At 40.6% G+C, this 254,950-nt stretch overlaps 7 protein-coding genes and 1 pseudogene across 20 annotated transcripts in view; 1 reads left to right on the forward strand and 7 right to left on the reverse strand.

The window, feature by feature from the left end:
- Positions 1–9,629: 9,629 nt before the first annotated feature.
- Anxa7 (annexin A7) lies at positions 9,630–28,757 on the reverse strand. Of its 3 annotated transcripts, XM_090346549.1 has the most exons (14): positions 28,696–28,757; positions 26,698–26,752; positions 25,200–25,401; positions 24,261–24,362; positions 23,059–23,123; positions 22,281–22,346; positions 17,357–17,459; positions 17,068–17,162; positions 15,946–16,059; positions 15,319–15,489; positions 13,189–13,359; positions 13,039–13,114; positions 11,257–11,369; positions 9,630–10,042 (listed from the first exon to the last, which is right to left on the reverse strand). In XM_090346549.1, the coding sequence occupies exons 2-14, from the start codon at positions 26,749–26,751 to the stop codon at positions 9,920–9,922; spliced, it is 1,455 nt and encodes a 484-aa protein (XP_090202675.1). In that variant the 5' UTR covers position 26,752; positions 28,696–28,757; the 3' UTR covers positions 9,630–9,919. The 3 variants fall into 3 exon arrangements, with proteins under 3 accessions (XP_090202675.1, XP_090202676.1, XP_090202677.1); XM_090346550.1 differs by lacking the exon at positions 22,281–22,346; XM_090346551.1 differs by lacking the exon at positions 15,946–16,059.
- A 2,288-nt stretch (positions 28,758–31,045) lies between these two features.
- Positions 31,046–33,279, reverse strand: LOC150054283 (ATP synthase F(0) complex subunit k, mitochondrial pseudogene; annotated as a pseudogene).
- Positions 33,280–33,396: 117 nt separating this feature from the next.
- Positions 33,397–49,760, reverse strand: Mss51 (MSS51 mitochondrial translational activator). 2 transcript variants are annotated; one of them, XM_090346558.1, is made up of 8 exons: positions 48,844–49,760; positions 39,769–40,010; positions 39,149–39,304; positions 37,561–37,685; positions 36,794–37,360; positions 36,086–36,179; positions 35,616–35,803; positions 33,397–35,219 (listed from the first exon to the last, which is right to left on the reverse strand). In XM_090346558.1, exons 2-8 carry the CDS (start codon positions 39,984–39,986, stop codon positions 35,209–35,211), a joined length of 1,359 nt encoding a protein of 452 aa, XP_090202684.1. In that variant the 5' UTR covers positions 39,987–40,010; positions 48,844–49,760; the 3' UTR covers positions 33,397–35,208. The 2 variants fall into 2 exon arrangements, with proteins under 2 accessions (XP_090202684.1, XP_090202685.1); XM_090346559.1 differs by lacking the exon at positions 33,397–35,219 and having other exon boundaries at positions 35,608–35,803.
- A 1,338-nt stretch (positions 49,761–51,098) lies between these two features.
- Positions 51,099–103,435, reverse strand: Ppp3cb (protein phosphatase 3 catalytic subunit beta). Of its 5 annotated transcripts, none has more exons than XM_090346553.1 (14): positions 103,257–103,433; positions 91,099–91,299; positions 90,086–90,210; positions 85,759–85,870; positions 83,181–83,326; positions 82,310–82,449; positions 82,121–82,198; positions 81,921–82,015; positions 79,329–79,454; positions 72,908–72,985; positions 61,988–62,069; positions 60,727–60,824; positions 54,194–54,223; positions 51,099–52,712 (listed from the first exon to the last, which is right to left on the reverse strand). In XM_090346553.1, the coding sequence occupies exons 1-14, from the start codon at positions 103,333–103,335 to the stop codon at positions 52,534–52,536; spliced, it is 1,569 nt and encodes a 522-aa protein (XP_090202679.1). In that variant the 5' UTR covers positions 103,336–103,433; the 3' UTR covers positions 51,099–52,533. The 5 variants fall into 5 exon arrangements, with proteins under 5 accessions (XP_090202679.1, XP_090202678.1, XP_090202682.1 ...); XM_090346552.1 differs by having other exon boundaries at positions 61,988–62,072; positions 103,257–103,432; XM_090346556.1 differs by lacking the exon at positions 103,257–103,433 and adding an exon at positions 102,653–102,767 and having other exon boundaries at positions 61,988–62,072.
- A 1,181-nt stretch (positions 103,436–104,616) lies between these two features.
- Positions 104,617–203,418, reverse strand: Usp54 (ubiquitin specific peptidase 54). 5 transcript variants are annotated; one of them, XM_090346561.1, is made up of 25 exons: positions 203,350–203,418; positions 201,089–201,205; positions 193,785–193,868; positions 171,014–171,862; positions 169,154–169,246; positions 152,971–153,105; positions 148,811–148,924; positions 148,592–148,674; positions 147,155–147,260; positions 146,915–147,061; positions 143,340–143,489; positions 138,718–138,886; positions 136,717–136,887; positions 134,044–134,175; positions 133,498–133,878; positions 133,109–133,340; positions 130,899–131,032; positions 126,939–127,106; positions 122,767–122,886; positions 121,447–121,642; positions 118,083–119,464; positions 114,806–114,915; positions 114,361–114,501; positions 107,273–107,462; positions 104,617–105,928 (listed from the first exon to the last, which is right to left on the reverse strand). In XM_090346561.1, the coding sequence occupies exons 4-25, from the start codon at positions 171,158–171,160 to the stop codon at positions 105,369–105,371; spliced, it is 5,061 nt and encodes a 1,686-aa protein (XP_090202687.1). In that variant the 5' UTR covers positions 171,161–171,862; positions 193,785–193,868; positions 201,089–201,205; positions 203,350–203,418; the 3' UTR covers positions 104,617–105,368. The 5 variants fall into 5 exon arrangements, with proteins under 5 accessions (XP_090202687.1, XP_090202688.1, XP_090202689.1 ...); XM_090346562.1 differs by lacking the exon at positions 136,717–136,887; XM_090346563.1 differs by lacking the exon at positions 114,361–114,501.
- A 12,045-nt stretch (positions 203,419–215,463) lies between these two features.
- Positions 215,464–220,802, reverse strand: Myoz1 (myozenin 1). The gene is made up of 5 exons (XM_090346565.1): positions 220,730–220,802; positions 219,685–219,863; positions 217,101–217,347; positions 216,587–216,752; positions 215,464–215,814 (listed from the first exon to the last, which is right to left on the reverse strand). The coding sequence occupies exons 1-5, from the start codon at positions 220,800–220,802 to the stop codon at positions 215,583–215,585; spliced, it is 897 nt and encodes a 298-aa protein (XP_090202691.1). The 3' UTR covers positions 215,464–215,582.
- A 6,197-nt stretch (positions 220,803–226,999) lies between these two features.
- Positions 227,000–235,604, reverse strand: Synpo2l (synaptopodin 2 like). 3 transcript variants are annotated; one of them, XM_090346978.1, is made up of 4 exons: positions 235,509–235,604; positions 233,711–233,862; positions 232,753–233,267; positions 227,000–229,319 (listed from the first exon to the last, which is right to left on the reverse strand). In XM_090346978.1, exons 1-4 carry the CDS (start codon positions 235,602–235,604, stop codon positions 227,218–227,220), a joined length of 2,865 nt encoding a protein of 954 aa, XP_090203104.1. In that variant the 3' UTR covers positions 227,000–227,217. The 3 variants fall into 3 exon arrangements, with proteins under 3 accessions (XP_090203104.1, XP_090203103.1, XP_090203105.1); XM_090346977.1 differs by having other exon boundaries at positions 235,500–235,604; XM_090346979.1 differs by lacking the exons at positions 232,753–233,267; positions 233,711–233,862; positions 235,509–235,604 and adding an exon at positions 231,505–231,604.
- A 3,869-nt stretch (positions 235,605–239,473) lies between these two features.
- The window catches only part of Sec24c (SEC24 homolog C, COPII component), a 25,537-nt gene continuing 10,060 nt past the window's right edge, over positions 239,474–254,950 (forward strand). The window contains exons 1-7 of the mRNA XM_090346569.1: positions 239,474–239,834; positions 242,635–242,834; positions 245,557–245,692; positions 251,392–251,564; positions 251,788–252,159; positions 252,669–252,805; positions 254,029–254,097. Coding sequence (XP_090202695.1) covers positions 242,663–242,834; positions 245,557–245,692; positions 251,392–251,564; positions 251,788–252,159; positions 252,669–252,805; positions 254,029–254,097 — 1,059 coding nt within the window. The 5' untranslated portion in view covers positions 239,474–239,834; positions 242,635–242,662. The remainder of the gene's footprint in view (positions 239,835–242,634; positions 242,835–245,556; positions 245,693–251,391; positions 251,565–251,787; positions 252,160–252,668; positions 252,806–254,028; positions 254,098–254,950) is intronic.

The raw sequence follows: 254,950 nt of genomic DNA on the forward strand, positions 1-254,950 counted from the left end.
ATTGAAAAACTGAAGTTATGTGATGTTGTCTATCCGTGACTAATGTTACAAAACAATACAAGCACTTACAACCTTCAGGCTTTGTAATTATTCTGGTTCCCTCTCCATGTCTCCCCCATTTTTCCTCTTGTTCAATTAGACTCTTTCAAGGCTAAGTGGCAATGAATTTCCTTACTCATTGTATATTTGAAAAGTCCTTTTGATCAGGCATGTTCTTTCCCTTATGTGAGTAAGACCTTCATGTTCCTTCCTTCTGCTGCTGTTTACAAGAGCTTCACAACTGGTCTGACTCCAGTTCCTTGTTTTGTTTTGGGTTTTTTTCCCCCAAATTCATGCTATTTCTATCCAAATCATTCATATAAGTTTGGTCACTGGTGACACACTCCTGTCATCCTAGCACTTTTGGAGGCTGAGAATGGGAGGATCACAGAGAAACTGAGGTGGAAAAGTCAAGACTCCATCTGCAGGATATGGCAATGCTAGACTTATCACTCCATCAGTGACAGTCTGAATTAGGCAGATCCCAATCCAGGCATGCACCAGGGCAGGGAGTGAGATTCTATTGTAAAAATAACAAGCTAAAACAGGGCTTAGAGGTATGGCCTAGCAACAGAGCACCTACCTACCCAATGGCATGTAGACCTGAATTCAAACCCCAGCGTCACCAGAAAAAAAAAATCATTCACTGAACAAACTTCATTTAGGTAGGCACTGTGGTAGGCGCTGGGAATATAAGAAATAAGATGTAAAATCCTTAATCTCGAGAAATTTAAAATCTAGTGAGATAGACATGAATAGACTTGAAGCTATTTTCTGTACAAGGGGTACTCTGCCACTGAAAGGAAAAGGGGAGAGGAGAATATAATTGAGAAGAGGAGAGGATGGAATTAACTTTGATTATTAGTATATGTCTCTGTGCTTAAGACTTGGCCTATGTTATATGTATCCACTCAAAATTCTCTAATTCAGGGAAAAGAGAACTGAGCTGCAGACAAGTGACCTTGCCAGGTGTCACATAGCAAGTGCTAAAAGCGGGAACAAACTGGATTTGAGAGTATATGTAAGAGTGTGTTTGGCAGAGAAATCTCCTTCTAAGAGGTGACCTGGAAGCTGGGTGTGATGGCTCATGCCTATAATACTAGCTACTCAAGAGGCTGAGATCTGAGGATTGTGGTTCAAAGCCAGCCCAAGCACTAAAGTCCATGAGACTCTTATCTCCCAAACTGGAAGTGGTGCTATGGTCAAGGGATGGGGTGGTAGCCTTGAGCTGAAGAGCTCAGGGACAATGCCCAACCCCAGAGTTCAAGTCCCATGACTGACCAAAAAAAAAAAGTGACCTGGAGCAAAAATAACATACAAAAATGATGTCCCGGGCAGAGAAAAAAAATGTTCAAGGACAATTTTTTTGGGGGGGGGCAGTCTTGGGGCTTGAACTCAGGGCCTGGACACTGACCTTGGGCTTTCTACAAGGCTGGTGCTCTACCACTTGAGCACCACTTTTGGCTTTTTCTGTGTATATGGTACCAAAGAATTGAATGTAGGGCTTTATGCATGCTAGGCAAGCACTCTACCACTAGGCCACGTTCCTGGCCAAGGACAACATTTTTATATATATCCTAAGGCATTTGCCACAAGTATCTTGTTTATTGAAGATTGGGGTTTTTCATGTTTGTGTATATTGTGTGTGCGTATGTATGTATGTATGTATGTATGTATGTATGTATGTATGTATGTATGTATGTATTTTGTAATGCCAAGGATAGAATATAGGGTCGCATGCATGCTACACAAGCTCTCTATCTCTGTCCTGCACCAGAAGCCCTAGGACTGGGGATAAAAAAAAAAAACAAAAAAAACCTTTCTACTTAATAATTGTGACAAATGGCTAATTTTTCTTAACGTTAATGATACTTTCTGTAAAGTAGATATAACCAATTCTGGCCTTGGGTTCACAATTGTCGTGAATATTCCCTAAAATAGCCAAACTCTGAGATATGAAGCACTCCACAACATCAATATTGGTGTGCACTACTTTCCTCAAAAGCACCGGCTTCTGGGAAGCTGCAAGGTCCAAGAAGAAACGGGGGTGGGGAGTTGGCAGAAGCGGGGAGAGAGGTCTGCATGGGGTGGGGCGCAGGGGGTGAAGTGAGGCGGTGTCTCCCAGCCTTCCTCGGGCAGGAGAGTTGGCGCCTATTGTGGCCAAATAGCACAAGGTTTACATGATAAGGTGTTGTGCAAAAAGCAGGGACACAGTAGGGAAGCCTGGAAGAGCACACTTGTCTGAGAGGAAAAACCCATCTTACCTGCTGTGCTTAGAAAAACCGTCTTGTCTGTGGCAGACGCTGCGATGTGTTTGCAACTATAGCAACCAACCAAGTCTCGCGCGAGTTTCCTTTCTGAGCAGGCACAAACTTGTTCCTTCCCAAGCTCACAAAGGTTTCCAAAGAACATCTTAGGCAGGGTCCCTGGGTCTCACCTTTCCCAAATGCCTTTACCTTTAGAACAGTTAATTTAACTATTTCTCTAAATAGGAGAAAAGTCAAATTGAAATTGAAAGAAAAAAAAAAACCTTTTCTTTTGAAATGCATTTAAGCACAGATCTTTTGGCTGGGTGTTACTCTGTCTCAGCTGGGCAGGAGGCTGAAAGAAGAGATTTGATAGTTTAAGCTATCTTGAACATACATTAGCAAGATCCCCTCTTAAAAGAAAATCTGTTGAATTATAGCTGGCATTCACTATTCTGTCCATTTTAAGCACATTTAACAAACCAATATTAAGTCTCTGCTTTGTGCCAAGGAGCTGAGCATTAGAAATATATTGTTTTATCCTTTGCAGAACTTATAGTCTAATATTTTAACTCTAGTAACTTAATTTTTGTTTAGAATTCCCATTTGGTTACAAAGGTCTTTGATTTGTACTTTCTCTCATAACCTAGTGCGATACCTAACATAACAGTACCTGAGATAAATCAACAGGTTTGAAGTCACTTTCTTATGCTACTAACTTATGAGCTCCTGGATTACCTTTCCCAAAAGCTAGGATTGGTTCTCTCAGAAAAAGCAAAGGCCTTTATAAAGTTTTATTAGACATGAAAGTAGATTACATATCTTGCAAAAGTATGAAATTAGGCCTTCGTCTTAACACTGTATACACACATGTACACACATACACACAATCAATTGAAAATTGAAGATTTAAAGGTATAACCCATCAATCTCTATCACCAAAGGTAAAATGAAGGAAAAAAGATCTAGAACTTTTCTTTTGTCAGTCCTGGGGCTTGAACTCAGGACCTGGGCACTGTCTGAAAGCTTTCCCAAGGCTATTGCTCTACCACTTGAGCCATAGCACCACTTCTGGCTTTTTCTGTGTATGTGGTACTGAGGAATCAAACCCAGGGCGTTGTGCATGCTAGGCAAGCACTTTATCAGTAGGTAACACTCCTGGTCCCTAAAACTTTCTCTCTCTCTCTTCCAAATCTCAGCCTCCTGAGGAGCTAGGATTACAGGTGTGAGGTGCTAGGCTCTAAACTCAATTATTATTTAAAAAATTCATTGTAAAGGTGATATACAAAGGGGTATAGTTACATAAGTAAGGTAATGAGTACATTTCTTGTCTTACAGAGTTACCCTCTCCCTTGTTTTCTCTCACTTTTTCTCTCCCTGGCTCTCCTTCCCTCCCTCCCTCTTTTTTTTTTTTAAGTGGCAAAGAAGTTTACATGAGAGAGAAAATACAGTTAACAGAAATACCAGTTTTGAGCTAGACAGTTCAAAATCAAATACCATGATTAAATTTTTCTTTTGGGGGTGGTGGGGGGACTGAGGAAATGTAGGAGGGGTCCATGGTGAAGACAGTGGGCTGATCTTAGGGAAAAGATGCATGACTTGGCAGACTTTTGGAAGGAACATGCACATGTACAAGGTTTCCATCCCATAATTTTAAGTATATGTATGAGATATAATGCATGTGCATGAAGCCTGACACTAGAGATGGATGTGAAAAAGCCAGGCTAAGGACATACACATTTTCACTGTGCAGGTACCTCAGTTGAGTTAGCATTACCCAGCTAGGGAAACGGCCTAAGTGAGAATTGACCACTGATTTCTCACAATGAGGAGTGGCCATAGAAGATGCTATGAGATATAGCTAATGAATGTTTATTTACCAGGGTATGACTAGAGAAAGGGTTGGTGTTTTCTTTTCTTTCTGCCTGTCCTAGGTCTTGAACTCTGAGCCTGGGCACTGTCCCTAAGCTCCCTTTGTTGAAGGCTAGCACTCGACCACTTGAGCCACAGCAGCTGTCCCAGTGTTATCCTGTGATAAATTGGAGATAAGAGGACTCATGAACTTTTCCTGCCCTGGCTGGCTTCAAACATTGATCCTAAGATCTCAGCCTCCTGAGTAGCTAGGATTATAGGCGTGAGCCACTGGCACCCAGCTTCATGAACTTTTCTTTTTCTGTAACTTCATTGTTAAGCTAGGGCTATAGACCTTACCTATCAGGGATCTCATCTGCTGTCCTGGTCACTTGCCAGATGTCTGAGGTCTGAACGGTTGTCCTGCAGGATTGATATCACCTAGGAAAACGTCAAGCACTTGGGGCACATATTGAAATCTTTGGAGAGGAGGAGGAATTGTTCTTGTATGAGCATGACTTGTACCTGATGAAATCAATAAGCAGTTGCATCAGATAATGGTCCAAAGCTGAGGAAAGCAAAAAAATTAAGGGAATGAAAGGACCACAAACATTTCAGGAACTGGGCTTTAAAGGAATCCTACCACCCATACATCATACTAAAAATTTTTAAGTTAACTTTTGAAAACATAATATTACACTTAAAATATTTTTAACAGTACTGGAACTCCAACAGGGCCTCTAACACTTGAGCCATGCCCTTACGCCTTCCCCCCCCCTTTTTTGCCTTTTTTCAAAAAAATCAGGGGCTGGCCCCGAACCCAACAAACTATTCACTAAATGGGCAAGGAAACTAAAAAGAGACTTATCAGAAGAAGAGTTTAAAATGGCAGAAACGCATATGAGAAAATGCTCATCATCCATGGTCATAAGGAAAATGCAAATAAAAACAACCCTAAGATACCACCTTACCCCAACAAGAATGGCCAAGATTTTGAACAATGACAGTTGCTGTTGGCGTTGTGGAGAAAAGGGAACCTACACTGCTGGTGGGATTGTAAACTAGTTCAGCCACTCTGGAAAGCAGTGTGGAGATTTCTTAAAGAACTGAAAATTGACCTTCCCTACGATCCTGCCATACCACTTCTAGGCATCTACCCTGAACATCATAACTCAAGATATGATAAGAATACCTGCTCAGCTATGCTTATCTCAGCACTAGTCACAATAGCCAGGTGATGGAAACAATCCAGATGCCCTACTGCAGATGAATGGATACAGAAAATGTGGTATATATACACAATGGAATTCTACATAGCCAACAGACAAAATAATGGCATTCGCAGGGAAGTGGATGAATTTAGAACAAATCATGTTGAGTGAGACAAGAACAAAGGAACAAAAGGTGCATGGTATCCTTAATATGTGGCTATTAGATCCAAACAGTACAAGAGAGAGGACTCAATAGTTGCATGCCCAATGCTATGGACATGGTATTGGAAATATAAACATAACTACATAGACATCATGTTTTATTTCATAAATTAATATGTATCTATGATATACAAACCCTTAGCCTAATTTTGATTATGTTCTAAAAACTAAGTGCCAGTGATTGTATATAGAGATTCCATTCTTGAATACTCGTTTGTTAAGCATCTCATTTGAAATATGATGTAAAAATCAATGTTAATAAATTCTTTAATAAAATAAAACAAAAATATTAGGGGCTGGAAGTATATCCTAGTGGTAGAGTGCTCGCCTAGTATGCATATAGCCCTGGGATGGATTGCTCAGTACCAAATACTCAGAAAATGCTTAAAGTGCTCAAGTGACAGTGTGCTAGCCTTGAGCACAGTGTCCAAGGACAGTGCCCAGGCCCTGAGTTCAAGATTGGCAAAAAAGTAGTTATGGCCTAGGCTCCCTAGCAATCAGTCCAATATTCTCTTAATCTCCATCTCCAGAGGACTGGCATATACCATCACCCCAATCCCATATTTTTATTAGTGGTGGTGGTTGTGGGGCCTGGTCCTGAGCCTCTCTGTGCTCAAGGATATCAATCTATCACTTTAAACCATGTTGCCACTTACGATTTCCTGTGAGTAATTGGAGATATGAGTCTCACACACTTTTCTGTTTGGGCTGGCTTGGAACTATGATCCTCAGATCTCAACTTCCTCAGTAGCTAGGATTACAGGAGCCCCCAGAACCTAGTCCATATTTTGATTCATTTGTCCACTGTTAGGCATCTGGACTGTTTCCATACCTTGACTATTGTGAATAATGCTGCAATGAACATAGGCATGCAGGTACAGAGGCTTGGTTTATATGATCCATGACCAGTACTGAGGTGTTAAAAGCAGCACCTCTCCTTCTGATAGACACATATGCCTTCAGCACTATAACGATTCTAGGGTCTTTCTGTTTTGTAAAACAACATTTCCCAATGAATCTACTTACTAGGTCAGTGTACAGAGCACGTTAGTTTCTTGAATGCCTTGGCAAGATACACAGACATATATGCAAAGATACTTCTCATGGTTGTGGTTGTTTTAGACAATCCTAAGGTCTTAGTAATTAAAGGCAAGAGTACTGGTGCCATCACTGTCTTCTTTTTAGCTGTTATAGTACTATCATCTTATCCAGGTACTTCCATTAGCATAATCCATATCAGTGAGGGGTAAGGCCAAAGAGCACATTCTAGTGTCATGCTTTGTCTTCACTTTCAATGGATCAGAAGGTTAGACAGGCTTAGTTACCACAGAAGAAAGTCTCTGTGTGGGATCTAAAGATAATGGATGCCAAGCCGGGTGTGGTGGCTCATGCCTATAATCCTAGCTACTTAGGAGGCTGAGATCTGAGGATCATGGTTCAAAGCCAGTCTAGGCACTTTGTGAAACTCTTATCTCCAGTAAATCATCAGAAAACCAGAAGTAGCACTGTGGCTCAAAGGATAGGATGGTAGCCATGAGCTGAAGAGCCTGGGACAATGCTCAGGTCCAGAGTTCAAATTCCACGACCAATCCTCCCCAACCCCAAAAAAGATAATGAATGCCAATAGCTAAAGTTTCTTGGATTTGTATGCAGGGGACACTTTGGACAAATGATTTTAGTGGAAGTTCAAAGCCTTTAAAGTCTTAGTGGCGGATGCTTCACTTGGATAGGTATTATGGAGGGAAAGGGGAGAAGAAACAACTTTAGATGTCACTAAGAGTCCTTTAGCCAGAGGTATAGAGGAAGAGAAATTTGAGACCTGTTCTGAGACTGAATCCCATTCTGCCTGACAAGCTTTGTTTACTTTTGTACAAAATTGAGCCTTTCTAGGGCTAAGAAGCCGTGTTCTCAGAAAGACGTATTTACTGAATGAGTGGTAAGGCTTTAATTGTTCCTCACAGGTAGAAGCATTTCAGGTTGTTCCCCTCTGGTAGTAGTCACCTGAAAAGTAAAGTCATACTGGGTGACATTAAGGCTACTTACAGGCCCCAATTTTAGGTAACTAGAGGTTACAAAGCAAATGAACATCTTTGCAAAAGTAATGTCAATCATAAAAGGGAGCATGGGACCATCATTGAATAATAGGAAGAAGGATTCTATTTAGATTTCACCACAAAAGCTTTAAAAATGTTTTCTACTGCTTAATTGAGAAAAGGAGCCTGATGTAGAACCTGGATGAAAAGTGGCAATCATGATAAGCCATATTGGCAAAGGAGCTCGTGCTACCATCCTTATTCAGTCTTTCCTACAGGCCCAGTAATCTGTCAGGTTGAAAGTCATTGGCATTTAATTGTATCCATGGCAGTGTCAGGCCACAGGGAAACCAAAAGAGGCTATAGAGAGGAAGGTCAAGAGAGGAAACATTAATGTGGTCAAAGAATGGCCCCTTTTAGCAGAAGGAATGAAGAGTTACACCCAAAGGGAAATATGCAACTCTACCAGTTCCCAGTGCTCTCAGAAGGGCATTAAGAACAACTACAAGCTAAAAGAAGGAGTGCCATAGCCTATCATGACTTTTTCCCCCTCTTTTGGTATCCATACTGAGGTTTGAACTCAGGTCCTAGATACAGGCTCTTAGGTTTTGTGCTCAAGGCTGCTGCTTTGCTACCTGAGCCACAGTTCCACTTCTGGCTTTTTGTTGTAGATAAGAGTCTCATGAACTGACCTGCTGGGCTGGCTTCAAATCTTGATCCTCAGATCTCAGCCTCTTTAGTAGCTAGGGTTACAGTGATGAGCCACTTAGCAAAAATAACTTTTGAAAAAAATATATTTTCAATACAAAACTTTTCTTCAATTAGTACTGAAAAGGTTCAAATATTACAATGAAAAAAGGAATAACCAGTTATCACTAGTTTTGAGTACAGACACCATTACTTGTGTTCCAGAGATGGTAGTATGTTCTGAATTCAAGCCAGACTAGCAGCATTTCTAAATAAGTCTATTTTCAGACTGGCATGGTAGCTTATGCCTTGTTATTCAAGAGGCTGAGATCAAGAAGATCAAGATTCAAAGACTCTATGAGAGAGCAAGGGAAGGGGTAACAGTGATCAAAAAAGAAATTTACTTGGGGATGGGAGTTTGGTCTAGTGGTAGAGTGCTTGCCTAGCATGCATGAAGAGCCAGGTTCAATTCCTCGGTACCACATATATAGAAAAAAGCTGGAAGCGGTGCTGAGGCTCAAGTGGTAGAGCTCTATCCTTGAGAAAGCCCAAGGACAGTGCTCAATCCCTGAGCTCAAGCCCAGGACTGGCAAATAAATAAATTTACTCATGCCAGGTACTGGTGGCTCATGCCTGTAATTTTAGCTACTCAAGAGGCTGAGATCTAAGGATCAAGGTTTAAAGCCAGCCTAGGCAGAAAAGTACAAATTAATCCCCAGAAAACTGTTAAGTAACACAAGGGCTCTAAGTGGTAGAGTGCTAGCCTTGAGCATATCACCTCCAGGACAGTGCTCAGACTGTGAATTCAAGCCTCACAACTGACCAGAAAAAAAAAAAAAGTACTCATCACCTGACTTATGTAATTGTAACCCCTCTGTACATCATCGTTAGGATAAAAACAGTTTTTAAAGATTCAAAGCCAACTGAGAAAAGTTTGCCAAAACCCCGTTTCAACCAATAAAGGCAGCTGGGTGAAGTGGTATACATCTGTCATCCTAGCTACACACAAAACTCTAAATGTAAAATGCAGCACCACAAAAGAAAAAAGTTCTTTGTACCAATCCTGGGGCTTCAACTCAGGGCCTATGCACCATTTCATTGCTCAAGGCTAGTGATCTACCATTTGAGCCATAGTGCCAATTCCAGCTATGTTGAGGCTTAACTGGGAGATATTAGGAACTTTTCTGTTCTGACAGGCTTCAAACTGTGATCCTCCACCCTGAGACTCTTGAGTAACTAGAATTACTGGCATGAACCACTGATGCATAGCAAAATTCTATTTTTGAACTTGATAAAAGTAACAAGCAACCTCTTTCTTTTAAGCAAAAAAAAATTACATAGAGAGATTAGAATGATTTTTATTCAATTTGAAATCTTGATTAGAAATAAATGCAGTGAGAATGAAGTTTTACAAACGTCTCAGAATTACATCATTGTGGTATGGCTTGTACATAGAGGAAAAAAAAACATTAAGGCAATAACATCATGTGCAATCCATGCACACGCCCCTGACACGGCCCTCAGAAAGAAGCTGTTTTGGTTAAGTGATGGTTGATATTGCTGCATGCAATCAAGCAGTCTTGGTAAGCCATGAATAGCTTCATTCATTAAGGGGAAAAACAAATCCCTTCTACTGGCCCACAATAGCCAGAAGGAGCTTCCGGTAATCTCCACTTGTATCACTTGCAATCATTGTGGCCAGGGTCTTCTGATACATCTGAGTGAACATCTGTTTTATTTGTACAAGGTCAATCTATATGAAAAATGACAGATTAGGAAAAAATTGTCAAAAGAAAGCATCTGCATTACAATTTTTTTTATTTTTGCCAGGTGTGGAGCTTGAACTAAGGGCCTGAGCACTGTCTTTGGACTGTTTCTCAAGGCCAGAGCTCTATCACTTGAGCCACAGCACCACTTCCAGCTTTTTTCTATGTACGTCGTACTGAGGAATTGAACCTGGCTCTTCATGCATGCTAGGCAAGCACTCTATCACTAGGCCAAACTTCTGGCCAAAACAAAGGTTTTTAAATGCTATATTCTAGCTCTTTTAAAAAATTAATTTACGGGCCGGGAGTTTGGCCTAGTGGTTAAAGTGCTTGCCTAGCATGCATGAAGACCCGGGTTCGATTCCTCGGTACCACATACATAGAAAAAAAGCCTGAAGTGGTGCTGAGGCTCAAGTGGTAGAGCTCTAACCTTGAGAAAGTCCAAGGACAGTGCTCAGGCCCTGAGCTCAAGCCCATGACTGGCAAAAAAAAAAAAAATTAATTTACGGGCCGGGAGTTTGGCCTAGTGATTGAGTGCTTGCCTAGCATGCATGAAGACCCGGGTTCGATTCCTTGGTACCACATACATAGAAAAAAGCCAGAAGTGGTGCTGAGGCTCAAGTGGTAGAGCTCTCTAGCCTTGAGAAAGTCCAAGGATCCAAGGACAGTGCTCAGGCCCTGAGCCCAAGCCCAGGACTGGCAAAAAATAAAAAAATAAAAAATAAACCAAAAAACAAAAAACCATTTGATTCTATATTTTCATAAAAAGATGAATATTCTTCTTTTGACACCACTGCAGGCTTCCTGCCATCATGGTTAATGTTCCTAAAGCCTGAGATACTTTAGTAGCATAGTACAAGAAGGGCAAGCTTTATGTATATGTTTCCTGATGACAGGAAGCAGAGGGGCTATGGCAGTCAGAATAAGACAATTTTCCAGTTCAAGCCCCATGACCAACAACAACAACAACAAAATTGAACATCTTCTAACTAGATCTGTATTTTTTGCACAGACCTCAAGTAGGAGGTCTTTAGTGCATCGCCAGCTTCTGTTTTTATGTCAGTGGACCCCTCTTTCAGTATAGAGGTCAATATGGTGACTGTTTCTATTCTACCGCTCCTTCTTAACTTCATTCTTGAGGGTTTCACAGTCATCCAAGGAATTTTTAAGAAGCCAACATCCAAAATCAAAATCGCCTTACCTCACTGCGAGTGACCACAATCCTGATCAGGGTAGAGTCATCTGTGCCAGCGCCTTTCATGGAATTGTAGAGGCGCTCAGCAAAGAAGGCAGGGGGATTCAGGGCACATTTCACTATAAGAGAAGAGATGCTTCAGACAGGAACCATGCCTTGACAAACAGCTACCCCAGCTTCAGCTTCAGTTATCACTGCTAATCTGCTCTTGATTACTTTCCATACAACTTCTTAGAATTGGTGGTGACTTGGAGATAATTTCTTCCTTTTTTAAGAACATGTACATATACACACTTTTGCTCGTTGTGGGGTTTGAATTTTGGGCCTAAGCACTGTCCCTGAGCTTTGTACTCAAGATTAGCACTCTACCACTTGAGCCAAAGCACCACTTCCAGATTTTTCTGAATAGTTTATTGGAGATGAACTTTCACAAACTATCTGCCTGGGCTGGCTTCAAACTATAATCCTCAGATCTCAACCTCGTGAGCCACCAACACCCAATTATTTTATTTTTCATTGTGTCAAACAAGCAACACTAAGTTCTAGAAAACTCCTGACTCGGCTAGGAATGTAATTAGTGGTAGAGTCCTTGCCTAGCATGCATGAAGCCCAGGGTTTGATTCCTCAGTACTACATACACAGAAAAAGCTGTAAGTGGTGCTGTGGTTCAAGTGGTAGTTCAGGTCAGTGCCCAGGCCCTAAGTTCAAGCCCCAAGTTTGGCAAGAACAACAACAACAACAACAACAAAAAAAAACTCTTGGCTAATCTTTTCTTTCTATTGATGTATTGTTTTGTATTTCCTTCCCCTTATAGTATAAAAATTTATAGCAAATGTTCAGAGATACTTTATTAAAAGGAATATGAACAAAATCTGAATTCTGTAAAGTTAAAGGGTGTCATTTGGGAGAGAAAAAAATGAGATATATTCTAAGAGGACATAGATTTGAGCAAAAATTTCAAAATGGTTCTCACAAACCTGACGTATGTCTAGAATATTCACTTTGTGAAGTTTCCTCTTCACAGATGGCAAAGAGGTACTAACTGTACATGTATCACTGTAGTGATAGATGTAAGACATGCCTTTGTTAGTATCAAGGCAGTAGTACTGTCAATAGATTTGTTGTTTCCACTGGAACATTTCCATCTCATTAGACATTTAGGTGTTATATCAACAGAAACTAATTAATTTTAAAATGGCAAGTTTCCTTTTTTTTTTTTTTTTGCTTTCTGTCCTGGGGCTTGAACTCAGGGCCACTGTCCTTGGGCTTCTTTCTCAAGGCTAGCATTCTACCATTTGAGCAACAGCACCACTTTTGGCTTTTCTATGTATGCGGTACTGAGGAATCGAACCCAGGTCTTTATGCATGCTAGGCAAGCACTCTACCACTAAGATCAAACTCCCAGCCCACAAAAGGATAAGTTTCTTATTGGGTTGACTTCTTGCAAAGTATGTTTTGAGGGCTCAAAATGATATGTTGTGGTGGCATCAGGAGTTCCTTAGGGCTTTTTCATTCACTTTAAAGAAAGTGTTATCATCCTTTGGATCTTCTTGCACAGTCCTCTTGAAGGGTTGAAATGAAGGTCAAATAATCTCAAAGTCATCCATTAGTCACACTAATCACAGGAAATTACATAATTTTTAGCCTATCTAAAAACAGATGGGCTCAATGTCTGTCTAAGAACATTTCTAGGGAAACGGTATTAATTAAAATCCCTAATTGAGAACAATGATTCAAAATCCCTACTCATTTGAAAACAAGATAAAACAAAGTTCAGAAGAGTCTTACAGATGGCCTTCCAACCACTTTCAGCATATCCAGAAAATTCACGGCTCACGCTGCTTATCAAATCTCGATTAGCTATCTGCAAATAAAAATTACTGTGTTAAATCTGTTAACATCTTGAGGTCAACACCAAACCTTCAGAAGTGCTCATACCCTGGAATAAGCCTCCATAGTAGCTCTCAGCTGAGGAAAGCTTCTTGTGGCAAGGATCGCGTTAAAGCAGGATTCATTTGTTCCTAGTCTCCCCTCACCAGCTTGATAAAGGCGCTGAGCATCCTCCTGAGCCATTTGGTAGTTTATGCTCTGACTCTCATCACGATTTCCCTGCATAAAGGAAAGACAGAAATTTGAAGAAAGAAAAAGTGTTCTAAGCCAGGTACAGTGGCTCATGCCTGTAATCCTAGCTATTTAAGTGGCAGAATGCCTGCCTAGCAAGTATAAAGCATAAGTTCAAACCCTAGTATTGCAAGGAAAAGGCAGGGGGCGGGGGTGTTCAGGGCTTTGAGAGCTGAATTAAACCAGAAAAAAATTCTGACCAAAAACGTCTCTAGCTGTAAATACATATTATTATCTCCTTAGTAGAGATTTAAATCTCTATATTGAGTTATGCTCATATTCTTTCAGGCAACTCAAAGATATGGAACACTTTCTCTGCACCAGGTATTAGAAGTGAAAGAATTTTAAGTCTATGAAGATGGTATAATATGGAAGCCTTATTAATTTCCTTTCCTTTATCTAAGTATAATCTTAGCATGGTCTTTTTTTTTTTTTATTGCCAATCCTGGGATTTGAGCTCAGGGTATGAGTGCTGTCCTTGGGCTTTCTTAAGACTAGAGCTCTAACTCTTGAGCCCCAGTACCATTTCTGGCTTTTCCTATGTATATGATACTGAGGAACCGAACCCTGGTCTTCCTGCTTGCTAGGCAGCAGTCTACCAACAGGCCAAACTCCTGGCCAAAGAAGGCATGTTCTAAACTAGAAAAAAAAAAAAAAAAGCACCGGGGCTGGGGTATGACTCAGGTAAAGCACTTGCCTTGCATGCATGAAGCCATAGGTTCCATCCCTAGTACAGCAATCAACCAATCAACAAATAACTACAAATATACTTAAACCATTTTTTTTTGCCAGTCGTGGAGCTTGAACTCAGGGCTTGAGCACTGTCTTGGACTTTTCTCAAGGCTAGTGCTGTACCACTTGAGCCACAACACAACTTCCAGCTTTTTGCCACGTATGTGGTATCGAGAAATCGAACTCGGGTCTTCGTGCATGCTAGGCAAGCACTCAACCACTAGGCCAAACTCCCGGCCCTACTTAAACCATTTTTTAAAAATAAAAGGTACCCAGGAAAATGTCTTAGACTTTTGCCTATGGATTCAAACACACAATGCAGTCCTATGGTCTAGATAGTTACTTCTCTATTCATACCCTGGAAGAGGTATGACAAAGGCTTGAGACTGCATGAAGAGAAACCCAGAACCCTATGTGGAGTCTCAGTAATTGTTTTTTTTTTAGCACTAAATGTCTGTTCCTGGCTTTCCTCATTTTGTTTTAAAATACTAACTCATTTATTTTCCTGCCTTGTTACTCTGTTACAGGAACATTTAGTTTCCTTCTAGCCATCTGCTGTATTTTTTTACTTCCATATCCCCTAATTTTTGTACACTCTGTGCTTTAGTCGGTGTACTTCCTGTCTTTACCTCTTTTGTTCTACTTTCAAAGCCCTGAAGACCAGTCAAACCTTGTGCTCTAGTAACTTCTGACAGTAATGCTAGTCATTTGAATTATGTCTTTCAAATGCATTCTCCTTGTCTAATTCCATTTCTGATCATTCTGAATACCATCCTAGAGTACTTTCTGTCACTTCTGCAATGCACCTGGGAAATCAGAATTATAATATGAGCCCTAATATGTTTTAGTTATTTGTGGCTTTTTTCACACAGTTCTCCTAGCCTCCAGCACTTCTAAGGCAATCCTGCATATTTTCAGATACTGCAAAGCTTAAACATAGAGTTTTACCACCATTCTAGTCACAGGATCCCAAGTGGGTTTCTAATTCCAAAAAACCTCAAGGAGGAAAATTTCTTCTTCCTTCCAATAGCCAGACTTGCAGATATAAATCCCAGTAATAAACACAAAATTATCTGAACACTGGATTCTGTACTGTCCTTGCTAAAGTTAGTAATATCCAAGGTGGTTACTATTCAAAGGAATACAGATATTCACCAGAATCCTTATCACAGTAGATTCTCCCCATTAATGTACAAACATTCATGCTATACTCACCTGGCACATGGATATAAGTAAACATTCAAAACACCCTGATGTGTCTGATTTAATGCCCTTTTCAAGTTCTCGGCCATATTCTGATTTATAACATTTGACAATTTCTCGTATTTCTTGATTTGTTCTTGTACACAAAATCTCAATCAACACACGCTCCTGAGTTCCTATTCCCTACATAAAAATTAAGAATGGACAAATTAAACAAAAGAAAAAAACCCCTCTGAATTAGATGTTATCATCCTATCAAATGTCTTTGGAACTGAAAACGATTTCAGATGATGCATTATAATACATTACTATATTACTGCAAATTCATAACCTACCATAACTTGTGGATTTACATATTAAAAGGAATAAATACCAATAATAAAATACAGATAGTAGCCGGGCTACAGGTTCACACCTGTAATACTAGCTACTCAAGAGGCTGAGATCTGAGATTGCCATTCAAAGCCATCCCGAGCACTAAAGTTTGTCAGACTCTTATCTCCAATTAACCATCAGAAAACTGGAAGTGGTGCTATGACTCCAAGGGTAGGGTGGTAGCCTTGAGCTGAAGGGCTTGGGGACAGTGCCCAGGCCCAGAGTTCAAGTCCATGACCAACAGAAAAAAAAAAAAAAAAGTACCTGCAGTGCATTCCGTAAACTCCAGGCATCATAGTATGTGGGAGGCATGAACAAGGCAATGATCAGTTCTTCCACATTGCCACTTAATTCTGACTTGAGATCTTGGATTAAATCCTATTTAATTATAAATGCAAGCTAAGTATATGTGCTCTCCAAATTTGCCACTTAAAGCTTTTAAGAAAAATACAGAAAAATAAAATAACATTGCTTTATGAGTGCATAAATTTCAAACCTGAATGAGGTATACTAAGGTATAAATAAATGCATATATGTTCAGTCTAATGTAGTTTATTCACTATAGTTTTGAACATGTATTCTTTTTTGTTGTTGTTGATCGGGGGATTGGGTACTGTGCCTGACCTCTTTTTACTCAAGGCTTGTGCTCTACCACCTTGAGCTACAGTTCTACATTCATTTTTTGAGTAGTTAACTGGAATTAAGAATCTCAGGGGGACTTGTCTGCCTGGGCTGCCTTCTCAAATCTTAGCCGCCCGGACTGGGATTGCAGGCATGAGCTACCAGCTCCCAGCCATGAACACTGAAAGTCTTATTATCTTCATTTTGCCAGTCCTGGGGCTTGAACTCAGGGCCTAGGCTCTGTCCTTGGGATTTCTCAAGGCTAGACCTCTACCATTTGAGCCATAGCATCACGTCCAGCTTTTTTTGGTGTATATAGTACTGAGGAATCAAAACCTGGTCTTCGTGCATGCTAGGCGAGCACTCTACCTCTAGGGCAAACTCCTGGCCCTACACTTCAAATCTTATGGCCATGTTTAGAGAGACAGTAAGAAGAAAAAATAGGCAAGGGTTATGATAAGCCACAAATCTCATTGTAAGTAGAGAGCAACGGTGGTCATAATACACTTTCCATTGAATAACTCACATATATATGACTTAATATAAGATTGGATAGAAGATTACAGTCTACTCTAGGATAAAAATGGCTTCTAAGGGAAACATAGTGGATCTATCATACCCAAGGTCTGTCAAGTGCAGCTATCTCTCCATTATATATGTGACGTATAATATGATGAAAACATAGTATCTAATACAACATAATGCAAAGTCCACAGGCTCCTACTATGACTCATTCCAGAAACAACAACAACAAAAAAAACATACCTTGCCATACATAGTTTTAAAAGCTGCTTTAATTTTTTGCCTCTGATCATTGGAACGATTGGCCACAACATCCACAATTGCTTGTTCATCGGTTCCTGGAAGAGCCATGCAGGGGAATGTAATGATGTAGTTCTTGCTGGATGACTCTAGAGGTTATCTCTTAGAATGTTTACAAGGCAGTACGTGTGAGCGTACAGGCTGACATAGGAACTTGGGTTTATGATATAGATTTATTTTACTTTATAGCCAATCATTTTAACTTAATAGACAAAAAATCTGCTTTCCTCACCAAATCCTTTCATTGCTTTACGGAGAATTTCTGCATCTCTCATAGGATCAAAGTTGGCAGCGGGTCGAATTGTACCTTGAGTTCCCTGAGTCATTGCAGCAGGCTGAGAACAAAAGTCAGGATTCTCTGATGACAATGAGGCAATTTATAGGCTTTCCCCAGGTATCTTGCTTAAGCAAAATCTGTGAGTATTTGGGTTTAGGGGCCTAAATAAGAATATTTTTAATACAGGACTTATTTTAAAAACACCTGGGGCTGGACAGGGAGTTTGGCCTAGTGGTTAAAGTGCTTGCCTAGCATGCATGAAGACCCGGGTTCGATTCCTCGGTACCACATACATAGAAAAAAGCTGGAAGTGGTGCTGAGGCTCAAGTGGTAGAGCTCTAGCCTTGAGAAAGTCCAAGGACAGTGCTCAGGCCCTGAGCTCAAGCCCAGGACTGGCAAAAAAAACAAAAACAAAAACAACAAAAAAAAACACCTGGGGCTGAAATGGCCTAGCGGTAGTGTGCCTGCCTAGCAAGCACAAAGCATTTGATTCCTTGGTACCACAGACACGGAAAAAGCCAGAATTGACGCTGCGGCTCAAGTGGTAGAGCACTAGCCTTGAGAAAGCACAAGGCTAGTGCTCAGGCCCTGAGTTCAAGCCCCAAGGCAGGCAAAAAAAAACAAAAACAAAAAACAAACAAACAAAACACACCCATCTCCTTCAGCACAGATTTTTCTCCTGCTAACAGATAGGTAGATGTCAAACTTTCAGGAGACAAAAGAGCCAAACTTTTACAAGTAAAGTCACAATCTTCTTATGCTTTGGCTTCATTTTTAGTAGAAGAAAAAGAACAGAAGGAGGGACAAAGATAGAAACACACAAACACACACACAGAAAGAGAAGAAACTGATCCCCAAATAATACAAGATGAATGACAATGTTTGATTTAAAAAGACAGAAAAAACCAAAGGCTTTAGTGAACTAGACATGTTCAAACAAGCCATCTGCCTTCATTTGCTACAGGGCCTTGCTTGTTAGATATGAAATAAAATATTTTATAAGAATAAAAGTGATTACAATGAAGCAAAGTAGAAACTAAAACACACAAAAACAAACTGTGGGGGGGGAGTGAGAAGGGAGGGAGAGAGAGAAAGTGTGCATAATGGGGCTTAAACTCAGCATCTTGCACTTTCCTTTAGTTTTTGTTGTGGTTGAAGGATTCTACTCTACCACTTGAGCTACTTCTGGCTTTTTGGGGGGGGCGGGGGGAATCAGTCCTGGCTTAGACTCTGGGCCTGAGCACTGTTCTTGGGCTTTCTCAAGGCTAGAGCTCTACCACTTGAGCCACAGCACCGCTTTTTCTATGTATATGGTACGGAGGAATCAAATCCGGGTTTTTGTGCATGCTAGGCAAGCACTCTACCACTAGGCCAAACTCCTAGCCCCTACTTCTGGCTTTTCAGTGGTTAGTTGGAGCTCAGTCACTCAGATTTGCCTGGGCTAGCATCAATCACAATCCTCAGATTTCAGCTTCCTGAGTAGTTAGGACTACAGGCATGAGCCATTGGTGCCAGGCAGGATTGTGTATTTGAAACGCAAATCTGCATGGAAGTAAAACTGTTACTTGGCAAATACATTACTAAGGACTGTTTTAAGCAACAATTGTAACTGTATGGTAAAACTAGATGGCAAAAGTATGCTGGGAACCAAAATATTTATATAGGTTGTAACATTAGAGAAACGGTGAACATCATCCAAATTACCACTAGTAATAAAGCAAGTCAACAATAAGTATCTCCAGATATGGTACACCTGGAAAATAACATCATCTCTGGGTCCTCCTGACAAAAAGCCCAAACTAACTTAAAGAGGAAGTGTCAGACAAACCCAAATTAAATATTTTAGAAAAACCGGTAACACCTTCAAAAGTGTCAAGGTCTTGAATAGTAACGATTGAGAAACTACTCCAGATTAAAGAAGACTTGATACTTGACAATAAATACAAAGTTGTGTCTTAGATTTGGTCCTCAATGCAAAAAAGGACACTAAAGGACCATTGGTAAGGTTTAAATAAGGTGTTAAAGTTAGGTAGTTGAATGCTATACCAATGTTATTTTCTGATTTAGGTCACTGTTTTCTTTTTGGGCCAGTCCTATAGATTGAACTTAGTTGACACTGTCCCTGAATTGTTGTCTTTTTGTTGTTGTTGTTGTTGTTGGTTGTGGGGCTTAAACCTAGGGCGTGAGCATTGTCTCTGAGCTTTTTCTCTCCAGGTTAGCACTTGAGCCACAGTACCACATCCAGTTTTCTGGTAATTAATTGGAGATAAGAGTCTCATTTGGAGATAAGAGTTTTATAATCAGATGCTGGTGGCTCATGCCTGTAATCCTAACTACTGAGGAGGCTCAGATCTGAGGATCACGGTTCAAAGCCAGCCATGGAAGGAAAGTCCATGAGGATCATATCTCCAATAAACTACTCAGAAGAAAAAGTGGGTAGTGGCACTGTAGCTCAAGTAGAAGAGTGCTAGCCTTGAGCAGAGAGAGACTCAGGGACAGAGCCCAGGCCTTGAGTTCAAGCCTCAGGATTGGCAAAAATAAAAAAAATAAAAAAGAATCTTAAAGACTTCCCTGCTGGAAGTGGTGTTATGGCTCAAGGGGTAGGGCAGTAGCCTTGAGCTCAAGAGCTCAGCGACAGCACCCAGGCTCAGAGTTCAAGCCCCATGAGCAACAACAACAACAAAAAAACTTCCCTGCACAGGCTGGCTTTGAACTGTGGAACTCAGATCTCAGCTTTCTGAGTAGCTAGGATTATAGGCATGAGCCACCAGCACCCAGCTGTATTGTGTTTTGTTTTTTTTTTTGCCAGTCCTGGGCTTAAGCTCAGGGCCTGAGCACTGTCCTTGGACTTTCTCAAGGCTAGAGCTCTACCACTTGAGCCTCAGCACCACTTCTGGCTTTTTCTAAGTATGTGGTACCAAGGAATCGAACCCGGGTCTTCGTGCATGCTAGGCAAGCACTTTAACCACTAGGCCAAACTCCCGGCCCTGTACTGTGTTTTTATAGAACATTAATATCTGAAGAATAAATCATATGTATAAAAGTTATATAAGTACATAATTGCAAATTTTTTAAAGTCTGGTATTCTTTCAAATATGAAATGAAATAAAATGCATGTGAATTAAAAATGTAATTATAATGTTTTATTTATTCCAGTATCTCAAATATTGTTAAAACATGCAATATGAATTTCAGTATCTAAAATTATCCAATTTCAGATAGGGAACGGGGGAAAACAAGATGACGGGTAGGGGTGTGGGGGAGGGAAATGGGGACCAAGACATGTGAAAGGGTATCAATGTGTGGGAATTAATGCACCATCTATCTGGCAAATATCATGTAACCCTTCTATTAATTACAATAAAAATATATGAAAAAATTATCCAATTTCTTTATAAGCAACTGAAAGTGAATTTAAAATCATATCTAATGGGCTGGGAGCATGGCCTAGTGGTAGAGTGCTCACCTAGCATGCATGAAGCCCTGGGTTTGATTCCACAGTACCACATACACAGAAAAATCCAGAAGTGGTGCTGTGGCTCAAGTGGCAAATTGGTAGCCTTGTGCAAAAAGTGTCCAAGGACAGTGCCCAGGCCCTGAGTTCAAGCCCCAAGATGGACAAAAAAAAAATTATATCCAGTGACCTATTAATATTCATGAATATTCATCCCTTATACATAAGGCAAATGATTTCCCTTTCATTTAGAAGCTCTTCCAAAACCTACCACTATGTTCATTTCTATCTGTTGCCTTTAATTCTTGACTGAGCTGGCAATTTTAACAGAAAGTAACTGCATATGTGTATTATAATGTTTAAAAATCTTTCAGATGTTATATAATGATATATTTGATGTATCTGATATTGTAAAAGTAAGATCAAACTCTAAAGTTATTAAAAAGTTGTATTAACAACCAACCTCAGTGACAAAAACAGTTGTAAAAGAACTGAAAGCAACTTACTACATCCTTTAGAAGTACAGCATTTACTTTTTTAGTAAAGCATTGTATAGCACAGAAACTACAGGTCCGCAAGTCAGAAGAACTGCAGGCTTTTCACATCTTTGTCTTTCCCTAACTCTGTGGCCCTTGACAACTTTCTCCACATCTCTGGATCTCAAATTCCTCCAACTGGCAAAGTAGGCCAAAAAATCACTAAAACACTTTTAGTACTGCAAGAAAATTTCTCTTCTTTCATAGCCAAAATCAAACTTGAAAATGTTATACTTTATTAATATGCATAATACAAATCAGTAAGAAAATCAAGATTAGCATAACAGTATTCTGTATTTGCCTAGTAACTTTTATAGGACAAAAAATTAAGGAAATTTATGAATAAAACAAAATTAGGAGCTACACACATGTGGGATTATGGATTTCATATATGGGAATCTCCTGGATACTGAGAAATCAACTCAAAAGATGTAACAAGTTACCATGTTTAAGTCCTGCCAAGCCAGTTTGTGAATCAACATTTATAATTATAAATACTGGGAAACAGATATGGAGGATGACAGTTCAAGACTAGCCTCAAATGAGTTCTTAGTGAGAATAACAATAAGCCAGGTGGTCTTTATCTATGCCGGAGGCTGTAGGTAGAAAAATCTCAATCTGAAGCCAATTGCAGGAAGAAACACAAGAAACCTCACTTGAAAAAATAACTAAAGAGCAAAGAGCTAGGGTCATGACTCAAGTGGCAAAAAAAATCTTCCTAGGAAGCACAAGACCCATGAACAAGTCCCTAAAATAGACAAATACCCAAACCTGCCAAGTACTATAGGAACATAAAGTAAAAATCCATGTATTTGAGCCCTCCTGAAAGCACATAAAAATTATACATAGAGGACCTGGTGATTAGTGGATATTAGAAGTCCTTACTCACTTCACTGCTATAATCCAAAGAAACAGGAGAGAAAACAGGATAGGAAGAAAAGGATTCTGTACTGATCTGAAATAAGAGTAGAAAGTTATAAAGGGAAAAAGGAAAAACAAACCAACCCTTCATAAACCATTGCCAATCACCCGCGTTCATAGTTATAATTGCTGGAAAGGGTCACAAAGAGGAGTAAGAAGTAAAAACAATGTTGAGTACAGGTGAATCTCAAGGATAAAAATATGGGCATCTTGCTGGACACAGTGGCTCACGCCTGTAATCCTGTAAATCTCAGGAGGCTGAGATTTGAGGATCAAGGTTCAAAGTCAGCCCAGACAATACAAAGCCATGAGACTCATCTCCAATTGATCACTAGAAAACGATAAGTGGGGCTGTGGCTCAAGGGTAGGGTGGTAGCCATAACTTGAAGAGCTCAGGGACAGCACCCAGATGCAGGGATAGGGCAGTAGCCTTGAGCTGAAGAGCTCAGGGACAGCACCAGGCCAGAGTTCAAGCCCCATGACCTACCCCCACCAAAAAAAATGTGGAAGCAAAACTTTTAAAAGCAACAAAAATACCTGACTGGGGGCTGGGCATTTGGCCTACTAGTAGAGTGTTTGTTGAGCATGCACTAAGACCTGGTTCCGATTCCTCAGTACCATATACACAGAAAAAGCTAGAAGTGGTGTTGTGGCTCAAGAGGTAGGGCTGCCCTTGAGAAAACCCAAGGACAGTGCTCAGTCCATGAGCTCAAGCCCAGGATTGGCAAAAAAAAAAAAAAAAATACCTGACTAGGAAAAGGAGCTCTTCCTCCAGGATACTGAGAAGGCATCTGTCCTCCAGGAAAGCCACCTACATGTTATAAAAAACAAACAGAACAACCATCAGGTTATACAACTCGTTGCACAGTTGCAACCAGGTTATAGAACCTAATATTTCAAGACAGTGTCCATTATTGGACACTAAGAATATTCATACTGTCATTAAATGAGATACTTTAATATGTCTTGAGCTGAGCGTGGTGGCTCATGGCTATAATCCTAGCTACTCAGGAAGCTGAGGATTCTGTTTCAAAGCCGAAAAGAGTCTTATTTCCAATTAATCACTAGAAAATGGGAACTGGGGCTATGGTTCCAGGGTAGGGCACTAGCCTTGAGCCAAAGACTCAGGGATAGCGCCCAGGACAGTGTTCAAGCCCCATGACACCTGGCCCTGCCCCCCCAAAAATAATATATACTGATGAACGTAAAATCAAGTTGGGTCAAAAGAACCTTTTTAATATTCCAAGTTATACGTAAGTGTTTAGCAAGCATTAAGAGAGTATGAGTATGAGTGTGTGTGTGTGTGTGTGTGTGTGTGTGCTTGCACCACATTTAATTTCAATTCCATCTGAAGTTTTCATGATATGCTTCTGAGAGTAGTTTCATTTGTGGTACATGAGTGGGCAGATGTTCCTGAAGGATATCCTTTGAAACTTGGGCCAAACTTTTTAATATAAAAGCAGGCTCTCATCTCCATTTGATGCATAACACTCTTCTATCAAAATACATTTATTTCTCCTGTTTTCAACATCTCAGTGAAACACCTTTGTACTACTAATATATACTGATTAAGTTTTTAAAAGAAGAAAAACACGGGAAAAGATAATGTAAGCAAAATGGGCTTTTTCTAGGAAGTTACTCTGCCAACTTTGTTCTAAAATGAAAACGTATAGTTCCTCATAAAACTAAAATAAATTTCTTTCTCAAAACTGTATATTTAATTTTGGGGATGGGCAGGGAAGAGTGACAGAGGATGTGAGACTGATTGGAATAAAGTATAAACATGTGGGGGGTACAACTAATAAAAAAATCTATATATTTAAAATTATTTTTACAGAAATAAACACTCCCACAGGAGTATTCAAAGCATAAACTAAGTTCTCCCAATAGTAACTGAAAAATTTGAGAGTATCATGATACTGTTTCTCTCTGGACAACTGGTACCTACCAGGTAGTGAGACCTGAGGTGGACCTCCAGCATAAGACTGTGATGGCAGCTGTGGATAGCCAGAAAAGCCTGCTCCAGCTGGTAGGGCTCCAAATCCTTGTCCTGAAGAAAATTCCGGGCATAGTTTAACTATAGTTCACATTCTCATAGATACAGAGAAAACTTTATAAAAATGCCTACTGTTAACAGTAGAAAAGATAACCCGATAATGCTAGAATAGCAATGTGTTTTGTCTATATTTACCTTCTTACCAATGAAAAAATAAATTTAAGCTGGGTACTGGTGGCTCACGTCTGTAATTCTAGCTACTCAGGAGGCTGGGATCTGAGGATCATGGTTCAAAGCCAGCCTGGGCACTAAAAAGTCTATTAACCACTAAAAACCCAGAAATGGGGCTGTGGCTCAAGGGATAGGGCAGTAGCCTTGAATTGAAGAGCTCAGGGACAGCACCTAGGCCCAGAGTTCCCAGCCTTACATCCTTAAAAAAAATACAAACAATGAAGCAAAGTATTATATACTGGCCCTTCAATTACTAAAAATTTAAATTCCTTTCACAGCAGAATTTTTTAGCCTGCCCCCACCTCTCCATCCTAAGAATCTTCTCAGCAATGTACCAAGCTAAGCTAAGTCTGACCTTTCAGAACACAAAGAGGAGTGAAGAGGACAGAAGAAAGAAAAAAGTACTTCATGGGCTAGGAGTTTGGCCTTGTGACAGAGTGCTTTCCTAGCATGCATGAAGACTTGGGTTCAATCCTCAGTATCACACACATAGAAAAAAGCCCAAAGTGGTGCTGTGGCTCAAATGGTAATGCTCTAGCCTTGAGAAAGCCCAAGGACAGTGATCAGGCCCTGAGTTCAAGCCCCAGGACTGGCAAAAAGAAAAAAAGTACTTCAGCAATCTCACATCACTCACTACTAACTCTATGATACACAGCTTACCTCCAGGATAGGATGTCGCTCCCCCTGGTTGTGGGGCACCAGGATAGCCTCCGGGAGCTGGATAGCCTCCAGGCACAGGGTAGCCTCCAGCTCCTGGGTAGCCAGCACTTGGAGCTGGTGGGTAAGGACTTCCTCCCATTGGAGGGAAGCCACTGGGATAAGGATACTGCCCTGGGGGGAGAAAAGACTCCTGACCTGCAGGCTGGAAAATAAGAAAGTTTTCCAATGAACATGATCAGAAAGAAAGAAAGAAAAAAATATATATATATATATTTGCCAGTACTGGGACTCTAACTCAGGGCCTGGGCATTGTCCTTGGACCTTCTCAAGGCTAGAGCTCTACCACTTGAGCCTCAGCACCACTTCTGGCGTTTTTTCTATGTATGTGGTACCGAGGAATTGAACCCGGGTCTTCATGCATGCTAGGCAAGCACTTTAACCACTAGGCCAAACTCCCGGCCCTAAGAATATATCTTTAAAAAGAAAAGTGGCTCACACCTGTAATCCTAGCTACTCAGGAGGCAAGATCTGAGAATCAAGGTTCAAAGCCAGCCCAGGCATAAGAGGACCTGAGACACTTATCTCCAATTAACTTCCACAAAACAGGAAGTGGGGCTTGGCTCACTAAGACAGTAGCCTTGAGCTGAAGAGCTAAGGGACAGTGCCCAGGCCCACAGTTCAAGCTCCATGACCCACAAAGAAAAAAAAAAAAGAAGAAGAAAAAAAAAAAGCAAACAAAAACCCAAGAAAGGATTAATATTAAGATCTCTTGTTTTTTCTTATTTTAAAATTATTTTATATATTTATTTTTGAGATAAGGGTTCATTTAGTAGATAAACCTAGCCTGGAACTTTAGGATCTCTTGCTTTAGCTTCCCAAGTGCTGGGATTATAGGCACGCACAACTATGCACAGCCTGCACAATGCCCACTGGAAAAAATATTTAAAAATTTCAATAAAGTCATTAATGCAGGGTGATTCCTATAACCCTATTGAGGAGACTGCAATCTGAAGACTGATTCGAAGCCAACCCAGGCAGCAAAGTCTCTGAGAGTCTTAGCTCCAATTAACCACTAAAAAAAGCAGGAGTGGAGGATTTGTTCAGGTGCTATCCTTGAGCACAAAAGCTCAGGTCCTAGGACTGGCAAATATGCATAAAAAGTTCTCATTAGAAATCCTTGAATCTTGCCATGCACTGGTGGCTCATTTCTGTAATCCTAGCTACTCAGAAGTCTGAAGACTACAGTTTCAAAGCCAGCCTGCAATAGTGATGCATGTTTTACTGCACAGTCTCATCAGGCTATAGTTTAGCTGCCTCCTATTTTCCAGAGATGAAAAGTGGCCTCTAATTCCTTACAGTTTCACATACTAATCCCACTCAGTGCCTCTGAGCATCTGAGTTTATGATCCTGACTTTCACATATCTATAAGAACTGTCATTGACCACTCTGACATAACACTTGCTTCAGGAAGGTGAATACTTTAGTTGCAATACTTACAGGATATCCAGGGAAAGTTGGGTAGCCTGTGGGGGGATAGCCTGGGTATGACATTCTGTAACAACCTTAAAAAATAAAAATCAAATAAAATCCTATATATTTTTTTCAAGTCTTAAGATCTTTGAAGATACACATTGATAGACACACATGCCTTTTTTTTTTTTTTTTTGCCAGTACTGGGCTTTAGCTCAAGGCCTGAGCACTGTGCTTGCATTTCTCAAGGTTAGAACTTTGCCACTTGAGCCACAACACCACTTCCAGCTTTTTCTATGTGTGTGGGACCAAGGAATCAAAACCCTGGTCTTCATGCATGCTAGGCAAGCACTCTACCACTAGACTAACTCCCAGCCCTACATGTATACTCTATGGCAGACATTAAAATGAGGTCAGAAATCAGTTAGGAGGACTCCATTATTGGTGTAGAATTACTCATTATTTCCTAGTACACCACTGTTAAAATCCCTTATCTCTCAATAGAATCACTAGTTAAATTAACTGGTGGTCTAGTAACCCAATATTTTACCATTCTTCCTTTGAAATGCCTTTCCTATTGTTTTCATTATTTCTATTTTTAGACCAAGCTTTTTAACATGAAACCTATATTTCTAAATTATTTATCCATTTATACATCTGCTTAAATCCTCTCATCTTTCCAGTTCTCCTGGATCTCATTATTACCTGATCATTCCTTTGGAAAACAAAACAAACGCTGCTCTTTCGGCCAGGTGCTGGTAGTTTATGCCTATAATCCTAACTACTCAAGAAACAGATCTAGATCTGAGGATCATAGTTAGAAGCTCAACCAACAAACAAAAAAGAAAAAAGAAAAAAGCTAAAAAAACGCCTAGGAGGACTTGGCAAATTACTCAACTTTTGCTCAAGTGAGTAAGTCAACTAGAACTTTTATTTTCCTTTTAACATTCTATTAGAAACCACTTTGAGAGAAGCAGAAAATCATTCTTGGTTCTCCAAATCACCTCCACCCAGTGAGTCAGCTACAAAAAGGGTGGGTCCCACTATGGGAGTCTCAGATGGCTTGAAGCCCAGGAACCAAAAAGGCAGCTGTTGCAAATTTATGAAGGAAAAACAAGAACTCAAACAACGCCCCCCCACTTACAAAAAAAAAAAGTTAGTTTGACAGCAATTGGGAAACAGCAGCAGATCCAATTTTCCAAGACCTGCCTCAGGGTCTGAAAGGAAATGCAGTCTGGCGATTTGGATGAAGTACGTAGAAGTTCAATATGACTCCAGACAGGCCAGAAAAATGACCATTCCCCAAGTAGTATTCCCTGTTCTGTGGCCCACATTTTTTACTCTATCCGTTTATGGGGTGCCTGAAGCCTTTCTTGTTCCTCATTCCATTCAGAATGCAATTATGACATTAGTTTATCCAGCTAACTTGCTATCAGCTGACGGCAATTAGGGAGTACAAGGCTGTGGGGAAGATAACTGTGCATCTTCCTTGTGTCCCAAAATGGTGGCTGTCAGTCATCTCCCAGGGCACCTAAGTTTCCTTAGGAAGTGTGAGCACAGGATGGGCTTCCTTGAAGGTTTCCAAGGACGTAAGCTTGAACCAGTATTTACGATCAGGTTTGTGAAATTCTGCACTGGGACTCACTAAACACAAATGTCCTAAGTTCCCCCTATATTTGCTGTGTCACCAAGCCACACCTGGGTGCTCAGTCTTCCCTGCTGGGCCTCCCCGAGGTGGCTGCGGTAGAGAGCCGTCCTCCGGCCTGCGCCTTTCCACCCAGAGCCCAACCCGGATTCGCAGGCCGGGGCACCTCGGCTACCCTCCCTCCCGTACCGCCGTGAGGCGCCGAGCCCTCGGGCCAATCTTCCTTCAGGCCTGCAGAAGCCACCCCGCCCCGCTCGAGCCCAAGACCCGCGCTCGAGGCCTCAACGCCCCTCCCCGCCTCCATCGGGAACGGAGGGCACCAAGGTGGAAGTGGGGAACGGGAGGGATGAATCGAGCGGAGGGGCGTCGTTCGAGCTCACCTGACCCGGGAAGCAGCGTCACGGGCCGCCTGCACTCGCGAAAGAAGAAGCCCGGGCGGGTGGGTGGGGCGTGGCAGCGCGCGCCCAGAGGTGGCCGGGTGCGGCCGGGAACGCCCCTGGAGCCAGCAGGGGGGGGTAGCGGCCCCGGCGGCGGCTGCACCTGCGGGAGCATCCACCACCCCGTGGCTGGCCCAGCCGGTTAAGCCACACGTCATCCTCCCTTGAAGTTATAGCCTCCCTGGTTTTTGTTTTTTTTTCTTGGTGGGAGGAGGAGAGATTTTGAACCCGTGAAATGGAAAGCCAGTGCAGACTCGGGAAGTGAACACTTGATGGGGATTCTAGATGGTCAGTACAGGAGAGGTGCTTATCAAACTACTACATCAAAGTGATATTTCCCATTGCATCTTTCAGTCTTCCTTTCCGATATCCTTTGCCCCCCCCCCCTTTTTTTTGGCGGCACTGGAGTCTGAGCTCAGGGCCTTGAGATCACTAGGCAAGCACACTACCACTGAAGCTACTGCTCCCAGCCCTTTTTGCTTCCGTTTATTATACCTGGAGGGCCCCACACTTTCTCCCCCACCTGGTACCAGGATCCTCCTACCACCTGCCATGTAGTTAGGGTTACAGGTGTGCATCACCAGGGCTAGCTTGTGTGTTTTGTGGGGTATGGATCACTTTTTGTCTTGTCTGGTCTTGAACCATGATCCTCTTGATCTTCATTTTGTGAAAATTGGGATTACAGGTACGTACCACATTTAGTTCTAAGCAACTTTACTTGGCTTTCCCGGTTTCCCTGCCTAGCACTGAGTAGATTTTTATACCTAACTGGATCTTTTATGATCACCAAGACATAATTAACAGTGGAATCTGAAGACTTGTGCATTTAACTTACCTTTATTAACCTTACAAACTTAGTAATAAAACATATGTAGGTGGTGGCTCACGCCTGTAATCCTGGCTATTCAGGAGGCTGAGATCTGAGGACCACTGTGCAAAGCCAGTCCAGTGAAGGAAAGTAAATGCAACTTTATAACCAATTAGTCACAAAAAGCCAGAAGTGGAGCTGTGGTTCAAGTGGTAGAGGGCCAACCTTGAGCCCAGCACACGCTCTTCTGGACAGTCATCTTGTGTTCAGGTTTCTATGAAATAGAAGCTATGCTTCTCTTAATGGGAATACCTATTCAGTTAGTGCTTAAGTGCACATACTACATACTATTTTTTTTTTTGCCAGTCCTGGGCTTGGGCTCAGGGCCTGAGCACTGTTCTTGGACTTTCTCAAGGCTAGCACTCTACTGCTTGAGCTTTTTCTATGTATATGGTACCGAGGAATCAAACCTGGGTCTTTGTGCATGCTAGGCAAGCACTCTACCACTAGGCCAAACTCCTGGCCCACATACATTTTATGTAGTTAGAAAACTAATTTTGTCACTAGTGGACACTTGGCAACAAGGTACTTTTGGTTGGGATGGGCATTAGCATCTAGAGGCTGGAGATGAGACTAAATATCCCATAATGCTTATGATGTTGTAGGATGCTACCAAACATTCTACAATCCCTACAACATAGATTTGGCCCCAAAAGTCAATAGAGTTGAGGTTAAGAACTTTCTAGAAAATAAATGAGTCCTATCACCCTCTTGATTAACCTCCTTAAGAGCTTCCCATTGCAATCAGGATAAAATCTAAAGTACTGAATAATTGCTAGGTACTAAACATTGGTTCCCATCTATTCTATTTTCATCCTTAATGGCTTAAATTCTTGTAGTGGCCTTCTGTCCAAACAAGCTTCAGCCTAAAAACAAATTCTCAGACTTCTATACTTCTGTTGCTTCTACTTTGAATGGACTCTACTGTAGCACTGCAAATGTTATTCCTTTAGAGATACTCTCTAACACTACTACTAGTGATATATACATATACATGATCTTACTATTCTCTATAGAATTAAGCGCATTTGAAATTGTTTACCAATAGAATTGTCTTTTACAATAGAATGTAAGCTTATAAAACAAGGCTACCTCTAGAGTTAACAGTAAGTGCTCTATATTTGGCCCTCAAAATCCATGCTAGTTTGCTGTGTTAAATTTTTTATAGCTAGGCCAGGTGCTGTGGCTCACACCTGTAATCCTAGCTACTCAGGAGGCTGAGAACTGAGGATTAAGGTTCAAAGCCAGCTCAGGCACAAAAGGACCTGAGACCCTTATCTCCAGTTAACCTCTAGTAAATGGGAAGTGGGGCTTGGCTCAAGGGGAGGGAGGTAGCCTTGAGCTGAAGAACTCAGGGACAGTGCCCAGGCTGAGTTCAAGCTCCATGACCCACTAAATAAATAAATAATACACTTTTTTTCCAGGTTCATAGTTTATTGTACAAATTGAGTATTACATGATAAGCTGACATTAGCTTCTCCAGGCTTGGGAATTTAGCAGAGGTCGTCAGACATTTTAGAATCCATTTATGTTGCTTTCACAGCTGGAGTCTTTTTAGACCTTAACTTAAAGACCAGCAAAGCAATGCCTCCATATGTGGCCAGTATACAATTCATTCTACCTGTGAGAGTGTACAAATTAAAATACTTCTTGATAGCAATGAACTGGAATTGGCTTTTATTTTCTGCACCTGCCATGATGTCACTCTTTGTCAAAGTCACAAATTCGACGGCCGACATCCATCAACGAAGACAGACTCAGCCTAACCAGGAGGACGCCAGTCCAAGAGTATACTTATTTTTGGAAAATGTCAACCTCTTCCCTTGTTTACTGTTTATTAAAATAAGCACACTTCTTTCCTAATTAGTTGTAGGATAGTGCTATCCCATAGGAATCTTTTTCCTTTCCTTTTTTTTGTATATTTGCTGTATACACATGCATGCCAGTACTGATACTTGAACTCAGGACTTTTTCTGATCACAGCTAGTACTCTAACGACTTGAGCCCCACTTCTAATTCCAGCTCTCTCTTGCCCCAATTCTCTTGGATTTGTCAGAAGTCCCAGATCTCAGCATCCTGAGCTAGGATTATAGGTATAAACTACCTGCTGTTGGTTCCTATGCTATTTTTCAATGGTAGCTGTGAACATGATCCTTTCATTTTGTATACTGACTTTAGAAAGTTTTTGTTAAAGCTTTACTAATGTAATTTATTCATGTAAAATATGCAATTCAAAGGATTTTGATAGTGTCAAAGAATTGTGTTCCATTATTAAAATTTGAAAATGATTTCATCACTACTACAAAGAAATCTCATCCTGCCTTTTTTTTTTTTTTTGCCAGTCCTGGGGCTTGAGCTCAGGGCTTGAGCACTGTCCTTGGACTTTTCTCAAGGCTGGAGATCTAGCACTTGAGCCACAGCACCACTTCCAGCTTTTTTCTTTATATGTGGTACCTGTTAGGTCTGCCTGGAAGAAATGACTTCTTCCCTTGGCTCTCTCGTCCTGCACCCTGGAAATCTCGGCCCAGTTCCTGTAACTCTGGCAACTGGCATGCCTTGGGGCAGTGGGATGTCCCCCAGTCTGAGGTATTTCCCCATCCTCTGAGATCACATCCACTTCCACTGTGGCTATGCCCCTCCCCCTATATAATCTCTCACTTCCTGGGTGCTCATCGGACTCCATTTTGGGCGGCAGGAGTCTGCTCTTTCCTCACACAATATACCCTCTTCTCCTGAACTGCATGGAGTTTCCTTTCTGCAGACCTTACAGTACTGAGGAATCGAACCTGGGTCTTCGTGCATGCTAGGCAAGCACTACCACTAGGCCAAACTCCCCGCCCCCGATCCTGTCTATTGATATACATACGCGAATCTACTTTGTGTCTTCAGAGACATGGCTATACCGGACATTTCATATTAATGCCTCCAAAAATGTGATCACGCTGAGAGCAGTGGCTCACACCTATAATCCTAGCTACAAAGGAAGCTGAGATCTGAAGATCGAGGTTCAAAGCTAGCCCGAGCACAAAAGGACCTGAGACTCTTACCTCCAATTAAGCTCTAGAAAATGGGGCTTTAAAACCTCTAGAACTGGGGCTTGGCTCAAGGATAGAGCAGTAGCCTTGAGCTGAAGAGTGCAAGGACAACACCCAGTCCCAGAAGTAGGTCAGTAGCCCTGAGCCAAAGAGCTCAGGGACAGTGCCCAGGCCGAGTTCAAGCTCCAAGCCCCACCAAAAAAAAAAAAAAAAAAGATGTGATCAGTTGTGTTTAGTTTTTTTGTTTTTTTGGTGGGAGGGGTATAGTAGGGTTCAAATTCAGGGCCTTGGGGTTGCTTGCCAAATCCTCTACCATTTGAGTGATACCCCAAATGTTTATTTTTGCTTTAGTTTTTCTCTGAGCTAGCCTCAAACCACAAACTAGCATCTGATTTCTTTCTTTTAAAATATTTTCAAGGGTTTTTTGTGTGTTCAAGCTCCAGGATTGGGTGCTATTCTTGAGCTTTTGTGCTCAAGGCTAACCTCTACTAGTTGAGCCACTTCCAGCTCTTTGGTGGTTTATTGGAGATAAGAGTATCACAAACTTTCCTGCCTGGGAAGACTTTGAACAGCAATCCTTGGATCTCAGCTTCCTGAGTGGCTAGGATTATAGGTGTAAACCCATATATATATATATATATATATATATAAATATAAACCTATTAAGTATACTTTAGCCTCTTTCTATCATGAAAGGACACAATATAAAAGATCCTTCTGTAAGCCAGAAAATGAGAACTCATCAGATACATCAACTGCTAGAGCCTTGAACTTTGACTTCCTGATTTCAAAAACTCCCTAGAAATATATTTCTTATAAACCATCCAGTTTATACTTTTAATAGAAGCCCAAAAGAACTAAGATCATATTAATCCTATTTCACCGATATATATACATATATATACGTATATATATATGTATATATACATATATATATACACGTATATATATATATACACACATATATATACACACACGTCTGTCCAATGCTACATTATCTTGGTCACTTTTTTTTCTTTTTCTTTTTGCCAGTCCTGGGGCTTGAACTCAGGGCCTGAGCACTGCCCTTGGACTTTCTCAAGGCTAGATAGAGCTCTACTTAAGTCATAGCACCACTTCCGGCTTTTTCTGTATATGTGGTACTGAAGAATCAAATCTAGGTCTTTGTGCATGCTAGGCAAGCACTCTACTACTAGGCCAAACTCCAGCCCTCTTGATCACTTCTTATAGAAGTTTATCTTGGGACACATAGATATTTGATGGTTGCCTCAGGAGTCATATTTCTACAAAAACCCAAAGCTGACCAGCTGGCTAGGTCCCATCTACAATATGATCCCAATCTACTTTCCAGCCTTCATTTATATTTAACCACTCAATGTATTCTCCCTGTTTTTTGCCTTAAAACTTCTGTTCCCAGGGTCTATTTGTAATGTCTTACCCTCTGTTCCATAACATTTTAATCAACAATATCACTATCATTTACCAAAGTTATCACTATTTTACTCAGCCTCTAGTCTCTCTTATGTTTCCTATCCCAGATTACACTTTGTAATAAAAGTCTAACTGTATACATATTATTTCTTTTCCTAGGTTAAGAATGAGGACAGATTTCATTCACTTTTCTGCCTCAAAGCAACAATACCATGTTTCATTTAATAAATACCTCAGTTTTTATGTTTACTTTTTGATGTATTGGAGACTGAAATTAAGGGGTTTTCACTTGATAAGCAAGTATTTTACTGCTTCAGCCATGCCTCCAGTCCTAATTAAAAGTTTTGAATGAATAAGTGAACTCTAACATTTCCCCCACAGAAACAGACAATAAAAGTACAAATGTATATGTGTCACGGTATCAGATTTTATGGCTATGAAAGTCATGGAATGGTTGTATAAATAAATATCTAAGGACTTTCCCACTCCTGAGAGTATGATAAGAGTAACCCAAGACAAATTTGTGGTGGTATAGCAGGCAGAGTTGATACTAAACTTCCATTGGCATGAAAGAAACCTCTACTATTGAGGTTTTATGCAGATGAGAAATATTTGCTAGTACTAGAAATAAAGCAAACAGTGACTTAAAAGGTTCCAGAGTGGCTAAATGCAGTGGCAATTATCTTTAGTCCCCATACTTAAAAGACTAGGACAAGATAATTGCTAGACCTCGAGAGTTCTGAATCAGTTTGGACAACATATACAAAAAAAAAAAAAAAAATCCCTAATTTATTGTAGAACAAAGTTGACAACTCCACTATATCCAGGTGAAATCTGATATACCCTGAGATAAGTAAGTACAATACCAGGGCTCTCTCAAGTCAGAATCTTCCCCCTCCTTACCCTTAAAAAAGACAGAAGGGCAAAGAGACATTTCTCCAGAAAAAAATCAGGAAATAGGATCCTTACACCAAAAACTTCTTGACTCGTCATTAATACTTCCATTTTTAAGTTGGAATTGTTACACCAGAAAGTCTTTTGTTGTTGTTGTTGTTGTTGTTTATTTTTAGAAAGAAGAATCAGGACATTCTCATTCTTGTCTTCAGTATCATCCATTTCTGTTCAACAGGTACCTTTCACACAGAGGAAACTATTAGGAACTCTAGATTCTCAATTGCTCGATACCAAGTAACTCTAATCATTACTTTGACTAATCTCTTCGTCTTTTTTTTCCTTTTGAAATAGTTTCTTGTTATGTAGCCCAAGTTAGCCTTTAACTTGTGATCTTTCTGCCTCAGCCTTCTAAGTGCTGGGATTACTGACATGTATTACTATACCCAGCTATTACAAGCTCTAAGAAATGAGCTCTCATTCAGTTTATTTGAGTGTTGAATGAAGTTAAGGATATATTTCAAAGTTGGTCACCATCTGAATCAACAGGGTAACTTCATCATAGTCTTTTCATTTCTCCGGTATTCAGTGAGGATCTGGTTTAGCTATTTAAATCCCACCATGTAATATCTAATTACCTTTCTTTAGCTGGCAGGAAGAGTTTCCAAGAAACATTATGTAGTAAGCACTGCAGTATACTGGTTGCTTGTTGGGATTAGAATAGACCTGTTCAGGTTTGAGAGATGTGAAAGGATTAGCTCCGTAGCCAATGATGTGTGTATCCAGGTCCATTAGGATCTGTAAAGAGGCTGCTAATTCCTGTTGGCTGTGGGAGAAAAGAAATATTGCTCTACTATTATGAGAAAAGAATAACAATTGCTTTAGAGCATGACATTTCTGTGCTTATCAAGCCTGGACTAGACTATGCCTTCCTCCCAAAATGTCTCACTAAATCTCTGGTTAAGTACCACAACTTTTGTTCTAATAAAATAAGACACAGGGGAAAGAACATCTCTCCAGACAAAACATGGGCACAAAATGAGCTCCTATGGCTAAAGATATATATAAGTGAACCACAGAAGTATCATAAATAGGAAAAGATCAAAACCTGTAAAGCGTAATCAACGTAGGGATCTCATAGTCACGAACCAGCAGTAGAGTAGGTAGCCAAGATTCCATCAAGTGTGGGGAAGCATGGAAACCTACAGAACCAGAATGGGAATGAAAATGTAAAGGCAGGAGGGAGGGTGGGGGGTGATTTTTTGAGCTAGACCTTAAGAACAAATAGGGGTTTTTTGTTTGTTTTTGGTTTTTTTGTGAGTCCTGGTGGTTGAATTGGCCTAGGCCTTGGGCACTGTCCCAGAGCTCTTCAGCTCAAGGCAACTGACCTACCCTTGAGCCAAGCCCCACTTCCCGTTTTTTTTTTAAGAGGCTAATTGGATATAAAGAGTCTCAGGTTCTTTTGTGCGTGGGCTGGCTTTGAACCTTGAACCTCAGATTTCAGCCTCCTAAGTAGCTAGGATTACAGTCATGAGCCACTGGCACCCAGGATAGCAAAATAGTTCTTCAACAGTGTCTGCCCCAACCCTCATGTTACTCATTCCCAATATTTATCAAGATCATCATGATACACAAGATTCTTTTCTACCCTCTCTAAAATTTTCAACCCAGTGTTGAAACACTGGGAAACAATCATCACATTATTGTGATTAATGAGATCAAATATAAAGGGTTCCAAAGACAGGAGATGTAAGAAGCAAAATGGAAAATTCTCATGGGAGCCAACAAGCACTTCTCTGAAATCAATGGCTCTTACCTGGATGGAATGCCACCACCATATCTGGATGGGCTATGTGCCCAGTCTCTACCTGCTCCTCCCAGAAGTCATGATAGAGTCCTCTGTGGCCACTAAGCTGAACTGTGCCAGGTTCCAAGGATGAAGCTGAGGTGCTCTGTAAAAAGTCAGTAGCAACATCCACACCCACCATGATTACATGAAGGCCAAGGTGTCCTGGAAACATGTATCCAAGTTCATTGTAGTCCCCAGAATGGGAGAGAAATGTCTCCACATGGGAAGCACCAGCCACATGCAATGTGCAGCCTCCAGTCTTCCCAACATCTATTTCCAGAGCCCTAAGCCCTAGGCCCAGTGTCAAGGGCCGTGACAAGACATCTGTCAGCAGCCGTTTTAAAGAGCCCTTTAGGACATCTGGCTCTGGCCTTGGCCTTTCTACACTGGTCCACAGAGTAGTCATAGCATGACTACCTAGCACAGCATTCAATATGGTATCCAGCTGTAACTCCCTCATTGAAAACCAGGTATCCCAGTCCTGTACAGTTTCAGCAGCCCATGGCCAAGGTCCTGATGGTAGGACAAAATCACCTGAGGGGAAGAAGAAATAAGAAGTGACTTAATCTCACCTGGCTTCAAAATTTCATTTCTCATTAATGATCACTAATCCCTCCATGATTTCTCTTCTCTAATTCCTCAGTTTTTTTCCTATAATAACATGCTTGCATATTTTTCTCTAAGAACAACCATTTATGACCATTATGGCAAAGTTCATAACATCAGCATTCCACCTGTGACCAGAAGCCATTCCATGAGACGATCCAAGGCCACGAGACCAAGTTCATGACAAACCCTTCTGTGTTCTGGCCAGTCTGATCTCTGGCACTCTGGACCACAGTAGTAGACATTTCTGCACCTAAGAGAATGGGCCACAAAAATAGATGTTCTTATACCAATAAGATACCTGCATCTAAAAGAAACATCTAAAAGAAATATGGAAATGGGTACAGAGAGGAAGAACAACTGAGGAAGTACCAACTGTAGGAACTGATTTGGCAGGGCAGGCAGATGTGACTGGGAATGCAATTACATGCCAGCATTACTTCATATCATCAACCATCAGGAATAGCAAAATTTTACATTTCTCTCTCTCTCGTCTTTTTGTTTTGTTTTGTTTTTTTTGGTGTGTCATGGGCTTTGAACTCAGCCTAGGCACTGTCCCTGAGCTCTTCAGCTCAAGGCTATATCACCCTACCCTTGGGCCAAACCCCACTTCCTGTATTCAAGGGGTTAAATGGAGATAAGAGTCTCAGGTCCTTTTTTACCCATCTGGCTTTGAACCTTGATCCTCAGATCTCAGCCTCCTGAGTAGCTAGGATTACAGGCATGAGCCACCACCCAGCTTATATCTCTTTTGAAAAAAAAAAAACAAAAACCAACAAAAAATTGCAACTACTCTCTTGAAACAGGCATGGTTTAACCTTAACTTTTCCAAAAGAGATTGTAGTTTTTGTTTTGTTTTTCATGGGTCATGGGGCTTGAACTCAAGTTAGGCATTGTCTCTGAGCTCTTCAGCTCAAGACTACCACCCTACTTTTTTTTTTTTTTTTTTTTTGCCAGTCCTGGGCTTGAGCTCAGGGCCTGAGCACTGTCCTTGGACTTTCTCAAGGCTAGAGCTCTACCACTTGAGCCTCAGCACCACTTCCGGCTTTTTTTCTATGTATGTGGTACCATGGAATTGAACCCGGGTCTTCGTGCATGCTAGGCAAGCACTTTAACCACTAGGCCAAACTCCAGGCCCCTACTTTTGAGTCAACCTCCACTTCCCATTTTCTAGAGATTAATCGGAGGTAAGAGTCTCAGGTTCTTTTGTGCTAAAGCTAGTTTCGAAACTCAATCCTCAGATCCTGAGATCTGAGTAGCTAGGATTATAGGTGTGAGCCACTGCACCCAGTGAGATTGTATTTTTTTTTTCCTTTGGCCAGTTGTGGGGCTTGAACTCAGTGCCTGGGCACTGTCCTTGGACTTTTCTCAAAGCTAGAGCTCTACCCTTGAGCCACAGCACCACTTCCAGCTTTTTTCTATGTATGTGGTCCCAAGGAATCGAACCAGGGTCTTCATGCATGCTAGGCAAGGACTCTACCATTAGGCCAAATTCCTGGCCCTGAGATTGTAGTTTTAACCCTTGAGGATTCAAGAAGAGAGTCTGGAAGTGTCTCCCACAGCACCAAAACTAAGAGAAATTAGCACTGTGCTCTAATTTCTCTGTAGCTTTTGTTATACAAAATCAGGAATAAACTTAAAACTTAAACCTTAAAATTCAAAGCTTAGCATAGAGTTACTTCCAAATGTCTCCCCTATTAGCATACAACAAATCACCTCTTACATCGTCGGAGAACCTTGGAGTCTGAAAGGCCACTAGGCAGTGCTCTACAATGAGCACAAAATCGGAATGTGTCCTCCATCTTTTGGAACATTTCTTTAGGACATCGAAATCCAAAGTCTGATGCAGGTTTACCCCCATCTACTACCAACCTGTAAAGACAACATTTAAAAAAAAAGTGCTGTAAGGAAAAGGGTATCTAAAAATCTCTTCGATCCCATACCTTGTCTCCTATTCAATTTCACATACTTTCATTTTATATCATTTCTTACTTAAGCAAATTAAATTTCTAGCTGGGCGCAGTGGCTCATGCCTGTAATCCTAGCTATTCAGGAGGCTGAGACCTGAGGATCCAGGTTCAAAGCCAGCCCAGGCACTAAAGTCTGAGACTTATCTCCAATTAATCATCAGAAAATCAGTAGTGGCACTGTGGCTCAGGGACAGTGCCCAGGCTCAAAGATAAGTCCCACAGCTGACAAAAAATAAATAAATAAATAATATATATATATCTGTCAAAAGTCAAAATGAGAAAATCCCTAAATAAAAGTATCCAACATATGCCTAATTACTTCTACCACAGACAGTAAGTCTCTCTCTCATAGAATTGATCACTCACTTAAATTCGTCATAGCTTTTCATGTTCAGCTTTTCAAGGATCAGCTGGGATAGGCCAGGAACATTACTGTCCAAGGAGAAGAAGCCAAGGGCATCAATGCTAGGACCAGGTTTTGAGAGGGTTGGAGCTACTGGAGTCACAACTGTGGATGGGTTCCCAATCATAGGAGCATCTGATGAAAACTTCTTGTGCCTTCGTCTCTGAGAACGTGGAGCCATGGCCTGTCCAAAGATACCTAGGGACTATATTCAAAACAAATCTAGAATGAAATTTGTCAAACTGGACATATGGTGATTTTAGATGCTGACCTTTAACCTCTTATTTCAGTTTATTAGACCCAGATCAGTAAGGTTTAGTATTCTTGCATTATTGATCACTATAGGAAAGTGCGGAAAGATTTAGAAATTATATATGAATATAATTTACATGATTGTAACAGATGAAGTTCTAGATCTAAATATACATTAAATATGTAGAGAGGGAAAAACTGACAGCAAGAGAAGGAGTGAAGATGTCCAAAAAGAAATGTACTCTTTACCTGACTTATGTAACTGTAACCCTTCTCTACATCACGTTTATAAAGACAATTTCAAATTTTTAAAGATGCATAGAAAAGCCAGGCTCGGTGGCTTATACTTGTAATCCCAGATACTAGGAGGCTGAGATCTGAGGATCAAGGTTCAAAGCCAGCCTGGGCACAAAAGGACCTGAGATTCTTTTTTTTTTTTTTGCCAGTCCTGAGCGTGAGCTCAGGGCCTGAGCACTGTCCCTGGATTTTTTCCTCAAGGATAGGGCTCTACCACTTGAGCCACAGCACCACTTCTGGCTTTTTGCTATATATGTGGTACCGAGGAATTGAACCCGGGTCTTTGTGCATGCTAGGCAAGCACTCTACCACTAGGCCAAACTCCCGGCCCACATGGACCTGAGATTCTTATCTCCAGTTAACCTCTAGAAAACGGGAAGTGGGGCTTGGCTCAGGGACAGTGCCCAGGCCGAGTTCAAGCCCCATGACCCACCAAAAAAGAAAAAAAATGCACAGCAAAAGATGTAGCAGAGCTCTAACAATGACTACATGACTCTGAGTAGGGAACTGGACTGATTAGGAAGACTTCAAGCTTATCTGTAATATTTATTTTTCTGTAGGGAGACTATATTGGTGTGTCTGTGCGCGCACACATGTGCGCGCACTCACAAACACACGTGCGCGCACACACACACACATGCTCTTCAACTCTGGGCTCGTGCTCAGCTTGCTTGCTTAAAAGGTAGCATTCTAGGACAGGAGCAGAGCCTAGTGGTAGCGTGCTTACCTATCATGCACAAAGTTCAATACCTCAGTATCCCATACAAAGAAAAAGCCAGAAGTGGTGCTAGAACTGTAGCCTTGAGAAAATCCAATGACAGTGCTCAGACCCTGAGTTCAAGCCCCAGAACTGGCCAAAAAAAAAAAAAAGGCATTCTACTACATGAGTCGCACTTCTATTCCTACATTTTACTGGTTACTTGGAGATGGAGTCTTTCAGATTTTTCTGCCAGAGCTGGCTTTGAACCTGGATTCTCAACCAAAATTTTGGTTGTCCAGAACTACCATCAATGGAAGAATTAGCTAATCTAATCTGATTGATGAGATAAAATACTTATCAACAATAAATCAAGAAATACAATCTAAATACAAAACAAAAGGAGCATCACAATGCGAAGATTTATGTAGCCAAAATAAATCAGGCAAATTAGGAAGATAATTTCCAAAACAGATTAAGTTCTGAAACAGAATTAAGACCATATTCATCCACTACGTAGCTGAGACACTATGACATTCAACTTAGCTGTCTCATTTTCTCCAGAAACTTTCAAAAAGGCTGAATAGACCCAAGAGACCACAGTTGAAAAAAAATTTTTGGTTGATTGTGGGGCTTGTACTCTGGGCCTGAGTACTGTCCCTGAGCATTTTAGCTCAAGGCTAGCACTCTACCACTCTGAGTCACAATACAACTTCCAGTTTTCTGGTGGTTAACTGGAGATAAGAGCTTCACAGGCTTTCCTGCTTGGGCTGTGATAATCAGATCTTAGACTCTTGAATAGCTAAGATTACAGGTATGAGCCAGAGGTGCCCAACAACACTGAAAAAGGTTTAAATATTCATTAATTCCACATATATTTATTAATTTATAGATAAAATCTCTTGCAAAATACAAAAATGAAAACAAATGTGTATGTGTGTGTGTATACTTGCTGGTTGAGGGTTTATACCTGTAAACAATACTTGGAAGGCTGAAGTAGGAAGACTGCAAAGTCAAGGTCAGTCTGGAGTATACAGCAATCTGTCTAAAAAAAAAAAAGAAAGAAAGAAAGAAGCTGGGAGCTTATGGCTCACTCCTGTAATCCTAGCTACTCAGGAGACTGAGATCGTGGTTCAAAGCCAGTCTGGGTACCATGAGACTCTTGTCTTCAGTTAAGTATCAGAAAACTGTAAGTGGCTGGCTAAAGTGGTAGAGTGGTAATTTGAATGAAAAACTGCTCAGGGACAGCACCCAGGCCCAGAGTTCAAGCCCCATGACTGACAAAAAAAAAAAAAAGTACCTTTCATCTAAATAGTGAGCTTAGATCTAAGCAATAAGGTACTATCTACATTCTTTAGTGAAACTAAAGCCGTAATGGGAAATCAAGAGAGATTCTGTTTAGTAGCTCAAGTATTTTGGAAGACTTTATAAAGCAGGTAGCAGTTGGAATTGATCTTAGATTTAACACTTTGAATAAATAAAATTGGGAAAAAGGAATTCTAAGTACAGAGAAGTATTCAGCATGACTGTAGAAGACAAGAACAATCTTGGAAGTAACAAAATAGTTGACTCAAGTTTGAATGTAAAGTCTAAAAACTTAGAAGAGAGCTGGAAGCATGGCCTGGTGGGAGAGTGCTTGCCTAGCATACACTTATCTCTGGGTTTGATTCCTGGTACCACACACACAGAAAAAGCCAGAAGTGGTGCTGTGGCTCAAGTGGTGGAGCTCTAGCCTTAAGAAAGCTCAGGCCCTGAGCCCAAGCCCAGGACTGGCAAAAAAACCCAAAACCCCCTCAATCATTAAAAAAATAAATAAAAATAAAACCTTAGAAGAACTGCCAGGCATGGTGGCTCATGCCTGTAATCCTAGCTACTCAGGAGGCTGAGATCTGAGGATCAAGAGCAAAGTTCAAAGCCAGCCCAGGCACAAAAGATTTTGAGCCTCTTATCTCCAATTAATCACCAGAAAACGGGAAGTGGGGCTGTGGCTCTAGGGGTAGGGCAGTAGCCCTGAAAGGAAGAGCTCAGGGACAGCGCCCAGGCCCAGAGTACAAGCCCCAAGACCTACAAAAACAAAACAAAACACCAAAAAACAAAAAACAAAAACCTTAGAAGAACTATAAAAGCCTTAGAAGAAAAATCTATAAGGAGCTGGGTGCCGTGGCTCACGCCTGTAATCCTAGCTACTCATGAGGCTGAGATCTGAGGACTGGGGTTCAAAGCCAGCCTGAGCACTAAAGTCCTAGGACTCTTATCCCCAATTAATCACTAGAAAATGGGAAATGGGGCTGTGGCTCAGGGCAGAGCGGTAGCCTTGAACTGAAGAGCTCAGGGGCAACACCTATGCCCAGACTTCAAGTCCCACAACTGACAAATAAAAATAGAAAGAAAGAAAGGAAGAAAGAAAGGAAGGAAGGAAGGAAGGAAGGAAGGAAGGAAGGAAAGAAAAAGAAAATCTATGAGGAAAGCTTCATTACATTGACTTAGGAATAGTTCCTTAGATTTGACACCAAAAGGACAAGCAACACAACAAAAAATAAGCTAAATTGTACTACATTAAAGTTCAAACCTTTTGCGAATTAAAGGACACTATCAAGCAGGAGGTATAGGATTATTAGTACATGTGCCTAACATGTAGAAAGCTCTGGGTTCAATCCCCACCATCCCCCAAAATAAAAATAAAACACATTATCATGGTGGTTCACATCTATAATCCTTGTTATTCAGGAGGCTGAGATCGGAATACCACAGATCTAAACCAGTCTACACAGGAAAGTCTATGAGACTCTTTATTTAGCCATTAAAAAAAGCTGGAAGTAGGGCTGTAGCTCCAGTGGTAGAGTCCTGGCACTGAGCACAAAATGTTAGAGACAGGCTGGGTGCTGATGACCCACACCTATAAATCTATCTATTTAGGAGGCTGAGATATAAGGATCATAGTTAGAAGCTATCCAAGGCAGAAAAGTCCCTGTGAGACTCTCATCTCTAATTAACCACTCAAAAACTAGAAGTGGAATATGGTTCAGGGACAGTACTCAGTCCCTGAGTTCAAGCCCCAGGACTGGTAAACACACAAAAAGATACTATTAACAGAATGAAATGACAAACCACAAAAATGGTAAACATATACAAACAGTATATCTAGGGAATTAATATCTAGACTATCTAAAGAACTTCTATAACTCAACACTGAAAGAAAAAATATAACTAAAATCCAATGAGGTACTGGAATAAACACTTTTTTCCAAATATATGCAAATGTCCAATAAGTCATTAGGAAAATGTCAGTTAAATTACAATGAAGTCTCCATAGGATGGTTCTCCTATAATCTCAGCTACTCGTGAGGCAGATATTAGGAGGATTTGAGTGGAGGTCAGACAAGGTAAAATGTTAGCCAGAAACCATCTCAATAAGTCAGGCATGATGGCCTACACATCTGTGGTCCCATTTATACAGGATGCCACAGCTTGAAAGGTCATCATCTGAGGTTAGTTAGGGTAGAAATTTGAAACTTTCATCTAGAAATACATACAGGAAAAAAATTGCTGAGGAAGACACAAAAGTGCTACAACACTTGCCCAAAATGCATGAGATCCTCAAGTAAAACCCTGGTATTGACAAAGGAGAAAAATTTTACAATAAGACATAACTTCACACTAAATAGAGTGGCTATATTAAAAAAATTGTAAATGTTGATAAGGATGGATATATAGCAATCAAAAGTCTTGTGTACTGGTGGTGGTAAAAATCATATAGACACTATAGAAAAAATGTAAAAGTTCTTTAGAAAGTTAGACATATAATTAATATATGATTACCAGTAACTTTATTCTTAGCTATATAACTCAAATAATTTAAATGGATAGCTTAACAAACACATGTCTATAAATGCTCACAATAGCACTATTGTGAACAAATGGTAGAATGGATAAGCAAATTGAGATTACAGATAGACACAGAAGACAGATATATATGAATAACATTTAGCCATAAAAAGAAACACAATACCAATACATGCTACATTGTACATGAATGCCAAAACTTAAAAAAAGCAACCAAATGGTTACATGTAACATTACTCCAATTATATAAAATATCAAGAATAAATAAACTCAAGAGACAGAATGCAGACTGGTAGATGCTAGGGCAGATGGGAAGTGCTTTACAATTACAGGGTTGTCTCTGAGGGGTGAAAAAATATTCTGGAACTACACTGAGTAGTGTTTATAAACACTGCAAATGTTCTAAATGCCATCTTAAAAATATTAATTTTGCTATGTGAATTTCACCTCAACTAAGGAAGGAAGGTGAGGAGGGAAAGGAAGAAAGTAGAAGGAAAAAACTTATCTGTAGACAGTAAGGCTAAAAGCTATTAATATCCTGGGTAGGGAGTGTGGCCTAGTGGTAGATTGCTCACCTAGCATGTACAAAGCCCTGGGTTCAAAGTAGTGCTGTGACTCAAGTGGCAGAGCTCTAGCCTTGAGCAAAGTGTCCAAGGGGCCAGGCGTGTTGCCTACTGGTAGAGTGCTTACCTTGCATGCATGAAGCCCTGGGTTCAATTCCTTGGTACCACATACTCATAAGAAGTCAGAAATGGTGCTGTGGCTCTAGTGGCAGAGCACTAGCCTTGAGCAAAAAGTGTCCAAGGACAGTGCCCAGGCCCTTAGTCCAAGCCCTAAGACTGGCAACAACAAAAACAAAAATTTATTAATACCCTGCTCTACAGTCTCTAGACACAAAAAAATGATACAAGATTAAGAAAAAACAATGGCAGTGCTTGGTTTTACTGTGAATAAGATATCATAAGTTCGTATTATGGATCATGTTTTGTTATAAAAATGGCCTGACAGGAAGTAGCACTGGGGCTCAAGTGATAGAGCACTAGCCTTGAGCTGAAGAGCACAGGAACAGTGCCTAAAGCCCAGAGTTCATGCCCCATGGCCAGAAGAAAAAAAAAAAAAAAAGGCCTGACATTTAATCTTTCTTGACCAATATTGTTAAGAGAAACAGCCAGGAACTATCTTTGACTTGAAACAAGTTTAAGGTTCTTAAATCCAAACCTTTTAGCTGCAATGGAAGCCAGCTGAAAGCCAAAAGTACTGCCTCAACTGCATTTTCAAAGGTATCTTCCTTCAGTAATAAAACTCTTGGCAACAGGAAGGTTGGCTGAACTGGCTAAAAGTCAAAGGGAACGCAATGCTTGGGGTAGAGAAGTGGTTATGGTGAAATCCCTAATACAATAATCTTCTCTAGGTTAGAACACACTGATGGATCCACAGCACAAATGTGGAAGTGTTCTGGCAAGAAGATTAGCAATGAGGTATTTGCATTCCTTTCTTCTTTTCCTTTCCTTCTCTTCCCTTTCCTTCCCTCTCTGTTTGCCTGCCTCTATCTATCTATCTATCTATCTATCTATCTATCTATCTATCTATCTATCTATCTAATTATACTCATGTCTGATTTTGTGTTCTCCAAGCCTAACCAGTTTCCTTGGTCCTAACTTTTCCACCAAAGGACCTGGCTGCTCCATGTTCAAGAGATATAAGCACTTTGAGAAAAAGAAAAGCTAGAGGGGGCATAAATAAATGGTTTCCCTCATTTGTCATAACCAGTAAAAACTTTGGGCTCTACTAGCAGAGATCTGCAATAGAGCAAAACCTTGATATATAAGGCCATATAGTATGAAGCTAATTGAAGGACCTCCAGGATACTGAAACAAAAGCCATATAATGAATGATTGTTGTCCTTAATGTACTATGTTATCTTTCATCTCCTTTGCTGTCTCTTGGGTATCTCATATTGTTACAGTATCTCACTTTGTTATCTGATATATTGAATTTATTTGTATTTGGTTATTTGAAATTTGATAGGGAAGGGGGGAAAACCAAGACGGGTGGTGGGTGGTGGGTGGGGGGAAAGGTGATGGGTACCAAGACATGTGAAAGGGTATCAATGTATGTGAATTAATGCACCTTCTATCTAGCAAATATCATGTAACCCTTTTATTAATTACAATAAAAAATTATAAATTAAAAAAAAGAATAAAGCCAGAAAGAATTGCAGCAAGCACTAAGAACGAACAGAGTTCATTCTACCCTACCTAGAAAGGGAATCACTTTTTCTAGCTATCCTCAGTGACTGAGGAATTTAATTTATTCTCAGCCCGTAAGAAAACAAGTAAATCTTTGTATGACATGAAGCATTGCTAAGACAATATGAACTTGGATGGCAAGAAAAATTCTACACTTACCTTAAAATTAAAAGCTGAAGTAGTAACCTCTTCCTAGACAAGTTTCTTCTGTTTTTCCTATCAACAAAAGCCCTAACTTTCACCTAAGTCACAATAATTTTCTCACTATCTCCAGATTAGAAGGGCCCAGTTAAATTTCTCTACCAACAAACACCAAACAACCATGGAAGGTGAAGAGAAGGAGCAATGAAGCTCCTTACGAGAGATCTTCAAAAAGGCTATGAAAGTATCAAAAATGAGAATACATAAAAAATGTGGCTATTAAGACTATATTCAGCTGCTTAATCGGTGATTAACACTCCTTAGGGTGATAAATACTTTACTGAATTATAAACTAAGCAAGCAGACAGGTTGATGAAAAAGTAACTTACCCCTGCTAAGCCCTAGGCTTCCTTCCTTCTCTCCTCCAAGTGAAGTGAGTGCTTGATCTCCTCCGATCTAGATAGGGGTTTACTTGCAGCTGTTCCTTCATATCACCTTCTCTGCAAACTGCTGAAATGCTGGGTCCTCGTGATTAAGTATGCCCTAACTACCAAACAGACAAGTCTGAATTCTCTCTAATGAGGTAAGAAAGGATCTGGACCCCTGCCCAAGGACTACTCTCCTTCTGGGCCTCATTATCTGCCAAGACAGCTCAAGATACTGTCAACACTTCCAAACTCAAAAAAAGCCAAGAGAGTTGAGGAAAGATGAAACCTACTCAGACTTATTTCAAGACAGTATTTCTGTTCTCAGTTTACGGCTTCACAAGGAACAAAAATCTCTGGGGATTAATTAAAGAAGCTATGTCACTGGAAAAGGAAGGCATTAGTTCAAACTCCTGAAGAGTTCTTGATGCTCTCTAGACCCAGGGTGAGTTCCTCAAGACCCAAGACCTTTTGTAGCAAAATAAACACTGGTGAAACAGAACATAGTAACAGCCAATCTAAGCTTAAATACAAATAAAATTACCCAAGAAAGCAGAAAAGAAATGGCCACTTGATGGTACAAAAATAACTTCATTGAAAGGTAAATATGCAGAATTTGTAGAATTCGCTTCTCCAGGGGCCTGGAATATGGCCTAGTGGTAGAGTGCTTGCCTAGCATGTACGAAGCCCTGGGTTCAATTCCTCAGTACCACATGCACAGAAAAAGCTGGAAGTGGTGCTATGGGTCATGGTTGCCTTATTCTTTCTGGCTCAAGGACAGTGCCCAGGACCTGAGTTCAAGCCTCAGAACTGGCAAAATATAAAAAAAAAAAAAAATTAACTTTTCCCAAAGGAAGTAACTTAAGGTATTTCTTCACTGAGTGTCATTAATGACATTCTACTTCCTTATTTTAAGAGGAATACTTCTAGAATAGTAAAATAATTTGAATTAATGACTAAAAATAGTTTCTAGGAATAGTAAATAGAAAAAATTCAACTATCTTATTCCTTCATCTTAGCTACCTAATGCTTCCAGCTAGAGTTGTAGGCTATATCAAAACAAGTTAGAGCACTGATCGTACATGAATAACTACAAGACTGGACTTATTATATCTGATCCTAGCTGTCACTTACCTGCTTCCGTAAACATCATCAAAGTAGGAAACAAAACCTCTGGCAATGAGGTCCTGATCAAACAAATCCAGTTTTGTTGCAGAAAATGGATTGTAAAGGAAGTCCAGACTGTACAAAGAATACATTACAAGCAGGGAAGATGAAAAATATTGAAACGTTATATAAATTACATAAACACCATAAATTATGTAAAAATATGTACAAAGGAAAATCATTTATGTTATGTACAAGCTTTCATTAAATATGGGTGATCCTGTTTTTGTTGTTCAGTGTCAGGACTGGGGCTTGAATTCAGGGCCTGGTTACTGTCCCTGAGTTTTTTTTACTCAAGAATAATGCTCTATCACTTGAGCTACTAACTCCTCTTCCAGCCTTTTGATTGGTAATTAGAAATGTGTCTCACAAACTTTCTTGCCTGGACTGACTTTAATCTGAAATCCTTAGAGCTAAGCTTCCTGGGAATGTCCCACTGGTGCAATCTTTTGATCAAAGATTCCAGGCCAACTTCAGACTTAACTGGCCTCAAAATTAACTATAAATCTCAAAGCAGTTAAGAGCCCTGTTACTATGGCTGAACTATGTAAGAGGCTGAGGATTTAGCTTTGCTAATTCAAAGTGTCATTGGTTGAGTGCCTGTAGCTAGTCTTGGACTAAGAAAAAACCCACACCCTGAGTTCAAACCTCAGGAATGACACAAAAATGACTGTCATTTTTGCTTGGCTTGGTGGCTCACGCCTGTAATCCTACCTATTCAGGAGGCTCAAATCTGAAGACTATGGTTTGAAACCAGCGAGGTAGGGAAGTCTATGAGACACTTATTTTCAATATTCTATTCAGAAAAAGCCAGAAGTAGTGCTATGTCTCAAGCAGTAGAGCACTAGCCTTGAGAAAAAGAATCTCAGGGGCAGAGTCTAGGTTCAAAAACTGGCACGGGGGGGGGGGGTGTCATTTTTTAATATAAAAGAGAATGACAAAAACATTGGTGTTTATTTTACTGTTGCTGCTACTCAAATTGATATACATTTTAATAGTATCAATTCAAAAAGACTTGAAGTTTTGACAATTTTCCTTCATTATGAATTGCAATAAATACTTTAGATATTTAACAATGGTTTGTTGTGAAACACTCATGAAGATGGGCTACAAGCTCCATGGTGGATCATGCTAACTACACTTAGGAGGCTGAAGTTGGAAGATAATGCAGTTCAAAGTTGTTGAGTTATAGAACAACAGAAAATGAAAGGGGGGAAGAGAGAGAGAAAGAAAGAGAGAGGAGGAGGGAAGAATGGAAGGCAAGAGAGAGGGAGGGAGGGGGAGGAAGGAAGAAAGGAGATAGGGAGGGGGAGGGACAAAAGGAGGGTTTGGAGAGGGAAAAAGAGAGACAAGAAATAATTTCTATTCACTAGGTAACAAAGTCTATAAAGTTAGGCTAAGAGATGATGACTATATATTTTTTTCTGAATTCTTCCATTCTTTTACTTGCCTTACCTTAATTTTTATCAAGATAAAATTCCTCATTTGCTTTATGCTTACCCATAATTCCCCAAAACACTATAAAACCCTATGAGTAAGGAAGTTCCTAGTCTCCAATATACTATTTAAGTTCCTATTTTAGAGAGTCAAAATGTTCACAAATCAGTAACATAAAGGAATACACTTTTAACGTATGCAGTGTATAATATTAGAGGCAGTTCATGGAAGTTTGCAAATTGACATTACAAAAAATGAAAGTTGCAAAAATCAACACTTTAAGAAATTTGGTTTGTTTCTGTAATTAGGCAAGATTCTTATATGCTTTATAATGTGTATTATTGTATAACTGTTTAAAACTTAAATAAATTAAATTATATTCTAACATGTGAGCAAAAATTCCAAAATCCTATACTTACTTTGATTTTGGCAATGAAGAAGTATGATTGCAGGACAATTATCAAAGTTTTTGTTTACCATTAGAATATCCCAAAACACTAGACAAAAACATTTTCTTTCAAGTAAATGTTAATGAAAATAATCAAATTAACTAATATATTAGGGAAGCCAATGATAAGCATCCTAGGTCCTTAGTTATTCAAGTAAAACAAATATAACAAAGGTTTTGGGGGGGGAAGCAGTATTATAAAGACAATAATTTAATTCATAAATCACCACAAACTATAATCTTCCCAGGAAAGCATCCCAGCTCCATTAACACAATTTTTTGATTTACATAGAAAGCTGAAATCAAACTATTTTCCAAATAAAACCCAACACAGAGATAGGAGCAGCGGCCCATGCATGGAATTTATTGTGTGCTACTGTTTATAAAATACTCGAATAGTCCTGCACATGCATAATATTTCCAACTTAGACAGGAGACCATACAGGGTGCACTTTCTGGCAAACAAAACAATAGATGGTTCCGCTGCCTGGAGCTCTGAGTTGTATTCCAGGGCATGAGGGAAGCAGGCCACCGAAGTAAAGGGGAATACCAAACTACAGTGGCAATCAATACAGGTCAATAATTGTGTAAAATTATAAGACATGGTTCCATTTAGCTTAACCGAGCAGTTCTGTAACTATTAGAAGAAAAATTTCACATGCAGTCTTGACTTATGCTTCCACAAGCATCTGAAGGACTGAACAGAACCATTGCTTCTAGGCTGCATTGCTTAATCAAAAACATTTTCAGAACATTTTAAAATTTCCTCTGCATTAAAACATAAAAAGGATAGAAAGCCAGCAGTAAATCACCCTGGTGGCTATTTTAGCAACTGGAGTACTCACGATAAACTAAAATTTCTCATAACATCTAGATAACCTATATATGTCGTACCTGTACACCATAGGTCTATATATTAAATATTTGCAAAATGAAAACATGCATACACAAAATACGTCAAGTTTTACAGACATGATTTCAATTAAAATTTACTTTGACAATGTACAAACTTCGTTTAAAGTATCTTAAATGGGTAATTCTGTAATTCATTAATTTTGAAATTTAGAGCTTTTCTTCTTAAATCTCTGGGGAGAAAATCTCAAAAGAGCTGGGCAAAAAAAGGACTCTAGTTTTTGGATTTGTGTTCAAGTAAGAGAGTCTTCCTAGAAATAGCCTGTGCATTCCTAATTGAAAAATACCAAGGCTATGTTACAGAATTAGCCACATTTAAGAACTATAGACCTGAGGTTAGCATTTTGTATAAACACCAACTGGGTTTCTCAGCATTTTGCCTACACTTCAAAACACAGCTAGTAACCTCAGAAATGTATTTTAAGACCATGCTAATTCATCCTTTAATAACATTTCATAGGGGGAAAATATTCACATTAACTCTTAGGATTGCATTTGAAGTCATGGATAAAAAAAAAAAACTAATTCTACTGAGAGGAAAAAAAAAAGGTATCTCATTTGTAAACTTAAATGTGTGAACCACAAGCATAAATGGAGGTGTAGATACCCTCCACTGGAAATTGCCTCAAGCCCCTTGTTCACTGCTTTCCACCTAGGCAGCAATGACCAAATCTTATCAGATAGCACATGTCCCAGGGCCCTCAAGCCTCCATTCAGGAAGGGGGCTAGGGTTTTAAAAAGCACAATGGTTTCTTCAGAGGGATTGTGACAGTTATAGTCAAATTGGCTGAACCCTCCATCTCCTCGGGTGATCGGTCCATTTGGGGCCCGAGATATGAGAGTCCCTGGGAAGCCGCTGGTCACTGGGCACTATGGTTGCCAGTCCCGTGGTTCTCAGTGGCATGTGCGGTGTTCAGAGAATTGAAACCATCTTGCTGTACTGCATCTTTCCGAGGTGGCATTCTTTCATTGATCCTATCCAAACCCTTTGCCTCTTCAAAACTGCAGATTCTATGTGGTGGAGAGAATCCTCGTATTGCTTAACAAAATGCAAATTTGATAAGTCAGTAATTATAAAACAATGCTGAGATTAAAAAAAACATAACTAATGCTTTAGAAGAAAGAAATTAGCTTTACATAGCAACAACACTTAAGTCTTACTTTAACTGAATCCTATCCCCATTTCAATCTTCCCACTAAAATATGAAATATTTAAATCTAAACATGATAGCTTTATAGATGACAAGTGTTAGCATAACTTTAAAAAGGAAACACAAAAATGAACCCTCCAAGCCCACCATATCAACCTGTTTCCTACCCCAGATCCTAAGCTTACAGTGACTATCACAGTAAGGTAGCATTAAGAGTAGGGATGAGAGGGGAGGTTAAAACAAGATCAGTCCTTGGCATACAAATCCATACAAAAAGCTTGGGAGAAGAAAGATGTTTGCAGAAGTTAGATCTGTTGGGTTGAGAGCAAAATGTATAGTTTTATATTTCAGGAGATTTTTAAAATAATTCACTAGCTATTACCACAAATTCTTCAGGAACCCAAAATCAACATAAATGGCAACCATGGTAGGCTGTCAGTGTCTCAACCTGTAATCCTAGTGACTCAGGAGACTGAGATCTGAGGATTGCAGTTTGAAGCCAGTCAGACAGTCAAAACCAAAATACTGACTTATTTCCAATTAACTAGCAAAATGCTAGTAGTGGAGATGTGGCTCAAGTAGTAGAGTGCTGGCCACGAGTAGAAAAAGAACTCAAGGACCTGAATTTAAGCCCTAGTAATGGCACAAAAGCAAACAAAAACTGTCAACTATCATTCATTCACCTATGGTTATGGATTTTCATTCACCTTATCTGGATAGATCCTCCATTCTTAAAATGTTTATAGAAAGATTTCCATCCTATTAGCCCTAATCCAGTTGCTTAATTTGTATAGGGCTCAACCTATACAAATGATCCAATCAAATGGCTAGGGCAAAATACAAAATAGTATGTATTATCAAGCTAACAGAATACAAACTAATATACTACCTTTGGACTCTAGCCCGAACTGAGCTATATATACACTGTATTAACAGCTCCTGCACTGTTAGTGTACAGGTATAATACTAAAGTGGGCAAAAATAAACTCACATGTTTATTAAGGGGAAAAAATCAGAATAGCATAAGATCATGCAAAATATAAAGCAAATCACTATTTGCAGAGTAGTAATTTCCATAAAATAGGCAACTTTAAATGCTATGTCACATAGCATAACATGCTATACTCTAGAGAAATTAGAAACATTAAATTGTAGATGCAAATAATGCTAAAAAAGGGGGAAAAAAGGACAGTCAACTATGGACATCAACCCGTGTGATTAAAAAAAAAAATGGTAGTTAAAAACTTGATGAGTCAGTATGATTCATCTTGAGCTGTGCAAGCTAGGAGTAAGACACACCCACAGGACATTCTCTGATGCCCACCCACACACCACAGATCTCTGCCCAGTGCAAGGACTCTGATCATACCTTTTTCAGCCTCAATAGCCTCAACTGTGGCTGTACAGAAGTGAGCAGAGGCATGCAAAATGAATGAGAGAGATGAGAAGGGTCATATTGTACAGCAGAAAAGGCAATGATCACTTATTATATTATAGTATCTCACACTAATAATCATTTTCATCTTAAGACATATAGTACCCATATTAGAAAATCCCAATCAATCCCCCCAAGTCCTAACACCACAGCACAGTTTACACACAGCACTATGACATCACTCAGCACAGAACATGGAGACCTGTTGTAAACACAGACATCTTAGCTTCCATGCAAATGTACTCCACTTTTAATTAGCCATTTCAAATTCAGTAATTTGATGGTATTAAGAATTTTCCATTGTATACGGTATCATATCCATTACAATCACAGGAAAATTCACTAGGCTAAAATTATGACAGAACTATAGCAGAAGAGCAAATGAGGATCTTTTTTTCTAAGGGAAATACTCATAACCAGTTGACTCCCTAAGATAAAAAATAGAAGGGAACAGCTATGGCTTTCCTGAGATTTCTAATTTATAAGATAAAGTACAAGCAGCAAAGGCTGGTGTGATTGCAAAGAAATTTAAAAATCTTAGACTTGGTGAATTAGTCTAACTATAGGCATTTTATATATCTGTTCTTCTGGGAGAATGCAAAATGGCCCATCCTGTCAATTAGCAACTCCCCCACCCCCCAATAGAGGATCCAAAATACAATGTTGCCCATGCTAGTCTAAAATTCCTTGACTTAAAGAGATATTGAACCTCAGGCTCAATAGATGGAACTACAGGCACATATCACTATGCCCAACTTCTACTCAGTAATAGTCCAAAACTCTAAATATCTATAAACTTAAACTTATGTTCAGTTTATGAACTTGAATCAGTCTCAAAATTGGACTCTTGTTTTCTTAAGAAAGGGTACTGAACATCTTTTCAAACCCATTTATCAACAAGAGATTAAGGAACAAAACTGATACCTTGCTAATTATTCTATTATAGACATATATATGTCTATCTATCTATACTGACATATATATATATGTCTTGATATAACCTGTTTGATATAACTTGTTTGGCTCATGTGAAGACTTTGATATATTTAGTATACATTTTGTAATTAAAAAAATTTTTAGCTCATTTCTGGGTTTAAACTATGAAAAGAGCTTATTATATTTATGATCAGGGCCTGAGACTGCAGGAAAAAAAAAAAACTTCCTCAAAATACTGTCCTTTCTGAATTTTGCCCAAAATATCTACCCTCAGAATATTTTAAACAGTAACATCCCATCCATTCTATTTTGCTACTTCTACAGTAAGATCCATTAGAGTAATTATTAGGAGTAAATATGATTTAGAAATGATATACTCTACCCAAAGGAGTTATTAACTTGAAAGGACACTAATGAATCTATGAAGAAAATATTGGTGATCTTAATGAGGAGTAAATTGGAAGTCCAAAAAAAAAAGTAAAATGAGTACTTTATTTGATGAATTAAGGCAGAGTTAAGGACACGAATTTGGTCTAGTGGTAGAGTGCTTGCCTAGCATACACGAAGACTGGAGTTTGATTCTTCAGTACCACATAGCAAAGCTGGAAATGGTGTTGTAGCTCAAGTAGCAGAGCACTACCTTGAGGAAAAAGCCCACAGTGCTCAGGTCCTGAGTTCAAGCCCCACGACTGGCAAAAAAAGGAATCTAACAGACTTCAAAGCCGGCGCAGTGGCTCACGCCTGTAATGCTAATTAATCAGGAGGCTGAGATATGAGGAATGCAGTTCAAAGCCAGCTCAGGCACTAAAGAACCTGAGACTATATCCAATCAACAATTAGAAAACCTGGGGGCCGGGAGTTTGGCCTAGTGGTTAAAGTGCTTGCCTAGCATGCACGAAGACCCGGGTTTGATTCCTCGGTACCACATACATAGAAAAAAGCCAGAAGTGGTGCTGAGGCTCAAGTGGTAGAGCTCTAACCTTGAGAAAGTCCAAGGGCAGTGCTCAGGCCCTGAGCTGAAGCCCAGGACTGGCAAAAAAAAACAAAAACAAAAAAACAATTAGAAAACCTGGAAGGGGGCTGTAACTCAGGGGTTGGGTCATAGCCTTGAGCTAAAGAGATCAGGGATAGTGCCCACGCCCAGAGTTTGTCTCATAGCACACCCCCCCCCCAAAAAAAAGAGTTAATTTTCTTTAACTGTTAAATAATAAACTCGATACACCGTATGCCTAACATACAAATTGCCACTGGCACTGGAGAACTGGAAAGTATTCATAATTTTTACAAACAGAAAATTGGACTGACTTAGCTCTATTTTATCGGCCCTAGATTTCTTACTTTTGAAAACACTTTATAATTTAAAAATTAGACAGAAAAAAAGTTTACCGGACTGTTTTAAAGGAGTTTGCAATCATAGAAGGGACTATATTTGGGGGCTGGAAATATGGCTTAGTGGCAGAATGCCTGCCTAGCATGCACGAGGCCTTGGGTTTGACTTCACAGTACCACATAAATATTTTTTTTTTTAAAGTAACTAGAGAGGGGGCTGGAAGTTTGGCCTAGTGGTAGAGTGCTTGCCAAGCATGCACTAAGCCTTGAGCATTAGCCTTGAGGAGAGCCCAAGGATACTGCTCAGCCCTGAGTTCTAGCCCCAGGACTGGCCAAAAGAAAGTGACTATAGGGGCTAGGAGTGAGGCCTAATGGTAAGAGTGCCTGCCTAGCATACATGAAGTCCTGGGTTTGATTCCTTGGTACCACATCCAGAGAAAAAGCCAGAAGTAGTGCTGCAGCTCAAGTGGTACAGGGCTAGCCTTGAGAAAACCAGCCTGGGCACGAAAGTTCATAGGACTCTTATCTCTTATTAACCACCAGAAAACTGGAAGTAGCACTATGGATCAAGTGGTAGCGTGAGAGACTTGAGCTGAAGAACTCAGGGACAGTGTTCAGGGACAGAGTTCAAGCCGCACAACTGACTAAAAAAAAAAAAAAAAAAAAAAAAAAAAGTTCTATGGGGACCAGGAGTTTGGCCTAGTGGTAATAGTGTTTGCCTAGTATACACGAAGAGTCCGGTCAATTCCTTGGTACCACATGGGTAGAAAAAGCTGGATACAGTGTTATGTCTCAAGTGGCAGAGCTCTATCCTTAAGAAAGCCCAAGGACAGTGCTTAGGCCCTGAGTTCAAACCCTGACATTGGCAAAAAAAAAAAATTCTATGGGCTGGGAGTATAGCCTTGTGGTAGAGTGCTTGTCTACCATGCAGTAAGCCTTGGGTTCGATTCTTTGATACCACATACTCAGAAAAAGCCGTAAGTGGTGCTGTGGCTCAAGTGGCAGAGCACTAGTCTTGAGCAATAAGTGTCCAAGGACAGTGCCTAGGCCTTGAGTTCAAGCCCCAGAACTGGCAAAAAAAATTCTATGGGCTTTTAACTTTATATATAAAAATTTTTACGTTGCATAATATCCTTTGTTATTTCTTTCCTTTTTTCTCTGCTCTTTTTTGATGTCTCTAACTGATCTTGTCTTTTCCAAAATACAAACTGATACACTCAAACCTGCCTGTTAGGTCACACTTGAATGCTTAGAATTGAAAAATAAAAAAGGGCATTTCAAACGTAAGCATTAGGCTAGAAAGACATCTAATAATTGCAAAATTCTATCTGAAAGGCACTATTGTACTTTCTTTTGTTTCTATTTACAGGGCTTCTGTAAATGATAGAACTGTATTGAAACTTGAGGCTGATTACTAATTTCAATACAGTACTGCGTTTAACTCTGTTGCTCAACACAACAAAGGAAAATAATCAAAAGGTATCTGACATTATTAAAATGTAGATCATTACATATTTTTCTACATAGGACTTGGTAAAAGCAGTACTACAGTGCTAGCACAGAAATGAATTCTTATAAAGAACTGGGTGCTGGTGGCTCCTGTCTGTAATTCCATTCACGAGACTGAGATCTGAGGATTGTGGTTCAAAGCCAGCCCAGGTAGAAAAGTCCATGAAACTCTTATCTCCAACAAATTAACTCAGAAAAAAGCAGAAGAGGTGGTGTGACTCAAGGGGTACCCAGTACCAAAAGAAAAAGAAAAAGAAAAAATAGCAAAAAGCTGGGCTGTCGGCCCCATGAACAGAAAATACAGAAAAGCTGTACAAATACTCAAGAAGTAGTCTATGAATTAGTTTTAGTGTTATGTAAAAGACAGTAGGATTGAGGTCTGGGAAAACTTTCTCTTCTGGCAATGTCTCTTAGTTGTACACACTAATATCAGGAAACATCTATTGAAATAAAAAATGTTGGATAATTTTTTGAAAAAAGATCACACAGAGGCAACTTTTTTATGAGGTTTATTTATTTCTATGGGGGCTCATCATATGCTAAGGAACTAACTTCAACTAAAAGCTTAAATCATACTATGGAGAGCCAACACTAAGCTAACACTTCCTAGTAGAACTAGGAAGCTATCTATCCAATTTTCCAAATTAAACCCCTTAAACTCAACTCCTATTAACTCACTCTATTCTGGGTATAGACAGTCCTTTCAAGCTGCTGTCTTTCAAACTTTCCCTGCAGTTGAGGGTGGTTTCCAAGTTGAATAAGCTTCAGGTTGCATGCAAATTAATAAATAGAAGTACTGATCTGTCAACAAAGCATGTAATTAGCAGATGCTAACTGTGAAATCTAAAGGCAAGGTATGCTATAGCTCCAATGTAAAACAATATATCCACTGATTATTGAGAGATAACTGTAGTTTATTTATTTATGTATGATACCTTTCACTTTTAAACTATTAAAATTATCCTTATTTAAGATCTGCTTAATTTGCTTTAATATTAGTTCATGAAATTATTTTTAGCACATTTTTAAATAATTATAATTTAAAAAATAGAAGACAAAGTATGCAAAGAGAACTAAAAACAGATTTTTTTAACTGAAAAAAAGAAACTTAGGGCTAGGGATGTACAGTAATACAGTGAATGCTCATTGGTTTGCTTATCAGCACCATGGCAAGAAAAAAAGGAAGGGAAACCAAACAAACAAAAGATCTCATTCAGGGTGAATATTCAAATCAATAATTTCAAAACATAGTTGACCATCTCAGATATGCCAATGGTGGTAGTAGACAATACAGTAACATATAAAATACAACATGTACAGGGCAATGATTATTTTTCTAAGGAGAAAATTCTTTTTATTAAGGAGGATTTATGATAAGACTGGAAAAAATCAATTTGTGAAAGGTCAATCTAATTCAAATATTTAAATTAAAAGTTCTTTTTTCACCTTAATTTTTTCTAATTATAACAAAAAATAAACTGTAATCAAGACTAAAGAAAACATATCTGTTGTTGCATAACAGAACAATGACCCTTAGAGGGCTGTCAAAAGTGGCTATTATAAAGCATAAATTAAGCTTCGTCACATCACAATTTTTGCTTTCCCACAAGGGAGGAAATCTAGACTATGAGTTATTGCATATAGGCTACAACACTCATACAACTTTCTTGTATTTATTTGTAATGGGCCTTCAAAAAGTTAAGCCAGTATATACACAAGTATTACAAAAAGTAAGCTTTTTTTGAAAACTATAACATATTCAATGAGCCAGATTACAGGAATGCTTTATGTATAATTCTTTTTATTTTCATGCAAAATAAAAGCACACTTAATAACACCCTTTGAATTTTAACTTACAGGATTTAAATTCACCCCCTTATAACAATGACTTAATATCTAATGTTACATTCATATTTAGAATGCACAAAGTGCAGCAACAAATGTAGCAAACCTCAAAACAAGGTGCTACAAAGCTGCTTCTACATCAAAAGACAAGTGTCTGATAGAGTAATTTAATTAAACATGTATTTACAGACATACAGCTAACCTAAAGAAAGACAGACAGATTTAAGAAAGCAGCTACATCTGCAGAGGAAGGAAACAGCATGTTACAGACAGTCAATTATACATAGAACATTTGACAAACACCACAGAAAACAAACTTTGGTTATTATTTCCCAAGGTACAGAACCTTGCAAAAATCTTTTGTGCAAAAGTGCATAAATGAAGTTCTGGGGCTTGAGCACGTTAAATCTAAAATTAAGTATTTGAAATATCAGTCTAATACAATTACACAAATTTAAAAAAATAAAGAAACTTGGAGTTACATTTTAATTTTAGTAATGGGACATCCCTGATTCACATACTAAACTAGGGCTTTTAAAAGGATACATTAGACAAATGAATAAATATTTTAGACATTATGATATGAGTTATTTCCATATCATTTCAAGAAAAGCTGAGAAGAACTGACCATGATTTTTAACTGAAAGGGTACTCAGTCTATCAGTGTTCTACTGTGGTCGGGCATTAATCAGATACTAGCTATTATAAAGCACCCTGCCGATGTCAGCTGCTGAGACAGGAACTAAAAAGCAGAAGGAATTCCCTGCATGCATTATGTGTATTTCTAGCAAAAGAGTGAGGTGTGCCCCAGTCCATCTGAGGCACAGCAAGTTGCATAACATCATTACCACTTTGCAGGGTCTGTCGTCCTCCAGCTAACACTCCACTAGGCAACATCCCTGTGGGAGTCAGGCCCTTGAGTGTCAGCACACTTTCACTCTCCTCCCTGCAATAGAGAGGTAAAGATGAACATCAGAAGGTCTGGAGAATGCAGCTAAGCATTACAGTCTTTCATGATACATGTAAGGTCCTAGGTTCAATTCACCAGAACTACTTAAAAAAAAATTATAATCAGGGACGTGCAACAAATAATTTCAAAAGTATGGAACCCAGATGTAGGTGATGTATTTATTTCATTTAGAACACTTACTGTTAATAATATATTATCCTCAATCCCAATATATACATTTTCCATCATTCTGGTGTTTCATATATAGAAGGGTATATATTACAATTGAGGAACATATTTTTCCTGAAAAGTTTTATTAAATATGTGGCGAGATTCCTCATCAATGGGCATCAAAATATGTATTTCATGTGATTTAGGGTTCAAATATTTAATATAATCACGGTTTATAAACAAAAAAATTTTTTAAAGAAACCTGACCTTTTCATATGCATGTGTAAACATGTCTTCCCAAATTAACCTCAGGAAAGCAATTTGTATATACAGCAAAAAGACAACCTACCTGGGTGAACAAGTTCATTACAAATACTCTAATAAGCAAACCTTCCTTTTTATCCTATTCTAGTTTTCAAGATGTAAATTTAGTACTTTCATTGTAAAAGGGCAAAAAATCAATAATAATCACAAAAGTAAAACATTCTAGTTTCAGTGGCCAAGTATATGTTTGGTATCTGTGAGGTCCTAAATTTGATTCCTAATACCCCAAAAATAAAATGAAAAATAAAAATGGCAAAAAAATAAACTAATTTATTTTAAAAAAAATGTGACCAGCTGATTCTTTACGGCAAACAGACAATGCTCATAAAATACAAAAAGAGCATTTTGTGCTGGGCATGGTGGCACACGCCTATAATCCTAGCTACTCAGGCAGCTGAGATATGAAGATTGTGGTTCAAAGCCAGCTCAGGACCTAAAGTCTGTGAAACTCTCCTCTGATTAACTACCAGGAAACCGGAAGTGGTGCCATGGCTCAAGGGATGAGCTGAAGAGTTGAGGGACAGCACCCAGACCCAGACTTCAAGCCCCACAATCAACAACAACAAAAAATTAATTTGTATAAAATGATATATATACATATATCTGCATATGTGTATATATATATATATATATATATATTTGTGTGTGTGTGTGTGTATCATTACCTGAGAACAGAGAAGACTCTTGCCATCTTGCCAATTGCTCGAATTTTGTTCCTTATGATTTCTTTCCGGGCTGCAGCTGAACCTACTTTCAATGGAATAAATAGAAAGAGAGGCTCAAGTTTAGAGCATTCACTCTTTGATTATACCCATTAGCTTCTTCCATATCCATTTAAACCAATATCAAGTTACTTGTCATCAGCTCACATGGAGACTATATGAACTCATGCGAAAAAGCTTCTTGTTCACTTAATAATTAGGTCAGTACTAGTAAAATACTGGGGTTGGATACAAGTACAGATGAAAAGTAATCTACAAACCTTAATTACCTCACACTACTGACTAATCATTAAAAGAGAAATGGGAAAAACAAAACTTGAACCCAGTTCATATTACAAAACAGACAACAACAAAAAAACTTCTAGCAATCCTATAGTATCTTTGTTTTCTGAGGGCTTACAACATGCAGCCAAGAGATGAAACTAACAGTTTTCTATTCAACTATTTAACATGCAAGCTGGAAATATTTCATTGTAGTATGAAAATATATGCTTCTTTGCTGTATGTTGATCTGGAAACAGTAGTATAAAGGGTCTATTGTGTAGTTAAATCACAAATTAAGAACTAAAGTAATATTTCAACAACCATGTATATCTTAACTTCATGGCATAGTTGCCCTCTAAAACCATGCAAGTACATATAAATTTTAATAACCATAGGTGAATATGACATAAAGCAGTAAGAAAGATTCCATGAAAAATATGGCTAAAGGATCATTGCTACTTCATTTCTCAAGGGTTAGTTGTGCTATCACTAATTCAGAATAGACCAAAATAACTACACCCTTGACTAAAACAAAAGCTCATGTTAAATCTTCCTTCCCCTGGCCTCCAGAAAGTCCTTTAATCTCATATACAGCAACTGGAATTATTCTGGATCCAAAAGTGTGCTTCAAAATAATGAAAACACACATATGGAAGCACTAAAGTTGAGGAGAAGATTAAGGAAAGGCTAAAGAAGTTAGAGAGGAAAAAAAAAAAAGGGTTTTAGGCTTATAGAGGTCTGAACAATCAAGTTTTCTAAGCTGTAACATCTCATTTAAAAGTCAAGCAGACTACAAATTCAATAGTTAAAATCTAAGATGACTGGTCCTGAGTAAATTAAGGAAATGAAAAGAACTCCAATTTCAAGGATGAAAACAATAGATATATTTTAAAGAAAAAGGCTCTATGATTCATGTTTATTATAAAGGGGAGTACTATGTAAGAACAATGGAATTACAGAGTTTTACAAATTCAATATATTATGGGTAACATGGCCCTAAAAATACATATTTTAGATGCTAAAAATTACTAAAAAGATAAAAATCAAAGAATATTAGAATTTCAATAGACATTAGGGATTTTAAAAAGTTCAATTTTCTTATTACACAAAAGGAAACAGTTTATTAGTACTTGTGCAAAGACACAAAATTAAGTCTGATTTTCTTACTGAATTGATATAGACATTTTGTTTTAAAATTGACAGACATTTTTAAATAACTACTCAGAGTGAGCAGTAGGGGGTTGGGAAAGCTGGCCATAACAATGTATATTTGTATTTTCATCCTTAATTTATATATCTGTAAAATCAAATGACATGTAAACTATACTGATTTCAAATAAAGAAATTCCCAGGAATATAAAAACTCTGTATAAATCAGAATATATAATCAGTCTACAAACATATCATGCATCATATTAAAAGTAAATGTCCACAATAAAATTACTTTAGGGAATAAGACAGACAATCAAACACCCCTAATCATGCAGGGAAAAGTACAGAACATTACAAATAAGCAAAAGAATGAAATTTTAAAACAAGAGGAATGAAAAGAGGGAAAAGATATTTCCATGCACAGAAAGACAGATATCTTGGAATATGACTTCTAAAAACACCAAATACTAACTTAAAAAGAACTTAAAACTAAATTTGCACAAGGCCCAAAAGGACTATGCATAAACTTTATTCAATGTATGTGCTAACTTACATGGACATGAAAATAATTTATGAAGTCATATTTCAAAACAATGTTACTCTGTCTGGTCTGTACCTTTTTTATTGCCATATATGAGCCGTTCTTCAGATGGAGAGTCCAGAAAAAAGGAAGTGAATGATGGAGAAAAGGTGGTTGAGACAAATAAAAAGATAGAGATTTAACTTGGCAGTGGTAATGAAGAATGAATGTAGAAAGAAAGGAAGAAAATGAAGGCCCTCATATTTGAAAATCTGAAAAAAAATGTAGCACTGTAGAATCTGGTGAATAAAAGAGGAATGCCACTGGGTAAAGCTCTAAAGTAAAGGTTTCTTAAAAGATATATGTTTACAAAGAAATTATGGATGAATGAATATAATATTTGATGACAGAAAAAAAACACGTGAAAACACATAAGACTGATATGACTGTGCTAACAACAAGTACACATTTATAATCATACCCCTAAGGAAATGTGTCACCCATAGAAGTATGTTAAGTAAAAGGTAATGATACAAATTCATGTGGTTCTTCAAGGACACCAACATCTGCAAAATCTGTAGTATATACAGGGAAATTTAGGCAACTAGTTTATAAACTATTTCAGTGGAAAAAAAAATCTCTCCCACTTCCAATAAAGGAAAAGAGCCTCCCACATTCCACAAGACATTATTTCTTGAATCTTTTTCTTTTTTTCTGGTCATGGGGCTTGAACTCTGGGTCTTGGGCACTGTCTCTGAGTTCTTCAACTCAAGGCTACTGCCTTACCTCTGGAGCCACAGGGCCACTTCTCATTTTCTAGTGGTTAATTGTAGATAAGCGTCTCACAGTCTTTAGCACCTGGGCTGGCTCTGAACTACCATCCTCAGACCTCAGCCTCCTGAGTAGCTAGGATTACAGGCATGAGCCACCACGCCCAGCGATTTCTTGAATCTTAATTGAAGAACTTTTGGTTATACTTAGAGGTAACAATGAGCTTTTTGTCCTTAAACCAGTCTGTGAGTTTTGGGGATATCTTTTTTGAAAAAATAGTAACAGATTGTTTCAAAGCAAAAAATAATTTTAACAGTAAGCAGCATGGATGCTTTCATTTCAACTTTCCATATATTCCACTCTAATGCAAAAAATTCTATATATATCATATACAAAATTTAGTAACACTATAGTACACACAGCTATGTTATTTTCTTTACCAAACCGCAGATAAGAAAAATAATAGTAAGCATTCTAATATTATAGGAATCTGTTCAAAATTCTTTTCTGATTAAATAATACCTCTAACAGGATGTGGTATGCATTTAATATGTATTAACTATGCAAACTTATCTTTAAAAGTGACCCCCATACATACACTCAACTCCATAAAGATTCACCATTACGAATAAAGAGTCTTTAATTATTTCAATTCAGACTTGAATCTTCAAAAACTATTCCTCCTACTGAAAAATCTTCAATCCTGCTGTCTTTCTCTACAGAAAATCCAAAACCTTTATTTTGCATTCTGTAAACTGTGTTCAATCTTTTCAATCTTTTTTTTTTTTTTTTGCCAGTCCTGGGCTTGAGCTCAGGGCCTGAGCACTGTCCTTGGACTTTCTCAAGGCTAGAGCCCTACCACTTGAGCCTCAGTACCACTTCTGGCTTTTTTCTATGTATGTGGTTCCAAGGAATTGAACCTGGGTCTTCGTGCATGCTAGGCAAGCACTCTACCACTAGGCCAAACTCCCGGCCCTCAATCTTTTCTTTCTAAAACCAAATTTCTTCCCAAACTTTGCCCATAGGATAGGTCCACAGCTGTTTAGGAAAAGAGAAAGAGAGAATATGATGAAAGATAAAAGAACAAAGAGGGACAGAATAAAGGGGATGAAATAAGGGAGTATGGATAAAGCGAAGTTCTGGTAAGCTCTTTTCTCTATCCCATCCTAAGTATTTTAATGTCCTTTATTTTATTTTACTATTATTATTAATTTGTCGGTTGTGGGGACTTCAACTCTGGGCCTACACGCTGTCCCAGAGTTCTTCAGCTCAAGGCTAGCCCTCTACCACTTCGAGCCATGGTACCACTTCTGGTTTTCTAGTGGATAATCGGAGATAAGAGTCTCAAGGACTTTCCTGCACAGGCTAGCTTTGAACCGTGATCCTCAGATATCAGCCTCCTGAGTAGCGAGGATTTACTGGCATAAGCCACCAGTGTCCAGCCCTTTGTTTTTTCTCTTTGCTCAAGTCCTCCACACCCCCCCCCCCCGGCACATATTCTTAAAACCTTCTTAAGGATCCCTCCTCAGTACAAACGAGGAGTATTTGTATCTTACATGTTAACAGAAAAGGGTATCTGATTTCTAGTATTCAAAGTTGGAGTTTAGTGTATTTTCCCATAGAAATATTGTTATAAATGTTTACACTTTTTTTACTTAAGTGTAAGCAAAAAAAAAGTTTTTTATTGTTTATATTTCTGAATGAGAATTTCTGAGAAGTCAGGTGATTTTTCCAGGAATGAATAGCTATTGAATAATATGACAAGACACAACCTAGACCATTTTCTTTTTCATTAACTTACACTGCTTCTTTACTGATAATCATTCCTGGATTCCAAGAATGATAAGGCAAATGGTTTAGTCTACTGGTAAGAAAAATATTAAAAATAAAGCCATTTTATTAGAGGAAAATACAGAACTCAACATTTTCAGGTTGTATGCAAGCAATAAACTGTGAATTATAGTCCATGTGTTGTTGTTTTTTTAAGAATCATAATAGGGCCGGGAGTGTGGCCTAGTGGTAGAGTGCTTGCCAAGCATGCACAAAGCCGTGGGTTTGATTCCTTGGTACCACATACACAGAAAAAGTCAGAAGTGGTGCTGTGGCTCAAGTAGAGCGCTAGCCTTGAAAAAATTTCAGTGACAGTGCCCAGGCCCAGAGTTGTAGGATTGGCAAAAATAAAAGATATAATAAAAATTTTATATGTATCCCTATAGAATATCAAAAAAATGTTTATCTTCATATAAATCACAGGTACCTAGAATCAAACAGTCTGAATTAGGAAACTTTTTTATTGCTTATAGAAAATGAACTAAAGCATTACCTACTAGCACTCTGATTAAATTTTAAAGAATACAGAAAATAACAGCAACTGCCTTTCTCAAATGACATTTTAAAAAGTTACAGAAGCTGGTGGCTCACTCCAATAATTCAAGCTACTCAGGAGGCTGAGATCTGAGGATCATGGTTCAAAGCCAGCCCAGGCACAAAAAGTCCTTGAGACTCTTATCTCCAAATAATCACCAGAAAACAGGAAGTGGCACTGTGGCTCAAGGGAAGAGCACTAACCTTGATCTGAAGAACTCAGAGTACACAGGCTCAGAGTTCAAGCCACAACCCACCAAAAAAAAGGGTTATGAAAAACAGGGATACGTTGCATGACACATGTGGTAAGGCACTTGCCTAGCAATAGTAAAGCATGGAGTTCAAACACTAGTGTGATCAAAATAAAAAATAAACACAAAAGTTATGAAAAACATTAAAAATTACTGGATGAAATAATTTTACTCGACCTAAAGTTCTGGCTGTAAGATAAACATACATACAATGTGTGTGTGTGTGTGTGTGTGTGTGTGTGTGTGTGTGTGTGTGTGTGTGTGTGTGTGTGTGTGTGTGTGTGTGTGTGTGTGTGTGTATCAGTTGTATACTATATATGCTAGGTATGTTCCAGTATATACAAATATGCCAGATATATTTTCTTATATTCTTTATATAGCTGGAAGTTGGTGGCTTGTTTCTATAATCCTAACTATGTAGGAGGCTACAAATGGAAGGACTGCCCAGGCAAAAAAGTTCAAGAGATCTCTTCTCAGTCCATAGTTGGGTAAAGTGATGGTTGGCTATCATCCCAAGCTATGTCGGAGGCTCAAACTAGAATCATTGTGGTAACAAGCCGTCAGCGCAGGCAGAAAGTCTATGAGATTCTGTGTCCACAGAAAGGAAGGTGAACAGAGAGTTGTAGAAGCACAAAGCAAATAAGTTGAAGCTCAGATATGTACCCTGGCAGAAAGTGAAACCATCTCATAAATAAAAATAACCAGTGAAAAACAGAGCTAAATGCATGGCTCAGAGGTATTATATCAACCTAGCAAGAATAAGGCCCAAAGTTCAAAATAACCAAGAGAAAATAAAAGAAGAGAAAAAAAGGAAAGGAAAGGAAGAAAAATCACTTGTAATAAGCAATAGGAATATAAAATACTGAAATATTAATTGATAATAACAAAATTTTCCAAAACAAAAATTCTGAATTCTAAATACCATTCATGAGCCATATAAAATTATTAATATAAGCAGCTAAGGAGAAGAATAGATGTTTGCCCCAACATATACCAAATGATTTTTCAGGCCTTATACAGCCTAACAGGGATAGGGAACATTTGCTTTAGAGAAAGAGATCTTTGGTTTGAAAAGTTAAATATTATATTTAATTTCCTAAATGTAAAAAGAGTAATATTAACTGAAATGCTTACTAGGCATTTTTCAAATGTCATAAAATACAAAATTAACTGAAAAATACACATTTCACTTATCACTGTCTCAATTATTATTTTCCTTAATACCTATAACATTATAAAATAGGTATTATTACCCTCAGTTTGAAGATGAGGGAAACTGAGTCTATTTTGCTTTTTTTTTGGTCAGTCGTGGGGCTTGAACTCTGGGCCTAGGCACTGTCCCTGAGCTCTTCAGCTCAAGGTTACCACTCTACCACTTGAGCCACAGCACCATTTCCATTTTTTTTTTCCTTGTGGTTAATTGAGGATAAGAGTCTCAGGGACTTTTGTCCCTGGGCTGGCTTTGAACCTTAATCCTCAGATCTCAGCCTCCTGAGTAGTTAGGGTTACAGGCGTGAACCACCAATGCTGGCCTAAAACTGATCTAAGAAAGGTAATTTGACTAAAGCTACAGAGTGGAATTAGAATCCAAGCTTACACCTAGTCTTAACCCTCTTCTCCAAAACAATTAGCAGTATACCTAGGAAAAGAAAATAAATCTACTTGATTCTACTTAAATCTACATATGTGATAAAATATTTTTTTTAATCTACACAAACATCAAGAGAATAAAAAGGAATATTATCCATAAACCCTTACTGGTCAAAACAAAAGTCAACTGACACAAATGTACTGTTATTTACAAAGTAGAAGAATAAAAGCACAGGGAATTTGGCCTGGTGGTAGAGTGCTTGCCTAGCATGAACCAAGACCCACATTCAGTGCCTCAGTACCAACATACATAGGAGAAGCCAGAAGTGGTGCTATGGATCAAGTGGCAGAGCTCTAGCCTTGAGAAAACCCAAGGACAGTGATCAGGCCCTGAGTTCAAGCCCTAAGACTGTCAAAAAAAAAAAAAAAAGAATAAAGCACAGTTCTACATGTTAACAAAATACTAAAAAGTTCTTGTACACACTTTATACTTAAAAAAAATGGACTTTACAAGTGTTTTTAAAAATCAAACTTGTAGGGGCTGGGAGTTTGGCCTAGTGGTAGAATGCTTGTCTAGCATGCATGAAGACCCAAGTTCAATTCCTTAGTAATATATACATAGAAAAAAAAGCCAGCATGCACCAAGACCCACATTCAGTGCCTCAGTACCAACATACAAAGGAGAAGCCAGAAGTGGTGCTGAGGCTCAAGTGGTAGAACTCTAGCCTTGACAAAGTCCAAGGACAGTGCTCAGGCCCTGAGCTCAAACCCAGGACTGGCAAAAAAAGAAAAAAAGAAAAAAAAAGAAATATACTCATTACAGTTATTTATGTAACAATAACCCCTCAGTGCATCACCTTTATAATAACAATAAATGTTTTTAAAAAATCAAACTTGTTAGTAGGTGAAAAAAATCTCTACAATTTTTACTCTTTTAGTGAATTCATTAAGATGGACAATTTACATAGTTGGAAAAATAGTAATTTTCTTCTTAGCATTGTGACAATAGAAAGAAATATAAATTTAATCAACTCTAAATACTATACGGCCACCAAGCAAAGAAAGCAAACATAATCAAAATCAATTGTGGTGAGACTATAGAGAAATACATGTATGGATGCGTTGTTGGAGGTACTTTATATTGGGTTGCAGTTCTTCTAAAATGCAATTTGGCAGTTCACAATTCACAGGAAAAATAATAAAGCAAGAAATCCTTCATATATATACACATACATACACATACACACACACATGTATTCACATATACACACATACACAGATATGTGTATGTATGTATCTGAAAGCAATGAGTATTTTTTGCAATATAGTATATATTTAGGCTGTATAGTTAGAAATACCAATTCAAAATTTAAAAATAATAAAATGATCAATCACATCATTATACATATTTTTTTGGGGGGGTGGGGAGAGGAGAGGGGATGAGATTGGTCATGAGGCTTTAACTCAGGGCCTAGAAACTATCCCTAAGCTCTTTCATTCAGAGTTAGTGCTCTGACATGTTCAGCCAAAGCACCCCTTCTGGTTTTCTGATAGTTAACTGGAGAGAAGAATCTTAGCCTTTCCTGCCCAGGCTGGCTTTGAACTGTGTTCCTAAGACTGTAGCCTCCTGAATAGCTAGGATTGCAGGCATGAGCCACCAGTGCTCAGCTATCCTTCATATTCTTTATGTCTACAATTCTAAGAAATTTATTCCAAGAAGAAATCAAGTTATTATACAAATGTTTACTGCAATCCAACTCAAAATAATGCTAAGGAAGAATAACATAATTGCTAAGCAAAATGAGATTAAGTATATCAATATACTTAGAAATGTGTAGTTACTCTCAGGTATGGTAGTGTACATCTGTAATCTTAGCTATTTGGGAGGCCAAAGCAAGAGAAAGCTTAAACCCAGGATCTTGAGGTCATCTTGGGCAATACAGAGATGTTGTCTCAAATAGACAAAAAAGAATAAGAGAGAAGTCCTAGGTTTGGTCCCCCTTGTTAGTAAGAAAATGTTGGATATAGTGGAACATGTTTGTAACCCAGTGCATGTAAAGTTAAGTGCGATGAATTTAAGGGAAGATGGCAAAACCTTGTTTCAAAAAGAAAAAAAATAGAAAAGAAAAGAAATAGATAGCTATTAAATTTTAAAATATGAAGACCATATTTCACACATAAAAACATTTAAACACTGACTACATCTATAAAAAGTATACTAAAATGAAGCTATGAGAATATGGAAAGGAATAATGATTATTTAACTCTTTTCAGTTTTTTTTTTTTTTTTTTTTGGTCAGTCCTAGGCTTCAGCTCAGGGCCTGAACATTGTCCTTGGACTTTCTCAAGGCTCTACCACTTGAGCCTCAGCACCACTTCCAGCTTTTTTCTATGTATGTGGTATGGAGGAATCAAACCTGAGTCTTTGTGCATGCAAGGCAAGCACTCTACCACTAGGCCAAACTCCCGGCCCTCTTTTCTGTTCTTTTGATGTCTTAGGCTCTAGCTCACAGTTGGCACTCTATCACTTGAGTCACATCTCCAATCTAACTTTTTATTTTATTCTTTTGCCAGTCCTGGAGACTGAACTCAGGACCTGAGCACTGTCCTTGGACTTTCTGGCTAGAGCTCTACCACTTGAGCCAAAGCACCATGTCCAGGTTTTTTTTTTTTAATGTATGCGGTACCAAAGAGTCAAATCTGGGTCTTCATGCATGCTAAGCAAGCACTCTACCACTAGGCCAACTAGGCCAAACTCCAGGCCTCCAATCTAACTTTTCTTTTTTTTTTTTTCAGTCAAAATTCTTTTCATTTTTAATTTTCTTTTTGAGATCCAATCTAACTTTTTTGTTGGTTAAATGGTTATTTAATTTCATACTGGTTACCAAATTTATCCTCAGATCTCAACCTTCTGAGTAGCTAGGATTAAAGAAATGAGCCATAAGTACTTAGCACTCAAGCTTTAAATAACTAAACTAAAATGTTTTAAATATTTTTTTTTTCTTTTTTGCCAATCCTGGGCTTGAGCTCAGGGCCTGAGCATAGTCCTTGGACTTTCTCAAGGCTGGACCTCTACCACTTGAGCCTCAGCACCAATTCTGGCTTTTTCTATGTAGGTGGTACCGAGGTATCGAAACCAGGTTTTTGTACATGCTAGGCAAGCACTCTACCACTAGGCCAAACTCCTGGCCCTAAATAAAAAATTTTAAACATAAAAACAAAAAGATTTTATTTTATTTCTATGGTGCTCCTTTATACAACAATATAAATTATGCACATACCCTTGCTGGTTTACATAATAACCATCACATATAACTTTGTTTTTAGGGAAAAAATACTTTCAGAAGCTCTAGCAAATAGTCCTGGGCTTGAGCTCAGGGCCTGAACACTGTCCCTGGACTTTCTCAAGGCTAGAGCTCTACCACTTGAGCTTCACCTGGATTTTTTTTTTTCTACGTATGTGGTGCCGAGGAATCGAACCCGGGTCTTCGTGCATGCTAGGCAAGCACTCTACCACTAGGCCAAACTCCCGGCCCCTAGCAAATAGTTCTTTAGAACACAATCACACTAAATTGAGTACAATCTACTTTCATTGTTACAAGAAATTAAAAGCAACACTGGAAGTTTCAAGAATGTTTGATGTACTAATAATATTGTATTAAATGCTCTCTTCAAAAAGCATTGTCCAAATTCATGAAGAACCACATTTTTAAAAGATCTTTCAGCTTTCTTTTCTTCCTGGCTTCTGAATTTCTCCTTTCCCCAAACTCATCTTCTTTCCCATACCACTATAAAAATAACTGGAATTATTTAAAAATATTACATAATATGTGAAAAGTGTATCACTTATCATATATCCTACCTATATGAAAACAATGAATATTTTTTAAGCAAAACAGTATATACTTAGGCTGTGTAGTTTTAAAAAAATAGTAAGATGAGCAATCATACCATCAAACTGGTCTTCACCTTCAGTCATTAGTTCATCATCAGAGCAAATACTCAGAACATTCACCAACATTTCTGTCACTATTCAAAAAGAAAAAAAAAGCTACATGTTAGCTGCACACATACATAACTTTTTAGGAATATCAATGATTCATATAAATAGTTAAACACGTTTACCACAAAACACATACATTCATTCAGATGGCAAGAATAACTGAATTAACATTTTAGACTTTCATATCCCTGACCTCTTAAGCCCAAGGCTACCCCTACCTCTTGAGACACAGGGCCACTTCCAGTTTTCTAGTAAGAGTCTCTAAAACTTAAAAAATAATGAAGCCCGCCAGATAGCTCACGCCTGTAATCCCTAGCTATTCTGGAGGCTGAGATCTGAGGATCAAGGTTCAAAGCCAGCACGGGCACAAAGGGACCTGAGACTTTTACCTCCAATTAACCTCTAGAAAACAGGAAGTGGGGCTTGGTTAGCATACGATGGGCCATGTGCATGGTAGAGAGGATCTCACCCTCCCAGGTATTGTTGCAAAGTGGTCACTCATAAACCTATGGGTTTTATTTTTTCAGAGGTTAGGTGGCAGAAAATGACTAAGGGACATCTTGTTTTTTACCCATGTACTCTGAACATACAGGAGACATGAAAACATTGAGACAATTTTTTTTTTTTTTTTTTGGCCAGTCCTGGGCTTGAGCTCAGGGCCTGAGCACTGTCCTTGGACTTTCTCAAGGCTAGAGCTCTACCACTTGAGCCTCATCACCATTTCTGGCTTTTTTCTATGTATGTGGTACCCGGGTCTTCGTGCATGCTAGGCAAGCATTCTACCACAAGGCCAAACTCCCAGCTCGTGAGAGACAACTTTTCTTTTCCTGTATTTCCTTTTGGTAACAAACCCTCTATGCTATGCAATCCCTTGTAGAACATCCTGAGACACGAATTTATTGGATCCTCAGCATCTGAAGAAAAATGCCTGAGAGACTTACTCCTTGTTCCATTCTTTTTGGCATTTACAAAGTGCCAGCTCAAAAAGGTTGGCCTCCAGACCTTACTCCTAATTTATCTTTTAAACCATAAAGCCTTCAAATATGAAGACACTTGTGTCCAGGTTTTCATGTCCCTTTTGAAAGACTTGGATCTGCAGAAGGAATGTCAGATGTGTCTGACCTGTTCAGAAAATTCTGAATAATAACCAGCTCTAGTCCCTGGGCTTTTCCCCTTCAAGCACCAGCAATGTGGTTTTTCTCATTCACCTTTTAAAACAAGCCTATCACTAGTCAAAAAGTGGCACATCAAGTGTATGAGTGTGTGTGTATGTGTGTGTTTGTCAGTCCTGGGGATTGAACTCAGGGCCGGAGCACTGTCCATGGGCTTTCTCAAGGCTAGAGCTCTATACCACTTGAGCCTTAGCACTACTTCTTGGCCTTTTCTATGTATGTGGTATGTGGCACCAAGGAATTGAACCCAGGTCTTTATGCATGCTATGCAAGCAGTCTTACCACTAGACCAAACTGCAGGCCCCACACATTTTCTGTTTCTATGGAGGTCTTTTCCATGTCTAAGGCTCTGCAAAGGTTAATGGATCCTTTCTCGTCTTCCATGGAATTAAAACTCTTCTCTGCTTTTTCACATTCTGTGCTACTTCTGCTCTAACTCTGTGGATAAAGTTTGTTATTCTATGCTCTGTCCTGAGGAAGTAGGTTTTTTGCTTATTTTTGTGCTGCTGACTAAAGTCCAAGTAATTCTTTCATTTTACTTTTCAAGAAATCAAGTTATCTCTAATTGGAAGAGCCCTTAATATGATTCCACTCTGAAGGCCCAAACAACAGCAAAAAAAGCCCAGAAATTTCCATTGTCTGTTCTGTGCCTCAGTGTTTTGGGTAACATGGTTTAGAGCCCATTCGTAAGTTCTAGAAGAAAAATCCGTGGACATGGACTCAGCAGAAAAAGCAAGGACGTGCTGATGCCATGACAGAGCTATCATCCAACAGCCAATTCTACACTGGACATGTCTACCATAATGGCACTAAGACAGCAGACCATGTATGTGGTACCAAGGTCTCTATCCTGGGTTTTTTTGCATGATAGGCAAATACTCTACCACTAGGCCAAACTCCCAGCTCCTCAATTTTAATATGTGATTGACATGTCTAGTCTAAAACTTACTATATATTCATGTATGTACATATGTAAATATCTTCAGGTTTGTCTGCTATTTTTTAATATATATAAAGGCTATTATCACTCTTAAAAGATGTTCATCTTAATCAGGTCTAATCAAAATACAGACATTAAGATTAACACAGGCTCAAACCAAAGGGGTAAAAAAAAAAAGGCTGTTTTTAAACTTGACAAGCAAACAGGCTCATGGAATTTAGTTATTTAATAAACAAGTGACTGCTAGCTTTTTCATTCTGGATTCAACTCTTTTACAATATATGGGCTTAATAACAAATGTGAAATGCTTGTTTCAATTACTATTGCACGGAGAAACAGTTTAAGATTTCTTCCTGGATATAGAGTACTTTAAAAAAACAAAAACAAAAAAACATTATTAGGCTGGGAGTGTAGCCTATTGGTAGAGTGCTTGCCTAGCATGCACAAAGCCCTAGGTTCAATTCCTCAGTATCACATACACATAAAAAGTTGGAAGTGATGCTATGGCTCAGTTGGCAGAGCACTAGTCTTGAGCAAATAGTGTCCAAGGACAGTGCTTAGGCCCTTAGTTCAAGCCCCAGGACTGCCCCCCCCCTCAAAAAAAATCAGTATTATCTGAGTTCAAGGTTTTATAATAGTTACTTAAAATACCAGTAATAAAAAAAGGGACAGCCAGGAGTGATGGCTCATACCTGTAATCCTAGCTACTCAGGAGTCAGAGATCTGAGGATCAAGATTCAAAGACATACCAGGCACAAAAGGACCTGAGACTCTTATCTCAGCTCAAGGGTAGGGTGGTAGCCTAGAGCTGAAGTGCTCAGGGACAGTGCCCAGACCTAGTTCAAGCCCTATGACCCACCCCCCCCCCCAAAAAAAAGGACAAAAAAAATCAGCAAGTAGGAAAAACTTCTACCAGTATAGCTGAGCCCAGAGCAATACAATGACTGACTCGATTGTAATCTTCAGAACCCCTTATTCTCATAGTCCTCTAAATGGTGTAAACCAAAACCAACCAACCATACAAACAAACAAACAAAAAACCCTCAGGGTTTTAGTATTATTACCTGGTTACAATTATTTGTGGGAATCTGAGTCTGTGGCTGTTTTTAGTGCTCTATTACAACAGTTCCAACCAATTCTGTTTTTCTACAACATGGTTCCTCTTCTTTAATTTTTTTTTTCCCATTACTGAGGCTTGAACTCAGGGCCTGAGTACTGTCCTTGGCCTTTCTGAAGGCTAAGACTTTACCACTTGAGCCACAGCACCACTTCTGGCTTTTTCTTTGTATGGTGTACTGAGGAATTGAACCCAGGGCTTCCTGCATGCCAGGCAAGCACTCTGCCACACTTGTGGCCGGTTCCTCTTTAAACACAACTATGGGTGAATAACCATATCCAAGGTTGAGCTCTCTCTACAGGAGCTTCTTAGATCATTCAGGAACTGGGATCCCAGCTATTCTTGCTGGGATCAAACAATGGCAAGAATCTTGACCTTAGACTATGCCCCACACTAAGAGGAAGTAGTGAAAGACTTTGACTTCCCTTTCTCTGAAAGATTTTAGGGTCTTAATCCCTTCAGTTGGGAATGATAAGTAGCAAATTAGCCATGAGCATTACAAATGCAATCCTAAAATTGAGGATGAAGATTACAGGATTTCTGAAGGAAAGCATTATAATAAAGTTTTTCAATTTATAAGAGACCAGCTTACAGGGCTACCAGAATCATAAAATGTCACAAGATAGGTTAATTGAGTACTCTAACCACCTAAGGATTAACCACAGGATTCATTTCAGACTAAAGTAGGTCAACACATAGTTCTTAACTTACCTACCAAAAGCCAGTAAAACCATGCCTTAGAGGTCAAATGTAATTTAGTAAACCTCCTCCACCCTTGGGACAGTGACTTGCTCAATAGGCTGGACCTGGGAACGGACAAACTGCTCCTGATCTTTTTTTCCTAAGTCACTTTTAAGGTGAGGACCACATACGAGATGTCAAGACCCTACCCTACCCTATCGATCAATCCTGAAACAAGGAATATCTGATACCACCACTGAATCTACCAGTGATCTGGGACTATTAACTATACATATCTTCTCATACCCTGCCCTAATCATTAATGTTTAAACCACAAGAGGTATAATCTGTTTTTCTGCTACATTTTTTTCTCCCAATAAATTCTCCTATCACTTAAAAACATGTTTAATTAGACATAATGAAACATTCCCTTAGGTGGAGGAATCAAATTAAAGAGAATCTATAAAATGGCCATTTTCCTCTTGCCTTTATCCCTCTAGTGCCCACCTTCCACCCTTCCAATATTATATTAAAATAGTTCACTGCAGTGAGTAAACAAGAAGAACTCTTAAAACTCTTTAGCCTGATGATGCTATGACAGAACAATTTCTCATATACCAAAGATAGAAGGATATAAATGAAATGCATCCCTTGTACTAAGCCCTTAACTGGCCCCTTAAATGCCTAAAGCTAGTAATTCTATCTCCAAATTAATTTAATATGAGAGTAAGTAAATGAAAAAGATAGAAGGTGGTCTACAGAAAAACTAACATACATTTTAAGTATTATTTTGAACTTTTAGATCCAAAAGCTGTCTTGGCAGAAGTGATATTTTACACAGAAAGGAACGTTATGCAACATGGAAGAGGTGTGAAAAAATAAAGATATAGAACAAAATGTTTTATAATCAAGTCTGAACTCTTATGCTGTTATTTGCACTCTACCAAAATTAAGGCATATGCGGCCAGGAGCATGGCCTAGTGGTAGAATGCTCACTTGGGTTTGATTCTTCAGTACCACATACATAGAAAAATGCTGGAATAGCCAGTCTGGTAGCTCATGCCTGTAATCCTAGCTACTGCGGAGGCTGAGATCTGAGGATCAAGGTTCAAAGCCAGCCTGGGCTTTATTTTCTCTTTAGAAGTCTCATGTTTTGTGTTTATATTCTATACTATTAGACCATCATTACCACGATTTTTTTTTTCTTTTTGGTCATGGGGCTTGGACTCTGGGCCTGGGTGCTGTCCCTGAATTCTTTAACTCAAGACTACTGACCCCTGGGCTTGAGCATTGTCCCTGAGCTCCTCAGCTCAAAGCTATCGCCTTATCCCTAGAGCCACAATGCCACTCTTCCCATTTTCTGGTGGTTAATTGGTAATAGGAGTCTCAAGGCCAGGCGGGTGCAAGCTAGGGTGGCTCATGCCTGTAATCCTAGCTACCCAGAAGGCTGAGATCTGAGGATGAAGGTTCAAAGCCAGCTCGGGCACAAAAGGACCTCCAGAGACTTTTATCTCCAATTAACTTCTACAAAACAGGAAGTGGGGCTTGGCTGGACAGTAGGTTGGTAGCCTTGAGCTGAAGAGCTAAGGGACAGTGCCCAGGCCCATGGGTAAGGGTGGTAGCCTTGAGCTGAAGACCCAAGGCCAAGTTCAAGCCCCTAGGCCCACCAAAAAAAAAAAAAAGAAGAAGAAGAAGAGTCTAACAGACTTCACTGCCTGGGCTGGCTTTGAACTGAGATCCTAAGATCTTAGCCTCCTGTGTAACTAGGATTACAGGCGTGAGGCACCATGCCAGGCCACTACCACAATTTTATAGACTTTTTTTCTTTTTGCCTGGGCTAGAACTCAGGGCCTGTGCACAGTCCTTGAACACTTTTTGCTCAAGGCTAGCACTCTACCATTTCCAACTTTTTCTATGCATGTGGTTCCTGGGAATTGAACCCAGGGCTTCATGCTTGCTAGGTGTGTACTCTACCACTAGGCCAAACTCCCAGCCCCTAAATATTTTTAATTTAAGAAAAGAAATATTAGATTTGAAATCAGATGTCTCTATGTCTCCCAAGAGTATAAAAGTACTATAAAACAATTACTACTGCCAAAATGGGAGTTATTTCATTTTGCTATAAACTGCTGAAGCATCCTACAAACAGTGCAGAAGGGTCCGTTGAGCAAAGCTATTCCTTTATAAAAATATTTAAGCTAAAGACAAAAACAAAGAAAATTCAATAGCTGAAGACATTAGGCTATTTATAAGTCTTCTTCCAGTCTCCCAGACATCCTCACATGGGGGCTGTAAACAGCTAACTAAAATATCTAAGGCTCTTATATCCACACCCATGGACACAAATAGTTTTACCACAGTAAAACCAGACTTAAGCTTTCTTCAGGAAGCATGAGATTGTTATGGTAAACTGTACTAAATTTAACAGTAATGAAATGATTATTTCTTTTAAAGCATACCTTTTTCTCCAACAAATGGTAAAGACCATGTGAAGACATCCATAAAATTGGGCAACCAGTAAGGATGTGGAGAACAGTTAAACTGTCGAATATTCATCACATTATTCTCATACTTTAATACAGCAGCTGGAAGATAAGTTGAATGTCAATGTAACAGTTTGTCATTAGGCTGGTGTACAATACATAAAAACAGAAAAATATCTTTTTAAAAAGGAGGGAGATAAAGGGTAAACAGAATCTGGGTTGGTAAAGGAGACAGGAACTAAATTTTTGCTACATCAAATTTAAATACTTTTATGTACAATGGCAAGGTATTTGTACTAAAAGTAAAAGTTCAAAATGCTTATTTTATAATTCAATGATGAGCATGCACTTTTACTAAATCCAAAATTGTGAAAACTCAATTCTTAGGGAAACACAGAACAACATGAGCAATTTTCTAGGTTTTTTGTTTGTGCCAGCTGAAGAATTAGAGGATCTTAGTTGTAGATAGCAGTCTGATAAAGATAGTCTGAATGGTAATGAGGCAAGCAAAGAAATCAAGAAAGCTTATTTAGAGTAACTATATGTGTATCTATGTATTGATTTCATTTAGTATAGAAAATTAGGTGAGTCTGAAATATTCTAGTCCATTTAGAGAAGAAATTGTATTAAAGTATCAGAAAAGAAAATTAAACTACATAATCCAATTTTAAGTATTTTCCTATTTCAATATATTGATATAGGTAGTATCTTAAATTAACCTACCCAGATTTTAGTCACTGCTTATATTACTTTATTAGACATATTAGAAAAGCTACTTTCTAATAGAAACTATGGTACATGTTAGCTATGTAATGCATGAAAATTTAACAATGTTTCTCATTAATACAAGGGAACTAGAATGTCTACCCTGCCTACTTCACAAGTGTGCTTTAAGATTAGAGAATGTATTTCATATTTAATTATATAAATGTATGCAATCCTTTGTAAATATAATTATATGGTCATTTTTATTCACTTTAATGAAGAGCACTTAAATGTAGATTTTGAGTTTCAAGATTTTCAATTTCAATTAATACAGAACCAAAAAGAATTCTTTCACATATTACCGTTCACTAACTTAATAGGTATTTTGTTTTCCTTATGAACTTCCCATGTAAACTAAAAAATTTTAAGTTAATCTCAAAAATGGTCTCATATCAATATTCAGTCCTGAAAGGAGAAACGAGACAGAAAATCTAGAAAATTGCTTTATGGGTAGGAATGAAACATTACAAATATGTCCATACTTATAAACACTCTATACACTGTGTATAGATTTAGAACTACAGAGACATTTGACAAGACAGATTCAATGGTGAGAGTTTCATTCTCAAATACTAAAAATTTGATTCTTTAGGCCCCTTGAGGTAGTTAACAAAGGACAATTAGTAAGGTAGTAATTCAACCGAGTACTGTGTATTAGTACATTTAAAAGTGACAAGGGAAAGTCACAGTTGAGGAATTAAGAGACTGGCAAAAAATTAAAATTAGTACTCTGTTCTTACTCTTAACAATGAAGTTACAACTTAGATATATTTCCTATTAAAAACAAAGCCATATTTCATTAGCTATCTTCTAAGTTCTTACAGAACATTTTATATCACTTGCTACTGCTGGATCTTAGGCAAATATTTTTACTTTTAACTACCATCCCCCACCATCCAAAAAACCTGTTCTGCTCCTCTTTCAAACTTACATCATGACCCACATTTAGCAATGACCTCATTCTCTTTCTAAATGTACTTTTAAAAATCTTTAACGTTCTGTTCTTTTCCTCCTGGCACATATTCTCCAGCAGTCTGACTCTGGAGCTATGAAATAGTCAACTGAATTCCAGACATGTCAAAATGGAATAGAAGATGGTCTCCTTGATTTCTTCTCATCTTACACGTCTTGGGTACTTACTAAACTAGATTGAAACTCTTTGGCAATATCTGTCAATAAGTTATATTCAAAATAAAATGAAATTCAATCTTTATACACAAATTTGGAAGAGAGGAGAAGAAATGGAAGACAGTGGAACAGAAAGAAAACAAAATACATATAAGAAAAAGAAAAGGCACGAAAATCTCTAAAAGGAGCTCAGAGTAGATTAATCATAGCTCAAATATAAATCTTCATGGACAGTGATAAGACTGAAATAAAAGTAGAAAATATGAAAGAGAAGCTACATCAGTCAACAAAACCAAGCAACATAAAATAATGAAGTAGATTTCACAAATAAAATAGTCAAAGCAGCAAGAGCTGTATATAATCAAGAAAACATTCTCTTGGTTATTAGGAGAAAGATTTAAGAAAGGGGAGCTTAAGAAAATCATGTTTGGTTTTGCTTAACTCAGCATTTTTGACAAAACAGCTTTCATGAGTGACAATTTATAGAATGGTTATATATGATTTAAGTTTCACATTTTGGATTTTTATCTCTTTTTTTCTCCCCTCCCTTACATCTTGGGTTTTTTGTTTTAAATAAGATTTGGATAATTTCAAACAATGCCCTTTTTCTATTTTTTTTTAAAGAAAAGTAAAATGCTAAGTTGTTTAACATTTTTTTTATCAACAACATCTTACCTTTATTATTGTAGACATCTAAGTAATTAGGTGCCGAAAAAATTGTTATTAATGAAGGGAACCCTGTAGTTTGACTTTTTCTGTACATTCTATAGCTGCAAAACAAATAGCTTAATATGCATCGTAAAGCATCAATCATGGTTACTAAGTTTGATTTGCATTAAAGGTGTTAATTTGGGTCAGGGAAACAGAATTCTTACCCTGCATCTTGAGCTTCATGAGCTCTAATAATCGATAACAAATTATTGTTTTGCAAAAATTCACACACTGCTGGATAGCTGTAGGGGGGAAAAAGAACACATTGAGTAAAATAACATGGTTTTTATGTATGAAGCATGTATTATTTTCAGATACCTAAAATATGATTAGTCTTGGCTATTTTTCCTTACTTATAAAAATAAGAACATCCTCGAACTGTATTGTGACTAAAATGTTCTTGTGATTTTTCATTTCCAAAATCTTCAGAAGGATCGGACCATAACAAGTCACACATTGGTCCAAATGCAGGTGGCTCTTTGAATCTATCTAACTGCGAAAGAAAGAAAGAAAGAATAGAAATAACTCATCATCAAGTGAGAACAAAATGTACAAAAGAAAATGGCATCAATTTAAAAAGTTTATACTACATTATTCTGAATGATTAGAAACTGTTTCCTTGGGAGTCAGGGGAGGGAAAGTGGGAGAAAAACCTGAGAAGGGGTAACAATGTTCAAGAAGTAATGTACATACTACCTTACGAATGTAACTGTAACCCCTCTATATATCATCCTGATAATAAAATAAAAAAGAAACGGTTTCCTTAAAATCAGTGTAATAATTTTACAGGAGCTTTGAATTCAGGGCTTTGAACTTGCTAAGCAGGTGTGAAACTGCTGAGCCAAGCCTTCAACTGTTTTTTGGTGACAGGGTCTAGTTTTCTGCCTAGACATACCTTACTATCTGTCTATTTTAGAATGCCTCTTGTATAGGTCAAATAACGGGCATGTACTTAAGCATGCCTAGCTTCTTCCTTTGCAATATAAATCTCATGGACTTATAGCTAGCATGACAGGTGCATACCACAGTGCCCAATTAGCACTGGGAAGGAGGTCTAATGAACTCTTCTGCCCTGTCTGGCTTCATGAGTCATCCTGATCTCAGATTCTCAAGTAGTTAGAATTACAGATATGAGCACTTGGCATATTCATTTTGACTGTTACCTAATCTTGCCACTGAAAATAAATTAAAATAACAAACTTTGGAACTGAAATCTATACTTACTCTCCTAATATCATCCAGTGTGTGTATTTCTGGTGAAAGTCCACCATGAACACAAAGAAACTGTTGATTTAAAAGTGCAGCAAGGGGCAGGCTATCAAAAGCTTCCATACAAGCTTCATAGACTCTTTCTGAATATTTAATTTTACCTAGAAAAAGAAAAAATTAAAAAGCATTTCAAAATTATGTTATCACTTGATCATTCACAAATGCTGATGCTAACATTTTTATTTCTTAGTCCCTTTTCTTCATAATTAATAATTCTTTTTTACTGAGATTGAGTTTTGGGTAGTCACAATTTCAATTATAAAAGGTAAATGTTCTAAATTACTATTATAATCAAAACAAGAAAACTAGAAACAAAATACAAGTGGTGACAGTGGACTGAAAGTGTGACTAAAAAGGGAGGGAGTTTGGCCTTGTGCAAGAGTGCTTGCCTAGCATACACAAAGACCTGGGTTCAATTCCTTGGTACCACATACACACAAAAAGTCAGAAGTAGTGATGTAGCTCAAGTGGTAGAGTGCTAGACTTGAAGAAAGTCCAAGGACCGTGCTCAGGCCCTGAGTTTACAACCCAGGACTAGCAAAAAAAAAAAAAAGAAAGAAAAGTGACTAAAAAGGAAACTTTTCTACATCTTGAGTATGGTTCATCTTGATTTGTTAAAACTGACAAATTGCCAGGTGCCAGTGGTTCATGTCTATAATCCTAGCTACTCAGGAAGCTGAGATTTGACAACTGCAATTCAAAGCCAGGCCAAGCAGGAAGTTCATCAAAGTCATCAAAACAAAAACAAAAAATAAAACAACGGAAATGGAACTGTGGCTCAAGTGGTGCAGTGCTATCCCTGACCACAAAGCTCAGGCTTTTAGTTCAAGCCCTGGGACACCCTCACCCTACTCCCTACAAAAAAAAGAAAGAAAGAAAAGAAAAACCACTTCGCAACTAAACACTAAAGAATGAATTTTGGTGAACACACATATATCTATTAAAAGGAAGCAAGCCTCTTTTCCCTATAAGAATCAACAAAAATAATGTCACTAGTAATTATGGAGGTAAAATATTTGCTTTCTCTAAATTCATTGTGGAGATGCTTCTCTCTATATATGTATATACATGCATAGCGTTGGTCCTGTGGCTTGAACTTGGGGGTGTGGTACTATCTCTGAGCTCTTATGCTCAAGGCTTGTACTCTACTACTTTGAGCTATAACACCAATTCTGATAGTTAATTGGAGATGAGAGTCTCACAGACTTCCTGCTTGGGTTAGATTTGAACTAGAGTCTTCTGATCAGCCTCTCAGCTAGGCATGAGCCACTAGTTCCTAGCACCAAAATAACTTTTGAGAGCACATATTAGTAAATCATGTTACTAAAAATAAATATACAAGTAAGTCTCTAAAAACATTTGATAGTTTACCATTACAGGCCAAATAAGGCAAAATTATAACCATAGTTAGGGCTAAAGTTTAAATATTTGGTTTTATTCTGAGTCAGTAACTACTATTACAGGAAGTCTATAACAACAAAATAATTCAAGGTTCATCCTCGAAAAAAAACAAAAAACAAACAAAAACAGAAGCTGGCACAGTGGCTCACACCTATAATCCTAGTTATTCAAGGGGCTGAGATCTGGGATTGCAGTTTAAAGCCAGCCCAGGCAGGAAAACCCATGAAATACGTATCTCCAATTAACTACCAGAAAACTAGAAGTGAAGCTCCGGCTCAAAGCGGTAGAGCATCAGCCTCGAGCAAAAAAGCTCAGGGACATTCTGGGCATGGAATTCAAACCCCACGACAACAACCACCACAAAAGGCAAATTTTGGTTACTGGAATGGGGTTCTGGAATTACTATATACAGATACTATGCGAGACTATATACATATTTTTAGAGACTATCATTAAGACTTAATTTAACATGCTTAAGTTTAAAGTTTGAAAAAAGTCCAAACAATGCTCTATATCATTTACTTAAACATTAAATCCAGCTAGGCAAGAAAGTCTATAAGACTCTTATCTCGAATTAACCACCAGAAAACCAGAAGTGGTACTGTGGCTCTAAGTGGTACAGTGATAGCCTTGAGTGAAAGACCTCAAGACAGGACTGCCTTGGATCTGTTTTGCTGAAGACTAGTATCCAGGCCTGAGTTCAAGCCCTACAATCAACATAAAAACCAAACCAAAATAAACCAAACCAAAACAAAACAAAACCCTGAATCTAACAACAATCTTTTTCTTTTGATTATTTTTTCCTATTAGCAAAAATAATTTTAACATTGAAACTATTTAAAATTCCATAAGCATATAAAATTATTCTATTACAAAGGATTCAATACACACAAACTCTAAACTTCTCTTAAGTAAATTTGTAAAATACAAACTTAATAGGAAATACCAAAATGAAAACTTCTGCATTAAATACCATTAAACATTAGACAGTGGTAATAATTTTCAAATATTTAACATGTGTGATTACAAAAATCTGTTTTTCTATGTTGTCCTATAAACAACTCCTTATCTATTAACTCACCATATCATTCCAAAAAAATACTAAGAAAGTATTTTTCCTGAAAATACTCACATTCCTGCTTAAAGGTAAAATATTCAGTAAGGTGTCTGCATTCATGGTTGCCTCTCAGAAGAAATAATGTGCTTGGGTATAGAATCTTCAAGACCCATAAATATAAGACACACTGCAAAAGAAAATGTTTAGAGTGAATTTTATCTTGTATCTTTGTTTAACTAAATTGTATGATCTTTGATCCTTTTCCTTTAACTCTACTACCCTTTATTATATCCCTTTCTCCCTTACTAAAATACAAGCTCCATAAAATAACAGACTTTGTCAGCTTAATCCTGATTCTCCACTCCTAGGAAAGTAACTAGCAAAAAGGAGAAAAGCAATAAATATTTAATGAGCCAATGACCCAAATAACCTATTTAATGACATTAGATTATACAGTATAAGATGCTCAGTATATAAAATCACTTTCTCTTTATGAATATTAGTGAAGACAGAAAAATTCAAAAATAAAAGCAGGGCACAAGTAGTTCATATTTGTAATCCTACCAACCCAGGAGGCTGGGATCTGAGGATTACAGTTTGAACCCAACCTAGGGAGGAAAGTCCATGACACCCTTATCTCCAATAAATAACAAAAAGCTACAAGTGGAGCTGTGGCCCAATTAGTAAAATGCCAGCCTTAAGCAAAAAAAAGCTCAGGGCCAGTGCCCAGGCCCTGAGTTCAAGCATTAGGACTGGCATACACATACAAAAAATAGTAGTTAATATTTATAGAGCACTTGAAGTATGTCAAAGTAATTCTCATTTATTCCCCAAACAGCGTTCTAACATATATCAGTTTTGCAAAGAGGAAAACTGAAGCATTAAGTTAAAGTAACCTGCCCCAAATAACACAATTTCAAAGTAAATGAAGATGGGATTCTGAAATTCTAATTTGGGAAAGAGGGTAGTAATGGGGTTTGAATGCAAGACCTTTCACTTCTCAGGGTGGTACTCTACCACTTGAGGTATCCTCTTTTTGCTTTGACTATTTTTCTATTATGATCTTGCATAAATTTATGTCTGGTCCATCTCAGTCCTCAATCCTCTTATTTATAATTCTCACTAAGGGATAAGAGGGTTTGGTACATCCCACCACACCTAGCTTTTACTGGCTGAGATGAGGTCTTCCAAATGTTGCCTAGCCTAGCATAAAACATTAAACCTTTAGACCCCCATCTCCCATGGAGCTAGGATTATAGACATGAGCTACCACACCAGGCATAATCCTCTGACCTTAAGACACACTGCCTAAAAACAAAAGGAAGGGCAAATTTTATGCTCGTTTTGACACCCATATTATATAAGGCAGGTGCTTGTTATCTAGGACAACTCAAAGAAAATGCAACTTTATAATGAAAATATTAATACAGTAAATAAATTTCTCTAAATAGACTTAACCTAAGAGAATCACTAAAAGACTAACATTTTGCTTAAGTGGGGGAAAAATAAGGACTATTTCATATGGAAATAATCACATACAAAAAGAAAAAATATTTTTTAACAAGGTTAAAAATTTTGTTCACAAGAAAGGATGCAATAAGGCTGGGTGCTGGTGGTTCATGCCTTTAATCCTAGTTAATCCAGAGGCTGAGATCTGAGGATCATGGTTCAAAGCCAGCACCGGCACTAAAGTCCATGAAACTCTTATCTCCAATTAACCACCAGAAAACTCGAAGTGGTGCTGTGGCTCAAGTGGCTCAGGGAAATTACCCAGGCCCAGAGTTCAAGCCCCATGTCTTATTAAAAAAAAAAAAAAAGAAAAAAAGAATGCAATAAAACCAAAATAGTATTTAAGGAAACTCAATGTGTTCTTGTTTATTTTTTGATTCCTTACTACTTTCTTTTTGTAACATAAAATGTGCTCAATGAATTGGCTAAAAACTACTGTTATATAAATCTTTATGCAGAAAGTGGTTCTGTGGCTTAAAGGGGTTAGGACGGTAGCCTTGAGCTGAAGAACTCAGGGATAATGCCCCGGTCCAGAGTTCAAAAAAAAGGAAAAAATCTTCATGCACCAACATGGTATCCTCAGTTACCAACTAAGGTTCCTAAATTGTTTATTTTATTGTTTTTATCAAATATCTCCAAATTTTTTGTTAGGAAAGACCATTTTCTGATTATTTTGAAACTAAAAAACAAGTCAGAGAAGTAAAAGGGATGGATAATGAAATTATGAATAGAAGGAAGAACCAAGAACAAAGAAGTGCCAAAAGGAGATAGGATGGACAGAGTCTGAAATCAACAACACTGGAAATTCTAGCACATTTTAGAAAACAAATATACTGAAAATCCTAAAAAAGTAGTACAAACATTATTAACATTAGAATTTCCATTGGTATGGAAATTCACCAGGTTATGGAGGGCTTTAAACCTATTAGCAAGGGTGGTTAAAAGCATAGGTGATATTGAGTACTGTAATCCTAGCTACTAAGGAGGCTGAGATCTGAAGACTGCAGTGTGAAGCCAGCCCAGCAGGAAAGTCTGTGAAACGCTCCAATAAATTACTTTAAAAAAAAAAAAAAAAGAAGAAGAAAAGAAAAGAAAAGGCTGGGAGTTTGGCCTAGTGGTAGAGTGCTTGCCTACCATGCATGAAGACCCAGGTTTGATTCCTTGAGACCACATACATAGAAAAGGCTGGAAGTGGTACTGTGTCTCAAGTGGTACAGCTCTAGCCTTGAGAAATCCCTAGGACAGTGCCCAGGCCCTGAGTTCAAGCCCCAGGACTGGCAAAAAAAAAAAAAAAAAGCTGAAAGTGGAGCTGTGGCTCAAATGGTAAAGCAAAGTACCCTTGAGCAAAAGAAGCTCAAGGGCAGTACCCAGACCCTGAGTTCAAGCTCCTAGACCATCCTTCTCTCCTCCCCTAAAAAGCACAGGCATGGTGTCAGGTTGACTATCTCACTTATAAGTAAAATAACTGTGCAATTTAACTTAACCTTTTTAAGCCTCGGGCTCATCCATCAACTAAATGGATGTAAAAAAACAAAAAGAACAACACAACAAAAAACAGTACTTACCTTTTAACAATATTCTGAGAACTAATCAACATATATATTAAGTGTATAGAACATATTAAATGTACAACATAATTACTTATCAGTAGAGCTTTGACCCTGCAATTCGACCCCTAGGAATCTGTCCTACAGAACTAATATAGCAGGAATGCAGAAAAGTATAAATAAAATGGCTCTCTAAGGTATCATTTATAATGCTGAGGGAGAAAAAAACAAGGAACATCTTAAGTGTCTAACAAAAAATACAAGATTGGAGGCATGGTTCGGTTGGGAGAGCACCAACCAATGAGCAAAGGCCTTACTTAGTCTTGCACAAAAAATAAAATATGGTCTTTATTTAATGGAAGACAATGCATCTATTAAAAATAATGTCATAGATATCTACTTACTGATTTAGAGAGGCAATCACAGTGTAGGAAAAGCAATTTATAGAATAATGTTATAATATGGTCCCATTTTCATTTTGAAAAGATGAGTATGTCCGAAAATATATATGTTGTTCTGTATCTACCATACTTTATATAATTAGCAGAGGAAAAGTATCAAAAAATAATTCTCTAGTAAAGTGAGGCACTAGTGGTTGAGATCTGAGGATCATAGTTCAAAGCCAGTTTGGGCAGAAAAGTCTATGAGACTCCTATCTCCAATTCACCACCAGAAAACCAGAAGTGGAACTATGGCTCAAAGTGGTAGAGTGCTAGCCTTGAGCACAAAAGTTCAGAGACAGTTACCAGGCCCTGAGTTCAAGCCTTATGACCACAGGGGAAAAAAAGTCCTCTACTGGGGTTGGAAGCATGGCTCAGTTGATAAAGTGCTACCCAATGAGAAAAAGCAACGGGTACCAACTTTGAGTCCCAGTCTTGAATATAAATAAATAAATAAATAAATAAATAAATAAATAGAATCCTCTACTGATAAGTGATGATCAACAGGTTGTTTCAACGTGTCTTAAGTTCCTAAAAACAAATTAATGCTTTCAGAATATGCAGACTTCATACAATATATTTGGCTAGTAGTGAAATGATAGAATATAACTGCAAGGGCTTAAGCAATGAAAGAATTATAGGCTTAAGCAATAAAATAATAATAATAAGCTTTATTTAATCAAAGAGAAGTACTTTACTTTCACTTCCTTTTATTCTCTTTGGGGCAAAAGAGATAAAACAGATATAGAAACAAATAACAATGAGTCCTTAAAGCCATAGAATAAGAAGGCTATAAAGACCTCTCAAGTCTGCCCATAATTTCTATTTGGAAAACTGGCAATTATTAATGTGAATCATCTATGTTAACACATAACATTAAATCAAATGACAATACATGATTATTACCTCTATACTAAAATAACCTCTGTCCACATAATCACCAAGAAAAAGGTATCGTGTATTAGCAGGTGATCCTCCTACTTCAAAAAGTTTCATCAGATCAAAAAATTGGCCATGGATGTCACCACACACTGAAACAAGAAGATTATTAGATATGAAAAACCTCTGAAATAACAAATATTAAACTCTAGAGACAGTATAAATGCTATCAAGAAATATCTAAGAAAGTAGTCTGAAAAGTCATGACTGAAATGTAATCAAGTATTCATGTACTCAAGATCTAGAATGATGATGTAACAGAAACAACAAGATAGGTGGTCAGTGATAAATTTTTCATATACACTTATAAAGTTCTTCTTTATAAAGCCTAGGATGTGACTAAGTCATTAGATGAAAAAATTAAATTGATGGCATTCTAGCTCAGTACTTCTATTGATATGTATGTATGTATGTGTATATGTATGTATGTATGTGTGTGTGTATATGTGTATACACACACTTTTTCTTTTTTTAAACCAGTTCTGCAGCTTGAACTTATGGCCTGGGCACTGTCCCTGAGCTTCTTCTGCTCAAGGCTAGCACTCTACCACTTGAACCACAGTACCCCTTGTGGCTTTTTCTGTTGATGTGATACTGAGGAATCAAACCCAGGGCTTCAAGCATACTAGGCAAGCACTCTACCATTAAGCCACATTCACAGCCCCTTCCATTTACCTTTAAATATGAGACATGACATCAAGGTAATAACCTGTAATAACTGAAAGCAAAATGTCAAACCAAATTGAAGTATGGTTAATATAACTGACTTTCACAAAAACATGAGATTATGTATTCAGAGCCTTTAGGATGGCATTTGTTTGCTGAAAACAGACAAAATGATTTTTAAAAGTATAGAACATAATTTGAAAAGTCAAGATAATATTAATTTAGTATACAATGTGACTGAAAAAAAAATCTTTATCTCCAGGTAGTTAAATACTAATAAAGTAAAATCCAAAATGTAGTTTTGTTAAGTTTACCTGTAATTGGAGCTTCTACTTCTATCATGGTTTTCTCTCTCCGAAGAATGGCAGCACCCTCATTGATAATTCTAAGTGCGATTTCTTCATCTACACGACCTTCCTTTACCAGGTGGTTCTTTAGAACATCAACCCTGGGTATCCCATCTATATCAAATACTTCCTCAGATGTCAAACGATGTGTTGGGGGGAAAGGAACAGCTATAATTAAAAAAAATAATACAAAACAAGTCATTAACAATATATTAACATAAAAACTGAAAAGCAGGGGGTTCAGCTGGGTACTGGTGGCTCACACCTGAATCCCAGATACTTAGGAGGCTGAAATCTGAAGATCGAGGTTCAAAGCAAGCCAAGCAGGAAAGTCGGTAATGGGGCTTGAACTCTGGGCCTGGGTAATGTCCCTGAACTCTTCAGCTCAAGGCTACCACTCTACCCCTTGAGACACAGTGCCATTTCCTGTGAGACTCTTATCTCCAATTAACCACCATAAAAATAGAAATGGCTTTGTGGCCTTGAATGAAAAGATGAAAAGACATGCCCAGTCCCTAAGTTTAAGCCCCATAACTGATAAGAAAAAAAAAAGAGAGAGAAGTAATTTGTAAGGAAGGTTATGAGGTAGTTGTTTTTAGGTTTTCTTTGGTGCTAGTACTGGGGCTTAAACTAAGGTCAAGGCTAGCACTCTACAATTGAACCACATCTCTATTTCCAGCATTTTAATTGGAAGAGTCTCTTAGCTTTTTTTTTTTTTTTTTTTTTTTTTTTTGCTAGTCTTGGGGCTTAAACTCAGGGCCTGGACACTGTCCTTGGGCTTTCTCAAGGCTCTACCACTTGAGCCACAGCACCACTTCTGGCTTTTTTTTTTTTTTTTTGTATGTGGTACCAAGGAATTGAACCCGGGACTTCCTACCTGCTAGGTAAGCACTCTACCACTAAGCCAAACTCATGGCCCCAAGAGTCCCTTAGCTTTATCCACCCAAATAAATGTTCCATACACATTAGAAACATATCCACTAGTGAATACATTGTTTTTTCATCTAAACCTTTACTAAAAGCAGTACCTAATTAATCTGGGACATCTCTTTCTCTCTCCTAGCGATCAAAAGGACCTACATAATTTTCAGGGTTTTGTCCCTTTGGTTACCAGAGACAAATAAAGACTACTTCCATGATTATTACAAATCTTTCCCTTTTCCCATGTTCTACAACACTGAGTACTTCCCTGCCTACATTTCAACCCTCATCTTTTGTTTGTTTGTTTTTTTTGCCAGTCATGGGGCTTGAACTCAGGGCCTGAACACTATCCTTGGACTTTCTCTCAAGGCTGGAGCTCTACCACTTGAGTCACAGCACCACTTCTGGCTTTTTTCTATGTATTTGTCACCGAGGAATTGAACCCGGATCTTCGTGCGTGTCAGGCAAGCACTCTACCACTAGGCCCAACTCCCAGTCCCAAAGGATAGTTTTTATCCTCCAATTCATAAATTAGAGCACAGGCACAGAGAGGCTAAGTAACTTCCCATGGTGTAGAGCCATGTTTCAAACTGAAGTCTGAATGTTGCTTCAGTGCATGGTCCTTTGTACCAATACAATGACATGTTTAACTTGACTCAAGAGGTCACCTCATAGACTGGATGTAAAAAATGGATTGGACATATGCCCAAAGGAAAAGATTCACTATATCCAACCTTGAAAATTTCAAGTCTTTTGTAATTTGTGGTAGTTTTCAAAATATCCTTTCCTCAAAATTTGTTTCCTTTTTACATTATTTTTGTTGTAACCCTATTCTATGTAACTCAAATTTAACTTATTTTGTGTTAACTTTTTGATTCTTCAAATTCTTCCCATTTTCCTGCATTTTCATTATTGTAATGCTAACTCAAAATTTTATTTTCTTATTTACTAGAAGTCTCTACTTTCTATTCCTAGTTAGCCAAATCATATATTAAGCATTCAAAAAGAAAAAGAAAACCCTCGATCTTGTTTTCATGGTTCTTCTCAATTTGGTCATTCTCAGTCTTTATATCTTTCAATCTTTGCCTCCAACTAAAACTGCTCAATTTAAATCAATCCCTATAGCAAAATTGGTCTAATTACTGTCTCAAAAAAAGTACAGTCTCAAAAAAAAGTACTTGTCTTGTTCTCATACCCAATTACTTATCTAATCCATAACTATTCTCTGTATGTGTGCGGTCATGGGGCTTGAACTCCGGGCTTGCGCAGTGTTCTTGAGCTTTTTGTGCTCAAGGCTAACACTCTACTACTTGAGCCACAGCTCCACTTTTGGCTTTTCTGGTAGTTAATTGGAAATGACAGTCTCACAGGTTTTCCTGCCCCAAATGGCTTAGAATCTTGATCCTCAGATCTCAGCCTCCTGAGTAGCTAGAATTACAAGCCTGAGTCACCATGTCTGGCTTATATAACTATTCTACATAATTGAGAATCTGTGTTATATTTAGTTCTCTCTTTCCCTTAAGACATGCTGAGGTCATTCCTCACTTGAGCAATTCCATTCATTTTCTGGCTAACCTGCCTATTCTCCCTCTATTAGCTTGTTCCATACAATACCACAAGAATTAGTATTCAAAAACCAAGCCAGCAGCTCACACCTGTAATCCTAGCTACTTGGGAATCTAAGATCTAGAAGGCTCACAGTCCCAGGATAGCTGGGGCAAAAAAAGTTTGCTAAGACTCCCATCTCAACAGAAAGAGCTGAGTTTGGTGGTATTGCTTGCCATCCAGCAATGGTGAAAGGAATAAATGGGAAGATATGGTCCAGGGTGGCCAGAGCAAAAAGTGAGAACCTATCTCAAAGTAAGCACAGCAAAAGGGGCTAGAAGTACAGCTCAAGCCCTAGAGTATCTGCCTAGTTATATATGAGGCCCAGATTTCAAATTCCAGCTCTGATCAAAAAACAAAAGAGCATCGTTCTATCATAAAAACTTCAATAACAACTGGGCCGGGAGTTTGGCCTAGTGGTTAAAGTGCTTGCCTAGCATGCATGAAGACCCGGGTTCGATTCCTCAGTACCACATACATAGAAAAAAGCCGGAAGTGGTGCTGAGGCTCAAGTGGTAGAGCTCTAGCCTTGAGAAAGTCGAAGGACAGTGCTCAGGCCCTGAGCTCAAGCCCAGGACTGGCAAAAAAAAAAAAAAAAAAAACTTCAATAACAGGGGCCGGGAGTTTGGCCTAGTGGTAAGAGTGCTTGCCTAGCATGCACGAAGACCCGGGTTCGATTCCTCGGTACCACATACATAGAAAAAAGCTGGAAATGGTGCTGAGGCTCAAGTGGTAGAGTGCTAAGCCTTGAGAAAGTCCAAGGACAGTGCTCAGGCCCTGAGCTCAAGCCCAGGACTGGCTAAAAAAAACCTTCAATAACAGCTAAGTGCCAGCAGCTCACTACTGTAATCCTGGCTACTCAGGAGGCTGAGAAATGAAGATCATGGCTCAAAGCCAAGCCAGGCGAGGTAGCTGGCTCACGCCTGTAATCCTAACTACTTAGGAGGCTGAGATCTGAGGATCAAGGTTCAAAGCCAGCCCAGGCACAAAAGGACCTGAGACTCTTGTCTCCAATTAACCTCTGGAAAACATAAAGTGGGGCTTGGCTCAAGGCAACAGCCTTGAGCTGAAGAGCTCAGGGACAATTCCCAGGCCCAGGGGTAGGGTGGTAGCCTTGAGCTGAAGAGCCCAGGCCAAGTTCAAGCCCTGTGACACAGACACAGACACAGACACAGACACAGACACAGACACAGACACACACACACACACACACACACACGGCCAGTCTAGATAGGAAAGTATCTTCAATTAACCACCAAAAGGTATGGTTTAAGTGTTAAGTGTGCTTGCTTGAGGGGCAGGGAACTATCAAAATGTATAGTTTAAATGTTAAGAGTGCTTGCTTGAGGGGTAGGGAGTTTGGCCTAGCTATAGAGCACTTGCCTAGCATGCACAAAGAACCTGGGTTTGATTTCTTAGTACCACATATATAGAAAAAAGCCAGAAGTGGTGCTGTGGCTCAAGTGGTAGAGCTCTAGCCTTAAAAAGTCCAAGGATAGGGCTCAGGCCCTGAGTTCAAGCCAGTACTGGCAAAAAAAAAAAGTGATTGCTTGAACACAAAAGCTCAGGGTCATTGCCCAGGCCAAGTTGAACCCCAGCACTATCATAAATAAATAAAAAGTAAGCAAATAAACATATACATAAAATTCTTTAGTACAGTAACAATAAGCTATCTGGTTTACTAGTTATCATATGCCAAGCCAGATGTGGTACATACTTTACATGCTCTGTCTCTATTAAAAACTCCTTAATACTTTATTTACAATTATATAGAAAAAACTCGAGTTTATAACTGTTAAGAATCTTGTCTGTATTCAATGGTAAAGCTAGTTTTCTAAGCCGGGCAGTCTGACTCCACAGCCTGTATCCTTAATGATCCAGAGTCTATCCTGTTTACAAGCTTAAATTTCAGCTCAACTCACTATACAGAAGATCTTTCCCAAGTTTACCTGTCACTCCTTACCAAGTACATTAGGTATTATTTCCATACATTTCATGCTATTTTCACAAACTACTGCTTTTGATTCCTCCATACCTTATCGTCTATCTGGAGAAGTTCTGCTTGTTTTTCAATAATACCTCAAAATATTATTCTATCAGATTAATGTTTTCTATCCAAATTAAGAGTTAATTGTTGGGTGAAGTGCTTGTGGCTCACATCTGTAATCCTATTCTGGTCTGGAAGCCAGACCAGGGGATCACTGTTCAAAGCCAGTTGGGCAGCAATGTCTTCTCATCTCCAATTAAACAGCAGTTAGAAGCAGACCTGTTGTTCAAGTAGTAGAGTATTAGGCTTGAGCAATAAAGCTCAAGGATGGTGCCCAGGCCTTAAGTTTAAGTCCCAGGACGAGCACATACACGAAAGCAGAGGTTTGGGTCAAGTGGTAGAGCATTAGCCTTGAAAGGGCCTAAGTTCAAGCCCCAGTACTAGTACTGTTGTGCCTAGAGGAGGGGCCCCCAAAGAAGACCACCGAGATCGAGGCGTCCAAAATGCAACAGCAAGGGTTTATTGCGAGATACAAGCCAGGCAGAGAACTCTTTCACGCGCCCATAGTGAGGCGGGAGGAGGAGCTGATAGTCAGGGTTTATACAGCCTTTTTAAAGGCAAAAATTACACCCATCAGGTGGTCGAGTGAGATAGGGAGCTTCCCAGGCTGGTGGAAACTGATGGAAAGTTCTCACACCAGTTGGGTCCCATTCAACTGTCAGAGAGTTTTCAGAAGTTCCTGTTTGTACTGAAGGGGGTGGGTCTGGGGGGGTCTCTACAGTACACCCTCACACGCAAAAGTCAACTGTCCCTTTTCATCAAGATGGCACTGAAAGTAAAAAGGAAGCTACTGCCCCTCTTAAAGCCAAAGCTAAGGCAAAGGCTTTGAAGGCCACGAAAGGTAGTGCAGAAAGGCACAAAGCAAAGAAAATACACACTTCACCCACCTTCTAGCAGCCCAAGGCACTGTGGCTCCAGAGACAGCCCAAATGTCCTCAGAATAGGGCTCCGAGTAGAAACAAGCTTGATCACTACGCTACCATCAAATTCCCCCGACCAGAGTCAGCCATAAAGAAGACAGACTGTACAACACGTTTGTGTTCACTGTGGATCTAAAGCCAACAAGTACCAGATCAAACAGGCTGTGAAGTTCTATGACATTAATGTGGCCAAGGTCAATACCCTAATCAGATCTTATGGAGAGAAGAAAGCATATGTTCGGCTGGCTCCTGATTATGATGCTTTAGATGTTGCCAACAAAACTAGAGTCATCTAACCTGAGTCCAGTTGGCTAATTATAAATATACATTTTTCCACCATTAAAAAATTCAACTTTTAATTTTTAGTGTTCCGATAATACTTTGTTTCTAATTCATTATGTTATTTATTTACAAGGACATCTCCCCCACTGTATTGCCAGCATTAATCTTAATATCTTATTCAATCCTGCATCCCTAATGCCTAGTACAATTTCTGGTACAAATTAAGTACTCAATGTTACACAAGAAAATGGTCCCAATCCTCTGCCTATTTCAATTCTACCCATTCTTCAAGACTTTTCTCCAGACAACAAATAAAAACCCCTCCCAGAACTATTCCAGACTAAACGCATTACTACCTCCTTCAAACTGAGACAAGTTGGTGGTTCTGCCATTTAATCTGATAATTATTAATCACACTCTTATCAATTCATGTGTCCTGGGGCTTCAACCCAGGCTTGGGTGCTGTCCTTAAGTTCTTTCACTCAAGGCTAGTGCTCTACCCAGGCTGGCTTCAAATCCTCAAGAGTTCAGTCTCCTGAATAGCTACAATTAGAGGCCTGAGCTACTGGCACCCATATTAACTTTTTTTTTTTTTTTTTTGTGGGTCATGGGGTGCCTGGGTGGGTGCTGTCCCTGAGCTCTTTGGCTCAAGGCTACTGCCCTACCCTTGAGCCAAGCCCCACTTCCCTTTTCTAGAGGTTAACTAGAGATAAGTTTCAAGGTCTTTTGTGCATGGCTGGCTTTGAAAGGCAATCCTCAAATCTCAGCCTCCAGAGTAGCTCAGGATTACAAGCTTAAGCCACCTCACCAGCTTAACTTCTTAACTACTTGTTTCCCCAAGGATATCTTTTATTTATTTTTTTTCTTAAATCAGTTATGGGCTTGAACTCTAGCCAGGGTGCTACAGCTGAACTCTTTTTGCTCAAGGCCAGTGTTATACCACTTTGATCCATAGTGTCACTTCCAGTTTTCTGGTGGTTAACTGGAGATAAAGTCTCAAGGACTGTCCTGTCTGAGCTGGCTTTGAACTGTGATCGTCAGATCTCAGCCTCCTGAGTAGCTAGGTTTATAGGGGCCAGCCACTGGTATATGGCTTTACCTTTTATATTTTGTCTCCCTCCCTACAATTCTGAAGTATGCAATTCTGAAGTATACAACAGTAATTTAATAAATAGTTCCTATTTGATAATTTTTGTACTCTGAAACAAATATTAATGTAGCATAAATGAAAATTAGGAAAAAGTTCTACCATTTGCCAGGCACGGTGGCTCACACCTGTAATCTTAGCTACTCAGGAAAGCTGAGATCTGGAGATCGCTGTTCAAAGCCAGCCGAGGCACTTTAAAACAAGAGACTCTCATCTCCAATTAATCATTAGAAAACGGGAAGTGGGGTTGAAGCTCAAGGGGATAGGGCAATAGCTTTGAGCTAAAGAGCTCAGAGACAGGGCCAGCCCAGAGTTCCTTACAGCAAAATTGTTGTGGTTTGTTGAAACACAAACTCCTCCTTCCCAAATTGTCCAGATACTTATTTTTTCACAGATATTCATAAAATATATATTTTGCTATTAGACTAGGTCCCAGATCTGTAAAACTCAACCGTCTTTGAGATTGTCAATTGCTATTCATAATACAAAAATGTATCACCTAGAGAATGTATATGTTTTAGCACCTACAATATAATTTTCTTTTGCATTGAACATTTTCATATTCCCTAAGTTCTGTGATTTTTGTTTGTTGGTCATGAGGCTTAACTCAGCCGGGGCTGCCCCTGAACTCTTGCTTAAGGCTAGTGCTCATTTTATACCTCAGCTCTACTTCTGGGTTTTGAGTGGTTAGCTGGAGATAAAATCTTATGGGTACATTTCTGCCTCATTTGGCTTTGAACCTCAGGGCTCAGATCTTAGCCTCCTGAGTAGCTAGGATTTTAGGCATGAGCCACTGCTCATAGATAGCTTCAGCTATCTATCCCCTAAGTTTTATTAATGGTACTTTGTCACTTTTTTCCAAATTGAACCAAAATGAAGGAGTGTTTTTGGTTGATATGTTTTAGATAGGCAACCTTATGATTAATTTACCAGCTTTTTTGTTTATAAATCTGAGGTCATTTGGCTAATGGTTTTTAGGACTTCAGCTTTTTTAGGGTGCTTATTTTCATTACAGATTCCCAGTTGATTTGTGTCAGTCTTGGGAAAATTCAGTGTTTTTTGCTAATGTTTAGCCTTTTTAAAAAAATCTTAAAGCAATTCAGATTTTAATTTTTGCTTACAAGGCCCATTTTATAGCCTTATCTGTATTTAAAGTAACTGTTAATCTTACTAAAATAAATCTTCAGTACCATGTGTCCTAGAGCAAGTGAAGGAACAGAGAATATTGAGTAAGTGTGTGTATATGTGTATGTGTGTGTATGTGTGTGTGTGTGTGTGTTTTAAGGGAGGGAAAGAACACTGTGGTAACAAGTTGTCTTAGAAGGAAAATGCCAACTAGAAAATACAGCTGCTCAGAGCTATTGGATGAACTGACAAGAGTTATAAGGAAAAGTTAGAATGCAAGCACTTTGATTTATTAAATGAAGTATGTTTTAATGCCAATTAATGGCTTAATTTCATGATGAAATTAATCATTTTAGTGAGAAGCTCTTCTTTCCTTTTTTTTAGTGCCAGTTCTGGCTAAACCCAGGCAGGGCCTGAGTGCTGTTCCTGGGTTTTTTTACTCAAGGCTAGCTAGTGCTTTACTATTTGAACCAAAGATCCACTCTGGCTTTGGTGGTTAATTGGAGGTAACAGTCTCACGACTTTTCTGGCTTCAAATCTAACTCCTTAGATTTTAGCCTCCTGAATAGCTAGGATTACAGGCATGAGCCAGAGACCTTCCCCCCCGGCCCCCTGAAGCTTATTACTTACATATATGAATCATTTATATAGATGGAAGCTCCCAATCCTCACAAGAAGTGAATTTCAGGCACATGATTTTTTTTTCCCTTCCATCCTTCCTTTTTTTTTTTCTTCCCAATCTCTTTCTTCTTCAACAGTACTGGGATTTGAACTCAAGAGTCTTAAACTGGAAAGGCAAGCACTCTACTACCACTTAAACCACACCTCCAACCCAGAAATGTGGTTATTAAATATAAAAACCTATATCCCCTTAAAAACCTACACAACCCATAAAATGTAGGCCTTTTAATTAGAAGCAGATTGTAAAAATAATAAGCAATAAGGAAAAGTTTCAGGGAGTGAAAGACTACTGACATTGTATTTATTATTATTATGAAATAGTACATAGGTAAAAGTAGCAACACATCATGGACTTTTTGTCAGTTATAGGGCTTGAACTCTGGGCCTGGGCGCTGTCCTTCAGCAGCCCTACCCCTGGGCTTGGGCACTGTCTCTGAGCTCTTCAGCTCAAGGCTACAGTACCCCTACCCTTGGGCCACAGCGCCACTTTTTGTAGTGATTAATTTTCTAGTTTTCTAGTGATTAATTGGAGACAAGAGACTCACTTTTTTTTTTTTTTTTTGTGGGTCTTAGGGTTTAAACATGGCCTGGGTGCTGTCCTTGAGCTCTTTAGCTCAAGGCTACAGCCCTACCTCAAGAGCCACTGCCCCACTTCTCATTTTCTAGTGATTAATTGGAGATAAGAGTCACAAGGTCTTTTGTGCTGAGGCTGGCTTTGAAAGGCAATCCTCAGATCTCAGCCACCTGAGTAGCTAGGATTTCAGGCGTGAGCCACCATGCCTGGCTGGACTTTTTTTTGTCAGAAGTGGGGCTTGAACTCAGGGCCTGGGCACTGTACTTGAGTTCTTTTACTCAAGGTTAGTGTTCTCCCACTTCAAGCCACAGTGCCATTTCTGGTTTTGAGTAGTTAATTGGAGATAAGAGTCTCATGGGGACTTTTCTACTCAGGCTGGTTTTGAACCTTGATCCTTAGAGCTCAGCCTCCTCAGCAGCTAGGATTACATACATGAGCCACTGGCATCCAGTGAGAAACCTGTTATAACAAGCTAAACTAGCACAGTCATTTACCATCAGACAACTAGTGTTCTAATTATCAAATGTAATGTTGTAGCAAACAATCAAATACAAAATAGGAAAAAAGAAACCTGAAGAAATTCAAAAGTAGATGTTCAAAAGCTGGATTTCCAAGTAAACGCAGAAGCTAGATTCCACACTCAGTGCAAACTGGTCTGTTACAAATATGTGGTACGTATGGGCAATTCCAACTAGCTTATAAATACCATAAAGAAATGAAAGTTTTCTCCATGAACAGGATACAATTAAGAGCATGAGATATGATCACTATAAGCGCTATTTAACTATTATCTTTAAATTTTTATTTGTGCTGATACTGGGGCTTGAACTCAGGGCCTCACACTCTGGCTTAGCTTTTTGCTTAGCTGTCGCTGTGCCACTTGAGCTGTACCTCCACTTTTAAACCTTATACTAGCTAATTGGAGATAAGAGCCTGGAGGTTGTGTCTGCCTGGACTGGCTTAGAACAGTGATCCTCAGATCTCCACTTCCTGAGCAGCTAAGATTACAGCAACCAGCTCAACTACGTTTTTCTATATTAACAAGCTCATTTCCTATTTACCTAAAGCAAACTTTTTTTTTTTTTTTTTGCCAGTCCCGGGCTTGAGCTCAGGGCCTGAGCACTGTCCTTGGACTTTCTCAAGGCTAGAGCTCTACCATTTGAGCCTCAGCACCATTTCCACCTTTTTTTTTTATGTATGTGGTACCAAGGAATCGAACCCGGGTCTTCGTGCATGCTAGGCAAGCACTTTAACCACTAGGCCAAACTCCCAGCCCAGCAAACAGTCTTTATTCCACACCAAAAACTGTAAATATGCCCATACTGGCTGGACCTCATCCTTTAGTACTGTGTCTTATGCTTGCATTAAGGCAGTACATGAAAAACACTATATGACTAAGAACAAGATTCACATGCATAAGCTTAGAGTAAAATCACTGTTCCAGAATGCAACTATCACACCTAATAGCCCAGGAAAATGAACACACACCAACACACCAGAAATACAGTAAGAAAACCAAAAAGCAGCAAATGTTTCCTCTAAAACTCCAGGACTTGTTGATAGGATGATTGAACTATCATATATCTCCCTACCCCCTCGCTTTTTATAAAGGTTTCTAAGAAAACTGTTCTACATAACCCAGTGCCTGACCAAGTAGATATACTATTTATTAGCTCAAAGTCCATATAAGCCTAAGTACAAATTAATACCTTCTTTTAAGAACCAGAAGAAGCTATGCCTGATTTTTTTATTTAAAAAGCACACAAGAAAAAAAATTTCCTTATTTTTAAAAATTTTAATGGAAAAATAGGTCCAGCCTTCAAAACTAGGCTGTGTTTTAAGCACTGTGCCAGTATATCTGAGAAGCTGAATTTAAAAACAAAAGGATCTTTCAAAAAGAAACGTAAATATCACCTTATAGACCAAGCTCCATGGTTTAAAAAAAAAAAGTTTAAAGTTAGTTTTTAATCTGACAGTAGTGTTTGAGGTTAATGAGCTCTGCAAGAGAGCTTGAAATCCTCTCAATTAGCCTCCAATTTCCCTATTTTAAAGAAGTCTTCTTACCTATTGTGGGCAAACATACATAAATTCTTCCCTAACACAGCATTTAACTTTTTTCTTCTAAAAAGTGTGTGTTTGGATGCATTTCTAAGTATATTTCTTCCTATCCGTGAGGTTTTAAAATCTGGCTATGCAGCCCTTCCCCTTTCGCCCCTCACCTTCTGTACTTATAAATCTGGGCTTCTCAATCCGTCCTGGATCCTTCAACCCTCGTCCAATCCCATACGGTTCCCCTATTTTCCGCGTGGGGTGGCACCTGAGGGCCCTGCACAAACCCCCGTGGCCGGCGCGAGCAAGGCGCGGATAGGGCGCATGGCTGTCACTTGGGAGCAGGCGTGGGCCAAAGCCCAGGGGATTTCTGACTGTTCATCGCCCGCCCTGCGCGGCGGGGCTAGAAGGTCTCGAGCCCCCAGGTCTGCTCGAACCAGCCAGGGCGCAGCTGTCGCGGGGCCGGAAGCTGCTTGCGGCCCCCTCGCCGCTCTGACAGGCCGAGGAGAAAAGAGCCGCTCACGACCGCGAGTAGCCGCGAATCTCGGGCAAGAAAACCCAGCGAGCCAAACCCCCGCCCCGGCCTGAAGGCTAGCGGGAGACCGGGGAAGTCGGCCCAGCCCCAGCGGGGGCCCGCCCAGGGGCCACTCCCCGAGGGAGGCAGCCAGTCACTCGGCCGCCCGCCCGGCCAGGCCCGTTGTCGGGGGCTGGGCTCCCGCCCGCCCTCGCCGCGGCTCCGCACGCCAGGCCCCCGAGCCTTCGTCCACTTCTCACCTTTGACGACGCGGTCAGCCCCGAGAGGGGGCGGCGGGGGCGGGGGCGGTGCAGCCCGGGCCGGCTCCGGGGCGGCCATGCTGGGGCCCGGGGCTCGGCTAGGCGCTGGGCCGGGCGGGGTTGGGGGCGGGGGCGGCGGCTACCAAGGCCAAGCGGCGGCGCCGCCGGGGAACATGGCGGACCTCTTTCCCTTCAGAGGGGCGAAGACCGGCATGCACCGCGCGTGCGGGGGCGGGGGCGGGGCAGACTCCAGGGACTTCGGCAAAATTACTGAAGCTGGTCGAGAAACAGGACCAGGCCAAGGGATCAGGTTTAAATTCTTAATGTGTAGAAACAAAAGACTGCAAGGAGAGGGTTGTAGCCCTTAGCTTAGCAGTGATAAGTGCAAGGAAAAACACTCTCATTGAATTCCCAGTAATGAAGACATACAATCAAGCCTCAGAACATCCTACCAATAGAGAAAATAAATGTGTAGCTGGGTGGGGAATTCCTGGGCGTCCTGCTGAGTAAAAAGTGCTCAGAATATGTTGATAACAGATGATGATAATCAGGTAAGTAGAACAAAAGTCCCTACAATTTCTACTGCTTTGTGTCAATCTGAGACTTCCAATAAATAAGGAGAGAACGCTCAATGGGCATTGTTTGCAAAAGGACTTTCTCTTTTTCTCTGGAGTATGGATTTTGAACTCAGGTCATGCCCTTGCTAGAAAGGTGCTTTATCACTTGAGCCACACCTCTAGCCATCATCAGTCTTTGGTTATTTTTGAGAACTATGGGAATAGAGTACATCGCAAACCAATAATATGGCAGGAGAGCACAAACAGTACTAAGACTAGGAGTGAGTAGTTTGTTCAGAAAAATCTCCCGTAGGAGTGGAAGAATGGAGTGTGTAGTGTATTGCGTGCCTTAAGAAGAAAACGGAAGCCGGGCACGGTGGCTCTTGCCTGTAATCCTAGCTGCTCAGGAGGCTGAGATCTGAGGATTGCCTTTCAAAGCCAGCCCCATCACAAAAGACCTTGAGACTCTTACCTCCATTTAATCACTAGAAAATGGGAAATGGGGCTGTGGCTCCTGGGATAGGGTGGTAGCGTTGAGCTAAAGAGCTCAGGGACAGTGCCCAGGCCAAGAGTTCAAGCCCCATGACCCCTGACCCCCCCCAATAAAAAGAAGGGAAAGCAAACATGCTATCAGTAGAAATAAGGAAAAGTACTCTTTAAGGGCCCAGTGACTCCCAGCTTGAGTATACATCCTTTAACTCTTTGATTCCTTTAAGTCAAAAATCCCTTCATATGTATGCCTAGGCCTTCCCACCCCAATACCAAAAAGCACCAATATACACAAGAACAACAAGAGATTAAATAGAACTATCGTATAGATTTATTAATGAAAAATACTTTACAAAAAGAGTACGTTTTGCCCTAAAATAGTTCAGCCGACTCAGAGGATTTACAATGGCAAATGAGTAAGTGGCAGTAATGGTTCTGCTGCTGAAGATAAGAGGATATGTTAATGTGCCAGACTATATCTGTTCAGAAGAGCAAATGTTATGTTGGCAGTTCCATATTCTAGGACTATGGTATGGGCGCAGGGAAGGCTGACAGGCCACAATGCCTAGGCAGGTGGGCTGCCCTTAAGGAGGTGGTCATGGTGATGACCTTGACCACAGGCTACATATGCCTTTGAGAATGATAAATAGCGAATGCAGAGGGTCAGGTAATAGGGTTAAGCAGATTTTTTTTTTAAGTGTGTAAGTGAGGAAAATAACAAAGATCAGAGAATGACCGAAGGTAGAGGTGGGGGCATTACTATCCAGAAATGACCTTAAGACACTAAGGACTAGTTTCAAGAACAATACAATGGATTCATCTTTAAAGTGGTTCAAATACAAAACAGCGGCTGCTTCCTTTTAGTAGGGGAATTAAAACTGGATTTTCAAATATTCCCCCTCAAAGAACCAGATCTCATTAGAGGTTGCTGGTGCCCCAGGGAGAAACTGCCAATTCTGTGTTGAGATGAGAATAGCACAACTATGGCAGGGATGCAGTGTAAGCGACTCTGCCAGTCATGTTTTAGAGAAAAAGGTATGGCTCCAGGAAACAAAAGGGATGATTCTTACCACCTGCTATGCTGCAGGACTCTTGTTTTGTTCGGCTCTCGTCCAAGTACCTCTGCTAGAACACACAGCAACCTTTCTTCTTCTGCCCTCCTGTACCTAGATTGGGAAGTATAACTGCATTGCCTCCAGTCATCATCAGGGGGTATGTCTACTCTCCGTGGACCAGGTGTTCGGGACCCTGGAATAGGACCTGAATTCCAAGATGATCTCAGGGGTAAATGAAGACTGTTGGATGATGGGGACATAGGGTGAACAATGGGTGGATAAGAGGGTGAATGGAAAAGATTCTCTTCAGCCAGAGCATGAGGAACCTGAAGACCCTGACTTCTTTCTGGTAGTATGGTAGTGTGGGTTAGCTGAGATTTACATCCTGGAGTAGTTAGGAATCTGGCACCAAAGTGCTGGTGGGTCTCTGACCAGGGTTCTGGGAAGGCATCAATTCTGGAACAATGTGGGAGACTCCGGTAGTTCAAAGTCCTTCCTGTGTATTTGACCCGTTGGGAAGTTTCACCCCTGTCACACATAGCCAGAAACTTCTGGACACTCCTTGATGCTCCTGTGAAGAAAAAAGAAACTTAAAAGACTGAAAATCTAAAGAAAATAATTTTCCTTTCCAGATGATCCTTCCTGGCTGTTTCACCCAACTTCCATCCTTTAAAAGTATACACATGAGGGAAAGAAAGAACCTACTTTTGCTTTTTTTTTTTTTTTGCCAGTCCTGGGCTTGAGCTTAGGGCCTGAGCACTGTCCTTGGACTTTCTCAAGGCTAGCACTCTACCACTTGAGCTTGAACACCACTTCTGGCTTTTTGCTATGTATGTGGTACCGAGGAATCAACCAGGTATTCGTGCATGCTAGGCAAGCACTCTACCAACTAGGCCAAACTCCCGGCCCCACTACTTTTGCTTTTTACTTTATTTTTTTTAATTATTAATATAATCAAAATAAGTCTCCTATTTCCAGCTTGGGCAAATGAAACAGTCTCTTGATGTTGCCATACTTACCTCACTTCAGTGTAATCACTCCAACACACACACACACACACACACACACACACACAAATGTTCCCTAACAAATACTTCTGTACTGATGACTCTGCCACAATTACCCTTTGTTCTAGTTGCCTGTTTAAAATCTTGCTGAATGTCTGAGATCTCTGCTTTTGTTCACAACATTCTTCCCACATACACAATGTAATGTCTCTATACATTTACTTGACCTCAGCACTAGTGGTATGAACTGATAGTTCTTTGTTGGGAAAGGGGGAGAGACTACTGTATTCATTATTTGATATTTACCAGTACCCCTGGCCTCTACCCATGAGGTATTAGTAGTACCTTCTTTTTCCCCTATTGAGAACCATAGCATTAAGCTGCAGATTCAGACCACGAGGAGGAAAAGGAGGATATCTTAATGTGAAGTATTAGTGAAAGGCAATGATGCTTCCCTTCTTCCCCAGGTGCATCCAGGTCTATACCCATTACATGTGTTATCCAGGCAGAATGTCTCTCCACTCTCCCATTCATTTTTGTCTTCCTATACCACTCTTCAGCTGAGATTCAGTGAATAAAAGAGAAAATTAGCTGATAGACGTAACACTTATTGTTTAGGAGGATCTCAAAGATTAGTTAATTGTTCTTGGTCCCTAAAAAGCTTATTCTGTCAATACTGATACTTTCTTATATGTATTTAGATTCTTAGACATGCTGAATTAGACCTGAGCCTAAAAACTATGTACCTAAGAAATGACTAGATCATAACTCAATGAGATCAATACTAGATCTTAAAGCAGAATTCAAATTCTTACACCAATCTCTCTTGGGACAGCCTACCCTCTCAATAGATGCATAGACTTAACCCTTACAGTTCTGGCTTATAGTGTTAGATTGGGAGGAGTTACCTGGGGGTCTACAGGGTTCCCCTGCCACGCTGGGCATCAGGACATCTGGGGACAGGAACTGTGGTTGGGAAGGGTAGACTTGGGGATCAGGGAGAAATATGGGAGGGTCATGGATGACAGAGAGGGAAGAGGAGCTGGAACAACGGTGGTGCTCGGTTTCCAAAGGCTTTTTCCGCACGTGTGATGAATCCTTATAATGAGACAAGACAAAAAACATAAAGATGAGGATTAACACAGCAGGATGTGGTTGGGTAAACACAGTGAGGCGAGCAGAGGGAAATGAAGGGAAGCAGAGCAGAAACATGGCTTACTCTAGAGAGGGATCCAATTTACACAGGTACTCTGTCAACCCTTTTAGAAAACTTCAAACTTCAGGTCTTCATCACTTTCATTATATCCCTCAACTTCCTGACTGTGTGTATCTCTCTCTCTGTCTCTCTCTCTCTTCCCCATTCCCTCCCCCCCCCACTCTCTGTCCCTCTCTGGCATTTTGGGGGCTAGGGAGGTTTTCACATTTTCAAGGCAGATGTTTTACTGTTTAAGGCACAATTCCACCCCCCCTTTTTAAACTCTGGTTATTTATTTATTTAGGTTCTGGTCCTAGGGCTTGAACTCTGAGCCTGGGCATTCATTGTCTCTTTCTTGGTTAAGGCTCGCACTCTACCACTTATGCCATAGCTCCATTTCTGGCTTTGTTTTTGTTGTTGTTAAGAGGTTCACAAACTTTATTGCCTGGGCTAGCTTTGACCCTCAGTCCTCAGATCTCAACCCTCTGGGTAATTCGAATTACAGGTGTAAACCAACAGTACCTGGAAATTCTGGTTACATTCGAGATAGGATATATTTGAGGATATATTTGGTATGGAATGGCAATCTATGTGATTTCAACTTCCCAAGGAGCATTGAGCCACTGTTGCCTGGCTCTACTCAGGTCTTTGGTAAATTCTTTTTTTTTTAAGTTATTTTTAAAAAATCAACATACTTGGTCCAGGAGTCTGGTCTACTGGTAGAGTGCTTGCCTAGCATGCACAAGACCCAGGTTCGATTCCTCAGTACCACATCCATAGAAAAAGCTGGAAGTGGTGCTGTGGCTCAAGTGGTAGAGCTCTATCCTTAAGAAGCCCCAAAACAGTGTTCAGGCCGTGAGTTCAAGCCCCAAGACTGGCAAAAAAAAAAAAAAAGCATACATTTGTTGTATCAGGGAGTTTCACGATGACATTGTCACATATGTACACAGATTTAAGCCCTCCAGATTTAACACCTTCTCATGTTTTCCCTCTTCCTCCCCTCTTTTTCAAATAGTTTGGTGGTTTTATTATGTAGTCTTCATGTCTCTGTGTGTGTCCATATATGTCTGTGTAACCAGTAAATTCCTTTTTTTTTTTTTTTTTGCCAATGTGCAAATTCTTTGTTTTTCTCTTTTGTCAGTCATGGGACTTGAACCCCGAGCTAGTACTCTACCATTTTGAGCCACTGTGCCACTTTCATTTTTCTGGTGATTAATTGGAGATGAAGGACTCACAGCCACCTAAGTAGCTAGCATTAGCATGAGTCATTAGCACCCAGACCAATGAGAAAATCCTTAATGCTAACTGGTAGAATTAGACTGAAACAAATTTAAAGCTAGGGGTTGGGGATATAGCTCAGTGCTAGAGCACGTGCCTAGAATAACTCATGCCCTGGGTTCAATCTCCAGCATTGCAAATAAACAAAAAGAGACAAAAGAGAAAACAGAAACACTAGGAAATTGAGAAAAAAAATCTATACACACTCTTAAATTACTGAAATACAGAATCTTTATTTTCTATACTACCACTTGAGTATGTCAAATTTGCATTCAGTTACTTATTTTTGTGGTAAAGACCCCTTTAGCAGGTTACCAGCAATACACTTCCATGGCTGAAACTTTCATAAAAGTGAAGTTTCTTATCAAATATAATGCCATCAGAGTTGGTGGTGTTCACTGTTTGCTCTTTGAATAGTGCCTGGAACAATGCATACACTTGGTAAATAATAAGCAGTTTCTATGCCAATTTGTTCAGTCCCTCTTTTTTTATTTTTTAAGTATTTCTTTTTCAAATTTTTTTCCAGTCCTGGGGCTTGATCTCAGGGCCTGAGCACTGTCCTTGGGCTTTTCTGGTTAGCGATCTACCACTTGGGCCACAGCACTACTTCTGGCTTTTTCCTTGTATGTGGTACAGAGGACCCAAACCCTAGTCTTCATGCATGCTAGGCAAGCATTCTACCACTAGGCTACACTCCCAGCACAAGAAAAGCATTTCTACTAGGATACCTCACTTCTCTGGTTTCCCTTTAAACTCTCTTGTCTTTTTTATCTGTGCCTATTTAGGGCTCTTCAAAAGATCTTCCTTAAAGCTAATGTTCTTCAAAGGTTTGTCAGGGCTTTTCTCTCTTTGCAAAGTCCTTTTCCTCCTTTAAGTGGCTAGAGATTTCTAGCCCATGTGTCTCAAACCTATCAGCTAGTTCCATGCAAATATAACATACTCAGAATTGAGTGCAAAACTCCACCCCCACCAGACATATCATTTTCAACCCACAAAACTTGATTATTATTGTTATTATTATTATTATTATTCACCAGTCCTGGGGCTTGAATACAGGGCCTAGGGTACTGTCCTTTAGCTTTCTCAAGGCTAGCGCTCTTACCACTTGAGCTTTTTCTGTGTATGTGGTACCAAGGAATTGAACCCAGGGCTTCATGCATGTGAGGCAAGCACTCTACCACTAGGCCATACTCCCAGCCTCTGACCTTTATTTTATTTACTTATTGGTCAGTTGTGGGGCTTGAATTTCTGGGCCTGGGTAATGTCCCTGGACTCTTCAGCTCCAGGCTACTGCCCTACCTCTTGAGCCACAGTGCCACTTCCAGCTTTCTAGTGGTTAATTGGAGATAAGAGTCTCACGGACTTTAGTGCCCAGGCTGGCTTTGAACCACAATCCTCAGATCTCAGCCTCTTGAGTAGCTAGGATTACAGGCTTGAGCCACCATGCCTGCTCCCGACCTATATTCTTTTCCCATATTCCAGTAAGCTGACATCAAGTCTCATTTATGATTACTTTCTAATTGACTCTCCAATGTTTCTAGCCTTCTAAATTCTTTACCATGAGCTAGAGAGCCTCCTTGTGGAACAATCTGACTCTTAATTATCTTTCCTGTATCACTTGTCAATATTCTCCCTCATCTCACCTCAACCACACTCTAATCCTGCCATAACAAATGAGAATATATGTGTATATATATATGTGTGTGTGTGAGTGTATTACTAGAGATTCAACTCAGAGACTTCACTTGAGCCCTATTTCCTATTCAAAAATGAACCTCCTTCAATTCAGTTAATATATGCCTTAGATCTCTCTACCTGCTACATTCATTTTGCCTCTTCCAAAAAGCCATCTCTGAAATCTGAAGCCTGATACCTCATTGTAAACTCAGGGTCTGTGCTTATTACTAGATTGATGCTCCACCATGGAGCCATGCCTCCAAACTTATTTATCATTTTACTCTTGTTTTTGTTTTTTCATTTTTCAAGATTTCTATTTAGACAGCTTTATTAATGTTCCAAAACTAATAAATCTAATAAATTACATGTTTATCTGCACCTTATGATGTACAATAAGCTACATAAAAGCAGGGACTGTATCTAATTCACTCACCCAAGTATTCCCAGCATCTGGCACAATATCAAGAATCTCAATGGGCCGGGAGTGTGGCCTAGTGGTAGAATGCTTGCCTAGCATGCATGAAACCCGAAGTCAATTCTTCTGTACCACATACATAGAAAAAGCTTGAAGTGGTGCTGTGGCTCAAGCGGTAGAGCTCTGGCCTTGAGAAAGTCCAAGAACAGTGCTCAGGCCCTGAGTTCAAGCCAGGACTGCCAAAAAAAATAAAGTAAATAAAATTGCTTGGCTTGGAGTTTGGCCTAGTGTTAGAGTGCTTGCCTAGCTAGCATGCACGAAGACCTGGGTTCAGTTCCTTGGTACCACATACATAGAAAAATCTAGAAGTGGTGCTGAGGCTTAAGTGGTAGGGTTCTAGCCTTGAGAAAGCCCAAGGACAGTGCTTAGGAACTAAGCTCAAGACCAGGACTGGCAAAAAAAAAATCTTTTTTTTTCCTTTGTCAGTCTTAGGGCTTAAACTCTGGGCCTGGGCGCTGTCTCTGAGCTCTTCAGCTCAAGGCTACCACCCTACCCCTTAAACCACAGCACTACTTACAGTTTTCTAGTGATTAATTGGACATAAGAGTCTCACTTTACTGCCTGGGCTAGCTTTGAACCGGGATCCTCAGATCTCAGCTTCCTGAGTAGCTAGGATTACAGGTTGTGAGCCACTGCATCTGGCTAAAATTTTTTTTTAAAAAAGAAGAAGCTCAATAGGCATTTGTTTAAAGGAATTAATTAATAAAAAAGAATTAGTAAATAAATGCATAGTAAGAAATCAGAAGGAAGATAACTTGGAAAAAATAACATTTAATATTAAAAGCATTGAAAATATATGAAAAAATGCTAGCCAGAAAAGACAATTTTTTTCCAGAAAGAATGGCAGCTATTCCCTTTGAAACCTGGTGAAATTAACATTTTATATTAAATGCATTGAAAATATATGGAAAAAATGCTGGTGAGGGAAGAATATTTTTCCCAAAACATTGGCAGATATTCCCTTTACAACCTATGAACAATAAATGGAGAAAAAAATGGGAGAAAAATTGGATCTGAAGGGCGGCTCAGGCTGCCTTTGAACTGTGATTCTTTAGATCACAGCCTCCTGAGAAGCTAGTACTGGAAGCATAAGCTTCTAGCATCCAACTTAAAACCTGTTATAAGGAGGCTGAGGATGCGGTTCAATGGTAGAGCATTTGTCAAGTATGTGCAAAGTTCAATCCTCAGCACTACAAAAATAAAAGCAACAGCTGAGCGTGGTGGTTCATGCCTGTAATCCTAGCTACTCAGGAGGCCCAGACCTGAGGATCATTGTTCAGAGCCATTATGGGTAACAAAGTCTGTCAGACTCTAATCCCCAATTAACCACTAAAAAGCTAGGAGTGGAACTGTAGCTCAAGAGGTAGAGTGCTAGCCTTGAGCACAAAAGCTCAGGGAAATGCTGAGTTCAAGCCCCAGTATTGGCCCAAATTAATTAAGATCAAGACCTGTTCGTAAGGTTTTTGTTTTCAGTCAACAAATATTATACATCAATTTTACATGAGACAATGTGGAATAGAGCTGGAATAAATTTTTGTAATCCAGCTTTTTTTTTTCAAACAGTCCAGCTCAATTTGGAAAGAACAAGTTAGCCTTAACTAGGCATCACTATAAAACTAAAGACACTGCCTTAAGGAACTCAAAGACTGGATTTCTGATGGCTGGAAAGTAAAGAGCATTGCACTGGTAACTGTGCAGAATCTGGTAAGTGCATACTTGATCCATCATAATATGGCAAGACACAACATGTGTGGTAGCTCAGGTCTCTCTTCTTATAAAGCTACTAAAAATGTATTTTTCATGTTGTATTGAACTGACCTAGTAGACAAGTTTCAATGCACTAGTGCTTTGCATTCTGCCTAATTCTAAATTTAAAATTTAACTTGAAATTGTTTAAAATATATATATATCTATATTATCTGCAAACCTAGCCACTGATAATATTTGAGTCTATTGATGTTTATTATGTCTACTGGCATAGGTCTTCCTTTTTGTTCTTCCACTGACAGATTATTGAGTGATTTACCTTATGAGTACCCTCAAGGAGGAAGATTTTAAATTATTTTCTTGTGAATAAGCATGCTTCACTCTTGACTGAAAACACATTGGGACCCATTCAATCACAATAGTGGGTAGACAGGGAAAGTGAAACAATAATCTGTGCTGTTTTTTTCTTCCTTCGTTTGTTAAGCACCATGGGCTCTGACCCAATTAGAAGTGTTTGCTATTCAGATTCTTCCCAAGGCTCCCATTACTACTGCTATGGCTTAGATCTGAAATGTCCACAAAGCCTCCTATATCTTATCCTAAGCTGGTCCTTCCAACCATTAAGAAGTGATTGCACCTGTAGTGCTTAACTTTGTCAATGGAATAATATGTCCATTGATTCATCAAATAGGCTACTAGGAAGTAAAGCCTCACTGGAAAAAAACAAGCGCACTTTCAGTTGGCCTTTGAAGTGTGAATCTGTCCCTGGCCCCTTCCTGTCACTGTCTGTCTATGTCCCAGTCAACATGAGGTGGTCAGTCCTACTCCATCACATTCCCTCTGCCCTGATATTTTCCATTGCTCAAGCCAAAGCAATGAAGCCAGCAATATGAACAGAAACCCTTGAAACCAAGAGTCAAAATACTTCCTTATTTTTTCAGATATTGTCATCATGAAAAAAACTGACACATTAGGGGCCGAGAGCGTTGCCTAGTGGTAGAGTACTGGCCTAGCATGCACAAAGCCCTAAATTTGATTCCTGGGTACCACATACACAGAAAAAGTCAGAAGTGGCGCTGTGGCTCAAATGGCACTGTATTTGAGCAGAAAGTGTCCAAGGACAGTGCCCAGATGCTGAGTTCAAGCAAAAAACAAAAACAAAACAAACAAGCAAAAATAAAAGCCGGTGAGATGGCTCAAACCTGTAATCCTAGCTACTCAGGAGGCTGAGATCTGAGGATCTGAGGAGCCTGAGCACAAAAGGACCTGAGACTCTTATCTCCCTCCCCCCCCCAAAAATGGGGGGAAATGGGGCTTGGTTCAAAGGTAGGACAGTACCCTTGAGCTGAAGAGCTCAGGGACAGGGCCCAGGCCGAGTTCAAGCCCCATGACCCACAAAAACAAAACAAAACAAAGGAAAAAAAACCTGACACATTATCTTTCATCCCATGGATCTCCAAAACATATCCAGGAAAAGGGCATCCTCTGAGCTCTGAGCTCATATAAGTGTAAATAAAATTCTGACAATGTGTCCTAATTCTTGCTAAATACACATAGCTTTAGCTTTCCACAAACCTTCATTTTCTGCCTACTTTTTACCTATGATATATTTTTACTAGTAGGGAGGAAGGTGCTCTGAATAGATGAACCCTGGTGCTACTTACAAAACTCTGGCAAATGACTGGAACCTCCTCCCTCTCTGAGACAACGGTGGCACTGAGACTGCGTGAGATGCGGCGAAAGTTCTCTGCAATGTACTGTTCATCCTCACCATATTCCCTGCCAAGGCCTTGGCAAGCTGTAGCCTTCAAACACACAGACACACAGGCAGATGCATAATATCAGACCTGTGGTTTTCTCACAGGCTCTATCCTCAAGAGATATGGAAGACAATTGAGTAAGATGTACTATTAAACACCTAAATTAGATGTAACTGAAATGTAGTGGCTGTGGCAATCTCTTTCTCAAAAAGAGAATGGCCATCTTCTCTTCAGATAGCCCCACATGACTGTGACTCTATCTTACCATCAACCTACCACTCATTTCTTAGCACTCTTGCTTTGCTAGCACACCACCCAGCTCCAGCACCTTAGCATTTAAGGCTGCTACCTGTGATGCAGGCACTGTGCTCACTTCATGGAGAATGTGCTCCATTTCTGCTGTTGGGGTCTTTGAAAGAACAAGACCAGGTGCTGAGTGCAGTCTCCTCCCCATGCCATCTGTAGAGGTAGAAAACATAAGTACAAACTGAAACTATCTTTTTTGGAAACCTCAAATCTGAGCCTAGAAGCACAGACTCAAAAGCTCACATTTCACCTAAGTAACAAATATGCATCCCTGAACCCAATGGGGAAATGTGTTTCTAGCACATGGTGCTATGGCTTAAGTGGTAGAGCTCTAGCCTTGAAAAAGTGAGAAAGCCGGGCTGGGAGTTTGGCCTAGTGGTTAAAGTGCTTGCCTAGCATGCATGAAGACCCGGGTTCGATTCCTCGGTACCACATACATAGAAAAAAGCCAGAAGTGGTGCTGAGGCTCAAGTGGCAGAGCTCTAGCCTTGAGAAAGTCCAAGGACAGTGCTCAGGCCCTGAGCTCAAGCCCAGGACTGGCAAAAAAAAAAAAAAAGAAAAAGTGAGAAAGCCCAAGGATAGTGCTCAGGCACTGAGTTCAAACACCAGGACTAAAAAAAAAATTATCTGACATAAAGATGTTTTTTTTTGTTTTTTTTTTTTTGGGGGGGGGGTTGGAGGGGATCATGGGGCTAGAACTTTGGCCTGGGCGCTGTCCTTAAGCTCTTCAGCTCAAGTGTAATGCCCTACCCTGGGCCTGAGTGCTGTCCTTTAGCTCTTCAGCTCAAGGCTACCACCCTACCCTCAAGCCAAGAGTCTTAGGTCCTTTTGTGCCCAGGCTGGCTTTGAACCTTGATCCTCAGATATCAGCCAGATATCAGCCTCGGAGTAGCTAGGATTACAGGCAGGCATAGCTAGGATTACAGGCGTGAGCCACCGCACCTGGCTGACATAAAGATTTTCTGTGGTAACAAAGGACACCATTATTTCCAGTCTAGTTCAGAACAGTCATCATATATCAAACTTCATTTAATATAACAGGAACACAAGTTCCGGGATCTTATAGATAGTACTTTTCAGCACAGTATTTTCCCTCCCTCTTGTGTGCACACGTGCATGTACATACACACACACAGAACCATTACTTCAAAGGGATACATTCAAAATTATTTATAAGTGGAAGAATATATATCTAATATGTACATTTAAAAAAACTAGTGAGAAAGGAAGAATAAAAGGCTATAGCTAAATAACAAAACATCACCACTGCTGGGCGCGGTGGCTCATGCCTATAATCCTACCTGCTCAGGAGGCTGAGATCTAAGGATTGCAGTTCAAAGGCAGCTTGTGCATTAAAGGACCTGAGACTCTTATCGCCAATTAACATCTAAAAAATGGGAAGTGGGGCTAGAATCAAGGGTAGGGTGGTAGCCTTGAGCTGAAGAGCTCAGGGACAACACCCAGGTCCAAGAGTAGGGCAATACCTTGAGCTAAAGAGCTCAGGGACGGCACTCAGACCTAGTTCAAAGCCCCATGACCCACTAATGATAGGTACAGAGTTTCTTTCTTGGAGGATTAAACATACTTTGATACGTAGTAAGTGAGCTGGAGTCAGTAATAAAAAACTTGAGAGGCCAGGAATTTGGCCTAGTCGTAGAGTACTTGCCTACCACGCCCTAAGATCCGGGTTCGATTCCTTGGTACCAAGAAAAAGCTGGAAATGGTGCTATGGCTCAAGTGGTAGAGCTCTAGCCTTGAGAAAGCCCAAGGACAGTGCTCAGGCCCTGAGTTCAAGCCACAGGAATGGCAAAAACAAAAAATACCTTAAGAAAAAGTCCTGAGTTTAAACCATTGTACAAAATATGAGTAGGTCTAGGGTTACGTACTAACAATTAGAAAATAAAACTGTAGTGATAGAATGGCAACTCTAATGTATGTATGTATGTATATATATATATATATATATTTCAATATATATATATTGAAATTGTTTTCTCATCTATAAAAAAGATCAGATTAGTACCTACTTTACAAAGTTAAACTATATTATGTATATTTAAAACAACTAGAAGAATATGGGTCTCAAAGTGGGAACCTATTAGATAGCACTTGGTATTATTAGGATCTAACACCCCTAATGTGGTCTACCTATATGTGAACTCATTTGCTTTCCCTTGTCTTTTTGTTAATGTTTTGCCTGCCTTACAATTTGTCTCCTCTCTTTCTTCTTTGTCAGTCTTGGGACTTGAACTCTGGACACTGTCCCAGGGCTCTTCACCTCAAGGTTAATGCTCTAAACTCAAGCCATAGCACCACTTCTGCTTCAGTGGGTGTTAACTGGAGATAAGAGTCACAGGGACTGGCCGGGAGTTTGGCCTAGTGGTTAAAGTGCTTGCCTAGCATGCACGAAGACCCGGGTTCGATTCCTTGGTACCACATACATAGAAAAAAGCTGGAAGTGATGCTGAGGCTCAAGTGGTAGAGCTCTAGCCTTGAGAAAGTCCAAGGACAGTGCTCAGGCCCTGAGCTCAAGCCCAGGACTGGCAAAAAAAAAAAAAAAAAAGAGTCACAGGGACTTTAGTGCTTGTGCTGGCTTTGAACCGTGATCCTCAGATCTCAACCTCTTGGACAACTCTAATATACTAAAAACTACTATGTGGTATACTTTAAATGGGTGAAATGTATAGATATAAAGTATATATACAAAACTGAATACATCCTAATTTCCATCACTCAAATCCCCAGAAGCTGGGATTATAGGACAAAGCCGCCATGACTGGCAAGAATACTCTCTTTCCTTATTAAGAAGGAATTGAGCTATGAATGCTAATTCTGCCTCCAACACCACCAATCAGAAAGTTTTTTGTTGTTGTTGTTGTTGTTTGCCAGTCCTGGACTTGGGCTCGGGGCTTGAGCCCTGTCCTTGGGTTTTCTCAAGGCTAGAGCTTTCCGACTTGAGCCACAGCGTAACTTCTGGCTTTTTTTCTATGTATGTGGTACTGAGGAATTGAACTCGGGTCTTCGTGGATACTAGGCAAGCACTCTACCACTAGACCAAACTCATGGCCTATCCAGGTTTTACAAGTCAGAGGTTACATTTCCTCTCTCTAAGCCAGGGATACTATCTGTTCAGAACACCACTCCTCTTTCAGCTTTTGTGTATTCTTACTCTTCTCTACCTTGCCTGTATTTTTGTTGTTGTTGATGGTGGTGGTGGTCAGGGAACTTGAACTCTGGGCCTAGGCGCTGTGCCTGAGCTCTTCAGTTTAAGGCCCTACCCCTTGAGCCACAGCGCCCCTTCCCCTTGATTATATTTTTACCTGTTTGGCTAAGTGGATGCCAAGTCATATCCTGCTGCTCCCATCCAGAACTGCCAGCTTGAGAAGCGTGTATACTGGCCTGGTAGAGAGACTCCAATTCTGAGGTCTCCTGCTCTGTATCTTGGTTCCAATGTGGATGCAGAAGGATGTGGTTTCTTTCTGGATAGGTTACACAGTTATGGAAGTCATGGGGGGAGGACTTTGTTCCTGGACCAGGGAGCCCATGTTTAAGCTGAGAATCACAGAGCCTTGTAACATTCACCCAGGAATCCAAAGGCAAACAAGTCCCCAAGCTGCTATTGCCACCAAGCTCCTTAGGCCTAACATCTCTCATTTGAGATAGCTTCCCTTGGCACATAGGTAGTTCTGCCAACCTGGGCTGTCCTCCCCTAGAAGTTTCACCATTAGGCAGCCCAGTTTCCATGGCAGAAGAAAGATGGTCGGCAGGCTCTTCCCAAGAAGAAATTCTGTCCCTACTATCCAGAGAGAGCTTCTGATTAACCCAAGGACAGTGGCCTTTTCCTTTACCTTGCTGGAGAGAATGCTTAGATTCAGAAGGGGAGGGGTTCTTCCTTAGATTACTTGGCAAACTTAGATTCTGGGAACCTCTAGCATCCTGCGTGGAGGCACTCTGCATCTTCTGAAACTGTTCTGCCAGAGAGCGGACAAGTCCTTTTGTGCTGGGAAACTCTGGCCTATAGGTCTCTTCATTACTCTCAACTATTTTTGAAGTCAATGGAATTTGAAGGCATTGGTTAGTCTTCTGCACAGGATCAGGAGAATAAAGCACAGATGAAGAAGCAGCAGGTATTACAGGGTGACAGACCCTATGAAGAGGAATGCTGGGCTGAGCTGATGAATCTGAAGGACCATAGCCTAGGCTGTGTGCATCTCCTGTTTCCGAGGTGACTCCTCCTGTTGGATATGACCAAAGCATTACCTGGGAAGGGTCACTAGGATCCTTCTCTTCTTGGAGCAGCTGCTTTTGAGCAATGTCCTGTCCTTCTTGAGGAAGAAACCTGTTACAGTTAATGTTGTCCTCCCCCTGGCCATGCAGCTTACCCACAGGGGCATCCAATGGCATGCATTCATGATGAGAATTTTTCTCAGTCCTCCCTGATTTTTTAGGTAAACCTTGCCTTTGGAATGCAGAGGTGTCAATGCTATCCACTTCAACTGAAGTCAGAAGTTTTGAGGCAGATATACTGGGGGAGTTGTGCTGTGGGACACACGGGGCATATGACTCTGGGAATAGTGATGAATGTGATGCATGGCAAGAAGCAGGTGAGTGGAAGAAAGAACTGGCTCCAAACTCTGTATCTGTGCAGGGTTCTAGTTGGGCCTCCTGGCTTAACAATACTTGGCGCGAGACAGGCTGTTCACTGAAACAAATAGAGAGAGCCAGTCATAAGCTGCTTTCAAAATGAGCTACTCATTCAATTCCTATTTCTAACTATTAACAGTGAGGATAATGAACATAAATGGAAAGATAAGCACAAAGTTAATACCTCATAGATTCAAACACAAGCCCCCTCAGACTCAGATGAAAAGGCCATATTGAACTGCTATTAAGTGTTTCCACCAAAGTTGCATATGGTAATATTAAATAGTATCCCTGCCTATATTCTTTATTGTCTATGAAGTCCCATTCTAATCATATTCTTCTTGCAAATTAAAAAACAAAAACATTATTCCCACATGCAGATGACATGGAAGGTAAGCAAAGCTTGAAAATCACTCATACCAAATAGCAAAAATCCAGGATGCTGTATAAGGAAGAAAGTCCTACCTAGGATCCTGTGAAGTAGTCCAGACAAAGGAACCAAGAGGATACAATTACAAATTATAGGATGGTTTGAGTTTATTGAATTACACAGAGATATACTACTTTGAATGTACAGTTGTATTCTGGGTTTCACTGTATTTGTCACTCAGATAATTCCTTAAAGTTGTATTCTATGACTCAATGTTTAGAAGTAAGGATAGAGATTAATTATATATATTTAATTAATACTTATTTTATATTTCTAACAAAAATGCAATATTACAAGCACTTAAACCTTCATCTTTTCAGATTTTGATAAATCAAATTATAAATGCTTAACCTATGATCTCTTACTGGAAAATCAAGATTTTGCCTCCTAAAACTTCAGAAAGATCCCTAATCTAAAAATTCAAAATTTGAAATGCTCCAGACTCTTTTCAAAGAAATATGATGCTAAGATAGGTTGAACAGATCTGGATTTGAATTCTACACTTTCTACTATTTATCAGCCACATGTTCTTGAGTACTTTATTTCTCTCCTCTGAGTTCAACATGCCCTATTTGTAAGTATTCTAAATAATTGATATTATCTCATAAGATCATTGAATGAAATAAAAGAAAACATATAAAAGCTTAGCTCAGACTTGAATCTAGATAAATATTCATAAAACATTAGCACACATGACATGTAGACCAATGGTAGAATGCCTTCCTAGCATGTGCAAAGCCCTATATTCCATTCTCTGTAGCACCAAAGGAAAAATGACAACAAAGAGCTTACTTTATTATATTTTGAAAACTGCTCACAACTATTAACAATTGAAGTTAATTCTTACTTAAATTCATTTATTTTAAGAGCCAAATTAAAGGTTAAGAGTGTAAGAACTAACCAGGCACAGTGGCTCATGCCTATAATCCTAGCTACTCAGGAGGCTGAGATCTGAGGATAGAGGTTCAAAGCTAGCCCGGACACTAAAGTCCATGAGACTCTTATCTCCAATCAATCACCAGGAAAAAACAAAACAAAACAGGAAATGATGCTGTGATTCAAGGGGTAGGGCAGTAGCCTTGAGCTGAAGAGCTCAGGAACAGTGCCCAGGCCCAGAGTTTAAGCCCATGACTGACAACAACAACAACAAAATTACACCAATGACTACTGGCACTTTCTCTAATCTTGATCTAGAGAAGTTAACAAAGAAAATTTTTATCTCTTCTTTCTATGGTCTAATCAGAGGAAGGTAGACTATTTTCCCCATTTCCACTGGATATAGGAAAACACTGAAATCCCAAAATAAATTTTAGGCTTCCTACTTTAGGATGAAAGGCAGCCCAGACCATCATGTCCAAGAACATAATAATCCGTATTGTAAGCTAGGGAGATAAGCTCACTCCCAGGACATTTGGATACATGGTCTATTCGTTAAAAATAGGACCACCAGAGCTTTTCACTGAAGATCTGACCTGAGAGAAGAAAAATCTTTCCCGTGGACTCTTCTCTCTTCCTGTAGTTGCCAAGATAATGAAAGCTCTAGCTATGGAGCATCCATGGTCACTTCCTCCCCTAGTGTCCATAGACTAATGTAGGTTCCCAAGCACTACCTTGTTGGCTGAGGGAGGGCGCCCCCAAGTGATGGGAGGCAGGCTGAGGGCTGCGGCGGCTGCTGCGATGATTGTTGCTGCTGCATGCGATCCTGCAGGCTCCGTGCTTTTCGAATACAGATTTGCAACTTCTTATCGACTAAGGCTCTGCTGTGCGTGCTAGAGCTTGCACCATGCAGGGCAAGTCTTAGTTTAGCTAAAATGCAAAAGAAAATATAGCAGAAACATAACACAAAATACAAACAAAAATAAAAAGAACAAAACTGAACCAAAAACAAGCAAAATTTGCAATAAAACTCAAAATATGCAACAGGAATGCAAGGCATGGACCATGCATATGCTGACCAGGGCACAGAGCTGGATCTGGCTATAAGGAACATTCATGGACGCCATGGAGGCCAAACAGGTTAATTCAAATGTTAAGAAAATAATACAAACAAACATAAACAAAAAATAAATAAATAAATAAATCAGGAAATAAACTAGTGCTTAGAGATTGCCACTCTTGTCATCCTTTCCAACTGACCTGTTAAACTCTGGTCTCCACATTTTGCTCCCAACTCCCCCTTCCTGATGGCCAACAGCAGAAATAAGATCCAAACCTGCATCTGTCTTTACAGAGCACAGCTTCTTGTGGGTCACATTTAAGAGTCAGATATCAATTCTAAGCCTTAGTCCCTTGCTGTAACATTATGGTTGCTGCATACCAGGAAGGCAGAGGAGAAACAAAATGAATCGAATATTGCAGTGGAAAGTTACTTACTGGGAAGTCAGAGCTAATTTATTCAGCTTACCTACCATAAGCTCCAACTCACTATGAAGTGACTACAGTAAGAACAGGCTATCCTCATTTCTGAGGTCTAACTTTATCTTGGATTAAGAAGGTAGACATGACTAGAGAATTCATTTGTGAATTCTTGATGATGTTACTCCCATAAAAAATAAATCCAGAGACCACTGTACCAATGCCAGACACATTTAAAAATGTGAAGGGCGAGCTGGGAGTTTGGCCTAGTGGTAGAGTACCACATACATAGAGAAAAACCAGAAATGGTGCTGAGGCTCAAGTTGTAGAACTCTAGTCTTGAGAAAGTCCAAGGACAGGGCTCAGGCCCTGAGCTCAAGCCCAAGACTGGCAAAAAAAAAAAAAAAAAAAAAAAAAAATGTGAAGGGCAAAGATAGGTAACAGGCCTCAAGTTGAGCATGTAAGTGTGAAGAAACATAAAAACTGTTTTATATGGCCATCTGAGTGACAACATTTAAGAGCTATTATGAAGTTAGTCAAAAGTGCCATAGCAATAGCAGTTAGAAATTACTTACAGATAGCTTCGTTACAGAGAGCCAAAGCTGCAGCACAGTCTCCCTTTTGTTCCAGATGCAGTGACTCTTCAAATACTGAATTTGCCTCTTGTAGGGACCTCTCAAAGCCGTCACTCCTCCCTGAAAGGGCCAGCACTTTTCATTTTCATTACAATTAATTCCAACTTCTCCTATATACTGTTGCTTCTCACTGATACCCACAGATCCTGGCTGTTGAGCCATTGGTCTACTCTTATCCCCACTGTCCACTTTAAAATCTGAAAGAAGTAGGGCATCCATTTTTTTCCTCAGTGGAGATGCTATCAAGGCCATGAAAGAGAAGCAAGCAAGTCATTGTCAGATACACTCTCTTAGAGTCTCTTAAGAGAAAAGTAGTGTCTACAGGAGCAAAGAATAACAAAAATAACAAGGGCAAATAATAATCAGAGGATCCCAGATGTCCACTGATGTTAGAGCTAATATGGCTTCCCTGTTCTGTAGAAAGTCATCCATACCAATCCCTTCCCCACATCAATTCACAGTTCTCTCTGTATTAACCTAAACTTGAAAAATGTGATCAGGGAATAGGTGTCCTACAATTCTTACCTCAATTTATCTACCACAGCAGCTGAATGGCATTTTCTGCTACATAAATATATTATTTGGGGGGGGGGATAGGGTGAGGGAGTGGGTGGCACAGTATGGGTGCTTGAACTCAGGGCCTGAGCACTGTCCTTGGGTTTTTTTTTTTTTTTTTTGCCAGTCCTGGGCTTGAGCTCAGGGCCTGAGCACTGTCCTTGGACTTTCTCAAGGCTAGATCTCTACCACTTGAGCTTCAGCACCACTTCTGGCTTTTTTCTATGTATGTGGTACCGAGGAATCGAACCCGGGTCTTCATGCATGCTAGGCAAGCACTTTAACCACTAGGCCAAACTCCCGGCCCTGTCCTTGGGTTTTGTCAGGGCTAAAACTCTACTACTTGAGCTATAGCACCATTTCTGGCTTCTTCTGTATATATGGTACCAAGGAATCAAACTCAGTAAAGTGCATGCTAGGCAAGCACTCTACCAAACTCTGGCCAAACTCCCAGCCCCCAAATGTACTTTTTATCAACACTGCTAAATACTTACTTTTGTCATGTTCTTGCTCACCCTAACTACTTCCCTGTAAAAAGTCACTTTCCTATATAGTTAGCATGGAATATTCCTTCCTCTTCTCAAAGTGGCTTTGTAGCTAAACAACTGCAGAACAGTACAAGTAGAATATGAGATGGAAAGGCTAGGAATTACAGCAAAGGTAACTTTTATAAATGAAACTTCAAGTTACTATATCCCTTGCCTTCTTCTCATTCATAATTGTAATTTGGGAGAAGGCTGCAATGTAACTTCACCTATAATCGGAATTGACATGGGATCTTCATGCAGTCACAGGGGCAGGAAATCTGAGTCATTTCTACCAAAAATATCCTGCTATCCCCATCTCCACTTATCTCTAGGTGGACATGATAAGAAAGGCTCTTTCACAATCAAAACATTCCCTTCCAACTATATTATGCTTTTCAAAGAACAATTAGAAGACAGAGGAAGTAGCAGTTGATAATAAAAAAAAAAATTGGCACTCAGATTCTACCCATCTCTGTAACTGTGATTTTCCCTCTGCCCAAAGTTCTCAATTTATTTGCAGTTAGTTGAAGCTAAAGGAGGAAAGGAGGAGAGGAGGAGGAGGAGAAGGAAGAGGAGGAGAAGAAGGAGGAGGAGGAGGAGGAGGAGGAGGAGGAGGAGGAGGAGGAGGAGGAGGAGGAGGAGGAAGAGGAGGAAACTCTCAACTGTCAGGGGGCTGAGGCAGAAGGATCATGAGTTTAAGATTAGTCTGAGCTATACAGTGAGACCTTGACTAAAAGAAAAGAAGCTCCCAACAATTTTACAAAGATCTGGGTGAACTACAGTTGATCAATTACTATACTAGATTTAAATTCTTATCCAGAATCTTGACATTATATTTCTTCTTCTTCCAGGAAATGCTGAGCCAAATGTATAGAGAACTAACAATAATACATTATCAGTGGGATTCACTCTCAATTTTAATGTACTAGTCATCTTCCAGAGGAAAGAAAAAACAAGGGGGAAGAATAGTTTAAAAACAAAACTTGAGGCCAAGTGAGTTGGCTCACTCCCATGACCCACCAAAAAAAAAACAAAAACAAAAACAAAAAAACTTGAGGGGGCAGAGACTGGGAGTTTGGCCTAGCAGTAGAGTGCTTCTCTACCTTGCAGGAAGACCCAGGTTTGATTCATCAATATCACATACATAGAAAAGACCAGAATTGGTGCTATAGCCCAAGTGGTAGAGTCTAGCCTTGAGAAAGCCCAAGGACAGTTCTCAGGTCCTAAGTTCAAGGCCCAGGACTGGCAAAAAATAATTTGTGGGGAGGCATGATTCCAGCAGTAGAGTACCTACCTAGAAATAACATAAGCCTGGAAATCAAAGTGATACAGCTCTGGGCCAAAAGGAAGAAATACAGAGACAGCCCAGGAATTTGAAATTTAAAGCTGATTTTGAAACAAATACAATACCTTGGAAAATATATCAGCTGCTTTAAATCAAGACAGTAAGAGGACCGGGGATGAAGGTCAATGGGAATATGCCTGCCTGACATGTTTGAGGACCTTGGTTCAATACTCAGCACAACAACAAAAAAAGAAGTGGACAGCAGGATTAAAAGACCAGCAAGATTAAAGGAGAAAAGCTGTCCTCAAATAGGACAGAGTTTAAGAAATACTCAGAGTTTAAGAAAGCTACTTTAAAAGCTGATAAAAAAGAGAAAAATGTCCAAGAGAAAGCAACCACCCAAACAACACTGGTTCCTATCTTTTATACCACGTGAGCATGATTTGTTATATCTGAAGACTGAATAAATAATAATAAATTACTTTATAGCAAGAAACTTGAGACAAATGTCTTACAAACTATTCAAGGCAGATATTTCAGCTTACTGAGCTTCTATTTGGAAGGCTCTTCTCTTTGGGCACAAAATGACATTAGTCTAAACAAGTTTTAGGGAGAAAGAAATGCCTACCATGGAATAGTTAAGGAAGCCTATGAAAGTAATGTGAAACTATGGCATGTAATCATTAGGGTTGGATGTGGCATACATAGTTGTAATCATAGCTACTCCAAAGGCTGAGGAAGGATTATAAGTTCAAGGCCAGCATGGGCAACAAAGCAAGACTATATCTTGAATAAAACTCGGAGTCAAAAAAGCAAATTAACCCAACAAGAAAAAAAAAACTGGAAATGATGATGATGATAATAATAATAATGTTGACTCTTAGGCACTGGTGGCTCACATCTGTAATCCTAGCTACTCAGGAGACTGAGAGCTACAGATCACAATTCAAAGCCAATATGGACAGAAAAGTCTCATGAAACTCTTACCTCCCATTAACCACTCAAAAATGACATAGTGCTCTGTGAATGTTAGCTTTGAGCCAAAGAGTTCAGGGACAGAGCCCAGGCCCTGAGTTTAAGCCCCACAACCAACAAAGAAATAAATGGATGGATGGATAGATAGATAGATAGATAGATAAAAATAGGCCAGGAGCTTAGCCTAGTGGTAAACTGGTGGCCTAGCATGCACGAAGGCCTGGGTTCAATTCCTCAGTACCACATACACAGAGAAAGCCAGAAGTGGTGCTGTGGCTCCAGTGGTAGAGCTCTACCCTTGGGCAAAAATTGTCCAAAGACAGTGTCCAGGCCCTGAGTTCTAGCCCCAAGACTGGCAATAGATAGATAGATAGATAGATAGATAGATAGATAGATAGATAGATAGATAGATAGATAGATAGATAAAGTTAAGGCTTCAATCTCCTCAGCATCTGTTTGGCAGATCCTCTTCCCTGGCATGGGGAATTCCCTTCACTGTAAATGAGGCTCACTTGCTACCCTTATCAGCTGTTTCTACAGACATTTATGGGAAATTTTTTCATGAATAATATGCTCTATTCAATCTAAGACTTAATAAAAGTACTCCAAACCAGTGCCTACCCACAATCGGTAGGCTTATCACATAATTTAGCTTTTGCTGAATGGCTGAATTAGAATAAAATAAAATAAATATGAAATTTTCAAGCTTGAATTCTTTCTCCTACCTGTTCTCTCTATCCCAATACACATCACCTAATTTTCACAATTACCCTGATTTTGCAGTTCATCCAAATCCATGAACCGACTGGGATGAGGATTAAACCCTTTAGCAGCCTCTAGCTCCTTCTCTCGTTTCCTTCGAAGTTCCTGTTCCTGAGCCCTCCTGGCCACCTCTTCCTGTAATTCATCTAGTTCACTTTTAGAAGGTTTCTCTCCACCTGAGATATGAACAAGAAAGAAGATAAATTCACATTTCTATAATTCAGATAAAGCATCTGCAGAATTTAAGGCTACTGTGTCATTTTTCCTTTAAAAACTCTAGAATTCAACTTGAAGTTCATGTGCTTTCCAAATGAGATTGAATATGGAACCTGGGTCGTGAATAATAATGGTAACAACAACAATAACAAATATTTTTTGAATGCTTCATAACAACAGTAGCAATATAATACCTAACACTTGCTAAGCATGTATCAAGAACAGTTTTTTTTTTTGTTTTGTTTTGTTTTGGCTGTCCTGAGGCTTAAACTTAAGTGTCTGGACACTGTCACTAAGCCTTTTTGGGCTCAAGGACTGCACTCTCCCACGTGAGCCACAAGTACCACTTCTGGATTTTTCTGAGTAGTAGATTAGTACAGGTAAGAGTCTCGGGGAGCTGGATGAGGTGGCTAACACCTGTAATCCTAGCTACTCAGAAGGTTGAGATCTGAGGATCGAAGCTCAAAGCCAACCCGGGCACTAAATAACCTGCAACTCTTATCTCCAATTAATCCCAGAAAACAGGAAGTGGGGCTGTGGCTCAAAAGTAGGGAAGTAGCCTAGAGCTGAAGAGCTCAGGGACAGTGCCCAAGCCCAGAGTTCAAGCTTCATGACCCCCCCCCCACACACACACACAATAGTAGAACGATAACCTTGAGCAAAAAAGCTCAGGGAGAGCGCCCAGGTCCAGGGTTCAAGCCCCACCCCAAAAAAAAAAAGAGTCTCAGGGACTTTCCTGCCTGGATGGGTTAGCTTCAAACTTTGCCCCTCAGATCTCAGCCTCCTGAGTAGCTAGGATTACAGGTGTGAGCCACCAGCACCCTGCAATCATTTAATTCTTGTAACTGAAGAAGTAGATATTACTCACATTATAGAAAATGGAGAGGAAAAAAAAGTAACACAGAAGCCAAAGGGTAGAAGTGATACCAAGTCAAGTAGGGCAAATTCATTAACCTATCCTTAACTAGTAAGAGTCTCTAGGGGCCAGGAGTTTGGCCTAGTGGTAGAGTACTTGCCTAGCACCTAGGTTCGATTCCTCATAATCACATGCACAGAAAGAGCCAGAAATGGTGCTGTGGCTCAAGTGATAAATCGCTAGCCTTGAGAAAGCCCAAGGGAAACAGTCTCTACCAGGAACGGCCACTGGTTCACTGGTAGCTTCAGGCAAGTCACTTTCTCACCCTTAATTTCCACCATTTCCTTAATAACTTCGTAAAACATCTACTTATACTAGAAAAATTTAACTTCAAATGTTTACAGGTGGATCTAATAGAATTAGTGTGCTGTTTGTGATAAATTAAGTGAATTTTTTATGTGACAATAGTATACACAGTATGATTTCATCTTATATTTTAAAAAATAGTACTGGTGGGCCGGGAGTTTGGCTTAGTGGCCAAAAGCAAAAAGAAAAGAAAAGAAAAGAAATAGTACTAGCCATATGTATACACTTAAATTTACCTAGGTATTTGTAAAAACAGAAAAAGAGGTAGAAAAATAAATACCATATGATAACATTGATTCCTTAAATTATAGGAGGGAAAAGTTAGTTGCTCCGCTTGACTTATTTCTGCACTTTTTTTTTTTTTTGCAAGTCCTGGGGTTAAACTCAGGGCCTGAGCACTATCCTTGGGCCTTCTCAAGGCTAGAGCTCTACCACTTGAATTGAACCACAGTACCACTTCTCTAGCATGTGGTACCAAGGAATCAGACCAGGGTCTTCATGCATGCTAGGAAAATACTCTACTAGTAGGCCAAACTCCTGGCCCCATTTCTGTACTTGTATTTATTTTTTTTATTTTAATGTATAGAGGGGTTATAGTTATATTTGCCAGTTAGAAGATGCATTACACACTGATACTCCTCCATTTCTGTACTTTTAAAAAATACTAATCAGTCATTGTATAAAAAATTTTGTTCTGTCTTAATAAGATGATTATAGCCAGGTGCAGTAGCTCATGCCTGTAATCCTAGCTACTCAGGAGGCTGAGATCTGAGGATCAAGGTTCAAAGCCAGCCCAAGCACAAAAGGACCTGAGACTCTTCCCAGGCCAAGTTCAAGCCTCATGACAAAAAAAAAAAAAAGATTATATCAAACTGTAGGTTAGATAGGGCTTATTATATAAAGAGAAGGGTGAGGCAATGTGGTGTATGAAGAATTTTGTTATAGATCCTTTTTAAGTATCTTGTACTAATTGTAGAATCCTACTGGAGGACTCTATCTAGCTTATCCAGAATTGAGGAATTACAGAGAAATCACAAGTCACAGTATATTAGAAAGTACTAGCAATCTAGGGGCTGAGAGTTTGGCCTATTGGTAGAGTGCCTGCCTAGCATAGACGCAGACCCAGGTTCAATTCCTTGGTACTATGTACATAGAAAAAGACAAAAGTGGTGCTGTGGCTCAAGGTAGAACACTAGCTTTGAGGAAAGCCCAAGGACTGTGCTCAGGCCCTGAACTCAAGCCCAAGACTGACAAAAAAAAAAAAGAGAGAGAGAGAAAGTACTAGCAATCTAAATAGAAGATAAGGCATAATAAACATATATATGATCACAAGTTGTACTTTTTTAAGTAGTATCATTCAACATGACAAAATTAAAAATGTGAGATTTGGGGCTGGGAGTTTGGCCTAGTGGTAGAGTGCTTGCCTAGCGTGCACGAAGACCAGGGTTCAATTCCTCCGTACCACATACATAGAAAAAAGCTGGAAATGGTGCTGAGGCTCAAGTGGTCTTCAGAAAGCCCAAGGATAGTTCTCAGGCCCTGAGCTTAATAAGCCCAGGACTGGCAAAAAAAAAAAAAATCAGTGAGATGTAAGCCAAATGTATATTTTCTTATACTAGTCTCTAACTTTAGCTTACTCTAACCCAATACTAGAAATTTACCTGCCTGCCAGGTGCTGGTAGCTTACCCTTACAATTCTTAACTACTCAGGAGGCTTAGATCTGGAGATTATGGTTCAAAAACTGCAGGAAAGTATGTAAAACTCTTATCTCCAATTAAACACAAGAAAAATGTAAGTAGACCTGTGGCTCAAAGTGGAAGAGCATTAGCCTTAAACAGAAAAACTCAGGGACAGTGCCCAAGACCTGAGTTCAAGTCCTACAACACACAAAAAAGGGAAGAAAGGAAAGAAGGAAGGCAGGCAAGCAAAGAATTTGCCTAAAGCAGGCATTGGTCTTTTCCGGCAGATGGTAGCATGCCTAAAAGGCATTCAGACGTTTTTATTACTGTTTGTACACCCTTCTGTTCTAACCACTTCTAAGAACTTTATCAAGAGAACTGGTAATTACATTAGAATAAAAGCACAGGTAAAGGTTAAATTTGAATTATTTATTTTCCAGTTTTGTCCATAGCCCATCCCCCTTTTATATCTCAATTTGTATCATTAATCAATAAGAAGTTTATTTCTCTAAAGATTGTCATTATATCAAGGCACATCCTAGCTAGGACTTCATTTTGCTCAGGAATAGAGCTATTTTAAGCTACAACAACAATAGCACTCATCATATTTCTGCCCCTTGTTCCCACAGGGTTACTTCCAAGATAAAAACATACAGGCAAGCTGTGCTAGACAACAAAAAAATAGGGAAATCCAAAGATGGAACAGCTGAAATGCCTCTATGTTTATATGTTGATGGAATACCCCAACTGTAACTGGCCTCTAATTTCAAATGTACTCAGGTTATGGCTATTCCTCAAATAGAACTGGTGATCCAATCCAGTCTCTCAAAATCAGTGTCCTTCAATTTACCTGAAAAGGGTTGTGTCTTTGTCCAACCACTTGAGGATGCTGTGGAGTCGACCTCCAGTATGCTATTGCTGTGAGACTTTGGGATATGACGCCAAGAAGGGACAAACCCAGATGACTTCTTAGCACTCAAATCCCTTCAAAAAAAGAAAACATAGTCTAGTAAAAGCACTGGAAAGATGATTTCTAGCATAAACTCAACAAAGCATCAAACTAATACAATTAGGGCTGGGAGTGTAGCCTAATGGTAAAGTACTTTCCTAGCATGCACAAAGCCCTGGGTTTGATTCCTCAGTACCTCATACATAGAAAAAGCTGGAAGTAGTGCTATGGCTCTGGAAGTAGTGCTGTGGCTCAAGTGACTCAAGTGGTGGTACTAGCCTTGAGAAAGCCTAAGAACCGTGACCAGGCCGAGTTCAAGCCACAGGACTGGCCAAAAAACAAAAACAAAAACACTAATACAATTAGTGGGTGTCCTGGTATTCAGTCCTAAGCTACTCAAGAGGCTAATGTAGGAGGATTGTTTGACACAAACCCGAGCAAATAGCAAGATCCACTCTAAATTTTTTTAAAGTGCCTCTGATAGACTATTGAAAAATTGAAATAGTCACTGATTTCCCCATCTTACACTACCTTATCACATCTTATAAATACAACATTAAGGGGCTGGGTGCTTGGCCTAGTAGTAGAGTGCTTGCCTAGTATGCACAGAGAACTGGGGTTCAATTACTTGGTGTACCACATAAACAGAAAAGGCTGGAAGTAGTGCTGTGGCTCAAGTGGTAGAGCACTAGCCTTGAAGAATGCCCAAGGACAGTGCTCAGGTCCTGACTTCAAGCCCCAGGACTGGCAAAAATAAAACAAAAAAACAAAGTAAATATGACATAGTACACGGTATGTAGTAGACATTAAAAATTTATTAAATGAATAATGAATGTTATTCTCATTGTATTGTTTTCCCTGTTCTTTTTATTCTTTTTTTACTCCGTGCTAGGGATCAAACCTAAAGCCTTATACATTTTAGGAAAGTAAGCTACCTACTGAGTTACTTCCCCTATTCACCTTGCTAAATATTTGTTGCATCTCCACATGAGTAAAACTAACAGAGTTCTATGTCCAAGGTAGAAGAGCAAAGAAGAAAGAGGGTTTGTTATTATCCTTTTAGAAGATACCATTATTTCAAGGCAAAATTCTATAGGAAAATTCCTATGTGACAAAACAATTAAACAATATAGACATACCTGAAATAATATAGAGAAAGCAAATAGACTTTCTGGAAAGGAATAATAAGCTCTATTAAACCATCATTATTTTCTTATGGGATTATGAATATCATTGGTTTCATAAACAAACTCTTCGATGATTCCAAGCAAAGCAAAACTATCTCCAAATAGAAAGCAAGAATAAGTAACATTTGGTTTTCTTCTCTGATTTTAAAATTATAAATTTGATTCACTAATTCATTCTTTCCTTGTAAACTATTTAGTAAACAATTTTCAATATATATTTTTGCTAAATCTCACCTATACGGAGTTTTAGGTAGGAGGATTAAGGCCAAAGTCAGCCCCTGGCAAAAATGTAAGACATTATATGAAACTAACTGAAGCAAAGAAGGGACTAAGGCTTGGCACAAGTGGTAGAGTGCCCGTCAAGTGTGTTCAAGACCAAGTTCAAGTCCCAGTAACAGCCAACAAAATAAATTAGACCACATATATTTAAGGTATATATGATGATACCACGAGATAGATAATAAAAAGATCACTGTAAGTAAAGCAAAATTAACATATTTAATATCTCAGCTACCCTTTTCAATCTTGTGCCAAAAGCAGGTAAAATTTCATTTCATATCAATTCTATAACCAGTCTGATTTTAATCCCAATATTCCTCGTGCTGTATATTAAATCTCTAGATTTGTTCATTCTACTTATCTGAAACATGAAACAGTTCACAAATTTGTGCATCACCCTTCATCAAAGCGCAGTGGTTTGTTTTCTCCCTATGTATCTGCTAAGCACTAAACAATTACTTTCTACTTAGTTTTTTCCTTTCTCAAGTGCTTTGGATCTTCCTCTCAGCAGAGGGTGCTGCTACTACAGAAGTAGCTGGGGCTAAAGCCCATCTTTCTACTTGTCTAAGCCATGGTTGAAAGCTCCAAAGAAATAACTCACTTTGCTGCACGGGATAATGCCTCCATTCAAAGATGAAACAATACCTGCAGACGTTTGAGCTCTCTGGCAGTGCTACATCCAGGCTGATGGGGCTGCTGCTGTTCCTCTCACTGCTTTCATAGCCAGATTCCATTCTCTGTATTAAACGTGGATGCTGATCTAAAAGGTGAGAGCCTGGCCATGCTGGGCTCCAGGGCTTGTGCTGGGAGCTTGATCCACCAGCTTTAATGTTGTAAGTAGGTGGCTTCCTTAGTTCATCAGGTGTAAATTCTTTAGCTATCCAGATAAGAGGACAAGACAGATTTAACATTTGTTTAAAAAAAGATCTAACCACTCTACCCTCTAAATACTCTGATATCAGAGTAAAAATACTCCTTTTCAGGTCTACTAGAACACATACAAATAACTGTATTTTCTCTAATTATTTCCTCACCTGAATCTTCAGAAAACGGGCTAAGCTGTGTATAACCACAATGTTTTCTTTTGTCCTTACTAAAAATACTGTCAATATTCAGAGACTCTCGTTTGGGTCTCCACGTTGGGCGATACTTGCTGGAAGAACTTGATTTGGATTCACTGCTGGTACTCTCCACTTCCCAGTCACGAGAGTACAAAGGCAGGTTCCTAGGAGGTTTTTTATCAGACTGGTCTCCTCCCTTTCCCCCACAGAGAGATCCTACATTAGTCTGAGAAGCCAGGGATGGTCTGTTATGGATCATATTGCTGACTGTCTCCTTAAAATCCCTCAGCCTATTGGTGCTGCTGGGTGGTTTGGAGGCAGTCCTAGGAGCCTGCTTCTCTTTTAGTGTTTCTCCTGAAAACACAAGGAATGAAACAAATACAGATGTTAAAAGTGGTCACAAATACCCATATCTCAATGTCTAGAAAGCAAAGAAAAACCCCTTTGAGCTAAAGGGAAAAGCAACCAATTTGGAGTATGACAAAAGTTTGATAAAAAGGAGCAGTGCAGAGAGCTTACCTTCACTGTGGTACCCTGAGGCCTGGGGCTCATCCCCCTTCCTCCTAATACGGCCAGAGCTCCTCTTGCGCTCTATCAGAGACCCTTTCTTAGATGTATGTTTCTGGTTACATTCACTATCAGTTAGGTGTCCTGGAAGAACCAGGAAATAGATAAGCTGGCATCTGAGACTTACCTGAATACTCTTCAGAATCTAGTCTTCCTTTAGGGTTTATGGTAATGCCACAAATTTACTGCATCCATAGATCAGAATCTGTATTTAACTAAGAGTCTCTCGGTAGATAAATAAACTCAAGTACTTAATGTGGGCTTCCAAATTCAAATGACCCCTGAGCAATTACTATTAGTCTCATAATCTTTCCTAGTAATCCAGAAGAACTAAGGACACAATGGGTTTGATTCCTTGGTACCACATACACAGAAAAAGCCAGAAGTGGAGCCAGGAGTTTGGCCTAGTGGTAGAGTGCTTACCTAGCATGCACAAAGATCTTGGTTAGATTCTTTGGTACCACATACATAGAAAAGCCAAAAGTGGTGCTCTGGCTCAAGTGGTAGAGTGTTTGCCTTGAGGAAAGCCCAAGGACAATGCTCAGGCCCTGAGTTCAAGCCCCATAACTGGCAAAAAAAAAGCCAGAGTGGTGCTGTGGTTCAAGTGTTAGAGCCCTAGCCTTGAGAAAGCCCAAAGACAGTGGTCAGGCCCTGAGTTCAAGCCCCAGGACTGGCAAGAAAAATCATGGAAAATCTAGAGGACAAAATAGTTCTTCAACAATAAATTATAAAGGGGAAAAAACAATTGTATCCCAAAAGTAACCTTACTGAGCACAGTAGCACATCGCTGTTGTCCTAGAACTCAAGAAGCTTAGATGGGAGGGGTACATGAGCTCAGGAGTTTGAGATCAGCCTTGGAAACATAGAAAGATCCTTGGAAGGGGGGAAAAAATTCCCAGGCATGTAATTCCAGCACTGAAAAGACTAAGGTAAGAGGATCAAAACTTCAAGGCCAGTACAAAATAAATAACAAGGCCCTGTCTCAACCATGACCATTTAGGCCGGATGTTTGGCTTAGTAGTAGAGTGCTTGCCTAGCATGCCTGAAGACCTAGGTTCGATTTCTCGGAACCACATACATAGAAAAGCCAGAAGCAGTGCTGTGGTTCAAGTGGCAGTAGAGCTCTAACTTGAGGAAAAAGCCCAAGGACAGTGCTCAGCCCTGCTGAGCTCAAGCCCAGGACTGGCAAAACAAACAAACAAACAAACAAAAAACAACAACAACAATTAAACAAAAAACTTTAATTGACTTATCAACCCATTACACTATGTAGAATTCACTTGGACTTTCAGTGAAACACACAAACTCTTAAAAAAATATGATTCCTTGGAGCTGGCGAAGTGGCTTAGTGGTAGAGTGCTTATCTAGCATGCAGGAAGCTCTGGGTTCAATTCCTCAGTACCACATAAACAGAAAAGGCTGGGAGTGGCCAAGAGGTGCTGTGGCTGAAGTGGTAGAGTGCTAGCCTTGAGCAAAAAAAGCTCAGAGACAGTGCCCAGGTGCTGAGTTCAAGCTCCAGGACTGGCAAAAAAAAAAATGCCTTTAATACCTGATACCTGAACACACTTGTTGTTTAGTCACTTAAAACTTAAAGGCATTCTTCCTTTCTTTCTTTTTTTTGCAGTGCTAAGGATTGAACAGAGACTTGTATAGGCTTATGCAAATATTCTAGCACTATTTTTAAATGATTTTGGAAAAACTTACTTCTTATGCTTTAGCATTTCCTTCTAAAATATTTGTCTTGGACTTATTTCAAAATCATTCAGGATTTGGGAAGTAAAAGTACAGCTAATACTAGAGTGGCCATGAGCTATAATTATTGAACCTAGGTGATAGTTATAATATATATTATTCTATATACTTAGAAATGCTTGAAATTCTCAATTTAAAAAAAAAAAGGCATCGAATATAATCCAGCAATTGGAAGTGATGAACCCACTAATTTCCAAAGACCTTTAGAGTAAAGGCAGTATCAATGTTCTAGCACCCATGATGTTACTCTGCAACCCAGCAATCGCTCTTCTTCCTTCTATGCTGTGTACTGATTTCTTCCACTCACACAGGGTACTGTCCTACACATCAGCAAAACAATTTAAGAGGTCTCCTGTTGAAATTCACAGTACTAAAGCCATTTTTCCTTATTTTGTTTCTCTATCCTTCAAAGGCCTGGCAAGATGAGTTTGTGTTCCTCCCACCCACACACACACACACACACACACACACACACACACACACACACTCCTTCTCAAAGCCTTTCCTCAGGACAAAATTCTATCATGAGAATATGATGAGATACAAGATATAAGAAAAGGTTAAAGGGGCTTAATAAAGGCACTTTGAAAAGGATGAGGATCAAAAGGATAAAAGAAAAAAACAGACTTCAAAATGATTACATCGATAATCATTACAATGGTCTTTCTAACATATGGTTGCTGACAGAAGTATCCAATGGAGCAATGTTGTTCATTTACAACTGTATTGTTTTTCTCCCACTCAATTACCTATATTCTGTGCTTTTCTATGGTGCATGACAAACATTTCAGACTTGCTCCAACTTTCTTTTGTTGGAAGACCTTCTACACAGGAATTAAATTAGGCAATACAGTCCTCTGTATAAGTCCCTACCTGTGTCCCGACTGCTCTGGGACATGGAATCATTCTCCATATTACAGATGACTGTCCCCTGAGAATCAGAAGAGAAGTGACTGACCACAGACTCATGGTGAGAGTGTTTGTAGAGATAACTCTCCGTTGAAGAATCTGTTCGAGTGTCACTTGAGATGGAGGGCTCCCTCCCTGAGGAAAGGAGGAAACACACAAAAAGTGAGGAAAGAAAAGAACAGTGAAGAAAACAAAGAGATGGATACAACAAAAATCCATAAGGCAACAACTTCCTAGAAGGAATGCTGAGAAGAAAACACCACAGAGCCATTCTTCCCAACACAACTTCAGGTAATCCAAACACAATTCCTACTACCTCCGCCCTTCTCTTGCTGAAATCCTGCCACTGTGAAGAACTATGGGGTTTTTAGAAAACCTACTGGGGTATCAAGAGGGGTGTGGAAGAAATGAAAAAAATGTTGAGATCTATTTAGAGGGAAAGCCCCAGGCAAGCTTGCTGTGCATACCAGTTGTTCACCTATCCCATAGTCTTCTCTTAGACTGCCATAAATGTCACTTAATAAAAAAAACTGACATACATGTTAATATCTCTGAGAAATTATGGGGCTGTTATTTAGTTTACAGTTGAGTTAATTCAATGGAAGTCTTTCTTCTGAACACTTAGCTAAGATAAACACAACAGGATGAATGGATGTTTGAAGGGAGAAGTAGAGCAGTCTGGGTGGGGTATAAAAGTAGAAAGTAGCCAGGCAAGGTGGCTCACACGTAGCTACTTAGGAGGCTGAGATCTGAGGATGTGGTTCAAGGCCAGCTTGGGCACTAAAAACCACAAAACTCTTAGCTCCAATTAACCACTAGAAAATGCGAAGTGGTGCTGTGGCTCAAGGAGTAGGGCAGTAGCCTTGAGCTGAAGAGCTCAAGGACAATGCTTAGGCCCAGAGCTCAAGCCCCATGACCAACCAAAAAGAAAAAAAAGTAAGGGGAAGGGAGGGGAAAGAGAAATGGGGACGAAAACATAAGAAGGGATATCAATGTGTGAGAAGTAATGCACCTTCTATCTGGCAAATGTAACTGTAACCCCTCTACACATTGAAATAAAATTAGAAAATTAAAATAAGAAATAAAGGAATACTAACATGTATACCATAAAAAAAAAAAGTAGAAAGTACCAAGGACCAAGGAAGGAGTTACAAGAGGAAGGAAGACTAAAGCCAGTCTCTTCTCTTTCAAAAATATACTAAAGGCCTGCTCTAGCTTCAATAGTAAAATTACATTTCTTCTTCTGCCTTTTCAGAAAGCAAGCCAAAGTTTATCCATTATGAGCCTTTATTCATGATGAATCTTCTACAAAGGCTCATCAAACTGGAAACTATTTCTATGGGAAATATTACTATTTTTGAGCCAAATAATTGAGTTAGAAGTGAACAAGTAATTTATATGATAAGGAATATCCCTACTGCATTTGGAATTTTAAAGCAAAACTTTCTCAACCTCAAAAAAAAAAAAAGGATTAGCTTTGTAGTTAGTGACCCAACTTTTTCATTTTTCTTTTCTTTTCTTTTTTTTAGCTGGATGTGGCTTGAACTCTGGTCCCTGAGCTCTTCAGCTCAAGGTTTCTGCCCTACCCCTTGAGCCTTGAGCCACAACACCACGTCTAGTGACCAATTTATTTCATCTTGACAATTTATGTAAGTCATTGGTAAATTCCTAATAAGAATCTGTCATTGTTAGATCTTTAAAGGGTTATATACTACTCATTACAAACTTAGTATTTCAGTGTAAATAAGGGTAATTTCCCCAGTTTTTGACTTGGAGCCAACTAATTTATGCAATATAACCTTGAGGCTAAAGGAAACAAAGCCTCATACAAGTTCAGCTTTGGCACTGGGAACCAATTCCTTTTTATGTCTAATGAATCTTAGGTTAAATGAAAGGCAGGGTACATGAATCTAGCTGATGAAGTGGAGTAGGGAATGAGGAATAGTAAAGAACTAGGCTGCTTACCTGAATCTTCACTATCATAGCATGTCCTGCTATATGACTGGAACTGGGATTGGGATGGCAGTTCCTGGGTAGACACTGGGGTGCCCTGGGGATCTGCATAAAGCAACAGTAAGGGCTGATAGTGCCCCTTGATGCATTTGGTTACCACATCCTTCCATTTGGGCCCAATCTGAACCAGAAACAACCAGAAGAACATAACCATTAGTTATACTTCATATCCATAATTCAAAATATATCTCAAGCCAGGCAGGCACTAGTGGCTAACTTCTATAATCCTAGCTATTCAGGAGTCTGAGACCTGATGATCATGGGTCAAAATTAGCAAGGCAGAAAAGACCATGGGACTCTTATGTCCAATTAATTACCAAAAACCCAGAAGTAGATCTGTGGCTCAGATGGTAAAGAGCTAGACTTGAACAAAATGTACTCAAGAGATAGGACCCAGGCCCTGTGTTCCAAGCCCCAAGAACCACATCAAAAACAAACAGGGCTGGGAGCACAGCCTAGTGATAGACTGCTCACAGACCATGCACAAAGCCCTGGTTCTATTCCTCAGCACCACATACTTAGAAAAATCCAGAAGTGGTACTGTAGCTAAAATGGCAGAGTACGACCCTTGAGAAAAGGTGTCTAAGGACACTGCCAAGCCCCTGAGTTCAAGCCCCACAACTGGCCAAAAAGAAAATTAATAATAATAACATTATTAATGTATCTTCACTCTTCTTTCTCTCTCTGATCACCTGTCTCTCTATGACCATCTGTCTATGTCTATCTGTCTGACTGTCTGTCTGTCTCTCTCTCTCTCATGAGGATTGAACCTAAGGTCTCAAATGTGAGTGCTCTACCACTTGAGGGATACTCCAACTCCTTTGGTTTGGTTGGTTATCAGGATATGATTTTGTAGTTGGGTGCTGATTGCTTGTGACTGTAATTCTAGCTACTCAAAAGACTAAGACTTGGAGGATAGTAGTTCAAAGCCAGACTTGGCAGAAAAGTCTGGGAGACTCCATCTCCAATTAACCAGTAAATTGTCAGTCTGAAGGTATGGCTCAAATGGTAGCATGAACTACAAGCAAGAAAATGAGTGAGAATATAAGCATCTGAGATGAAGCTTTATTATCAGCAGAGACAAAGAGACAGAGGGAGGGAGGGAGGGAGGGAGGGAGAGAGAAAATAGTTACAATAGAAAGAGATGACAGTAGAAAAGACAGAGAGGTCAGGCACCATGGCTCACACCTATAATCTTAGCTACTCAGGAGGTCAAGATCTAAGGATTGTGGTTCAAAGCCAGCTTCGCCACTAAAAAGTCCATGAGACTTATCTCCAGCAGAAAATGGGAAGTGGCCCTGTGGTTCTATGGGTAGGGTGGTAGTCTTGAGCTGAAGAACTCAGGGACAATGCCCAGGGCCAAGAATTCAAGTCCCAGGACCCACTAAAGAAAGAAAAAAAAGACAGAGGAATTTGCTAACTTTGCCTGGGCTGACCTTGAACACTTGATCCTCCTTCCTCTGCCTTCCAAGTAGCTGAGATTACAAGCATTTGACACTATATCTGTTTTATTCTGAAAAGAACTGGCAAAAAAAAAATGTTATCTTAAATCTTTATGATTTTTATTGTTGTTAAGACTTTTTCTGCTTAATACTTTAAGAAAGCATTGAAACTCTGTAACAGGGCAGGGTGCTGGTGGCTCACATCTGTAATCCTAGCTACTCAGGAGGCTGAGATCTGAGGATTGAGGGGTTCAAAGACGGCTTGGGCACTAAAGACTATGAGACTCTATCTCCAATTAATCACCAGAAAACTGGAAGTGGCACTGTGGCTCAAGGGGTAGAGTGACAGTCTTCATCTGAAGAGCACAGGGACACACCCAGGTCCAGAGTTCAAGCCCCACAACCAACAACAACAACAACAAAAAACACCTATACAACTCTGTAAAAGAGAGGATGAATAAAATTGCTTACTTCTATGAAATACCAACTCAGTTTTTGTTTTGTTTTGTTTTTCAGTCATGGGGTTTGAACTCTGGGCCTGGGCACTGTTCCTGACCTCTTCAGCAAAAGGCTAGTAGTGCTCTACCAAAGTTCTAAAACCCTAAAGCTCAGGAGCAGTGTCTATTCCCAGAGTTCAAGCCCCAGAACCAGGGGGAAAAAATTAAAAGATGCCATCTCATCCTAGCTGACCTAGATGGTCATCCTAGCTACTCAGGAGGCTGAAATCAGTGGCGCTGTGGCTCAAGGGGTAGGGCAGTGGCCTTAAGCTGAAGAATTCAGGGACAACACCCAGGGCCAGAGTCCAAGCCCCATAACCAAGGAAAAAAAAGCTTTTGCTCTCCAGTATAAGAGAGCTTCAACTCACTAGTGACCAATTGTTTTGCATAGATATCAGATTTTTAAAACCTCATTTAAAATTTGCATTTCCATAATTTTCTCCTAAATATTAAAATCTCTTTTTATGAAGCTGAAGAGCAGTGAGGAACTCTCTCCCTCTCAACTACCTCAGAATAAATTATGACATTCAGCTTCAGAGTTCACACATGACAGGACACAAAATGTCAAACTGCTTAGAATAGACAGCTGGACGTCTATTCCTTAGCCCTGTGATAGATTCAGCTGTGCTATCTCTGCAAAAAAGACTAACAGAGCAGCCATGGAAACAATACAACCAAATCTCCAGACTCAACTCATTTTAAGCTTAAACCAGGTACATGCTTAGATGTGAGTTGTGGTCTGCTAACCGGACAACTAGAGCAGTGCTTTGTTCATAACAAATTTAGTAAATTTATAACTGAGTTACGCTATCATTACTTTAATTGAAGCACATGTAATTTATACATAAAATTCTTATGTAATACTTTATACTACTTTTTAAATAAAAAAAGATCAAATAATTTATTTAAGCTGCCACAAATTATAATAATAAGGAAAAAGAAAGGGATGAGAAGGGGAGAATTTGATAAAAGCTACCACTTCATTTTTGTTGTTGTTGTTATTTGGTTTGTTTGCTTTTGGTACTGTGTTGGGGCATTCTCCCTTAACTTAAGATGCTACACAAGTTAAGAATTATATGGCTTCACCAAGACATATGAAAGGGTATCAATGTATGTGAATTAATGCACCTTCTATCTGGCAAATATCATGTAACCCTTTTACTAATTACAATAAAAAAAATTAAAAAAAAAAGAATTCTATGGCTTCAATTCTATAGACTGGTAGAATCTGCAACCTGTACTTCTAATTTTTTCAGAAGCGGCTTTCTAACTCATGTAGATCACCTAAACCTCTTGAGCCAAAGTCTATAGATTAGACAACTAAATTTGTCACTTAAAGTATTAGTGTGGTCCTAGTTCCCCTACACTAAACCAAAAACATATAAATCTTCACTAGGACATTTCAAGGAAATGAGATTAAAGAATATCACCTATTTATATAAATATATACATATATACTCATATATATATTATTTTGGGGGGGGGGGCAGTCCTGAAGCTTGAACTGCGTCCTGGAGCTGTCCCTGAGTTTCTTTTACTCAAGGCTAACACTCCAGCCTTTTCTGTTTATGTGGTACTAAGAAATCATACCCAGGGTTTCATGCACACTAGGCAAGTACTCTACCACTAAGTCATATCCCCAACTCTACCTACTAATAATTCAAAGATTTCAAATTCTAAACTTTTTTTGCCAGTCCTGGGCCTTGAACTCAGGGCCTAGGCACTGTCCTGGGGCTTTTTCGAGGCTAGAGCTCTACCACTTGAGCCACAGCACCATTTCTGGCTTTTTTCTATGTATGTGGTACCAAGGAATCAAACCCCAGTCTTCGTGCATGCTAGGCAAGCACTCTACCACTAGGCTAAACTCCTAGTCCCTCAAATTCTAAACTTTTTTGTTTTGTTTTGTTTATATATTTTTTATTGTGATTAATAAAAGGGTTACATGATATTTGCCATATAGAAGGTGCATTAATTCACATACATTGATACCCTTTCACATGTCTTGGTACTCTTTACCCTCCCCCTCATCCCCCCCTTCTTGGTTTTCCCCCCTTCCCTATCAAATTTCAAATAACCAAATACAAATAAATTCAATATATCAGCTAACAAAGTGAGGTACTGTAACAATATGAGATTACTTGGTGGGTTTGAGTCAATTATAAAAACAAGACAATATTGAGTCATCTTATGAGGAGAGAAAATAATGGAGGATATTATTCATTTTATTCTCAAAGAAGTACACACCTATATAAAGAAGGATAAGATGTATTCCCACTGCCAACTGTAAGATATACTTTATGTTTTATCCTTCCTAATAGGTGTGTACTTCTTTGAGGATAAAATGGATAATATCCTGGGGGTGGGGGGGAGGGAAATGGGGACCAAGACATGAGAAAGGGTATCAATGTATGTGAAGTAATGCACCTGCCATCTGGCGAATGTAATGTAACCCTTCTATTAATTACAATAAAAATTATATGGAAAAAATAGATAATATCCATAATTTTGAAGTTATTCCCCCACCATGTGTAAGATATAACTATTTAAAATTATGAAAATGACACACTAAAGATAATCATCTGACTTTACTGCAGTCACCAAACACTTCAAGAAGACCTTAAAGATTCATTCCTACCTCCTTGACATGAGCATCATCAAAATACATCCATTTGCGGATCTTTGTTTGAAAAAAGAACGTAGAATAATGCTTGCCATAGTAACAGATCATTCCTACTAAATACAGTTCAGATTGCTTGGCACGGTCATCTGTCACTCTGAAAAACAGCTGTAGAAAAAGAATGGAAAAAAAGCTATCACATATTCAACATCTCACATCATCTCTGAGCAGACTCTTATCAATTGTTTTTCAAGTACTGGTGATGGGGCCCTGGGACTAACTCAAGCTGGGCAAATACTCTGCCATTTGATTCATGCCTTCAGCCCCTTGAGGATTTTTTAATTTGTTTTGTTTACTGCTTTTGCTGACCTAGGGATTGGGCATTATCCCTGAGCTTCTTTTGCTCAGCATTAGCATTCTACCATTTGAGCCACAGCCTCATTTCCAGCTTTTTTGGTAATTTATTGGAAATAAGAGTCTCACAGAGTTTCCTTCCCTGGCTGGCTTTGAATCACAATCCTCAGACTTCTGAGTAGCTAGGATTAGAGGCATGGACTACCTGAGCCTGGTTATCCCTTTTGGTCATAAACATTTTTTTTTCCCTGAGACAGTCTCATTAACTTTGCCCAAGCTAAACTCCAACTTTCCACTTTCATAGTACCCGGGCCACAAATAGCACCACCATACCTAGCTTGCACAAAATAGTTACTCAATAAGAAAAAAGTAAAAAGTTCAGTCTGAAAAAAATGTGGAATGTGACTTCATGAATATCTCATATTCTAGGAAACATTCTTTAATTAAAGTAGGCCAGTCTCAGCAGGCACCAGTGGCTCACTTCTGTAATCCTAGTTGCTCAGGAAACTGAGATCTATAAGAATTGCAGTTTAAAGCCAGCCTGGCAGGAAAGTCTGTGAGACACTAATTTCCAATTGCCCACAAAAAAACTGGAAGTGGTGGTGTGGCTCAAAGTGGTAGAGCAGTAGCCTTGAGTGTACAAACTCAGGGACGGTACCCAGAATCTGAGTTCGTTTGAGCCCCACAATCAAACTTAAAAAAAAAAAAAGTAGAACATTCTCAAACTCAAAATCCTCCTTTCTCATTCTCAGTCTTCTTAGTGCTAGGATTTCAGACATGCATCCTAATACTCAGATTTTAAGTTCATTTCTGATACCTAATCTGACTAGCAAAATATTGTCATACTCTGTTAAAAATGAACTGTACAACTTATGGGTGAGGCTGAGAGGGAAAAACCTGGAGAGAGGAAGGGAAGGGGTGACATTGTCCAAAAAGAAATGGAATTTTTACCTGACTTACATAACTCTAACTCCTCTGTTATATCACCTTTATAGTAACAATTTAAATTTTTTTAATATTGTCATAAAAGAAAGAAGGGAGGAAAAGTGGGAGAGGGAATATTTACCTAAGAAAATACATTAAACCATTGGAATGAAATTTTTCCATGTGCTATGCTTTTAATTGTTTTATTACTACATAAAATGGTAGGTTTAAAAATATATTTGAAATGTTATAATCCCAATGGTAGTTTAACTGAGTTTTGTGGTTCAAACTAGATTTCATTTTAAATTTAAAATCAATATTTTCAAAAGAATAAAAAAGAGACAAAAAGTATAAAAAGCAAGATAGTGACTGGTAAATGCTCTTTGTACTTCTCACATTTTTCTAAGGCCCACTATAAGAGGAGCTAGGAAATTTTGTTGAAAAATTCTAGTTGTCCAGCCCTAGTGGTTCATGCCTGCAATCTAAACTATTCAGAAGGCTGAGATCTGAGAATCACCACTAGGCAGAAAAGTCTTATGATATCCTTATCTCCAATTCACCACTCAAAACCAGAAATGGAGCTGTGACTAAAAGCAGTAGAGTGCTGGCCTTGAGCTAAAGAATTCAGGGGCAGCGCACAAGCCCTGAGTTCAAGCCCCACAACTGACATTAAAACAAAATTATAGTTTTACTGGATGCTAGTGGCTCATACTTATAATCCTAGTTACTCAGGAGACTGAAATTTGAGGATTAAGGTTCAAAGCCATCTAGATAGAAAAGTTTGTAAGACTCTTATCTCCAATCAAGCACCAAAAAAAAGCTAGAAATAGAGCTGTGGTTCAAGTGGTAGAATGTTAATCTTGAACTGAAGAGTTCAAGGATAGTGCCCAGTCCCAGAGTTCAAGCCCCATGACTGGGGAAAAAAGGGAAAGAGGGCCTTGTGGCAGAGTGTTTGCCTAGCATGCACAAAGTCCTGGGTTTGATTCCTTGGTACCACATACACAGAAAAAACCAAAAGTAGTGCTGTGGCCCAAATGGAAGAGTGCTAGCCTTGAGCAAAAGTGCTCAAAAACAGTGCCCAGGCTCTGAATTCAAATTCCATGCCCAACCGTGTGTGTGTGGTGTGTGTGTGTGTGTGTGTGTGTGCACGTGTGCGTGTGTGTACTTTCAAAACTTGGTTATAATCTACTCCCTATCAGTATAAACACCCAACTGACACTGAAGTAAGAAGATAAGAAAATCCTTAGGAGGGGCCAGGAGTTTGGCCTAGTCGTAGAGTGCTTGCCAACAATGCACGAAGACCCAAGTTCAATTCCTCGGTACCACATACATAGAAGAAAGCCAGAAGTGGTGCTGTAGCTCAAGGGGTAGAGCACTAGCCTTGAGAAAGCCCAAGGACAGTAGTCATACCCTGAGATCAAGTCCCACAACTGGCAAAAAAAAAAAAAAAAAAAAAACTAAAGAAAAGTATTCTGGCCTTGAGGAATTTCTTTGGTTGAAAAATAATAAAAAGTAAGCCAGAACAGTATAGAATACGTGAACTATAAAATTTTAGGGGAAAAGTAAAGAGATCTTGTTGTACATAGGCTATATCAATAAGATTTCTTGGGAAAAGGATCTAAAACAAGATTCCAGGTTATTCACTCTGAATAATGTCATAAGGGTTTAAAAACAGCAACAAAATCTCTTTAGTGATCCAACTATCCACGAGAGATTCATAGAAAGAAATTCACACTTTCAGGCTCTTCTTGAACTAAAGGAAGATGCTCACTGTACCTACAACTAAGAACTAGAGCTGATGGGTGGAAATCCATTCCCCTACTTCTCTAAATAAATTCAGGGAAAACCTGTCAGCCATTAAATGTTCTTCTAAGTTGCTTTATTACTTTGTCAACATGGTTCTAGTCACCAACTCTTAGCTCCTTCAATTTTCATCGCAGCTCTAGCCAGGACTGCTCAGTCCTTAAATCTTTACCACATGTCATGGTTACATATACTTCCCTACACTATCTTGATATAAATGCACAATGAGTACAAAATACAATAACTGTATTTTTTACCATTTGTAATTTTCTCAACTTCTCTTTCATTTCATTTCTAAATCATTCCATTTCTTCAAGAAGTCTTAGTTACCTTCCAACAGGATGTACATGAACATATACATACATAAACATGAACCTAAAGGCTATGTATCTGTAATACAAGCATATATGTCCCAAACTCCGTAATATTTGTTGTCCAGGACATACTTCTTTAATAAACAACTTTAAGACACAAGAACTTAGAAGTCAGAGACAGAAATAACTAACACGCACATCACCCAACTTGAGACAGGTGCCCAGACTGTGAATGACATCCTCTGCCAAGTCTGAATGATCTGAGTCCCAGACCAGCCCAATTGTGATAATCTGTGGAGCATTCATCAACACACGACGAATCCGGATCCTCTCTCCACAGTTGCTCTGAAATACATATATAATGCTAGTTCAATATGTTTCCCAATGCTTCTGCCTCCAAAAGGTTCTCCTTCTACCCTGAATCCCACTTTAACTCACAGGACAGTTCCGCAGGTCCCCCATGGTGCTGGCATTCTGAAGTAGCTCACCAAACATGCTTGGTGAAGGCTTTTCTCGTCTTTCCAGCATACAAATAGCCTGATTGCTTCAAAATAGGGAAAGAGGGGAGATGATGGTGGGAGGTGAACTGAATTATAGCTAGACCAAAGAAATTATATATGCCAGGTGCCAGTAATCACCTGCTTCATACCTATAATAATACCTAATTGGGAGGATTGAAATTCAAAGCTAGCAAGGGCAAAAAGTTCAAGAGAGGGGGCCGGGAGTTTGGCCTAGTGGTAGAATGCTTGCCTAGCATGCACGAAGACCCGGGTTCAATTCCTCGGTACCCCACATACATAGCAAAAAGCCAGAAGTGGTGCTGAGGTTCAAGTGGTAGAGTGCTAGCCTTGAGAAAGTCCAAGGACAGTGCTCCGGCCCTGAGCCCAAGCCCAGGACTGGCAAAAAAAAAAAAAAAAAAAGTTCAAGAGATCCCATCTTTACCAATAGTTGGCATCTACCAACCTACAAAAATAGAGACACTATCTGAACCACACACACACACACACACACACACACACACAGAGCAAAAAGGGCTGGAGGCACGCAGGTACCCAGGGCTGTGTCTGGAATCTTATCTACTTAGGAAGCTGAGATCTAGGGGTCACAGTTTAAAGCTATCCTAGGAAGACAAATTTGACAGATTCAATGCCAATTAAAAGTGGAGATGTGGGGCACTAAGTGTGGCCTATTGGTACAGTGCTTGCTTAGTAGGCACGAAGACCCGGGTTCGATTCCTCAGTACCACATACATAGAAAAAGCCAGAAGTTGTGCTGTGGCTCAAGTGGTAGAGCTCTAGCCCTGAGAAAGCCCAAGGACAGTGCTCAGACCCTGAGATAAAGCCCCAAGACTAGGGGGGGAAAAAGTGGGGATGTGAGTCAAGTGATAGAGCTCAAAGTCAAGTGAGAGCAAGAGGCCCTTAGTTCAAGCCTCAGTACCCACACAAAAAAATGGGCTAGATGAATAGGTCAAGTGTAGAATGCCTTCCCAGTAAGCATGAAGCCCTGAGTTTATACCCAGTGCTTCTAAGAAAGAAAATTTACTCATGCAAACTTCTCATGTTTGATTTTCTTCCTTGGGCCATTATACCCACCCCTTGTCCTGACCAGCCTCAGTATCTCACAAACACAGAGAGTGCCTCTACCTGTCCCAAAATCCAAAGCTCATAAAATCCCCATTTCTCCTCCCACTTTGCTGGCCAGAACTAAGCCTAAGAAAAGGGAAGGGATAAGAGAGGAAAAAGGAAAACAATGGTTATTTTTAAATGATTGTTCTGACATCCTGTAAAAAGCACAAACATGACAATAGGATATATACTATGTAGTAAAATCCAATCAACTGGAGGAATACCTAATGGTTCAACAAGTAAGACTCACCAAAGAGAAGTAGTAGAGATGTAATGCACCATCTGGATGAAAGGCAGTGGATCAGAAGTGGCACCACAGCTTGTACATACACACTGCCCCAAGATGAAAAAGAAAAAGTAATCAACCTCAGTTATATACTACTTGGGACCCATTTAACATCCCACATATCAGATAAAGTGCTTTTGAAGAAAAAGTCTAAGAAGAGAAAGGGATAAAGATAAGGTCTACCTGTTCAAATAATGTCATTGCAAATTTCTGGTGAGAAATGCAGTGTTGGGCAGTACATATGTCCTCTTTGGTTTCATCAGCAATGTGGAAGTGAATTCTCATCAGGAGGTTTTCCTGACAGGAAAAAAACGAAAGCAGTAAACCAACAGCACTTAAATAGACAAACGGACTAACTGATAAGCATTTCACCCAAAGAAATAATAGTCCTTCTGGAACAGAAATACTTCTGAACTTTTGCAGTTACAAAAAAAAAAAAACATTCTATGCATGAAATTATACAGAATATAACCTGTTTTCTAATCCAGTACTAAAGCTTGAACTGAACACAGGACTTTGCACTCTCACTTAACTTTCTTGCTCACAACTGGTACACTACCACTTGAGCCACATCTCCCATATAGCATTAGAGATAGAATCTCACAGATTTTGCTGCCTCTACTTGCTTCCCATCTTGATCTTCCATATCTAAGCCTCCCTAGTAGCTCAGTTTAAAGAGTAAGCCACTAGCAACCGGCTACTACATGACCTTTAATGTTGCATTTTTCACTCAGGATTGTTCCCTTGAGATCCAAAGTTGATGCATCCATCATGCATTCATTCATAATTAATTTATTTATACTGCTGCACACTATCAATTGTATAGAAGTACCACATTTTACTTAACTATCTACGCAGTGAAGAATATTTAAGTACTTCTAGTTCCTTAACTCACTTGTATAAAGCTTCTAAACACATTCATGAACAGGTTTCTGAATGAACATAAATTTTTATTTCTTTGGGATAGATGCTACTGTCAGACCACATGGTAATATGGGAAAGACTATTATTGCTAAGTTTTTGTTTTGTTTTGTTTTTTATCTTGAGATAGGTTCTTATAGATCAGTCTGGCCTAGAACTCATGATCCTCCTGATTCTGCATCCCAAGTATTGGGGATTATAGGCCAAATACGATCAAATCTGGCTTTATTTTTAGTTTTTTTTTTTCTATGTATGTGGTACTGAGGAATCGAACCTGGGTCTTCGTGCATGCTAGGCAAGCACTTTAACCACTAGGCCAAACTCCCGGCCCTATTTTTAGTTTTTTAAATGAATTACCAAATTATATTCCAAAATGGCTATTTCATTTTACATTACCACCAGCAATGAATCAATAGTACAAATTGACACAAGTAACTCTAATTTTAGCCCAATTTTCTTATCGGGAATGGGCAGTATAAAGCACAGATTGGTTTTCTGTTGCCCTCAGGACTTGGACCTTGAGCTTTTGTGCTCAAGGCTAGCATTCAACCATTTGAGCCACAGCTCCACTTCTGGCTTTATGGTGATTAATCAAAAATAAGATATATATATATATATCCAATATATATATATATATATATATATATATATATATATATATCCAGAAATGGTGCTGAGGCTCAAGTGGTAGAGCTCTAGCCTTGAAAAAAATCCAAGGACAGGGCTCAAGCCCTGAGCTCAAGCCGAAGACAAGCAAAAAAAAAAAAAAAAAAAGAGTCTCAGCCAGGTGTGGTGGCTCACACTTGTAATCCTAGCTACTCAGGAGGCTGAGATCTGAGGATCAGGTTCAAAGCCAGCCTGGGCACAAAAGAACCTGAAATTCTTATCTTCAATTAACATCCAGAAAACGGGAAGTGGATCTTGACTCAAGGGTAGGGTGGTTGCCTTGAGCTGAAGAGCTCAGGGACAGCACCCAGTGAAGGTTCAAACCCATGACCCGCCAACAAATAAACAAACAAATAAGAGACTCAGGGGCTGGAAGTTTGGCCTAATGGTACAGTGATTGCCTAGCATGCACACCAAGACTTGAGTTCGATTGATCAGTACCACATACACAGAAAACACCAGAAGTAGTGCTGTGGCTTAAGTGGAAGAGCTCTAGCCTTGAGAAAGTCCAAGGACAGTGCTCAGGCCCTGAGTTCAAGCCCCAGAACTAGCTATAAATAAATAGTCTCATGGACTTTCTGACCCAGGCTGGCTTCAAAACACAATCCTCAGAGGCTAAGATCCTCTTACACTCCAGAGTAGCTGGGATGACAAGCATGAGCCACCAACATTTGTCACTCCCCTGTATTTTCATTTTATTTTATTTTATTTTTGTCAGACATGGGGCTTGAACTCTGGGCCTGGACACTGTCCCTGAGCTCTTCAGGTCCAGGCCACCACCCTGCTACTGGGCCTGGGCATCGTCACTGAACTCTTCAGCCCAAGGCTACCACCCTACTCCTTGAGCCATAGCACCACTTCCGGTTTTCTAGTGGTTAACTGGAGTCTAGTGTTAAGAGTCTCAGGTCCTTTTGTGCCCGATCTGGCTTTGAACTGAGATCCTCAAATCTCAGCCTCCTGAGTAGCTAGAATTACAGGCATGAGCCACCACGCTCGGCTTTAATTTTTTTTTTTTTTTTGGTACCAGTCCTGGGGCTTGAATTCAGAGCCTGAGCACTATCCTTCAGCTTTTTTTTTCCCCTCAAGGCTAGCACTTTCCCACATGAGCCACAGCACCATTTCTGGCTTTTAATATGCATGTGGTACTGAGGAATCAAACCCAGGTCTTCATGCATGCTAGGCAAGCACTCTACCACTAGGCCAAACTCATGGTCCTTTTAATTTTTTTTTTTTAATTTGCTGTTTGGGGCTTGAACTCAGGGCTTGGGCACTGTCTCTGGGCCTCCTTTTGCCCAAGTGCAGTGCTCTACCACTTGAACCACAGTGCAACTTCCTCTCATAGTTTTGTCTGTTTGTTTTTGCTAGTCCCAGGCTTGAGCTCAAGGCCTGAGGACTATCCATGGGCTTTCCTCAAGTCTAAAGCTCTACCACTTGAGGCACAGCATCACTTCCAGCTTTTTCTATGTATGTGATACCAAGGAATCGAACCTGGGACTTCATGCATGCTAGGCAAGCACTCTACCACTAGGCAAAACTCCTGGCTTCTCAATGGGTGCAAAGAGAGTCTTTAAACATTGATGAATAGAACAGGAAGTTAGAAAAGTTAGAATCTTCAGTGGGCCCTGTGGCTCACCCGGTAATCATAGCTACTCAGGAGGCTAAGATCAGACGATCAAGGTTCAAAGCCAGCACGGGCACAAAAGGACCTGAGACTCTAATCTCCAATTAACCTATAGAAAATGGGAAGTGGGGCTTGGCTCAAGGGTAGGGTGGTAGCCTTGACCTGAAAAGCTCAGGGATAACACTGTGGCCCACGGGTAGGGCGGTAGCTTTGAGCTGAAGAGCTCAGGGACAGTGGCTCAGGCAGAGATGAAGCCCCATGACTCACAAAAAAAAAGTTAGGATGTTCTCTTACAGTCATTGGGTATGAGTTAACTCTCTATACAGCATCCTCACATTCTCTGTTATTATCTTAGAAATGGGAAAGTTCAAAAAGTCATACTCATCCAGACCAGTACCACCAGTATTAGTAACATCTAGGAATTTCCTTTCTTTTTTCTTCTTTTTTTTATTGTAATTAATAGAAGGGTTACATTATTTGCCAGATAGAAGGTGCATTTCTTCACAAACAATAATACCCCTTCTCATGTTTTTGTCCTCATTTCCCTCCTCCCTCCCCCTCCCCTCATCTTGTTTTCCCCCTTCCCTATCCTATTTCAAATAAACATATATACAATATACCAGATAACAAGGTAAGATACTGTAACAATATGAGATACCTAAGGGACAACAAAAGAGATGAGAAAAAACATAGTACATTAAGAATAATAATACATTATATGGCTCTTTGTTTCCATATTCTGGAGGTCCTTTCATTTAGCCTTATCCTGTATAGCCTTATGTATCTAGGTTTTGCCTCATCTAGGAACTTTCTAGAGATGGGTAATCTTACACTTTAAAGGTAGAGTCTAGCAATTTGTACTTTAATGAAGACTTGGCTTCCCTGAAGGAAAGAGCCATAGTTTAATGAAATCATAAGCATAAATACCTAAATAACATGGAAAATAATCAGAAGGAAAAATAATAAACCCATTACACAATACATTGTAATAGTAGGAATACTGTAGAGCTCAGAAAAACTCCTGCTTCTAAACATGGAGATCAGGACACCATAAATTCCATCACAAAGTAGTGCCTGACAGAGAAAATCAAAAAGTCCCATCTTATATCAAAGAGGACCAAAGGCCAGCACTTACAAAGCATTCTGCAGCATCATCCATAATTCCCAGCTGGAAACGCTGTTCATCCTGGAAAGTCTTTGCCAGAGCACTGCGGAGAGTGTCAGATGGAAGCACTTTTTCACTACTGCACTGAAACTGGTTAAAGATACCCTGTAGGGAACAGATTAGACAAGAGGAAAAAAAAAATCACAATGCTGTTGTTAAGTTTCTACACTTCCCAGTCTGCCATCTTTGCATCTCTATGCTGATAACTATGGAAGCAAGTTTATTTCTCATGATTACAATGCACATACTTAGTAATTTAAAAATAAATAAATAAATAAATAAAAGTCAGAATGAAGGACATGCTCTGCAATAGATCCTGCATCTAAGTATGATGCTGTCAGGAAAACATTAGGGCCCTTTGTCATTAATGAATCTAATGTAGTTATTTTATTTCATTTAAGGCACAAAAAACATATCTAGGAGTAATTCATGTGTAAATGGGTTGGCAAACTATCCTGGAAGTGACCTATGAAAACTGACCCTCTTTAAAAAACTTTTTCAGCCAATAGAAAACTGTCAAGAGTATACATAAGAATATAACAATCTAGCTAGGTGCGGTGGCTCACGTCTGTAATCCTAGCTACTCAAGAGGCTGAGATATGAAGACCAAGGTTCAACCTCTAGAAAACAGGAAGTGGGGTTTGGCTCGAGGGTAGGGTGATAGCCTTGAACTGAGGAGCTCAGGGACAACGCTGAGGCCAAGTTCAAGCCCCATGACCCACCAAAAAAAAAAAAAAGAATATAACAATCTGGGCATAATGCTGTATAACAAGAAGCTGAGTGAGGAAGGAGGTTTCAAAGTTCAGAACCAGATTGAGTTATACAGTGTTCAAGCTCAACCTATACAAATGGAAATGGTAAGTGTTTTGTTGTTGTTGTTTGTCAGTTGTGAGACTTGAACTCTGGGCTGGGATGCTGTCCCTGAGCTCTTCAGTTCAAGGCTATCACCCTACCCTTGAGCCACAGAGCCACTTTCAGTTTTCTAGTGGTTAACTGGAGATAAAACTAGCCTGGACTTTGGTGCCGGGCTGGCCTTGAAGCGTGATCCTCAGGTCTCAGCCTCCTGAGCAGCTAGGAATACAGGCATGAGCCACAGCGCTCAGCTCCCAGCATTGGTTTTTAAAAAGGGTAATCTGCAGAAGAAGTCTTCACAGGAATTAGAATCCTATTAAATTTTGCTTATTTGGGAAACTTGAAGGACAAAAAAAAAAAAAGGTCAAATCAGTAGAAACCTTGGGCTCTACTAGCAGAGATCTGCAATAGAGCAAAATCTTGATACATAAGGCCATATAGTATGAAGCTAATTTAAAGGACCTCCAGGATATTGAAACAAAAGCCATATAACGAATGATTGTTGTCCTTAATGTACTATGTTGTCTCTCATCTCCTTTGCTGTCCCTTGGTTATCTCATATTGTTATAGTGTCTCACTTTGTTATCTGATATATTGAATTTATTTGTATTTGGTTATTTGAAATTTGATAGGGAAGGGGGGAAAACCAAGACAGGTGGGGGGTGTGGGGGGGAGGGGAATGGGTACCAAGACATGTGAAAGGGTATCAATGTATGTTAATTAATGCACCTTCTATCTGGCAAATATCATGTAACCCTTTTACTAATTTCAATTAAAAAAATGCAAAAAAAAAAAAAAAGGTCAGTTTTGGTATTATTGATTAACTGGGATGCTTACAGATGATGAAGATAGGGTATTTAGGTGGTGGACAACTGTGATTACTGGGCCAGCAAAGGCAAATGATGAAAACAGAGAATGTAGTCTCAGAGTAGAATGTGGACCTAAATATTCAGAAGTAGAATAAGTCTGCAGCAGAATCTAGGTACTGATGATATGCACCTATAATACTAGTTACTCTGTGATCTGAGGATCACAGTTCAAAGTCAGCCCAGGCAGGAATGACAATGAGACTCTTATCTCCAATTAATCACAGAAAAGCTGGAAGTGATGCTGTGTGGTTGGTTCAAGTGGTAGAGTGCTAACCTTAAGCAGAAAAGAAGCTCAGGGACAGCACCTTACCCGAGTTCAAGCTCCAGGACCAGCAAACGTATCTGCAGCCAGAAAAAGATGTAACTAAACTATAATCTACAAAGGCCAACCCACCTAGCCAAAGCAGAAATTTTTCAGAAAAAAATGATTCTCACAAGATTGTCAGAAAGGAAGCAATCTACTCTGATGAAAAGATTTTTCTCACAAATTTTAGAAACTGAATTGTGTCAAATAAATAAAGCTGAAAGGAAATTAGGTGCAATGGCACATGTTATAATCCCAGGCACTAATGACGTTGAGAAAGGAGGATTTCAAGTTCAAGGCCAGTCTGGACTGCAAAGCAAAACCCTCTCTTCCTACCCCACTCCAACTCCCCAAAAGAGCTCTGTGTCCAAATAGATGATGAGCTGTTCTCCAATGAGTAAGATCTGGGAGAGAATAGATGGTCTGTGCCTGGAGGTTGAAGGACAGATAGTCAGTAGAAGACAACACAGCACTGATGACTCCTTCATAGGTGGAAAAATGCCTCCTGCAGTTGTGCTCCATCACTTACAGGAAGCCAGCTTTACAACAGTAGCCTTGAAGTACATCAAAGATTACTCACACAAAGGAAAACTTGAAAAATAGAGACCAGAAAGAGTAAAATCTTTTATGATGGGCTGCAAAACAAATTAAGCCCATCCTCATTAATTTCAATAACTGAGATTTTATTGGTAAAGCATGAAACCAGATAGCATGCTGTACTCTGGACTACCTTGAGTATGATGCTACATGTACATATGTATGTGTGTGTATATATATATATATGCATGCATGCGTGTATGTATACATGTATTGTGTGTGTATTATGTGTGTGTTTGTCTGTATATATATGGCTCAAGTAGGAGAGTGCTAGCCTTGAGAAAGCTCAAGGACAATGCCCAGTTCCTGAGTCCACACCCCAGACTGGCCAAAAAAAGAAAGAAAGAAGAAAATTATATCCAGTATAGCTCCATAAAAATCAAACTTTGTAAACTTTAATTTTTCTCAACAAAATTTCATCAACAATTAGGTCCTACTACTCTAATATACTGTGGCTCAGATGATCCTGCTTGAGAAAGAACAGGGCTCTAATCAGAAACAGAATAGTATACTAGTTAAGAGTGAATTCTAGAGCCAAATTACATTAAAATTCCCAATTCTAATACTAGATATATGACGTTGGGCAACTTATTTAACTTTCTTAGATTTTAGTTTCTCTTTCAAAAAAATTATATATAGGAGCCGGGAGTTTGGCCTAGTGGTAAAGTGCTTGCCTAGCATGCACGAAGACCCAGGTTCGATTCCTCGGTACCACATATTCATAGAAAAAGCCAGAAATGGTACTGTGTCTCAAGCGGTAGAGCTCTAGCCTTGAGAAAGCTCAAGGACAGTGCTCAGGCCCTAAGTTCAAGGCCCAGGACTGGCAAAAAAAAATTACATAGTTATCTCTTAGAATTATGTGAGGATTAAATGAGCATGTATATGTATATTGCAATTATACATATATGCATCAATCTAAGATGTATAGGTTAACATATAGAGACTAGCATAAATGTAATACATATATGCACATAAACATCTATGTGAAAATAAAGTCTATCTGTTCTATGCTGAATAAGAGTCCTTCTATTTCTACCTTGAACTGAGTTCTCACTCAGTTTCTGAGATCTGAGTAGAAAGGACTATTTAATTTTCTATTCTACTGCTCTCATTCAAGACAGACAGGTTTCTCATGGCCTAGATAATTAGGGTTTCATCAGAGAAACGGAAAGTCTAAGGTCAGAGCTCTGCCAGTACCTAGTGTGGATTGAAAAGAACAGCTCCAACTCTTGTGTTCATTACTGCCAACATCTTCATAGCATATTCTTTTCTTATTTTGTTATTTATGTTCATTAATTATAGGTACCATATATACTTGGTGGATTAAAATGGCTTCTCTATTTTTAAAATAATTCTTGTCAGTCTTACTCTCCTACTGTTGGGAAGAAGCAAGTGTGTTAGGAGTGAAGCAGCATGAGCCCATCCAGCATGCATCTGTGTGAAACTGCAACTCTGGAAGAAGCTGTAACACAAAGCCCCTCTGTTAGGACAGCACACTAACCCCTGTGTGTCCCTCTCACATGAGCACAGGGGCTGGAACGGGCCTCCTCCTGTTCCCTTTCTCACCCTCCTCCCACCTTTCCCAGAGGGAGATCCTGTTCACGCCAAAGAAAGCCAAGAACATTCAGTTCGGCAGAAAGAACAGGTGGCAGTACCAATAAGGAACAAAAACTGGTATTCATCCAATTGCTGAGTACTATGGTAGGGAGAGAAAGAATAAGAAGAACCAAAATCCAGGAATCACTTTTATTTGTGGGGTCTGTGATGGATCTATTTCAATAAATACCTTTGAGGTTTCTCCCTGCTTACTGTCACAGGGTGAAAGGAAAATAGGTCTCTTTTTATTGTCAAGAAATAGCTAATTACTTTTTGTCAGTTAACTATTTTCTTGGAGACAGTACAAAAACAAGACTTTAATGACTAGAAGCAGGTGTTTCTCCACCCATCTCTCTTGGATCCAGTGGCAAACAATTCTACCCACATGAGCACATAATTATTTGGATTAGCATAAACCATGTAAATAAGATATATGTGCCATAAAGACAGCAAATGTTTGTGTTTTGGCATCTACAAATGCAGCTGTTTAAGAGCTGTTTATTTTTCTCAGAATTCCTTAGTCTTACATGTAAAAGAAGATGGGATTCCAAAGGCTGGCTGTGACCCTGCGATGCTACTCCGGGCATATACTCAAAGAAATGTGAATCAACATACAAATACACACTGCATATATAGCAGCATTGTTTACAATAGCCTGGTATGAAACCAGTCTAGGTGCCCAGAGCAACCAATGACTAGATAAAGAAAGGTTGGTACATACAGATAATGAAGCCATAAAAGAAGATAGAGGCCGGGAGTTTAGCCTAGTGGTAGAGTGCTTGCCTAGCATGCACGAAGACCCGGGTTCGATTCCTTGGTACCACATATTTAGAAAAAGCTGGAAGTGGTGCTGAAGCTCAAGTGGTAGAGCTCTAGCCTTGAGAAAAAATCCAAGGACAGTGCTCAAGCCCTAAGCTTAAGCCCAGGACTGGCAAAAAAAAAAAAAAAGAAGATAGACACTGGACTGGGAGTTTGGCTTAATGGGAAAGGGCTTGCCTAGCATGCACAAAGACCCGGATTCAATTCCTTGGTACCACATGTGCAAAGAAAAAGCTGGAAATGGTGCTGTGGCTCAAGTGGTAGAGCTTCAGCCTTTAGAAAGCCCAAGGATAGCGCTCAGGCCCTGAGTTCAAGACAAAGGACTGGGGGTGGGGGGGAGAAGATAGACATTATGTCATTTTCAGGAAAATGGATGGATCTGGAAACAATGATGCTAAGCTAGACAGGTCAAACTCAAAAAGAAAATGACTGCCAGGCATGGGTGGATTGGGTCTATAACCCCAGATGCTCAAGAGGCTAAGCTCTGAGGATCACAGTTAAAAGTCAGCCCAAACAGACAAATATAAGAAACTCCTATTTATAATGAACCTGCAAAAAGCTGGAAATGGAACTATAGTTCAAGTGATAGAGTGCCAGCCATGACTGAAAAAGCCAAATAAGAGAAAGAGACTCAGTTCAAGGCTTTGTTCATACATGGAATTAGACCTTAAAAAGAATTGATATGACATGATTGTAAAAAGGTTTCTGTTTAGGGAGGATACTAAAAGGCAAGTGTTGAGAGGTAAATATTATAAAACTACATTGATATATGTATGAAAAAACAATAATAGAGGAGTAGAGAGAGGGGTTAAAAAAGCATAATACAGCAGCTGAGTGTGGTGGCTCATGAATGTAATCCTAGCTACTCAGGAGGCTGAGATCTGAGGATCAGAGTTCAAAGACAACCCTGGCACTTCAGAACTTGAGGTTTTTTTTTTTTTTTTTTTTTTTTTTTGTGGGTCATGGTGCTTGAACTGGGCCTGGGTGCTGTCCCTGAGCTCTTCAGATCAAGGTTACCACCCTACCCCTGAGCCTGGGCATTGTCCCTGAGCAATTCAGCTCAAGGTTACTGCCCTGAAACATAATCTCCACCTCTGCTTTCTAAATAGCTGGTATGATAGGCAAGAGCCATCGTGCACATCCAACTATAGAGAAAGCAGAAAAAAACTGGCTGGTTTCTCCCTTGGGATTCTCTAACCCTATGTCTAAACACAACTACCCTCTAGACTTCCTAATTAGAAAAGTATCCACATACATTCTATCAATCCCTTTAAATTCAGTTATCAATACTGTATCTCCCCATAAGCTTAGGACTTTATTCTTGCTCAATTCTTAACCCAAATTTTAAATTTGCAGTGGTAAGGTTACAAACAATCAAAAGCTACCTATCATCATTCCTACTGCTGATACAAAATCGATACCTACATAGAGAATAAGACAGAAACACTAAGAGGGCACTATAACAAATAGAGATACAGAGACAAAAATGGGCCAAATTCACTAGAAGACAGTACAGCTTTAGTGGGAAATAACAAACCAGTGTTGAGATTTTATATAATACAACAACCAATTTATTAGTTTTTCCACAATAAAAAATGGAGGACCCCATTGATTAGCAGGAGTATTCAAATCAAATCTTTTAACTCAATACAATATCTGCTTAAGAGAAGTAAGCAGATGTGTACTTTTAGACTGTGTTATACATTCTGGAAAACAATGAATAATGAAATGACCTGTATTTTTCTTTGTGGTCATATCATTTTATTTAACTATACCTACAATTCTGAACACCAAATTTTTAAAAAGTTGAAAGATTCAGTTTTATATTTTCATGTTACTTCAATGGTTATATCACATGAGACTATTTAGACTAGCTATAGTCTAAGAGGACATTAAGACTAAAGAGGGCTGGGATCCTGAGCCTCTCAACTGTGAACCTTGCTTCTTAGGATGCTAAGATGTGAGGACTTAGGCTTGAAGACAGCCTAGGAAGAAAAGTCTGTGAGACTCCATCTCCAATTAACCAATACAATAATTCAATGTAGCTCAAATGGTAAAGCCCCAACTTGAGCAAGAAAGCTAAGTGAGAACACAAGGCCCTGAATTCAAGTCCGAGTAATACTACACACACAAAAATACCAAAAAGAAAAGAAAAAGAACTATAAGGAGGATAATCAAGAAACCACACAAATATGCATATATTCATAGGCAATCAAAGCAAGGAAGTTAAAAGCAAGTATATAATATTTAGATTAGCCATAAAGATATACTCTTATATGTGAACTGTTTATTACTATCTAAAAGTTACAAGGAGCTGGGCAAGGTGGTTCACATTTGTAATCTTAGCTACTCAGGAGGCTGAGATCTGAGGATCTAGGTTCAAAGCCAGCCTGGACAATAAAGACTCTCTGTGAGACTCTTATCTCCAATTAATCACTAGAAAACGAGAAGTGGGGCTGTGGCTCAGGGATAGGGTGGTAGCCTTGAACAGCAGAGCTCACTGGCCCAGGGGTAGGGTGGTAGCCTTGAGCTGAAGAGCTCAGGGACATGCCCAGGCTCAGAATTCAAGCCCCATGACTCACCAAAAAAAAAAAAAAACAAAAAGTTATGAGGAAAATACTAGAAATCTAATGTCTTACTTTGAATAGTCCAAGATAATGAGTTTACTCCTCACTAACACTAACAAAGTCCATTTCTTTGATCTAAAAAGTAAGACTAGAATAGTGAACAATGAATAATTTCTTATGCCATCTTATTCCATGTGCTTATGCTTCATTGCCTAAAAAAGAAACAGCTACATAGTATAGCTCAGAAAATATTAATAGGTTTGTTTCCTACACGCTCAAATTTCCCCCCAATTAACAAATGGACTATCAACAGAACCCATGCCTTCCTGTTCCATAAGAACAATCTAACTGCTCTATAGATGTAGGCATTTCAGGACATCTTATATACAAAAACCTATTTTCTTCCCCGCCAGCCAAGTCTCTACGAACACCATACCTCAGCTTCTACGTCTCACACTAGCATTTTTAAAGGGAAAAACACAAGTTGAGAAGATTTGTTAAATTTGATCATCAATGCAACATTCTTCTTTGCCTGTAACAAAAAACACTCTGTCCTACATTCTGGCACTGTAAAGTCTCTAGTACAATCCCTGGAAGGAGAACAAAATCTTTGTAGCATACTAAGTACAGAGGACGGATTTCCTCCCTTGAATAGAGATAAATAAATAAGCCAACACCAAAGTAAAGCATACCCTAGGGTCTGGGGATGTAAGAGCAAATCAAATACAAATAATAAATAAGAGCTTTGGGCTCTAGTAATGACAATTTAGGCCAGGAAAAACCTTTTATTGATATTAGATAGAAATTTGGGGATATTAATTCGTTCAGAAACATGCATCTACTAAGACAGAGTTGGTAGTCATCCAGTTCAGAGTAAGACACTACACAAATTCTTTTTTTTTTTTTTTTTTTTTTTTTTGCCAGTCCTGGATTTGAGCTCAGGGCCTGAGCACTGTCCTTGGACTTTCTCAAGGCTAGAGCTCTACCACTTGAGCCTCAGCACCACTTCCGGCTTTTTTCTATGTATGTGGTACCGAGGAATCGAACCCGGGTCTTCATGCATGCTAGGCAAGCACTTTAACCACTAGGCCAAACTCCCGGCCCCCACAAATTCTTTTAAACAAAAGTCATTAGCAAATTTCATGAATGATTCGGAGGGTGAAATTATTATATAAACTTAATACCAAGTATCACAAAAAAACAAAACATTCTTAGAACCCAAAGAAATGATTATAACTATTATGCACAAATCAAATAAACTAATTGTAAGCTTTGATATAATATATACTATTGCACCTGTACAAATCACAAGGATAGAAATACTGACAGATGTTCAGAAAATAAAAGAAAAAAAAACCAAAATACAGCTGTGAACCAAAAGATATTCCTATAAGGCTAATGGTAAGCAAATTTTAGGAACTAATACACGGTAAAATACATATTTGGAAAAACAGGGATATGTATCTTTCATCCAGACACAAAGGGGTATATTTCTCATTTTTTTTTCTGCCAGTCATGGGACTTGAACTCAGAGCCTGAGCACTGTCCTTGGACTTTTCTCAAGGCTACAGCTCTACCACTTGAGCCTCAGCACCACTTCCAGCTTTTTTTTTTCTATGTATGTGGTACCGAGGAATTGAACCCGGGCCTTCGTGCATGCTAGGCAAGCACTATACACTAGGCCAAACTGCCGCCCCCCCCCTATATTTCTCATTTTAATTGGATGTAAAAAAGTCTATCCACCTATTCATCTAGAAATACGTTAGTATTTTGGTATAGTTTGGTTTATTTAAGAGTGGATTCAAAAGTGAAAAATTTGCTCCAACATAATAAAATCTGAGTTTATAATATTGGCAAGTTCTCATGAAGTACTTCAAATGAAAGAATTTTAGACTTTCCTGTCTAAAAAAAAAATCTGAAGCCAGGAGGCTCATATCTCTCAGCCTAGCTACTTAGGAGGCTGAGATCTGAGGATCTCAGGAAAGTCCATGAGAGTTTTATCTCCAGTTAACCATCAGAAAGTCTGAAGTAGAGCTGGGCTCAAGTGGTAGAGTGCTAGCCTTGAGCACAAAAGCTTAGGGACAGACTCAAAACTGGTGTACACGTACACACACATACACACACGTACACACACGTACACACACGTACACACACGTACACACACACACACACACCAGTTCTCCCAGGCACCCAAAGGCTCACTCCTATAATCCTAGCTACTCAGGAGCTAAGATCTATGTGTTTCAGTTCAAAGCCAACTCAGGCAGGAGAGTCTATGATATGAGACTCTTAGCTCCAGTTAACTACTAGAAAACTAGAAGTAGCCCTGTAGCTCCAGGTGGTACAGCTCCAGCCTTAATTGAAAAAGCCATTTGTGCCCGGGCTGGCTTTGAACCTTGAGCCTCAGATCTCAGCCTCCTGAGTTAGCTAGGATTACAGGCATGAGCCACCACACCCAGCTTACTCTACACATTCTTATTTTGTTGTTTTGGCAAAGTTGGAACTTTGTACTTCCTAGGCACGCACTCTACCACTAGAGCTACCTTCCAGTCCTTTTTGCTTTAGTTATTTTTTCAAAGAGAATCCCCCACGTCTGCCCAGACCAGCCTGGGCCTATGTATATCTTCCATGTTGGTATAATAGGAATATACCACCACATTCAATTTATTAGTTGAGATTGTAAGGGACCACACTAAAGTTTTGCCTCAAACCACAATCTTTCATATCTCTAACTCCTGATTAACTGCACAGCATCAAAATTTCTTGATTATATCTTCTGTTATATATCAAGAAGTTTCACAACAAATATCTAACAGGTTAAAAAATAAAATTTAAAAAACAAACAAACAAAAAAAACAAATATCTAACAGGTTAAGTATAAATAATCAAACAAAAATTTCTCGTAGGTATCAATTTGTATTTCAACCAGCAGTGTATGAAGTTCTCATGATTTCACCTTTTTAGTAACAAGTTTATCAGATACTTAAATTCTTATCAACATGAAAAGTATAGTTTCACTTATATTTCTTAGATTATTCATTAGAGTAAGCATCATATATGTACTTTGACATCATCATGGTATCCTATTCTGAGAAATGTCTTCATCTTTACTCAGTTTTCCCTTGACTTACTCATTTTTTAACTTATTCTTCATTGAAGTTCTCATGAATTCTGTAATGAATATTAATCTTTTGTAGGCTGTGAATATATTTTAGATTTTTTCTTCCAACTTATAGCCTGCCTCTTTTCTCCCTATGGAGTCATTCAGTGAAGAGAGATTTTTAAATTTTCTATAGTAAAATATATCAATTTTTTAGCTTTATACTTTTCATGGCTTTTCTGTGTGTGGTACTGGAACTTGAACTCAAGACCGTGCATTTGTAAGTGCTCTACCACTTGAATCACACAGTCCTCTTGAATTATCTTTAATTTATCTTTAATGTAGTTCCTGGCTTCATTTCTAAGCTGGCCTGGTTGTGATCCTCCTACCTCTGCTTGCCTGACAAGACAGCACATACCAATGCACTCAGACATTTTGCTTCCTCTATTGATAGATGTGCACCAACATGCCTAATCATTAATTGAGAGACTAGCATTGAACTACTGTCCCCCAACCTCTGCCTCCCAAGTAAATAGGATTACTGTCTCAAGCTACCAAACTTGGCTCATATTTTATTAAGACTTTCCCTGACTTTGAGGTCATTTTTTTTTCTCTCTCTCTCGGTTTTCTGTGTTTCTTGCTTTGTTTTGTTTTTGTCAGTCATGAAGGTTGAACTCTGCTTCTTCTAAAACTTTAAATTATTTATTAGAATACATTAGTTATGGGGGGGCGGTTCATTGTGACAATTCCACACATATAATCAATCTCCCCTTTCTATTATACTCTCTCCCTTTTTTGTGGGTGGTAGGACTTGAACTCTGGGCCTGGGCACTGTCCCTGAGCTCTTCAACTCAAGGCCCTACCCCTGGAGCCACAGCACCACTTCCACTTTTCTGGTGGTTAATTGGATTTGTTAATGCCTGGGCTGGCTTTGAACCCTGATCCTCAGATCTCAGCCTCCTGAGTAGCTAGGATTACAAGTGTGAGCCACCATGCCTGGCACTCTCTCCTTTTTAAAATAATTTCAGCTGATTTCCTTATATCAAGCATTTTCATTTGTACATTCTCCACTAACCACACACACTAGTGCCCTCCATCAAAGCCTGTTTTATTTCCCTATCATTCATTTCCTTAAGTGTGCACTAATTACATCAAGGGGTTTCACAACGGTACTTCAGATATACATGCACACACACACATAGATTTAGATATAGATGCTCAAAATAACCCTCTCTATTGTTTTCTCTCAAGCTTGTAAGACAACCACTTTACCACTTGACTCCTACCCCCAGCCACAAGTTTGTTTTTGTTTGAGATGTGGAAGGGAGGGTTTGCTATGTTGCCAAAGCTGGCCTTGAAATTATGGATGCAAGCAATACTCCCTCCTCAGACTCCTAAGTGGCTGGGCTAAGTATAAGGTATGTTCCACAGTCCCCAAAGCTCTGTGTGTGTGTGTGTGTGTGTGTGTGTGTGTGTGTGTGTGTGTGTGTGTGTGTGTGTGTGTGTGTGAAAGAGAGAGAGAGAGAGAGAGAGAGAGAGAGAGAGAGAGAGAGAGAGAGAGAGAGGAGACTGACAGAATATGAGTGTGTGTGAGTTTATATCTCTGTGGGGCGGGGCGGGGGGAGAGAAGGACAAAGCTCAGGACCTCAGATATGTGAAGCAAACAACCACTAAGTCTTATCATCAGGCCTAGCCTAGATTTTTTTTTGCCAGTCCTGGGCTTGGGCTCAGGGCCTGAGCACTGTCCCTGGATTTTCTCAAGGCTAGGGCTCTACCACTTGAGCCAACAGCACCACTTCTGGCTTTTTGCTACATATGCGGTACCGAGGAATCGAACCCAGGTCTTCATGCATGCTAGGCAAACACTCTACCACTAGGCTAAACTCCTGGCCCAGATTTTTTTTTTTTTTTGCCAGTACTGGAGCTTGAACTTAGGGTCTAGGCACTGTCACTGAGCTTTATTCCCTCAAGGCCAGCACTCTACTACTTGAACCACAGCACTGCTTCTGCCTTTTTCTGTTTATGTGGTACTGAGGAATTTAACTCAGGGCTTCATGCATGCTAGTCAAGTACTTACCCACTAAGGCACATTTCCAACCCTAGGATTTTTTTTTTTTAATGGTCAGTCACCTCACCTGAAAAATAATAGCAACTTTGTTTCCTCCTTTCTAATCTCTGTACCTTTGTTTTTAATCTTATTAAACTACCAAGAATCTAGCACAGCTGTAAATTACATTATTTTCACATTCTACAAAAATAACTTCTTTTTTTTTTCCCCCAGCCTGGGCTTGAGCTCAGGGCCTGAGTAATGTCCTTGGATTCTCTCAAGGCTAGAGCTCTACCACTTGAGCCTCAGCACCACTTCCAGCTTTTCTCTTTGTATGTGGTACCGAGGAATCGAACCCAGGTCTTCGTGCATGCTAGGCGAGTACTCTACCACTAGGCCAAACTCCTGGCCCCCCAAAATAACTTTTACGTGGGGAACAGAAAGAGAAATCCCATAGAAAAACCAAGGTATAAGGATGGTAACTCCCAGGTTTATACTTTCATAGAATCACCATTCCTTTTCTTTTTCTCTCTCTTAAAAACTATGGCAAGGGGGGCCGGGAGTTTGGCCTAGTGGTTAAAGTGCTTGCCTAGCATGCATGAAGACCCGGGTTCGATTCCTCGGTACCACATACATAGAAAAAAGCCAGAAGTGGTGCTGAGGCTCAAGTGGTAGAGCTCTAGCCTTGAGAAAGTCCAAGGACAGTGCTCAGGCCCTGAGCTCAAGCCCAGGACTGGTAAAAAAAAAAAAAAAAAAAAAAAACTATGGCAAGGGGCTGGGAGTTTGGCCTAGTGGTAGAGTGCTTGCCTAGCATGCACGAAGACCTGGGTTCGATTCCTCAGTAGCACATACATAGGAAAAAAGCCAGAAGTGGTGCTGAGGCTCAAGGGGAAGAGTGCAGGACTGGCAATAAATAAATAAATAAATAAATATAAATAAAACAAAACAAAACTATGGTTAACCTGGCAAGGTGGTTCATGTCTGTAATCCTAGCTACTCAGGAGGCTGAGATCTGAGGATTACAACTCAAAGCCAACTCTGGCTTTGAGTTATACTTCCATAAAACTGGAAATATAACTGTGGCTCAAAGTGCTTGACTTGAGCACACAAGCTCAGGAAACGTGTCCAACCCCTGAGTTCCAGCCCCACAATGAACAACAACAAGAAAAAAATTATAGTTATTTTAGTCCTTTACCTTTCTCAGCTTCTACAATAAATTGCATCTTATCCACGATTTCAAATTAATCCATCTGCATTATAAATATATGTATAACTTTCAAATTAAATATACAAAAATTAAAAGGAGGCCAGGTGCGGTGGATCAAGCCTGTAATCCTAGCTACTCAGGAGGCTGAGATCTGAGGATTGAGGTTCAAAGCCAACCCAGGCTCTAAAGACCAGGAGACTCTTATCTCCAATTAATCACTAGAAAAATCAGAAAATAAGCTGTGACTCTAGGAGTAAGGCAGTAGCCCTGAGCTGTAGAGCTCGGGGACAGCTCCCTGGCCCAGAGGTAGGGTGGAAACCTTGAGCTGAAGAGCTCGGGAACAACACCCAGGCCCAGAATTCAAGCCCAACAACCCCCCCACAAAAAAAAAAAATTAGAGTTTGTCAGGTGCCAGTGAATCACAACTCTGGCTATTCAGGAGGCTGAGATCTGAGGACTGCTGTTCAAAGTCAGCCCAGGCAGGAAAGTCTGTGATACTCTTACCTCTAATAAACTATTCGAGAAAAGCTGGAAGTAGAGGTGTAGTTCAAGTGGTAGAGTGCTAGCCTTGAGCAAAAGAAGCTCAGGGACAGTGCCCAGCCCCTGAGTTCAAGCCCTAAGACCAGCAAAAACTAATCAATCAATCAATTAATTAATTAAAAGAATTTTGGGGGCCGGGAGTTTGGCCTAATGGTAGAATGCTTGCCTACTATGCACAAAGACTCAGGTTCGATTCCTTGGTACCACATACATAGAAAAGCCGGAAGTGGTGCTGTGGTTCAAGTGCTAAAGCATTGGCCTTGAAGAAAACACCCAAGGCCAGAGCTCAGGCCCTGAGTTCAAGCCCCAGGACTAGAAAAAAATGTTTTTCAAACAACGGTACCTAAAATTGAAAAGTACACATACTATAGCCCCACTATTTAATATTTACATAGTACTGCAGGATGGAGAAATACTTTAAAAGGAAAAATAACCAAAAAATTTAATGACATAACAAAAGAGACCAAAAAGAAAAATAAATGTCTTTGATTAGACAGTGATGTAATCAGGAAAATAATACAAATTCAACACAATTCCAGAGTTATGAAGTTCCCAAATATAGCCTTTGATCCCCTAAGCCCATTACCAATCCATCACAAGCAACTTCTTTTCTGAAAAGGTCTCAAGACATTTCCTCAGTCCAAAAAGACTGAAAAACAGCCTTCTTTTTGTACTTGAATATCTCAGGGTGTGTCCCATAAAGTCTAATAACTTCAATTTTTCCATCTCTAGCTTATAACCTACTAATTTATAGTAAAATAACAATATGCTGCTCTAGAAAAGGAAACAGAATATTATAGTGTTCTCCTGAGTCCCTCCTAGAAGAATAAGGGGTTCAACATGGTACCAACCAGTCAAAAGCATATAGGTTCTATCATCCCTTCCTAGTACACACAAGAGTTTCCAGGTTCAGGAGATGTTTCTATCAAAGATCTCTTCAGAGCTGGGAGTTTGGCCTAGTGGTAGAGTGCTTACCTAGCATGCACGAAGAACCAGGTTCGATTCCTCAGTACCACATACATAGAAAAGCCAGAACTGGTCCAGTGGCTCAAGTGGTAGAGCTCTACCTTGAGGAAAGCCCAAGGACAGTGCTCAGGCCCTGAGTTCAAGCCCCAGAACTGGGGGGGTGGGGGGGGGGCAGAAGCTGTTAAGTATTTCAAAATGAAAGTTTAAATTAAAGCTTTTCAGCTTGCCTCAGAGAAGTGGGGGGTGGAGGGGAAGACACTCTCTAATAGCATTTTCACTCAATACTGGCCCTCTAACACTTGACTCATACCTCTACCTATGGCTTTTGGTGATTAACTGGAGACCAATCACCAGTCTCGTGGGCTTTTCTGCCCTTCAGATGGCTTGGAACCATGATTCTCAGATCTCAGTCTCCTGAGTAGCTAGGATTATGGGTGTGAGCCACCAGTGCCCAGCTCAAAGTAGAAACTCTAATAATACCCTATCACATCATATAGAACTATATGGGCAAAAGGGTTCAAAAGAAAAAGATTACCTAAGTTACATATTTTTACTCTGAAGCAAACAAAATCACATCCACAGGCAAATAACTTGGTAATAAATTCTTTAGATTTACCTTAATTAGTCAAATATCCTTTTATGGTCCATTTGGCAACTTAAAGATAGAAGAAACAAACTGAAAGGCTTACCTTGAGAGCACAAAAGATGCAGGAATCTCCCATGCACTTGTGAGTTGTAAGTTGCCTAAAACTACGTCGGAAGATGTCCAAATGCCACAAAACCTTCCAAAAAAGGAAAAATACTTTATTACTCTATAAATGAGCACCATTAATTCAAAATTAAAGAGAGCAAGCAGGAATTTAATAATTGCTTACGTAGGTGTATGTGTATATATAACGAGCTATTTTAAGTAAGAGGAACAAATACATATAATCTGAAAAGAAGTAAATTTGAAAATAAAGAGGTTACATTATGAGACTATGATATGATAATATCTCAAATGGAATCCCGTAGAAGGCGGCTAGGGGGAAAATGTTTAATTATAGTATAAAATTAGTATGTATGTATTATACAATTAGTATGTATAGCCCACCAAAATAAAAACCAATTTGCAAAATAAAAGATTTTTTGAAGTAGCCCACAAAAAACAAAAGAGAAACAATCTCTTAAAGTCAGTGAGAAAAATAATAGTTATATCATCTATAATCGTCAATAATCAGGAGGCTGAGATCTGAGGATCACATTTCAAAGCAGCCCAGGCAAGAAAGTTCATGACAGTCTTATGTACATCAAAAATCCTAAAGTCTTGGGCTGCTGACTTGGGCTGTAGTCCTCCGACCTCCCCCCACCTCGAAAAAAAAAAGCCTAAAGTTGAGCTGTGGTTCAAGTGGTAAAGCACCAACCTTGAATGAAAAAGCTGAGGACAGCACCCAGGCCAGCCCAGAACAAAATTCTGTGAGTCTATCTTTGAAATAACTAGCAAGGCACAGTGGCTCAAAGTAGTAGAGCACTAGCCTTGAGCAAAATGAGCTCAGGGATAGGCCTTTGTCCTGAGTTCAAGCCCATGACCAACCAAATAATAATAATAATAATAATAATAATAACAACAACAACAACTAGCATGTCAGGCATAAGTGACTCACACCTGTAATCTTAGCTACTCAGGGGGCTGAGATCTAAAGATCAGGGTTTGAAGCTAGCAAGGTAGAAAAGCCCCCATGAGATACCTATATCCAATAAACTACTAAAAAAGCAGAAGTGGTAGAATGCTAGCCTTGAGCACAAAGAAGCTCAGGGGCAGCACCCAGGCCCCTAAGTTCAAGCCCCAGAAACAAAAGAAAAGAAAAAGAAAAAACTAGCAAAAAGCCAAGTACAGTGGATCACGCATGTAATCCTAACTACTCAGGAGGCTGAGATCTAAGGATCGATTCAAAGCCAGCCTGGGCACTAAAATCCAAGAGACTCTTATCTCCAATTAGTCATCAGAAAACTGGAAGTGGCACTGTGGCTTAAGGAGTAAGACAGTAGCCTTGATCTGAAGAGCTCAGGGACTGCACCTAGGCCCAGAGTTTAAGCTAGGCTGTAGGTATGGCTCAAGTGGTAGAGAACCAGCCCAGCTAGAAAGTCAACTAAGCTCAAGGCCCCAAGTTCAAACCTCAGTACCCCTCCTCCAAAAAGAAAAACTGTTTAAAAACAAATAGAAAAATCACATGGTCCATGTACCCAACTTTCAGCGGGTAACAATAGTTCAATAGTTATTTCTATTGTCATTATTCACCCCTATTTCTAGAAATGAGATAATGAATACAAAGAGATTTGTCTAAGATCACACAGATAAACTTTAAAAAATGATCTCGGGTTCTGACCTCAGTATCAGAGGAGTCCAATATCAGAAGTGAATTCAGCACCTAACACTTTGGCTCATTGGCTAGTACTCTACCAAATGAGCCATACCCCCAAACTCTAAGTATTTTGGACAACTATCAGAAATACAGCATCAGCAACCCTCAGAGTTCACAAAAAGGAAGGAAAAAAAAAAGTATCCTTACCTGTAGTGCACTGTTGAGGAAGCAGCTATTCTGCCCTGGCTCATTGCTAAGGCCTTTGCTGGGAGCGATGGAGGTTGAGCTTCGAGGTGCAAACATCCCTTGGACACTGCCACGACCCCCTGAAAAATAATTTCTTTTCCAAGACATTATTGTTCACATTTAGCCTAAAAACAAGTGAAGGCTTTGTATCTTTTGTATCTTTTTGGCAGGGAATTTCTACCAGCTGAAGTCCTCAAAAGAAAGAGAATCCAGAATTTAATAAGTTTATGTTGAAAGGCTTTTTAGTTTTCAACCTTCCAAACATCATTTATGCAAGCTGAAAGATTTCAGGTATGTTCTTAGAGCCAGGATAGAGATATCCCTCACTTGTTCCACTATTCAAAATGTAACTTGGCATAGGTCCCAATGCATAGAAGTCCTTAAATCTTGCTTCCTTCTATTTTTTTTTTAAATTGCTTCTAAAAATTGCCTGCTGAAATTGATATAATCTTCAACTTCAACAACATCCAGGATCAGGGAAATACATCCTCTTCAGTCTTGTTCACAAAACTTCTGTGGACAGTTTTTCCAACTCAAAGAAGAGGCAGACATATAAGCAGGAATCCAGTACAGTGCTCCTTGGCCTTTAATGTCTTGTCTCCTCATCCTCTGTAGCAAAAGCTCAAGTTCCGAAACAATTTAAATAATCCCACAAAGCCAAGAAGCTTGTCTAGATTATCTGAAGCTTTCTTGATATTCTTTGTTGCTTCTTTATCATGTGCCCCAAATTTCTTCTACAGCCTCAACCAGATCTTCAGAAAGTCTCTTCTGTATTCTTCTGGGACTAGAATAGCCAGCTGTGCCAGAGAGCTTTAACAGAAAGGAAAAAAAAAAAAATCAAAAGCTTGCGTCACTTAATGACTCCACTGGCTTTGCACTGTTCTGCCAAGATCAATGTTGCCTCACCTCTCACTATAAACTTGAAACCCTGGCAAACAATGCTGAATCTTTTTTTTAAGAAAAAAAAGAAGGGAAAAACTAATAAACTAATCTAAAGAAAATAAAGGTATGAACGGAGATGGGAAACTTCTCTGAAGTTTTCTAGGAGAAGAAAGTTTATTTGGACCAAAAGGAAAACTAAACCCAGACTTTCTGGAAATCAAGTTAAAGAAAAAGAAATCAAAGCAAAAAACAAACTAAAACAAAAAAAAATCACCAAGTAAATATACATCAAACTAGGAGCTTGGTTTCTTTTGGACACTATGAATAAAACACCTTTTGCTTTTTAAACTCAGGACCAGGCCACTGTCCCTGAGCTTCTTTTTCTCAAGGCTAGCACTCTACCACTTGAGCCACAGCACCACTTCAGGCTTTTTCTGTTTATGTGGTATTGAGGAATTGAAGCCAGAGTGCTAGGCAAGCACTGCAGTTGCATTCCAAGCTCTAAAACACTCATTAAAAGTATTTTGCATGTATGGTTATAAAAAATCTGCTTAAAGGTGGGAGGAAAAGTTAACAATCGAGACTGTTCAAGAATAAAGATGTCCCATCCCAGAGGAGCACACTCATGGTGAGCAGAGCACTCATTCTTAATATCCAGTCCAAGAGACCTATATCTTCTGCTTTTTGTTTTGCCACTTGAGCCACAGTACCACTTCTAGATTTCTCTGAGTGGTTTATTGGAGATAAGAGTCTCAAGGATTTTTCTGCCCAGACTAGCTTTGAACCATGATCCTTAGATCTCAGCTTCCTAAGTAGCTAGGATTACAGGCGTGAACCTCTGGTACCCAATTACCCAGTAGCTCTTTCTTTTTGTTTTTGTTTTTGTTTTTTTGCCTGTTTTCTACCCAAGGTAAGAGGTAATTTGGGGGCCAGGAGCTTGGCCTAGTGGTAGAGTGCTCACCTAGCATGCACAAAACCATGGTTCTATTCCTCGGTACCATGTACTCAGAAAAAGCCATAAGTGGTGTTATATGGCTGAAGTGTCAGAGCATTAAGCCTTGAGCAAAAGAGGGTCCAAGGACAGTGCCCAAGCCCTGAGTTCAAGCCTCAGGACTTGACAAAAGAGAAAGAGAGAAAGAGAGAGAGAGAGAGAGAAAGAGAGAGAGAGAGAGAAAGAGAGAGAGAGATAATTTGGTTTACAAATCACTTAATCCTCAGAGGTGTTCACAATGAGAGGTCATCATCCATTTACCAGTGTTTTGTTTCAACTAATCAAAATGCCCATGTAGGAACAGTGACTACTATACCAAATTAAGCACCTTCCCTGGAAGGAAACAATCTCATTCCTAGTTTTTAAGATTTCTTATAGCCTGCCATGTCCACATAAGAAAAAAAATGAAATTTAAATTTCTAAGAGTTCCTCAAGCTTCTTTCCCTTTCCATTAAAATAATAATAATAATAATAATAAGGCCAAGCATGGTGGCGCACATATGTAATCCCAGCACTTGGAAGGTGGAGGCAGAATGATTTCAAGTTTGAACTTGACCTACAGAGTGAGATCCTGTCTCAAAACAAACAAAAACAAGAAAAGATGCTTTGAGATCTCAATCATTTTCTGGGAGAATATCTGGCAGTATCCACAGTGTGCCCAGTGGAAAAACTCAGAGATAGGATTGTTAAGTGGTTGCACAAGACTTTTGGTCCCTGTTCTTTACCTTCTCTACGTTCCTAAACTATGTGTGATCTTTATCATCTATATGCTACAATTAAGGTATTTGATCACACACTATACTGTCATCCTTTACTGTGTTCTTGATACTCTCTATTTGTTCATTATGGTATCAATCATATATCCTGGATATGACCACAAGAAATGAAATGCTAACTAGTATCAGGCATAAGTTAATCATAGTACTTACATTCTCTATCTTTAGATTAGCCTATCATGTATAAATAGTTCAATTTTATAGAACAAACTGCAATTTAAAGATATTAACTTCTCAAGCTGGTAAATGGCAGAGTTAGAATTATTTGACCACTATGCTGTTATTTAATTATGTATTTATCACAGTATTCCAAAAATACCTATCACAGTAACAGTCATAGGAGGTACTCAATAAATGATGCCTGATGATTAATATAGCTCCAAGGGAAGAATCCACATGTACCATGCAGACTACAAGACCCTCATCTGTCTACACACCCATCATACACACCCCACTTGAGGCCAGTAAGAAACTTTCAACAAGTTATACAGCATTCTTTCAGCTCAACTGCTGCAAAGGAATGACAAGTTCCAAGCTTCCACTTTGCTCAGTCAAAAGGTCTTGGCAAACTGGTGGGGTTTCCAGTATGTGCACTAGAAATTTAATGAAACTTAGCCTGCCCATGACACATACCCAAGCACAGGGAGCAAGAGGAGAAAAAAAGACAGTAGTTGATTAAAGGATTCTTAGGCTCTGAATGGCAGCATTATGAGCATTATGTAGGTTAAGGCAGTACATTCTCACACTGTAGGCGTGTCAGAAACCAGAGGTGAAAGCCAGAAAGAACAAAGGCAAGAGAGGTAATAAAAATAATCTAGAAAAATACTAAGGACAAAAACTTTTCATTAAAAAATGAAATGTTTAGTTAAGTCCAACACCAAATAGCAAAATCCTTCTCTAATGCCATCTACCATAGAATCAAGAGGCCTGGATCAAGTGGTAGAATGCTAGCAAAAAAAAGCCAAGAAGAGCACAAGGCCCAGAGTTCAAACCTCCAGACTCCACCCTGTGAAAAGAATTCCCATCTACTGAATCAGGACTTGAACTCAGCTTTTTTTTTTTCTTCCCCTCTTAATGACAGCATTCTATCACATGAGCCACAATCCCACTTCTGGCTTATTTTTCTGTTTGTGTGGTGCTGAAGAATCAAACCCAGGGCTTCAAGCATGCTAGACAAGCACTTAACCACTAAGCCACATTCTTAACTGTGGCTTTTTGAGTAATTTATTGGAGATGAGAGTCTCACAAACTTTCCTGCCTGGGCTGGCTTTGAACTTCAATCCTCAAATCTCAGCCTCCTAAATAGTTTACAGGAGTGAGTCATCAGTGCTTGGCTATACTTCTATCTGTATGGCTCTAATAAACTGATTTAAAAAGATAAAGAGTTTGTCTGGAGCCAATGGCACATGAGTCTCAAGGTTCAATTACAGCTATGGGCACCAGTGGTTCATACCTGTTTTCCTGGTAAATTAGAAGGCTGATAATGGGAGGACTGCAATTCAAGGCCAGCCTAAGCAAAAAAAGTTCACATGACCTCCTTTTCAACTCATAGCTAGTGTGATGGCACATATTTGTCATCCTAGTTTTATGGGAGGCTGAGATTAGGAGACTCCCAATTCTAGCCCCAGGCAATAAGTCTATAAGGTTCTACTTTAATGGAAAGAAACTAGCTAAAGTGGCACACCTGTTATCCCAACTACAAGGAAGCCCAAAACAGGGAGTTCATGATCCAGGCAATGAGAATCTATCTCGAAAAATGACCAGAAGTATGCCTCAGCAATAGAGCACCTGCCTAACAAGCTCAAAATCCTCAGGTTCAAACCACCAAAAAAAAAAAAAAGGGTTGGTATTTTTTTCCTTCTTTTTAAAATAAGGCAAAGGTAACCAATACATTTTGAATTCAAACTGTACTATATAGACAGCCAGCTTAACCACAGAAAGTTGTTCATATTTCTAGGTTTTATTACTCTTTACAATCGTTGCTTGAGATTTACATAATAATTGGTATTTGTATTATCAATCAACAGCCCAATTTACCCCAGTCCCTTGGTACATTCCAGATGACAATAAATCCAAATAACTAGACTATCTTATAAGTTATTATGAGGATTAAAAGTGTTCATATCAATGTCTGGGATACAGTTACGGCAATATAAATGACTATACTGTCTTTATAGCCTCTCAAGCATTCCTTCTTTATGAGCTCTTTACCCTTTAAAGATAATCATGCACAAGTATCCTATATACTTAAATATAATTGTAGGCCAGGCATAGTGGCTCAAGCTTGTAATCCTAGCTACTTAGGTGATTAGAGACTGGGGACTGAGGTTGGAGGCCAGCCTGGGTATGAAATACATGCCTGTTATTCCAGCTACAAAGGAAGCATAATGGTTAGGCATAGTAGCATGAGTCTGTCATCCCTAGTGACAAAGAGGACAACTAAGAGGATCACAGCCTAGGCCAGTCCAAAAATAAAGACTATCTCAAAAACAACTAAGTTAAAAGGAGCTGGAGACTAAGCTCAAGTGACAGATTGTTTGCCTACCAAGTGTGAGTCCTTTACTTCAATCCCCAGTATTGACAAAAGGAAAAAGGAAAAGCCAAGCAAGGTGACTCACACCTGTAATCCTAGCTACTCAGGAGGCTGAGATCTGAGGATCCTGGTTCAAAGCCAGAGTCTCACTAAAGAATGTGAGACTCTTATCTCCAATTAATCACTAGAAAAGGGGAAATGGGGACTGTGGCTCAGGGGTAAGATGGGAGCCTTGAGCTAAAGAGCTCAGGGACAGCACCCAGGCCCAGAGTTCAAGGCCCATCACACACACACACACACACACACACACACACACACACACACACCTTTAATAAAGACCACTTCAATTTTAATCCTCTGCTTGTTAATCTAAATTTTTTAACCATTCACTATAAAATGTCTCTATAATTTCCAACTTCTTCTCCTTGCTCATTGTCAATCTCTTTAAAACATGGTTATTCCTGTATTCCACCACCACAATTTTATGTCATGAAACACTTTCGAAAGTAAGCAAATTTCAAATGAGAAGGGAAAGGGGAAAAAGAAAGACTGTGGATAATTTGAAATACATGTCTTTAGCCGAGTACACCTCTAATCCTAGCTACTTAGGAGGCTGAGATCTGGCGAACAAGGTTCAAAGCCAGCCCAGGCACTAAAGACCCAAAGACTCTTATCTCCAAACAACCACAAGAAAACCAGAAATGGCACACTGGCTCAAGAGATAGGGCAATGGCCTTGAGCTGAAGAGCTCAGGCACAACGCCCAGGCTAAGGGATAGCGTGGTAGCCTTGAGTTGAAGAGCTCAGAGACAGCACCCAGGCCCAGAGTTCAAGCCCCATAACTGACAAAAAAATAAGAAAAACAAGAGGGCTGGGAGTTTAGCCTAGCAGCAGAGTGCTTGCCTAGCATGCACAAGGACCCGGGTTTGATTTCTCGGTACCACATACATAGAAAAAAGCCAGAAATGGTGCTGTGGCACAAGTGGTAGAGCTCTAGCCTTGAGAAAGCCCAAAGACAGTGCCCAGGTCCTGAGTTCAAGGAAAACAGGTTCAGTGGGGGGATACTAATGAAAAAGTGTTGGCTAACAAGAAGGAAGAAAGAGGATGATCAGGATGGAGATATATATTTTGCATGTATAAAGCCTAAATCAAATTTCAAAACCCACTGTATTTTTCCACAGTTCTCATTCCTAACTTTTTTTTCTTTCTTTCTTTCTTTCTTTCTTTCTTTCTTTCTTTCTTTCTTTCTTTTTTTTTTTAACTAGTCTGGGGCTTGAACTTAAGGCCTAGGCAATGTCTTTGGACACATTTTGCTCAAGGCTAGTGTTATGCCACTTGAGCCACAGTGCCACTTCCATCTTTTTTCTGTGTATGTGGTACCAAGGAATCAAACCCAGTACTACTGTGCATGCTAGACAAGCACTCTACCATTAGGCCATACTGCCAGGCCCTCATTCTTAACTTTTCTATAACACCTAATACTGCAGTTCACCACACTCTCCTAGTGTGCCCAATATTTTTATGAAATCCTGGATTCCTAGAGTAAATTAGTAAGAAAATGAAAGAAGGAAGAAGGAAAACAATGACAAATGAACAATGTTTCTCTAACTACCCTCAAGATCATTTTCTCTCTTTTCTACTTTCTTATATATCAGGGTTCTCTAAAATTTAAATCAAACCTTCTCTGCTATTTTCTTGCTCTTTCTCTTGGTGTTCTCATTCCTTTTTCCTCAGAACTTCAGTCATCACTGCTGGACTAAAAACCCACAAATCTTGTGATGTTAAAGGCACATTAGCAACTGTATTGCCTCACTTTTATAATAAGTTCAACATGTTTAAATCTGAAGTCATCTTTCTACCCCTAACCAGTTCATTTTCTGGTTCCATCTTTATTTCACTAATAGAATTTCTAAACACCCAGCTTTAAAACCTTAGTAGTTTTCAACACCTTTCTGTCCCTCTCTCTTTTCATTATCCAAGTCACACAGGCTGTGAGTTTTCCCTTCAAAATTGCTACTACCATTCTTTTTAACTTCTATAATCCACCTACCATGTAAATTATTGCAACAGATTAAACTTTCCAGCTACCTGACTCTTATCATACCAAAGTTCTTAGTTTTTGTTTTCCAGTACTGGGGTTTGAACTCAAAGCCTCTCAGCTTGCTAACATTAACCCCTCCACCTCATGTAGCTAGATGTACTCACATCGGCTGTTGGTTGAGAAGGGATCTGGCATGCATTTTCAGGCTGGCATCAATGACCCTCCCAATCTCTAACTCCCAAGTAGCTAGAGTTTCAGGGACCCTCTAATTAACAAGTTATAAGATGCAGAAAACTTAGTAGGAGGCAGAACCTCACTCACTTTACAGAATGCTGACTGTAAAGTTCAATTATGTCTACTAATTCTATGTGCACAGAATGCTAAGATATTTATTCAGACTATAAAGGGAAAGATAGTAAGTTTATAGTGAAGTTACTTTAACTAAGTGAACAAGGTAAAAATCACCAGTGACAGTAAACACTGACATCATGAATGCCATGATAGGATGTACTGAGAAAGGATAAAACATTATTTCTGTGATATTCTTGCCTAAATTACATAATATCAGCCCAATCATAAGAAAACAGACAAATCCAAATTAGGAACATAACAACATAATAATCTTCAAAAATGCAAGGTTATACAAGAGAAACTGCTATACAAAATACATAGGAGACTAGCCAATCATATATAATCCCAGATAGGATATTTGAACAGAGAAACATTAAGGGAAAATTGATTATGTTCAAAAAAGGTCTTAGGGGCCAGGAGTTTGGCCTAGTGGTAGAGTGCTTGCCTAGCATGCACGAAGACCCGGGTTCGATTCCTTGGTACTACATACATAGCAAAAAGCCGGAAGTGGTGCTAAGGCTCAAGTGGTAGAGTGCTAGCCTTGAGAAGGTCCAAGGACAGTGTTCAAGCCCTGAGTCCAAGCCCAAGACTGGCAAAAAAAAAAAAAAGGTCTTAAATATATTTAAATAATAATAATAATACCTTACCAATTTCTTAGTCTGGTTATCGCACTATGGATATAGTAATATTTTTTTTGCCAGTCCTAGGGCTTATTATATTCAGGGGCTGGCACTGTCCCTGCGCTTCTTTTGCTCAAGGTTAGCCCTCTTAACACTTGAGCCACAGTGCCACTTCCAGCTTCTTCTGTTTATGTGGTACTGGGGAATCAAATCCAGGGTTTCATGCATGCTAGGCAAGTACTCTACCACTACACAACATTCCACCTAGTATTAACTTTTTAATATTCTTTCCTCGGTAATCCAAACTACATGATTCTGCCAAATGCAAACTAGTGGATCACATTTTCTTAGTGAAATACAATTCAAACTCTTCAGCTTTGAATGGCCTTTCCTAGCAGAAAGTTCCAATCTGATTTACCACTATCCCTCCTAAAATACACAAAAAGAAACTGGATACAGTGGGTCACATCTGTAATCCCAGATATCCACAGGAGGATTGAAACCCAAGGTGAGCCCTAGACAAAAGCACAAATTCTTTTGGGAAAATAACCAAAGCAAAAAGGGCATGGTTTTGTGGCTCAAGTGGCAGAATGCCTACCTACCAAGCAAAAGGACTTGGATTCAAACTCCAGTACTCCTTAAAACACATGCACTAATATGTATAACATGAACACACATATACACACACAGCGAGGCGCAGTGGTAGTAGAAATCTGAAATCTCATCATCTGGGAAGTGGAAACAAGAGGAAACTCAAGGTCAGCCTGGGTTACATTGCAAATTTTTTATGTTTGTTTCATGTGCATGCCCAACATTTTGCTTAGTAAAAATGCCTCCCTTTTCCCTACCTTGTTAGTATGAGCTTTGAGGAGCAAGGTTCAAAGCCAGCCCCGGCATGGCACGAAAGAACCTGAGACTCTTATCTCCAATTAACATCTGAAAAATGGGAGTGGGGCTATGGCTCCAGGGGTAGGTCAGTAGTCTTCAGCTGAAGAGCTCAGGGACAGCGCCCATGCCAAGTTCAAGCCCATGACCCACCAAAAAGAAAAAAAAAAGAAAGATACTCTTTGGACAATAAGAGATAAACACAATGTTCATTCACCACATTAGCAATTAACAGTGAATTAAATCAGTTAAAGGAAAAAGGATTTTAAAAAATAATCAATTAGGGCCCGGAGTTTGGCCTAGTGGTAGAGTGCTTACCTAGCATGCATGAAGACCGGGGTTCTATTCCTAGGTATCACATACATAGCAAAAAGTCAGAAGTGGTGCTGTGGTTCAAGTGGTAGAGCTCTAGCCTTGAGAAAATCCAGGGACAGTGCTCAGGCCCTGAGCCCAAGCCCAGGACTGGCAAAAAAAAAAAAAAATCAATTAAACCCTTGGTGACCAAAACGATAGCTATGAGTTCTATAAAGTTGTCCTATATAATCCCCTGGTTCAATAACTTAAAAGCACAGATCTTTTTCCCCCAGTCCTCAAAATTACCAAAGAATGATTTGTCAAATTAGATATTGTTTTAAAATTATTCTAAACATCAATACTCAAAGTTATTTCAGCACAAACAATAATGGCTCTGTCAACAATGACAGCACCAGATTGACTCATTCCTACGCTGGGAGAACACTGGTACTGAATGGCACAAGCAACTCCAGTGTGAGAAAACAAGCACATGACTACAAAAGTAATGGAGGATACAGAAGAAAAAAACACCACTAAAAAGAACCATGCCTCAGAAGGAACACTGAAGGCAGGGACGAGAGAGATAGAGAAGAATCCACTGACATCTATTTGAAAAGCCCTTATAATTCTCATACATAATTCTCATTACAATTCTTTTTCTTCTTTTTTTTTTTTTATTTTGCAAGTCCTGGGGCTTGAACTCAGGGCCTGAGCACTGTCCTTGGGCTTTTTCAAGGCTGGAGCTCTACCACTTGACCCACAGCACAACTTCCAACTTTTTTCTATGTATGTAATATTGAGGAATGGAACCTGGGTCTTCATGCATGCAAGGTAAGCATTCTACCACTAGGCCAAACTCCTGGCCCCCTAAACCCAAATTTGGAGCCAGTTCAACTGCTGACCATATTGAATACAACTGAGTGAGCTTTAGCACATAGTACTTTTCAGGCTTTTCAGCTATAAAATTAGAATAGCAGTTACCACTAAGTGAACATTATTAGACAGGTTATGTCCTTTAGTTCCCACAATCTGCTCAGGAAGGATCACTTCTCTCATTTCACAGTGAAAAACACATAAAATCAAATAAAAAATCCTTTTTACCAAAGCAAGACTGTTTCCCAAAGGACAATATTCCCTACTTGGCCGTGTTGTAAATTAGGAATAAATGTATTACATTTAGCACAGGATATTATACTGTCTCAAACAGTGGAATTGCAAGAAATCATTATACAAGTATATCCTCTACATGAATAAGGAAAGTGACTCAAATGAACAGCAATAAAATTCCACAAACAAGTTTTCCATCCTTCATTAGTAGTACTTCTACAGAACTAAAAACCATCCATTCAGATTCCTCCCCTTTCTCTCTCTCCCCCACACACATACACATACACTCACACACAAAAATACGTATAGCTTCCTAGTTGAAGATCAAAACAAATCACCCAAAGAAATAGAAAGCATGAAACATTACTAAAGCGATTTGACTAAATCTGAACACCAAATATCAAATATTTTACTTTTGAGAGGGTTATAGATATCACGCCTCAGGGAGCAGGTACTATAATGAATAAATCTAACTTCCAAAAATAATTCCCAGAAGCAAGCATCTGTTACTCTGAAAATCTCAGCAAACCACTTCCCAGAATTGAAAACACACTGCCAAAATCCAAATGAATTTTGCCAACAACATTCTGGTAATGGGAAAAAAAAAAAGGACTATTCTGTTTCTGGAGGAAAATGTTACTTTCCAGTATACTCACAAAATTAGAGCTTTGTTAGTTCTTTAACCAATGTGATAATATTGAAAAAATAAGCATAAAGAAATATAAGTTCACAAATAACCTTCTATTTGGAAGTAACATAATAGTAAGTAAAGTTATAACTCTTGCCTTTTTTTAACTCTTGCCTTTAATTCTAACAAGTTCAAGAAAATTAATGAGAATGTTTTTAAAAAGCAAATTTCCAAGGTTTAATTACTCTGTGGAGTAAAAAGCAGAAGCAACAGTCAGCTGACATGTAAGAAACTTCCTCAAACTTTCCTCAAACTTTCTCAATTTCAAAGTGTTGCTGTGAAAAGAAAAACCTCAAAGAAAGTCCCAACAATCCTTACATTCTCACTCCATAGATATCCAATGCTAACATATACACAACTGCCACACTTACCCAACAGCACACTCAACCTCCAGCAAAAGACCTCAGGCTATCACAAGGGCATTTGTCATGACACAGGAATGAGGAGGTTTTAGAGGGAGGAGACAACTACAACTTAGCAACAAAGGCAAACTGTTCATCTAAACCACAAAGGCTTCTTCCCACAGAACAGATTATCTGAGAGAAGACAATGCTCTTCCAACTATTCAACACTAATAATTTATTACAAAGCTCAAAGTGTGGCTTCTTCAATTAAAGGCAAAAGAATAAACAAGAAACTTTAACTTGAAAGGAGGACATAAGACAAACATTACCAGAGGTTTAAGAAAAAGGTATGAAACTATTTCCTTCAAGGGTATTTCTGATGACAGAGGTCACTTAATAATATAAAGTTTGTAGGGAGACAGCAACTTCCAAAGGGCCAGCCCTAAAGAAAAAAAAAATTAATAAAAAAGCCTTTGAATTACAGCCAGAAAGAAGGTGCTTTTGCAGCTCTTTGGAGAATAACCAAAACATTGCTAATGTTTGAATGCCTAATTCAAAATTCCCTAACTGAACTACAATTATTTGGTAGGCAAAGCTGCTCCAACTATCTTGAACATTGAAACAGGCCACACTATTTAAGAAACAGCATCACTTCCAGCCTTTTCTGTTTATGTGGTACTGAGGAATTGAGCCCAGGGTTTCATGCATGCTAAGCAAGCACTCTACCACTAAGCCACATTCCTACCCTGGTTTTGTCAATTTTAAAATGTTTGGTGGGCCGGGAGTTTGGCCTAGTGGTTAAAATGCTTGCCTAGCGTTAATGAAGACCAGGGCTCGATTCCTTGCTACCACATACATAGAAAAAGCCAGAAATGGTGCTGTGGCTCAAGTGGTAGAGCTCTAGCCTTGAAAAGCACAGGACAGCACTCAGATCCCAAGTTCAAGCATCAGGACTGGCAATAATAATAATAATATAATAAAATGTTCAGTATCTAAAGGTTCTCAACAATAAAGATGAGGATAATAAAAGAATTCCACCTGTTCAAAGAGAAGAATTTGAATTATACCACCAAGAACAAACAGTAGGCAGTGTTCCATCCCCAAACATAGGATCAGATCACCCTCCTGTGTAGTAACTTCTATGTAGTAACAGGTTAGAAGACTGTTTTATTTGATGAGCCAGTGGCTCATGCCTATAAACATATCTACTCAGGAAGTGTCAATCCCAGGGACTCTTATCTATAACTATTAAAAAGCAGGCTCTGGAGGCAGGGCTCAAGCAGTAAAACAGCTGAGTCAGAGTTCTAATATCAGCAGGGGTAAAAAAAAATTTATTGAAAAGCATAAACAAAAAAACTTATTTGAAAGGAGTTGCTTTGGGGCCAACTGATCACTAAAAAGCCATAAGTAGAACTATATAGCATTGAGTTCAAGTTCCACAAGTGACAAAAAAGAATGAAAGGAAGGAAGGAAGGAAGGAAGGAAGGAAGGAAGGAAGGAAGGAAGGAAGGAAGGAGAAAAAAGAAAAAAAATGGAAACTAGGCTTGTTTTTTTCTTTTGTCTTATTTGTTCACTTACCTGTTTTGGGGGGGTGGTAGCAAAGGAATACAGAAATGGAGGGACAAAAGTGAACAAATGCAGCTGTGGTATTCACTAGACACTGTTGGAATGAATTATATAACTTATGGGTGATGATGGGAGGGAAAAACTAGGAGAAAGCCAAAATGGGATGATATTGTCCAAAACGAAATATACTCATTACCTGATTTATGAAACAGTGACCCCTCTGTACACTACCTTTAAAATAACAATGAAAATGAAAATAAAGGCCGGGCAGGCATGGTGGCTCATGCCTGTAATTCTAGCTACTCAGGAGGCTAATATCTGAGGATAGCAGTTCAAAGCCAGCCTGGGCACTAAAGTCTGTCAAACTCTTATCTCCAATTAAGCACAAGAAAAAAGGAAGTGGAAGCTGGGCAAGGTGGCTCGCGCCTGTAATTCTAGCTACTCAGGAGGCTGAGTTCTGAGGATCAAGGTTCAAAGCCAGCCTGGGCACTGAAGAACCAGACTCTTATCTCCAATTAACTACATTCCCTACGCACAGTTCCATACTAAGGGAGACAAGGAAGAACAGTGTATTAGTAACAGGGTCTTGAACCATGTGCTTCCAACTCTTGCTTGGCTTTTCTCCCCTAACAGCTGGTACCCTAGCACTCCTATCACTTAAGCCCTGCCACCAGTTGAGGCATTTTTATCCTGTGGTATGAATAGGTACAGGGGGCCTGCACTCAGGACCTATTCTTGCCTTGTTCCACTCACTGCTCCATTCCTTAAGGCACACATCTACTTCTTCTATTTCTGTTTTCTGTTACTTAACTGTAGATAGGAGTCTCTTGGATGTGTCTGTCCCAGCTGGCTTTAAACTTTAATCCTCAGATCTCAGTTTCCTGAGTAGCTAGGAATTGAGTCACCAGGGCCCAACTCAAAATTTATTAATTCAAACAAATTAAAACACAAGCTAATTTAATCAAAATAGAGAAAACTAGGTATAGCAGTAAATGCCTGTAATCCTAACACTCAGGAGACAGGAGAATTTTGACTTCAAGGCCAGCCTGGGTTACCTGGCTACATCCTATCTCAAAAAATATAAATAAAAACAAAGAAATGAAAACCACTATTAGAGTCATATCTATAAAAAGGCTAAAGTAAAAAAAAGATTAAAAATAAGGGCCTGGGGACGGGAATTTAGCCTAGTGGTAGAGTGCTTACCTAGCATGCACAAAGACCCAGGTTCAATTCCTTGGTAACACACACACAGGAAAAAGAAAAATAAAAAACAGGCCAGAAATTGTGCTGTGGCTCAAGTGGTGGAGCTCTAGCCCTTGGTGAGAAAGCCCAGGGACAATACGCAGGCCCTGAGTTCAAAACCTAGGACTGGCAAAAAAGAAAGAAGGAAAATAAAAAAGGGCCTGGAGTATAGCCTAGTGGTAGAGTGTTTGCCTAACATGCAAGAAGGCCAGGGTTCAATTCCTTAGTATCACATACACAGAAAAAGCCAGAAATGGTGCTGTGGCTCAAGTAGTAGAGTGGTGGCCTTGAGAAAGCCCAAGAACAGTGCCCAGGGGCACAGTACCGGCAAAAGTACACACACACACACACACACACACACACACAGATGTGAAAAATCCCTCATACTCTGCTGGATGAAGCATAAAATATCAGAGATGCTCTAAAAAAATAACCTGGTGCCGGGCGTGGTGGCTCACACCTGTAATCCTAGCTACTCAGGAGGCTGAGATCTGAGGACTGCCCTTCAAAGCCAGCTCCACACTCACAGAAACTCCTATCTCCAATTCACCACCAGAAAACTGGAAGTGGGACTGTTGCTCTAGGGGTAGGGCAGTAGCCTTTAGCTGAAGAGCTCAGGGACAGGGCACAGGCAAAGTTCCAGATCCACAGCCTACAAAAAAAAATACAAAACACTGGCAGATCCTTAAAAATTAAATATAGAGTTACAAATGATTCAACAATTCTACTCCTGGGCATAGACTCAAGAGAAGTTAAAATACAAGTTCACTCAAAAATCTGTACATGAATGTCCATAGTATTACTCATAATTTTAAAAAAATATGGAAGCCAAGCACAGTGGCTCACACGTGTAATCCTAGCTACTCAGAAGGCTGAGATCTGAGGATCATGATTCAAAGTCAGCTGGGGCACTAAAAATCCTGATACTCTTATCTCCAATTAACCACTAGAAAACGGGAAGTGGGGGTGTGGTTCACGGGGTAGGGCAGTAGCCTTGAAGTGAGGAGCTCAGAGACAGTGTCCAGGCACAGGGTTCAAGTCCCACAAAAGAAAAAAACAATCAAAATATCCTTGAACTAATGAAAAACTACAATGTAGTATATTCATAAAATAAATATTTTCAGCCATTATAGGCATGAAGAAACTGTTTATATTTCAATTCCTTTTATAGGGATATGCTACAAGGAAGAATCTTGAAAACATTATACTAAGTGAAAGGATCCAATTACAGAAGACTTTATTGCATGCTTCTATGTATATAAAATGTCCCAAATAATACCAACAGAAAATAGATTACTAGTTATCTAGGTTTGTGAGGCAATGTGAAGGAAAATGGAGGACTGCTAATACATACTGCACTCTTTTTTCACGCTGATAAAACTGTTCTGAAAGTGATTATGTTGCTGGCTGTCCAATACTCTACATACTAAGAACTGAAAAGAAGTGAATTGTATGATTGTGAATTATATCTCAATAAGGCTATTTTTTTCTTTTTTTAAAAAAAATCAGTTCCCCTATTTGTAAAACAAGCACACTCTTTGTTACATGTCTGTATTTTAAATTTGGTCCCCACAAACAACAGCAGCTGCCACCTGGTAGATCTGGATGGTTTCAAAAACTTCACAAACAACTGTAAGTGGCAAACAAGTTCTGTATGTGTACAGGAACGTTATGATTAAATGTCTTTATAGAGAAGAAAAAAAAGAAAATCAGGCTGCCAGTGCATTTCCAATTTTTTACACTATTATTTAAATCAGGATAGAATGCAATCATAATTTCCCTAACCAAGAAACCAACATCAATACTTTACCTATATATCCATGGTAGTCAGAAAAAAGTCATCTACTCTGACTTTTGAAAAAGAAAGACAGGGCTAAAAATGTACTGAAATGGTAACAGAAGTCAGACAAGACTTGTGTTTGGGTATAAATCCAGAACAGATAAACAATGCAGGAAGTGATACTTTAATGGACACCCCCTCTGTTAAACAATTCCCCCACTCATCTGTAAAAATCCTTTCTCTTGCTTACTGGGCATATTTTGCTTAGAAGCAAAATTAAAACCATTTGCAGCCAGGTGTTATGGCTCCGGGTAGTATGGTAGATCACCTGAATAAGCCTAAAATCCTGAGTTCAAACCCAATACCAGCAAAAACAAACAAATACACACACACACACACACACACACACACACACACACACACTTTTTTTGATCTGTCGTGAGATTGGAACTCTGGGCCTGGGCACTGTCCCTGAGCTCTTCAGCTCAAGGCTACTACCCTACCCCTTGAGCCACTGGGCCACTTCCAGTTTTCTGGTGGTTAAATGGAGGTAAAGAGTCTAAAAGACTTTTTAGTGCCCAGGCTGGCTTTGAAACATGAACCTCAGATCTCCTGAGTAGCTAGGATTACAGGTGTGAGCCACCACACCCAGCCAAACAAATACTTTTAAAAATTCATCATGCCCTTGGGGCTGGGAGTTTGGCCTAGTGGCAGAGTGCTTGTCTAGCATGCACGAAGACCAGGGTTCAATTACTCGGTACCACATACATAGAAAAAAGCTGGAAGTGGTGCTGTGGCTCATGTGGTAGAGTTGCAGCTTTGAGAAAAATCCAAGGACAGTGCTCAGTCTCTGAATTCAAGCCCCACGACTGGCCAAAAAAAAAAAAAAAATTCATCATGCCAGACACTAGTAGGATCACACCTGTAATCCTAGTTACTCAGAAGGCTGAAATCTAGGGATTGAGGTTTAAAGCTAGCCCAGACAGAAAAGTCTGAGATTCTCATTTCCAGTTAACCTGCAAAAAACTGAAAGTAGATGTTTGGCTCAAGTGGTGGAGCACCAGCGTTGAACAACAACAACAACAACAAAAGGCCAAATAAGTGCAATACCTAGTTGGGAGTGGTGGCACATGCCTGCAATCCTAGCTACTCAGGAGGCTGAGATCTGAGGACAGAGGTTCAAAGCCAGCTTGGGCACTAAAGACCCTGAAACTCTTATCTCCAATTAACCAATAGAAAACCATGACCCACAAAAAAAAAAAAAAAAAAAAAAGATGGTGATGCCTATAAAGGAAATGCAAATCAAAACAACGCTGGAGATTCCATCTCACTCCCATTAAGATTAGCCAACAACACGCTGGCAGGAATGTGGGAGAAAAGGAACCTGTTGCATGCTGGTAGGAATGTAAACTACTAAAACTACTCTGAAAAGCAATCTGGAGGTTCCTCAAAAATCTAAACATAGTGATTCCCTAAGATCCAGCCATACTACAATTTGGTGTCTATCCTAAACATCATGAACCAGGATATAATAAGGACACCTGCACATCAATATTCATTGCCGCACTACTCACAATAGCCAAGATATGGAAATGGCCCAGATGCTCCATAGTAGATAAGTGAATCCAAAAAATGTGGTACCTATATACAATGGAATTTTACACAGCCATTAGAAAGAATAAAATAATATCATATGCAGGGAAATGGCTGGAACTAGAACAAATTGTGTTAAGTGAGGTAAGCCACGATCAGAGAGACAAAGGTGCATGTTTTCTCTGATCTCTGGAAGTCAGATCTAAAATGTACTGGATAGCTGGGCACGAACCTAAGACTCTTATCTCCAATTAGCCTCTAGAAAACAGGAAGTGGGACTTGGCTCAAGGGTAGGCTGGTAGCCTTGAGCTAAAGAGCTCAGGGACAGCGCCCAGGCCAGTTCAAGCACCATGACCCACAACAAAAAATAAATAAATAAAATAAAGAGAAGTATAAGAGAGGCTTTTAGCCAGGCACAGTGACTCGTAACTGCACTCCTAACTACTCAGTAGGCTGAGATCTGAGGATTACAGTTCAAAGCCAGCCCAACACAAAAGTCTGTGAGACTCTTATCTCCAATTAACCACTAGAAAAGGGAAAGGGGTACTGTAGCTCCAGGGATAAGGTGGTAGCCTTAAGCTGAAGAGCTCATGGACAGTGCCCAGGCCCAGAGTTCAAGCCCCATGACTCACAAAAAAACAAAAACAAAAACAAATGCTTTTTGCTGGAAGCAGGATATATGGTAAAATATAGGCATCCCAGATCCTTGCCCTTTGGATGTATGGCCTTGGTCCTAAGCCCTTCTCTCTTGTAGTCTCTCCTGCAGTAATCTGGGAAGCCATGAAGGAAGAAATCACCTGATAAATGTCAATGATTCTTACAAGTCCTCACCTGACCATTCCTGAAATACATAAGGCCATATGTGGCCATCTTTCAACATACCTGTGACTTGGGACTGTTTTATCTAAGCACACCTTCTCAACACTTGCCCCAATTCTCTCTATTTAACCTAAGGCAAATGTCTGTACCTTTCCTATGGCTGCCAAATAATAAATCTACTTTTTCTAACATCTACCATGGTTCCACTTCTACCTCCTCCTCTTTTTTTTTCTTCTTCTTTTTCTTCTTCTTCTTCTTTTTTGCTAGTTCTGGCCCTTGAATTCACAGCTTGAGAACTGTCCCTGAACTTCTTTTGTTCAAAGCTAGCACTCTATCACTAGAGCCACAGTGCCACTTGCAGTTTTTTTTGTATATGTGATACTGAGAAATTACCCTAAGGCTTCATGCATTCTAGGCAAGCACTTTACCACTAGGCCACATTCCCAGCCCTACCATGTCTCTTTATTTGATGTATGTACAGGAAGGGTCAAATGACTGTACCTGACATCGAGAACTATTACTGGATTCTGTCTAAAAATACCAGTTTCAGAAGATGAACATCATTTTTTATCTCTTGAATTCACTCTTAGTAGGAATATAAATTTAGTGTTATTTCTCCCTGACTATTCTCAAAAGCAAAATCTTATGTCTCATGTACACATTAAATATACATATACATATATATGTAAAAATAAATTTGAGCCAGGACACCAGAATAAAACAAGCTTCTTGTAGAAAGTGACTAGAAAAAAGCCAGCAGAATATCAGGAAGCTATGAGGCAATTTATTAAAAAGAGCAACTACCAAGATGGTAACAGATGGTAACAGATTTAACTATCCTTGGCCTCATTACATCTTGCAATGCAATCTTGTATATTGTAATATGTTAGCATAGGGGCCAGGAGCATGGCCTAGTGGTAGCATGTTTACCTAGCATGTACAAAGACCTGGGTTCAATTCCTCAGTACCACATACATAGAAAAGGCCAAAAGTGAGGCCAGGAGTTTGGCCTAGTGGTAGAGTGCTTACCTAGCATGCAGGAAGACCCAGGTTTTATTCCTTGGTACCACATACATAGAAAAAAGCTGGAAGTGGTGTTATGGCTCAAGTGGTAGAGCACTAGCCTTGAGAAAAATCCAAGGACAGTGCTCAGCCCCTGAGTTCAAGCCCCACGCCTGGCAAAAAGAAAAAAAGAAAAGAAAAGGCCAAAAGTGGTGCTGTAGCTCAGTGGCAAGGCTCTAGCCTTGAGAAAGCCCAAGGACAGTGCTCAAGCCCTGAGTTCAAGCCCCAGGACTGGCCAAAAAAAAAGTCTTTGCAATATATAAGCATAGTAATATTTCTACCCAAGGGATAACAATAATAAATATTTGAGCATTTTGAGCCATGTGTGAAGTGGAACATATATACTGAAAGTTTCCTCCTGAGACCAATACAGACTAGTGAAACATGATCCAAGAAGCAGAGCCAAAAATTCAGAAATAAGCAGTGTATTAATGTTTAACATAATTAGAAGTGTACCAGCAGCATTTTCTTTTCGTTAAACTGAACACTTCTTCAATGAGCAGTAGCAAACAGTAAAGACTGAACTGATGACTCATGTCTATAAAACCTAGTTACTGAGGAAACTGATATATGAGGATCATGGTTTGAAACCAGTCCTGGCAGAAAAATCCGTAAGACTCTTGGCTGTAATTAACCACCAAAAAGTCAGAGAGGCAGCTGTGGTTCAAGTAGCAGAGTGTTAACCTTGAACAACAACAAGCCCCAGGACAAGAGAAGAAGGAAAGAGAGAGAGAGAAAGAGAGAGAGACAGAGAGAGACAGAGAGAGAGAGAAGAGGAAGAAAGAAAGAAGAGGAAGAAGAGGAAAAAAGAGAAGAAAGGAGTAAACAATATGATGTCTTTTCAGTACCTTTGTCCCTGCTTCAGAAGATATTGTGCCCTAAGAAACAAATATAAACACTTTCAAGAACACTGCCAGCTTCATGCCCTGACCTTCATCTAAAGGGTAGTCTTTAAAACTCACAAGAAGCAGAAGTCTAGGTTACAAGAACCCAAAAATAATCTTCTTCTGGGAGGGGGTAGAGGGAAGGAAACTGGGAGAACAATATAAGAAGGGATATGAATATTCAAGAAGTAATGTATCTGCTACCTGACAAATGTAACTGTAATCCCTCTATATATCTCCCCAACAATAAAATACAATTTAAAAAACAAAATAATAATCATCTTCTTCTGAACTAAACTGATGTCAGAACACTACAGCAACCAGTGTCTACACTTAGCTATAGAAATCTTGAATCCCTCTGCTCTCTTTTACCAAGTATAACTATTCTGAATGTTAAAACACTAAGCATGCCTCTTGTGTGCCTACACCAATGTCTAAGTGTATACTGTTCTTTTGTTTTGCTTCACTGGTATCTATTTCAACATAATCTGAAATTCTTTTCTGTAACAACGTCAAAAACTTGGTACCAGTTGCCAAAGTGGTTGAGTGCCAGACTTGAGCAAAATACCCAAGTGAAACCAGGCCCAGCGTTTGATGCCTGTAATCCTATCTACTCAGGAGGCTGAAATCTGAGGATCACAGTCTATAGCCAGACAGAGCAGAAACTGAGGCGCTAAAAAGTGCCCCCATTCTGAAGCAGCAACCATCTTGTTGTTTATATAAACTGTGAGTGACCCAAAAGTGCACATAAATTAAAGAAACAGAATTGTGTTGCCATTAAGTCCCAGGAACTGACTTGTCTGTGTTAAAATTAATCAGAACTCGTGTAAATTCAAGGGATGGCATTTGTTTTCTAAGCCATAAAACTACCCTCAGACAGCTAATTAGGAGCCCCCATCTTACCTCACTCAAATAGCTGATTGCTGTGTTGATGTAAATCTGTGGTCTCTGACTTTAAAAGCCCTGTAAAATTTCAGCTAGAGGCCTCCTCCTAAGTTCCCGCTGTATGGGTGTGTAGGATAGGGGCCCGGAGCTATAGCCTGCCTGAATAAAGCCTTGCTATAAAAAATTAAAAAAAATAAAAAATAAATAAAAGTGAGTGAGAGAGAGGCAATGAGTTCAAATCCCAGTACCATAAAAGACAGGGGGAAGAGGGAAGTCTGTATACTTGGTACGGAAGTTAAGGTGTTGCCCTGCTGGGAACCTGTTTTTTTCCCCACCCCTGGGGCTTCAACTCAGGGCCTGGGCACTGTCCTTGGACAATTTGCCCGAGGCTAGCATTCTGCCACTTGAGCGAACCATAGCACCACTTCTGGCTTTTCTTTTGTTATTGTTGTTTTTTGGGGAGTCATGGGCTTGAACTCTGACTCTGGGGTGCTGTCCCAGAGTTCTTCAGTTCAAGGCTACAACCCTACACCTGGGCCTGGGTGCTGATCCTGAGCGTTTCAGCTCAAGACTACCACCCTACCCTGGAGCCAAAGCCAGCTGGCTTTGAACTGTGAGCCTCAGATCCCAGCCTCCTGAGTAGCTAGAATTACAGGCATGAGCCACCACACCCACCACTTCTGGCTTTTCCGAGTATGTGGTACCGAAGAATCGAACCCAGGACTTTGTATAAGCTAGGTGAGCATTCTACAAGCCTACCCTCCAGACCCTGGGAACCTCTTTAGTCCAGTGACACCCGTTTTTCCCAGGAAAAAAAAAATGAATATTCAAAACCTTTCCCAGAAAAGGCATCAATATTCAATCTCTTCACTATAATAAAATGAAATGTAGACCTTTTTTTATGTGTGTATAATCAACTGATAGGTAACTTCCTTTTCTATAGCACAGGCTAGCATTCACTTCTTCCTTGAGGGTAGATGACAATGTTCACAATCTCATCACTACCCACACTGGGACCTGGAACCTGGCTTTCACTCCAGTGCTTTGAGATAGGAAGTGGCCTTACCCCTGTAGCTTTACTTCCTGTTGCCCTGGAAAAGGTAGGACAAAATACCTGTCATCTTTACCCTTTACTTTTGTGTGTGTGTGTGTGTGTGTGTGTGTGTGTGTGTGTGTGTACCATTTCTGGGGCTTGAAACTCAAGAGTTGGGCACTGGCCCTGAGTTTCTCTGCTCAAGACTAGTACTCTATCTGGCGAATATAATGTAACCCTTCTATTAATTACAATAAAAGATATATGAAAAGAAAAGACTAGTACTCTACCACTTGAACCACAGGTCCACTTCCAGCTTTGTTTTGGCAGTTCAGTGGAGATAAAAGTCTCACAAACCTTCCTGCCTGGCTGGCTTTGAACCATCATCCTCAGATCTCAGCCTCATGAGTACCCAGAATTACAGGTAAGAGCCACCAGCACCTGGTAAGAAAGAAAAATTTTAATAGAAATATGAGCCAAGGCCGGGAGTTTGGCCTAGTGGTAGAGTGCTTGCCTAGCATGCACGAAGACCCGGGTTCGATTCCTCCATACCACATACATAGAAAAAAAAAGCCAGAAGTGGTGCTGAGGCTCAAGTGGTAGAGCTCTGGCCTTGAGAAAGTCCAAGGACAGTGCTCAGGCCCTGAGCTCAAGCCCAGTACTGACAAAAAAAAAAAAAAAAAGAAATATGAGCCAAGTACCCTAGCATCTATAAATGCTTCAGAGGAAGCAATAGTGGAACTAGGTTTTAACACTTATCTAACAAAGAATTTGACTTGCTTTGGTCCCTGGTTCCTGGGAGAGATTCTGTACATTTTGGAATTTTTAAATGATATGAATATCTTTATTCACATCATGGTGAGGCCCCATTAAGTTTATGTTAACCAGATGACTCATATTTGTCCTTAGATAGTTTCATGATAAGAGTTGTCCCAGCTAGAAATAAGGCAGGATAGGCATAATGAGACAATAGGGAAATTAGATGTAATTTCTAAAATCATTTAAAAGATCATATGACAGGATACCTTGTTTATATGTGAGGGAGTATATAATAACAAGGAAAACCCCGTGAAAAACGAATATATGCTAATCTTAAAAACAGATATAAGAATTAAAACAATAACCACCAAAGAAAGCTGAAAATAAAAAGCACTACTTCCATCACTCTCCCTTTTTTTAGATGCTAAGTGAATCAGTATCTCCTAGAGTGAGGGAGGAGGCAGGATGTTGCCTTGTAAGTAGATCCTTTGACCTAAATATTTGAGAAAATAACAGATTCATGAAAGCTCCTCACTTCCATGTTCTGAGTAATAATTAGACCCCCCTCAGACTCATTTTCTGCACATACAAGTAACACCACAAAGGGGAGCTTAACAGAATTACTGAAGGTAACTGGATAACCACAAGTGTGGGTGTGGAGGCTAAATCCCCCATGAGATGGCATGTACATACCAGAAATAAAACTCACCATTGTTTTAGTGTGGGGGAGGTCTGCAGGGAAAGCTGCTGGTCCTGGGGCTTGAATTCAGGTCCTAGGTAATGTCACTGAGCTTTTGTGCTCAAGGATAGTGCTCTACCACTTGAGCCACAACTCCACCTCTGTTTCTTTGGTGGTTAATTGGAAATAAGGATTTTCTTGCCCATACTAACTTCAAGCTGCAATTCTCAGATCTCATCCTCCTGAGTAGGATTACAGACAGGAGCCATTGGCACCTGGCAAGGATCATAATTCTTATAACAACTCTATAGTCAGGTACCTGGTGGCTCACACCTATAATTCTACCTATTCAGGAGGCTGAGATCTGAGGATCAGAGTTCAAAGCCAGCCTAGGCAGGAAAATCTATGAGACTCTCATTTCTAATAACCTACCAAAGGCTAGGAATATGGCTTACTGGTAGAGTACTTGCCTAGCACGCATGAAGTCCTAGATTCTATTCCTCAGTACCACATAAACAGAAAAAGCTGAAAGTGGTGTTGTGGCCCAAGCAATAGAATGCTAGGCTTGAGCAAAGGACCTCAGAAACAATGCTCAGGCCTGAGTTCAAGCCCTAGGACTGGTGCAAAAAAAAAAAAAAAAAAAAAAAAGCCAGAAGTAGAGCTGTGGCTCAAGTGGTAGACCCCTAATCTGAGCAAAAAAAAAAAAAAAGTTCAATCAGTCACTGGTGGCACAAGCCCGTAATCTTAACTACTCAAGAGGCAGACCAGCCCGAGCACTAAAAGTCCATGAGACTCATCAACCCCCAGAAAACTGGAAGTGGCATGGCATTGTAGCTGAAGTGGTAGAGTGTTAGCCTTGAGCTGAAGAGCTCAGGGACAATGCCCAAGCTTATGCCTAAATGATGAAGCACAATTAAAACTCTGAACACTGAATCTTAGCGACCCTCCCAGGATAGTGACATATACTGACTGACATGCTATGAAGATGACACATGGTCAGGATGAAGCCCATAAATGGGCTAATTCATTTCTAGCACTACCAGATTTTCTTATTAACACTACCAACTCAGTTTTCCCACTGTTTCTATCTTGCTTTTTTCCTTGGCATCTTAACCCTAAATAATTAACCAGTAATATTAGCCTTACCTCAAAAGAATAAGGGAAAGCTTCAAAAAAAAATCATACAGAGCCCATAAACAAATCCAAGGATGGAAAAGACTAACTTTGAGGGTCCTCTCAGGTATTGCCTCTATATGTAATCTCTCCCAGTTCCAGTTCAGATATGTATCCTTAGTTCAGATATGTATCCTTTTACTAAAACAAAGTAGAATTCGTATCTATAATGCTTTCTTGAGTCCTATGAAATTTTGGAGCAAATTATCAAACTTGAAGGGGTAAAAGGAACACCTGATTTTGTAGCATCTTGCCAGAAGTTCTGAAGGCCTGGAAGCTCAAACTTGCAATTTGCAAGCTAGAGAAATGGTTCAAATGGTGGAGCACCTGTTCAGCAAGTATGAGGTCCTGAGTTCAAATCTCACTCTTGCAAAAAATAATTTTTGATGTTAATATTTAAAGAATAATCTTGTACTAAACCTTTATGAAATCTGAACTAATACTAGATAGCATATCTGCATTACAGACATGGTAATTCTTATACCCTAGGGGAATAAATTTTAAAAAAGAATTTACAAGGTTACTCATCCTGAAATATAGTACATATCCCTAAATGAAACTTAAGTCAATCATGAAAAAAACCATGTTATCAATAAATATGTACTGACATGGAGATTTAATCATCACATAATTTCTTCTCCCAGTGCTGAAGGTCAAACCTAGGTCTTTACATATGCTATCAATGAGCCCCATACCAGCCTTAATGGCTTTCTGGGTTTTGTTTTTTTCTTTTGGGCCAGTCCTGAGGCTTGAACTCACGGCCTGACCACTATGCTTGGCCTTTCTCAAGATTAGAGCTCTACCACTTGAGCCACAGTAGTACTTCCAGTTTTTTCTATGTACATGGCATCAAGGAATCAAACTCGAGTCTTTGTGCATGCTAGGCAAGCACTCTACCACTAGGCCAAACTCCTGGCCCCCAAGTCTTACTGTTTTGTTGTTTTTGTTACCTTTTTTTTTTTTGTCATGGGGAATGGACCTAGGTGCTGTCCTGGAGATTTTCAGCTCAAGGTGATCACCCTACCCAGGGCCTGGGCTTTGTCTCAGAACTCTTCAGCTCAAGGCTACCATCCTACCCCTGAGCCCCAGGTTCACTTCCTGTTTTCTAGTGATTAACTGGAGATAAGTCTCTTGGACTTTTTAGTACCCAGGCTGCCTTTGAACCTCTATCCTCAGATCTCAGCCTTCTGAGTAGCTAAGATTACAGGCATGAGCCACAGCACTTGGCTCTCAATGGTTTTTTGTTGTTGTTGTTGTTGTTTTATTTGTTTTGTGGGTCATGGGGCTTGGACTTGGCTTGGGCACTGTCCCTGAGCTCTTCAGCTCTAGGCTACCACCCTATCCCTGGGCCTGGGTGTTGTCCCTGAGCTCTTCAGCTCAAGGCTACTACCCTACTCTTGAGCCAAGCCCCACTTCTCATTTTCTAGAGGTTAACTGGAGATAAAAGTCTCCGGTCCATTTGTCCTTTTGTGCCCAGGCTGGCTTTGAACCTTGATCCTCAGATCTCAGCCTCCTAAGTATTAGTGAGTAAATTTAAGAAGGAACGTAAATTATGTCTACGAGGAAAACAACAAAACACCAATGAAAGAAATGGAAGAGAGGCTAAGATCTGAGGATCCCGGTTCAAAGCCAGCCCCAGCACAAAAGTCCATGAGACTCTTATCTCCAACTGACCACTAAAAAATTAGAAATGGGGCTGTGGCTCAAAGGGGTAAAGCAGTAGCTTTGAGCTAAAGAGCTCGGGGACAGCACCCAGGCCCAGAGTTCAAGCCCCATGACTGACCAAAAAAGAAAAAAATCTCAGGACCAGAAGTTTGGCCTAGTGGTAGAGTGCCTGCCTAGCATGCACGGAGACCTGGGTTCGATTCCTCGGTTCCACATACATAGAAAAAAAAAAGCCAGAAGTGGTGCTGAGGCTCAAGTGGTAGAGCTGTAGCCTTGAGAAAGTCCAAGGACAGTGCTCAGGCCCTGAGCTCAAGCCCAGGACTGGCAAAAAAAAAAAAAAAAAGAAAGAAAGAAAGAAAGAAAAAGAAAAAAAATCTCATGGACTTTCCTGCCAGGGCTGGCTTTCAATTACCATCCTCAGACTTCAGCCTCCTAAGTAGTTAGGAGTACAGGCACAAGTGACCAGATACAAGGCTTTCTTTCTTTTTATTAAGATATTTTGTTGGTGTATATTAACTGTATATATGGGGATTTTATTGTGACATTCTCATAAATGCATACAATAGATTCCATAAACCTCTCTTTATCCCTCCATTATCCATTCTCTTTTATTTAAAATAAGCAGGTTTTATTATCTAATGTTTTTTCTGCCACTCCTGGGGACTGAACTCAAGAGCCTGAGCACTGTTCTTGGGCTTTTCTCAAGGCTAGTATTTTACCACTTGAGCCACAGCACCACTTCTGCCTTTTTTATGTATGTGGTACCACGGAATAAACCTCAGATATTCGTGCATGCTAGGCAAGCACTCTACCATTAGTCCAAACTTCCAGCCCCTATTATTTTTTATGTATACATATACAGTATTTCAGTCATATTCACCTTTCTTCACCCTGCCCCTTCTCACTATATCTATCCCTCTTCTGTTTTACTTTTCTGTCATTCCTTTTAAGTGCATAATGAATTGCAGCAAGACATTTCACCATGGTATTTTATAAGTGCATATATTATAATCAGAATTACACCATTTACAGATTTTTTTTTACATAGTTTCTTGATAAGTTAGCGTAACTAGAATGCAACTTGCATTCTCACAGACTTTCTTGACCAGGCTGGCTTCAAACAATGATCCTCAGCTCTCAAACACCTAAATACTTCAGATTGCAGGTACGAACCACAGGCACCTGGGCCTTAGTCCACTTTTGAAGTCTACTGACCTGGACTTTAGAGCTCCTATGAAAGGTTGCCGCACCAAAAAAAAAAAAAAAAAACCACCAAAGATTCCTTCACTGTCATGTACTTTCATGGTAATCCTAAACTTACAGAATGTACACATGTATCACCTTAGACCTGATATTCAAGCCACCCATTTCAGAGATTCTCCAAATGTCTTTGCTTTGGGTTTGTTTTCTTGTAGCTTACAAGGTGCCTGAAGCTCCTATCATTTCCTGCTTCTCTCAGCTGCAAGACTTGCAATTAGGAAAACATTTACTCAGCATCTAGGGCAGGCCTGGTTAAAAGATGAGCTCATCCCTTCAGATGTACACCTGATCCTCAAGAAACTGCTCCAGCTCCACAAGCAGGTTTTCTTATGTTTAAAGTGATACCCACAACCTGAATAACCACTTTGCCAGAGCCAAAACAGGTCCTTCCATAGAATCATTTCCTGCTCTAGTCACCTCACAATACACCAAATTCAATCACACTGGTAGTAGTTACTGCAGCTGCTTCTGCTAATATTGGTAATATGGTCTCACTAGAGGACTTTATTTTCAACTATTATGGAGGACAAGTCCTTCAACACTATCCTGAAAACAAACTTTGAATGGCTCCTGCCCAGTCAGACCTTTCCAGAATCACTGCTTCTTTCAGAATTTACAACCTATTTTCTTAAACCAGAAATGTAGTTTCTCTACACTTTTTTTCTGGTGATTAGAGATAAGAGTCTCATGGCATTTCCTGCCCAGGCTGGGTTCAAACTGCAGTCCTCAGATCTCAGCCTCCTGAGTAGCTAGAATTACAAGCATGAGCCACCGGCACTGGCGCCAGATCTTCCTCTACATTTTTCTTACTATTTATTCTGCTCACAAGGCTAAGTTAGCCAAGGCAGCTAAAAATGTACTATATTCAGTTAAAGCTAAATGTTTTCAACACAAATCTGCCCCCTCCATTTCACTTCATTTTGCTACCTGTTAACAAAATATTTACTCTGCCAAAGTCTCTTTATTGATAAAACACACAATAATCCTAGCCCAAAGATATGTAGATTTAAATCCACTTCTCTTTTTTCTTTTTGTCATAGGCCTGAAGTCAGGGCCTTGGCAATGTCTCTGAGTTCTTTTGCTCAAGGCTAGTGCTCTACCACTTTGAGCCACAGTACCACTTCCAGTTTTCTGGTGACTAACTGAAAATAAAAGACTCTCACAGACTTTCCTCCCTGGACTAACCCTGAACCATGATCTTCAGTTCTCAGCCTCCTGAGAAACAAGGATTCTAAGTATGAGCCACCAGTGTCCAATTTTATTTCATTTCAAGGTAATATAATACTACTATTAAATATCTTCAATCAGAAATGTGCATGGCTACCTACAATGTAGAAGTATTTTAGTAGGGTCTTTGGGACCAAACAAAATATATATATATATATATATATATATATATAAGAAAAAATATTTCTAATATTTTTTTCCCAGTCCTGGGGCTTGAGCTCAGGGCCTGGGCACTGTTCTTGGGATTTCTCAAGGCTAGTGCTCTTCCACTTGAGCCACAGTGCCGGATTTTTCTGTGTATATGGTAAAGGGGAATCAAACCTAGGATTCATGCATGCTAGACAAGCACTCTACATCTAGGCCTCGCTCCCAGCTCCTGTTTCTAATTTTTGCTTTCCATCGCAGGATCTTTGTAATATTTTTATTTTAGCCATGACATGGTTTGACTACATTAACAAATTATCTAAGGATTACAAACTAATCAGAGAAACATCAAATTCATTAGTTTTTTTTGTTGTTTGTTGGCTTGTTTTTGTTTTGTTTGTTTGGTTGGTTTTTTTTGTAGTTCACGGGGCTTGAACTCTGGGCCTTGGCATTGTCCCTGAGCTCTTCAGCTCAAGGCTACTGCCCTATCCCTGGGCCTGGGCCTTGTCCCTGAGCTCTTCAGCTCAAGGTTACCACCCTACCCTTGAGCCACAGCTCCACTTCCAATTTTTTAGTAATTAATTGGAGATAAGAGATTCTTGGCTTTATAGTGCCCCCCTGGCTTTGAACCTCAATCCTCAGATCTTGGCCTCCTGAGTAGCTGGGACCTATAAGCCTGAGCCACTGTGCCGGCCATTAGTATTTTTGTTTGTTTTGTTTTACAAAAAGATCTCACTATGTAGGCTAAACTGACCTTTAATTCCAATCTTCTGGCCTCAGCCTCCAGAGTGCTGGGATTACAGGCTGGAATTACAGGTGTATGCCACCATGCTCAGCTCTTTTGTTGTTATCTCTGGGGGTCACAAGGGACCTGTAATCAATAAAAACACATTTTTCATTTGAAAGATGATGGATATAGGATATTTATTATATGTATTATATAGTAGTATATATATATTATTATTATTATTATTAAATGTTTTAAAAATAGATTAAGGGGGGCTGGGAGTGTGGCCTAGTGGTAGCATGTTCACCTAGCATGCACAAAGCCCTGGATTCAATTTCAGAGCACTACATATACAGAAAAAGCAGGAAGCAGTGCTGTGGCTCAAGTGGCAGAGCCCTAGCCTTGAGCTAAGTGTCCAAAGACTGTACCCAGGCCCTGAGTTCAAGCCCCAGGACTGGCAAAATAAAAAATAAACAATAAAATAGATTGAGGGTATAGCCTATTACAGTACTTGCCTATTATGCACAGATCCTGAGTACAACCCTAAGAACATGAGTGTGGGTACACTTACCTGACACTTTCACTCATTGGCTAGTACTCCACCAACTGAATCATGCCTCCAACCCCTTAATTTTAAATGATTTTAAAGACAGAAAAGGCAAACAAAACAAGACAAATCATCTATCTGATGAGGCTGGTATCCAAAATAAAGAATTCCCAAATCTCAATAGCCAAAAACACTATTTAAAAAAAAAAAAGTAGCCAAGGACAGTGCTCAAGCCCTAAGTTCAAGCCTCAGGACTGGCAAAAAAAAAAAAAAAGAATGTCTAAAAACTAGTGATACCGGGGGAGGGAAACGGGTACCAAGACATGTGAAAGGGTATCAATGTATGTGAATTAATGCACCTTCTATCTGGCAAATATCATGTAACCCTTTTACTAATTACAATAAAAAAAAAAAACTAGTGATACCTTGATACCTAGACTATCTCATCCCCTCTCCAAAAATGAAGGCACTAAAGTAAGAATAAGGAATTTTATTGTGAACTTTTACAATTTCCTCTTCCAGATGCTCAGAAAAGGGCCCCCAAAAAATCTTTAGTCACTATCCTAAACCTGCAGTGATCACAGATTCAAGAAAGGGTAGATAGAGCCTTACAGACATCACCCCAGGATGAGATCACCCAAGAACCATCTTTGCAGGGGAACTTGTAGTAAGAATGTTAGGCCATCTTGTAAAACCAGAACTGAGATAATGACCAGCCAGACCACACATTGACCAAGACTGCTTAAGTATGCACACCTCTCTCTCCATGGCCCAATTCTTCCTCTATTTGAACCTCAAGCTCATGTCAGCACTCTTGAGGTGAACTGAAATTAATACTTTCCATATTCCTAACACAGCTTTGTTAATTACAATCCTTGGCGGCCTTTTCACCATTATTTTAACTTGCTTCTTCAGAGCAAGTGGCCAGACCTAACATGTTGTAAACCCTGGAGTCAGAAAAAGGTCTAGGACTCACTCTGATTATGCTAGCACTATAAAAATTAAAACTGGGTGTTGGGGCTGCGAGTTTGGTCTAGTGGTTGAGTGCTTGCCTAGCATGCACAAAGACCGGGGTTCCATTCCTAAGTACCACATACCTAGAAAAAAGCCGGAAGTGGTGCTGAGGCTCAAGTGGTAGAGCTCTGGCCTTGAGAAAGCCCAAGGACAGTGCTTAGGCCTTGAGCTCAATTCCTGGACTGGCAAAAAAAAAAAAAAAAACGGGATGCTGAGCTGGGCTCGGTGGCTCAAGCCTGTAATCCTAGCTACTCAGGAGGCTGAGAGCTGATGATCAAGGTTCAAAGCCAGCCCAAGCACAAAAGGACTTGAAACTCTTCTCCAATTAACTTCTACAAAATGGGAAGTGGGGTTTGGCTCAAGGGTAGGGTGGTAGCCTTGAGCTGAAGAGGTAAGAGGTCAGGGACAGCTCCCAAGCCAAGTTCAAGCCCCTTGACCCACAAAAAAAAAAAAAAAAAAAAACAACTGGACGCTCATGCCTCTTGCCTGTGATCCTAGCTACTCAGGAGGCTGAGATCTGAGTATCTCAGTTCAAAGCCAGCCAGGGCATGAAAGTCCCTGAAACTCTTATGTCTAATTAACCACCAGAAAACTGGAAGCTCAAGCGATAGCCTTGAGCTAAAGAGCTCAGGAAAAGCATCCAGGCCCAGCATTCTAGCCCCACAACCAACAAAAAAATAAAAGAAAAGAAATAAAGCAAGCTATAGCTGGATCTGATGGCAGATACCTGAAATCCCAGCACTGTGGAAGCAAATGTAGGATGACCATCACATTCAATCTGGGGTACATAGTGAGACCTTACCTAAAAACAAACGAATGAAGAAATTTATGAGCGGGGAGGGAAGAAAAAGGACTATAAGAAAATCCACTTGGCAGATTTTTGTTTTCTGTCCTGGGCGTTGTCAAAACTTAATCCTCTCAATCTCAGACTTCTACATAGTTAGGATGCTTTTATACAGCACTAACTACAGCACCTAGTTGTAAAGGGAACTTTTGTGACCTAATTGACCTCAAATCATAATTTTCTCAATCTCAACCTCCCAACTATCTAAGATTACAGGCAGGAGTCATTAGCTCCACACCAAATAAGTCCCAGGTACTTAGGAGACCGAGATATGGAGTATCACATTTTGAAATCAGCCCAAACAGAACAATCTCTGAGCAAAAATAACAGCAAAAAGCTGACAGGGCCCTATACCAGTAACTCTCACCTGTAATGCTAGCTTCTCAGGAGGTTCAGGGCTCTGAGGATCTGGGTTCAAAGCTAGCCCTGGCAAGAGACTCTCATTTTCAATTAACCTCCAGAAAACTGGAAGTGGTACTGTGGTTCAAAGTGGTAAAGTGCTAGCCTTGAGCAGAAAAAGCTCAGGGACAGGGCCCAGATTCTGAGTTCAAACCCCATGACTGATTAAAAAAAAAAAAAAAAGAAAAAGCCGACTGGATGAGGTCATAGCTCAAGTGGTAAAGTGAAGGTCACAAACAGAAGGTCAGGTCCCTCCAGCTCTCCTATGGAGGGTGAAAGTTAAAAAAGTTTTTAAGAGCCAGGTGCTATGGCTCATGCCTAGCTACCCATGAGGCTGAAATCTGAGGATTGTCGTTCAAAGCCAGCCTAGGCACGAATGTCTATGAGACTCTTATCTCCAGTTAACCATAAAACCAGAAAGGGTAGGGTGGTAACCTTGAGCTGAAGAGCCCAGGGATAGTGCCCAGGCCCCAGGGTAGGGCTGTAGCCTTAAGCTGAAGAGTTCAGGGACAGTGCCCAGGCCCAGAGTTCAAGCCCCACAAAAAAGTGAGTGTGTGTGTATGCACACGCGCGTGCGCACAAGGACTTGAATTCTACACCCAGATTCTGTAGCTTTTCCACTGATGGCTGGTGCTATACTACTGAGCAACAGTTCCACTTCTAAGTTTTTGGTACTTAATTGGAGATGAGATTCATAGACTTCCCTGCCAAGGCTGGCTTTGAATCACAACCCTCAGTTCTCAGCCTCCTAAATAGCTAGTATAGGCATGAGTCATTGATGTCCAACTCCAAGAATGCTTCCCATCCTCATCTCTTTGCAGTCTATGGCTCTGTCTTCATCCTCTCAGGAGAAGTCCAATTCTCAGCTTTCAAAACTCTACATCTCATTCTTTTGTCTATGAAAGTACATCTCAATGCTTCACAAACAACTCAAGCAAAAAAAAAATGGGCACACAGCCCACTAGGTTAAAAAGTGTTTGTTTGTTTGTTCGTTTGTTTGTTTTAAAAAAAAAAAAAAAAGGCCAGGAGTTTGGCCTAGTAGTTGAGTGCTTGCTTAGAATGCAGGAAGGCCCAGGCCCAAGTCCCTGATACCACATACATAGAAAATGCTGGAAGTGGTGCTGTGGTTTAAGTAATAGAGTATTAGCCTTGAGAATGTCCAAGGACAGTGCCCAGGGCCAGAGTTCAAGTCCTAGGACTGGCAAAACAAACAAACAAAAAAAGGAAGGGGGCAAAAAACAGCAAAAACAACTAATTCACATCCATACAATAGATAGGCTAAAATGTAAATAGATGAGGAGGCTGTTGCAGAAAGTCCACTCAAAGCCAGATGTCAGAGTTGCTTATAATCCTAACTACTCAGAAGGCTGAGATCTGAGAATCAGGATTCAAAGCCAGCCTAGACAGTGAAGTCTGTAAGAGTCCTACCTCTAATTAACCACCAAAAAAGCTGGCCCTCCTTCTGGATTTTTTTAGGCTTTTATTATGTAGCCAAGTAGGCTATAACTTACTATGACTATGTAAACCATGATCTTCCTGCCTCACCCTTCTAGATGCTAGAATTAGAGATGTGTATTATCACAATCAGCTAGGTTTCACACAGACCTTGGAAAAGCTATTTACAGGGGCCAGGAGCATGGCCTAGTGGTAGAGTGCTTGCCTACCATGCACAAAGACCTAGGTTCAATTCCTTGGTACCACAAAAACAGAAAAAGCCAGAAGTGGTACAGTGACTCAAGTGGTGGAGCTTTAGCCTTGAGAAAGCCCAAGGACAATGCTCAGGCCCTGAGTTCAGCCCCAGGAATGGCAAAAATTAAAAATTAAAAAAGAATGGGGGTGGGGGGAGGGAAATGGGGACCAAGACATGTGAAAGGGTATCAATGTATGGGAATTAATGCACCATCTATCTGGTAAATATCATGTAACCCTTCTATTAATTACAATAAAAATATATTTAAAAAATTAAAAAGAAGTTATTTACAAAGGTATAAAATTTGAAAAAAGATATAAAATTATATAAAATTTGAAATTGTATGAGAAAACAGCATTATAGAGAAATATCGCTTTTTAAAACTTAGAAGACAACGGGATACTGGTGACTCACCCCTACAGTCCTAGCTACTCAAGAGGCTCAGCTCTAAGTATCACAGTTCAAAGCAAGCAACAGCAAGAAAGTCCAGGAGATTCTTAGTTCAATTAGACACCAAAAAAGTCAGAGGTGGAGGTAAGGTTCAAGTAGTAGACTGCCAGCCTTGAGCAAAAAAGCCAAGGGATAGATAGTCTCTGAGTTCAAGTACCAGCACAAGCACACCCAAAACAACTTTAAGCAAATATAAATATAAGCACATTCAAGCATATATGTACTTTTTTGCAAACACATAGTATATAGGATAATATATAGTATAAAAATGTTGTATTAAAAACCTTAAAGTCTGTGGTAACAATATTTGCCCTAAACAAGAATACAGAGATACACATAGCCATTTCTACTATTAAAATGATCACTTTCTGGAAGTTTAAAAATGTTAGTAGTCACTACAACTGTTTGTCCAAGCATGGCTCCCTACACAATTATACACAGCATGAATATGGCAATTTACTCAGCTCTCTGTGTATAACAATATAAATTACATATTTAGCATCATCTCAATACTCAAATTAGTTTCTCATGTATAGTATAAAATATTTGAGGGTTAAAAATCTTTTTTTTTTTTTTTTGCCAGTCCTGGGCTTGAGCTCAGGGCCTGAGTCCTTGGGCTTTCTCAAGGCTAGAGCTCTACCACTTGAGCCTCAGCACCACTTCTGGCTTTTTTCTATGTATGTGGTACTGAGGAATCGAACCCGGTCTTCGTGCATGCTAGGCAAACACTCTACCACTAGGCCATACTGTCAGCCCGAGGGTTAAAAATGTATTAATAAAAACAAGTAACCCAGGGCCAGGAGTTTGACCTAGTAGTAGAGTGCTTGACCAGCATGCATGAAGACCCAGGCTCGATTCCTCGGTGCTACCTACATAGAAAAGTCAGAAGTGAAGCTGTGGCTCAAGTGGTAGAGTACTAGCCTTGAGGAAAGCCCAAGGACAGTGCTCAAGTCCTGAGTTCAAGCCCCAGGACTAGCAAAAGAAAAAGAATCCATCCATAAATATATACCCTCCCAGAAAGGTTCCTGAATTATAAACTGGAAATTTCTGACTTCAAATTCTCCTTCTTAGCTGGGCACCCAAGGCTCATACCTGTAATCCCAGCTGAATAGCTAGGTGGCTGTGATCTGAATCAAAGTTCAAAGTCAGCCTGAGCAGGAAGGTCCTTGAGATTCTTATCATTAACGACCAAAAAAGGCAGAAGTAGAGCTGTAATGCAAGGGATATAGCACTAGCCTTGAGCACTAACGCCCAGAACCAACTTAACTCTTCCCTTTGCCTCCATAGCATGATTCCTGAGTAAAAATGAAAGGTTCTTTCTTGAGGTTTCTCTGATTATTTTTTCTGTTGCCAGGAATTGGATCCAGCTACATACTAGACAAGTGTTCAATACTGAGCTATATACACATACTCTGGGTTTGGGAGAGTTTTTCATTATTGTTTTTCTTGGTTTTGTTTTGTTTTAAATAGTCATGCTATATGGCCCTAGAAGGCCTTCAACTTTTGACCCTCCCAAGTGGTGAGACTGCAGTTATGTGTCATTGTGTTCAAAGCCCACTTACCCCTTTCATTTAAGATAGATCTCAATTATGTTGTACCTAAGCTGGTATGTAACTCCTGGGCTCAAGCAATACTCCTGCCTTTGCCTCTTACATAGCTGGAAATACAGGTATATGCCTCCATACCAGTTTCTTGGGGTTTTAGGATCAAATAAATTCCAAATTCTGATTCCCATTCCCATTCTGCCTCCTGAGTAGCTAGGATTACAGGTGTGAGCCACCATGTTTGGCCAATTTCCTTACTTTAAAATGAAGGTATTAGTACCAGCTGCAAGTGTTGTGAAGATAAAATAAGGTAAAACATCAGGCACTTTAATAACCACTTTATTATTATTACTGACTTAAGAGTATTGGGCTGGGAGTTTAGCCTAGTGGTAGAGTGCCTGCCTAGCATGCACAAAGATCAGGGTTCGATTCCTTGGTACCGAATATATAGAAAAAGCTGGAACTGGCTGGACGCGATGGCTCAGGAGACTGAGATCTGAGGATCAAGGTTCAAAGCCAATCCAGGCATAAAAGAACCTGAAACTCCTACCTCCAATTAACCTCTAGAAAATGGGAAGTGGAGCTTGGCTCAAGGGTAGGGCGGTAGCCTTCAGCTGAAGAGCTCAGGGACAATCCCCAGGCCCAGGGGTAGGGCATTAGCCTAGAGCTGAACAGCTCAGGGACAGTGCCCAGGCCCAGAGTTTAAGTCCCATGACCCACAAAAAATAAAAAAGAGAGAGTGAGAGAGAAAAAAAGCCGGAAGTGGTATTATGGCTCAAGTGGTAGAGCACTATCCTTAAGAATGCCTAAGGACAATGCCCAGGCCCTGTGTTCAAGCCCAAAGACTGGCAAAAAAAAAAAAAAAAATGTCATTGAGCCATGAGTTGGTGATTCATCCAGACATTCTTAGCTAATCAGGAGGTTGGGATCTGAGGGTGCTAGTTTAAAGAAAAAAAAAAATGATATGTCTTATTTCCAATTAAGTACAAAAAAAGCCTGGAAGTAAAGTGCAAGCCTTGAGCACAAAAGCTCAGGATCAACACTGAAGTCCTGAGTTCAAGCCTCAGGTCCAGCACACACACACACAAGTATCATGATACATATTTTTAAAGTAATTTTTTTTAATGACTGGGCTTGGGGATTTAGCTCAGTGGAAGTGTACTTGCCGGGAAAGGCCCTGAGTTCAATTCTCAGCTCTGCAAAATAAATAAATAAAGATTAAGTCCAAACTGATGCATCCAAGAAGTGGTGCATACCTGAACTGGAGAAGCTGAGGTTCAAAGTCAATCTGGGCTATTTAGTGATTCATCTCAAGAACAGTGTTGAGGGAACCCAAATATGAACCAACCAGTGGATTCTCTCAAACTTTCATTCTAACATTTTTTTCTCCAGAAATTAATGTTTCATTAGTGCTATGTAATTCAAGATTGCTTAAGATTTTATAATTTCCAAAGTTTTTGTTTCTGTTTCCTTAGAACCAGAACCTTGTTTCACACTCTGGTGTTAGTATGTTGTTACTCTGTAATTATTTTTCTCACCTTCCTTCCAAGACAGAGATCAAATTCTACTTGTGTTTTGTATCCTAAAGGCTTAGTAATCAACACAAATTATCAACAAATGTTTGTTACATGGATAAATAAATTAATCTTTTCCCCTCCTGCAATGTCTACATACAACAGGAATTCAGTAAAGCTTGTGGATTCACGTAGAAAAATTTGGGGCCCAACCACCACAGAGCTTTGTCTTACCTCAGAAAATCACTTCTACTTTAAAGTTTAGCCACTAACATGACAACAGTTTCACTCTAATACATATTAAATAAATGGGTTCAATGACTAATGACATCTAGGCCAGCTCAAGAAGGATTTAAAGGCCATTATTCTAATTAACGAATTTGTGAATCTCAATATGGCAAAATCCAGTTATATAATCAGAAGAAAGGTTATCCCCTGCCATTTCCTACATATAATAGAGAGACAAATGATTGGAAAGCTGTGTCTGTAGATTAAAATGGATACATTTTTATGCGTGACTTGAAACATGGTGTTCACCATAAATAAGTTAGTTAATGAGACAAACATTCCAAATCTGGCTCAAAAAGAAAGAAAAAAAAACCAGTGCTGAAGACTATTTTTCCCTCGGAATAATGTTAACTCCTGGGAGACTCCTTTTATTTTCATGTTGACAAGTATTAAAAAATGTGTTCAACCTCCTAAAAATAAACTCATCCATTTTCTAAAAGCTGAACAATCTACGCACATTGTAAGACGAAGTTCCATACTCAAGTGACGAAAAACTATCCCTACATGCTCAACCCACTTTTTTTTTTCCTGAGTGTTTCTAAGTTCTATTTGTGAAAGGTTTAAGTATCGCACCGCACATTCTTTTGCTGTATCATCTAAACTGAGTTAACGCTGCATACATAATTTCCTAAGTACACCGTAAAGAAACTCTACACTTGAATGGATCTGGGAAGAAATACACGATGTTAACACACACGCGCGCACACACACACACACGCACGCACGCGTCCTCTCCTTCCAATTCAATAAACTCCGAGGGAGCACACCTTCGGATGGGGAGGGGAGAGTTAGTTTTGTCTTGTCTTCTCCCTCTTCCGCCCCCTCCCCACGCTCATTATTCCCAGCTCAGGTCTCTCCGCCCAAAGAACCTTCCTAACTAACACTGGTTGACCGGGACTCTGGCGTGGTCAGGGTCCGTCGGGTTATGTCTTCGGGAAGCAGGCAGGCAGGAGGTGGTGAGGGTCCGGGTGCCACCACTCCCGCCTCGCCGTGGAGACGCAGGTCCTGGGCGCGCTGTTCTCCTCCAGCCTTAGGCGGAGCCCGGGAAGCTGCAAAGGTCTCAATCTCCCTGCTACTCCCATCTTGCCCCAAACAGGGGAAAACACACTGGGGCCCGATCCCTGGGATCCCATTCAACACAACCGCCTCCTCCTCGGGGTACCCCCCATGGCTTCCTACTTCTTCCCCGACCCAGCACCGTCCCATTATCCAGTTCCAAGTCCTTTTTTAGCTTCCTAGGCGCCCTACACACACAGACACACACGCGCGCGCACACACACACCCCATCCCCTGCTCTCCCCCCCCCCGGAGCCCCACGACACCGGGGGTCCCTCCCCTCGGGCCCCGCTCCTTCCAGCAGCTCCAGCCTACCCCGAGCGCCCCAGCACGGGCCGGTGCCCCGTCTAAGCCCCTGGACCCACGAGACGCAGGTCCAGCCCCACACGTCACAGTCGGGCCCATTTCCCGCGCGCCCCGACCTTCCACCCACTCACTCCACACACACAGACACACACACACACACACACACACACATACACCCAGTCCCCAGTCGCTACCCACAACCCCCCCACACCCGCCCCGGCACCCCGTTACCTCCGACCCCGCCCCCTGAGGGTGTCGCACTCACCGCTCCCGCGCCGCATCCTTAACCGCCGCCGCCGCAGCCGCCGCCGCCGCCGCCGCCGCCGCTGCTATAGCTACGGGGAGCCAAGGCAACCAGCTCTCGCGACACTTGGCTCAGCTCGGGGAGAACAGTCGCCAAGAGACTCTCGCCAGAAAGTAAAACGAGTCTGGCTGGAGACGGCTGAGCCTATCTCGCGATAGTGGTGGTGTGTAAAATGGCGGCCGCGAGGCGCTTTCGCTGGCCAGGATGGAGAAGGTGTGGAGGTGGGGCTCTGGAGGGCAGGAAGCCTGAGTTGACTGTGGAGGGGAAACTGCAGTCGGGCGGGATGGTCTGTTCCTGCTGAGCAAAGTGATGGAGGCGGGCCCGGGCCGAGCCTTCACTTCAGGGATGCCCGAGACCCGAGCCAACTTCCTCAAACTCAGAGCAGGGTCCCTTTCAGCTCCAGATCCTATCTCCCGTCGTTTTCTTCTTCTTCTTCTTGCAGAGTCATTGGGAGATGGAAAGGATAGGCCAGAAGTTGACTTTTCTCATCGCATTACTTCAAGAAGTTCTTCCCCAGCCTTATTTAGTAAAGAGACTTGGTTTCACGCGCGCACACACACACACACACACACACGTCCTTGGTGCCCTGCCCTAACAATTTTCAAGGCCAAAATAGGGAATAATACATTTTTTTTCAGTAGGTGGTTGGCCTTAGACACGGAAGGAGTGGCACTGTTCTGTTTGTACTTTGCACCTGTTGCTTGCAGTTCTGTGGACACATCCTTCCTTACTGCCTCTTTCTACCCTTGGTTGTAGCACTTTGATTCTTTGCTTTTAAACAACTAAGTCCACAGGCTAAGTAGAATCAGAAACAGAAGGTAGCTTTAAATATGGTTTATCAGCAAGGTAAGAGAAACAGAATGAAACAAACAAGGGGGGAAAAAAACTAAAAGGAATTCCATTTTCCCTCTTGAAGCTACTTTATAGCTAACTCTCAGGGTACTTCAGTTGACACCACTGCTATTCGATAGGTATATATCGTGAGCCACACTTCACAATTTGACTTTTTTTTTTTTTTTTTTTTTTTTTTTTTTGCCAGTCCTGGGCTTGAGCTCAGGGTCTGAGCACTGTCCTTGGACTTTTTCAAGGCTAGAGCTCTACCACTTGAGCCTTAGCACCACTTCCAGCTTTTTTTTTTTTCTATGTGTGTGGCACGGAGGAATCGAACCTGGATCTATGAGTGTGCTAGGCAAGCACTCTACGGCTAGGCCAAACTCCCAGCCCCAACATTTTTTAACAAACGTAATTAACTTTAGCAATATATTTTATTTAACTCAAAACATTCAGTAGCACTTCAGGATGTGATCACTAACAATAATATTATTTTGCGGTTTTTTTCCCTTGGTTCCAGCTAGGAACATTCCAAAAGCTTAATAGTCAACATGTACCTCATAATGACTACAGCATTAGACAGCACACACATAGTCTGGAGTAGTGAATCAGCAATCTACCTGATGGAGAAGTGGTGAACACGTGATTTCAGATGATACCTTGAAACTGCTAATAGACTGGGAACTTACAAATAAAAGATAACAGTAAGCACAAGAAGGTGCTAGGAGTCACTAGAAAGTACAAGTTCCTATCTAAAAGAAATTGCTCCCAGCAGGATGTCAGTGGCTCATGCCTGTAATTCTAGTTATTCAGGACGCTGAGATGTGAGGATTAATGTTCAAAGCTAGCCCAGCAAGAAAGTCCATGAGACTCATTTTCAGATAACCGCCACAAACAGGAAATGGTGCTGTGGCTCAAAGTGGTAGAGTACTAGCCTTAACCTGAAGGGCTCAGGGAGAGCTCCCAGGCCCAGAGTTCAAGCCCCATGACAAGAAAAGAAGAAAAGAAGTGGTAGAGTGCTTGCCTAGCATGCACGAGGAATTGGGTTCAATTCCTCGGTACCATATACATAAAAAAAGCCAGAAGTGGTGCTGAGGCTCAAGTGGTAGAGCTCTAGCCTTGAGAAAGCCCAAAGACAGTGCCCTGGCCCTGAGTACAGGCCCAGGACTGGCAATAAATAAATAAGAATTTTTAAAAAAGAAAGAAAAGACAGAAGGAGAGAGAGAGAGAGAGAGAGAGAGAGAGAGAGAGAAGAAGGAAGAAAACAGGAAAAAAATAGTTCACCTGAGTTTTGTTTTGTCTTTTCTTTATTGGGACTAGGCATGGAACCCAGGACTTTGCACTTGCTAGGCAAATGCTTTGCCATTGAGCTAAATCCCAGCCCCCTTCTTTGGGGGTTTTAAAAACATAACAAAACACTTTAAGAAACATTGGCGGAAACACGTCTCTTCCACTTTGAGGCCTCCCCCTGCTCCCGCTCCGTCATGGGGCTTGAACTCTGGACCTAGGCACTGTCCCTAAGCTCTTCAGCTCAAGGCTACCACCCTACCCCTTGAGCCACAGCACCACTTCTGGTTTTCTGGTAGTTAACTGGAGATAAAAGTCTGGAGGACTTTAGTGCCTGGGCTGGCTTTGAACCATAATCCTTAGATCTCAGCCTCCTAAGTAACTAGGATTACAGGTGTGAGCCACCTGGCCTGGCTTTTGAGACCATATTTAAGTAAAAATTACTTAAACACAAAGCACTGCTATATGTTCAATCACTGATTTGATCATTGAAGTGGGAGTTTGGCCTAGTGATAGAGTGCTTGCCTAGCATGTACCAAGACCAGGGTTTGATTCCTTGGTATCATATACACAGAAAAAAGCCATAAGTGGTGCTATGGCTCAAGTTGTAGAGCTATAGCCTTAAAAAAAACCCAAAGACAGTGCTCAGGCCTGAGTACAAGCCCCAGGACCGGTAATAATAATAATAATAATAATAATAATAATAATAACAACAGGGGCCGGGAGTTTGGCCTAGTGGTAGAGTGCTTGCCTAGCATGCATGAAGACCCAGGTTCTATTCCTCGGTACCACATACATAGAAAAAAGCCGGAAGTGGTGCTAAGGCTCAAATGGTAGAGCTCTAGCCTTGAGAAAGTCCAAGGACAATGCTCAGGCCCTGAGCTCAAGCCCAGGACTGGCAAAATAATAATAATAATAATAATAATAATAATAATAATAATAATAACAACAACAACCACCAATGAAACCTGAATTCAAGTTAGGACTTGGGGAAAAAGAAGAATATTGCCACTTTCTCTTGTGTGTTTTCTTAATTTCAATCTCATGTGTGTGTTAGGGCCTCATGCTTTCTAGGCAGTCATTCTGCTACTTGAGCCACATACCCAGACTGTGGGCACCACTGTGGTATCCCTGTAGTTCTTAGATCTTTTTGTGCTATATTCAGACAGTGCCGGGCTTACTATGGTCATCTCCCATTATCCTCATAATTCCACAGGACACCCTATTTAATCTTTATTTGAGCCTATATTTTGTTGTTTGTTTGGTTGTTTTTTTTGCCAGTCCTGGGCTTTAGCTCAGGGCCTGAGCACTGTCCTTGGACTTTCTCAAGGTTAGAGCTCTACCACTTGAGCCTCAGCACCACTTGCAGCTTTTTCTAAGCATGTGGTACCAAGGAATCGAACCCAGGTCTTCATGCATGCTAGGCAAGCACGAGGCCAAACTCCTGGCCCCTGAGCCTGTGATTTTTAACATATTCCTAAGCCTATTCTGTTATCATTTGGAAACTTATGGCCATGCTTTAGTTTTATGACAAAGTAATCCTCATTTCACTTTCCCAGTTTGCTTGTTTCAAAGCTTTTAATTGGATATATAGAATTTATACAACAACTTTTTTTTTGCCAGTCCTGGGGCTTGAACTCATGGCCTGGGCACTGTCCTTAGATACTTTTTTTCTCAAGGTTAGCACTCTACCACTTGAGCCACAACGCCACTTCTGGTTTTTGCTATGTGTTACTGAAGAATCAAACCCAAGGCTTCCAGCATGCTAGGCAAGCACTCTACCACTAGGCCACATTCTTGGCCCCTCAATGCCTTTTTTTTTTTTTTTTTTGTACTGGGGATTGAACCCAAGGCATTGCACTTGCTAGGCAAACAGTTTGCCCCTGTGCTACATCCCCAGCCCAACATCTATTTAACCTCCATACACAATAGCTTGTAACCTCTGCCCGCATGTGGGCCAGCATGTGTGTTTGTGTATTTGTCTTATACTACTGAATAAGTATGTCATTGTATATACCGAAGAATGTGGTATGTAAGTAACCAGAGCTCAGGTCTGGTCATAAAGTCTAAATAAGGTGTGTTTAGTCTTTGGCTTTAATTTGTCTTTGTGCATTGTTAGCCTCAGCTTTCATCTGCCCTCATATATCAGAGGAAGAATGAGTTCATTTCCTTGAAGTTTATTGACTGTTACCAGTGGCAGGGAAAAATCCATAAAAGAGCAGGTTCCATATGGTGTAAGCAGAAGGGGAGCTCTGAGTTGGTGAGGAACTATGCTTGGAATGGGGAAACGAAGGATAGAGAGGCAGATCTCACCCACCTTTTCCCATCTATTCCCACAAGGATATTTAGGATATTGGATTAACAGTGGAGGCATCCTGTTCAACATTCCCTCACCAAACTGGAACCCGAGAAGGGAAATGATGTAAATTAGAGGAAGAATCACCACCTCACAGCTCCTCTGTTTCTCCATCCAGGGGAATACCAACATCCACATTGTAGTCTACAGGCTCCCCGGAACTCAGCCAAGGAATAGGGGTTCGATTGAAAGAAGGCCTGTTGGAGAGGTTCTGGTTGTAGAGGACCAGAGGCTCACTCAGCAGAGGTCCCAAGTCAAACTTGGGCATCTGGAAGGTCATGCGTTTAGAAGCCTTCTCATATCCTCCATAGGGCATTGCCGTCCTGACAAAGGGACATATTATTAGTTAAGAATCAGAACAAAACAAAACAAAAAAAAACTTTATCAATGAAATGCTATACTTTCTTGAGGAAGTTTGAGATTGTGTCTGCTTTTCTTATTTTCTTTTGTTGTTGGTGGTGGTGGTAGTGGTGGTGGTGGTGGTGGTGGTGGTGGTAGTGGTCAAGGGGCTTGAATTCAAGGCCTGGACACTGTCCCTATGCTTTTACATTCAAGGGCTAGTATTCTACCACTTTGAGCCACAACACCACAAGATTTTCTATCTTTGGCCTAAAGATGACCAATTTCAAAAGAATAGGTATTTTAAAACAATACAGCAATTATACTACAGGGAATGTAATAAAATTCTGACCTGGAACAGAAGGGATCCTCAAAAAGTCTTTAATAGAGTACTGAGAATGTGACTTAGTGGTAGAGTGCTTGCCTAGCATGCATGAAGCACTGGGTTTGACTCTTCAGTACCACATAAATAAAAAAAGGCAAAGTCAGGGCCAGGAGTTTGGCCTAGTGGTAGAGTGCTTGCCTAGCATGCACAAAGACCAGGGTTTGATTCCTCGGTACTACATAATAGAAAAAAAGCCAGAGGTGGTGCTTTGGCTCAAGTGGTAGAGCTCTAGCCTTGAGCACAGAGGCTCAGAAACAGTACCCAAGTGCTGAGTTCAAGCCCCAGGATTGGCTCAAAAACAAAAGTCATTAATAGCATACTACATTCTTATTTTAGATAATAAATGTATTGTTCCTTTCTTGCCACCCTACCTGTTGAAGGATTTATATTTGGGAAGTTCAGGTTTGGCTCCATAAGCCAACAAGTCAATGCCCAGTTCCACTTTTTGCTGGGGGTCAACGCCCATGGCTCGCTCCCATGGAGAAATATAAGTCTTGAACACAGTGATATGTTTTCCTTCTCCACCTGCCTGGTCTCCTGGTAGCCATATGAAAGAAAAGCAAATTAAATACTTGTTAATTAGTAGCCAATGGAATGTATCCCTTACCTTCATACTAGGGAAGCTGCCAGGACATGGGATGCAAAGCATAACAACCCAATGATTGTGTAAGATTTGTGGCATAATGATAGACTAGGGTCAGATGTGTGACTGAATCTGAAAAGCCAGAAAGAAAATTGAAAGATAAGGTTTCTGGGTGGAACAGACACATTCCTGTATTCTAAGAAGTCTTGGGTTGCCTTCCTTGCTATCCACATCCAGTCCGGATCTCCTTTCTAGTGACATAAGCTCTAGGAAACACATTATTTTTGGATAAGAGTACTTGCCTGATCCTGTCTCACCAACACCTGTTGTTCCAGCAGCTCCTCCTCTGCCAGTCTGGCCCCCAGGACCACCTGCACCCCCAGCTCCAGAACCAGACCCCTGGTGATGATAGTCAGAGCCATATTGTCCAGCAGAGCCACTGCCTCCTGCCTGGCCTCCGCCAGTGCCCTGACTGTAGGAGAATCCCTGACCTTGACCAGCTGTGCCCAGCTGTCCTCCAACTGTAGGAAGGAACTTCTGGAAGTGATCCTGAAAAGAAAATATAAAACAAGGGGAAGGTTAGCAATAAATATAAGAACAAAGACAGAGATGTATATGGTAAAGAGCAAGGGATCAGAGGCAATGGCCAACCAGAAAAGCCTGAGTGACTGAGGGGAATTAAGTTCTCCTTAAGACAGAACACCCATTTGGGTGTCCTCACAGTCCCCTAATTTCTTAGGGTGGAGGGTCTCATTCTTCATATTTTTTACCAAGGAAAAGAAAATAAGACCTTGAGAGAATGGATTGTCAGGGAGAGCCCAGTCTTAAGTGGAAGAACTATAGAGATCACTACGCTCTCCCTTTCCTCCTCTTGGTGCTTATTGAACAAATACTTCCTGACAGTGAAACTATAGTATATCAAGGGAAGGGTGATCCAAAACACAACACTGGATTCAGTCTCCCCCTTCCTCTCTCCCTCCCTCTCTCTCTCTCTCTCTCTCTCTCTCTCTCTCTCTCTCTCTCTCTCTCTCTCTCTCTCTCTCTCTCTCTCTCTCTCTGCCAGTCCTGGAGCTTGAACTCAGGGGCCTGGGAAGTGTCCTTGATTGAGCTTTGTCAAGGTTACTGCTCTACCATTTGAACCACAGTACCACTGCTGGCATTTTCTGTGTATGTGATACCAAGGAATCGAACCCAGAGCTTTGTGCATGGTAGGCAAGCATTCTACCACTAGGCTATACTTCCAGCCCCCTGGATTCAGTCTCAATACCTAAAAATAACCCCATCAACTCCTTAAGGAGGCTCTCCTGGCCACCTTACCCTGTGTACCCCCATGCTCCACCCAGTTGTAACCAGATCCAGAGGAGAGAGGGCTTCAGTCTCCTAAAGTTAGATATGACTCTCTCAGCACTTTTACCCTGCTCCTACATAAAGGCCAATGACAGACACTCCTGCCCTGGCCCCCACTGTGGACATATCTAATTCTAGACTCAGCCACTCAAAGAAGGTGGAGGAAGAAAAAAGAAAATAGAGAAGGTCTCTCCCTATCCTAACTGTAACATCCTGTGCCCAACCTCACTCCAGTTCCTCCTCCTCTTTCTTTGGACAAGGAGCTTGACTAGAAAATGTATGAGCTTGAAAATAGAAGATTTCAGTCATCTAAGGGAGAGATTGACTTCTTAAAAAAAAAAGGAATGACTCAAGAAGATGGGTATAAAACCTGATTTAACACTTTCTAGACTTGGCAGATTTCACAAATGAAATTATAGAACAGCATCAGATTTGAAGTTCATAAACATAACAATTTTTATGTTAGTTCATTATACATCTGAAATCCACATTTGAACAGGTATAGTGTATATACTTTTATTTTTATATCCTAACTATTGCAGGAAACAGGGGAAGTATTTCATTACATAAACTTGAAAGTCATATTTAACTCAGAATCCTATTTGAGTTTTATTTGCTTAATTTTTAATTTTTGGTGTTTAGAATTGAACCATAACCATCCACTATTACTGAGCTATACCCCCAACATTGTGTATTTTTAAACTTTTATTTTTGTTGCTTTGTTTATGGTCAGTCAAGGGGCTTGAACTCTGGGCCTAGGTGCTATCCTTGAGCCCTTCAGCTCAAGGCTATTGCTCTATCACTTGAGCCACAGTGCCACTTCCTAAACTTTTATTTTTTATATTCCAAATATTGTAAGGTACATACTTAAAAAATGTTAAGGCGGCCAGGCGCGGTGGCTCACGCCTATAATTCTAGCTACTCAGGAGACTGAGATGTGAGGATCAAGGTTCAAAGCCAAAAGGCACAAAAGAATCTGAGACTCTAATTTCCAGTTTACCTCTAGAAAATGGGTTGTGGACCTTGGCAGTAGCCTTGAGCTGAAGAGCTCAGGGACAGCACCCAGGCCCAGTTCAAGCCTTATGAACCACAAAAAGGGGGGAGGGGGTTGAGGGTGGGAAAGAAGGAGAAAAAACAAGGGAGAAGGCAATGTTCAACAAATTTACTCATTACCTTACATAACTGTAACACCTCTGTATATCACCTTGACTAAAATTATTTTTTAATGTTCATTGTGTATCTTATTTTCAAGATACAGGACTGGTTGTTCTCTTCTACCTGGCAGTCCTATTTTAACACTTATTCATACTGGGAAGGAATGTGTGGTCCTCCCTAAGGGTGTGGTACTCCTCTCTCCACCACTGGCTCTAAGAGACCAAATTTCAGAGTGGGCTGTAGCTCACCCTAGAAGAGTTGGATGTTCAATATTTTGGAAAGAAGAGGTTGAGGGACTTTTGGAGGTTCAGAGTCTACCAAAAATTTGTGAAAATGTGGAAAGGTGCATCAAGCTTTGAGAAAGTGGTTAAGTTTCAAACTCACCATTGAACTGTCAGAGAAAACATCAGGATGGTTTTCATAGATAAATTTCTCCACCCGCATCTGCCGCAATTTGAACATCTTAGAGCCCCGGTTGGTGAGCAGCGACAGCTCCTCCAACATCACATCCCTTGGGACACTGATCTTCTTGCCCAGGTTCAAGCCTGAGCTCTCTCGTCCACCTGTCAGGGAAGGGGAGAAGAAGAAGCAAGGGAAAGAGGAAAGTAGCATTTTCTGGGCTGAGAATGCAGACACCTTTCACAAGGAAGTGTTTGTGCTGGGAGAGATCACTTTAGGGTGTTCTATGTTGTCTGTGATCAAGTGCTGTCTTAGTTTGTGAGAACTTTCTGACATAGTGAATTTGGAGTTGAAGAGAATGCTCAGAGGTAGGTGTACAAGGGGTCTAACAGTGGGAATATCAGAGACGAGATATGAACAAGGTCAAAGAGTCATATATAGGTTTAGAATGGAGAGCAAAAAGTGTAGATGGAGGAGACATTGGAGAAACCTTGGTATGGGATGAGGAGCTTCAATAGGCCAATTCTACAAGGAGTTGAACACCTCTGAATACAGATTCCTGTCACACTCTTCCCCTTCTCAGTAAAATCCTGGCTCCTGAGAGCCTCTAGATAGAACTCTTCAAATCTTTCCCCCCAGGAAACATGCCTCCACAGTTGTTTTTTCTTTTTCTTTTTAAGTGCTTATCCAGGTTCCCTAGCTCTAGGGGGGAAAAGAAATTAACCATATACCAAGACATTTAGTCTATGCCAGTCTCTTATCACATTTACTTCTTTTGCTCCTGTGGCCCTGGACCTGGCAAGGTATCATCTCAGATTACAAGGTGAAAGGGTAGAGGGATAAGTTATTTATGTTGAATCCTTTCTACCTCTTTCTCTCTTCCCTTCTTAACTCTCCCTTCACCCTATCCCCTCAGTCCTCCCACCAGATGAATTCTTCTTGGTTGTATACTCTAAAATAGATTCACCCCTATGTTCTTTCGGGGGCTCTTGAGTCAGGGTTGTCCTTAATAGGAGTAAGCGTGCCCTACCTCCAGTGAGTTCCATGATCAGCTTGCTGGATTTCCTTTTCTTATTGGGGGCTGGAGTTCCCGAGAGCGGCATTGTGAACTCAGCCTAGACAGGAGTGAAGGGGCTCAAAGGATAGACAACAGGGAAGAATGAATGACTGCAACAAGGAAGTTCTTCACCTAGGGTTTAAGGACACAAATTTCAGGTTTCTTTTTTTCTTTCCAATCTATTCCTTATTCCCTTTTGTCCCACTAGTGCTGACCCAAGGCTTTGTACATCCCCCAAAGATGAAAAAGAAATATTCCTTTAGGACTTCCATTTACTAAGGAAGCAGAACAAAGCATGTAACTGCATGCCTTGTCCTGACCTTTTGCCAGTGTGCCATAGGCTGCTTTACAAACAGCCTAGGAATGTAGTTGAGAGGTGCAGAGTGTTTAAAAAGACAACCACCATGAAGATTTCAAGGGCTTGAAATAATGGGAAGTCTCTTATTTGCATTGAAAATATCAAAGTAGGGTTATTAATCCAAGCTTTAGTTTCTCCTCCTCCATCTTTCCTCAAGGCCCAAAGTAGTAGAAAAATGTAAAATACATAGAAAGACGGGCTCAGTCTCTGAGCTTTTGTATTCAGAGCTAGTGCTCTGCCACTTTGAGAAGTAGGGCCATTTCCAGCTGTTTGGTAGTTAATTAGAGGTAAGAGTCTCAGGGGCTTTCTAGATAGAAGTTGTTGTTCTCCCATCGAGCCAGCTGGAATGATGCCTTGCGAGGTCGTGTGTATGTTCCCTGCTCCTTCAGTCACTTCTGCCCTAGACCTTAGCCCTGGAATGGAAAGGGCATCAAACACCAATGCATGTCACATCAACAATATCATAGCAGTGGGAAATTGAGGAAACCCTGGAATCCAGTAATAAGATCTAGATGAGGTCAAGCTGGGAAAAGATACACACTCCACCTCCCTCTTAGCAGAAGTTAGAACACAGAGACAGTCTGTCTTCTTCTGAGTCTTGTCTTAAAAACACACCTACAACTCAATCATTTTAGTAGGGTCTCAGACTCCATTCCTATGTATCAGGAGACTTCTCCACTGACTCCATTCCCTCCCAACCTCCTTGGCCCTTCTCCTCCCTTTCTAATATCCCCTTGAACTGGACAGCTGAGAACTGATCATAGATGGGGACAAAGGCTCCTCCTGCAGAATCAAGAACCACAACTGCAAACACAAAAGTCAGCAAAGGGGGCTCCTTGAGCCACAGGGTTGAGACTTACCAACTGCTCAGTTGGTGGTCAGCTTTCCCTGGGGTCCAGCAGCTTTGGAGGACTGAGCGGCTGTGACCGGAGAACCTGAGCTGGGCAGGCGTGGGGGCAGCACTGGCGGGGGGAGGAGGGCAGTTATTAATAGAGACGATGAGTGCAAGCAGCTCAAATGGCACAGGGGGTACTGAGACCCTGAAACCAAGATCCTGTGCTCCTTGCCCAGGAGCCCAGAAGAGGAAAACACCTTTGGGATTCTCCTACTGAGCTGTCTGACCCAGGAATAAATCTGCCCAAGAGCTCTCCTTTCCTTTGTTTCTACAGCCTAAGATCCAAAGCATTCCGTGAGAAATTGAAGACAAGGGGAAAGAGGAAACCGGCAGTAAGTGGTGGGTAGGAATTCAGAGTGGGAGAGAAAACCAGCTGGAACCAGTGGCCACTGCTCTTCTACTACAGTCATAACTGCCTTGACATAGCCTAGAAAGTCACTTGGTAAGCTGGGTGCCAGTGGCTCACACCTGTAATCCTAGCTACTCAGGAGGCTGAGATCTGAGGATCCCAGTTCAAAGCCAGCCCTGGCAGGAAAGACCAAGAGACCAATTAACCACCGGAAAACCAGAAGTGGTGCTGTGGCTCAAAGTGATAGAGCATGAGACTTGAGCTGAAGAGCTCAGGAACTGCACCCAGACCCAGAGTTCAAGCCCCACAACCTGCAAAAAAAAAAAAGAAAGTGACTTGGTGTGTGTGTGTGTGTGTGTGTGTGTATGTGTGTGTGTGTGTGTGTGTGTGTGTGTGTGTGTATGCCTTTCCTGGGCCTGGGGCTTGAACTCAGGGCCTGGGCAGTGTCTGAGCTTTTTGCTCAAGGTGAGTGCCCTACAACTTTGAGGCATGGGGCCATTTCCACCTTTTTGGTAGTTAATTACAGATAAGAGATTCAGGAACTTTCTTGCCTAGGCTGGCTTTGAATGGTGATCCTCAAATCTCTGGAGTGGCTAAGATTACAGGTGTAAACCACCAATGCCCAGCAGGAAGTGACTTTTGAATCTTCCACAATATACCTTATGCTTCAGTGAACTCTAGTCTTCCTGGCCATGACTTTCTTCCATCCTATACATTTTATCTTGCAAAATTCCTAAGGATTGCCAGGCATGGTAGCTCATACCTGTAATCGTAGCTACTAGGGAGGCTGAGATCTGAGGATCACCGTTCAAAGCCAGCAGAGGCACTAAAGACCAAGAGACTCTTATCTCCAATTAACCACCAGAAAACAGGAAATGGGGCTGTGGCTCAAGGGATAGAGTAGTAGCTTGAGCTGAAGAGCTTAGGGACAGCACCCATGTCCAGAGTGCAAGCCCCACAACAACAACAACAACAAATCCTAAGGATTGAATGTCCTCTTCCCACCCATCATCATGTCAGCTTCTGCTGCCCAGACCAGTTGTGCCTCTATAATCTCCATCTTCTCTGTTTCTTTCCAACCCAAGGAAGCAATTAAAAAACATAACAAGAGCCGAGGACTCAATATTTGCATACCCAATGCTGTGGACATGGTATTGGAAATATAAACATAACTACATAGACATAAACACCTATGACTCTATAGACATAATGTTTTATTTCATAAATTAATATGTATCTATGATATACAAACCCTTAGCCTAATTTTGATTGTGTTCTAAAAACTAAGTGCCAGTGATTGTATATAGAGATTCTTGTTTTGAACACTTGTTTGTTAAACATGTCATTTGAAATATGATGTAAAAATCTATGTTAATAAATTCTTTAATAAAAAAAACATAATAGTTCTAGGAATGTGGCTTAGTAGTAGAGTGCTTGCCTAGCACTGGCTTCGATTCCACAGTATTAGATAAATAGAAAAAGCTGGAAGTGGCACTGTGGCTGGAGTGGTAGCATGTTAGCCTTGAGCAGAAAAGAAGAAAGAAGCTCAGGGACAGTGTCCAGGCCCTAATTTCAAGCCTCAGGACTGGCAAAAAAAAAAAAAAGACAAGAAAGAGAAAGAAAAAAACATAAATAACAAGAGTTAGCTTTATTATCAACACTACTCTCTCTTCAAAAACTAATTCAAAGTTTGATCCTCCATGTCTGAGTATGTAAAACTACTAAAATAGATGAAGGCATAGCTATTTAGCCTGTGGTCTCCCGGCTCTTTAGAATATTCAGATTGTGCCTTAGTGGTATCTGGTTATTGGCATAAATATGCCCTCTGCTGGTAAAATTGAACAATGGCACTTTTCTTCTAAAAATGTCTCATTCTAATCTTCCTCCAGTGAAGGGGACTTCTCTGTCACAATCTACACTGATCTGCCTGATCTGCCTTTCTTTCCTCTCCCATCTACATCCATATCTAGTCACTTTTCTTCACTTAATTCCCAGAGAATATTTAACATGGTTGTTTCCTCCAAAGAGCTGGAAAATCTTGATTGCAAAGGGCTCAGAGAGCTTTTTACAATTTCTCCCAGTTACATAAACTGAGCTTTGCTTGGAAGGTATGGAAGGAGAGAGAAAAGAATCTGGATGGAAACTGCAGGGAAAGAAAATCAATAGGAGAGGGAACAGGAAAGAACAAGAGGAAAAGAACAGAAGAGCACAAGGGGAAAGAAAGAAAGGAAGGAAGGAAGGAAGGAAGGAAAGAAGGAACGAAGGAAGAAAGAAAGAAAGAAAGAGGAGCTTCTGACACATCTTCAATGTAAAGCCAAAAAAGGGTGTGGAGCAGGACTAGAGATCAAGATCAGAAAGTAAGTGGGGGTTAGGGGGGAAAATGGCCTACTGGTAGAGTGCCTGCCTATCATGCATGAAGCTCTGGGTTCGATTCCTCAGTACCACATACAAAGAAAAAGCTGGAGAGGGAAACGGGGACAAAAACATGAGAAGGGGGGGCCAGGAGTTTGGCCTGGTGGTTAAAGTGCTTACCTAGCATGCATGAAGACCCGGGTTCGATTCCTCGGTACCACATATAGAAAAAAGCCAGGTGCTGAGGCTCAAGTGGTAGAGCTCTAGCCTTGAAAAAGTCCAAGGACAGTGCTCAGACCCTGAGCTCAAGCCGAGGACTGGCAAAAAAAATAAAATAAAAATAAATAAATAAATAAATAAATAAAATGACCTTCAAATTAGTCTGATATAGTGCCTGGCACACAGTAGGAACATTAAAAAAAAAAAACCATGAGAAGTGGTATCAATGTGTGAGAAGTAATGCACTTACTATCTGGTGAATGTAACTGTAACCCCTCTATACATTATTTAAAAAATAACATACTTTTTTAAAAAGCTGGAAATTGTGCTGTGGCTCAAGTGGTAGAGCACTAACCTTGAGAAAGCTCAAAGACAGTGTTCAAGCCCTGAGTTCAAGCCCCAGGACTGGCAAAAGAATTTAAAAAAGAAATCAAATCAAGGTCATGGATTAGAGATTTAGGAGAAATCAAGATTTGGGTATAGAACCAGAAAAGATGACAGCAACAGAAGATATAAGGCATAAATTTATTCTTGTGCACAAACCAAAGAACTGTGACTCACACCCAATATGCAAAGGAAATGATTACTTTCCAGATCAAACAGCAAACATGATTGGTGGTGACCTTGACAGGAGGGGAGTCCAGGCCTTTCTTGGTTCAGACTTAAAGCTGAAAAGAAACAAGAGCTGGGCTTTTAAGGAGGGGGTGGGACTAAGAAGAGATTTTGGCCCTGTGTGCCTCTCTGCCCTTTCCTAGGTATTCATGACAAAATGCAGAAGACAAACTGAAGGGTAGACTTCCAGGAAGTGGTAGCACAGCCACCAACTCTTCTTTCTACACTCAGAAAACACCCTCACATCTCCTTCACTCTAACAATTACATTCTTCTTCAGACTTGTATCAATAACTCACTCACACACACAGCTGATATCTTGCTGGCCAACTTTATTTTCTGCCATCACTGCCTTCTCTCTTCACCACACTCCTGTCTGTGATTAGATCAGCTGCACTCATTTTTGCTCCCCTGGTATCTGCTTCACTCTCCTAATTCTGGCACTTTTTCCCCTCATTTCTGATTCATGAGGCAAAAAGGATAATAATTTATTCATTCTCAGAAATTTTTCTTTATTTTTTTTTTACTTCCTGGATACCAGGTTGTATTGGAAGGGGAAAAAAAGCTAACTTAATGAAATCCAGAGGAGTAGAAGAATTTTTAGTTCTATTCCTGGACTGGTTGGCATAACCCATGAAAATTATCCCTGCCCTTCAGTCTTGTCAGACTGTGTTAGTCTCACAAGATGCTGGGCCCTTGCTACAAAATCTGGTCTCTAAAGTTATTCTTTTTTTGGGGGGGGTGGATCATGTGGCTTGAGCTAGGCCTTGGCATTGTCCCTTAGCTCTTCAGCTCAAGATGACTGCCCTACCCCTGGGCCTGGGCACTGTCTCAGATCTCCTCAGCTCAAGGCTACAGCCATACCCTTGAGCCAAGCCCCACTTCCCATTTTCTAGAGGTTAATTAGAGATAAGAGTCTCAGGTTATTTTGTGCCTGGACTGGCAATGAACCTTGATCCTCCTATATCAGCCTCCAGAGTAGCTAGGATTACAGGCTAAAGCCACCTTGACCGGCTTCTCTAAAGTTATTCTTCTGTAAAGTTCAATCCTCCTGACAGCATCCATGTGGAGATTTCTGACCCTCTTACCAATAAAAGGTTAAGTCTCAAGGTGGGAGCTTATTTAGATTTTCCCTCTTACTCTTGCTTCAGACACAAGAGCTTATGTATCTAACCATTTTCCAGATTAGATCCTGATCGCACATTCAAACATACCAATTCTCACACATATACATACCTATGTAACATACCTAGGAAAACAGTGAGGAAAAGGGTTTAGTGTACAGAGGGGTCAATTCTGTCCCTGCTTGGCTAAAGGTGAGCTTCTTCTCTAAGATACCAATGATTATTATTTCCACTGTGTGCTTTTCATGGAATATTGAAATGAGGCCCACAGACGGTTTAAGAAAAAAAAAAAAAGGCAGAGACCTGTAGGTGAAGAGGCCAGCAGTAAAAGAAATCTAGGCAAAAAGAAGCAAAGATAGTGAAAGCAGATATAATAGGTTAGAAAGCAGCAAAGGAGTTGGAGAGTGAAGAGAAAGCTTAGGGGTGGGAGAGTAAGTCCAACTATGTCTAGCAGGAAAGAGGTTAGTCTGCGAGAGATGGGAGGACAGGGCAGGAGAAGCAGTTTCTGGCACTGGATGTTCCACTTCTCCTTGGCTCTAGAACCTATTTTTGCTCACTTATGCCCTGCCCCGGGTCTCCACACATGAGCCTGCAGTCCCGTTCTGGTGGCTGAGAATCTAGGCCTGGCTACCTGGAAACCACAGGAATTTGGGGTGGCCCCAAGGCGCCTGGGAGACTCTTGGGGAGGGGCTGGACTAAGGATCGGGGCTGAGGCCAGCTCTGCCCTCCAGATGGGCTCATCCAATGTAGTCGCTGCTCTGGGAGCAAGCACAGTGGGGACTAAAGGTTCCGCAGTGGGCTGGGGGGCCGGAGTGGAAAATCGGCGGATCTCCTGAACCCGGACAGTTTTGGTGGGCCCTGAAGTGGGGTTAGGAGTTGGAGGGATTTCATCAAAACAGAACATGGCTGTTTTAAGCTGATATGGCTGATGCCGCATGAAATCCAGGGCCTTGATGCCCTGCTTAGGGGTTGCCCGAGGTCCCTGGGACTGGGCTTTCGGGAGAGTTCGGGCAGCCTGGGGGAAAAAGGGTGAGAGAAGGGGGTTGTAAGCAATAGGAGGCGGGGCACGGATGTTTGGTGAGTATTTCCACGAAGGAGGAAGTGAGGGGGTAGGAGAAGGACTTCTTGGCCGAGGGCCGGGGCCAAAGCCAGCACCAGGTGTGGCTTCCACCACATATCTGTCGGCACGGCTCTGCCGCTTGGCAAACAGCTCCCCACCCCTACCCAGCAGCCTCGGTGGCTCTGGGATTCCGGCGGCAGGGGTCGCCCCGTTCACCAGCCCATCCGGGAGCCCCCGAGAGGCAGGCTTGGGAGCCACCGGGGGTGGAGTCTTAGGAGCCACAGGGGGCGGGGTCTTGGGGGTCACGTGGGGCGGGGTCTTGTAACCCCGGCCCCCTGGCGGCTGCATGAAGTTACAGGCCTCGGCTCCCAGGCTCAGCGCGTCCTCCTCGGGACCGGATTCCGCACCCCCGGCCGGGGGTTTCTCATCCAAGTTTTGTACCAGCGATAGCAACTCCGGGTTGGGCGAGTTCTTCGTCTCTTCCTTTCCCGGCCCGAACATCTGCTTTCGGGTCCCCCGGCGCCGGGCCTCCTGCAGGATGCCGGTGCGGGCAGCGGGTACCGAGATGCGCTGTTCCCGGGCGCTGGGGCCTTCGGGGGCCGCGGGAGCCGGGGCCGGCGACCCCGGGCGCGCAGAGGCTCGCAGGGGAGACGATAGGAAGATGGAAGCAGTGGAGGTCATGGCGCCGGGAGGAGCTGAGTGCTCTGAGGCGGCTCCTGGTGTGACCGGCCGACTAGGGGCTGGGATGTACAGGGAGCTGGTGGCCGTCACTGGACCTGGGGAGCGGGCAGCTCCGGGGGAGCCCGCGGGGGGCGCGAAGCTGGACGGCGGGGACGCGAAGGGGGGTGGCACCGGACTGAGGCTCCCTATGCTCTCATTCGCCCTTTTGGGGGCCGATGGCCGGAAAATAACCGAGGTTGTACCTGGCCTCTGGCCTTGTAAGCCCGGAGTGAAGGGCCTCGCTGACCTGTTAAAGATGCTTGGGGATGGACTGGAGGCCCCGCCCCCGAGGGGGAAGGGTCTGGGGCTAGCCACAGGAGCCGGGGAAGGGCTGGGTGGAAGCACAGCCGCCTCCGGAGGAGCACTTTGGGCCCGAGGGGGTGACTGTAGTCCCTGCCCATTGAGCTCGGCTGCTGGACCCACCTGAGCCGGTTCCAGGGTGCTGGAGGCTGCGCGCTGGCGCTGCTGTTCAAAGAGTTGGACCCCTCGCCCAGAGACCTCGCTCAGGTGCCCTCCCTGCCCGGAGCCCTGGCCCTCTGCTGCTCCTGAGCCCACCCTAGCCAGCTCCATGTCCAGATAGGGGCTGTCCCAGTCAGACTGATTGGTGAGGCTGCGGGCGTCCGAAAAGGCCTCGTCGTCCAGCTCCGACTCACTCGTTGGGGGGACGCCGTCCTCTTCCTCCTCGGTGCCTGTCCCAGCTGCAGCCCCGAAACTCACTAGGGTGTACTTCTTGGCTCTTTGCCGTCGTTTCTTAAACATAAGCACCCCCTTGGAGTGAGGGTTGGGGGCTGCGGTTAACAGAGATGCAATGGTCCGGCATTTGGTCTTGGCCTCTTTCACACTCTTTTCTTGGAGAGATTCAGCACGTTGCAGTTCTGAGAGGACAGAGAAGCAGATTGATCAGGGGGGGCTTCGTAGTCTCTCTCAATTCTGCTCCTCCGAAACACACATCTCACCCCAGGCAGCTCTGTGCCACCTCCTACCTTCTGTCTTCACCAGTAGGACCTACACTATCTCTTGCCTGTGGCAAAGTCCTCAGAGACTTGGGGACAAAGTAGAGAGGAAAAGGTGAAATCAAGGACAATGACACGGCCTGGGCCACAGCTCTGCCCCTCTTCCTTCCCATTCTGCTCCTATCTTCCCAGAGATGTGCACTAATCCACCACTTGCATTCCACACCTGCCTCCCGTTCTTGGCTGGCAGTGGGGGTGGAGAGGAGGTATCACTTTCTTACAGAGGGCCGGGAAATAAGGCAGGTCCCAGGGACATTTACCAAGTTTGGAATTTATTGCCCACTTCTCACCAATTACCATAGCCACGACACACTGAATTTTTTTGTGTGCTTGCTTGCTTGTTTTCTTCCTTCCTTCCTTCCTTCCTTTCTTTCTTTCTTTCTTTCTTTCTTTCTTTCTTTCTTTCTTTCTTTCTTTCTTTCTTTCTTTCTTTCTTTCTTCTGGGGCTAGTCACTGGCCTCTTCACTGGCCTTCAGCTTTTTTGCTTAAGGCTAATACTCTGTGGGTTTAGCCACAGCTCCACTTCTGGCTTTTTTTTTTTTTTTGGTAGTTAATGAGAGATAAGAGTCACACTTTTCCTGCAGTAACTAGTTTCAAACCACAATCCTCAAATCTCAGCTTCCTGAGTAGCTGGGATTTACAGACATGAGCCACCAATGCTCGGCTCAGACAGGATTGTTGGCCACAAGGCTCTTCACCCCAATTCTATGCTTATCATATTATTAACACTCAGAAATAATTCCCATCTATACTATTTCAACAAGAATATCAGACTACTGAAAGCCAGTTGTAGGTACTTTCTCCTATGTACTTTTCTCTTGTATGTTTTCTGGAATACACACACCTCAGTTCACATATATAATAAATACACTTGTCCCCACATAAAACACAATCACTCAAATACATTTATACACCTGCATTCTCCCGGCGACTCTTCTTCTCAGAGTTTCCCTGCAGAGACCCTATTAGTAATAGCTTGGACAGAATTTTAGAGTTCATCTCTGCCCTCCAACCTTCAAGGCACTGGTTACTCACAGCCAAAGATCCTGTTCTCCAAGGCAACCTTCCAAATCTTTAGGATCCTCCTTTAAGGTCACCAGGTAAATAGGTTGATTCTCACAACTTGGAGGTGGGAATAGGATGGGTTTCTTTGGAGGCTAGAACTGCCTGCCCCCATCTGCCAAGCCTTTAGGGTAGAGCGTTCAGGTAGCCACTACCAAGCAGGCACACAATAACTATGTGCTGAATAGGATCAGAGCAGGACTTCCCAGGCCATGTGTGGCTTAGGTAGGTGGAGCCAGGAAATGGGAGAGGCTGCTGTGCTACTAAGACCCAGTCTTATACATGGATACTAGTCCTGGGTCTCAGTTGTTCCTAAAAAAATTCTTGAAATTCCATCTACTTTCCATTCAAGCTGCTTTCTAGTGAGGGCTACCATTCCTCTCATCTCAATGTGCATAGCAGAGAATAAATAGCCTTGTGGATAAGAGGAATTGGCACTAGAGTCAGAGTTAATTTCAGGTTTTTGGAAGGGTTACTTCATCACATTGGAGTTTGGTTTTCTCATCTGTAAATGAAGATTATAGCTACCTCATAGGGTTTCTATGAGGATTAAGTGAGATAATATAAGTAAATTTAGCTTTTAGTGCTGGGCTAAGGCCCACTGTGAAAAGCTATTACTCTAAAAGCTTTTGTGTCATTAGCTGTATGTATATAAAGACACTTTCTTGTTCTCACATATCTTCTACAGACTCACACATGCATGCCTTTGGGTATTCCTAATGTACTCCCACCCTTCTCTCTTTATACATTGTGTTCCTATGAGATTTCTACAGCCCATGTGGTCATTAACCCCTTTGAGATGTGGCATCAACCTATTCTGAGAAAGAAGCAGTGAGACTTTTCTGAGGAAAGGAAAAAGAGGGCAGTAAAAAGAATGTGAGGACAGCAGAATATAAACTTTCCCAAAGATGACCCTTACCCTTGCTAAATGAGTTCACCCTCAATTCCAGACCCCAGTATTCTTGTGAATGTGGGAGGGTAGTACCTGCATAGAATGGGTCTTGGAGCTCAGGAACTGGGCCTGGGGCTTTGTCGAAGCTGGCTTGGGTGAGGGGTTCTTGGTTGATGGGCTGAAAGGTCTCCATGCTGAGAAAGGCACTGTTGGCTGGAGCAGGACCAGCTTGAGCCACCCCCCTTTTAAAGCCCCTTTGTTCGATCCCCAGAGCTGGCAGCTGAATGAGATCACTGAGCTATTTTTGGAGCCTGGCCATCTCCCTCCCTTCTTTCACTGCCCCACAAGTCCTGGTGTGATGGACATGGGCACCTGCCTTCCCTTCCCCCTTCCCCACTCCACTGGAGAATCTGCTAAAAATACCCTGAGCCACTAGCTAGAGTCTTACCCAGCAGGATGGGAAGGGAGAGGGTGATAAAATAAGAATGGGGGATAGGTATGTGATCCTGAACATTCATTTGGAATTTCTTTGGGGGTTATGAGACACTTGTAGATGGTTGGACTCTTGAACTGTCATGTTCTTAGCTTCTATTTAAGCTTTGGAGACACAAAATTCTATGGACGGGAATCAATATAGCAGAATGATAAGAAAGAAAGATCACAGCTAGACAGACAATTCTGAGATTTTAGAGGTGACAAAATGTTTCTATGGGAGGCCCAAGGTGGGGAGAAACTTGACTCTTAGATATGGTTCTGTAGCTCACAGCAAAAATAGCAGTCTGAGATAAGTGTAATTGGTTTTTTCTGCCCATGCCTTCATTCTCTCCTAAGATAAGGAGCCAAAGATCTCTCTCTCTCCCACTTCCTAGGGATCTCATGACCATTCTAGAGCTTCCCAGACCTCAGGAATCCTAACTGAACTCACAAATGGTAAAAGTCTCTCTGCTACCATGATTGCAATGAATACTATAAAGTCTCTATAGCTTTACCTTGTTTCAAAATACTCACTTGTTATGTGTCTGCCCTCGTCCTTCCCTCCACTCTTACACATAGGAAAAGAGTAACCACCAAACCCTTTATCTATTCATTTCACTCTCCAGTTTCCCCACTTAGTCTGCTCTTGGATTGGAATGAATCACCTGTACCTTTTCACTAAACTGATTCAAATAGCAAAAATGAAGACAACTCTTCTTCTCTCCCATTTAGCACCCTTCTCTAATGATCTCAAAGACTCTACCCAACAGGTATGAATGTGTGGATATGGAGAAGTAGATTTAGAGTTAAGATGCTGGCTAGGAAGAGAGAGAGCGAGAGAAAGAGAGAGGGGGGTTCAGCACTCACTGGCTTGCTTGGCCTTTTGGGCGTAGGTGGTAGTGAGATCTTCTGCCACTGGATGGGGGACAGGACCCACCATAGGGATGAGATGAGGACCAGGCCGGAGTGGACCATGGGGCAACAGCAGTGCCTCAGCTGGGGGTGGCTGAAGGGCTGACCCTTCTTCCCAAGATGGGGAGCTCACACGACTGTCACTCTGGCTATGAGGACCAGGGGTGGCAGGTGCTGGCTCTGCAGGACTGTCAGACAAGTAGACTTCATCAGGTGGCGCTCCAGGAGGGGTAGGTCGCATGGGACCGCGGCGTCGGGGTCGGCGGGGCTTCTCTTGGGTGGCAGGACCATCCACATCACTATCTGTCTCTCCATAGTAAGCCTCACTGTCCGGGGGTGAACGAAGACTTCCAGGCTGAAGAGGCTGGGGAACCGGAGCACCAGGGGGCTCTGGACTTAATGGTGATAAGGGTGACAACACCTGAAGCTCCCCAGGGGATGGAGATCTCACAGGTCCTTCATCTGCTACCCTGGATGGGAAAGGTGACAGAATATGAGAGAAAGGCTGCATATCTACCAGCTGAAGAGATCTGGAGGGGAGGAATATAAATGAACTGGTATACAGTGGGAATGGATGCACTGGGAAGTGTGAAGATCTGAGGACAAAGGAGGAGGCAAACGTTCTTGGAAGATTGTGAGGTTTGACGAAGATATGAGCAGGAGGAGGAGGAGGAGGAAGAGGAGGAGGAGGAGGAAGAAGAAGAGATGGAGACAACACAAGGACTGAAGTAGGTCCATTGCTCAAATCCCTTAATTGTAAATGCATTCAAACCTTTGCAAGGCATACACAAGCATTTGTACTCCAGCAGAAACCCATGAACAGATGTAGATACTTGTTAGTTGCTGAAACCAAGCCAGTAAGGCGTTGAGCTGAAACAGACAAGAAGGGGAAAGAGAAGTAAAGAGTCCATACCGCCGGACAGTGAGGATAAGCTGGTTCCCAGAGGCATCGATGAGGCTCATGGCACTGGCATGAGAAAGGCTGATGCAAGCAACTCCATTGATTGCCAAGAGCTGGTCCCTCTCTCGGAGTCCTGCTCTGCCAGCTTGGCTCCGTTTTCGGATCTGAAATGTTGGAGGAATTTTGTAGATGATGGAGGGCATCAAAGAGAACAAAATGAAAAGATAAGAACGAGCATGTGAAGGAGCTTTATGGAATAAAAAGGATGGAGGAGCTATGTGCCATTGGTTCACCCCCGTGTTGCCAGCTATTCAATGGAGGCTGAGATCTGAGGATTGCAGTTTGAAATCAAGGTGAGCAGACAAATCTAAGAGATTCTTAATCTCTGATTAACCAACAAAAAGCTGGAAGTGGAAGTATGGTTCAAGTGGTAGAATGACCAGTTTTGAGTGAAAAAGCTAGCAGACAACACCCAGGCTCTGAGTCCAAACCCCTGTACGTCTACACACACACACACACACACACACACACACACACACACACACACACACACACACACACACCACATATAATGGCAGAGCATGAATTTTCAACTCAGGAGTCCTTTTTCTAGGAATAAAGTGTATATTGATGGAAGGTAGGGTATCCATTAAATGAAAGAGACCCAGAGAAAATTACATGGGGAAGATTTTTAGAAATGGTACTATAGGGCCAGGAGTTTAGCCTAATGGTAGAGTGCTTGTCTAGCATGCACAAAGGCCCGGTTCGAGTCCTCAGTACCACATACATAGAAAAAAGCCAGAAATAATGCTGAGGCTCAAGTGGTAGAGCTCTAAACTTGAGAAGAATAACCCAAGGACAGTGCTCAGGCCCCGAGTCCAAGCCTAGGAATGTCAAAAAAAGAAAAAAAAAAAAAAAAGAAATGGTACTTTAAATCCCAAGATATTCCCCAATAGGTCTTTTCTACTACAAGTAAAATATTCCAGATTGAGGCCAAATAGCTGTATTCTGGGATATCCTGTGTATGTATGTGTGTGTGTGCGTGTGTGTGTGTGTGTGTACAAACACATGGCTATTTGGCATGTTGCTATGTGTTATTGCATTGAATTCTTAGGATATCTATTCAGTAGATAATATCACATTATCCCCATTTTATAGTTCAGGTAACTAAGGTAAAACAAAAGGGTAATGACTTCACCTGAAAGGCTAGGTCTTACATAGAATCCTGCTAGCATATGAAAAAGAAAGCTTTGCTTGGTGATGGGAAAGCTCTGACTTGGGGAAAAAAAGGAGCGCTGTAGGAAGGGCAGGGCAGGGCAGAGCAGGGCAGGGCAGGGCAGGGCAGGGCAGGGCTGGGCCGGGCAAGACAGCCTCTGCTTGTCACACATCAGTTTAGTCTGACAGAAATTAGAACCTTCCCTACATTCCTGGAGTTTGGAGTAGAGGCACACATATAGGAGAATAAATACTGCTGACCAGCTCAGACCTCTGCTACCAGGGAACTGTAAGAGACAGAAGCAAGGCCTTTCTTTTCCTCTGCTCCTTAGAAATTATCAGTTGACTTAACATCCTCTCCCCACCCCCAGGCATCAGAGGACACTTATGATCAGATATTACCTACCCCCCTACTTGATTTGAGCATGCTTCCCCTGCCCACCTACCCACCACCTCTTATTCATAGCCTCCTACTGCCCCCCTCCTCCCTCTCCCCTCCCTCTCCGCAGTAGGCCGCCATATGACCTTTCCCAGCTTCCCTTGGGCTCCCTTTTGCCAAAACTTCATTTTAGGGGTTCTCCCTTACCTTGGATACCTGTAAGGGTTTCCTCTGTTCGGCCCCCCCCTGAAGTCGGAAACCCCAGGGGGCTCCCCCTGATAATGTGACCAGCACTTCTTCCTCAGCACCCATCTCTCAGCTTGGCCTATGGCCCCTGGTGTTTGGACAGTGTCCTAAGAAGAGAAGTTAAGGTGCTGGTACCCCGTCCGGCCTGCCTGTCAGGCTGTCCCGCGCTCCTGCTGCCCCAGGCCTCCCCCCTCCACCATACACCACAAGCAGGCAACTTGGCCCTAGGATCATTATAGTCCAGCACACATGTCCCGTCAATCGAAGCTAAGCTCAAAATAGTTACCGGCTGTACTCCCCTCCCTCTCCCAGCTGTGTTACTTGGAGAACTAATTATAGCATAAACTTCTACCCTCCATGTCCTGATTTCTACTGCATGGGCCTTTTATTCAGAACTCAGAGTGCTAGCCTTCTGAAGTCTATAACTAATGAACATCCTTGCAGGGACTGTGCTTTCCCTTAAAGGATCAATTTCTTTCCTTCTGGACAGCTAGATAGGCCAGGCTGATGGCGTTGAAGAAATAGTGTCTCTCTCTGGGACATTGTCCAAATTGAGGCCATAGGTCATGCTGAATGATAGGTGCAGAGGAGGTGGTGGTCATGTTACCAGACCATCTCACAGCACTCGTGTTGGTGGTGGAGACAGCAGCAGTAGCAACAACAGCAAACAAGGGCTTTAATTCCAAAACTTGCAAGAAACCATAGGTTTGTTCCACAAACTCCCAGGAAAGAGGACCTCTTTGCTATGTAAATTTGTAACCAAGCCAGGCTTATTGCTCAGTATGCCAATCACTGATGAGAAGTTTTATTATTTTTATGAAAAGTGTATTTATGAAGTGGCCAAATACAAAAGACCAAAAAAATCTATGTCTTAAATTACCTATCTCCCTGAAAGTAAAGTTTGGAAATATTTATGGAATTAAGAAGCAAGGTGAATGGAGTAGGGGGAGGGAAATGGGGACAAAAACATGAGAAAGGGTAGCAATGTTTGTGAAGTAATGCACCGTCTATCTGGCGAATAACCCTTCTATTAATTACAATAGAAAATATAATAAAAAAAAGAAGCAAGGTGAAGCCAAGCACTGGTGGCTCATACTTATAATACTGGCTATTCAGGAGGCTGAGATCTGGGATCTTGGTTTGACTGAAGGTAGCTCAAAGAAGGAAAATCTGTGAGACTCTTATCTCCAATTAACTTCCAAAATGAGAAAGTGGAGCTGTGGCTCAAGTGTTAGGACACTAGCCTTGAGCAAAAAGGCTCAGAGTCAGTGCCTAGGCACTGAGTTCAAACCATCCCCTGACACACATACACACACAAACACACATACACACAAAGAAGCAGAGTGATCTGAGGTGTGGGGAAAGATGATTGGTGAAACAATCATTTATGTGCTCTGTGTGTGTAGTCAGTCTTTATAATTCTTTTTTGTTGTTGTTGTTCAGTTGTGGGCTTGAACTCACGACTGACAACAAAACAAAACAAAACAAACTTATTCTATTGCAGAGCTAGGTGCTGTGTAGAAGAATTTTGCTCAGCTCTGTTTCAGGTACACTGTGACCTCTTCTTATAAGCTCTCAATTCCCCATCTGGTTATATTAGCATTTACTGAGCCCTCAGCATCTGGTTATATTAGCATTTATAGAGCCCCATCAGGTTGACTTGTGGACCCAATAAACCAAAAATTTCTGGGACTAATTTTTAGATTTTGTGTGTGTGTGTGTGTGTGTGTGTGTGTGTGTGTGTGTGTGTGTGTGCCAATCCTGGGGTTTAGACTCAGGGCTTGGTGTTGTCCCTGAGCTTTTTTTTGCTCAAGGCTAGTACTCTGTCACTTTGAGCTACAGTTCCATTTCCGGCCTTTTGACAGTTAATTAGAGATAAGAATTTCACACCTTTCTTGCCTGGCTGGTTTTGAACTTGGATCCTCAGATCTCAGCTTTTTCAGTAGCTAAGATTACAAGGGTGAGTCACTAGCGCCTAGCTCTTGAATTTATGTCTGGGGTGGGTTAGACATTTTTTTTAAACTTTCAACAAAGCTTCTTTATTCATTTACATGAAGATAGTCTCAGCAATATGTAATAGAAACAAATTCTAAGTTTAAAATTAATCTTCCATTTTGAAAGGTTCAGGACTTTTTTTTTTTTTTTTTTTTTTTTTTGCCAATCCTGGGCTTAAGCTCAGGGCCTGAGCACTGTCCTTGGATTTTTCTCAAGGCTAGAGCTCTACCACTTGAGCTTCAGCACCACTTCTGTCTTTTTCTAAGTATGTGGTACCAAGGAATCAAACCCCGGCCCTCATGCATGCTAGGCAAGCATTTTAACCACTAGGCCAAACTCCCGGCCCAGTTCAGGACTTTTTTTTGTCTTTTCTTTCTACCTTACTCTTCAATACTATCCTCCAACAAAATAGTAGACAAATAAGTTTATTTCCTTACTTTTCCTTAAGGTCAAGGATCATATGGGGATAATTAAAATTGGCTCTTTAGAATTTAGACATTTGTATTACTAGTAACTTCCCTGGTAATACTGATATTATTGATCTCATAATCTGCTGTCATCAGCTATAAACTCTGGACAGAAGCAATCTGCCTCATTAGTAAAGCATGTGCAAGGTCTGTTTCCAGTATAGACCAAAGTTCAGTTTTTTGGGTTTTTTTTACTTACTTGTGCCTCAAAATAACTATTCACTGTCAAGATATGAGAATAAAGGCTGGTGTGGTAGCTCAAGCCTGCCATCCTAGGTGCTTGGAAGGTGAAGAGGAAGAGACTGTAGTTCAATGGAACCCTGTTGAAGAGACTCCATCTCAAACAATGGTAAATGCAGTGATGTGCACTTATTGCCAGCAACACAGGGAAGCCCAACTAGGAGGATCACAGCCCAGGCTTAACCCTGTATAAAGCCAGACTCTATTCTGAAAATAACCAGTGCAAAAAGGGCCTGGGTTCAATCGGTAGAATGCCTGCTTAGCAAGCTCTAGGCTGAGTTTAATCCTTAGTACTTCCTACCAACTTCTCCTCTCCCCTAAAAAAAATGATACATTTTTGTTCTCTCGATTTGCAGAATCTAGAACATGAGTTAGTCTACCATAGTGCTCTAAAATGAATGGAATAAATAATATTGAAATGATTAAAAAGCCTGACATGATGGTGCAAACCTATAACCCTAGCACTTCTAGCACCAGAGAGGTGGAGGCAGGAAGGCCACGAGTTCCAGGCCAGATGCTTGCTCTACAGAACTGGCAAAGTTGTCTAAAACAAAACAAAACAAAAAGGATCACAAAGGAAAGTGACAAATTATTCAGCAAACAGGGTGAATGATGATTGCCGAAGGAATTGTAATTCTTCCATCAGACAAGAAGGTAACTGTTTTTGATAGAACTCTGCACCTAAAAAATAGTCACTGTACAAAAACAGCTAACAACAATTGACCTTTATTGAGAGTTTTCTACAGATACAAGAGAATTTATGAAAATCCTAAATTCATCATCCCAAGATGCTGCTATTTACAGAAATAAAAAAGGAAGGGAGGTCACCGGGGATCAGCGGCTCATGCCTGTATTATTCAGGAGGCAGAGATCCGTGGGCTGTGATTCCAAGCTAGCCCAGGCAGGAAAGTAGGTGAGACTTACTCCAATTACCTAACAAAAGCGTGAAGGGCAGCTGTGGCTCCAGTAGTAGCGCATCAGGCCCGGCCTAGAGTTGCAGCTCCAGGACGGGCAAACAAAAGAAAGAAAGCACAGAGACAAGTTGCTCAAGCCAGTGAACTGCAGAACCAGAACTCTAAGGCATCTTTCATACAGACGGACAGCAAAAGTCAGTCCCTTCCACCTCCAGACTGTGCAAAGGTCAGGGGTGAGATCAACCTACGGAAATCAATGGGGGTCAAGGGCTAGCCGGAAGTGGTTACAAGACCCAGATCAGAGGTCATTAGAACGTCATAACCTGGTCGAGGGAGGGACCTTACTAGAGATAAGTAAGGCAGTCCAGGCTTCTTAATTGCACCTCACTTGGTGAGGCCATAAAGGGACCAAGACATCTGAAAGAGACAAAAACAAAAAGAAGCACAAATCTCGGCAGAGCTTCCCCAGAGAACTCCACGAAAGGAGAGGAAATTGGTGCATGCGCAGCATCCGGGTTCTCCGAATGCATGCTTAATACCGACGTGGCAGAAGGTGTGGCTGGCCCTGGAGCGTGGGGGCGGGACTTCCGGGGGGAGGATACGACGTCCCTCTCGGAACCGGAAGTGGAGCCTGGGAACCTTGACGTTAGGAACGAAATCGAACCTGGATCTGGAGCCGGGTGAGGAGTGGCATTCGGGAGCTTGGGAGGTGGGTCGGAATGCAGAGGCGAGGCCGGGATATTACTTGCCAGATCGGGGTCGGGTTTTAGGAGGAAGGGAGTACTCTTTGGGCGGGGCTTGTGTAGAGACCCTGGTCTCACGCATCCTGAATCAGTCCTAGACCCACCCTCCCTTCACCTCCGGGCCCACGTTCCGGCTCCCGCCTCCCTGTGGAATGGGGCCGACGCTCGGTTTCTAATGCACCGATGAGCAAGGCCCTGCCTCTCATCGTGGTCGGAGAAACCGACTGGGCTTCTCGGTCTTGTTCCATGGCGCTCCCCGATTCCCCGGCTCGGCCACTTTCAGACTTGTAGATAGCTTGCCCCGCCTCCTAGGGTTGTCACCCTCCACTCGTCCGCCCCGAGTGGAGTGCAGCCTGGAGTTGCACGCCAAGCTCTTGAGTCTCTGTGTGTGTGAGAGAGAGCAGGATTCTTTTCTAAAGAGAAATACATCCTTTCCTCTCCCTCCTGACTTGAAAGATAAAAGGGAGGTGACATCTGTCAAGCTTAATATCGGTGACCTGTGTAAGGGTTAGGGTTTGGAAGAGCAGCTCCTGAGGTGGCTTTGAGTGTAAAGGGTTCTGATCCACAAGAGCAGCTCAGCTTTTCTCCAGTCAAGATCGCCCTTCCTGGCAACGGGGAGAGGCCCATTGTTCCACTGCAGCACCTGAGCTGTCTCCTACCTCCTGGGCCCCTCCTGTGTATCGCATAATTAGAATGACAGGCCTGTCCAGAATGCATGTGATTAGATAGTCCTCTTCTTTGAAGGACTTTTGAAAGGTCCAAAAACACATCCTTCTGTTGTTGGGTAAGGTTGTAGTAATTTTAATAGTGTGCAATCATAAAAAAAGCCTTTAAGGACAGCAAAAGTAGGAGAGTTGGAGAAGTGCATTGGGATTTAGACCAATCATAACCCTCCTGCTTGAGGGATGGGACCAATGAACTTTTCCATTAAATCTTTGTTACAAATCCTTGAATTTGTGAAGATGTTTTTGTATCTGTCTGAACTCAGTTCTAATCCATTGCCTTGCTAGAGATTTCAGGTATTCCTCACATTTGATGATCATAATTCTTCGGTTCTAAGAGCTGCCTACTCTATGTGTATGTGTGCCTGAACACGTGGGCACACACACACACACACACACACACACACACACACACACATACACACACACACACACACCCCTACCTATCCTGGAGCTTGAACTCAGGGCCTGGACACTGTCCCTGAGCTTTTTTTCTGCTCAAGGTTAGCACTAACACTAGAGCCACATTTCCATTACTAGCTTTTTGGTGGCTATTTGTAGATCAGAATCTCATAAACTTTCTCACCAAGGCTAGCTTTGAACTGTGATCCTCAGATCTTTACCTCCTGAGTAGCTAGGATTACAGGCATTAGCCACCAGTGTTGATGAGCTGTCCATTCTTAATGAGAAGACTAGGGTTGTAATAGCATGTGAATTATTATTATTTATTTGTTTGTTCATTTTGCCAGTCCTGGGCTTGAACTTAGGGCCTGAGCACTGTCCTGAGACTTTCTCAAAGCTAGAACTCTACCACTTGAGCCTCAGAACCATTTCTGGCTTTTTTTTTTTATGTATGTGGTACCGAGGAATTGAACCCAGGTATTCTTGCGTGCTAGGCAAGCACTCTACCACTAGGCCAAACTCCCAGTCCCAGCATGTGAATTATTATAGTTTAGAATGTCATTTTTATAAGTTACTCTACAGTTTGTGTGACCACAAACAGGCTCTTGCCTGTAATCTAGCTGCTCAGGAGGCTGAGACCTGAATCAAAGTTTGAATTCAACTTGGGCAGAAAAGTCTGAGACTCCATCTCAAATGAACCAGCAAAATGCCAAACTGGAGGTGTAGCTCAAGTGGTAGAGCACCAAAAGTGAATGAAAAATTCTGAGTTTATGCCATGGTACTGGCACAAAAACAAACTTTGTTTTTTGATAGGGAGGAATTTTAGTTGGTTGTTTTTTACATTTCACTTGAATGATTTAAAATGACTAGTACTGTAGAGGACTCAGTGTTTATTGAATTAATGGGTGAGTGATTCTAAAGAGAATAGAGAGTAGGAATAATGTTCTACTTACCTGTAACTTCCTGGTAGTTTGTCAGCCATAGGACTCCTTCTGTGACTAAACACTGGAAATCATACCAATGGGGAATAAAGGCCATAGCTCCATTTCAGTGGGTCTTTTTTGTTTTTTTTTTAGGTTTCAGACAACTTTTATTTTAAGACGGTAAACAAGGCAAAGGACTGGTCTGGAGTCAGGGAAGGGCAGACAGAAGTGAGTGCTGGGCCAGGTGAGGTGGGGGTGGGGTGGGGAGAACAGGGTCGCAGAGATCTTTAGCCCTGCAGCAGGAGCAGCTGCCCTCCACAGCCAGTGTCCAGTGGGTCATTTTTTTTTTTTGGCTTATGTTTACATCATATTTTAAATGACAAGTTTAACAAACAAATGTTCAAGGAGGGAATCTCTAATTACCAGTGGGTCTTTTTGAAGTTGAAATTTATACTTTCTTGGCATTGATACAGCATGAGGTTCACAGCAACAAAATCCTTGCTTTGAGGAAAGTATCTAGGTACTGGCAGAGAAGAAAATTACTGAGCTCCTCTGGTGTGGCAATGATTAAGCTGATCACTGCCTGATAAGGTCAATCACTTTTGATCTCTACTGCCTATCCCAAATGGGTGCTTTCTCTTTTACAAAGCTTGTTTTGACTAATTTTTCTTTTTCTCTTTCATCTAATAGGTGAGAGCAAGTTGGGGATGCTCTCATAATGAGTGTCAACCAGTCAGCTCCACCTGTGCCGCCATTTGAGCAGCCCCAGCCCATCTACGCAGGATATCATCAATCCAGTTATGGTGGACAGCCTGGATCCACAGCCCTTCCTACTCACTATGGACCCTACAATGGCCCAGTGCCAGGCTACCAGCAGACACCTCCTCAAGGTGTGTTTCCAACTTTCTTTTGGGCTAAAAAAGAAATCGGTTTGTATCACTGTAGTAAAGGTATTTAGGGACTGGACTTAGGAGCATTAATCTGATTCTCTGAATCTGAGAATTGTGTGAGCAGTCTGTCCACATTTTAATTTGGGTGACTGTTTCTACCTTAAGACATTTAATGGTAGCATATCTTGGTTGACTGGCAGCTCATTTCCTGAGGGTGTCACCCTAGATAACCTCACCTGGCTGCATTGTTAAGAGCCAAATAGAAGGGTTATGGGCACACCTCTAGTTCATATATATATATATATATATATATATATATATATATGTACACACACACACACACATATATATATATCTATATCTATATATCACATATATATTGAGAATGCCTTATACTGGACAGATGGTTCCATCTATTAATGATTCTGGGATAATCTGCCTATAAATAATAATTCTGGGATATATATATATATATATTTTTTGTTGTTGTTGTTGTTGTTGTTGTTGTCAGTCGTGGGGCTTGAACTCTGGGGCTGGGTGTTGTTCCTGAGCTCTTCAGCTCAAAGCTACTACCCTACCCCTTGAGCCATGGCACCACTTCCAGTTTCCTGTTGGTTAATTAGAGATGAGTCTCATGGTCTTTAGTCCCTAACTGACATTAAACCACCATCCTCAGATCTCAGCCTCCTGAGTAGCTAGGATTACAGGTGTGAGCCACCATTCCCAGCTTGGGATGAAGTGTATTTGTGTGCCTCATTTTTGGTGCTTCTCATACTTTTCTTTCCTTTCTTTCTTTCTTTCTTTTTTTTTTTTCCTAGTCATAGGACTTAGATCTGGGCCTAGGTGCTGTCCTTGAGCTCTTCAGCCCAAGACTACCACCCTACCCCTTGAGCCACAGAGCAATTTCCAGTTTTCTAGAGGTTAATTGGAGTTAAGAGTCTCATGGTCCTTAGTGCCCAGGCTGGCTTTGAACCTTGATTCTCAGATCTCAGCCTCCTGAGTAGCAAGGATTACAGGTGTGAGCCATTGCGCCCGGCAGAGTCTCATATTTTTCTTATGTCACTTCTTTTCCTTTGACTGAATTTCCTCCTTTTCTTTTTTTTTTTTTGCCAGTCCTGGGCTTGAGCTCAGAGCTTGAGCACTGTCCTTGGACTTTCTCAAGGCTAGAGCTCTACCACTTGAGCCCCAGCACCATTTCTGGCTTTTTTCTATGTATGTGGTACCAAGGAATCGAATCCAGGTCTTTGTGCATGCTAGGCAAGCACTTTAACCACTAGGCCAAACTCCCGGCCCCTTTCCTCCTTTTCTTATGTGCTACATTAGATCAGTGTTACATTAGCTTGGTGTTTCATTAGGTTTTTACTATTTGTGTGTGTGTGTTTGTGCATGTGTGTATGTGTGCCCTAGGCACCCAGGTTCTTGTGTAGCCTAAGTACACTATACCACTATATGTGGTGCCCCCAAATGTTTGACTTCTATGTAAATTTTTCAAGAAGAACAGCTATGTACTCTATAGATTGCCCAGAGGACATTTTTGGAAATTACTTTGGTCATTACTGGGGTTTGAGCTCAGGTCATGGAGACTGCTTGACTAGCTTGCTCAACTGGTGCTGTACCACTTGAGCCACACCTTCAGGTGTGGCTAAACTTTTAAGTTGTTCAAGAGAGTAGATTCCATAAAGGGTTCTAAGAAAAAGGAAACACCAACGAATCATAGATATGAATGGAAAATGAATGATTGCCATTTTAATTGCTACTATGAAGAATAAAATCTGTGATGTAGTAAAATTAGGTTTCAGTTCTTTAGAAGAGCCTAAGTCTGGGTTGGGACTTTGGCTGGACAGAGTCCACCTCTGCTCTGTTAAGTTCTGACTTATCAAAATGGAGTTTGACATTCCCTGAAGAGAAAGCTTTGCTACTGAGAGAAAGGTTATCTAGTTCTATCCTGCTTAGTGAGCAAGTTCAATTAAGTTCCATTAAGGCAGATTCTGTATGTGATCTCTACTGAGGGCCGAGCAAAAGAAAAAAAAAATCATTTGAACCAAGGTTAGCAACATTCTAAAATGATTTGTCAAGGAGCTAATCACTTTCTTCCTGGTTTCTTGTGGAAAGGATGGCTAAGGGTAGTAGAAGTAGTTTCAGTGACAGCTCTCATGGATTGAGTGAATGGAGCTTTTATGAGAATGTAGGTGGCAGCATCAATGAACTGTCCTGACTGAACCCTTATGGAGAACAAAGTCTGACCTATGAGAATCCTCCTGAACTATATGATGTTGGAAGTTTCCATCCTTAGGAGTGGATGACTAAGATATGGTTGGGATATATAAAATGTATGAAGAAGAGAGTGGCAGAAGGACTGGCAAAAAAAAAAAAAAAGTTCTATACCACCTTTTCTACATATGCTCCTAATTTCTGAATTGTGGAAAAAGTTTTGACTTTTTCTCTAGGGTAAGAACACTAGATTGTACTGGGTTGAGTGAGAGAAATTGTAGCAATACTCTGTATTGTTATGTCCCTGACTGTTGCTTTATCCAAGTGTACCTGTGTCTGAGTTAAGGTTCTCTGTTGAACATCCATGTTTAGATACTGTTGTAACTATAGTTGCATGTTGTTGGTATTGAGTCAGTGAGAGTCCAAATTTACTCATGTATTGCTGTGTATTTCTGGCTCAGGGTGTAGAAAGTGATTTCACAATGATTTAGTTTCTGTCCTTTACCCTCAGGTATGTCAAGAGCCCCACCTTCCTCAGGGGCACCTCCAGCCTCTACAGCACAGGCCCCGTGTGGCCAGGCTGCATATGGTCAATTTAGCCAAGGTGATGTACAGAATGGGCCAAGCTCTACTGCTCATTTGCAAAGGTATGTACTTGAATTCACCTAGTTAACGTAAAATTTGTCTAATGGAAGAAGAAAAGGTTAAAATGTATCAGGATCTTTTTTTTTTTTGCCAGTCTCGGGGCTTGAACTCAGGGCCTGGGCACTGTCCTTGGACACTTTTTGCTCAAGGCTAGTGCTCTGCCACTTGAGTCACAGGGCTACTTTCATTTTTTCCTGTGGTACCAAGGAATGGAATGGAACTCAGGGCTTCATGCATGCTAGGCAAGGACTCTACTAGTAAGCTATGTCCCTGGTCCTGTATAAAGGTCTTTATCCTTTTTTTAAACAAAACAAAACAAAACAGAGGCCGGGAGTTTGGCCTAGTGGTAAAATATTTGCGTAGCATGCACGAAGACCCAAGTTCAATTCCTCGATACCACATACATAGAAAAAAGCCAGAAGTGGTACTGAGACTTAAGTGGTAGAACTTTAGTCTTGAGAAAGTCCAGGACAATGCTCAGGCCCTGAGCTCAAGCCCATGACTGGTAAAAACAAAAAAAAACCCTAAAAAACAAACAAAAAAAACCCATTGCTCTTAGTACTTGAGTTCTTTTTCATATTCTTTTCTTTGAGATGTATATGCATGTGTGTGTATACACAGACATGTGCATGGGCATAAACACATGTACCAGTACTGGAACTTGACCTTAGGGCCTTACTGTCTTGCTTAGGTTTTTCCACTCAAGATTAGTGCTCTATCAGTTGAGCTTCCACTTTCAGCTTTTTGGCAGTTCAGTAGAGATGAGTCTCTGAAATTTGTCTTCTCAAGCTAGCTTTGAGCTGTGGTCCTTAGATCTGAGTCTCCTGAATAGCTAGGATTGCAGGCATGAGCCATTGGCGTTGGGCTCTCTTCTCCTTATGTGAACCTGCAGTTTTTCTTTATTAGACACATCTTCAGTAATGGATACATTGCTATTAACCTAAGTGAGAAATGGAAAGAGGGATCTCAGGTATATTTATTTCTAACTTCTCCCTTTCAGATTAGGCACTTAATAAGATTAAGTTTGTACTTGGTCAGTCAAGCAATAAATACTCAAATAAGAAGCACATAAATGATGAAACCTTCAGAGACTTGATAAAGCCGACTTTGCATAAGAGTACATTAAAGCAGGGAAGTCATCTGTATCTTGGGTTTTGGTAAATAATTTAAAAAGTAGAACTGTGATGCCAGGCACTAGTGGTTCATACCCGTAATCTGAGATCTGTGGATTGGAGGGTGGGGCAGACAAATCCAAGAGGCTTTGTGTATGTGTGTGTGTGTGTGTGTGTGCGCACTGGCCCTGAGGCTTGAAGTCAGGGCCTGAATGCTGTATCTCTTGAGGTTTTTTTGTTTTTTGTTTTTGTTTTTTCTCAAGGTTAGTGCTCTATCACTTGAGTTACAGCTCCACTTCTGGCTTTTTCTGTGATTAACTGGAGAAAAGAGTTTCATAGATTTTCCTGCCTGAGCTGGCTTTGAACAATTATCCTCAGAACTCAGCCTTCTGAGTAGCTAAGATTATAGGTATGAGCTACTGGTACCCAGCTATAAGACACACTTTATCTCCAGTTAAACAACAAATACACAAGAACTTGAGGTGTGGCTCAAGTGGGGGAATGCTAGCTATGAGAAAAAAAAACAAACAAGGGAGGCCTGAGTTCAAGCCTCAGTATTGGTACATGTGTGTGTGACCTCATGCGCACAGAACAGAACTTTGAGTAGCAGATTTGATAATGGCAGAGTTACCGCTGACATTGTATACATTTTTAAGATTGACTGTAAGCCTGGAATCGAACCGGGTCTGCGTGCATGCTAGGCAAGTACTCTACCACTAGGCCAAACTTCTGGCCCCAAGAATGTGAAACTCTTATCTCCAAAGTCTGTGAGACTTTTTTCCCCCCTAGTCCTGGGGCTTGAACTCAGGGTCTAAGCACTGTCCTTGGGCTTTCTCAGCCCTACCACTTGAGCGACAATACCACATCTGGCTTTTTCTCTGTATGTGGTACCGAGAAATCGAACCCAGGTCTTTGTGCATGCTAGGCAAGCACTCTACCACTATGCCAAACTCCTGCCCACTGGATTTTGTTTTTCAGAATTTAAACTTGGGTTGATGCTTGGCGAACCTTCCAAAAGCAGATGCAAAACAACTACTCTCAACCCAGTTTCAACTTCCCAGAAGAGAAAAATAGTTGATTAGAGTCAGTAGAGACTATTAAAGGACAGTAGCTAGTAGAACACTTTGAAATCATAGCGGGAAAATAGTTGTCAAGTTAGAATCATGTACTTTGTCAAGAGAAAGGGCAAATAAAGACATTCAGATTGAGAAATGACCACGTGCAGACTGACATGGTTGAAAAACAACTATGGAATGAAAAGAGAACTGAGCCCAGGAAAAAAAAAAAAAAAGATCTTTTAAAGAGAAGAGAGAGAAATTAAAGAAGTAGAAAATAGATTGTAGGTCCAATTCTTTTGTAATATTTTGCTGAAAGGAAAGCAGAACTTTAAGGAGAATTGAAGTTATTTAGTTGGATTTTAGGTAATTTTATTGAGATATATTTCATATACCATTTATCTGTTTAAATATACCTATTTAAATGTACAGTTCAAGAGCTAAGCCTGTAGCTTAGAGATTTTTTTTTGTGTGTGTGTGTGGGGTGTCAGTACTGGGGCTTGAGCTTGGAGCCTGAACACTGTCCTTGGGCCTTCTCAAGGATAGTGCTCTTACCACATGAGTCACAGCATCACTTCCAGCTTTTTCTATGTATGTGGTACTGAGGAATTGAACCTGCGTCTTTGTGCATGCTAGGCAATCACTCTACTACTAGGCCAAACTTCCAGCCCCAGTGGTAGAGAGATCTTGCCTAGGATGTCCAAGACCTTGAGTTCAACTCTCAGCACTTTAAGATAATGAAAACAAAATAACAGTATATCACAGACACATGCAGCTAATTATTATCAAAGTAATTGCAACGTTCCTTTTCCCCTTTCTTTCCATACTGAGGATTGAGCACAATATTTTCCATATACTAGGCAAGTGTTCTAACACTTGAAGCTGTTTCATTAGTATTTGATACAGTTTTGCTAACTTTGCTTTGGCAGGTTTTGAACTCTCAATTCTCTCTTTACTTCCCATGTAGCTTGGATTTCAGGCATGTATTACCATGTCAGGCCTTATATAGCCCAAGGTAGCCTTAAACACATTCTGTATGTAGTTCAGGCTAACCTGGTACTCTCAGTCTTCCTGCCATATCTTCCTTTATAATGGGATTACAGGCATGTGCTATTGTGCCCAACTTCTTTTTTTTTTTTTTTGCCAGTCCTGGGCTTGAGCTCAGGGCCTGAGCACTGTCCTTGGACTTTCTCAAGGCTAGAGCTCTACCACTTGAGCCTCAGCACCACTTCCGGCTTTTTTCTATGTATGTGGTACCGAGGAATCGAACCCGGGTCTTCATGCATGCTAGGCAAGCACTTTAACCACTAGGCCAAACTCCCGGTCCCTGTGCCCAACTTCTTTTTGCTTTTTTCACTCCTTTCACTGCCTCCTGAGTTTTGGTATTACAAGGGTGTGCAATGGTTTTAGGACATTTTCATGACCTTCTCTTTTAGCTAAAATAGCTATCCTGTTTATGTATTTTCCTCCATTTCCTCATGGTTCAACTCTAAGCAATTACTGTTGTACTTTCTGTCTTTATAGAATTCCTATTGGGACCTTAAATAAGAATCAAATTATATACTATGTGATATTTGTAACTGGCTTATTCTGTATATTGTAGCATATATCAGTACTTCATTCCTTTTTATGGTTAGGCAATAATTCATTATATGGATATATAGTATTTTATTTATCCTGTCTTTCATTGGTGGACATCAAAGTTGGTTTTGGTTTTGTTTTCATAGTGCTGGGCATCAAACCTAGTCTTATGGATGCCTTTCAAGTGCTCTAGGTCTGAGCTGCAGTTCCAGTATAGTTGGTTATTTATTTATTTGTTTATTTTGGATGGTTATATTTTTGTGTACTGATAGAGCTATAGTTCAGTGGCAGTACTGGCCTGGTACACTCAAGACCCTGAATTTGATCCCTAGCGTTTCCCTAATATCATCAGAGGGAAAAAAAAAAAGTAAAAACTAGTTGAATGAATGTATGATTGACTGAATTAGTGTTAAGGACAAATGAGAGCCAACAGAATGTAAAGTACTAGTTTGTTTAGTAGAGATTAAATATGGCTGGAAGAATTTCAATGTTAAGACACTACCGTTTTGATGAATTTGATTCATTCCTGAAGTCCCTAGGGGAAGGAGCCTTCATGTATAATGTCCTATGTTTTCGATATCTGCAGTAATATCAATGTAAAACACTAGTGCCTTTGTTTGGACTTTGTTCAGTGTTATTGGAATTACTTTTTTTGTATTTATATTTAATTACGCAACATGGTTATCCAAGTAACGACTTGTTGCTTGACAGACCCACATCTAACTGGTTTGTCATTTCTCTAGGCCTTTACTGAGAGTGAGCATCTTCCAATTAGTTCAGAAGGCCAGATTCAGCTGATTTGTTTCTCTATCTTATAAATTCTTCTAACATCTGCCTCAGGAGAAAGTAATAAATACTTTGCTTTATAAGTTGAACAACAATCAAGTTGCATCTGTTTGCTCTTACTGTATTTATTTTTTACTTTTATTTATTTATTTGTAGGTCGTGGGGCTTGAAGTTGGCCTGGGCACTGTCCCAGTGCTCTTCAGCTCAAGGCTACACCCTACTCTCTCTCTCTCTCTCTCTCTCTCTCTCTCTCTCTCTCTCTCTCTCTCTCTCTCCCTCTCTCTCTCTCCCTCCCTCCCTCTCTCTCTCTCTCTCTCTCTCTCTCTCTCTCTCTCTCCCTCTCCCTCTCTCTCCCCTTAACACCCTACTCTTGAGCCAAGCCTCACTTCCCATTTTCTAGAGGTTAATTGGAGGTAAGAGTCTCTGGTTGTTTAGTGCCCCAGCTGGCTTTGAATCTTGATCCTCAGATCTCAGCCTCCTGAGTAGCTAGGATTATAGGTGTGAGCTACCACATCTGGCTTATTTTTTACTTTTAAGTAAGATCTCATTGTGTAGCCCAGGCTGGCCTCTAACTCCATATCCTCTTGCCACACCTCCCAAGGACTGGGATTACACTCAGGCATGACCACTCCCAGCAACTTTTTTTTTTTTTTTTTTTGCCAGTCCTGGGTTTAAGCTCAGGGCCTGAGCACTGTCCTTGGATTTTTCTCAAGGCTAGAACTCTACCACTTGAGCCTCAGCACCATTTCTGGCTTTTTCTAAGTATGTGGTACCAAGGAATCGAACCCGGGTCTTCGTGCATGCTAGGCAAGCACTCTACCACTAAGCCAAACTCCCGGCCCCTCCTAGCAACTTCTTTACGTACTTTTTATGTGCATGTGTCTCCTATTTAACTTCAAAGTTCAGATGACAAAATTTAGGCCTTTTGTCAACACAGGGTTGAGGGAGAAGTGGCAATAATTTGCCTATCAGAGTAAGCAGTATTTAACTAGAGTGCTTGGCATATATCTATGGAATGGACCTAAGATTTTCCATAAGTCATATCTTTGTAGAGACTCAGGAATGTAATTTACTTACAAATATCCCACTTCCTCTATGATGTGTATCTCTTGCCAGCTTCAAAGAATATTCCAGCTCAGTGTTACCTCTATTTACTTCTCTTTACAGGCTCCCTAGCTCTCAACCATATGGGTCGCCATTGGCCCCTGCGGTCAGCCAACCAGCCCTGCTTCAGCCTTTTGGCCCTCCCCCAACAAGTGCGCAGGTGACTGCCCAGCTGGCTGGAATGCAGATCAGTGGTGCTGTGGCCCCAGCCCCTCCCCCTTCAGGGCTGGGCTATGGTAAGTAACGAGGGATCACAGGAACATTACTATCTCCTCCTTTTCAGAAGCATTCGTCTTGTGAATATGCCAAAATCCCTTCTATTTCCTTTTATTTTTCCTATGCCTTTTGGAACCTAGGTCCTAGGACAGTTATAACTAACCATCTTGTGAGAAGTGAAATGATTTACTGAACAAGGAGGCAGAATTGACTGGACTGCTGACTTGACTTTTTCTCTTTCAGGCCTACCAACATCGCTGGCCTCAGCCTCAGGAAGTTTCCCTAACTCTGGTCCATATGGCTCTTATCCTCAGGGCCAGGCTCTTCCCCTTAGCCAGGCCCAAGGACATCCTGGAGTTCTGCCTCCCCAGCGATCTGCCCCACCACTGGCTTCCAACTTCACCTCCCCAGCTTCAGGGGGTCCTCGGATGCCTTCAGTGACTAATCCTCTCCTGCCTGGGCAGGGTTTTGGAGGTCCACCAATGAGCCAACCTAACCATGTGTCCTCAACTCCTTCTCAAGCTCTGACCCCAGGTACCCAGATTACTGGGCCCCCAGGACCACTACCACCTATGCACTCCCCACAGCAGCCAGGCTATCAGCTGCAGCAAAATGGTAAGTTGTTTCTTCCTTGAAGTCTGACTATTACTAAAGGCTTTAGCTAATTAGTAAAGTGGTTTTTGTTTTTGTTTGGTTTTGGTATTGCTTGCTAAGTGATGAATTAGATGGAGACTTGAGGTGGTTTATATGTCATTCTTTTTTCTCAGTTCAAATAATATATCCTCCCTTTAAATGGCTTCACTAGGCATTGGTATATCTCATAACTCTATATTCATAGCACTCTAGCTATTTTCGTGAGTCCTTAAGAAGAGACAGGAGGCTAGGAGCATGGCCTAGTGGTAGAGTGCTTGCCTAGCATGCATGAAGCCCTGGGTTTAATTCCTTGGTACCAGATGCACAGAAAAAGCTGGAAGTGGTACTGTGGCTCAGGGTAGAGTGCTAGCCCTAAGAAAGCTCAAGGACAGTGCTTACACTGAATTCAAGCCCAAGGACTGGCCAAGAAAAAGAGAGAAGAGACAGGAAGAGAATTTTGAGATGATCAACTTTGTGCTCTTGTTTCTCAGGTTCTTTTGGACCAGCCCGGAACCCTCAGGCCAATTATGGAAGCCCCTACCCTGGAACACCCACGTTTGGCAGCCAGCCTGGGCCTCCTCAGCCACTGCCTCCTAAGCGCCTGGACCCTGATGCTATCCCTAGTCCTGTAAGTAGATGCTTATGGTCTAAGAGAAAGGTATTGTGTCTTGCAGATAAGCAGGTTGATCTAGGTGAGATGTTTATCTACCATTTCCTGATAATCCTCCCCTCTCCCTTTTTAATCTTATTATCCCAGAAACTGTGTATAATTTTTGACTCTTGGACCTAGAACCTGAAGTTCCAGAAGTCTTTTAGAGGCAGTTTGACTCCAGAGTTGCCCAGGGAAGGAAGGGAAGCTAAGAATGGTCTTTAGTATCAGTAAGAGCTCTGAGTTGAGGGCTGTGTGCTCTCATTATTGGATATATGTGGTATGGTTACTTTTGCCCTTCTGTGGAATAGAGGCTGCATCTTGTTCCCTTAGAGCTCATAGGACAACATTCTTCCTATTAAGTAGAGCAGGTGTGGGGAATTCTCTGGTGTTAGGTGTTTAGAGCCAGATAGCTTCACTGGTTCTTCTCTGATCCTTGTTGGGCAGTGTTGAAGGAGAAAGCCCCCAGTATTTTATTTGGTAGGTCCCTGCACTGTGGTTGGGAAGAGCAATCTACAGTGTATGAGATGTGTGTATATGAAGTCCCCCCAAGAGAGCTGCTTCTCCCAAGAAGAGGGTGATTTTCACTCTTGGAGTCATTATAATCCTCAGGCCTTCCTTATCCAACTTGGAATAGAGGACTACTAAGTAGAGGCCACATTATCTCCTGTCTGTGACATTGCTGTCAGTTACCTCACCATGCTTAGCCATTGTCATATTCCATTCTGTTCTTTTCCCTCTTCCTTTGGGATCCACCATGGTGAAAAAGACTAAGGGGTACCCAGTAGGATTGAGCAGCCCCTCCTCTTCTCTCCTCCCCTGTGGAAAGGAGAGTCTAATTGGATGCAAGGGAGCTACCATGAACACCAGATGATTCCTTGGATGGGAGGTTTGGCTTTTCAGAGGGAACATTCCTCTTCTTCCCTAAGGTTTCTACCATTCAACCAGTCCCTGGGGAGTCCCTGCTTGCCTCCTGATTGCTTCTTTTTCTGGTCTTGCTCCATCATAATCTCAGCCACTGCAAGGCTCTCTCCCCTAGGACTTGGAATTTCCAATCTAGAGAGGGCCTGTTTCCAGCTGTCTGAGCTGGGCTCTAGCTCTTGTCTAACTCAGTCAGGGTTGAGAGAAGTAACATCTGCCTCTTGTTCTTTTGTCTCCCTCCCTGTGTTTCCCTGCTGCCTTTATTATTAAAACACTAAAAGCAACTCAATGAGCTGCCTCCTCAGCAGAAAACCAGGCACAGAATAGACCCTGATGCCATTCCTAGTCCAGTAAGTGCAGGGGGTGGGTTTGTGTGCGTGTCATCCCTGTGTCACTGCCACCCATGCATGCCTATGACCTCATCTCACCTCATCCACCACGTCCATCCCTCTCCATACTCTTCCCGTAACCCTTGTAGAACTTTGTGTTTACATGCTGAAGGATATGCATGCCTCAAGTCACCACGTACTAAAGAGGTAGCAAGCTGTTGGCAGTACCTTAAGCATGGATGGTAGATGGTCAGGCTCTAAAGGCAGAGCTAGGTGTCATGGAAAGCTTTAGTTTAGTCCTGCTGGCTCCTCCAGGAGCTTGTGTGTGACATGATGGAACAGGACAGACATGAGTAGTAGTGCTTTCTAGTTTGGGGTGATTTGTCCACAGCCTGTTGTAGAGAAACATTTGTGTAGGTTGTTACTAACATACAGTTTCATAATATCTCAAGCTAGCATTTCATACAGGGGAAGGAATTGATGGTTTGGGAAAATGGGGACCATTTTTTCATCAGGAGAGTCTCTGACTCTGGTATATTTATAAAGTTCAACCTTTCTGCCATGGGATAGAATCTTAATTGCCTTTTATTTTTTCTGGCTTTACCAAACTCATCTTGAAGTAACTGACCAAAGGTAACCAACCTTCACAAGGGTCTGATTACCAGCTTGGCATATCCTTTCCTACCTGCCCCTTATTGTGTCTGTCAAAAAGCACGGGGTGGAGGTGGGAGGGAGAACGGGGGACGGGGATGGGGGACGGGGACGGGGATGTGTCCTGAGGACTGGGTACATATCCTCTTCTGTATTTATCCACTGATGCTTACCTGAAAGGAAGGCAGCATCTGCTTCCTCACCTTACCTAATCATTTCTGGC

The sequence above is a fragment of the Megascapheus bottae genome, chromosome 15, assembly GCF_031878675.1.
Source record: "Megascapheus bottae isolate mThoBot1 chromosome 15, mThoBot2.hap1, whole genome shotgun sequence".
Taxonomy (NCBI): domain Eukaryota; kingdom Metazoa; phylum Chordata; class Mammalia; order Rodentia; family Geomyidae; genus Megascapheus; species Megascapheus bottae.

What these genes read in the sequence shown, in the direction of transcription:
- Anxa7 (XM_090346549.1), bottom strand. Translation starts at nt 26,751, where the DNA reads ATGTCATACCCAGGCTATCCCCCCACAGGCTACCCAACTTTCCCTGGA. An exon ending in GTTTACGGAATGCACTGCAG is followed by an intron (nt 15,490 to 15,945) that starts GTACTTTTTTTT and finishes ATTTTTATGTAG; the next exon opens with GGAATAGGAACTCAGGAGCG. An exon ending in CTATGGAGGCTTATTCCAGG is followed by an intron (nt 13,115 to 13,188) that starts GTATGAGCACTT and finishes TTTTATTTGCAG; the next exon opens with ATAGCTAATCGAGATTTGAT.
- Mss51 (XM_090346558.1), bottom strand. Translation starts at nt 39,986, where the DNA reads ATGGCTCCACGTTCTCAGAGACGAAGGCACAAGAAGTTTTCATCAGAT. An exon ending in AAAAGCTATGACGAATTTAA is followed by an intron (nt 39,305 to 39,768) that starts GTGAGTGATCAA and finishes TTGTCTTTACAG; the next exon opens with GTTGGTAGTAGATGGGGGTA. An exon ending in GGAATGGCTTCTGGTCACAG is followed by an intron (nt 37,361 to 37,560) that starts GTGGAATGCTGA and finishes TCTTCCCCTCAG; the next exon opens with GTGATTTTGTCCTACCATCA.
- Ppp3cb (XM_090346552.1), bottom strand. Translation starts at nt 103,335, where the DNA reads ATGGCCGCCCCGGAGCCGGCCCGGGCTGCACCGCCCCCGCCCCCGCCG. An exon ending in CACTGGATGATATTAGGAGA is followed by an intron (nt 82,450 to 83,180) that starts GTAAGTATAGAT and finishes TTTCTTTCGCAG; the next exon opens with TTAGATAGATTCAAAGAGCC. An exon ending in ACCATTTGTTGGAGAAAAAG is followed by an intron (nt 72,986 to 79,328) that starts GTATGCTTTAAA and finishes CTTTTTGAATAG; the next exon opens with TGACAGAAATGTTGGTGAAT.
- Usp54 (XM_090346560.1), bottom strand. Translation starts at nt 171,160, where the DNA reads ATGTCTTGGAAAAGAAATTATTTTTCAGGGGGTCGTGGCAGTGTCCAA. An exon ending in GCCCTCCCTCAGCCAACAAG is followed by an intron (nt 119,465 to 121,446) that starts GTAGTGCTTGGG and finishes TATTTGTTTCAG; the next exon opens with TGAACAGCCTGTCTCGCGCC. An exon ending in GGAACCCTGTAGACCCCCAG is followed by an intron (nt 105,929 to 107,272) that starts GTAACTCCTCCC and finishes TTTTCTTCACAG; the next exon opens with GAGCATCAAGGAGTGTCCAG.
- Myoz1 (XM_090346565.1), bottom strand. Translation starts at nt 220,802, where the DNA reads ATGCCGCTCTCGGGAACTCCAGCCCCCAATAAGAAAAGGAAATCCAGC. An exon ending in GATCATGGAACTCACTGGAG is followed by an intron (nt 219,864 to 220,729) that starts GTAGGGCACGCT and finishes CTTCCCTGACAG; the next exon opens with GTGGACGAGAGAGCTCAGGC. An exon ending in TTTTCTCTGACAGTTCAATG is followed by an intron (nt 217,348 to 219,684) that starts GTGAGTTTGAAA and finishes TTTTCTTTTCAG; the next exon opens with GATCACTTCCAGAAGTTCCT.
- Synpo2l (XM_090346977.1), bottom strand. Translation starts at nt 235,604, where the DNA reads ATGGGTGCTGAGGAAGAAGTGCTGGTCACATTATCAGGGGGAGCCCCC. An exon ending in AACCCTTACAGGTATCCAAG is followed by an intron (nt 233,863 to 235,499) that starts GTAAGGGAGAAC and finishes CCAACATTTCAG; the next exon opens with ATCCGAAAACGGAGCCAAGC. An exon ending in CCAAAAGGCCAAGCAAGCCA is followed by an intron (nt 229,320 to 232,752) that starts GTGAGTGCTGAA and finishes CTGTCCTCTCAG; the next exon opens with AACTGCAACGTGCTGAATCT.